The sequence below is a fragment of the Lutjanus erythropterus genome, chromosome 11, assembly GCF_056507025.1.
Source record: "Lutjanus erythropterus isolate fLutEry1 chromosome 11, fLutEry1.hap2, whole genome shotgun sequence".
Taxonomy (NCBI): Eukaryota; Metazoa; Chordata; class Actinopteri; order Lutjaniformes; family Lutjanidae; genus Lutjanus; species Lutjanus erythropterus.
Window position 1 is genome coordinate 25,115,815 of NC_139327.1, and position 230,245 is coordinate 25,346,059.

Genomic DNA, 230,245 nt, shown 5'->3' on the forward strand with positions numbered 1-230,245 from the left:
TTTTGTTTTTTTAAGATGAGCTGTATTGTGGTTGCGAATGAATGCCTGCACCCTCACACATACTTGAAATCTTCGCAGAGTTTCAGGCTCCTGAGTGATAACTGTGACCACCAAAGGGTTTTGTCGGCCGGCAGAACGACATATAGAGCTGCTGGCTAATATAGAGGTCAAAGCGTGTTCCACTATGAAATGTTTTGTGAACAGGTAACAGTCTTGTTCCATTCAAATGAGTCGTGGTCACCCTTGTTGCCTCACATCTATTTCATTTCTTAAGTCAGTGCCTGTCAAAATGGGCTGAAATGATATTAAAGAGACTCTGCCTTTTCTTTTCTCCGCCTCAGCCTGTGCGTTTCTTTCATTTTCCCAGATGTGTCACTCTCAGAGACCATAATCAAGAAAAGTTGTGAAGTGCCTTAGTATCATGTCATTGTGACATTAGTTGCCATAGCAACAGGGGTACTGACATTGTGACAGTTCTGTGGTGCCAGTTTCTCTCTGAAGGCTTTGTGTGATGCTGGGCACAGAGGGCAGGCGACATTTTGTCAAAAATAGATAGTCTGTTCGTCATCAGTTCTTGCAGGAAGAATAAACACATCACTGTCACATTATTTACAACACCGGGGAATAATCACCTGAACTGTTACTGGCAAGGACACATATTTCATTTCAGCGTAGAGGGGGACAACAAACAGAAAAAAATTCTCAAGAGCATTTCCTGGAGGAGACACCAAAAGTGCTGCTGTACTGTTGTATTAATGTATATATAGGAACCTATTATTATTATTATTATTATTATTATTATTATATACAAAAGCTTCACAAACTTACCTGGGTCTGACACTGTCTCTCTGTGTCCAACTCTGTTCTGTGTTGCCCAACATCACTTCTATGAAACATTTTAACCAGCACTTCAGTCCTTTTTTATGAAGATTTTTATCAAACTGCCTCTAATATTACTGAGGTCTTTCTACTTAATTGCCGTTTTGGTCCGCTGAAAAATGGTCTGTTTTTCTTTTCTCTGCCATTTTAACTGACCTTGCTTGCTTACAAATAGACACAAATGATTTCCTTTGCTTGATGCAGGCCAGTAATTTAAAAAACATGTTTTCCACGACCACAGGATACGTCTTCAGACAGCAACTACTCACTGCATCAGTTAGGACTCAAGACTCTTACCTGTTTGCTCAGTTAAATCCAGGTGGTGACTTTTTTGGTCAGGCAGTCTGGTAACATATACATCTCTATCCTTTACCTTATCTGTTAGGACAACTTCGGAGACAAGATTACAGTGTTATTATTATTGTTGCACTGTGTGACAGATGAGTGTATGTGTGTGTATTTCTGATTTGAGCCGTGCACCTTTTGTCACATCCCTTCCAATTTCACCATTGTGCCCTTTGCAAACTGTATTAGCAGTGGAGTGGGCTGAGGTACAAGGTCAAATGTGTCAGGAGTCAGGAGAGAGTCCAAAAAAACGTCCAGACAGGCCCGTTTAATTGGCACTGATGTGTTTTTTCACATAAAATGTGCTTCTGTGTGAGCATGATAAAATACTTAAAGCCGGACAGGACTGAAGGGTTGTTGTTTTTTTCTTTGCTCTCCTTAAAGTTTCATTAAATTTCATATCAGGAAGCAGCTGCAGGGATGTCATAGTCACACTCTTTCATGTGTAAATGTGACGTTAAAAATGTCACAAAAATGGATCACGCTGTTCGCTCTCAAACTTTCATTCACACACGCACACAAACACACACACACAGCCATCATTCATACGGTGAGATTTCATTGACACACATGAGACACTTCCAGCTCTGCAGTTCACAAATTAAACTGTCTTCTTCTGTTCTTTTAACTCTGTACCTCTCCCTGCAGTGGTCCCCCTCTTTCTTTCACTTTCCATCAATGAACAGTAAAATCAGCCTGTTTCAGTAAATCCACAGACTCCTCTTATTAGTCCGCCTCAAACATATTATGAATCAGGGAGGATTTAGTCACGGTCACGCTTATTCTGTCGCTTATTACTGCATGTCATATTGTTGGCCTTCATGTTCCCGAGGTTCTCTTCAGGTCACTCCTTTGTGTAGCTCTAAGCACATTTCTGATCTTTTTCTCATTTCTTCAAGAAGAAGAAAGAGAATGAACGCTGTGTCCAGGAGTAGTGCCAAAACCACAGTCTCTGAATGGTTATGAGGACGTTTCAGTGTGTCACAGATAATTTTGAGTCAGAATATCAACCAAAACTTTTTTTCACCTCTATTGTAACTTTCGTCATTTGTTTGTCTAATTAAAACAGTTATTGATTGTTAAAGGCACAAGTTGTGATTGAAGCATTAGATTGGCGCTTGTGATCACTCATAAACTGATGGACTTTCCCTTTCACAGACATTTTAATCAATGCCAAGACATCTAAAAATCTTAAAACCATATTTGTATTAAATTCTCTCATAGTCCCAGAAGTTGAAACTTTAATGTTCTGTTGAGCTTTTTCCCTACGGCGCTGCCATCAGGCCAAAATTACCATTTTTGCTTGTTATAAAATTCCACAGCATACCCTGGATTTCCAGTGTCTCTCAGCACACCAGGACCCTGTTTTAAATGATTCCCTCCTCCAACACACCTGATTCAACTGAACAGGTCATTATCTATCAGGCTTCTGCAGAGGCTCGATGACAAGCTGATCATTTGACTCAGGCTGTGTTAGAAAAGGGAAACATCTAAAACATGCAGGGCTTTTGGTTTCCAGGAAACTACAAAAAAAATGAAAAAGACACATACATCCATAGACTAAGTGATAGGTGCTGGATCATAAAAACACTTGAACAGAGAAGGAAAGATCCAGACACCAAAAAACCTCAATTCAAGAAATTTACTTGCAAGATGTTTTGAGCTCCAGTCTCTTCCTCAGACTGACATCTTAAATGCTTATGATTTATTACATATCCACCACATGGTACCCGTCTATAATAAATATGATCTCATACAGAATTCATGCATATCCACCAGTCTTTGGAAAAATTTGGATCTAAAGTAAATAAACATGAAGATGTCAGTACATATAACAGAGCAATACACAACAATATATACAGTATGTGTACCCCTAATTGATTAGCTTGTCCATGATTGGACAGTCACTGTTTTGGAGACGATTTTAGCAAATGGTCGTATCAACACCCAGCACATCTTATTATCTTCTTATGAATATACATTTAATAATAGCTCAGAGGGAAAATGATGTGTCCCTTTGAAAGCAACGTGTCTGATTATATAATTTGTATTCTCAAAGCACCTCAGGCATTTAACGTTGTTATCTTTGCTGCACACATTTTACACACTGTTCATGTTTTTCTATAACCATGGTGATCACATTTACTTCTTTTCAGCGGCCTGTCTGTCTGTGGGTTTGTCAGGTGAAGTGGAGCATGATGCATTTTGTTTTCTGGTGAAAACAGCCACCTGATCAACCAACCTGTTTTTAAATCACCCAGGTGTGGCTAAGTGGGATGTACACCAAGCTTTATTCTGCACAATTTCACTTGGAAATGTTGACTGACCTCTGCAATTGAAGAAAATGATCGTGTTGCTGCCCTGTAAAAAACACCTATCTCCAAATCTGGTGATTTTGTATTTTTTGCTAAAACTTAAGGAGGGAATGCTCCTTTATGAGTTGAGACACTTCTATTTGGTAAGCCAGTCAAACCATTCACAAAGCCAGTGTACTGCCACAAAGCTGAAAACCTGACATTGTGTTTTTCATTGGACAAGGATTTGTTAGTTTATCCTCGAGCACTTGGGGATAAACTGTCGTGTTATATATATATTTTTTTTAGTACTATTTTTTACTGTTTTATACTGCTTTGCCATAGCAAAGACATTATTGGCTTGATTAATGTCAAGTTGTCATAAGAAAAACCTCTTGCTGTCAACTTTACAGTAAATATGACATAGATGACTGAATGACAGTCATAAACATTCATAAAGACTTTTCATGTTTCCAACACACCTGATTCAAGTGATCAGCTCGTCATCAAGCCTCTGCAGAAGCCTGACAACAACCTGATCATTTGAATCAGGTGTGTTGGAGCAGGGAAACATCTAAAGCATGCAGGGCTGGGGTCCCTGAGGACCAGGGTTGGGAAACACTGCCCTAGAGATCATCTTATTACATTTGGAAAGGTCACTTCACCACATTAATTTGGATATTGTGCCTCTCTAAGGGGCATTTATCATGTTTTATCTATCAAAAACACATCTGTGAGGGCACTTTTGCAGCATTTTTTTTTAAACCAGTAGCCTAATGTTAACTTTTTACTTCCAGCAATGTCATTTAGGCTTCAAAAAGGTGTTTATTTATGAAGATTATTTCATGTAATGCAAGTACAATGAACTTTGGTTCGCCACAGAGCTTATACTCTGTACTAATCCAAAGGATCAGAATAACTAGAGTAAAGTTTGGCCTCAAGTGCAACAACCACTGTCACTGAACAACAGGCTGATGAACTGATGAGATGCAGGTGAGCAGACCTGCAGAGGCGCTGAGCTGTTTGCAGACAGGTGTGAAGAGTCCTGGAGCCAGGAGAGAAGCCACGCCCACACCACATACACAAACAGGAGACACTGGGGAATAAGGAAACAGGCCACAACACAAGGCCCCTGAAAAGCTAAGCCACGTTCCCTAAAGGCTGACAAAGGGCATCATGAGAAAGGTCAGGAATAATTTAAAACTTCTGGAAAGAACCATACAGACAAAACCAATCAAAGGGTATATCAAAGGGTGGGCTTTTCCTTTTGACAAAACTAATGACCCGCATTCCTCAGTTCAGTCTATGATCCTCTTATGTACTCACTGTAAAGTCTTTCAGATCAGCTGGACCAGTTTCAAAGACGCCGTTATGCAGGTTTGTCTGTTGTTTGTCTGATATTTACTGACATGAGAGAAGACAGAAGGGAGTGAAGAACATTTCTGAGTTTTCCAAGTGAACACGGCACTGATCAGTCAGCGCTGGTGTCACATTAAGTATCTCAGTCTCGCTGATCCATCAGTGGCCTGCATGAAAACAAAGTGCTTCTTCCTTCCCTCGTTTCTTGGCACTTCCTCTTTTTATTGGCACAAAGCTGAGGCCAAAGAGAGCTCCAGTGGCATTCAGATATCGCTGTGAGATGAAAGAGACAGCAGCATGTTAACGTCAAACAGATGGAGCGGTTCAGTCCGAGAGAGCGGGTGTGTAGGCAGAAAGCGTATGCAGAGAAGCTCACATGAGAAAACAGGAGCCATCTTGCTGATTGATTTTTACAAAAGCAATTGTGAGATGACTAAATTACAGCTGATGATAGAGTTTCAGAAGTTTGCTATCATAACTTTTCCATTTGAATCTAATCTATACAGCATTTTGTGCACTGCTTCTTGTGCTCCAGCTATCTAAGAAATATTTTCCTAAATGACAACAAGATTACATGAACATGAAAAAAGATTATACAAATTTAACTAAAAGCAAAACAATGCGTAAACTCATACAAAAATAATCCCTCTCAATCATCACCTATGCAGTCTCAGTGCCATGTTTTGCCTTGAAACCAGACTGAAAATTGATGTTGCACAAACGTACCCGGAGCCGACTGCTACAGTTCACTTTCTGGCAAGAAACAGGAGATAAGAGATCAGTGTGTAGTTCATAAGGTCCTCAAAATCAGTTCCAGGGTTTATTAGTTCTGGAGTAATAGAATGTTTTGTTTGTTTGTTTGCCCAGGCAGACAACTGAAGTGCACCACTACATTCATTCATTAAGTCTTGTCAGGGATCTCAGCTTCATTTCATCAAGCTACCTTTGCTGTTTAAGGTAAACATAACTTTTTGCAATCACGACTTTATGTCATTGGCAGTGTGGCTACTGTACTGCTGGATTTCACTGCCGTGTTCTGTGACTAATCTGTTTGGGCGATGTCACTCTGTTGGCTTGCTGCTCATTTCCGCTCTGCTGTCTTTGCTCCCTGTGGAGTATTTGAATTGCTAATTGTGCTTGTTGTTGTTAAGTTTATTTGTTTGGTTGTTGTTGGGCTCATGCATTATGAAGCTTTTATGCAAGAGATTTACAAAGTGGTGAAATATGAACACTCCTGATTTAGTGGTCATATTTCAGTGTATTGGGCTGGACTAGTTTGTGGCAAAGCTCCTCACTGTCATTGTTTTGTGTGTTCATTACAGATCAGATGTCGGGTTGATCTGTGTTCTGACATCAGTGTGGTATCTTGCCTAAAGAGGCTTACAAACATCAAATAAGCTGATCTTATATTGTATATGTGTGTTATTCAATCTAGTTTGCCTATTTTTCCCAGCTTTGGGTATAAAATATGCCTATAGTTTGCAACTCAGTCAAACTATTTTCGTGTAAGAGCACAGGCTGAGATGGTCATGCATGCACTGCTACATCCTGCAAAACCATGCCAATCTGGGTGAAATAGTGTGGTGTCTCTGGTCCACGCCGTCCAGTGCTGTGAGCTTCGAAACGGCTTCAGAAAACTATGGGTGATGTCACAGAGACAATATCCATGTTTTATACAGTCTATGCACACGACTCAGCAGGTGTTGGCGAGCTACAAGCTAACCAGCCACCACATCTATAGAGTGTAATACAGTTTTAACAGCACGTACTTTCCCAAATGTCTAATGTTGTAAAGAGACAGATGCCATAAATTTCTGGTACATAACCAACACTGTGTGGTCTTGATTGAGAAGGAGGAAAACACAGGAGTTTGACATCCCCCCTGTCAGTAGCACACCACTGAAGTTGACAGTACAATGACAAGGGAAACACCCACCCAGATAAACACCAGTGCCATCAAAGTCAACATTTCCAACTACAAAACAAAGAAGAGAACTTTAATTACAATGCAGCTTTACGAATCATGAAGAGATTTACAGGTCAGTAAAGGAGAAAGATCAAAACAAGTGAGAACAAACATTAAAATTCTAAGATAAAGAAGTACATGTGAGTGAAGAGGTAGATTGTTTCAGCCTTTAGTCCTTCATTTCAGTTTATATAGTACCTGCTGCTCCTATGAGCCGGAGCATGTGCCACATTTGGGCTGTGTGTTATTCTTTGTCAAAGCTGGTTCGGCTCCACTCTCCTGCAGCCTACTGTGGAGGCTCATTATCAAAGCATCGGTGCAGCATGTCCCACATTCCTTATTTGTGATATTGCTGTTTGGCACTGCTTTTGTATTGCGGACACAATACATTTCACAGTAGAGAAGGTGATTAACAAAAGTTATTAACATGTTCCTGGATCACAGAGAACTAGATCTCATAAAAGCTCATACAGGGTGTACAGATACTATCAGGACAAGAGAGACTTTTTGAGCCAACAGTTTGTTGAAAGCAGATGGTACAAGCTTGATCCAAAGAGTCGTGTTGCACAAAATTCAGATTCAATTTAAGAGTTGTAACATATTTAACTCATTTGGTTTAATATGTACTCTATGTCGCAAAGTCTTGACATAAAAACCTAGTGTTTGAAACTGCATTCATGTGCTCATCACAACAATGGGTCTCATGCAAGAATATTTTTGTTTTCTTATCTTAACTTTCTCATTTCTTTTTTGTAGAGCGTGCTAAGTCAGATTTAGCAAATACTCCTGACCTTAGATACCTCTGTACAAGATCTGCCGGTGCATATTTTAGCGCAGGTTATGACACGTGTAAATTAGCATAATTATAACACCATATAAGGTTACACATCCTGCTCCTTATGTCAGGAAGTGTTCATATATGAAAATGGCATCAAAGAGCGAGCAGAAGAACTTTACAAGTTCAGAGATTTAAGTCCATAAAGGAAAGTCTATAATTTTAACAGGGTCAGCAGTGGAATTAAAATACTGCTAAAGCCCAGGGGCCTCATTTATAAAACTGACTTATAATTAATTTGTATCTTAAGCTGACGTGGAAAATGATCTTATCTCTAAGCAAAGTCTAGTCTGATTTTCCTGCTGGTTACAGCAGGGGACTGCAGCCTGTGGTAAACTTTGCATTAGATTTATGAACAATGTGATAGGAATTATAAATTAATGGTGTAAGGAATTAATTGCAACAAACTCCCAAGCTATGAGTTTGTATTTATTTGTCTCCCCACTATTTAGTCCACAGAATAATACGTGTAGTCTGGCTTCCATCTCATCTACCATCGCCATGATCTTGTCGTCCAAAAGGTCTCTGTTACTCTCTTGGTCCATTGCTAGTCCTGACTAGTCCCTCATTAGTGCTGCATTACATAAGTTGGACATCACTTATTGTAAGATTGTAAGATCACAGGTGCCAAAGTTGCATATTTTCTTCTTAAAACCTGCATAAGCAAGGTTTATACTTAGTATCTTTTATGAATCTAACTTCAACACATTTTCAGAAATGATCTTAAGATCATATTCAAGTACAAATCTAAGGACAGTTGTTATAAATGAGGCCCCAGGAATTGGAAAAAATGCAATTGGTGTTAATGCTGTGTCACCTGGGGGTTGCAGTGTCACTGAAATAAAGAAGAAATGATTCAGTAGGAAAATGGCTTTTAAAAAGTACAAGAAGTACACATCCTGAAATAACTCAGTAAGTTTTTTTTATATTGGGAACTTCTCAACAATTTCACATTGTGAAATATCCTGTACAATGCCAGTGTTTTCACTGACACAAAACAAACCCACATTACTGCTGCACCTGTGTCTGGGAAACTGTTGATATCTTTGGGTTATGCTGGACAGTATTTACTGTGCTGTTAAGTGCAGCATGTGCTCAAACATGTGTTCGATGATAATTAAAATTTGAAGCAGAATTTGAAATACTAATTGTTTGGAATTTTACCTGTAATCATTTAATCCCTATTACGAAGTGTAATTTATACTTTCAAACTCAAAATTGCCTTGAAGTAATGAAATATAGGACCCATTAGTGAAAAACCTTGGTTTGAATAACAGCAGACTAACTGCACATTAGTCCTGAGACAAATCTGGACCACCACACTGTGTTTGTACACACACACACACACACACACACACACACACACACAGACACACACAGACCTCTATACAGTTCCTGTTGCAAACCTGCTCTCTGGTTATATTTTGGTTATTCGTTGAAGAGAACCAAGTTTTAGTGGAGCCATTATAAATCCCCTGGAGGCCCAGTACTCTACAGTCTATACAAAACATTTACAACAAAACTCAGCAGTGGCAGAATGAAGACTGATGTGAGAGGGGTGAATACTGGTGAGCACATCTCAAAGCTATTTTGAACTTTTATATGACTGTAAGATTTTAAAGTAACTCCGATGCCAAATGTTTTGGTTTGTAGAAAAATGAGACTTGTTGAAATTTGTTGTTGCTTTCAGTCCATTCAGATCAGTGTCTGCAAGCATAAGCTAGAGGGCAAATGATTATTTTCTTGTTTTTATGGATTGTACCATTTCTTTTTCTTTATAAAATCATTATTGATAGGCATTTTCTTCATTTTGTCTGCTCATGCCAATAAAGCAAATTGAACTGAACAAGAATATTTGCATTTCCTGAAGAAAATATGTGTGATTGCCACATTGGCTGCTGCATCTGCTGAAAGATGGATGCATTAGAAGATGATAAAACACAAAACTGCAAATACAGTCATGTCAAGTCATGTTCCAGTGGACCACCACATGGGACCTAAAATATGAATATTGTCAATGGTGAGCTACAAATTGCTTTTTGATCGCGTTTGAATTGTGCCACATATTACACATATGTCTGTCAATTTAAAAGATAATTTTACAAGTCAAGAAAAATCACCATTTAGCACAGTATAAGAACGAAGGTCCCATGGGACACACCAGAGGGGACTTAGGCACTCTTCTGGGGTGATAATTTGCTGTTGTTTGTGCTTTCATATTATGCATCGTAATTTAATCCATACTTTGATGTCACCAAAATGCTGTTGATGCAGTTTTCTGATACATTTTGATTTTGATTTCCTAATTGCTGCTTAATTCATCCTGAGTTTTTATGACGTGTCGTATCTGTGGATATGAATTGCTTCCTCTGGGTTGAGACTGAGTTGCTGCTCCAAGTAAAGGAATTCATGTCACTCTTGAGAGACTATATATGTAATCTGGTGTGGGGGGTGGAAAAAGTTTTCTGGGGAGAGGAATGTCTGGACTACCTTGCTTAGCGTGTTGTTGGCCCAGAAGCAGCAGAAAGTGGATGAACAGATCTGTGGCGCTCCGGTGTGCAATATTTGATGTTATTATGGGCCCCGAGATTCCATTTTGTCAAAACCTTAACAGGTCCAGAGGTCGCAGACGGAGGCACGCTTTATCTGAGTAGAAGTTAATCTAGTTTTTCAGCCTTGCAAAGTAATTCGATCACTGCCAGGATATGGGAGAACTCCAGGGCTGTTCCACTCTGTTAGGACTGTTACGGCACAGGTAGCACTAATAACATTTGTCTTTTTGTTTGATCTGGGGGGATTTAATTACCACTAATGGCTGTAGAGAGATAAACAAGCCACAACATAGACCTGAATGCCTTGGTTTTCACTCAAAGAGTAAAGGCAGGCCTCACCTGTGATCTCTGTATTACCTTTGGTTCTAATACAGCTGTGATTTGGATTCTTCACAAATTCTGTTCTGTTACAGCTTTAACCACCGTTATTAAATCACTGACTTTGGAGCATGTTCATGCCAACTTCATTTAGTCTAACTGAACCAAAACCTGAAACTTTTACCGCTTTGGTGCCCAAAGATACTCAGTTTACTATCATATACAGCAAAGAAAATCTTCAAAATTTCTAATTTAAGAATTTAAGAACCAGCAAATGTTTGAACTTTTTTGCTTAAAAAATAAATAATCAAAATCATTATTGACTTTTAAAAAAGGTGGTAGATTCATTGTCTGTTAGTTGCTTGATTGATTAATCGAATAATTATTGCAGCTCTACAGCACTGTAAGCTATTTAGAAGAAAAATTGAACTTACATATTATAAGTTACAGGATCTTTGTTATATTTGTCTGAATCCATTTGCAAACTGCTTATTAGACACCCTGACGTTATTGTAATTTTGTTGTATGTTTTTTTCTGCATTAATATATCTCTCAGCCCATAACTTTTGCAAAAAAATGTAAAAATGATCACCATTAATTTGGCTCTTACTCTTAAGTTTGAATAAAATTGTGATGTTTTTCATTCCAAGATACCTTTTACGTCTTTCAGAAAGTCCAATAACCAACTTTCCAACTTTCACTCTACTTCCATTTTTAATTGGAGTTGCTGAAATTCAAGTGGGATGAAAATTTCCGTTCAGTTTCAGCCTCTAAATGAGCAAGGCTGTGCCAAAGAACTGAATTACTCCTCAGCATCGTGTTGAGAGCCATTAAGCTATGAGTTTTGAATGTTTCTGTAAACATCTGTCGCTGTTTCTCCAAGGCTCTCTGGCAGACCTGCCTGTGACATTTAAAATGGGGTCGGAGATTCGAGTTCTTTTGTATCAATAATCCATGATGTGGTGTGAATGTGAGAGAACCCAGAGTTCCTGATAAAATGCCCCTCTGCTGCACAGACCTAATACGTCTCTCTCTTCTCCTCCTGTCTCACCGCTGGTTTTGTCTCACTGTCTCACTTTTCCAAGTTTGGTGTTATAATGCATCCAACTGCACGTGCACAAAACTGAGAAAAGTCTAAATAGTATTTTGTAGGAGTGATAAATGTTAGGTGGCATTTATAAGCTGTGCAATTTATTTATTGCACAGCTTAATGCTGCGCGTTTTCTCCATCACATAAATTGTTGTATTATCTTACTGTGGTTACTGAACCAAGATATACAACAGCTGTTGTCTGCTCAGAAGGGTCAGCCAAGAAAAATCCAAGTGTAGTAGAGTTTTTTATTTTCCAGGATAGATTACTGTACAAATACACGTGAGCTATATCTTATTATATACTGGGTCTGACTCAGAACTTGGGTTCAATATGAATGTTCAACTATTTGTTGCATTTTTTTTTTTTCATATTTTATTTTATCATCTTTCTTTGTGATTTTGTTTATTTCTTTTGGATATAATGGGCTGCTGTAGCCTTGATTTGGATTCCCAGGTAGAATTTATTAATGGGAGCTTTCACCCTCAGCAACAACCTCCATTTTTAATGCAAAACACCACATGGAGAAAAATGGCTTCTAAATAAGCCAATTTAACTGCCTGGAAAATAGCAGTCATTTACTTTCTAAACTTCTGTTAAGAAGTTTTAACATTATACTTTGGTGCATTGAATATTCAGATGAGTTTTAATGGTCTGCGGAAACTTGTCACTTGTTTAATAGACAGCATTATTTAAATTAGACCTGAGTTTCAATTTTAAATATTTAGTGACAAAGATGCATCTCTATCAAACTTTCCTAAAGGCCCTCCAGATCCCTTTTAGTGTTTGGAGAACCTAAAGTCAGTGCTGTGAAAGTTCACAAGAGCTACATAAAGGTTAGTTCAGAGTCTAAAAAATGAACTAGTTCACATTCATGTCATCCGTTTGTTCCAATTTTATTTTAAATAGAAACTCCTCTACCAGAAAAACCTGTGGATCCTGGATCTCTGGAAGATACAGCCAAACCTCTCTGAAAACTTATGCAGAGGAGGATGTTACGTTCACAGAGGAGCAAGTGATTAGGTGATTATAAAATATTTATTCTGAGAGCCAAAACTCTCAAGTCTCAAGTTTCAACAAAAACAACAAAACAAAACTCAAAACGTTTTAAAATGCGGTTGGTGAAATCTCAGATATTCAGAATGCTGCTTCACTACGAGTTTTTTGGGCATCAGGGAACACAACCACTATGAAATACCAATGTGTAGAGTATATTTGTGTTACTGTCTTTTGTTTTATCCTTTTTTTTTAATCTGATTTTTTGTTTTGTTTTGTTTGTTTGTCTGTGTATATGTGAAATATGTGTAAAACCCAATAAAAAAAAATATTGTTAAAAAATTTAATATCTTCACAACATAATGGCTAAAGAACAAAACCTTCTGCTTTTACTTTATTCACAAATCAATCAATAAAATAAGTCAAAACTCATTTAATGTACTCCCTTTATTCATCTTCTCATTCTGTTTGTTCAACTCTTTAGTTTTTTATTGTCTGGCACATCTTTAATCATTTCTAATTTCAATCACCACGTTTCCCACTGAGATCGGCGCAGATTGATGGGACTGCTAGAAAAGGTGGTGAAAGACAAACAGAATAGTAAGAAAAATTAAGTTTTAATTTATTTAATCAACTGGTAAAGGAACATCCTGTTTGCCTATTTACTTGAAAAGCTATACAGTTTTGCATACTTACTGAAGTATTAATTGATGTATTCATTTATATTTTTGACTAATAAATAAACACTCACATTTTGTCCATTTCAGCAGTCTACACCGCACCAACTAGAGATGAAAATCAATAAAATCCGCACAGTCCAAATGATTTAGGTTAATTAGCTAATTAGTCATCAGTGTACAGTTGCTGAACTAACTTTCTTTGCATTTGCACAAAAGACTTATCTGGATTTGAAAACTAAGGAGAAAATAAACGGTATTTTGAACGATGATGATGATGAATAGGAAATTATTTCTGTTTTCAGTTCTCAGACGTTCATAAATATTGATTAATGCAACTGTGTGTTTCAGCTGAAAGCCAAATGGTTTCCCCTTCCAGCTTCTCACAAATCACTCCTCGTGAATAAACATTAGCTTACATGTTTGTATTCAAAGCTTCACAGAGGTGTAAAGATAAAGAGAGCAATGAACCATTTCAGTCTGTGTATCTGTGTGTTGTGTGTGTGTCTATGGACATTTGTCCCTCCATTGCAGATGGTGAGGGTTGATTCCTGGTGAAAGTTAATTTGCTTGTTTTTACTCTCTGTGTTAATTGTGAGCAGACAGCCAGGGGCTTTTGTTGTTTCTCTGCTCTCTTTAGTCTGAACCATCTGATGCTTTCACTGATACTGATCAAAAGTAATGAAGTTTCTAAACTACGTTTTCTACCAACAGTTTTCTGCCACTGAGAGCCGAGACTTTCTGAGCCCCAAGGAGTCCACATATTTCAGACTGAGTGTAATGAAAAGTGTGACATATATTGAGGGAAAGTTAAAGCTAAAATTAAATTCAGGATTCGTTTTGCCAAAAGGCTGAAGTGCTACAGAAGATTTATGATTGTGGCACCCAGGTAGTTGGTAGAACGTGTGCCCCATGTACACAAAGCTGAGACATGTAATCAGTTATCCTCTCCAATAAAAGCTAAAAGAAAAAAGATTTATGTATGTATTACATATTTTATTTTGTTGTGTTCTTCGTCTTGTTCCATCTTGTATGTCATTTTTTGTCTTATGTCTATGGAGAATGGGGCTTAGCGAAGCGTCAGCTGTTAAATTTGTGAGTTGACGTTTGGCCTACAAGTTCTTTGACTCAATTTAAACTCTGAAACAAAACTGTTTCTGTATCTGAACATGTTTTCAAACTTATTGTGATGTTTTTTTGGAATTACACAGCAGTGGGTTCAAAGGGTCGGGATGCAGCCGGTGAACTTGATTGCCGGGGCTGTTTCAGTTTATTCTACAACAAACCAAGACATGCACAGAAACTGTGACTTCAGTTAGTGTGACATGCTGTAGCACTGCAAAATGATTAGAGAGAAAAAAGGGGCAGAACACTTGACTGAGAAACAAAACAAACAAACAGACAAACAGGGCTCAAGACAAGACCAAACAGGCTTTGTGAGCTTTGCAAACCCTGCTTACATATTATGTAAACTAAACTAGGCTCTTTGTGCGCAATTTGTGGTTTATTTTTATGTGTTTGTAGCTTTTTATGTCAGTTCTGTGTTGCATGTGTAATTTACTGCCTGATACAAAATCACAACGTTTTCTTGCTTTAAACATATTTCTATTAACATTAACATTCTGCACTTTATTGCTTGCTGTGCTGCGCATTGTTTGCTTCTGTTACATGGTTTAATAACTTCACATTGTAGTATCATAATTATAGTAATAATATCATTAATATACGTATATCATATACACGTATGTATAACAACCCTGCAGCAGGAGGTCTCAGTTCACAAAGAATCCAAAACACACACGTTGCCTAAATGACTTGGATCAGAATCAGTTTTTGTAAGGATCCCAAAAGGTCAGCGACACTCCAAAACAGTGAGCAGCAGTGAAACATGCTCGGTGTTTATACCGACTAGAGTTACAACCCTGTTGCTGCCAAACTGCTTCGGGTTTCACTTTGTCAGAAAACTTTTGCTAAGCCTTAACACACATTGCACCAGAACTCCCTCTTCCTCTGGCTCCTTTGGATGATTCCATGCTGTCAAATCAATTAATCATTATACTCTCTCTCTCTCTCATGACTTTTTCACTATTTAAAATCTTTGTTCTGATTCAGAAATGATAATTAAACCTAGAAATAACAAATGCAATTCAAAAGAAAATGCATGAATGCCTTTGCACACAGAAATAGACTAGTGTTTTATATGCTAGTGTCAATGAGCTTATTGCGTAATAGCGATGGCATAAATGTGGACAAGTAAAGGCAAATATATCCAATTATATCCAATAAAGCTCAAGTCTGTAAGATTTTTCAAAGCATTAATGGGTGAAATGCACCTTAAGCGTCTTAATAAATAACCTCTGTGAGAGGAATGTCAACTCTGCAGATTTATAGGTGGTGCTGATACAGTGGACTATGAACTTCTCCTGGTAAATGTAACAGCCTCTGCGGCAGCTAGTCTCTCTTGCCAGTTTGCTGCTTTTCAGGATCACTCCTCCACTGCTCTTCACTGCCACAGTGTCTGTGGGTGAGGCAAAGTGGAGAGGTCAGGTGCCACTCCACACACACCGAGCTTGGAAAAAAGATCGGTTCAGCAAGGAATACTTGGGTTCGTTGGTAGTAGTGCCAAGTGGCGACTGCAGGATCTGCCAAATGGACAAGTCAGTAGTCATGGTGAGAGACTTTAGGGGATATATATATCTAAGAAAAACACATTTTTGAGTGGAGGGACTCTCTCTTCTGTAAACTCTGCAGGTACACAGGTGGGTGGATGCAGAACTCTCTCTCCCTTTGGTGCTTGGAGCAAATGACTGATCTTCTTCAGCAGGTTTTAGGAGTAACGAATAAACCATGTAACAGGATTACATAAATTACAGAGAGAGAAAAAGGTCATCAGATGACAGATAAATTTAGCAAAAACTGGGATTATTTGTTATGATTACAAAACAAAGAAGTACTGTTAGTACTGTTAGTGAAAAATGCTTCACTGGGTGGAACATCATTTGTCTTTAGGGCAGAAAGGAGAAAACTGTCATGAAAAAACATTTCTAGGTAAGAACGTTAGCTACACCGATCAACTGCCAGCATTACCTTCCAGGACCAATTGCAAATGTTAGCTACACAAATTAACTACTGGCATTAAAGAAATCCAGTTAGTTAACTAACCTGTCAAAGCTACTGCTCCTACTAAAGTAATCTGAGAAATCCAATATTTTGGACTGTAGGTGATGATGCTGGTGGTGACTGGGATGATGAATGGGTAAAAACACAAGTCCCAGTTCTGCTCTCAGCTTTGAAAATGCTGTCATCATCCAAAGACTTGACATCTAATTTAAAGAAACATTTACAGTTAAAATGTTAGCTGCACAGAACAGCCACTAATGTCTACATGTTTAGAGCTGCAACTAGCAATTATTTTCATTTAATAGATTAGTTGTTTGGTTTATAAAATGCCAGAAAATGGTGAAAAGTGTTGCTATGATAACGTCTACAAATGGCTTGTTTTGTCCACAATTCAAAGATATTCAGTTTACTGTCACATAGAAGTTAATGAAACCAGAAAATATTCACATGCAAGAAGCTGTAATCAAATAACCAATTAATCAAATTATCAAAATAGTTGGTGATTAATTTAATAATCAATTAATAATAATAATAATAATTTATGTTGCAGCTCTAGTTACGTTAATTAATAAGTTTGTCAGTTTACTTTTAGTAATGTCATCAAATAATTATAGCCATTAATCTAAACGAGAGAGAGAGAGAGAGAGAGAGAGAGAGAGAGAGAGAGAGAGAGAGAGAGAGAGAGAGAGAGAGAGAGAGAGAGAGAGAGAGAGAGAGAGAGAGAGAGAGAGAGAGAGAGGACACCGTGGCTTTCAGTCCTCAGAGGAGCTCCGGGACAGACAGTGGAGTGAGGAGGATGCCGCTGGTTTTGCGCACCGAGTTCTCCACTCATTACTTTCCACGCTGCTACCTGATTCATGCTTTGGCTTAATTAGTTCACCGTTTCGATCTCTGATTATTAATTTTTTTTTTTTTTTTACATATCGGGACATGCTCTAACACACTTGACTGGGACTTCTGCGGACTTATCGGGGGGAACGTGCAGAAGATTTGGTCTGAGGTTTTACAGTCGGGACGACATGAGCGCAGGAAAGCGTGTGAGCCTCAGGATGGAGGTCCCCGTCATCATTCTGCTCATCCACCTGACCCAAACTGAGATCAGAGGTAAAGAAAAATGAAGGGAGGAGAAGGGTACAAAAAGCCTGGGCTTTCTTCTTCTTCTTCTTCTTCTTCTTCTTTTTTAAAGATAAAACTGCATTATATTTTTGTGCACTGGAATCTTTCTGTAATATTAGTCTTTCTCATGTTTTATGAATGGTATTGTTACAGATTGCATCCTATTATTGTTATAGATAATTTTCACCAATTTCAATATTTTCAGTGCTTTCGTGAATGACCATTGAAATCCACAGCAGGAGAAACAGTTCTGCAGAACATTAATTAATTAATTAATTAATTAATTAACTTCACAGTAAACTGATTCTTCCTCATGTTTTTCTTTTACTGGCCCTGTGGGAAACTAACAGAAATACTAAATATGGCCTGTAGTTATAAATACAGATTCTTGTGGAAGTTGTCTGCTCTGCTCACTTCTGTTTGGCCGCTATCCTCACAGGGATGGAAGACAAAAATCCTAAATTATCGGATATTTTTTAAGCAGCGGATTAGAGATTGGAGTAGGTTTAAATGAACAAGTATTGGTGAGATTCATAATTAAGTCATGAATCATACAGAGCTGCACTAGTTGATTAATCAATTAGTTTAAAGAAAATGTGCTGCCTTGATGTATTTTGATGACCGATTTTTTTGTTTCCAAGCAAAAATATCAAACATTTTCTGGTTCCATCTTCTAAATGTGAGGATTTGCTGCCTTTCTTTGTCACTCATAATAGTAAATGAAGAGTTTGGGGGTTTTGAACTGTTGGTTGGACAAAGAAAGCAATCAGAAGATGTTATGGAGCTCTGGGAAATTGTATTGAACATTATTTATAAATTCTTGGTATTGTCGACAATTACTCCAGGGTTCCAACAAATGATTCTCTTATTTCCAACCATTGGTTTGTTTGGTGAAATGTCAGGAAATGGTGAAAAATGTTGAGGTCATCAAATGTCTTGTTTTGTCCACAACCAAAAGATATTCAGTTTACTATTAGAAAGCTGGAAATAAAGAATTGTGACTTATTATTAAAAATACAGAAACCAACTGATCAATTATCAAATTATCATATTTACATTTAATAACCAGTTCATGATTCATTAATCGTTGCAGATCTAGATTAATCATTAAACTGTCGTAATTCTTAATTTTCATTTGTTCACATTCAGTTCAGTTCCATTTTATTAAATCCCTCTAAAATAGAGTGACAGGCAACACTTTACTCAAAAACACCCCCACAATATTACAAAACAAAACTTTTGTCAACCTCAGACTGGAAAACTCATTTGAAGCACCAAAAACAATTCATCCACATGAGTGCAGGTATATTTTCTTAAGAGATATAAAAAATTTCAAAGGTCCGACTTCCACTTCACACAGAGCTCTAGGACAAATGGATGCCTCAGTGTAGAAAAAGCTGAGATTAAAGATGATAATGAATCAACAAAGTTCCCTTAATCATGAAAACAAAAGGATGATGCATCAATTAATCAGGACTTGCAGCCCTCATGTATAATGGGACATTTCTTTGGTCTTCAGTAACATTTTAATCCGTCAAATCTTCAGATGTTGCTATTGGTGGCAATTTTCCAGACAGCTGGGAGGTTGGAGCCAGTAAATACAAAATGCAAAATTCAATATCTCATTCATGTCTTATTCATTCATGCCAACTCACACTCGTGTTGCAATCCAGAAGACAGAGTGACAAAAAGGGGTTTACTGCAAAAAGAGAGTGTGGCTGCAGGGGGGGAATCCGGGAGAAGGAGGCTGAAGGGAGCGGGCTGATGGCAGGGGAGCAGACAAGGTTGGAGGGGTTTGGCTGGCTGAAAGGGTGGCAGAAGGATGGGCAGGCAGGCAGGTAGTGATCCTAAGGCAGCGGAAAAACAGGGTAAGTATCCACAAAACCTTCACTATCATAAACAAGGTAACTCTTTTATCTCAAAGACTAGCCTGGAGTGTGACTGTCTGTGACTCCTCCTCTGATCTCCTGCTGTGTCAAAATACCTGCGTGAGGTTTTGAATGAGCGTTGTTTTGACTCAGAAAGTGATGAAATGGACAGGGCAAATCTGTCAAATCTCTCGTTCCAGGCGCAGTCTCTGTTGTTGTTTATTTTACAGCCAATTCAGTCAGAGTTCAATGGTGGTGGATGAAGAAATCATGTTGATTTCAACAAACACACCAAAGCACAGGGTTTTTTATTCTGTTTGGTAATTAAAATAGATTGTGAACTCTTTTTGTTGCTTTTAAATACAACACAACAGTTATATGATCATTCAGGTTAAGATATTGACAAGCAATGACAAGTTGCTCTGCAAGTTGATCAAGTTAAACCTGTTATCCCTCAAACAAAAGCAGGAAGTAAAGCCAACAGACAAGAGGGAAAACTATAAAAACCTCAAACCACGACGCCCGAAGCTTGTCTGCAGTGAATTTTTTTGCAGACTACTGAACCCATCATCCTGATTTTTTTTTTTGTACATTCATGACTGTATGCTGAAGGACCTTTGTGATTCACAATGTCACAAATGTCCACATGAACTCAAAAGATGAACTGATTAAATTTTGGTGGTTAAAGGTCACTGTGATTCACGTCAAGCCGGCTCTCGTGAACATGATATCTCAGGAAACTTTGGAGGAAAGTTCTTAAAATTTGGTACAAATATCCACTCGGACTCACTGTAACCTCATAAAACACATTTCTGTGTAATCTGATTACAATCTGTTACAGCTACTCAGAAAAATTATGTAATTAAATTACAGTTACTGATCAAAATGTCTCACTCACTCTAGTGAGTGCACTCTTCTAGTTATAGACTGGAACTGATTTACCACGTATCTTCCCAGTCTTCAGTATTAATTGTGACCAGTAGCTCCTTCTCCCATGTGCCTTAAAGCCTCTGCAACAGCAAAACGCATAGCCTCGTAAAATAACCTGACAAACATCCTTCCATCTGTTAGCTAAAACAGTTTATCATTTATCACCACTGTCTCCATATTTTTATGAATAGATTTGACAAGCTATTCACAATTAATATACTTTTTTTCCCATTAAGATAAGAGAGGACATTGCTAATCCAATCTCAGGGATGCTGTGGACTTTATGGGATTAATTTGAACCAGTCACAGAGCAATCAGTCTCAAATACTCTGACATTTGCTGAGACGCGGGGAGGAATGGTAATGAAGAAGAGCTCTCCCAGACATTGAGCTCTATCTTTTGCACAGACATTTGATATAATGTGTTCAGACAGTATAATCCCTGTCAAATAAACACAGATTACACAAGGTGTGCAGATGATTGCTGAAATCTGTCAGATCAAGTTTTTTCCATCTGGAGTGAGGGGGGCCGTCAGCTCACCTACAGCAAATTTCCAGCGCTGAGACAGCAAATTCCAGTTAAGCAGCTACTGTGGAGTGCAGATCAGAAGTCAGTCAACCATCAAAATTATTCAAGGATTTATATATTTTTGGTTGTAGTGGAGACTGGCAGTCTCGAATGGTTCAGCATTTTGAGCTGATAATATTATGTTACCATGATGGTTGGTATGTTGCATTCACAACAGATGAGAATTTGTTCATGTACCTACAAACATGAAAACTTATTATTTCAAAGTCTTACTAATTTTTATCTTTACAAAGTAATACTGCAAAGGAAATTGTTTGAGTCAATACTTGACTTCATGCATCACTGCTTTGATCTTGGTACATACTCAAATTACAAATACATTTAGTAAAAATGGGGATTATTTAGCATTATCATGACTACACAGACCAACCACTAATGTTCACTACACAGAACAACTGCTAATGTTAGCTGCGCATCCAACTACTACCGTTAGCTACACAGACCAACTGGTAATATCAGCTGCACAGACCAATCACTAATTTAACTACATATAACAGCCGCTAATAAGACAGGCCAACCACTAATGTTAACTACACAGAACACCAGCTAGCATTAGCTACACAGAACAACCACTAATGTTAGCTACTCATCCAACTGCTAATGTTAGCTACACAGACCAACTGCTAATGTTAGCTATGAAGACCAACCACTAACTGTACAGAAATCCGTTTAGCTAGCTAGCCTGTCACTTGTCACTAATTTTCTGTCAGTTTAAGTTTGATTAAAAAAACCCCAAAACATTATGCTATTCACACGTATTACTCAAAGTACATTTAAATGTCCATAGTTAGCACTATTAATCTAAATGTGAATGCACACATAACAAAGAAAGGAATAGCTGAACAAATAATTAATGAACCTGCAACAGAGAATAAACATTATATTAGGCTAAACAATCGTCACCCTGGGCAGTGGTCACTGAATATACAGCTGTGATGAGAATCCAGATGTGATGCAACAATGAAACAGACTTAAGGGTCAGAGAGGCTGCCATGATGTCAGTTTGTTTCTTGATTTAAACCTCCATCTGTGAAGGTCCTCTGCATCACAGAAAGGTGGTGCGTCAAATTGAATCTGCTCTTCATGTCTGGGAAAACTCCTCACTCCGCTTCACTGACTGAAATAGTCTTCTCTATTATTGTCTCAGTGTAAGTGGAGGCTTTGCCAGATGGTCTAACGGTAATAATTGCCATATATCCTTTGCTCAAGTGTTATGCCCCGGTGTAGGGGAACCCTTGACACAACATGGATAAGGTGCTCCCCCAGTCTTTCCACTCCAAAGAAGGCCAGCGACCAAGTAAGCCAAGTAAAAAGGAGCAGTTTCTTCTCCCCCCTACTTAACTGCCCCACTATTTACAGGTATTTACAACAGTTCAAGACTTAATTTACTTGACACATGATCTCAGTGATCTTGCACAACAATACTCAGATACAAACAGTCCTTGCGTTGACCCTTAAACAAAGCTTACTCTAACGAATCAAACCATCACACCATGCTGGCACTTCGTTGTGGTGGAAAGGCTGGAAGGGAGACAGAATGCAGTCTGCTCGTGTTCAAGTAGGTCCGGGGACCCGCCCCCTGACCAGTCACACTGCAGCAATCATGCACCACCTGTTCTCAGTTAGAAATTGTGTTTGAAACACACAGAAGGGAAATGAACATAAAGCACCTGATGGAAATGGTCTATAACTCACTCACTAATTTACTTTCAGCAGACTGCAGAGGAGGAACTGTTATTATCAGTCCTACATCCAAACCTGCATCTGCACCAACAACAGCAATAGTTTAAACCCACAGATGTAAACATGGTATTGATGCTACCCACACATAAAAAAAGAGAATAGCAGCTGCAATTTTAACCCTTGTGCCAGATGCATTTGTTAAAATAGCTGCTGATTTATTTGTGTGAAATTGTCACATAGTCAAGCAGAGTGGACACTAAAACTGCAGATGCAGACGGAGAGATAAGAGTAAGTGAAGTACAAAAGTTTAATACACTGGAAGGTCAATCATGCGCAGGTGAGAAATCAGAAGGGCAGTAAAAAAGACAAAGACAGAAAGTAAAGACAACAAAGACACATAAGAGAAGACTTTACCAAAATAAAACAGGAAGTGGCTCTAAATTGTGAGTTCATTTTCCATTTGTCCATCTGCAGAATAACACGAATCCATGTGCATGCATGAGGACACCTCGTGTGTGTGCACAATACAAACAAATCGGGGACCCACTTGAAAACACACTGATCCATAGCGCTTCTAGTTGTCAAAAACTCCACAGGGTACCTGTACTAGTTTGTAGGAACTGGTGGCATCTAGCAGTGACCTTGCAGATTGCAAACACCTTGTGTCACCCTCTCCTTCCAACCTAAAGTGGCCATGAAACTCAGTGCCAGTGTTTGGTTTGTCTAGAACAGTTGCAAGATGGTGGTCTGCACAGAAGAGGACCAACACCCTCTGTAGATAAAAACGGCTCATTTTCAGGTGATTATATACTAATGAAAACATACCTATGAATATTCTATTCCTTTTCTGCCATAAACTTTCAATAAACCCCCATAAATCTTACACACTGGACCTTTAATAGACATCAAGTTATTGGCTTTAATGATCCAAATGGTAGTGTGTGCATATTTTGTAAATTAATTTATTTCTTTTTCTAAACATGTATGAACCAGATATATCAAGCAGCTTTTCTCACTTTTTTAAACTGAGTTCAAGCTATCAATAGCAATGGTGTCACAATTGTTGGCTGCGGTCTCATACGATGCTTCAGTCATTGTTAAAACGCTTAATAAAAGCACTTGGTCTACACAACTGGAAAGACAAAACACACAAACTGGGGCTAACAATAAGAAATATCTACAGTATGTGTCCAAAATAAGAATTATTGTACAGTGTGGATCTGTTTCAGTTCTTTTACAAACAGTTAAGATGTAAACATCTTTTTAAAAACCTTGATGTCAGTGTTTCGTAAGTTTCGTAAAAGATTTTTTGGGGATTTATCAGACTGTTCCTTCTTTTCTGTTGCTTATGAAACTATTTTTCTAGTTTGAGAAGTCTGTTGTTGTTCCTGGATACGTACTGTACATTTCAAGAATGAAGCCAGATGAAGGAACTGGTGAACACAGACAATATTTCAGTCTGAAAATGAAACTTAAAAAGGCAACAAAAATTTCTAAATTAGAATTCATTGACTCTTGAGTACCAAATTAGCTCATAATAGTCACTTTCTATCATTGGAAAAGTGACACTTGGTATTTCTATTAAACTTTGTATCTTTTGTTGTTGATGTTTCATGTGTCGGACAAAAGAAACCTTTTCCTCATGGAGTGCTCAGTGTGCTTTCCAAGTGTGTCTGTTTTCATACATGGAAGTCTTTTTATAGCTGAAGTACTGCAGCAACATCTCAGGTCAAATCCCAACAGATCTAAATTTAAAAGTGAGTGTTCTGGTCTGTGCATGGATTAAATGATAATACACTGTGCAAAGACAATCCAGACAGTTTGTCCCGATTTTTGTAAACAAAATTGAACAAGACTGATACGGAGTTGCTGAGGAAAGAGACTAATGAAAAGACATGAGTCAGAGATTACAGCAGAACATTAAGTTTTTCAACTGTTTTGAGTCAGATGTTGCAACTTATCAGTCCTGCTTTGACCAGCCAAGAGTAGCCTTTTGAAATGTCACGAGGACTTTGTGTACAAGGGAACACTGGCTTTGTACTGCCGTCAACACATTACAGTGGGTCCTGTAATAACCACAGAAGTCAGAGACAAGAGCGTGTTCTTCATACCATGAAAGACAGAACATTGCTAAATTTAAAGCAGAATTGATATTTCCCTAAGCAATGTACGCCAATGTGAAAATAATATGACATCGTGAAAGGGGTTGCCTACAGAGAATTATCATACGTGAATCTGCTAGCTCCCCTCAGCATTATTATACTTTATAGTGAAATCCAGCTCATTGTTTTTGTCTGGCCTGCAACTTTCCTGGTTAGGTCCACTTTCCCTGCTCTCACGGCACCAGTTTTGGTTGCAGCAGGCAGTTATTTTCACCTAAAAACACACTGCAGACTATCTGCTTTGCGCCAATCAACAGACGGTGTTAGTGACCAGATGTTGATCATTTAGAAGTTAAAGAGAGAGGAGTTGGTGGAGACCAAAAACTGAGCTGAAAGCGAGTGAATACTGGACTTATTTTCATCAGGTGGCAAGAAAAAACACCTCTGTGAAAACTGTAAATGCACAAAACACTAGTCAGCAACTGTTTGCTAATAGGAGTGGGTGATGTCTACCAAATTGACGTATAATGATGTCCATAGTGAAACATCACATGGATGTCTATATCACCCATTTTTGACTGTATCAGAAAGGCTGTCCTTTAGCACAAAACTTGTAAAATAATAAATGGGACAAGGAGACAAGGAGAGCAACAACAGTTTCTTTCCTCTTTCTCTCTCTCTCTCTCTCTCTCTCTCGCTCTCTCTCTCTCTCTCTCTCTCTCCCACATGTCAAAAACTAAATTTTGCCAGCAACACCTGTCTTATGGTGAGGGGGCATATTATCTCAAATACAAAAGGTTTTTAAATCATGACTCTATGATGCTAGAAGGCTCAGTGGTCAGTGTCTGTCAGCCATTGCAATGTTTGCCAATGTTGTGTTCACAGTTCCCCAAATGACCAAAAAAAAAAAAAAAAAAGCAGTTATAGCAGGTTTAAATATAATTGTCTTCTTGCATTTACTTGTAGTTTATTCTTTTATGCATGTAATACATTCAACAATTATTCATAATCTCTTCAAACATGACAGCTCTGGGTGAGGTTTTTTTCCCTCCTCCTTCCCACAACAGCAGCACTGCTGGGGAATGATGTTCCCAAGCTGTCATAAAATACTCCCCATATTTTGTAAGACTACATTATGCAAAACTGTGCGTAGCACAGACGCACAGCACCTGGGCAGAATACATGAATTAAGATTTCCATTTTAAAATTCCTCAAAGTGACTGTCAAACTCAGTTCTTTATACCTGTTGTATTTGGCTGGAGATAGGAAGTGTCATTCCTAACTTCAGTGGATTCAAACTGTCAATGGTTGAATCCAAGATGGCGCCTGTGTGTGTGGCCTGCCGTCTGTCTCTGTCAGTACAGTGTCTGTTTGTGCCGTTTCTGTCACTTGTTACTCGTAATGTCAACTCTCTACTGGTGTACGATCGCCAAACACCGATGGATCTTCGACTTTCTACCCAAGATCTGGTGAAGTTGGATGATGCTGGACATAAAACTTTGCCGCCGTTTTTATCGGGGATCCCAGCTCACCTTTGCCGCGCCCTAGTTCCACCTCTCCGGTGTAAGCGCCCCCGCCACCGAGGTAAACGCAGCGGTCAGCTGGTGAGGCTGAAGGCCTGCATGGCGCGTCTGGACCCCGTTTGAAGCGATGCCTCGCATCTTTATTTCTCTGTCGACTCCTGGCTGGTACCTGTTGTCGGCCCGGATGAGATGCTCCAGCCCCGCGGCCCCTGCTCTCCCCGTCCCTGCCGGCGCGGAGTGAATCTGTGTGACCTGCGGCCTCTGAGTCGGGCTCCCCGGACAGCTGACGCCGCGGGGCCGCCGGTTCCTGTCAGGTTTTGGCCTGGTAAAACTCTAGATCGCTAGCGAATAAAACTTTTGTTCTTAAGGATTTCTTCACGTCCCGAGGACTGGACTTTCCCTGTGTGACTGAGACCTGGCTGAGTGTTGGTGAGTCCAGCGCTTTCACTGAACTTTTACCTCTGAACCGCTGCTATTTTAACTCGTCGGGCCGAGGTGGAGGATCTGCCACTGTTTTCAAGAATCACTATAAATGTAAGCAGCTATCGTTACCATCATACCAGTTTGTGAGGTTTCTGATCATATGTCTGTATTATTTGAGGTTGCTCTTGTCTGTAATACAGTTAAACCTCGCGCTGCTGCCCGACGCTGTCGCATTATTAACCCTTCCGCTGCTGTTCAGTTCTCGGCCGTTTTCAGTCAGACTCATAACTGTGTCACTGAGTGTTTGGATAAAGATACAGAGGAGCTCAGCTCATGGTTTCATTACACCAATCCGTTTTAGACACCGTGGCAGTCTAGGATTAAATCTGAACCTTTCATTGATAGGTTTGCCTCCACTAGGGCTTCAATCTCACCCTCTGCCTATGACACTTCAGTCTGTGTCCTGCTCTGCTGTCTTTGACAGGTTTGAGCCTGTGACTCTGTCCTTGTTACAGAAGACTGTCGGTCAGTTGAAGCCCTCAGGTTCTCCGAATGATGTGGTCCCTCCTCGACTATTTAAAGAGGTTCTCCCCACTATAGGGTCCTCTGTTCTGACACTTATCAATAGTAGTTTGTCCTCAGGTGTGGTCCCTAAAAATTTCAAACATGCAGTAGTGCAACCTTTGATTAAAAAAAAAAAACAGGACTAGATACTACTGTTCTTTCTAATTACAAGCCTATCTCTAAATTGCCTTTTATCTCAAAAATCCTCAAGAACATAGTTTGTAGCCAATTAATGGTTTTTCTGGAAGAGCACTAAATTCTTAAGGTCTTCAAATTTGGTTTTAAAACCTTGCACAGCACCAAATCAGCTCTTTTAAGAGTTTTTAATGATATCTTTTTAGCTACTGACTCTGGTGACTGTGTTATTCTTGTGCTTTTAGATTTAACTGCTGCATTTGACACAGTGGACCATGAACTTTTAATCTCTGGTTTGAAACAGTGGGTGGGTATCAGGGGCGTAGCACTGGAGTGGTTCAGGTCATACTTGGCCGACCGAACTTTTTGTGTCAGCCTTGGTGACTCTGTGTCCTCCTCTGCTCGTCTCTCATGTGGGGTCCCACAGGGCTCAGTTTTAGGGCCTCTTCCACTTGGTTCCATACTGAGGACACATGGTATCTCCTTCCGCTGTTACGTGGATGACAGTCAGATTTATGTCCCTCTCAAAAAGAAGCTCGACTGTCACATCAGTTCGGTTGTTAAATCGAGCTTCTTCCAGTTGAGGCAGCTCGCCAAAATTAAAGGCAAGTCAGGATCAAGTCGCACACAAATCTAACCAGCATGCACTGTGTGGCAATCACTAGTTATCGATTTGACGCTGGCCAGGCTCATCTCGAATGCACCTAATGTGACATATTTTCCACTGCACAGAGGATTGGGGGTCAGAATAACCAGTAAAGCATGTCACTGTGCATACTTGCATACTACAAAATGCAACCAGATGCAGTAGAACATCCTGGTATTTTTGGCTGACTGCATTTGACATACTATGTAGTTGGACGTACTAACAGTGTATTCTGTATGTTCTGCAGCTGCCCTTACAAAGTACACACAATTGCATGCAGCAGGTTCCCCAGCATATCGTGTGGCAGTTGGCGCCATTCACAGCTGTACATTCGCATCAAGCCGCCTCAGTTGATGCTTTTAATCAAAAGCTGTTTCCATCCATTCAGCTTCAGGCCATCTGTGATCAGCTTCAGTGCTTATGTGATGGAAAACAGTCCATTCTATAACCAGAAGTTCTACCCACCAGATGAATATGCATTTTGGGAGACAGCAGGTACTCCTGTCTGGTTGTCCCTATCTGTCTCATGACTCCCTATAAAATGCCTGTTCTGAATCCTGTGCAAGCAGGGTACAGCAACAAGCTATTAAGGACCAGGTGCATCATAGGGTGCTCCTTGGTGATAATGAAGACCCACTGGCGCTCCATTTTCTTCAAGGCCATCGAAGTAGGCCACACTTTTGCACCCATTGTCATCATCTGCTGCACCATCCTTCAAAATCTCTGCAGAGACAACAGGGACATTGTTGTGTTTGTTGAGGGAGATGAATCAGGAGATGATGGCAATGATGATGCAGAACCTGCAGGGATGTGGAACCAGATGATGGTGCCAGGAATATCCTGGCTGCCGCAGTGTAGACTGTGTTCCTGCCCTCCAAGAATACAATTATATGCAACATTAGTTTATTTTCAAACTGTGAGATACCTAAGTTAAGAACAAGAGCTTGCTGCATAGGTTAAGTTATGTTATTTATTTTGTATTCTGTTATCATGCTCCCAGGCAACCACTATGCGTTATATTTGACATGTATATGTTACTATCTGAACATGCTCTGTAATCTACAGGAAAGTGTCTGACTTGACTGCAGCTTTTTGTCGCTGCCTCCTGCTCTCCTCTACTTACCAAGCAAGGCGCAGCTCATCTCGAACGAGCCTGTTGTTGCTTGCCTCTTCAGGCCAACTTGTGTTTGCTGGTTTGAACAAGTGATGCTGATTGGTCTTGATTGTGACAAGCTGCTGTAGACTCTTGTTTGTTTTGGTTTTGTGATGCAAGTTTATAGATACTCCCACTTGTGCATAAATGGCAGCTTTATGTGTGCATAAAGATGTGCACGTCTAAAATCCAGAATACTTATGTGATTTTTTTTTTGTGTTTGCACTCTTCTTGAAACACTCAAGTGTTAGACAAATGCAAAGTATTCAGTTAAAAATAAAGAATTCTGAATTAGAGTCTGAATTGGCATTAATTATCTTTTTAAATAGCAGTTAAATAGTTAACATTAACATTTAAAAATGGCCTCTTTTGTTTCTGCAGCTAAAACATTCTCTCCATGGTGTCATTCATAAATGGCCCACTACTGGTGACTCACTACTGGTAAACGAACAAACAAAAGTGGTACAAGATGTACAAGAAAGTACTTTTTACGTATGACAGGAGAAGTGTTTCACGTGTCCTTTGCAGATGTGAGCAGGGCCTTTGTGTTTGCTGGCAGATAATAATGAGGGTTTTGTTTCTGCTTGGTTTACAGGCCAGAGAAATGACTGTCTTCACTAAATGAACAGCCAAAATCTTTGTCATCTTAAGAGTTTGGTGGCTGTGGCTGGAACAAAAATTGTGACGCAGTGATGAATAATCAATCTTATGATTTATGAGAAATCTTACTAAAACCAAAGGCTGTGAGACATGTACATTGTCTGTTCAGTCACACTGGTTTCCAAGTTTTGAATGCAAAACTATATTGGATAAGGTGGCACGAAGATAAAATCAGTAGGCTAAATATAAAATAAAGATTTGAGATGAATCCGGATCTTTTAATAAACACAGGGATAAGGGAGAAACTATTTAGGTAAACTTTGGATGACAGTTTTGATGGATTCTCTTCATTGAAATTGATTTGGCACATCTGAAAGACAGGCTTAATGGATTTAACAAAAAATAAAGGCAACTTTAATTTTTCTATTAATTTGTAACGGTTAATATTTAATGAATCTACTGTATGACATAGGCCCATTTTTCAATCCAAAGCCTGATCAGTAGATTAATTGATAGTTGAATTATTGAGTTGTGCTTCTAATGTTGTATTTTATCTCCTAGAGAATAATAGAGAATAAAATAATATTTTAAACTGGTGACAGAGCTTTCACAGATTTCACGTTTTTGTGTGGCCTATATCAGATAATATAGACTTAGCTATGGTGTGCCACAGGGCTCCATGCTGGGCTCACTGTAGTAGGGTATTTTCACAGCAGACATTTTGACTTTTCATAGTTTTTTTTTTCTTGTCAAAGTAAGCCAAACTAAAGCAGCTAAATGTAATTTATCACTAATTTGTTTTACACTTTTACTTTTTCTTCTGTTACATGTCTTGAAGTCTTATGAAGATTGTATTGCTGATCTGAAACAGCAGGATTTAATAACAACACTGTGCCACTGTCTAAATATTTGCCAGTAAGCAAACATATGGACATATTATTGTTGTGTAGTGTGGATGAAGAAAGTCACAAAACAGTAAAGCTGGCTGTTTATTGTCTTGAAGTAGCCCACAGCCGCTGCAGAGGACTCGCAGCCTCAGTACATCAGCTGCACGCTCTGCCAAATGAGCTACCAGGCCACCAAAGTCAAGTTCATTTGTGATGCTCAGTTCATTTTAAAAAGTGTTTAAAATTCAGCACATTTCCGTGAACAGTGGCCAATACAGTGTGGCTGAACAGATACGTTTCATGGGAATGTTTAATACCGAAGAAACCGTCCCTGTGAAACTGTCCGTGTCCAACTGTCCAACTGTCTGTGAGATCTGTTGAAAATTTCAGTTTCACCACCACCACCACCAAAAACACCTTTTAAAAAAGAGAAAATTACAGCCTAATTGACACTTTAATAGTGCCTTGTGCCATTTTCTACTCATGTGCTAACATCAACTTAATTAAGAACAATTACTTTCCTTCATTTTCTGATGATTTTCTACTCTGAAGCTCCATTGCACCAACCATACTAATTGCCAACAATTAGAGGAACTTAACAGCGTGCAGTCACTGGATTAATGACCTGAAGTATCCTGCTTTTAACTTTGACAGAACTGAGACTAACTTTAGCATGAAATTTATTATACATTCATGTGTATCTCATCCTGGTATTTAACTTGAAAATATTCATTATAACTGCTGTTTTCACTTGTAAAATATCATTGATATTTATATAACATGACTTGTTGCTGGGTCACACTTTTCCTGAATATTTCCTTTTTTCAGCTTTCTTGAATATTTCTAACAGAAATAAACTTTTGACCAAATTGTGGTGCTAATTGTGAGACTGATCTATGTAATCTCACTCTCTTTCCTGCGTCTGTCCCTCAGCGCTGCTGGCCAGCAAGACAGAATCTGGGACCGGATGCCCCCTCGGCCAGTTTCCATGTGGGAACATGAGTGAGTGCCTCCCACAGGCTTTACAGTGTAACGGACACAAAGACTGTCCCAACGGAGCTGATGAGCGGCGCTGTGGTAAGTGTGTGCATGCAAAGTAGTATATACACACTATATATATATACACACTAAAAGAAGGATGAAGCAGCTACAGATCATTAGGGCCCGAGCACCGTCCGGTGCGAGGACCCTATTGAAACTGAAGGAATTATTTTGAATACTACTACTACTATTTAAAGTCAGTTTTGCATTGCTGCATTGCAGCTCATTACAAAATTGATCGGTCTATCCTATTTATCATGGAAACTTGACTGACTGAGTCTGTTTTTGTTTCAAATAATAATCATTATGCGGAAAAACAATTAAATTGTTTGACTCCTTGTCACTGAAAAGGATTGATTAATTTTTCTTTTTTTCATAATAATAATAATAAAAAAGAAATTGCCAAAATTATGGAATCTGACGTGTCATTGAACACAATGCTGTTCACCTTCTTCAGGTGGGAGTAGGGCGGGTTCATTTCGGGGACAGGGACAGAGAGACGGGGCTGATTAGCCTTAAACTGAATCTGCATCTGTGGTACTGGCATCAGGAGCAGCAGGGACAACTGATTTAGCTAAAAGTTTGCCTCCATTGATTAAACATCACCTAAAAGAGGAGTGAAATGTAAACACTCAGGGACTAAACCCCGCTCCTTTCTTTTTGAAGAACTGGGTGACATACTGTCGCCCTTTTCTCTGTCTTTCTTTCTTTTCTTTCCTCTGTTGGAAGCCAGATTTATCTTTAATATGAAACATGATGCTGCTCCAGCAGCACTCCAAACCAAACCAGCTCCTCGCTCGCAATTCACTGCCAGCGAACACTGTCCACGGCTGGTTTGAGAGCAGGGCTGAACCATATCATGTAAACAGAGGGGGGGCAAAACCAATAAAATAAAAGGACAACACTAGTTTTATTTCTGCAGCTGCAACGATTAATTGATTATTAGATTAACTGTCAACTATTTTGATAATTGAGAGACAGGGACATATTTTTCAGATTCCAGTTTCTTAAATGTGAATATTTTCTGGTTTCTCTCGTCCTCTATGATAGTAAACTGAATATATTTTGGCTTAGCTTTGGGAAACTATGAAAATAATCATTAGTTGCAGCTCTGATTTCACACTGAAAAATAACCCCCCACCCCCATGGCACCCATGTGTATAAGCAACCTGTGTTTGTTGCAGTAATAGGTTAGGCAAGTTTAATTTTAGGCAATTGCACAAATAAAGATATCACTCAGCATGTCCTCCAGACCACACCTCACCAACATACTAATGCTCTTCATCCCTAATATCATTAAGACAATAAAAACAAAAGTAGAAAATTTTGCAATGTCAACCAGAGATGGAAAGTTAATAACATAATTGTTACCTCAAATGCGGTCTCAAGTTTTTCCTACAAGCAGAGTCTCAGCTCAACCACACTGTGGCCTCTGTGCTTTCCAGCTGATGTATGAGACTGTCTTCCTCTGATCAGCAGTGAGACAAAAGACAAAGAAGCTGTGTGCTATTAGCAGAGAGTTAATCATGTCCTGTGCAAGTGAGCCAGTGAGACGAGGTAAAATTTAAGTAATTATTTAAAGTTCTCAGATTAGTTCCCATTCCCAAGCTATGCTGGAGGCTTTGAAAAAAGGAGGCTTTTGTGTAACTTTCTTTGCCACACAGGTGTGACTTGGCATCTGTATGGAGATGTATTTGCTGCTACTTCAAGTCATTGATACAGCTGTGAATATAGGAACTTTGACAAAGTCAGAGACACAAACTTAGTGTTATTTACAGCCTTAAAGTCCCCATGAAGTCAAAATTGATGTTAAAGTGTTTTTTTTTTATCACATATGTATTGATCCATACATCACCTAATGCCAGTATCTTTATTTAGTAGATATTCCCTGCCTTTTTTTCAGAGTTTTTCTTTTTCTGGAAAACAATTTGAAACAGCTGATGACTCTTCCTGCCCTCAGACGTGTTACTAAATTTGTGTCCAGTGAAACACTCACAAAAACACAACTTTACAACTACATTAAGTCCCTTTTTTCAATTCACTATGCTTTGGTGGTGTGAATGTTTTGCTAACAATATTGCACAGACAGCCAGATTTAGCTTACTTGTTGCTGATGTTGCCAACAACAACAAAACCTGCCATCAGAAAAAATTGAAAGAAGTTATAACCACATAAAAGTTCAGAGAAATCTTTCAAAGATGCAGGAGAGACCTGACAGTTGCTGTGCTCCCCTCTGTTCTCAACAGAACAAACTGCTCATCAGTGACACTTCACTGACATCAAAGCACAGCTTTGCACAGCCAGTAACATAAACCAGCCTCTGCGGAGAACTCAACACGTTTGTTTCATTGATGACACAGTTAGCAGGTGCTCACAGCAGTCCTCCTGCCTTGGTAGATTTAGCAAAGGAGGAACTGAAAAGGTTTCAGATCTTCTCTAGACTTATTTGCAGCAACAGTGTTGCTTTTTGCTGTAATATATATTTTTTTATATTCTCTATAGCTCCCCATTATAAGACCTTTTCCCCTTTACTGAAGTGGGCATCACGCAATCTGTACATTTTGTGTGTCCCTTTTTGTGTGAACGGTGCAGAACCTTATTTATTATTATATTGTATCGCAAAATGTTAAGTTTCTCTACACTTTAAATAAGTCTTCGTTTACTTTTTGTTCCACATGGGACTCAAAACTTTGTTGCTCATTATTCTTCTCCTATCATATTTGCTATGTTCACTAGGTGCTAATAATAAACGGTTATACCAGTCAGAATAAGTTTCTTGTACTTGTTACCAACACACACATTTTTTTTTTTCTGGTGAGGATGGGCTGACCATAATACATTATATGATTACAAAAAATATAATTTTGTCTTGCATTAGACTAGATTAGACTACGACAGAAAAGGTTTAGTTAGAGAGTTTATTTTCCAGAGATAACAGGGAAAAAAAAGTTCCTTAGACTATCTTAAACAAATAAAAATATCCCTGCATCACTTCTGCTCGTCACCACCTGTGACTCTTCAAAGCTGTTTGTTATCTGCGCTCTTGTACCGCCTCCAGTGCAGCATCAGGGAGCCGTTGAATTGCAGCTGACTCTTTACTAGATTTCTTCAGTCAGTTGTGTTTCCTTTGAAACCAGTACAGTCCAGCTGAACTTGATCCATATGCTGTCAGTGTACATATAACTATTGTTCCTTATTTGACTTTGCAGGGGACAACATCGGATGGGCAGACTTATTTGGCCAAGTACTGCAGAATTCCAATCCTGTGGACCAGTACCTCCTGAACGAGTGTTGTAAGTCTGTGTGTGCATACAGTATTTTTGTCTATGTTCTTAAATATGTGTGTTTAGTTTTTGCGTGTGTGTATATTTGTGCATTTAGACATTTATCAGACAAGAATTGTTGCATAATGTTTTATGAGTAAATCGTAGGGACACAACAGCAAGATACGATTCTTAATTAATCGTCTCCTCTTTTTTATATTTTTGCACACGCAGGGGTGCAAAATTAACAGGCCAAATGCCTAGGGAGTGTTCATATTTTACCAGCATGTGGTTGGTGGCTTTTGACTCATATTTTAGCAGCTAGCATCACTCATAGTGTGTGTGTCTGTGTGTGTCTGTGTGTGTCTGTGTGTGTGTGTGTGTGTGTGTGTGTGTGTGTGTGTGTGTGTGTGTGTGTGTGTGTGTGTGTAGTCTTGCAGGAGTATCCAGAGAGCTGTGATTGCATACAGACAGATGTCGAGTGTGTGGAAGTCAACCTGCAGGATGTTCCTCAACTGTCTCCAAATGTGACCTGGCTGTAAGTCTCCTCTCACTGTAATGACTGTGTGTGTGTGTGTGTGTGTGTGTGTGTGTGTTTGTGTGTGTCTTTGTCGCTACCAATTTCAGCACAAAGTGAGCCATCTTCACAGGCCTCATTACCTCTAGAAGCTATTTCGGTTTGGGCTTCAGGAGGATTTCTGACAAACAGCTCTCACTGAAGAGGAATGACACCAAAATCCAATTACCATAACGACACTCAAATGATTTGAAAAAACACTATGTTTAATTTTGTTGGATTTTTTTCATTCAGCTCTTTTTACATTCTTAGTCATTTTAGTATTTTTAATCCTCCACCTTTCTTTTTCTTTTACCTCTTCTATATCTAAAGCTGAGGTGTAACATCCCTGGTCTTGTTTGCAATATATTTATTTGAGCAGGTCACAGACACTCTGCACTCTTAGAAATAAAAGTGGTAACTAGATCCATAAAGCGTTCTTTGGCTTGTCCCCATAGGAGAACCCTTTTTGGTTCCTGGTTTATAAAGGTTATAGCTGGAACACAGAATCCAACATAAAGGGTTATACCAAGAAATATCTGTGAAAGGTTATACCCAGAACCACCCATGAGAGGTTCTCCAGAGAACTTCTATCACCTTCTGTCACCTTTATCAATAGTTTGATCATGTTTAGGATATTATGCAGCTGTCAGACCACATGATCCCCCCCTCTGGCTGTCTCAGTCTGGCTGCTGTGACTCAGAGTCTGCATCACACTCATCACAACCACTGCAAAGGACACCTCTCACTCTGTCTGATCAAGGCTGTGTGATTTAGTGATGGTGGATCTTCAGTCACTTGAAAAGTAGATTATTATTATCATCGTGTAAACTGTTTACAACTGTCACTGGGAGAAAAACAAATGGTGGAGGATCAGTCTGATGCACTCCAACAGCACAGATGTGCTTAATTAAATCATATTCAGGCAGAGAAATTATGATCAGCTGCCAGCAAAATGCTGGTAAAATATGAAAGGTAGATTTCAGACTTGAAATTATTTTTCTGAAATAAGATCAAACTGGAAATGTAACCCCTCAAGTAAAAGCTGGGTGAGTACTTGCTCCCATGTTTGTACTTTTTAGACAGACAACACATCTTATATTGTGATATTTAGATGTTTCCTATTGGAAATGACACACAGTGTAGCCAGCAGCAAGCAGCTTGGTATCAGCGAGTGGCATTTACTTTGAGCAGCTCCAGCTTCTCTCTCTCTTTTTCCCAAACAGTTAATTTTAACAGAATAGTAGTACACATCATTATTTGAGCGCTGATCAGCTGAGCTGACAGATGCACTGCTGTGTACACTGCTGCAGCCAGTGTGTGTGTGTGTGTGTTTGTGTGTGTGTGTGTGTGTGTGTGTGTGTGTGTGTGTGTGTGTGTGAAGGAGATGGAGAGACAGAGAGGAAGCTAGAAGGAAGACTACTGTGAACAGTCTTTCTGGGAATTTAATGCTTACTCCAACCACTGCTTTGTCACTTGACCTGCTCGTCGTAACCCGTGGTGTTTTCAGTCCGAACCTGCCCACCCCGTGCGTTGCACATGTCACTATCTTTGGGTTCTTCTCCTTCCACCAGCATTTAACAGCAGACTAAAGCATTTGTTTATGCTGTCCCTGTCATGTCTGAAAGAATAGCATCTCCAGTAACATGAGTACTGTACAGAAACCACGTTTTCAGAATTTTGGGATCCACCTGGTACCGAAGTATCAGTTCTCGTGACATTCCTAGTTTGTACATACACAAAACAAACTGTGAAAACAACAAGTTGTGCTCTTACAGGGGCTACATGCTGGAACTATTTCTAACTGGGCGCAGTGACTTTCTGGAGTCTTGTGGTCATGATGTGGTTGCCAGGCAACCAGCAGAAAATCATAGCTGCCAAAATGTCAAACTGTTTCTTTCAGGAGAGTGTGGAGGACAAATAAATACATCTGCTCGTCCCTAAGCAAGTCATCCACGAGTCAAACTCTGCATCAGGTTGAATGATTTTTAGACTTCATGTTCTGTGGACATGTGAACCATCCTGCTGAGCCTGTGTGCTGGTCTGGTCTCAAAAAATGATGAAGGGGCTCAGAGGGAGGTGGGTTTCCATGGAGATGATAACAAGCGTGACCCCTGATCTCCGGCTTTGCTCTGAGGCTGTGATACGCAGAGCAGGTGGTCCCCTGTCATCGGCCTAGTTGAATATTAAAAGCTGCCAACATGCTGAACATCACTCACTAACAACTCACTAACAAGGGTATTTTGTAAAGACAGCCGTGCACAGAAACTAAAGGCAGATCTTCCAACTCAGTAAAAACGTGTGAGACTTGTAGGGAAAGTCATTCGTTGGATTGAGTTTGATAAGATCCAGAAGACCATTTACAATGTTATCATTTCGTCTTTGTTAAATACACAAGTACATATATGCTTGTCCTTCTGCCGAGACACAGAAGACCACCCAACACCTGGACATGTTTGTATCCTCTCATAAAAACTACTCCAACTTTCTGTACTCTTCTCCCAGCCAGAAATCAATATTCAAGCTGCAGTAAGTTCAGGAAGTTGCTGAGAACATCAGTTTTCTCCTGTTTTGTCCTCTATGTCCTGTGCAATAGCCGCCTTTTAGTTATAGGTTTTACTGATTACACCTAAGGTGCCGTCTGGCCTGGCTTTGATTGTAATTTCACGTTGCACAATGAAGCATGACTGAACCCACAGCAAGCCAGAGTACAGTTTTAGATCCTATAGGAACCAACACCTGATTTTCTAAAGTCCAGACACAAAGTTGATTGTGCCAGTCTCCCCATCCTCACACCCTGCAGAGGTCTTCAGTCTTTTAGAGCTAATTCACTCACATTCACCCCTTTATGCATTCAACCAAAAGCCTAATATCCACTAAGATGAAAAATGGTACAGTCAGCATTCATTCCCGGGCCAAATGACTCTGCAGCAGTCACAGATTTTTATCTGCTCCAGCTTAAATCGGCAGTGATGTCAACACGACACCCGAGTGGACACATTAAACTTGGACCCTTTGCCAGTGTGATGCAATAGAGGTTTATCGCCTCTGTCTGTAACTGAAGCAGACTTACTGTTTGTCATCTCTGCTGTTGAAGCAGCACTTAAACATTGTTCCAGATTAGTCACTGCTGTTGAGAAAAGATATTTAAAAAATGAACCACCTCCATGTAGCCTTCTACTGTACATCTACTGTGCCCTGTTTCCCAATGCGTTCATGACACTGAACATGACCAGAGGTGGGAGGTATCAAAGTACTTAGCTACTGAAGTAGATTTTTAAGGTATCTGTACTTAACATGAGTATTTATTTTTCTGGCTACTTTTCACGCCATACATTTTAACATCAATATCTGTACTTTATATTTTACATTCTACTTTAGTTTTAATGCATTTAAGGGAAATTATTGATTATTTTCATTTTGCATCATTATGCGCTGCCTTCCCACTACAAAGACTGATTTCAACCTAAATGGATGGGACAATAACACGTAGAAAAGATGATTCCTTGGTGTATCCATCAGTGCGTGTATATCAGATGTAACAAGACGACAGCAGCATAAAAGATGGAACAAGACAAAAATGACTTAAAAAGATGAAGATGATGTAAGAAGATGATAACAAAGTGAGAAACGTAGCATGGCTAAAATAATGTAAAAAGTAACAAGACAAAACAGACAGAGAGGGAGACTCAGCTGTGGAGAAAAGGTGAAGTTCAGTTTGCTTTGCACAGAAAATGGTAGAAGTGTCCTTTAAAGATATATTTTTTTACTTTTACACTTTGACTACACTTCAGAGCCTGTACTAATTTTGACCGTGAGACATCACACACATGCAGGTCAAAGGGAAATCTAGACAGTTTTTACTATGAAGAGGACCGGTTTAACCAGGAAAGTCATCAGGAGCTAAAAGTCAGGATATCCTGGCCCCTCCAGTGTTGGTTTCAACAATTATTTTTGGATTTCTGTCTCACAGGTCCCCCAACCTTATGTAAGTGCGCTATAAAACTGCAGGAGGTTCCCCTTCCAGTAGGTAATTTGTTTCAGTATTGTGATGGAAAATCTGAAAAAAAAGACAGACACAGTGACCAAAATTGTCTTTGTGGTGTTTCAATAGGATTTAGCAAAGGATCAGTGATAATGAGTCAAGAATGCACTTTCATTTTCTAGAGCAAAGAGACAGAGGAGGCTGAGTCAGGGTGTGCGTGTGCCTACTGAAGGCAAAAGTTGTCACACCTGTTTAGGGAGGACAGAACTCATCAGTCCCGCACAGGAAAAGCAACTGTGTGGTCAAGGTCGGGAAAATGTATTCCTTATCAAACAATCCTCTGTTAATAAACAATCCTCTGAGAAAACCTCCCTTATTCCAGGATATACTAGGCAGATTTATAAGTACAAAGTTCAACATATAATTTTCCTGCTGCAGTATTTATGGATTAGAGCGATAAAAGTATCAAGTTTAGTTATTGTGGATTTATAAATTAATAAAAGAAGGGCGTCTTGTTTTTTTCAGCTCCACTTAAAAGCAGAAAACCTGCTCACACTTGTCTGGGTCATGTGCCTAATTATTGTATCTCCGTTTATCTTCCTCAATAATACATAAACAAATCTGAATTAACAACTTAGTATCTGCTCTTACTATCTGATATGTCCCTTTTATAGGGCTGGATAATGGCTTCATTTTCCCAAACTCAGTGTGAGCCTCAGTGACACGGTCTGTTTGAACACACGTCTCTGCCTGAGACTTTATGTCCACTCATTAACTCCTCTTTGAAACGTGGTATTCAGCCGGGCTCCATTTGCAGTCTGCAGTTGGCTCCTGCAGCATCAGTAGTTTAGATAATGGTCACATTTAAGAAAATGAAAGCTACTTTTGTGTTAGTTTTCTTCACAGTAAAGAGGGAAGTTATATACTAAAGCAACACTTTTTACTAATACTTTTCAGACTTCTTCTGTGCACACAAAAGGATTATTTCTCTCAAATTTTGTGCACAAATTTGTTCAAATCTATGTTAGTGAGCACTTCCCCTTTGCCAAGATAATCATCCAGGTGTGTTATGTAGAGATGCTGATTAAACAGCATGAATATTCCACATTTGTTCTTAAAATAAGACATTTATCAGACACTGAACAACGGACTTCACATGACTAGAGCTACAAATATGTATTCATCTGTGATTCATCTGTGTGGAGAAAACTTCTCCAACATGCCAGACGCCATCGAAGGAAGCAAATATATTAAGACAAACTAACTTTTGCATCAGATATTCATGTGGCTGGTGTCGGTCAATCTTGCAGGTGAAGAGGCAGACTTCATTTTGAGTGAACGAAATATATTTAATTGACGTGTGCACAATCAAGATGAACAATGTGAAAAGTCTTTTGTGGTTAGATTCTATCATGACACCGGTGGCGGTGAAGGGATGGCTGAAGATCTGCGAGCTTCACTGAAATGAACATTCGATTCATAGCCAACAGCTCTGGTGAGCAGTCAGCTGCAGTCAACGTGCTGATTGCACATTCTCTGAAAAAAAAAAAACTACTTGTGTGTTAAAACTGCACATTTTAGAGTGGCCTTTTTGTTGTGCCCAGTCCAAGTCCCACCTGTGCAATAATCTACTGTTTAAACAGCATCTTAGCAAAAGAGAAGAGCTCAGTAACGGCGATTTCAACAAATTTGTGCTCAAAATTTGAGAGAGAAAAAAAAATGCCATCAAAAACAACAGTGTTGAATTTATATTTCTGTTCAGTAATTGTTAACTCTTAAAGCTGTGCCAGTCATATTTGGAAAAAAATCAGAAGTTTTGAAATGAAGACAAAAAGGCAGTTAAAATGCTGTTTCCACACCTACAGTAGATGTGAGATAATGATGATTTTAAACTACGTCTGTAATATTGATTTCCCGTCTCCAGCTGGTGTGAAACAGTAAATCAAGTCCATATTTAATTATTTACAACCTTCAAGCTTCTGAAAAAAATTGTAAAATACAACCAATACAATTTGTTTTTCTTTTTGTTTATAGGTACACTACATTTTATGGACACTGATTTAGTCTCAGCAGGTTGTCTTTCTTGTGTTTGTTTAATGGTCTGCTTGTCACCTTTTTTCTTTGTTTGCTTTTATCTTTTGTAAAGAGCTCAGTATTTCATTTGAGGAAGGTGCCTTATGAAGAAAATTTACAATAAGTGCATGTGATCCTGGACTTGTGTCACTAAAATGCTTTTTACAGTTACGGGCTTCTAACAGTCTGGTCTTTAATATATTTACATTTATTGGTGTCTGAAAGTGAAAGCTCATTGTTGAATGTAAGAAATATTGCTGCTGCTGTTTGTTACTGACTATTTACAGGAGATTTGTCGCCCTCTTTATCTGTATTATGCTTAATGAAAAGTGCTTCAAACTTTATTACCAATGTGTTTTATTGTTTAGCCAATCCATTAGGGTGTTTCTGTGTGTGTAATGGTGGCATACACGTATTAGGCTTTAGTTAAATAAGCCTGCAAAGCTTGTTTTTCTCTCTTTTGATTCTGAAGGTGAGACCGACTGTGATACAAATAAGTTCAGTCTTATCAGAGATTCAGACAAACATCGTTTCCTTGAATTCTAATACAAATTATGCTGAAATCTTTCTTCCATCTGACGTGTCCGGTGCTAGTAACGTGTGTGTGTGTGTGTGTGTGTGTGTGTGTGTGTGTGTGTGTGTGTGTGTGCGTGTGCGTGTGTGTGCGTGTGTGTGTGTGTGTAAGGATGAGTGGGATATCTTGAAATTCATGTGAGGCCATTTTTCTGTTTCCTGTCCTGTCCAGCAGTAATAAAGATGTTTGTGTTATTGTTTATTGTGCATAATGCTTCAGATCTTTCACTCTTTCTCTCGCTCTGTTTCTTGATGGTTTCCGTTTCAGGTCACTGAGGAGCAATGAGATCCGAGCGTTGTCTGATTTTGTTTTCTCAGAATACACTGCCCTGGAGAGACTGTGAGTATTTTTATGCTGCTTATGCACTTTTAGGATTGTTCAGTTTATTTGTTAGGTTTAGGTTTGTTTACTCATCATTCATGTGTTTCCACATTCAGTGTGTAAATGTGGCGTCTTCCTCAGAATCAGTTACAGGAGATTTTGTGGAAGGTGACTGTAAAGAAAACATGGATGAACAAAAGTACTTATGTATGTACTTATGGACCACAAAAAATCAGAATCACAAATACTTTATTGTAACTCAGTTTCCCCTGGTAATCGACAAAGTTACATCCATTCAATCACAGAGAAATTATAAGGCCCAAAGGCCATTTCTGTCTTTTTGTTAGTTTGTTTTTTTAAGTGTCATAATTTTCCTGTGAGGAGCTGAGCGTTCCCTGCAGAGGACTCTCCGCTGTGTGTTGAGGTGAAGAACAGGCTGATGAGTGTATTATCGTGTCACTCTTAATGGAATATAAAAAGGGAAAGAAATGATTGTGCAGCAGATAATAATGACCACGTTTTAACTTTAACAACAGGGTAGCTGTCTTTTTGATGGCTAAAGTGTTGGAGTTTGAGGATAAATTCTGTTTTGTTTTGTTTTTTCTCCATTTCCAGTTTTCTGCAAAACAACAGCCTCCAGACCGTATCCAAACACGCCTTCAGCGGCCTGCACAATTTAAAGAGGTTGTAAGTACACCGCTCACTTCATTAATGACATTAATTTCTTCTGACACAACTTTGCAATTTCCTTCAATTCACTTTTTTTCTGACCTTCACAAGTATCTCTGATGAGCTCATGTCACAGGTGGTAAATGAAGGGTGTGCGGAAATCAAATGATAAGTTTTATTTTATTTATTTATCAACTTAATTAGCATGTTTAGTACAAGAGATGGGATTTGAGGAGCTTATTTAGCATGTTTTAATTCTTTAAATTCACAGGGTGACCATCTTCTACTGAGCAGTTCCTGGTTGTAGCATATGAACAGATAAGGAATTGCAAATGAATGATTGAATGATAGTATTGCAACACAGTCTTCTGTTAGTTTTTACAGATTTTAGCTACAGTCTGCACTGCAGACTTGCATGTGCATCACAGACCCTCTTGCTTTTTATTTTGGGGCACATGTTAGCAGCTGAGAGCAGCCACACAGCCTGCATAAGCAGTGCAGCTCATGAGTTACTACAGTGACGCTGCATGTAGAGATCTGGTGATATGTGCAGTTCTCAGCAAATATAGACAGTGAAAATAATCTGTTGATAGTCATATTGACTTCATATCAGCGACAAAACACTTTTCACTACAGCTTCATTTGGCCACGTGCATGGATGTTTTCTTAAGAAAAGATAAGCTCAGGGGAGAAAAAGAAACTTTATTAACATACATGGATGAGTGCATTGGAGCATCACTGGAGAGGTTTGTCTGTCAGGCTGCAGTAGGTGCAGTCAGGTCATTCACTCATGTTTATTTAATGGATTTTAACCATTTGAAAATGGGAGTGGTTGTAGAGATGGTACCTTTGATGTGCACATGAGGACAGTGGATTTATTTGGGCTGCTGAGCACTGGTATGTAAACTAATGAACTGTGGTGTTAACTGGAGAAACACGGCACATTCATGGTGTCCACAGCTGTCTGTGTGCACGTCCGTTTGGGAGTAATCCAACTTTAATACCACAAAACTCTTGGGCATGCACTCTCAAGTCTGGGGCAACTTTGTTCTTACCTAAGAACAAACACTAAATACAAAAGTATTGGTGGATGCCACAAAAGTTATTCATTTTTTTGCACAGACAATTCAAATTCAAATCTTTGTGTACAAATGATTTATGCATGAGTCCCGATGTCTTTATCTGTAGAATATGCCACAGACATGAGAAATCAGGTGAAGGGCAGTGTTTTTCTAATGCACTCTCTCCTCTTGATTCACTCATGCAGGCAGCATAAACTCTGCTGTGTTTTTGTGCACCGTGTGGATCTTCGGGTGTCAGAGAAACTTCAGTATAAGATGAATTTATTTATATCCATATCCTCTGTCTCTGCTTTTCTCGCAGGTTTCTCAGTGAGAACTTGATCTCCTCCCTCAGTCCTGGTGTGTTCGGGGATCTCCACCAGTTAGAGTGGCTGTGAGTGACACACAGATGCACCTACAGGAAGTTATTGTGTTGTATGTTCTGCTGTGGTGATTTATGAATGTAGATGGGTGGACTCTGTGTGATATTTTAGTTTGTGGTTTAGGGTTTCCCCCTAAAAACAAATATCCTCAATGTGTTTTAAATCATCTGGGCAGGATGGAGAGCTGGGAAAGTTGTATTTATCTGTACACAGGACAGTCATAAAAATTATGTACAGCTGTGTGGATTGAGTTTTATTTGCCCCATAAAATTAAATTAATTGTACCATAAAACAAAAATAACTTTGTCTTCATGTTGTGAGATCAAGAGCTGAGGGAAGGTTTGGTGGTTGTTTTCTAGTTTCAACATATGACATGATACTCATCCCTTATATATGGTGGTAAGGTGTGTGTGAGTGTGTGTGTGAGTGCATGGTGTTGTTGTCAGTTCACTGCTTCACTCTTCTGTATTTATTCCATTAGGCAGTTAAGAATGACTGCAGTGTTTCAAAGGAATAGTTCTACATTTGGAAAAAAAACACTTATTTCCCTTCTTGCTGAGAGTGAGATGAGAAGATTGATTCCAACCTCATGTCTGTACTTATGTGTGGCTACAGTACAGTCATCAGCAGGTTAGCTTGACTTAGCTTAGCATAGAAGTCTGGATGCAAGAACAGGGAAACAACTGTCCTGCCAAGAAAGACTTATGGCGCATAACGCCCTGAAGACAACTTGTCAACTTTAGATTTCTAATTATGTCCAGATTACAACAAGTGTCGATTAGTCAAATTCATAGGTGCTGATGTGAAGCTAAACTAATCAGATTGTCTGTATCTTCATATTTAAAGTACAGACATGAGGTTGGTATTAATCATCTTGCCTAATTCTTGGCAAGAAATAAATTCTCCACAACATTGAATATTCTTTTAATAATAATTATAAAAAAACACAAAGTTTGATCAAATTAATTCATAATTACATGTTTGTTTGTTTTTTGTGCCAGGATGTTGGATCATAACCCACTGAGCATCTTGTCCCAGGATACTTTCATCGGGCTCCAGTCTCTCATGTACCTGTGAGTTGCCTCATTTTACTTCTTCTATTTTAGCACTGATTTACTGATTTATTGATTGATATTCTGAGTTCTCTGAGATGAAAAATGTGTGAGACTTCAGTTGGGAGCATATCGATATGTATTAAAATATCTATATGGGCCCATAGTTTGAAGAAAACCAAAGACAACACTTTGAGTATACTGTACTGGAGGGGGGATTACCATGAACCCATTTATATGCCAAAGTTTATATCTTGTGTTCTACCACCTCTTTAATATTCCTAAGTTTTATCTAGATTCTAGAACCCACCCAAGGGTTCTTGGGAACCCTTTTATGTTATGGTACAAAGAACCCTTGACAAAAGAGTGCTCCAAGGATTTCAGCAGTACTTGAAGAACTCTGTCTTTCAAAAAGGATTCTTTGGATGTAAAGGGTTTATAATGGAACCTCTTACAAAGAACACTTGATGAACCCTTTCTCCCAAAGAAAAGATCCTCAGAAGCAAATGGCTCTGGGTAGAACCTCAGTCATTCAAGAGAACCCTTATTTCTAGGAGTGTGCTTCACCGGTGTGTCTTGGATCAGGCTTCACTATTGTCTGCTGTACGATATTGGGATTAGTATTGTTCCCCTGGTCTTTGTTTGCGTCCTGTCCTCTGACACTATCGTCTGCGCCACAGTTTATCTCCCCACTTGACTCGATCTCTTTATTTTCTTTTAAACGGGTATCCATTTCCATATGTCTGTCAATATGTCCTTTTGGTTTTATGGTTGAAAGACAAAAGACCTTTGAATCTGCCTTCACACAAGACTGTTTGTACCTCCAGGACTGTTAGACTGAAGTGACCATATGTCTCGCTTTTGGTTTCTCCATTCATCTCTGTACTCAGAGGAGCGTCCCTGGTCTCTGCTTCATCTGTCCTCATCTGTCTGAAGTGTTGCCACTTGATTTATATCAAAGTCTGCTTTTAATAAAAAAAAAAACGTGGGAGCTGAGATGTGTTGACTATACTGCAACTTTTCACTTTTTACGAACATTTTACTAATTTCAGTTAAAAGACCATATCAGAGGAGATTCATGTTTTAACCCAATAACCACAGATCACACACCTGCTTTTAATGCCATACGTCTTTAAAGCAGCAGCTTCTAGACAGTTTCATGGTGAATTGCAGTCAATTTGGAGTCTGTTTAATTGCTATTATCATTATTGTTTGGTAGTGCAGATGTGAGCAGATATTGTAAAAACTCTTCATTGTTACTGAGCTCTAAAACACACAGCTCTTTCGTTTCCATCTATACGAGCTGTTGGCGCAATCGTGCATTATTTCTGCTCTGTAATAATGGGAACACCTGCTGTGCAGAGTTTTAATCTCTGTTTTCCTTTTCCTGTCAGATCCATGGTGGATGCCTCACTGCAGCAGCTTCCTCACCCGAGCTTCTGTCAACACATGCCTGACTTGGACTGGCTGTGAGTCTGCATTGACAGTGTGCTTGTGTGTGTAGTGCAGGTTTGTGAGAGAATTTGCCAGATAGGCAGATAATTTGTGTGTCTTTGAGCTTGTGTGCGTACAAAAAAAAAAACAAATGGGACGGGTTGATTGAGGTGACAGACAATATGAAAATCAGATGAGAGGTATTCCTGTCTGCAGGAGAGTCCTCAAGCTGATGTCACCGTGCTCGGCGAGCTTGACCAGCTATTTTTGGCTTATTATTTTGGAGAGCACCCACAGGATGAGTCAAATAATGGCCCTGTGCTATGTGTAGCTTTAATGACTGTTAGCTTCTGGTCAGCACTCGCACACAATTACTGAACTTCCAGAGCAAGCAATGGGCCTCTATAAAGGAAAGTCTATCCTTTTAACAAAGACAGCAATGGACTTAACGGACCTGCTAAAAAAGAGGAATGGGAGCAAATTGAGTGCTATTAATGCCATGTCAACTGAGGGTCATACTGTCACTGAAATACAGGGTAAACGACTCAATATGAAAATTGGTTCAAACACGTCTCGCAGCAACAAAGTGATTGATGACTGCAATGAAAGGAGGGGTCGAGGGGAGGTCTCTCTCATGGAGGTGGATGACATAATAGGTGATTTTGCGCTGTCTGGCCTTGCAACAGAGGACATTCCCCTGGACAGGAACTTCCATAAACCTGCATGTGAAGATACGACCAATACGGCTGACAGCGGGTAATAGCCAGTTTAGATTAATAGGACAATAAAGGACAAAAAATTACCTCCTCTTAAACCAATCGATTGGTCGATTTGGGGAAAATAATGCACGCTATCTTAATTAAATCACCAACCGTGCCTTGTGTGGCCTCTGTCTGGTCCCTAAGTGGATGCTCATCAAAAATGTTTACAGTGTTGCCAAGCAAATGAGGTTGACCAGTTCCTTATTACACATCACATTACTATATTGTTACCTTAAGGGCATCTCTATCAAGTCAATTTACATACAGCAACAACACACACGACGATGATGATGGCAGCTCGCACTGCAAGATACAGCCACAAAACGCAACATGAAAAAACAGTCACTGTCATCCTGCCTACAAACTGTTGTTATTAAGTTGCTTCACATGAGGTTTAACATTTACACCGTTTCTGTTAACTGTCCCTCAGTACAACATTACAACATTAGTCCAACATTGCCTCAGCCTATGTAACATTAGCAACGTGCTAACACCAAATTTAATATGCTGCAAAATAAACACTAAAGCAACATAAAACATGGCAACGTTCAAGTTTGAGGTCAGTCACAGACAGCCAGCATCGATCCGTCATTAAGCTTGAAACAGCACCAACCTTTGTTGAGAGAGCAGTCAGGCAGAGTAAGATCCTAACACACATTATCATCAGTCGATGTTGTGGTTTGTGCTGCTTTTCTAACATGCTGTCATTTAGTTTAGAGTCAAGTAAATGTTCAGCTAATAGCCTGTCACTCTAAAGTAAAACACATCAGGTTTGCATAAGTCCCACCTCGGGACAACAATGCATTAAGAGGTGCTTTTCTTATTTACTTGACATCAAGCGACTGTCCGTCAAACGCATATCGATCAACCAATCCACCAACTGAACTGTCTGCCCTGTAAAACAATGATATCATCTGGCCATATGTAGAAATTTAGACTTATAATTCAAATTTCAGAGTTAAGCAGGCTAATATCAACTCAAAATTGTTCAAGGAAAAAATAATATTCAGTCCATTTGAGAAAAAGTTAGGTTTGGACAATAGCAAATTTATTGCATGACTCCTACGACCTGTCTGGATCAAGTGTAAATTATGTTTTGTCTCAAAGAAAATTTTTAATATAAGAAAATTGGTGAATGCAGCAAATTCTCCTAAAACATTCTTGCATGAGGCGCAGTGTCTGTCACTGTTATGTTTTTCCCTTTTTCTTACCCCCAAACACAAACATCAGGCAAGTATTACATTTTTTTTAACTTTAAGACAGAAGTTAATGTTAGTTTTTACTAAATCAAATGGACTTGCACATCACCATGCATGTATTTAAATATGAATACCACGTGTCTCCATGACTTCTCTCTCTCTCTTTTTTTTTTTTTTTTTTTTTTTTTGCGCTCAGAGATCTCGAAGGAAACCAGATTCAAACTCTGAACTACTCGATCTTGAAGACCTGCAGCAAGCTTGAAGTTCTGTGAGTTTTCAACTTTTTAACTTAATAAAAGTCAATCACTGTTAGCAGTTTACACGAGTCAGCAGGCTTGTTTTCATTCCATTTAGGGAGCTTTTAAAGTTTCCCAAAAAATAAACTGCAAGTATTGCATCAGCTACACTCTAACTACACTGTAACTAGAACCATTAAGGGTTCTCCAGCTTGAAGAACCCAATATAAAGGGGTAGACATGGCAAGCAATAGAAACGCCAGCTGTGTGCTTTGATTTCTGAGCTGTGTGACTGACGGCATTAATGACTCCAGGAGGAATCTTGTCATTTTGTGTCAGTGGTCTTCACCAGCGAGAGTGACTCAGTTATAATATCCACAGAGCCCTTATTTAAATGCCTTGCTGTTGTTTTTTCGCAGGCAGAGAAATGCAGAGAAATGTTTTCGTAAACTTGATGTAAATCTTTCCTTGTAGGGGAAAAGTTCTCTGATTATGTATTCTGTTCACCACTCAGTTGGATCAGAGAACAAGAGGAGTCATACACACACATTTGCTGACACTGCTTTGTGTGTTTTCCAACTACATTGTGCCTCTGATGATGTTTTGCATCTGTTTTTCATTTAAAAAGCAAACAACTAGTGATCGTTCACTGTTCTGTCGCTGGTGTGGACGGCCCTTTTGTCTTCTCAGTTTGACCCCAGGAGATAATGTAAAAGAGCAGCGTTTATTTGTCCCATGTTGGCATTATTAAGACGTTCTTAATCATTTAACTGCCATCTGCTCCTGTGTTGTTCTGTAGGTCTGAGCAGCAGGTGTGAGAGTGTGAATATATGTGGGCAAGAGGAGGTTAAAAAAGTTTTCATGCAACACAGGAAAACTTTTTCCAGGCAGAGCTGATTCTGTCTTAACATAAGGAGGATTGTGGGAATTGGTAGCCATATGTTCAGACTGTGCGACGCCTGCATCCAGATCCCAGCAGGAATCCAAGACAGAGGACTGAAGCATCACTCTGCACATGATGTCTGACTGTGTCTCTGTCCTGTTCAGATTACTGATGGACAACAGGATCAAAATAGTTCCCGAAAACACCTTTCAGTCTCTGTGGAAACTGGCTGAGCTGTGAGTCCTATTCAGTCTGTGTGTCTTTATCATTCTGTTCACATCATCACTTTGTATCAGCTGACATTTAATAATAAGCGGTGGTGAAAGTAATCGATCACCGGGTTTCACTGGATAATCTTTCATTAGTGTTTCTTAAATACTCAGGTGTTGAGGGAGTTTCTTACTGCTGATTGAAAATGGATTTTTCACAGCCTGAACGTGGAAATTTAATTCATTTCTCACCCATCAGCAGATTTTTATCAGCTCTACGCATTTCTTTAAAAAATCCAATCATGAGCATATGATACAATAAAAGATGTTTTCAGCTAATTATATAAAATAGAATTGTAGAACTGCTATTGGTTGTTTATTAGGATGACACAATTCCCAAAATCTTTGTGAAATCTGAGATTTGGTGGATTATGTAAATGATATTTCGCTGTTTAATGAAATTAACGGGCAGCCTGAAGGTTTATGGTTGATACTGATCCTTTGATGGATTTTCTGATGATGACCTGATAAGAAAACAGTGTGTTCAGTGAATTAAAAATTAGTGTAATGTCAAGAGTCTGAGACAGTAAGTGGTTTACAGAACAGCAGTTAGGGTGAATTAACCACAAGATCAGATTAAAATGACACCACAACACAAATTGTGTAATTATATTTGTGTAAATTGTATAATTAATAAAAAATCAAAGGCATCCTGTTCCCAGGAGAATAAAGCGGCACTCTTTTTGAGTGTTCTCAGTACCCTTGCCAAAAAGGCTGAGGACTGATAAATGTCAATAACAATGAAAATCCTTGTGTTCCTTTCAGGATCCATGACAAAATTAAGTCTAAAAATACAAAAAAAACAGTAAATGCTAAAACACTGAGTTGATTTATTGAGACATACATCTGTGACATTTGCAGTGGGGACTGGCTGTGATTGGTGGAACTCACACATTAATCAAATTTGTGGAAAAGTTCTGGCAACTGGATGAAATTGCGAGGCTGTGCGGATCAGGGATTGTTTGAGTTTGTGATAATTGTTGCGATCGCAATATTGCAACCTCTTGGAGGGACTGTGAAGTGGAAATTAAATAATAAAAAAAGAAATGAATCAGCAAGTTTGCAAGAATTAAAACTTAAAAACCGATGCCTTAAAATTAAGGTAATGTATAAGGTTTCAGTGCAGGCAGTATTATAAAGCATAGTGTTGTTTTTGCTGAGATTTGTTTTGTCAATATTTAATTTTCTGATAAACCCCTTCATAGCAAATCAACAGTTTGTAAAAGAAACACTTATATAATGTCTATTGGTCAGTATTTATTAATCTGGTCTTCTGTAAATAATCCAAGAAATGAAACTTAAAATAACTTAATTTTACTGTAAACATGAAATATCTGTGCTGTGCTTTCCACTAGTTCCTCTATGTTTGATAATGAATCAGTTAACTGTGACTGTAAGTGAATCTGCATTTTGCTTTTGCCTAACATTTATTTTCTTTGTTTCTCTCTTTCATTGCATTAAGGAATCTGTCCAGCAACAGGATCAGAGAGCTGCCGAAAAACACCTTTAAGAACCTCTCCAAGTCCCTCCTCAAGCTGTGAGTAACTGAATGTGTGGCTGTGAGGAGCGGCGTGCTTCCTTATGTGAGGATTATGGGAGGGGATTAGGGTGAAACAGAGTACATTAAGTGTAAAAACTCTTTGGGGATCTCCAGTTTTATGGTTGGATTCAAAGTGCAGTCAGTACTTTATTGTACTGTTAATGCCTCCCATGGGAACGAAACTTAACGGGGGCGTTAAACAGAATAAAAAAGTCTTGTGGTGGAGCTTTCTCTCAGTTATTGTTGTGCTGTTAAAACAAAACTTTAAAAAAAAATGATTATCCAAGCAACATTTGTTCCTCAGTGTACTTCAGTTATTGCTCTGAAGCACAAATCTGAACAACTTTTACTTTACTTAATTTATTACTTATTTATTGGGGTTAAGATTAATGCCGAATGTTTGCTGAAAGAGTATGTGTGTGTTTATTACTTGTAAGAAATCGTTAATATTCTTGTAGAAGGCGTAAATGTTTATAACGGTCAAATTGAACAAAATATTAATGGAGTCTGGCAGACAGTGAGACAAGCATCGTCCAGAGTGTGTGTTTATTCGGAGCAGGGGGCTTTTGTTTTCATGATAACGGGATTATCTTTGCACTGAAAAACAACTAACAGTTGATCAATCCTGCACTCCCACAGCAAGTACCTTGCATTTAAAAATGTATTGCAGAGTCATGCTGTGAGCCGTATATCTCTTCCTTCATTTCTCAAGCCATCCCTACTTTTTAGAATAAAGATTAAGACACAGCTGCTTATGAACAACTGTTGTTTCTGTGAAAGGTGGGGGGCAGGACTCAGAGTACTGCCTCATGAATAATGCTATTATAAATTTAAGCTCCAAACACTCGGTTTCATTATAATGGAAGCCTGACACTTTGCAAAACAAATTTGATTTGTGGTTTGTGGATTTGTGGTTTCTGGTTGGATGGTGCTGAGAGTGAATGACTGTGCTGAACAACGAGGGTTGCCCTCTTGCCTAGGGCAAGTAAAATGCCACATTGGGCTAGTAAAGATGTAAACGCACTGTTAACACAGACAGTTAACAAGTCCATCTCGAGAAACAATGACAGGGAAATGTCATACCAGTAGTGTTTGTTATGTCACGTAAAAAACTATGTTCTTGTTTTAATTAGGGCTGCATGATATGGTACATGCATGTCATCAGTTATTTTGACTGAAACTGTGGTTGCGATACGATTAGTGGGAATGATCATTTTGAGTCAAAAAAACAAAACAAAAACAAAAATAATACACAAAAATAAGTTCAAATTTGTTGGTGTCTGTACCAAACAAACATGTTTTCTTTAATATGGAGAACAAGAGCTGTACATCATCTCTGCAGCCCTGCAGTATTTCATTATAATATATATATATATATTGCAATTTCGATAATGTTCATTGTGCAGCGCTAGTTCTGGTTCATATATGTAAAGCTTAAGCAAATCAACTAACTAAAAATTGATTTCAGACAAGTAGATTTCTGACCCAATGTCCAAGTGAAAGAAAACATTAACACTGAAAACTGTGTGCCAATTCTCCGACAGTTTGTGGGTTTCGATATTACAGTCATTTCTCTCTGTCCTCTTTTGAGTTAAGCAGCTTTGTCAAAATTTTATAACCAGTTGAAACTTTACACATTATGATTCTGGTAAACTACCCACACAGAGCGAGGACATGCAGTAAAATTCGCACCAGAATATAATGTTCCAGCAGATGATGAGCCCTCCGTACACACATTCACACACACAAACACAGAAAAACACCCAGACAGAGAAGAGACGGGGAATATTGCCGGTTGCTTTATTGAGCCATGAAACCACTGACATATTGCTCAGGATAGGAGGCATCCCACTTTAACGTTTGGACCAATTTTCTGTGACAAAATGAACTGGAAAACTGGAAAGACAATGAACATAGACAACCTGAACCCTTTTAAATGTCACAGTGTGAGGTAGGCAGTGTGAGGTAGTTTACAGTTTGGTTGGAGGTAACTAGAAATTTACAGCTAGCATTGTGACTAAAATTACAAGCATGTTGCATTGAATCAGTCCCTCTTTTTATTATTAGAATAACTGAACATCTGCTCGCTCTGCAGGCCTGATGTTTGTGCCTGCAGCACTTTAAGAGTTTGATTTTGAGTTTGATGAGAGTTTGATTGTCTTAAAGTCACATTCAAAACCACAATAACCTGTTCATACTGTCATATGCTACAGTAACAAGGATGGATGTTATACTGTATAAGTATGGAAATGTATTACAGAAGTATTTTTTAATATTTTATAATTAATAATATATTCCCAACATTCATCAACTTTATGAGACACAAGTTGTGTTTGTTCCTCTTTGTTGCAGTGCTTTGATATGGGGTGTATTTATTAATTTGCATTTAAAAAATATCAGGGAAAATAAGTGTTAGGAGCCTATTTGTCATAGTTAAACAGAGGTATTGTGTCCAGAATGCATTAGGGCTTCATTATAAAAAAAATCTCATTCCACAGAATGTGTTAGAAATAAATGGGGAAATTGAAGGTAATTTTGAGATTTCAAAGGAGGAACGGTGCAGCTATTGTGACTTTTAATGGAAGTGCACCAACATGCATACACTGAGAGAATTTGGATTAAAGGGTATAATTAGATTTTTATTTATTTATATATTTTTCATTACCCAGAAGCTAGGAACACGTTTTTGCAGGAGAGGTTTCCAAGTGCTGGAGACTGTGTGGGAGCCAGGATGCCAATCACTGTCATATATTTTAGAAATGTCCAAGTGTTGGAATCCATTTGTGGTCACAGATGCACGAAAAAATTGTAAGGCATGTTTAATCTGAAAATACTCCTCCAGTTTAACACCTTTATTTTAAGCAGAAGTTGACTTTCATTCAGGACACGTTAAAGGATTTTGCTTCCCGACTACCACACAATAGAGGAAGATGTACTTGAATTAAGTATCTATTATGGAAAAACTTTCTTTTTGAGATTGCCTACAAATGAACAGATTTATTAAATTATGTTCAAAATGAGTATGAAAGTCACAGCCAACTTTATGGGGTTAACAAAATAATAGATCCTTTCTAGTTGTTTACTAGACTGTAGACAGATTATCTGATTTCATCAAAGAAGTAGGCATCGGTCTTGGTTACTCTGATAATTGTACAGTTCAAGTCAAGGAAGGTGTGTCTCAAGTAGCATATGTGTGACTTCACTTTAGTTTTAACGTGTCCCTAATTACCTTCTAATGAAGTATAATAAGGATTTAAATAAAGGGTCTAATACTGACTAATAAAGAACATATTACTTCTACTTTTCATATAATTTGATACAAAGTATGGCTTGTTACATCTTAGTAATTTACTGTAAAATTAAGTGTGAACAAGAAACTTTATAAGATGCATATTGTTTGAAAAAAAAAAAAGGATAATGAGGGTTTTTAAGTCGCGCACATCATATGTTGCACACTTGAACTTGTAAGGCTATTTCTTTGTAGTTAGTGAAATGTCCTCAACTATCCTTTAAATAAAAATAAATCTAAATAAATAAATTGTCAGGGATCTGCAGTAAATGGGCAGAAAAAAACTTACAGAAATGGCATGTTTGTCATCTGTTTTGCAGAAATATTTCGCACAATCCCCTCCTGCACATTTACCCCAGCCACTTCAATCACCTGACACATCTTCAGTCTCTGTAAGTACACACACACACACACACACACACACACACACACACACACACACACACACACACACACACACACACACACACACTTAAGGAAACTGCGGTGGTAAAATGCTCTGTTCTCTGCAGGGCTCTGGAGGGGATAGAGATCCCAGATATTCAAACAAAAATGTTCCTTCCTATGAAGAACCTCTCCCACATGTACGTATAATCCCACACAAGTTTCACAACCCTCACACCTCCGTCATCACTGAATAACCAAACATGATGTCTGTTTATCTATTTTTTTTCCCTCTTCCAGCTACTTTAAGAAGTTCCAGTACTGTTCGTATGCACCTCACGTCAGGTCCTGTAAACCCAACACAGACGGTATCTCCTCCTTTCAGGACCTGCTGGCCAACATGGTGCTGCGGGTGTCGGTCTGGGTAATGGCTTTCATTACCTGCTTTGGTAACCTCTTCGTCATCGGCATGAGGTCGCTGATACGAGCTGAGAACAACCTGCACGCTGCCTGCATCAAAGTCCTCTGCTGTAAGTAACACACGCTTCATTCTCACAAAATAAAGGTGTACTTACCAAGCAAGACAGCACAGTTAATTTATACATACAATTTATAAATCATATAAAATAAAATAAATGAAACAAAGATTAAATATCAGATAAAATATGCAGGGGAAGCTGATAAAATCACAGGGTTAAAACACAAAATACCACGCAGATAACTGCCTGAACAGGTGGGTTTTAAGCTGCTTTTAAAAAGAGTCTCAAGCTGATTTGGGGGCCACAGATTGAAAAGAGCAATCTCCCAAAGTCTTGAAATGTGCCTGAGGAACACTTAGAAAACCCTGAGTGGAGAATCTAAGAGCTCAGCTCGTAGCGTGGGAGTGTAAAAGGTCAATAATGGACTGAGGAGTCTGGCCATGTAAGGTTCTACAGTATATAGTAGAACTAAGAGCCCTAAAAGTTGACATAACCCTACCTGAGGTAGAACAATGCACAACACCGTGTTTTTTTTCCTAACTTTAATATGTCAATTTTTTTTTAAATGGATGGTCATATGAAAATATTTTACTGCAGACGTAGTTTATTTGGCTGATGTTTGGAACCTCCCCAAAACCAAAAATCGTGAAAAACACGACTTCTCATCTACAAAATAACATATATCTGAAAATATTAATCATAATGTCACCAAATTTCTATTAAATGTTCACAGATAGTTATTACATACAACAAAACAAATATTTAATCAATATCTTTGTCCATCTTTGAAATTCATTCACTAAAACACACAGGTATTAAAGGCAGAAACTGAGTAGATGATTACAAATCCAAAAGCTATTTAGAATATATAAATGTCGGTAATTCTTAAAATAAGGAGACAAAAAAATGCACAAATTTAATGCGAACAGGTCCAATAGATATGCCTTTATGATTTTAATAGAGTCCCATCACATATTTCAATATTTTCACTGAACACTGACTGACTAAATAAGTGCCAAGATTTTTAATGAATTCTAAAATCAACAGGAAGCGAGAGCAACAAGGTTAAAATAGGTGTAAAACGGGACCATCTGTTGGGTTGTGTTTGTAGCATAGCAGGAACATTTTGGACAGTTTGTAGACGGTGTAAGAGGTTCATCGGGTTTAAATAAGTACAACTGTCCATCTGTCCTAGTGGCAACACGTAAATAGAAAATAAAATGGGCCCCAAAACAGATGGGTGGGGGACACCAACCACAGCTGCCACAGATTCACCTACACAGACAGACGAAGTTCTCTCTGGAAGTTAGTTGGAGAACCAATCTAATGGAGTCCCATCATTTATTGATCTCAATTGGTTTGGCTTGGTGGGATTTTTGGCGGGGTTGGACATCATTTGGGTTTTTTCCAATACTGGTGTTAAACAGCGCCTGAATTCCTACTTTAAAAAAATAGAAGCACAAAATGATGGCCAGGAAAGGAATGAAATTAAAAATCAGACCTATAGAGGTGAGTCTGCAGATTGTTCTTTTAAAAAGTGATGCTGACAAGCAGCCTGGCTCCAGACCTTTGAATCGCTGCTCACGTCTCTTAATTTCCTTTTTCAGTGTATAATGAAGAATGAAACTGCAGTCTCATTATCAGGTCAGAAGGTAAATACTTTGATATTTAAAGGGAAGGCTGTTCTAGAGTCATAAATAGGTCAACTCCAGCCTTCAAAACCAAACAGAGTAATGGGATCTAATGGGTTTGTAGAGCAATAAAAGTGCCTGACATGTTTGCCTGAAATTAAAAACACTGAATTCAGCTGTGAAATGAGGCTGAGTGCTGTAACAGCGCAATAATTGAGCCTCGAAAGAAGGAATAAGCGTAAAGCTTGAGGACATCTTCACCCGGCTTTGTAAACATTGCTGCACATTTAAAATAATTTGTCACACGGGCGGCAGAGTGAGCTGCTCATAGCGTGCAGTGAACAGAGGCCAACGGATCTCTTTTCCTTCATGTGATACTACAGTACATGTAAAACGTTCACCATTAACACATTTAATTAAGTTCTACATGTGAGAAATACATCAGAAAAATCTTAAGAGGTGGTGGAGGTCTTGTTCTGTTCACGCAGCAGGAGATGATGCCAGAGGCAGAAGCTCATTTAGTACAAAAAAAATGGAGCCTTAGGTTACAAGCTTTAGCAGTGATTATCACAATTAATATTACTCTTCAGTCATTAATAGCAGTATTATAGCAGTATTATAATTAATAGCTGAAGGCAGTGAATTCTTCTTCCTGCAGCTCATTTTTATGCTCTGTATGAGACATCTTTTGTCACAGTGAATTCTGTTGGTTTTTATAGAGAAGAGTGAAATAAATTGCAGTCAGAAAGAGATGACAGCTTGGGGACATGCAGAGTTTAGTGGTTTTACCATTTTTATTAATGCAGTTCCCCTGTTATTCTTGCAGTTATTGTTATTATTAAAATGGCTATACACACTGTTGTCCTCTGGTATTTTTTAAAGGCTAATTGGAGTTTAGGCAAGAGCAACATGCTTTATGATAAAGACTGAAGATCGTAAGATCAAACAAAACTCTCACATGATCTTATTGTTAATGCAGATAACAGTTTAGCCAACAATGTATTTAATAGCCGCACAGTGGCTGTCTATGTGGGTTACATCATTTAAAACTTATGTGTCTATTTTCATGTATATTTAATGAAGCGTAAATGAGCCTGAAGTGAATGCAGACGGAAGGTTCTGTCTACATCCATATGCATATCTAATGTTTAGCTTGACTGGGCCTTTATTCTGACTCACTGCATGTAAACTGTGGTTGTAAGCTTGCCATTGGCCAGCTATGTCTGGTGCTATCCATCTTCCAGTTTTCAAAACCCCCATCATTACGGGAAAGAGCATTGTCTTAAGAGCAAACGCGCAAGGCGCTACCTGGGTAGCTAATGGTACAAACATAAACAAGCTAGCAGCTGTTACTTTTTCTTATGCAGGATTCAGTCATTTTATTGCTCTTGCTTAATTTCCCACAAGCAAATGTTCCATCAAAAGTTTCCTTCAGCATAATTTTGCAGGGTTGCTGTTGCTGTATCCTGGGCTTTGCGCCTCCCAAGACTATTGTGATTGGTTTAAAGAAAGACAAAGAAGCCAGAGTGTTTTTTTTTTTTATCCCTGTGGCAGAATGATAATGTGTGGAGCAGGTGGACGGGTCTGGCCATGCTACACTAATGCCTTGTATGAACACTAAATCCAGCACCAGAACCCTAAACGCGACAAATTTCCATTTCATTTTTAATATCTTGAGCAGGATTAAATATTATAAATTCAGCTTTAAAAATGTTAGGGGATTAAATTCAAAGCAATAGGAAGAGCATTTTTAACAGGGATGGAGCAAAAATCAATGTGCACCACTTGTCTCCTCTCCACTTTCTTTAGTTCTTTTGTGTCAGTTTTACTGATATAAGCCTCGTCTTTCTCTGACTCTCCCTCTGTGCCAGTTGCACGTCTTCCCTCCTTTTTGTTCATCATCCAGGCTTCACTCCCTTCACTCTGCTCCATCACCTGCACTCAGGAAACATCTGTTCAAACAATACTGTAGACCGAACCCTCAAGGAAAAAAAGTGGTTGACACGTGGTTGTCTTATTTCTAACTTTTCATCCATGTCATGTAGACTTTCAGTGTAGCATGAAAACTGAAAAGACATTGAAGCACGGTCATGGTCATAGTGGCTTCATCGAGTCTGATATTAACCCAGTGACGTCTAATGTGAGTGATTAGCCCGGGTGGGGATGACATAATGTTCTGTCATGTGGATTATAATGAGAAATTTGACGTCTGGCTGCAGGAGGTGCCAGAAGCTGACAGATAGAGCACCTCTCTCTGTGTGAACGGGCTCACCTATGTCAACATCTCTTATCGTTCAGGTGCAGACTGCCTCATGGGCGTGTACCTGTTTTTCGTTGGAGTGTTTGATGTCAAGTTCCGCGGGCAGTACAATCGTAACGCCCTGCTCTGGATGGAGAGCATGGAGTGTCGGACCATTGGATTCCTGGCCATGCTCTCCTCTGAGGTACCTCATAACCACACGTACACATACTGTATATGAATACAGGCAGAAACTGCGACGTATTGTAAACTGTACTCACTGCAATACTTCTCCAAGATATATTATTTTCGGTTTCACTTACACACTCTTCTTTCTGCTGATGCTGCTTTTGCATTGATCTCCTATCAGTCACTGCTGCTGGTGCCGCCCCATATAGGCTCCGATTCTAGTTTTCCTGAGGGAGAAATTGGTTATAATCCATAATCAGAGATGGCCATCATTTAAATTAAATGTATTAAATTGTTTTTGAGTATTTTGTAATATGTATTTTGCTGGACAGAAAATATAACATGTCATTTGTAAGAAAATACTTTAAGAACTGGTATTTGTGTATTTGAAATACTTAAAATACGTCATTTAATATGCAATTTTATTCTCAAGTAAGACAGATTTTTATCCTTAGGCTTAAAGTGTAGGAGAAAAAATGCTATGTACAGATTTTTAATGTTAAGTTGTGCAAAGTTTTGTGTGAAAGGAAAATGCTTTTAGTAGCAGACTAAAAGCAAGGTAGTCTCAAAACACAAATCAGCCTTTAATCACAGCACTTAAATGCAGCACCAAGTAGAAGTTTTCAATTAGCCCTTAATACTGCAGTAGTACACATTGAAAGCTAACTGTGATAACAATTAAGCAGAATTATGTTACTGTGATAATTATATATCATATTAGCTTGAGTCAGACCAAGTGTTTCTCTTGAAGGAAAGAAGTCAAGCTGAGTTTATGGTTGGGAAAAGGTCGGCACTGGTGTTACAGCGTGTAGTTTTGTAAGTTAAAACAAGTTCCTTCAAAATGAATAGTGTTTTCCCTCAGGTGTCTGTTCTCCTCCTGACCTACCTGACTCTGGAGAAGTTTCTGGTCATCGTCTTTCCCTTCAGCAATCTGCGCCCTGGCAAACTTCAGACTGGGGTGAGTTTTACTCCTTTTAGAGGAAAATAATCTGTCTGCTGAATCTAATTGGATCCTTTTTGGTCCTTGTTGTTTTTTACGATACAAAATCTATAAAGAAACAACTGAGGTGTTTATGCTTTTTTTCAACTGTTTGTGAAAACAGTGGATTTTCTCTTCTATAATAGTTTTTCTTTGAATGGAATGAGTTAAATGGTACCACTGTTCCACTGAGAACTGGCTACCTTTAGAAATAGACAAATTATATTGCAGAGCAGATCCTAATTACAGCAGGTAGCACCAGACAGGCTGTTCAGTATGCAGACATGCAGCATTTCAGCTTTGGGTCACAGTGTTCACAACACCAGCTTTATTTTTAAATAACTCCACAAATCTATGTAAATGACACCGCAATAATTTCATGAGTACAACTAATCCATAGAAACCTACTGTTAGCTGACTCACCTTGTGTCTGAATACAGCTCAGTAAGATTCTCATTAAATCTTCACATTTTTATAAACAGAATATCATCAGACCACTTCTTGGTTCACTTTCCTTCGGCTCAAACTTTTCAAATACTGTGTTGAAAATCTCCATTTAAATGTTACGAATGATAGAGACAAAAAAATCAAGACTACAGAGTATTAATACATGTACATGCACAGTGTTAGTTCAGACAGAACAGCTGTATTACTCATGGTAACCTTGCCTGAGAAAATGTAAACACAGGCCCGTTTCATCTGATTTCAAGGAGAGTCTGACTGGCAGGCATTAAAAATAACCATTAAGAAACAGCCGATCTTCTTGCTGATGATCTTCTTTGCTTACGTAGATCATAGTAAGGTATTGGTATTAAATTGAGATCATTTTCCTAAGCAGTTAAAAAGTCCTTGTGATATATTTAACTAAGATGTAATGTTCATGTGATGGGAGGTTATTCCTCCAGCAGACTCCTCATTACATGTATAACCATTTGCTATAAATGCTCCTGCATCCTTGATTTGATGTAAGTCTGACTGAAAGAGTGTTCCTGTGTTCTGTGAAAAAGCTCTGCTCTCTTTGTCAGGGAGTCTAGACTGAAGTACATGCCAGTGGTAATCAAATGAGTCATTATTTATTGTATATCATTTTCATTGTGGGTTCTGAAGAGTGTTCTGTCAGCAATCCGAGCAGCTTGTTTGTCATCCTGTTTCAAGGTGGTCCTGGCCTCGATCTGGCTGCTGGGGTTCATTATCGCTGCGGTGCCCCTGATGAACGAGGACGTGTTTGGAAACTACTACGGACGAAACGGGGTCTGCTTTCCCCTGCACTCTGACAGGCAAGAAAAACCTACTGCCAAAGGATATTCCACAGGCATTTTTCTGGGTAAATTGAAGAAAACTTTACAGTGAATACTGATTTTTAAAAAGTTGGTAGCAGTTGTTCCTTTTTTTTGTTTTGGTTAGTTGTTTTGTGCCTGAGGAAACTGTGCCTCCAAATCCTTATCATCCAATCAACAAAACTGCTGAAACAGTCGTGCCATAAAGATGAAAAAGAGTTCAGTCTAAGGTGCAATGCTGTTCCCTGTTCTGTTACACAGTGAACACTGTGGTTTCATCAACAATGCACACTTAGTCTGGGTTCTTATTACTCAATGTTCTCACTGAGGATCCTGTGAAGTCTTTGATGAATGAATTATTGACACTAATATTCTGTCTATAAGGGTGCCAGTGTTTGCATCACGAAAAATACAATGCCTTCTTATGTAAGCAACATCACATGAAAGTGAGCTTTAACATCATTATTAGCGTAACAGTGATGCGGTCAGGACGAAGGCACTTGCTTCTAAGTATCGCTGACTAATAAGTGGAAAACAGTCAGTCACATAAATAAAACTTCTGTGTGATGAAATCTAGTTTACCACTCCAGCAAATAGGCCGACCCCTAGAAACGACCAAGCGATGAAGATGACTTCTAGTCCCTGCACAGTCAGCCAGCCAACTGGAGCTAACGTTAATGCTTTCTAGAGATACAGACAGTCGGATGTCTCAAATGGAACAAATACCACAAATACAAACACAAAACTGCTTTGGCAGCTCAATCTTATTGTAACTAAGATATATGCTGAAAAATAAAATCCATGAACAGATTTGTCCGTAAACTTCACATGTATTTTTAAGCTCGTAGTACCTGCCACAGACTCACCGGAGTAGAGCAGATGGAGGATAATGAATAGTTTTCATATGAACCAAACATTTTCAGTAACTCCAGAGTGTTGTAAAGTCCAAAAGTGAAAATATATTGACAAAACATGTCCAAAAGTCATGCATTTGTTGGTGTTTAGCCTTTAAAAACATGTTCATTGCCATCACAAAATTGTTTGTGCCACAAATGATTTTCAGTAAAGAAAGCTAATTGAAATATGCTATAAATGCTACTTAAACAGCTCCAAGAAATAGCCTTACAGGAGGACATACACTATAGAGAACTTTTACTTGCAAAGAAACATTTTCATTTTCATGTATTGGTACTTTTGTCTAAGTAAAGAATCTGAAAACATCTTCCTGCACTGCTTTCATGTGTGTGTGAATAATATGTGCATTTCTTTAGGTCTAAATCTGGTGGCATTCCTGGTGATCGTCTTCTCCTACTCCAGCATGTTCTACTCCATCTATAAAACTGGCATCAATGCCACAGACTTGAGGAGCAGACTGCACAGAGACGTGGCCGTGGCCAACAGGTTTTTCTTCATCGTGTTCTCTGACGCCCTCTGCTGGATCCCCATATTTCTGGTTAAAGTCCTCTCACTGTTGGAGGTGGAGATACCCGGTAAGAAATGAAACGGCACCCTGTGTTTGAGACATCTTGAACATCTCATCAATAACTGGACTACTTTTTGAAACTTTTCTGCTTAAAAATGTACACAACTTTGCTCTTGAAAATATATTTGAAAAGGTCAAACTCTTGGCTATTAAACCTTGTAACGGGCCAACTTCCTAGTTATTTATTAAATAGCATTTTTCACAGCTGATGTCTTGAATTTTCAATTTCTGTCAAAGATACAAAATCATTTATAACACATTCGGTGTACCATGAGATACATACGGAGTTGACGTGTTACGGCTGAGACACATCTGATTTACCTTGTGAGGCAGCTGGATTATCGAGATCACGCCAGAATCCTTCTTTCTAGGCATAAAGTCATCCATTTGTGTCTGCACCAAAAGTGCTGCAGCCAATCAGCATCCTAGGAGGGACTACTGGCAGCTGAGGGTGTGGTTTTAGGTGTGGCGACAGCGAGAAGCATCAGCATCTGTTAAATCAGAACTGGGGAATATTTCTTCATTGAAAGAAGAGCAAAGAACACACTGAAGGAAAAGATATTTACTCTTTTTTTCTGACCAGTTTTGGCAAGAGTTTGATCTGATTGGATGAAGTTAGATGTGACAGACAAATGGTTCATTCAATCACCTGCCAATTGTTTTTTTTTTTTTAAGTGCCTGCCCTTTTCCAAACAGTTTTTAAAAATGACTTCCCACATGGTTTTGTGCAACTTACCAGTGCTTGAGTGGTATTCCTGCCTTTTTCAAAACCAGGAAGTGAGAACGGTGTCCTTAGGGTATAGCTAAACCTTTTTATGTCTGATTAAATCATGCTTTCTGTAGAAATCTAATGGATGGAAATTTGGGACCCAACTTTTATGGACCAACATTTTCATATTTTAAAACAAAGATGATTATAGTAGCACATTTTACACCTGCGTTAGCTGTAGGTATTGTTAGTTTTAGATTTTGAAGTCATTTAGCACATTTTTAAATTGTATAAAGTTCTCTGGCACACAAAAAAATTAAGTAGAAATTTAAAAAATTAAAGCACTAAAACATTTCATCTAGTAAATATAATTTTGGAGCAATTATGGCACAAGATCTCATCTTGTTCCCTTTAGGTACCATCTCCAGCTGGGTCGTCATTTTCATCCTCCCCATCAACAGCGCCTTGAACCCCATCCTGTACACGCTGACCACCAGCTTCTTCAGAGAGCAGGTGGAGGTCTTACTCTGTCGCTGGCAGAGAAGACACACCTTGAAAAAAGACCGCAAAAGCCTCACCTCCTCCACGATCTTCATGGAGACGCCACGGGCTCCTTGCTACCAGCTACCAGCCTACCTCCAGCAGGTGACGCTGACCACCGCTGATCCTCGCTACGCCTGACTTGAGGGAGGCTTGAACTTTCCTGGAACATTGTGAACTTGAGGGCCTATTGCTGGTTATATCTTTAGGCTCCTACGTGACAAGAGAAGGAGAATGACCTCCTGGTGGGACAAGATAAACGATCACTGTGCTGACATGCTCCATATTTGGAAAGACGATGACAATCCAAAGCAGTTTACACTTTTTTTTCCCTCTCGTGTACACACAAGGAGCAATTTGGCGTTCAATGTCTTGCTCAAAGTTACTTTGACATGTAGGCATGAGGAGCCGGGGATCTTCCAGACCCTCCAGACCACACGAGCCACAGTCACCCCCATGCTTGCATTTGTATGTGGCTGTACATTTGATTTAGCTGCTAGTGAGGGTACTGTGAAGTGAAACAAAGAAGAGGAGACAGATGAAAGGATAAACATCAGCATATGCTGTATATCTCACGGCCTCCCTGAGGGCGATCACAGTGAACTTAAGTTGAGCAAGAAAAGTGCGCTATAATACATATACATTGTCAATATATATACATACATTGTCCCACATACATCACTTTTTACTTTAGAGTTTGACTTTGACTTTAGACTTTGTCACATTGTGGAGGTGGAGCAGGAGAGGCAGCTGGGAGACAAGCAGCCAAATATTTCTCTTTTCTTACAGGCAGTGGCCCTCATGCAAGAATCGCTCATACGAACAGTTTTGTTCTTAAGTGGTTTGTACAACTGATTTAGGAGAATTTGTTGCATTCACCAAATTTCTCATTTTTTGAAAATTTCTAATCTGTACGAACAGTTTAACAGTGGTCCAGGATGTAGGAGTCATGTGCAGTTAATCTGCTGCTATCCAAACCAAAGTTTTTTCACTAATGACTGTATTCTAACCTTATAACCTTATTTGGTATTAATGGGGTGTTTATTATGCTAATTTACAAATCTCATGCACATGTACTCACAGTTCACAGGATCACAGTTATCTGAAGTTACCAGTGTTTGCTGAATGTGAGGTAGCATGTTTCTTGGAGCCCTTTTTTATGAAAAAAGTAAGAGAATGGAAGATAAAAATATGAAAATGTTCTTGCATGAGGCCCGCTCTTTTCTATGAAGTGACTTTAACATGAAGCTCACAGATGTAACGCTCATCAGTAAATGATCTGAGGAATAGGGATCAAGGATAAACGGTTTCAGTCTCAGCACAACAAGGACATAAACATAAACATATTTGAAATTCAAATGCCAAAATCCAGCTCATGTTTATAATGCAAATTCAAAGTTGATTTTACACGTCATTTCAAAGGCTCAGTGTGGAAGATTTTCAGGGATTTGTTGTATAATATTCATAAGTATGTTCCCATTTAGATAAGAATCATTGTGTTATCATTATGTTAACAGTGGGACGGGGTTCCTCCTCCACCAAAGCCACCAAGTTGCACCACCATGTTTCTACAGTTGGCCGGAACGGACAAACTAAACGCTGGCTCCAGATACAGACTTTTGCGTTTTGCATGACTTTGACAACCACTGTTGGTCCTCCACGCTTTGAAGGGGAGAGTGACAAGATTTATACAATTTGTAATCTCACCACTAAAATGCCGCTAAGCACTACACACTGCTTCTTTATAACACTGAGGGTATACATTTATCATACGGTCCAAATAACCATAACCAAGTAATTTCTTTTGCGTTATCAGTTGCTGCTGGTACGATTAAATTTCCTTCTGTAATACCTTTCTAGGGCCTCCTTTGCACAGAAATGTGGAAATGAAGCTGTGAAATAACAAGCACATTTGCATTTTAGCATGCTGTGTGATCATGCAAAGTTATTATATAAATGCCAGAAATGAAAATATTGCTCAAATATCACTATCAAATTTCATTCTCTCCAAACCAACCAAACTTCATTGGCAAAGTCTGTGATTTTACCTCGCAGAACGCAGGAGTTGCTGGTTTGTTTGTGTTATCGTGTGACTTCGATGAACCAGAAATATCCATTTAAACCACTGAAGTCACACAATAACACAAAAAAACTAATTAATCCAAACTAACCCTTTAATCATTTTCTGCCCACATTTGATTGAGTGTAAAAATTACAAATTAAACTGGGCTTTGGGATTTGAATTATATCAAAATGTGAAAATGAAATGGAATTGTGAATTTTAATAAAGTAAGGCAGGATTATAATTACGTATAGAAGACATTTAAAATATTAGAGAGAGTCTATGGGAGAAACACACAAGAGAAAGACTCATCGACAACCACTGAATGTCAAACTGAATGTTGTGCATCAGTTGTGTAGCAGCAGCTATCTTCTTATTCCCCTCTGACTGTAAACTGACCCCTATTTTGCCATATTTTTTTAAATGATATTCTGATATAGTGGATGTAATCTAATTTTTTTTTTTACTTGTTTGATACATGCTTTTTTTTTTTTACCGCTGCATGTGTATGTGCGCTCACTAATTAAGAATCTGAACCAAAATGCTGCAGCATCTCGATACGCTTGATTCATACCGTTTTTTGCTCAGACCTCCTTATTATATAATGTTAGTTTAAAGAATGCCACGTTGCATTTAATTCACTAATCTAACACATGAGGAATTTGTTTAAATTCAGCCTTGTTGTCATTGTGCTCGTCAGACGTCACTTTGTCTGTTCTAACTTTGGTTCATGTTTCTATTTATACTTTTTTTATACTGATATGCTTTTTGTTTTTGCTGCCTTTTAACAGCTGCTTTAATCAATGACAATCATCAACAACCAGATAATAGTTAAAGAAGAACAAAACGAGGAAAGTTATACAGGCAGTGGAACCTCCTCTGATGAAATAAGAACTCTCATTTCCTATTATGCTGTGCAGATGTGCAGATGTTTATTTTTGTTGTATAATATTTTGTGCAGGAGGTTGGCTTCTCTTTTTTTCTGTATATGTTTGTGTTTGTTGGAGTCAGACTGGTGAATTTTGTGTTTACTAGTTTCCCCACAGAGAAAGCTCTTTGACTGAAATAATAAAAAGACGAGAACAAACAAAGTACATTCTAACATTTTGACCTTTATTGTGTGCAGTGAGCGATCCATTAAGGCTAAGTGTAACCTAAAAGCAACACAGCAAACAAGTAGTGGTGGTAATACCTTATGTTAAGGTGCTTGTAATAAATGTTAGTTAATAGGCCCCATATAAGGCACATATTAACAGTAATACATGTTAATAAGGCTCTGTAAATGTTAATAGCATTAAAGACATGTTTATTGTTTGATTTTAAGGCATTTCTAAGAAATGTATTAACAGATTTAGACTTCCTAAGAACATTAATAAAAGCCTTATGATTTCTTCATACCTGTTTATAATAGCAGCTTAACTAACTTACTAACTATAATGTCATTGTTAAAGCTTTACTAAGCTTTCATTGTTGCTTTAGTAAGATTTCTTAATACTTTATTATGCATTTATTAGAAGTTACTAAACCTTTTGGGGATGTTGGAAAGTGAGAACAATGCTTATTAAAGTTAACAAAATCATTTGTTATGCAGTTCTTAATAGTTTAACTTTTTAAAATATTTTTATTTTTAAAATATTTTGCCTTTATTGGACAGTGACAGCTCAGGAAAGACAGGGGAGAGGAGGGGAGGAAAGATTAGATTGCCAAGGCTGGATTTGAGTCTGGGCCTCTGTTATAAACAATTATAAGAAACTCATAAGGCTTCTATTAACATTCTCAGGGTGTTCATAGGTGTAAATGCTCATACATGTCTTATAATCTAACAATAAACATCTTTATGATGCTATTATTAAAACTTAATGCCTATTAATGTTAATAAGCTTCTTATAAGAGCCTTATCACCTATTATCTAAAGCTGATAACAAACACCTGAATATAAAGTGTTACCACGGGGATGCACTTTCAAAGGAGCAAAGCACCAGCACACACACACGCACACACACGCACACACATACACACAATGTGCTGAGTAAGCACATCTGTTCTAAAATTATTAAAGCTCCATAAATGCACCCAGTAGAGAGCTGAAGCACTGCCCCACTTTCCAGTTTCTTTCATCTGTTATCTTGAAAAGCTAAAACCTGATGGCAGAGTTTTCTGTTCATTTTCCAAGCTAAATGGATGCCTACCACTGGACAGCAGTGGTTCTCAACCTGGGGGGTTGCAAGATAATTTCGGGGAAATGTTATGACAAGTAGTGTGAGCCAGGAGAGCTGAGAAGCTTCTCTCAGCAACAGCCCTTTAAAGATATTTAACATAAGGTTCAAGAACTGAAAACTTTGCAAAATACAGCTGAACTCAAAAAACAAAACCAAAAAAAAAACACATCACTAATAGTTAAAACTATAAACCAGCACAAAAATTACAATCGCCAACGTAGCAAAAAGTAATGTTTGCATTTTCTAACATAAAATAGCTAAAATAGTATTAAATACTTGGCATGATGGGAAATGAGGATGCCTCATGGGAGCTGTTAGTTGTGTGACGCTGCCATACGGTGGTGGAAGAAGTAATTTGACTTACTGAAAGCAGCTACAAGGAACTTTCATATTGTGTTGATTTTGGAGGCTGCTGTGGACAAAAGCTGAAGTGTTTCCACAGCCATAACTATAAAATATGTCATCAAAAATAAAATAATCTAAAGAAAAATCTCTGCCTGCTGCTTTTTAATTAGCTAATCTTGTTTCATCTGATTTCAAGGAAACTCTGACCCTGTGGTAGACATTAACAATAACTTTATAAACTTCTCATGGATAGTCTTGTTTGCCAAGTATTAGACATCAAGTTATACTTAATAATTATGTATCAAAAGTGCAAGTACGCTATACGTAGAATAAGCCTTCCAGAATAATTGGAGACCACTGGATAATAATTAGTGGTTCATTAATGTGTCAGCATCATTAATATTGCAGCTGGTAAAAGCTAATTTCAGCTACTTTATGTGTGGCTTAGTTCATAATAGAATAACATAATTTATTTTATTTTATACTTCTTAATAATGATCTTTAGCTGCCAAGTCATTACTGATGTAGTCAAATAAATGTATAAGAGTAAAAAAGTACAATATTGGCCTCCAAATTGTAATGTATTAAAAAATACTGCTGCCATATGAACATAAACAAATAATTTGATTAAATATTAAATAGAAATGTATGAATGCAGCATAGTCCAGTGAGGTATAGATGACTACATTAAAAGGTCCTCATGTAATATCAGTAGCAGTTTAACATATTGGGTTTAGAAATTTAAATAATTTGTAAATATGGGCTAAATAAGTAACAAGTTAGATTAAAAAAAAAATAAATCTGCTGTACAGACCAAGTACATATTTACAATATAAAGTATAACTACACAATGTTAAGGCGAGTTCGGGGTAAGTGTTGTGAATATGTGACACTTTACTAAGTTGGTTAAGTTATTGGCCCCCAAAAAAATATTACGTCATGGCCAGTTATTACATTATTGACTTTTATTACATTAAAGAATAATATTATTGGCAGTCATTACATTAAGGGTAGTTATTCTGTTATTGCCTTTCTACAGGTCCTTGGCTGAGAAGAACTGAGAGCATCTGCCAAAGAAGCAGTCTGTTTCCTCCTGTCGTTTGTTTGTGCAGCTGTCTCTGCTAAACCCATCTGTTATCATGCTACAACATGTCTTTTCAATTTTCTTCCACAGCTCTTTCATCACTTGATTTGACCGCACCTGCGGCGCTCAGCATCCTTCCGTGGCAGGTGTCCTGCCCTTGGACCAAGGTGCGCCCCTAGCGACACGTTGATGAACACCGCCGCCATCCAATAGGAAACGTCCCTTGCCTCAGTTTCCAGAACGTCGGGGTTTGATTGGTTGCTAAGGGCGGGGCCCTGTCATCCCGAGCAGTAGTGCTGTCAGCCGGGGCGGCACGACTCCTGGAGGAGAGAGACGAGACGGATTGATGAAAACAAGCCACTAAACCACATAAACAAAGAACCCGAGCCTGGAAATGGTCCTATAGTCGCCAGGGTCGACGAAGAAAAGGTACCGTTCAGTTTAATGTCGCATTCGTGCTGTGTCTGGTTGCGTGTAACGGTCCTGTGTTGATACAAAGGCAGCCGAGCAATGTCTTGATATAACATCGATATAACTACCACAGCGGGGGCTTGGACTAGCTCGTTGGCTACCGAGTTAGCTACAGGCATAGCTGGTTATACTGGTCGACACCCATTAGGCTGTATGAAAGAAAATGTGACTAACCTGAGCACGCTGCCACGTTTCCTTGGTAGCGGTGGTACAACGAACAAAGCCGCGTTGCTTTGAGAGGCAGATTAGCAGAGCAACAGTCTTTATGTTAACACAGACGTTGATTGTAAATACACACTCGTGATGGCGGTGACAGATTACATGCTACATTGCATGTTAGCTACCAGCTAGCTCACATGAATGAAACACCAGTCAAGCCACAATTGCTAGTTGCTAACGAGTACAGTTAGGAGGCATGAATAAAATATATAACTAACATCTCGTACTGTAACGTAACACAAGACATCTCAGCCTGTCTGATAACAATGTCTGAGCCTCTGGACCCCTCACTGAGTTTGATGTTTCTCCTCATTGTGAAGATGATTGCATAGTTATTATGGGTTGTGGATTAAAACACAGCCTTCAAATAATGAAACTTAAATTGGTTTTGGTTCAGTGGCTCGCATCATCCCGCCTGAGTAGCTGTGTGCACTTTATTATTCCGTAGCTGAGATGCTCAGGAGTCAGCCTGAACATTTTGTGAGAGAAAGCCAGTGTAACAACATGTATTATTTACACACACACACACACACACACACACACTCATACAGTACACAACCAGACAGCAGGCAAGCTATTATGGGCTCCTTCAGTTCTTGTCATCTGGCAAAACAGAATCATCCACACTGATTTATGTTTTTCTTTTTTACAAATGTAACTAGAGCTCCAACGATTAATAAATTATGAACCAATTATTGAATTAATTGCCATTGATTTATCAGTTTAAGTATCTTTTTAAGAAAAAAAAAGTCAAAATTGGTTGATCCCAGCTTCTTAAATGTGAAGAGTTTTTGTTTTTAGATTGCCATTGTCATTATTTCTGGCTATTCCTGGTGTTTCTGTCTTCCTATTTAAAATACATTACCCTGCAAAACTTGAATAGCTGATTTTTTCCCCTTCTACATCACGATTAAAAATACAGATTCAAATCTTATAATATACATGCGTTAGGCCTGCAGCTTCAACTTCATTGTCAGTTAATGTCTCAGTTATCTTCTCAATTAATTGATGAGTTGTTTGGTCTATAAAATGTCAGAAAATTGTGAAAAATGTCAATCAGTATTTTCCCATGTCCATGACAACATCCTCAAATGTCTTATTTCACTCACAACCCGAACACATTAAGTTTATTGTCAGAAAGGAGTGAAGAAACCAAATAATATTGACATTTAAGAAGCTGGAATCAAGGGGTGCAACTAACAATTATTTTTATAGTCAATTAATTAGTTGATTATTTTCTTGATTAATTGATTGATAGTTGTTTAATTTAAAATGCCAGTAAATGGTGAAAAATTCTGCAATGTCTTGTTTTCCTCACAACCTTTTTTCTTAAAAAGTGACTCAAACCGATTAATTGATTATAAAAATAGTTGTTGATTATTCTAATGATCAGTTTATGATTGAGTAGTAGATTAATTGTTGCAGCTCTATATTACATATTGAGTCTTAATCGTAACACTAGAGATCGAGGTGGGGTAACCCTCCCGATTGCCACTGGCTGTTTTACACACTTAACAATATATCAAATACCGCGATATTGCAATAAAAAACTATCTCAACACCATGCCAGACTGCAATGATATCTTCTATGATATTACAAGGTTAATTATGTAATTTATATTTAATTTATAAAATGACTTATACTAACTCTAATTACTAATTATTAACTATAATTCCAACACCGATTGCCAAAGAAAATTCATGAAATTTTTTTTGTACATCCTTAGGTCATGGCTACTTATTTATCAAAGGTAGAATCAGTTTCTGTTTGTAAACACACCAGAAAGTTACCTGATTGTTAAGTCTCATTCATAGAACATCAAATATGGACACTTTTGGTCAGTAAAGCACAACAGAGTAATCTCTGAAAATGCAGACACCTGCCACACACTTCTGGTGAAACATGGATGATGATTAAAAAGGTTTATTTTTATATAGTCTATTTTTTTGGGAAAATTCTGCATAGTTTACCTTTAAAGAAAAAAAAATGCAAAAGTGCTTTCAGTTAAAAGTAAAACCGAATCAACAAATAATTCTGTACACATGAGATTTATTATTTAATAAAGGACATTTTAAATATTGTAATAAGAAAAATATCCTGTTGTGAACTTTGTTATCATGACATTATGGTACCTTGACTGTTAGATATTGGTTTGGTATGGTTATATCCTGAATATCTTTTGGTTGTGTTGCAGTTTATAGCCTCACACTATAGTGAGTTTGCTGTGAAGTTAATGAGCAGTTATCAGGACGATAATAATACCTCTCCACCCCTTTGCCTAGTTTTCCTCTCCAGCCTGGTTTGTTCATGCTCCTATTTCAGGCCCATCCCTCCTTAATTCCTCACCCTCCCTCCCTCCCTCCCCTCCTTCCTCATGACTCAATCATACTCCTTCTCCATCTCTCCAGCTGTTTGGCACAACCACTCAGCAACGGCGACCCAGTTAACTCCATTGTTCTGTGTCTGGACTTATACGCTACAAGTAACACGCACAGACAAGCATGTCATGTGTGTCACAGCACTGTGACGCTTCCTCCCACCTACATAGCTTATGTTTCCCCAGTTTACAAAACCTACCTAGGGGCTATGACCAGTAGTTGACAAGTTAGGATTCTGCTATTGCACTTTTAAGTATTATCATAAATTTGTCACTGGGTAGGCCACTGGGCTGCCATTAGGGCAGCAGCTAAATGATTATCTTCATTGTTGGTTGATCTGTTATTTTCTCAATTAGCTGACGAGTTGTTTGGTCTATAAAATGTCAGAAAACGGAGAAAATGTCTATCAGTATTTCCTGAAGCCCAGGATGTTGTCCTCAAATGTCTTGTTTTGACCACAACCCAAAGATATTCTGTTTCCTGGCACAGAGAATTAAAGAAACCATAAAATGTTAATATTTAAAAAGCTGAAATTAGAGGATTTAGACTCTTCTTCTTAAAAATTATTCAAGCCAATTAATAAATTATCTAAACAGTTGGGGATTCATTTGACAACTAATCAGTTTATTGTTACAGCTCTAGTCACCATAGCCAGTAGGCCTACAATCTGTATACAGCACCAGATGGTGGTTTTCAGTAAGGCCTATTGTTTTTCATAACCATTATGTCAGGGTAAGAAAATCAGACAAGAGGTAAATTGAAAAAAAATGAATATATTAGTTAGAGTTTTCTATGCAAAGCAGAGTAATGGGCATCAACTGGATTAATCAATACTTTGCATGTTGATGCTCTGTCAAAATCAACAATGAACAATAGAGAGCAGCTTTGATTTTATATCAACCATGATGCATTTTTTATCCAGTGGGGTCAGAAATTTCTTAACTCACATAAGCCGCAAAGTGAAAACATTTTTTAAAACCCTTGGCGCTAAGCATTAAGAGTTGTTCCAGTTTTACAGAAAGTGTCTTCCTCTTCCTCAAGCTGTTCCATTTATTTGTTGAGTGTGTGTTTAATCCCAGTAGTGTCTGTGCTCCTGACAACAGACATTAGATATGAAGAGGCCATCTGGATAAAGAGTGAAATGTAGGGATTAGCAGTGTCACGATTCTCCAAATCCAGGATTTGATTTGACTTTTGATTTAAACTTTTTTTTTTTAAGCACTGATGCCTATGCTGCTGTGAAACTATCGAGTCTTAATTTGTAAAGTTCAACAGATCAACGGCCGGTTAGCTACGCTGTGTCCTCTTTGAAGCGTTGTCTTTTTTCTTTGGCAGGGGAGGACATAATTTAATGCTGTTAGAATCACAATTCTCGATTTTTTTCAGCCGATACAATAACCAATATATAGTATACCTGCTTCTCATATAATCAAATGATCATATAATCTGTCATTTATGTACACCTGAAGGTAAGAAAGGCTCAGTTGTAGTAAGCAAAGAGCTCTGACCTTTCATTGTCGATTAATCTGTTGATTACTTTCTTGATTAATTGATTAGCTGTTTGGCCTAGAAAATGGTGAAAAATCTGTTTCCCATAACCCAAGATGATGTCCTCAAATGTTTTGTATTGTCCACAATGCAAAATATTTAGTTCACTGTCACAGAGAAGTTAAGAAACCAGAGACCACATCCACATTTAAGAAGCTTGATTCAGAATTGTTTTTATTTTTTTCCTTAAAAAATGATGCTGATTATTGGATTGGTTGTCAAAAATAATTAACGATTAATTTAATAATCTTTTCAGAATCAATTAATTATGGCTAATGTTTGCAGCTCTAAATGAAATCTGTCATCATTATTACAACAAAAACAAAGAATAGATCTGATTCTTCACATTTTCATTTGTTTTTTTCTAGTAAAGTACATAAAAAAACTAAAAATTAAAAATATGGTTTTATAGAGCTTTTTGCCTAAAATTCAAATGAAATGCTTTGACATAATCTGTCAAATCAGATATTACTGCAGCCAATATATGTCTATCATAATTTAATTATCCAAATGATAAATAATAATATAAATTTCCTTTATTGGCCAGGAGCTTTGACCCAATATTTATCGTGCATCCAGAGTGAAATGCCTCCAGTTGTACAATTACCAATCCAGTGGATTGTTTCACATTTTTCTTGACATGTTATAGCCTGTGACAGAGATGAATCTACATGGATTTATTATCCTCCATGATATCTCCTGAATTCCTGAGGATGATGGTGCTATCAGTTTCAAAAAATATATTTTTATATGGTATACTAAATTTGCATAATGAATATCTATTCTACAATCTATTTAGGAAGTTAAATTATGGTAATACTGTGTGGTTGCAGCAGTGCCAGTCATCCAGTCTTTATGGCAAATCCAGTGCACCACTTCAGTGTCTGTGTGAGAAACAAATCAGCCAACCATCTAATCAGGGATGACATGATGCCGACTAGTGTATATTTATATTTTATATTTTTGGCATTTTGTCTGTAGTAGAGGGAGGGACTATGACATTGTGACAAACATCTTTGGCTTAAAGCTGGGATGCTGTGGTTAAATCTTTTGTTCTGTGTGTGTCACTGTTGGAATTCATGGTCTGTTGCATGAAGGGCACATTTTAACCCAGTGACACAGTGCACTATTTTAGTTGTGTCACTCAGTGACGTTGGATTTCTTAGTTTGTTGTAAAGATGTTGTTGCTTCATCCACATGTGGGAAAGCAACAGAAACTGTCTGACCTCCCACACCCCCGACTATCTATCTTTCCTCGCTGTCATCGTTTCCATAGATACCACCCGGCACCTCACTCCCACTGGATTACATAACCTGGCGATTCTGCCAGGCACACACAATTTCACACATATACAGAATCACTGCACACACACGCACACACACGCACACATACACACATACACATGCACTCACATTCCTTACTGTATCATCACACCCCTCTCTCTGACTTTGCCTCAGGTGCACTGGAAATTACTGCGTATTTTATGGGCGAGTCTCCTGGAGATTGCTTTGAGAGTAGCAGAGTATTCTTTTAATTTAAATGATCTGATAAGCCTGTTTGAGTCTTCTGTTGTCATAATTATATATAGTTTTGGTGGAGAATTAATTTATCTGACTTGTGTGTTTGCGTTAGGACTACAGATAATTGTTCAAGGGATGTTTTTTCACTGCTGTTAGATTTGATGGAGCTCTGAGGCTGTTTGTTGATGCATTAGTCTGCACATTAGAGACCCCAGAGTTAGTGTTACATAACACAACTCTCTCTATATATGCATGGAATGGCCGATGGCCATACTGTACTGGGTATTTATATGTGCACATCCGTGACTAATATTTGTGCATGAATTACAAATGTGGTAGCGCACATTTCTATTTCTTCACAGAATTCACAGGTTTTTAATGTCCAAATGTGGTCTGAAATTTGAATGTATTTTAACTGTTTTATTTTCTCAGTGCTGCCTTTCCCCTCCTGAATTTCCAGTGAACTTAGGTGTTGCAGTCTAGAAGGTTTAAACAGGCATCTTAACAAAAAGATGATTTTCTTTACAAAGGAACAGAGGAGTCAAAATACAATTGCATAAAAATAAGAAGAAAGGGTGTTAAGACTGACAGCCTGAATCAAATATGTGACTAACTGAAGAAGCAGAATTATTTCTGTAATGGGCTGAAGGGGGCACCATTGTAGAGCCAGTGTGTAGGCCTGATGAGGACTCAGATAAGGACATCTGACTCACTTTATTATTTCTTCCTCTATACTCAGTTGTCTGTGCAGTAATCATAGTTTTTGCTGTTATGTAATTGCTACAATTCATGGTTATTTTTGTGTTGTGAAAGTTTAAGCTTAATAGATTTTTATGAGATTCTAGGGCTGGGGGATATGGCTGAAAAAAAATCACAATTCACAATAAAATATTTAACTTAATTTGATATCGATAATTACTGATCATTTTTAATTACCTATTTTTGATAAAGACAAGGAGAAAAAAGGTAGAATTGAACAACTCTATCTATCAACCCACACAGGAAATAGACTGAATAGACTTCATCGCAGTTTCCTGTACTAGGGCAGGGCAATATATAAATATTATATTGTTATCAGGACATGAGGCTTTATGTTATCTTAGATTTTGGATATCATTATATTGCATTATTATTGTATTTGTTGTTGTCATTGTATTAGCATAAGTGTTGTCTTTTCCTGGTTTTAAAGGCTATATTTATGGCTGCAACTAACAATTATTTACATAGTTGATTTATCAGTTGATTATTTTCTCAATTAATCTATTAATAGTTGTTTGTGAATGAAGAAAAATCATTGTGTCCCAAAGACTAAGCTTATGTCCTAATATGTCTTGTTTTACTCACAACCCAAAGATATTCAGTTTATTGTCATAGAGGAGCAAAGAAACCAAAAAATATTCACATTTAAGAAGCTGAAATCAGAGAATTTTGACTTTTTTCTTTAAAAAAAATACTCAAACAGATTAATCGATTGTCAAAGTAGTTGATGATTACTTTGATAATCGATTATTAACCAATTAATCGATTAATCATTGTAGCTCTAGCTGTATTATAATAAAACTGATGTAATTTTCTGAACTTATCAGACTGTTCTGTGTTTTGCTTTCACTCACTAAATCATTTTATTCACACTACTGATTTATCAAAAATCTCATTATGTTCATATTTTGAACACACTAATAGTCACAGTCCCTATAATATTGTCACAATATTGATGGAGTGTCCTTTTTTTCCCCATAATGCCCGGCTTTACTTTAGACCTACAGTTGGATAGTTGATTCTACAGCAATGCATCATATTCTATAAGCTCATCACTATTTGAGAATTTTTGGCATGTTATTTTAGACAAATTGCACATATTGAGATATAGGTCTATATTGTACATTGTGGCACGGCCTAAAAGTGTTGAGATATTATTTATGAGCCATATCACCCAGCCCTATGCTGTGCTCACTTTCTTTCTCCACACTGCTTCTGTTGATGTGTCACATGTCGATGGTGCAACTGAACAGCATACCTGTTTAATAATTGGCTTTTTGAGTATCAATCGTAGCTCAGTTATCAAGCGATATGATAGGCTGTTTATGAGCATGGGCATATTTGCTGGTGATTTGCTTTTAGTGCATTTAAGTGAAACTATTGAACATTTTATTGAAGAATGTTCTTTTTTTTGCAGCGTTTCTTGATGATACATATTGCTGTTGCTTTATTGCCCAGGCCTGTTCTACATGTGAAAGGCCTAAAATATTTTCAGCTGATTTCATGTGTGCTTGATGTTTTTGTATTACCTGATACTGCTGTCCTGTAGCCTGGTTCCACACCTCTGCTACTCACAACCAAGCAGATAATCAGTTTGATTATCAGGCTGTTGCTGCCCTGGTACCTGCTAATGATGATCACAAAGCTGTAGATGGCCTGTAGGCTCCAAAACCTGTCAAGAGGGACGTTGCAAATAAAAACATCACTGCAAGGAGAAGTGAAAGAAAAGTGAAAGTTTTACTTTCATTCTGAGGCATGTGTGCAGCAGATCACAGTCAGCATAATGCCAGTACAAACATCAATAATTTATTCTATCATAAGCATCAATAACAGTATATAATTACAGGATATGAAATAAAAGGTTGCTCAAGCATTGTTACTTGGTACGTGCTTTAACTAACATCATATCCTTATTGGTGCTGGTGTTGACAAGTACTGAAAATATGTACTCGATTAGCCTACATCGTACACTGGATAAATCTCAAGCTGCAACTGGGAGCAGAAATGTTTGTGATGGAGAGCTGCATTGTTTGTCACAAAGAGGCCATCCTGTCATTAATTTTACCCTTCGTCCCAATGAACCCCTGAACTGGAGACTTTCTAAAGTGCATAAGCCAAAAGTAAACTTGTTTATGCCTTCAGGTCTCCTGTTAGACCGGGTTGCTGAGCATCTAGGGCAATCTGGGCAACTGTTAACATGACAACATATTTGAGTGACAGGAGAATTAAAAGGTTTTCCGTTGTAGGAGAGGTCTCAGAGGGTGCAATTTAAATAAGGATGATAATCAGAGAAGAAGTGCGTCGTGGGGTGAGGCTGCTTTCGAGCCAGTGTTAAAGCAAGGTAAATAACAAGACACATACCCGAAAAAGGTGTGTGGTGTCTGCTGATAACATCTTGTGTGGTATGCTCAAAAGGCACCATTCATGGTCCAAATATAAACCATCAGGTAGCTCCCCCATCTAAATTAAAACAGAATTGCTGTCATTCTCAAATTAATTTCTTTTACTGCAAAGACTAATGCTAGATAACAGCAAAATGGGTGAAGTCAGTGGGCGATGAACTGGAAAAGTTCAGACATGGGACTGAAGAAGCAAAGGAGATTGTTTATGATAATTATAAGCAGCAAAATGCGATTGTGTCACATTCCTTGTGGCTTCCTTTTGTCCTCCATTTCTGTGTGGGAGAGGAAGTAGTTATAGATTTCAGACAGTATGTGAGGCTGGTTGGCACCACTGTGTCTTAGAGACAGAGATCTTAGTGACTGGTGAGGCCAACGGGGGCTTACTCACTGATGGTCGTACTGTAGATATTTTCAATTTTTGAACCAGACTAAAAACAGACTTTTTCTATGTGGATTTATTTTACACCGATATGACTGTGCAAAGCTGTTTTTTTTAAACAAATAACTTTATTAAAGAATTCAGTATATATTATTTAACATGTTAAATATACATATGCCAGCCAATTGTAGAAAGGCACACTGAACAAAGAATGATTAAGAATAAAATGAATAGCTAAATAAACATCGGTACTGTTCAGTATCAGTCAGTTGCTGAATATTTTAATGCCCTCTGTCAGTACTCTCAGTCAGTTATCAAAAAGACTGCCACTGACTCCAGTATTGTTTTTGTTTTGCAATTATACATACCAGATTCAACCATTCATTGCCAAAGACAATTCATGACATTTTTTGCACAGGCTTATGTCATGGCTAACTATTTTTATATAATTTCAGTAAAGAAGGAAAACATATCAGATTTATTATTTAGCAAAAGACATTTTTTTTTCACATTGCCATTTTTCTTTTCTTTCCTGGCTATTCATATTGTGATAAATATCTTATTGTGGATTTTATATTGTGGTGTTATCATAGTGTGAGGTTTTGGTATTGTTACATCCCTACTTCTCAGCGTTATCATCTGTCAGGGAATTCCTCTTGTCCTTATAAATGTTTCAATTTGTGCTAAATCTAAACCACGATTTTCTACTCTACAAGTGTTTGTATTGGTAAACGCGTATATATCGGCTGATGGATATATCGGTTATGGTCTAGTGTGATGAGAAGAACAGTTGGGATTTGGACAAAGAACCAAATGGGAAAGACACAGAAACATGAGAGTGACTGAAGGGGCGCTGAGGCAGGGGGGAAATCGTAGTTATTAAGATGGAGTTTCTGCTGACAGAGGTTTTCAGGCTAAAGAAAACAGGCCATGACCCTGTGGTTTGTGTTTCTGTTTGGGTGTGTTTGGTTGTCCCAGTCAACCAAAGCATGTCTGTACAGTGGGTGGAAGGTGATGTTTATCTCATAATAATTCATATTCAGGCTGATTTATGTACAACATCTGCCCACTAACGCAAGAAAACTTGAGGTTAAGATAATAAAAATAGGAATAATTATGATTATCACTGATGTATGTGGCATGAGAACTGACCTCCAGGGATTTTTGTGTGCATTTGAATAATAAAAATGTCTTTTTTAGACTTCCTGCTCTAGATTGTCAGCAATACACTTACTGTATTTCAGCATCAATGTTATCAACTGTCAACTCAAGAGGCTAGTTTACACAGAGTTAAGAGGAGTGCAAAGTGAAGAATAGATGGGATTATCTTGGATGTAGGAAGAGTGACATTGACTGCATTTGGCCTACTGTGTAAAAACACAACTGATTAATCAGGTCAAGCAAACAGGGGAGCGACAAACCTGCATAGCTTGTCAGAGAACCTCAGTGGCATCTGTTATCACCTATTAACCACTGTGCAGCCCGATCAGAATATCTCAAATGTAATGGTCTTTATCTTTATGTAGTAGCTTAACACATACAAGAGATTGAAAGTAGACAAAATGATTAAAAAAACATATATTGAGTAGATTTGTCGATTTGCCTCTGAAGCACCCGACTTTTTTCTTGTCAACACATTCCTGCAGACGATTGGTTAACCTGTTTGTTTTCTTTGATTAGTTGGCCCGAGTTGTCAGTTAATGACAGGACAAAAACAATCTACTGTTTGTGTGTGTTCATGTGTGTGTGTTTGTGTAGTTGTGTATGTAAGCGTGAGTGAGTCTGTCTTAATACTTGGCTGTTGTACTCCCCTAGGGGACGGCACGCCTCTCTAACTGACTTTGGCACTGTGCCTCTCTGTGCTTGTTTGCCACCTTTAACTATTTCCTTGACAGATGGTTGATGATGAAACATATTTAAAGAGAAACTGTGGCAAACTGTTAAAAATGTAATTTAAAACACCTCACTTAAAACATTTTCTTTCTCTAAAGAAGTGAGAAAAATGTTTTTCAATTTTTGTTTCATGTGCATCAGATTTTAAGCCTGAGCAGATATTGTGTTAATGTATTTTTCCTGTGCTGTGGAAGTGTGATGCACACATACAGTAGAGCAGGCAAATGTGCAACCACTGTGAAAGACAATAGCAGATCACAGCAGAGACATACTGTCGTGTTCGTCATTAAATTTACTTAAACTCATGTGGCGGTCTTTCAAAAGAGGATATGAAAGCTGTGTTGTTTTCACACCTACACACACGAGCTCTCGGGTGAGGCACTCAATGGAGCTGATGTCATGACAATAGTGGCATAAACAGCAGGAAGTCACCTCAGGGTAAGTGTCTCCTGAGAGAGAAATATACCTGCAAAGAAAGAGAGAGTACAATACAGGACAAACTAAAGTGTATGTGAGAGAACAGGGTTAGGGATAAAGGACATATATGATTATTGTTTCAGTTAAGTATTTATACTGCTTTAGTGCCTGTCTTGACTATTTTCTCATTGATCCGTGAGTTGCTTAGTCCATAAAATGGCAAGAAAATGCTAATGACTGTGTCCCAAAGTCCAAGGTGACGTGATCAAATGTCTCGCTTTGTCCAGACCCCTAAGAAATTCATTTAGAGGACTAAAGAAACCAGAAGCTAAAATCAGACAATTTGGATATTTTTTCTTAAAGAAAAATTACTCAAAATGATTATTGAAAGCAGTTTTTTGTTTAGCAAAAGTGCAGTTAAAGTGTTGAGGCAGAGGTCACGTCTTATTGTAGGACTGAGAGTGCCAGCATTACAGGACCACATGTTATCAGGGTTAGACCAAAACAGTACGCTGTACTTCCTGTCAGATTTGTTTTTGTAGATAAGGTACTGGGAGGTAATTTAGGTTTTGAGACCTGAATCAATTCCTCATTTTTAGGATGGTGTTTAAGAAGTTTATGCCATCAATAATGACTTTTTCCCAGCTATTTACATCATTACAGCGTACATAGTTGTCATTGTTTTTTAAACCAGTTCATCAATAAGAAAGATGAGTATTTAAATGTGTAGTTGTTGAGCTTTGGTGGCTGTTTATTTTTATTTATTTCTTCATCTGACAGGGACAATACATGTAGCCATTGTCACATTTAAATAAAAATGCAACACATGCAATAGGACTTTAAGCCATACCTAACTTGCAGTATTTGTTTCTGGTCAGGCTTTTAAGGAATAAAATGCAAGATACAACAGATAGAAAACCGCTGCAAATTGTAATTGAGACATCAATAACTAAAAACAAATAAGCACTACAAACATGAATTAAAACAACAATAACTAAAAATTGTCAGTTGTCAAACTGCTAAGTACCTCAGATTTATCTCTGAAATACATGTGTTAATCAAGACTAGGAGCTACGTTTCACAAAAAACACTCTCTGTCTGTTCCTGTTGAGGATTCTTCCTGTTTGTGTTTGGCTTTGTTTCCCCCTTCTGTAAAGGGGTGTGTCCACCCTCAGTAATCCTACACCATTAACACATTGAGGTTACTGTAACTGGCTAAACAGCCTCGACCAGTGAGTACAGGGACTCTGACTCTTAATCACACCCACATGCCATGTGCTGACTGTCTGAAACCGGCAGATGCATACCATTCTGTCGTGCTTTACTACTCTGTGATACGAAGAGGATGAAACAAGAAGAAGGAAACAGGTGTGTGAGAGAGGACGCAAGAAAGAAATAATTTTCTCTGTAGCCCAACAGTCCATAGTGACGGGAGGGGGTTAGTTGGAAAAACCCCCAGAGGAAAAAAAAAAAAAACAAGAGGGAGAGGGTATCAGAGAACCACCCAAACTTCCCAAACCACCCAATCAAGCTGCGTTCTTGGAATTGGATCCCTCCCTTATTCACCACCTGAGAGCAGAGAAACAGAGCGGTGCCTCAGAGACTCAGTGGAGTGAGAAAGACACAGAGAGAAAGAAACAAAGGACAGGTGAGAGCAAAAACAAGGGCACGTAAGGCGAAGACAGCTGAACTTTTACAGAGACTAAAATTGCTTCTCAAGCAAAAGAAGACACATTTTTTGAGATTTCTTTTTTTTTTTTTTAACCCAAACCAAGAGAGTGAGAAAGAAACTCTCGAGGGGAGAAACTGAACTCACAGGAGAGCTGTGTATCTGTAACAACAAAGCAATGAGCTCACTGTCTCTGGATTGAATGAGCTCGACATAAAGAGAGGAAACCTCTGTGAGAAGAAATTGGATACCAAAATGTGGATAAAGAGGAGATGAGGAAGATGAAACCAGGGATTTTAGGACTGCCTGAACAGTCTGTTTAAATCTTTTCTCCTTCAAAGTGCTGCTTCTCTGGAACAAGATTTTTTTTTGCCAGTTTTTTTTATTTCTTTCCTGCTGAGTCTACTGTCAAAACATCATGTAGCATCTCCTTGCAAGCTCTCAGGAGGGCCAGGTAGGTTTTGATGACCAGGAGTGGAGTTGATTGTGGAGACATGTCTCTGGAAGATGTAACAAGCAGCACTACCAGCCTCGGGGCTGAAAGTGGCACTTCAGACCACTGCGATGGACACTCTCAGAGCCAAGGTCAGGACCAGGAGCTGGAGAACCAGAGCCAAGGCCAGGATGGGATTGTTCTGGAGCGAATCGCCTCTCTTTCGTTGGACATGTTTGATCCCAGTGACTTCACTGGGAGGTTTACAAAGATCCAGTCCAGGTCCAGAAAGAGGACAAGGATCCTTGGAGGTGGGTGCAGACAAGCTCTTTTGTTTTCGTTTTATCAAAATGAACAAGACATGAATAGACAAGGAGTGAAGGAGGCGTCAGTGAAATGCAGCAATTAGGTTTTGTAATAATCCTGCTTTGTTTGAATGCTAATTTGTCATGACCTGAGGGGTTTCTCAGGCTGGAAAAGGTAGAAAGGCTGGTTGGACATCCAGCTGAAGTAACTAAAATATGCAGTAGATGTTTTTTTTTTTTTAATCCAATCTGGGATTTGAAAACCTTTAAGATATCTCACCACCTGTTCAGACCCCCTGTGTCTGGCCCTGTGGGCCACAACAAGGTTCTTCTTTGCTGGGACTTGAGGACTTGACTTGACAAGTTTCTTTGTTGTGGCTGTTGTTGACCCTGTGAAAAGTGATACCAGTGTTTTTAGAAAACAACAAAAGATTACTCCACTAATCCTGAGAAAAACAGACATGCTTATGTGGTTCTGAGCTCACATGTAATCGCAGTATTTTTTCACTCTTTCTCAGCTTACCTTAACTTCTGGGAATTTCATGTCCAAACACTTCCAACTGTGAGAGAGCGCCAAGACCTTAAGCTGTCAGTCAATGTCAAAGTATAATAGAACTGGGCTTATGGTGATATTAGTTATTTTATAAGAAGTACCTACAACATTTTACCAGAGTGTAGTGTCTGATTATAATAAACCTAGCAAGTACTTTTAAATGGCATTAGCAAACTTGTGTTTTAAGCATTTTGAGACAGTATTACAGCAGTTTTGTTTGTATTTCATCCCGTACTTAAACTCTCAAATGTTCCACTCATGATACACAGTTTAAAAAGAAAGCCTGTCTCTGCCTGAACTTGTAACCTTTTAGTTGCAGGATGATGTGTTTATCTGTGAGACTTGCCCTCCACCCTTGTCTACTTTGTGAAAAAATACAATAGTATTAGTTAATCTTTCAATGGACAAAGAGATCCAGTGTTTTCTTCTGTTCCTTGAGAGCCACAGACCTTATACTTTTAGTACATTTTAGCATTTTTTTAATCTATCTGAGGCTATTATGCAGAGTGAGCCAAAGATACAGTAATCACAGTCATCCTTTTTTTCCTTTCCAACATTACAACCATTGAAGGAGCAATATATAACTATTGCACATCTGAAAATGAGTACAACATTCCAAATAGCATATTGGAGCTATAATCTGTATATTAAATAGGTTGAAATCCTATTTAATATACAGTCTATGGACGGAGTTGTTTTGTCTCCTGCCTCCTCTTCCTCAGATGTGAGGAGCGCAAGACAAGTGCAACATTGTAATTTGACAATAATAACAATAAGTGATGAAGAGCTCTACAATATAAGTTGAGCAGCTGTTTATAACTGACAATTGTCTGTTAAGATGAGCCCGTTATCCTGAAAACAGAAGCCCATTGCTCTGAAAATGCAGTCTGGTGTTAGATGCCTGTCTTACTGCCTGCCAGACTCAACTTAATATATTGCTCAATTTAATTGTTATAAACATTTACTCCTTCTACAGAATTATTAATGATTTCCTCAGACTCAGTAGTAGTAGTTCAGTAGTCTTTACATTACACCTCTGAAACTAAAAGGATCACGTTGGAGAGATGTGTCAGGAAACGTCAGGAGAAGTGATTTCGGGATAAAGGCATAGCAGGGCGAGTAGAGCAGAAAGGTTGTGGCAGTTGTTTTGTATCTGACTATACATTTTTCAGTGGGATTTGGCTGCGCTTCAAAAGAAGAGAGAAAAGTGGGCGTACAATGAAAGGGGAAATCTGGAGTGAGGTAGTGCCTGCGTAACCAAGTACCACCTGCACAAACATGTCCTCTCAATAAATGAGTGCATAGATCATGTAGGTCGAATTGTCAACGCAAGAAACGCCACAGAACTGAACATTATAGGACTTTTACGCTGTGATAATGTGTGACTGAAGCTTTGATGTCGGGGGATACAGGTATGCCTGGCATGAAAACTGCCCCCACACACACACATTCTACACAAGAGTTATCTATTTGATCAAGCCAGCTGTGTCAAGGAGACACCACTGTGTGAACTATGGACCCCAAACAGTCCCTCTGCAGTTGTATGTGGCCATTGTGTGTTTGTGTGTGGGTGTGTACTTATCTGTTGTGTTATGATGGACCAGTTAACACCCACAACCATATATCAGATGAACATGTGAGAAAGATAGATAAGTGCCGAAAGTTTAGTTCTGTTGTCTTCTTTAACAGATGTAATTTATGTTGTAACTTTAGTCTCTATGATCTAGAGCTGAAGCAATTACTTAATATTGGCAGCCACTTTGGTAATTGATCAATTGTTGAATGGATAGTTCTGATTTTATGAAGTGGGTTTGTATGGGGTGTATTCCATAGTCAGTGTATTACCTGCAGTAGATGATGCCCCCTCTTTGGAGAAACAGCTGGCATCCTGGTTTAGGAAGCTAAGCGATGTACTGCTGTGGACAGGGTCAGCAGCAGAACGTATTTTAACAACCTCAAAAAGGCCCAGCTATTTAATTTTTATTTTAGTTATCCTTTATTTATCCATGCAAGTGGCATTGGGATACTAGATCTCTTCTTCCAGCAAGTTCTGGTCAAGATGGCCATACAAGCAGTTTCACATAAGACTGTTTTGCAGGTTAAAAAAAGATGTAGTGTATAAAAACCAACATACCAGTGATATCCATATCACATTTCACCACAGGTCAAGGATTATGTAAAGCAACAACACGTTTCCTTCAGGGCTGTTTGTGAAAGACCTTTAAATTTATTCAAAGGCGGAACTGCTTCTAAAGAAATGGTATTTTGCAACTTGCTCCATGCTCAGGGTGCATTAAAAGAAAAAGATATCAGTTATATCAGTTTAAACTTGCTTCAAGCAACTCTGGAGAAAGAGTGGTTGGTTTGGTTTGAGTCACCCTCCTAAAAGCATCATCATTTCATGACTTGGGGGAGAGACTCAACAATCAGTTGCGTCAATCTTTCTCCAGAGTTGTCTGTAGCAGCTTTACACTGTATTTACAAAATTTTCACCACTTAACTTTGCCATCAGATGGGCTTTTCTGACAGGAAACTGACATTAGATAAGCCAAACATCGCTCTCTCCAAAGCAACCAGACTCCTTTTGCAAACAGTAATGGGGACATTGCAAAAAGAAACAGGTTCATGTAATAACAGCGATTGTTTAGTGTAGGGGACAGATATGATTCCTTGCCCTCAATATTTATGTGTGTGTGTGTGTGTGTGTGTGTGTGTGTGTGTGTGTGTGTGTGTGTGTGTGTGCTGTGGTCAATAAATTCTTACCCATGCAACTTCTTAAAATGCCTCCATAAGAAAGATTAAACACATCTTTAAATTGGGGTTAACTGGAATGCAATGCAATGTGTGTCCTGTGCATTTGTCTGTGCGTGTGTATGAATATATGTGTGTGTGCGTGTGTGTGTGTGTGTGTGTGTGTGTGTGTGTGTGTGTGTGTGTGTGTGTGTGTGTGTGTGTGTAAAGGAGTCACATTCCAACAGCTGGCATGCCCAGGCCCCTGCTCAGAATGTGAGGAATCCTAGGAGCTCCACAAGGGTGTGTGTGTCTTTATGTCCATGAATTTTATTTGTAAGATGAGTAAATGTGCATCACCCTGTGTCAACTATATACCTATTCCCATTGTCATTTGTCATTTGCGTAGATTTTTATACCCTGGACATGAGTTGCACTCCAACAAACATATGCATGTTTCTATGTCCAACTGAACAGCTGTTCCTTCTTCACAGAGAGATCATCTCATTTACATCCACAGAAGCCCAAGATTCTTTGCTGAAGAGACAAATGGCATCTTAATTAGGAAATTTCTATTTCAAGAAACGTTGCTCTTACTGTGCTTCTGCAACTGTGTTTTCCTGTGAAACTCCAGCAGTGTTTTTCAGACTAACAAAATAAACTCAACCCTCAGCATAAGGGTGAGTAGATAATGACTGAATTTTCATTTATGGCTCAATAATGAATCCCTTTAAACAACTAAACTGTTAGCACATGTATGTGGATGCACTTTGCTTAATCTGGCCATCTATCAAGCATCATGCCAAACTGAAACAACAACTTTACTCCTCTAAAGGAAGAAATATATATGAATCTGTTATGCAATACAGCAGCTTCTTTTTATTTAAACTTTTACACACAGGGAACTTTTAGCAGCATTTTTGATTGGTCGGCACCATTCAAACATTAAACACATTGAAATTGAAATTGATTTAATCTGTTACAATTCTCTCTCTGTGGCATGTCGCTCAAAGTGTAGTATTTATGTGATAGTTGAGGCTAATGGATCGTTTCAGTCTTTTTTTTCTTTTTTCCGATGTCTGAGCCAGTGATTTTGGCCAGTATCTGACTGATACCAATGCTGAATATGAGACTGGCACATCCCTACATAGAGCAGAGCTCAGTCAAATATTATGTGGTACTAATCTTTGAGTTCAGCAGCTTGGTGCATCAGCAAGTGGAGGTTATACACAGAAAACTTGCATGGGATGTTTTGACAGCTAAAGGAGAACATCTTGCAAATCATATTTTGTTCGCTTCTCTGTGATTGTCTTGAATCTGTAAGCAGGTTAACGCATACGCAGAAATTGTTATTTGCTGATAGTATTTGGTGCAGGACGGTAATGGAGTAAGCAGAAGTTGCAGACAGGAATAGGCCTGCTGTGGTTCTCTGCTATATTTCTCCTCCTTTGAGATTAGACTGTAATTGTCTGTTAATGTGAACCAGGCCATCCTGTGCTCGGTAGCTCTCCTGTGAGCTGCAGCTTTGCTTGATACTGTATCTTATGCACTTTCTAACCCCCCCACAGTCCCCCCTTTCTCATTTTCTCTCCCCCACCCTGCCTCTGTTCTCCCTCCCTTGCCTGTTCACATGTCCTGTGGCACTTCCGCAGTTCATCCAGGGAATTACATGATGACCCTAATTATCCACTTGTACTTCCAGTCTTACTCATCCAACCACAGCATCATCGGCATGATGGTCATCATACCTTTCTGCTTACACAGACAATTGTGAGGACGACCAAGGGGTTGTATGAGGGTTTAAGGCAGAAGGAGAGAATTTTATTTTTTCTCACCAGTCTAATTGTCAGAAATGATATTTAAGTTCCTTAAGTGATCTCTCAAGAATTTACCTACACCAGTAAGGTGGAAGGTTAATATTCACCTCAAGCAAAGTACTGGTAAATATTAGTTAAAGGGTAACTTAAAGATTTTTCAGCCCTTTTCCCCATGTTTTTGTGTCTAAAGTGACTAATAGGGACCACAAACTTTGAAACTGGAAGCTCTTCGAAGACAAAGAATTACACCCACTGTAGTTAGCTGAGATTTTTTTTTTGATTGATTATAAATTTCTGCATCATTTAATAATTTAATTGCTAAGCAGTTAATTAGCTGAGCAGGTTGTCAAAACATTAGCATTGCATAGAAATTACTGCAGGTAACATAAAAAAAAGTTATTTGCTTGTGTGGCACCACCCTAATTCACTGCTGGCATTTCATTCCATTGTTTTTGGTGCAATGACAGATGGGTGTCAACTTCTGGTAAAGTGATGAACTGTTGTTCAGTTCTTCCTTACACAAGACACATTGAGCATTTTTTGCTTCCTACTGTTTGGAAACTTTCCGAACATGGGCGAATACTTCGTATAGTCCACTTCACAGGGAACTACTACATGATTGGAATACACCTTTTGACTGTCCCCAGGTGTAAGCTAATAGTTCCCATCACAGCATGTCTGTTACAGTTGTTCATTGTGTATGAGTACTTCCAATCTTATGACTCCAAAGAGCCTTTTAAATATTTAAGTTGGACTTACCATGGGACTGTATCAGACAGTCTTGTTTTATAATTTCCCTGTTCAACAAAAAAAGTCTTAATGGACTGGATCATGTACAATACTATGTCTTGTGGGTTTTTAGACTTTTAGTTGTTTATATTTGAGTTGTTTATATATACATTGACGAACAAACTACAAATATTCACATTGGTTAGAGCCTATACTTGCATAGCCAGAAGCAACATTGCCCCTCACAATGGATGCATACAATCTTGATCAAGATGGTGGGGCAGCTTGTATGTTGCCTGAGAGGCAAAATCCAGGGAAAAGATATCTGCGAATCCCTCACTGCTGCTTGTGAAGTTTAATTGCTGTAAGTGCACAGTAATAACTGAAGGCAGTTCAGATTTTTTGGCAGTTGGACATTAAAGGACAGTTTTTAGGGGCCTTTTAATGAATTAATCAAAATTAAAATTTGAAAGGAGACAACTAGAATTACTGCCTTGTTTGTATGTCTTTACCAACCAGTCTACATCCATCCAGACTCATATGATATATGTAGTGGGGACTTTGAAGGAAACTAATAAAAGAAAAAAAGAAATACATTGGAATATATCATTCCAGTGAATAATTTCCAGTGAAAAACCTCACTGAGAGTCCATTTTTTCAAAGGAGTACAAAAGACTGACAGAGATCTGAACACCATGATGTCATAGTTTATTTTTTTTCACAATTAGCATATGAATTCTTGAGTTTTGGCCAAATGTTTATTTGTGACATCACAGTGACCTTGACCTTTGACCTCAAAAATCTAATCAGTTCATCCTTGAGTCTAAATGGATGTTTGTACCAAATAAATTTGCTGAAGGGATTCTTGATATATCATGTTCACATGAACAGGACGTACAGATGGACAACCAAAACATAATGCATAATGTATTTTATTTAATATTTTTGTACTAAATTGTAAAGAGGGTTAGGGTTAGAGGTTACACACAGCAGTCGTAGACAAAAATAAAACTGTGGATGGTGCTGAGCTCTTATCGATTTAAATTGTGCATTACATTGTGAGACAAGTGTCCACCACATACACCACAAGCAACAATCAACAAAATGCAGTATGCGTGCCACACACATGTGCAGTATTGACTTGGACACTGTGAGGCAGCGATTGACCAGTTATTATTCCTGCCTGTTCGTTGGTGCTAAGTGCCTTCCACGGCTTCTCTGGGTTCTCATTGGATGAGGCGGGCTTGCAGCATGCTCACTCAGCACTTATTGTGAGACAGAGCAGGACAACAGTGATCAGGAAACATTACATTACTGCCCTTTGTCTCTTTCATCTTATTTACTCCAGTATCCCTCCTTCTACTATCGCTTCATTGTCCCTCACTCAGTGGTTTTCTCCCTCCCATCATCCCTCCCTCTATTTTCTGCACGCCCCCTGTGCAGTGCTATCTACTGTATGTTTTCCCCTCCCTCCCTCCCTCCCTCCCTCCCTCTCTCTCGCTCGCTCGCTAGCTCGCTCTCTGTCTTTCCTCTAAGAGGATTGGCTGCTTGCGTCTACCAACATCTGTGTATCACTGTCCTGAGAGAGCAAAACAGAGAGGGGATGGGGGTGTTAGCCAGCTAGATAGCAACACAGCACGCAGGCAGGGCTGAGTGCCGCTCTCTTTTTCTTTCCCTTTGACACACACACTCTCTTCCTTGTGCACGCACACACACACACACAAACAAACACGCACACACTCAGCAGCAGACAGCCGCAACATCCGCATCGCTGGCTGCCCACCCGCATCCCTCTCTCCATCTCTCTTGGTGTGCTCTCCTCTTTCTCTCACTTGCTCTGGCCGCAACGCCTCATCCTGCCGTCCTGTCCCCCCTCTGCTGTCTGTCACCGTGGCGACATAGCCTCTGCAGCCATGGCGACCAGCCAGCAGGATTCAGGCTTCTTTGACATCAGCATCAAGTCTTTGCTCAAGTCCTTAGGAGGGAGTGAGTACAGCTAACACATCACAGTTGTTGCTGGTGTGCCAAACGAATGTGTGATACAGTCTGACCGCCGAGTCGTCAGTAGATTCTGCAGCGTACAGGCTATGCTTGTTTTGTTTATGTGTCTGTGTGTGTTAGCAGTGCATGAAACTGAAAAACAGGCAGCATGCAGCATGATCCACACTGTCAATATTTGGCAATGTTACGTAATGGAATAATGGAAGATAAGGGGGGTTGAGAGAGAGAGAGACCTGCTTCAGGGGTTAGTTAAGGGTAAATCTGTCTCCTCAGCAGTTTTCTATACGAATTATACAACACATTACTCAGCAAAAGAAGACGTCTTTGACTTTGTTATAATCATTGCACCCAGAACTAAAAAATAGCCATAACAGTAAGAATATTTTTCTCATATCAGTTTGTGTACGTGTGTCATCCTGTCAGTCCTGCGTCATGTGCTGTTTACAGTCTGAAAAACTTCAATTTCTTAGTCAGTGAGTCCGTGTTTACCAAACAGAAGGTAAAGCTACTGTATGGGGCAGGCTGGGACAAATGCCCAACAGCATTATCACAGCATGAACATACTGTACTTCTCTCCACTTTCAGTGATGGGCTCATGAATCTGAGATGTTACAGTCAGCAGAAAGCACCACTCTTATGTAGTCATCAACACACAGCCTGTCGTTTACTGTAACATCAGTGTTTGTGTTGTTGTGTTGTGTTGTTGATATAGAGGATGCAGAGATGAACTAGCAGGCTCTCCTCTGTGATACTGACTGAACACTAGCTGTCATTTTGTGCATGTATGCATATATTTGTGAGTTAGGGCTCCAACTATCAAATGTTTTCATTATCGATTAATCTGCTGATTATTTTCACAATTAAATCTATTAATCATTTAGTTTAGAAAATGTCAAAAAAAAATTGTCCAGGCCAACAACTGTCGGCTGGGCAGGTGTTAAAAAATAATGAAACTTTAATTTTGATTCTTGATTAATTTTTAAAGTACCTTTCCATGCAAAAAGGGCATTAAAGCTATTTTCAGCCCCTCAAATATGAAGACTTCCTGCTTTTCTCAATTTATTATTATATTACTAAATTTAACTAAATTTCTTTGGCTTTTGGACAGACAAGGCAAGACATTAAAAGATGTCGCCTTGGACTTTGAAAAACTGGAATGAACATTTTTCACTATTTTAACATTTTATGTATATTGCAGGCCAATAGTAAACATGACAAATAACTTTTAGGTACGCCAGTTTGTACACAGGCATGTAAAAGTTGACCTTGGGCAAGTGGATTTCTGACTCACTTGCTCAACATTAACATTAACATTAACATAAACCCAAAGACTCTTCATTTACTATCATAAATGACAAAGAAAAGCAGTAAATCCTTACATTTAAAAAGCTGGAAGCAGCAAATGTTTGGTGTTTTTGTTTGGAAAGTTACTATAACAAGTACTCAATTATCAAAACAGTTGACAACTTATTTTCTTTTGACTGACTACTCGACAAAATCGACTCGAATTTTCTGTGTGTGTGTGCGTGCGTGTGTGCGTGTGTGTACACAAAATTCGAGTCATATATATATATTTATATACAGGTATACACACACACTGCTGTGTTGCTAAATGGTCTCTTGTGTGCGTCTCTTTAATTAGATACCTTAAAAAAGTGTGTGTGTGGTTAGCAGGGCTGCTGTGTGGAGCGTATATATTAGGTATGTGCTGAAGGTTACTGTCAGCAGAGGTTATGATGGTGTAAGGGTTACAGAGATATTGCAGGGGAAGTGTTGATGGTTCCCTCTTCAGCCATTTAATGTGATGTAATAAAAAAAAAAATCACAGGAACCCTGATGGTGTGTGATGGTGTTTTCTCATTTAAGCTCCAGTTTCTTTCAGCTATTGGACCAAATTGAGTTGTGTACATTTGCCTTCTGCTCCAAGGTCATGATAATGATTATGGCAGTCAGGAGGCGAGAGAGCCAAGAAACAGGCTGATAAGTCCAAGTCAGGCTTGTGTCTCAAGTTACTTATCGAGTGAAATCACTAGATAAATAGCTGACCTCATCAAGTTGAACTTGTTCTAGCTCATGCCAACCTTTCTGACATAATCATGTGTGGGCCTGTATCAACAATATCAACACACACCCATAGCTGAAACAAGCTGACTTTTTTTTTTTTTCAGTTTTCTAGTTTTGAGTTTTCATTATTACAGTAACTGTATTGGTGCTTAAAGAAACAATCTTGAATCCAAATGTAAACAAAAGAGCCGTCTACTAATAAATCTGGCAGGTAGATCAAAATTTCTTATGCTCTAGAAGGTTTGTTTACATCTATATGAAAAGAGGAGGCCTATATTTTGAAGTATTATTGTTGAGAAACTCATCATTTTAATTTTCAGCTATATATGTGAATATATTTTGTGATTCAAGTGTACTGATTTTCTTTTGTTGCACCTAAAGCTCTTATAGCGAACAGACTAAGGGGCCAGTTAGTTAAAACGCCACCAACAGTAACAATGAAAATGCCAAAACACATTAATCACACACAATGAGAGTTTGTCAGCTGTCTCCTCTGACAACATGCAGGTTTGGTTCTGCAGGGTCTTGTCGAGGGCAGCCGCTGTGTGTTTGTGGTAACTGTCTGCACTTTTAAAAGTGACTCATTGCAATCCACCTTTCTTACACACAGCCAGCAAAATGTACAAGCAGTACATGGTTAATTTATCTTCATACAACCTAAGAAAACTTGTTGCAAGCAAGGTTTACCGACCCAAATTAACATCTTGGCCTTAATCTCAACCCCTGTATGTGTGATGACTCTAGTTTGACTTACGCTGTTGATGTGTCACAGTGCATATATGTATTTTAATCACTCACCACACAGTGTTTATTAGTCATGAGTCATCACTTCAGTATTTGTGTGTGTCAGTGTTGCATGATACACAGCGATAAACCTGAAATTAAAGTTGTCTTTCTACCAGTCTTGCAACTAACGGCTCCTCTGACCATTCTAGTTTCGAGTCAAGTTCAAAAGAGTGATCTTAGGTGAGACAGGTTCAAAGGCAGGCATTCTCACTATCTTGCGATCAAAGACAGCCTGGTACAAAAGTGTGACAGTTTCCGATATTTAGGATAACCATCTAACAACTGCTGCTACAACCTACGTCAGATTTTAGCATACTTAACATATTACAAATACTTAATGATAGCTCGCACTCTCTTTGCAAAATTCGTGTCCTAGTTGGCCTTTTTTCTCTCACCACAACGTGGTCGACAGTCTTCTACTCCTCCTTTTCTTTGGGTTTTTTTCATACACATAAATACCGCTGTTGCAAGGGCTTGATTCTTGCTTAGCTTCATTATTTACCACTGTAGCAGTGCATATGGATGACTCATGCTAATGATGATGACGATTTAGAGGGTTGCTGAAATCTCAGTTAATCATTGCCTCTGACAAAGAAAAGCGTCTGACAGATTGGCATATGATGATGTTCACAGTGAAACATCGCAACAGACGATGATGTTGTTGCTGAGTATAAAAGGATCTTTGTCTCAGCACCGCATGTCCGTGACTTAGTTTTGTTTAATAAGAAAATAATAAACATGACATGCAATGAACACCAGCAGTAGTTTCTTTTTATCTTCTCTCCCACATATCAAAAACAGAACTCATGCAACAACTCTATGGCAACTCTGAGGACACGCACTACCTCAAATACAGCAGGCTTTTAAATCACGGTGTTACGATCGTGGAGGACCACAGAATATTTGCCATTTTTGTTTAAAAGTGACGCAAAACAATCATTATCAGAATAGTTGCTGATTTATTTTCTGTTGATAGACAAATAGATCAATGGACTAATCACTGCAGCACGTCCTCTCCATCTCCTCTGTTCTTCTGCTCCTTTCCCATCTGTATCCCAGTTTCTTCCTCAACATATTTTCTGTGTTCATCATGTTTTTTCTGTCTCGTTTCTCTCTTCTTCTCAGTCTTGCTCACACATTTTACAATAAACCTTTGATTAAACCAAGGTAGACGTGTATTGGCTAGACATAACAGATTTCTGCTGAGTCACCTCTTAAAATGCTGAGTCATGCAAATTTCTACAAGGTTCCTGGGAAGCGCTCTGGTGTGCTATATCGACAGCTCTATTGGACACCATTGCGTCTTTCTACTCTCATCTCATTTCCCCACCTACATGCATGACGCTCAAACGCATGCACACACACACCCCTTAAATTCATGTCACTGGGAAGCTTTAACAGATTATCTCTGTTTAGGTTCAACTCTCACTAAATTAAATCAGTGCCATTTGCTTTGTAGTTTAACCACATTACTTAGTTTTCCTGATTTGTCACCATCTGTTTCGGAAAAGTCTTGTGTACATGTGTGTATTTCTGTATGCCTGTTTGCGTCTCTGCGAGTGTGTCTGTTTTCGTGTGTGCGCACTTGTGTATGAGTAGGGGTCAGTGGGAGTGGTGGGTATGTAAGAGAGTGACCTCCAGTGGTCTATATATAGCGCCTCCCTCCTCCCCTCGCCTCTCTCTCGGGGCAGTGTTGAAATTCCAACCCAACTCTTCTGGTCAGATCTCCACAAGGAGCAGACTTTACTTAACTGCTACTGACAACCAAAGGACAGCCACAAAACCACTCTCAAAGAAGCACTTTATTTCACTGCAACTTTCCAATGCAAGGAATCCAAGGTTGTACAGAGAAGTGATGGCAGGCCAGGAGGTGGAGCAGACGCTAAAGTTGAAACTGATAGTTGGTCTATAGGCTCATATAGCTCTCAAGCATGGGGCCCTACAGAGCGTCTGATCTACACGATCCTCTGCTGGAGCAGTATGGTGGAATATCTCTGGATCCCCGTTGGTAGAGTTCACTCGCAGCGGAATAAGTCCTGATATTTTGACACTTTGACACGATCTCTTCCTCTGTGATTGCAAAACTCACAGCTCTGAGGCATCAAGTCGTCTTCACTCGGCCATGGCTCTTCCGGTCTGTGGATACAGCAAATCTTCCTGTTTCATTTGGATTGAATGTGGGATACAGCTGTCATGAGAGTTATCTTTCTCGCCCCAGGCGCACGTCTTTCACTTTACCTGCCTGTCATTTTCTGAAGGATGGAGCTTCACACCTTTAGCTTTGGTTAAACCTGTCCAGTGCCTGAGCCAGACATTACTCTGATGTCTGTGGTTACTGTCATGGTGGAATAGTTGGATATTGAATACATCACCTGCAAGGAATTACTTTTAGTTGTCAATCATGGGAGCTGTATTGTACACCTTATAGACTCCTCAGCTACCCCTCCTCAGTGTCATACCCTCTCCCAGTGTTACATTCCTCCTCCGTCCCGCTGTTTCTACCCATTTCCTTGTCCCTCTGTGGCTGTCTGCACCATGGAAGTGCCAACTAAATGGAGCAGGGCTAGTGTCATCAGCTTCATCAAGGGCCTTGGTAAGCACAGAGGGGTGTGTGTTCATGTGCACGCACGTTTGGATCATTTGAGCACTTGGGTTTCACACAAACAGGTTGCTGTCTGTGAGGCCTGGACGCCTGTCGAATCCGAGAATTAGTATTTACATCTCACCTCTTCAGTGAGGTCAGGTCATATGGTCAAAGAGGTCAGTTTGGACCTGACAGAGCTGTTAACTCACACATACACTACTAGCCACTTCTGGGGAAGGCCCTGGTAAATTATTGCTTAGTGTCATCTTGCGGGAAAGTATTTTAGGCACTTTGTTCTCCTCAACATGTTGAGGGAATCAAACCAATGGATACATTATGTTAGCCTAAACACTATAGCCTTTAGTATTAAGCAATTGCAGATGTGTATTTCAAGATAAGGATAAGAAGGATAACACTTTGGATGCATTACATTGTTAATGTAACATTAATATGAATTGAAACTCCTTCTACTCATGCTAAAGTGAGTTATTTCCTCCTTTCATCTGATAAGTTTCATGGCACCGTTTTCATACTCCCTGATGGTCCACCTTGAGCACAAAGTACATGACTCTATTCACTGTTTTTCTTTTCAACGAGTTGAGGCAGAGCTGACACTGCAGCTGCACTTGTGGCCATCTTCAAGGTGCCGCTGTTCTGTTCTGTGCCAGAAGACTTTCATCCTCCAATGTGTGTTTTATTCTCCAAGGAGAATAAAATGCTTGTACTAGAGAATAAAACACTTGTACTATGTGCCATCTCTGTCAGGTCCAGAAGAATTGCATCCCTGATACCTATGTTACTATAGAAAAATGAGTACCAACACGTTTTCCGAATTTTGGCTTCAACTTGGTACCAAAGTATAACTTCTCATGACATCCCTACCAGTCACACAAGCCTCCTTTGTTTGCTATCGTTGCAGTTGTTAATACTCTACTTTAAGTGTATTTAGGTGCATGTTTGGGTTTTTTCTTTAAGTGTATTTGTAGACCTGTGATTTACCGTCAGTAGCAACAGTTCATTACGCAACATGCCGGCTTTCCAGTCACTGACGCCATGGAAGCGTGTGCTATTTCTTAGAGTGATGAGGTTGTTCTATTTTGAGGCCATGTCAATATTCCTTGAGACACATGACAAGAAGTGCCCTCTCCCTCTTTATATCAGTCTGTCCGTCTGTTGTCTGTCTCTCACTCAAACCCCTTCCAGACTCCACCAACTCCCTGTCTTTGGTCTGTTGATCATTACGTCTTGCGAGAATTAATAGTGCCCTGTCTCCCTGATGATGTAACCAGAAAACAGAAATGAAAACATGGGCAGTCCAGTCTGTGTGTGCATGTGTCCATCTGTGTGCCTGGAAGTGTACCCTCTCAAATTTGGACACAGTCAGTATAAATTAGTCACCGCTATGCCAGTCAAAAAATTATATTGCAATTATTTTAATAGATATTGCATTTGTGATATGATTCACAATTAGTGGGAATGATCATTTTTGCATCTCAACTTTAATTAAATTAATTAATTTAATTAAATAATAATCATAAATCATGATGTGACATTTGTTGAGGAGGTCTGAACCAAACAAAGATGTTCTCTTATATTTGAAGAACAAGAGTTGTAGGCCAGGGCATCTGCAGCACTGCAGGCCATTTTGGAATTTTGATGATATTTCGGTTAATGTTGCAGCCCTGGTCACTGCTGAGGAGTTTTAACTTTAGAGAAAGTAGGATGATGTTATTCTGACATGAACAGATTCTTTGTGTTAATCAAAGTATAAGGTTTATTAAGATGTGGTCATAAAACTAAGTGAAGCTGAATATATAATGTATGTAATGTATATAAAAAAAAACACGGTGTCTGTTTGTGACTCTATCACGGAGGTTTTCAGACTGTGATGTGGGAAAGTGGAAGGAGGGTGTGAAGAGAATGACGCGAGGCAAAGATGAAAGGTGAAAGGAACAGGTGCATGCTGGTTTTCTGAAGAGTTTGTTATTGATTGGCCCATTTATTTGGCTGCTTATCAACAAGGTTAGCAGTTAGAGCTGCAGCAGTGATTTTGACACACAGCTCATGAAGGCAATTAAGGTAATTTGAAACCCTCAGCCCCCGGTTGCAGCAATTATAGTCAAAAATGATAGCTCTTGATACATGATACACATTTTTAGACTGAATGTGACTTCCGAAGATATAATGTCTGACGTACATTTTGAATGAACATTAATAAATCTATTTAGAAATCAATGAAAAAAAGACTCCTTGTGAATCCAGAACTCGCCTGAGAATTTTCATGTTTTTTTAAGTTTGCTTTAGTATTAAAGCTGTCCAGTAACAGTTGTCTGGACATGCATGGGTACGTTGTAAGCAGGTACTGGTAATGAAGAATTCACCATATTTTTAAAGTAACATTAGAGTGAAGAACTATAGTGCTATTATCCATCTGCTTTTTTTGGTGAGATGCTGTTTTTTTTGGCAATATCAGCCATAGAGATTTCGGTTTTGTGGGAAACTGTCCCTTTAAAGCAATCCAGTGAACATTTTCTGTACATCCATGGTTACACGACAAACAGGAACTGCACATGAAGATTTCACCATAATTTTAAGGGTACAAATTTGTCGAATTGTAAACAAATATTTAAAAAATTGCAGCCAAGTTGTAGCTGTCCACTGCTAACTCACTGAATCCATGGTAACATTTGATTTCCTGTTTACATCTGCAGTATCCCCCAAATTATGGGAACTGTAGTTCCAAAACTGAGCATGATAAAGAATAATATGAGTAACAAAACTTACTGACCTGTCCTGACTCTCTACAGCCTCTCCAGTGGGACTGAAGCCGCCCCTCCCACCAGTCAGCGGAACGTTGGGAGAGAGGAAGGGTCCTGTCGTCATGGCGCCTGTCAACGTGGACCCCGAGAGCAAGCCGGGCGAGTTCGTCCTAAAGAGCTTGTTTGCGAACTTCACCTTGCTCTCTGAACGCAAGATTCGCATCATCATGGCCGAACCACTGGTGAGTCACTTTGCATTGATGATATTTCATCTTGTTCTGTTTGTCAGCCCGTCTCTCTCAGGTTATAGCATCATCATCATTTTGGACATTTTATCTGATTGGGTTGTTCAGAGTGACTTTTTATATGTTGACTAATCTTTTTCATGCAGAGGAAGTGTTTCCTGCAATGTGCCTCACTGCTAAATAGCCTGCCCTCAGCATACTGACTTATGTACAGTGTAATGTGACATCATTTAGAAAAGGCCTAACACATTTTCTGGTATCTACCTAAACATTTGAAAGACTCTTTTGTCCTAAATTGAAAGGCCCTATTTTATTATATTATTACACCTGAATGGTGATGTTTTTAGGAGGAACTAGCTAGGTTTTTTTTTTTTTTTGCATCTTACAGTGAAGCACACTGTAACCTCTTTGCAGCCATTGGTCATTCTTTTAACTGTCAAGTCCTGTGCACAGTGTTACAGTGTTTTATCACCCTTTTCACATTCTTGAAGCCTCTGATGCATTTGAGGAGCACCAACAGTTACAAAAATTTAGTTACATGACAAACCAATATTTTAGCCCTTTCTACACTGAAGAAAAATTAATTATTAAAATTAATTAATGCTAATTAATCTGTCAGTTATTTTTTTTTGATTGATCGATTAGTTGTTTGGTCTATGAAATCTTCAGAGAATAGTGGAAAATGTCCGTAGTTCCCAGAGCCCAAGATAACATCCTGTCGAGTTTTGCCCACAACCCAAAGATACTTACTGTCATAATGGAGTGGAGTAATCATCTATCAAAACAGTTGCTAAATAATTCAATAATCGACTCATAATCTATCGTTGCACATCTGGAGCCATTTGAAATGTGAGTTTCTTGTCTGAAGGTTTCATAATAAAATGTCTACCTGTTTCCATCTTTTCTGACATGAGTGTTTTCCCTGCTGTTTGTTCTTATCTCACAGGAGAAGCCACTTAACAAATCTCTGCAGAGAGGGGAGGACCCACAGTTCGACCAGGTATGTGTACCTGACATGGACACATCATCAGCAACATGTGCTGTCCCTTTTTTCCTCTGTCATCTTAATCTAGCCATACCATTGTTTTATTTTGGAAATGGGATTAACCTCTCATTCTCTCCTGTCTCTCCTCCTCGTCTTCACCTTCAGTTGATCAGCTCAATGAGTTCTCTGGCAGAGTACTGCCTGCCGTCCATCCTGAGGACTCTGTTTGACTGGTACAAGAGGCAGAATGGCCTGGAAGACGAGTCCCATGAATATCGACCCAGGGCGAACACCAAGTCAAAAAAGTGAGAGGACACAAACAGCACACACGCTCAAAAGAAAGTGGAAAAGATTTGGAGAACTGTTTTGTCAAATACACATAAAATAAGTCACAAAAGACAAACTGCAACATGTCAAATGGACTTCTTCACTATATTCTTATAAAAGATTTGATCCTGGCTCCTTAACAAACCGTAACCACAAATGTCTCTCTCACAATGTAATGCAATTAGAGTCTTGAAATGCTTTTTAATGTTCAAATATCATACATGTAAAAGTGACAGCCCCACTTGGGTTTTCAAGACACTACTTACCTTACCTGTCGAGGCAATAAACAGTAAGAAATACTGTCAGGACAGCAGACTAACTACAGTATATATAACCGTTTAATGCTGCCACACAAACAGCAGAAAACTTTACCTCCACTGACAAAATACACAAATAGACTGCACTAAAGGTAGTGTCCTCTTTGCAGGAGGTTGTCTCCAAATCTCAAACAAACTTCAGGCATAGTTACATAGTGGGCCAGATGGTACCTACAATTAGTTGATTAAGGGAAATTTTAATAAAAGCAGATTTTCATGTGTGACACAGACACTAGAGTTGGGACCAGTCCGATCTTATATCTGTGTCAGGTGCCAATACTGATATAACTCACTCATTGGATATCGTTAGATCCATAGTCTGAAGTTTTGTCATGAATTCTAAATATGCAATAATGCAATTTTAAGCCCTATAGTCAAATTAGTGGTGTCACAATTTCAATATCAAATTGAAAATCGATCAAATTGAAATGATGACTCTCCAACTTGATTGGACTCTCCTAGGGAAAAAACGTATCACAAATTAATTAATTATTTAGTACTTTACTAGTCATAGTTATATCCAGTCTTCCCTACAGTTTATTTGTCTCACAGAATTAGAGTTACATGTACAGGCAGGGCGTGGACCCACCATAATGTAAAATGAGACAGTCTGCAAGTCAGTGAGCCAGTAACAGTTGGCTAACTCAACACATCCTTAGTTTGGAGATATTTTAGTCTCGAAACTCAAAAAAGCAAGATAGTAATTTGTACTGGTGCATCTCTAACATACACACAGGCAAGAACAGGTGGGCCAACATATAGGATCAACACTGTTGTGCAGTGAATGTGACAAATAATGTTTCCGTGTCTCTGTTTGTGTTTGTTTGTCTCAGTGATGAGCAACAGAAGGACTACTTATTGGAGCGGAGAGATCTGGCAATAGACTTCATCTTTTCTCTAGTGCTTATAGAAGTTTTAAAGCAGGTGAGTCTCATTTGACGGTGCAGTCAGTCATTCTGCGTTATGCTGTGTGTCTCATCAAGCCTGTTTAACTTTTAAAATAGAAATGTCTCTCCTCAAACAGTATTTCAGTCAAAGCACTGCCTTTGCCTTTGTTTCAGTTCTGTAATACAAATTGCTTCATAATGAATGGAAAAGTGTTTGAAAACAATTTGAATATGTAATACGCTCTTCTTCAATTAATAGCTTACTTGATATTCAACCCCACTCATGTGAAGCTGTAACTAAATTAAAACAAATACAAATAATAATTTGCATATTATTGACCCAATCATGGATTCAAGAAAACATAATGCATGCCAAACTCCCCGAACTGTCAGAATAGTAGAATGAAACTTTATTAGGACATTTTTTTTTGGTTAAATATTCATATCCATTAAGTGACAAGTCTGAATTTAAAACAAAATGACAACTTTATCTCTCAATCCAGATCCCCCTCCATCCTCTTTTGGACGGACTCATCCAAGAAGTTATTAACCTGGCCTTCAAGCACTTCAAATACAAGGAAGGGTAAGAATGATAACACATAGAAACATAAATAATTTACCATAAATAATGCATTGTTTAGAGTTTCATTGTATTACTGTCTACACTTTCTAAAAAAATGCAACATATTCACATGCAGTTATGACACCCACATGCGTTTATTCACAGCTTTCACTGTATATGGTTAAAGTTGATTTTTTGTGTTTACTCAGGTATCTGGGACCCAACACAGGCAACATGCACATAGTGGCTGACCTCTATGCTGAAGTAGTAGGAGTTGTAGCTCAGTCCAGGTACTGTAAATGCATGTAAATATTTGTAGCGTTTGTGTATACATATAGGTTGAATGTTTGTATATCTACAGGGAGCTGATTGTGTCTGTTGACATTAAGTACAAAAAAACTGTGTGGGTTGTTTGGTGTGAATGTGATTAGATAAACTCCAATTTGCCACATGAAGTTCATTAAATATCTCAACACTGTTGAAGATGCAGTGTGTTCCAGTCCTTCTGTTTGAATGAAAGTGAAAGTGAAAAGGTCTGGTCCACATGTTGAAAGAATGGCATTTTAGCTTGGTGAGCATGTTTCATGAAAACTGTGATAAAACCCAGCAGCAGAGCTTCTAGCATCTTTGCCACTTTCACCACATTCAGGTTAGGTGCATTTTTAAAAAATGCTGATATTTTGGCCTGAATTTGCAATGTTTGGGGTCAGGGTCTGCCATCTTTGGTTTTAGATGGATTACAGTTATAATTTACTTTTGTCGGGAAGCTTTTATTGCACTTACAGGTAACGAGTTGTCGTCAACTTGAGTTAGGTGATTTTGCTGCTCAGGGACCTGAGCAAACATAAATGACAGGAAAACATAGCAAAGACTCTCACTAAGCTAAAAATTTCACATAATTAAATCAAATTAGATAAACATAAAAAAAAAATGTTGTTTCTACAGAAGGGAAAACACTGAATCATGCAAACGTGTCCTTATTTCTGTGCCACTATTCACAATGTGTGACAATCACTTCAATAGCTACAATTCAGCTTTAAATATGGATTTCTTCTTTTATTTATTTTACTACTTAAAATAAAATCCTCTCTGTAACTGATGTAACTGAATTTGTAATTCAGGTCATGGTACAGCTGTGGGCTGATTTGTCATGGTGGACAATTGAATGTGTAGTTACAGTAGCTATCTGTCCTCCCCTTGACCCCATTTTCAGTAGAAACAGCAATTACAAATGAGTCATAAGAAAAAAATGGCTGCCATTCTCCTGTGTGCAGGAAGTATGGTTGTGTGTGTGTTGGTAAATATGTCTGTGTGTCTGGATAATGACACTCCAGATGATGGTCCTCCGTCTGTTTAATGTTGTGTGTGATGAGAGATGAGCGCTGTTCCCATTTTCCAGGAGGTTATTACTGTGATGGAGGAGGTGGGGGTTCACAGGATAGCTCAGTCACTACTGTCACACACACACACACACACACACACGGACACACGCGAGCTGAGCCATCTCATAATTTAACACAGTCATCGATCTAATAATGGATCAGAGTCAATACTTTTAGATCTAGTTTAGCAAACTGTCTACTGTGTGGATTATGGGTTTGCCACTTGATTAAGCTTCTTAGTTTGTTGATTTCTAAACACCGTTTTCAGTGTTATTTATTAGTAGCACCTGATTTAAACACAGGGCTGTGAAAAGGTTGAGTACACACAGGCTTAAACAACCTGGACGCATACTTTATTCTTGGCGTTATCTGTGTGCTTTTCCAGTTCGGTTTATGGATTGCAGTGTTTATGTGCATCTTATTTAAACACTCAGTGCTAAACAGAAGGATGATGACTGTTCCACTTACTTAACTGCTGTGGCAACCCCCGTGAAGCATGCGAAAGCACAGCCCCCGAAAAAATAAAAACGCAGACGCCTGAAGAACAAGTGCGCGCACACACGTACACATTCCCTCCACATCACCCCTCCAGATGCCATTCTAAATATAGACCTGACAAGCGCTGCTAGTATAATCTATCTGGATGGTGGGCACATACACAAACACACACACAAGCACACACACCTATGTGCACATGCAAAAAAAACATCTTCATAGAGGAGTAAGCATTATCCACTCTACATAACAGAGGTGGGATATAACTAAGAACAAACACTTTGATTCTGTACTTAAGCAGATTTTTCAGGTATTTATACTTGAGTATTTATTTTTCTGACAGCTTTTTACTTTTACTTCCTACGTTTAGGAACAAATATCTGTACTTTCTACTCCTTACATTTCAAGTTTCAATATATTTGAGGGGAATTATTGATTATTTTTTATTTTTGGATGGAACAATAACAGAAAGTAAGACAGGCATATCATGCATGACAGATGTAACAAGATGTAACAAGACAGAACAGGACAAAAACGGCATAACAAGATGAAAACGCATAAAAGATGAAACAAGATGAAAGTAACGGAAAAGAAGTAACATGGTGAAAATGACGCAACAAGACGTAAATAGACATAACAAGATAAAAACATGTAAATCATGTTACAAACACTGTAAAAGACATAACATAGCATAACACAATGTAATGCAACATGGCATAACACAGCATAGCATAAAGAAATGCAATGTAATGCAACATAACACAAAGTAACAGGACGCAACAAGACAAAACTAACAAACTAACAAAAACAACGTAACAAGAAAAAAAATACATGTAAGATGTAACCAGAGGAAACAGACAAGAGAGGGAGACTCAAAGCTTTTTTCTTTTATACTCTGACATTTCAGAGACATTTCACAAAAATCAGTATGTCTGTTTCTATTAGAGTCTTTCTTTACACAGGTAACTGTACTAAGAGTGTGTGTATGTTTGCCACCCCAGCTACACAATATTGCAGTAATCCCACTAACCACTAACAGCTGAGACCTGGATATGAAAACATTCACTAACACTCAAGAGAATCGAGCAACTGTTCACATCTGGTCACGTTTTCTTTTCTTGGCAGGTTCCCGGCAGTGAGGAAGAAGTTCATCTCTGAGCTAAAGGAGCTGAGACAGAAGGAGCAGAGCCCCTACGTCATCCAGTCCACCATCAGCCTCATCATGGGACTCAAGTTCTTCCGCATCAAAATGTACCCGGTGGAAGACTTTGAAGCCTCCTTCCAGTTCATGCAGGTAGACTGAGCTAAAATCGTTTACTTGTTATTTACATGTCAGCAGATTGTAAAAAGAGGACCTGGTTTAGGAATCTCAGGGAGTGTTCACGGGACAGACGTGCTCTTTATCTGCATACATTCATGTCTGGAAGCAGTTTACTGCTATCATGAAGCTGTCTTATTGGTTCCTCTGAAGTAATTAGGGGTTAAGTGTCTTGTTTAGTAGCCCTTTGAAGGTAATTGCAGTGGTGAGAATGTTTCTCATTTCTTTCCACCGTGACAAAACTTGAGCTACAGTTGAATAGTCAAACAAATGCGTCCTGTGTCTTTTCCGAAACACTTTTACTGGACCTTGATGGAAAACATCATGAGGTCAAGGAAGCATTTGAGTGAGTCATAAGTTTAGTCATAAGTCATAAGCACTTAGTCGTAAGTCATAAGCACTTTGGAAACAACTTTGCTAAGAGGATCCACCTGCACTTACACTAGGCTACATAATTATGGGACGGCGGATGTTATTAATATGGTCAAACTATAATGTTTCAAAGATTGATGTTGATTGTTTGTTAGCCTAAACTTCCAAGTGGTGCATCGCATTACTGTGAATGTTATTACTGCAAGAAATGCGAATACATTAACGTGCATTAATAGCTTAGTTATTTTGACCAACACAGGAGCTCCACAGGGCACTGTGTTATCACCCTTTTTCTTCACACTTAATACCTCTGATTATAGGTATATTCAGGTGTCTTGTCAAAGCTAGAAGTTTTCATACGACACTGCACTAGTGCACACCTACAAGAAGTAGGAGGAGGTCTTCCCAGTGATAATTCATGTTCAGCAGATCGAGAATGTCCTGACTTACAAATACACAGCTGACACTTAGATACTTCTGGCTCATTTCACTCAGTTAGAAACCTTTCTAAACAAAACTGCAACCATGTATTCACAGAATTATCATGGACATACGTTGTTTTTCTCACTGTCTCTCACTCTCCCTCTCTTTCTTTATATCTTCAGGAGTGTGCACAGTATTTCTTGGAAGTCAAGGACAAAGACATCAAACACTCATTAGCTGGACTCTTTGTGGAAATACTTGTACCTGTAGCTGCTGTAAGTGCATTTCATCTTTCCACTCAGTGCACTTTTGCTTTTTGGATTCATTTTAAGCCAGAGTCAGATTGAAGTTATTGTTTGTCTTTTAAATAAAGACAGTACGCCTAAATGTACAGTGTTTTTTATCTTGAGAATAATAGAAGTCTTAAAGTAGTAGTTCAGATTATTTGAAGTGGGGTTCTATTGTAGGTACTTATTCATATCAGTGTTTTCCCTAAAGCAAATGCTGGTCAACATGCCCTCAGTTTAGAGAAGCAGCAGGAATACTGGTTTAAGAAGCTAAGTAATGTACTGATGTGGACAGAGTTAACATGTTTTTGAGTGTATGCCTGATTTAGAATATTATCACCGCTTTATCTTGCTGTCAGACAGCATTTAACAATTCACAGAACTACCCCTTTAAACCCATCTGTTTGTATCAACAAAAGCAGAATAAGGACATTGGATTCTGGTAAAAAGAAAAATGTGTACTTAAATGTGTACATAACTTCTACATTACTTGTCCTCCCCCAGACTGTGAAGAATGAGGTGAACGTACCGTGTCTACGAAACTTCGTAGAGAGTTTGTACGATACCACACTGGACCTGTCTTCTAGAAAGAAACACTCTCTGGTAAGTTTCTCCCCATATTCTGTTTCATCACTGCTCTTCTCTCTTCATTTCCTCTCCATTATCAGCAATTGGTGAGAGCTCTTACTGTAACTCTCCAACATGTGGGCTTTTATCTCTCCGTGGGAAGCAGACAGGAGTGCTGTGTGCACTACACACAGGCTAGTTTTTGAAGCAGTGCCAGATGGGCAATATTTGCCCACAGCAGGGAAATAGGCAGGGAAATCAGCAAATTAGATGCAGTACATCTCCCTGATTAAGATAGTGGTCTCACATGAACAAGCAGGCAATAAAATTCCTCTGTTTAATTGTCAGAGCTGGTGTGGCACGACCTGAAAGTTTTAACTATGAATGTTGAAGGTAGAATAAGGAGGATCTGTCAGTAGGTTGTTGAGTTTCACCCCCAGGATGTCAAATACGTTTTGGGTTGTTAAAACATCTCAAGCACAGCAAAATAATTCGAAAAGTTTTTTTGTGGAAAATCCTGCATATTTTCCCTGTAAGAAAATTACCAGGTAACAATTGTGCAGGTTTGGCATAGGATTATGTAAAAACTTAAAGGAGAAATATACAAGTTTGAGCTCTAATTAAAGTGAAACAAACAAACAAAAATAATTATTTTGGCCTGCAGTGGAAATTTCAAAGGAGAACATGCTGGCTGCAGCATTGTTGTTGGAGGAGCTGGTATTTCAATTTAGCATGACAAGATATTTTCTGATGATCATGGTCATCTTATGATTTAGTACAGCAATTATATGACATATTTTTCCTTTAACTAAATTCTTTACTGGTAACAAGACATTTCCTCACTAATCCTCCCTAATCAAAAAACTGACATTGCAGTAAGATTGTTTAACTTGTTTCAGGTAATTTCCTTTTCTCATGTTTTATTTTATTTTTTTATCTTTAACAATTAGATTTACATTGGAAGCAGGTTGAAGAAAACAAGGTTTCTAAACAAAAGCAATTTGATATGACTGAGATTTTTTGTAGTCCAGCAAAGCAGTACTTGCTAATGTTTTCCTTAAGTTTTCTGCTAAATGTTACCTAAATGAGTTCCACAGGTGTTTGATAGACAAATTGGATAACAAAACATGGCATCCCCTGCTGTAACAAATTATTGCTGCTTATTGTTGATATGCTATTTGTGATATGCGCACGGGTTCCAGGGCTGCAGACATGTCACTCAGCCATCATGCATGCTTCATGCAATAGATTCTCGAAATACTCAAAACAACCCATGCATTCAATACCTGACACACCTCTCTGCACACATACTGCATGTGTTTTCACTTTTTCCAAGCAGAACAGCGGCACAGGCATGCACACAAACAAACAATAAGATGCCATGTCAGAGTGAAATGGACAAACACGACAGGAATGACAGCAATGTGGTGCATTTCCATAATTGTTATTCTTTTTACGTTCTGAGTGTCTTAGAGACACTGACATGGGAGATAGACAGATAGCCTCAGTGACAGGTAAACGATGAACTCCTCAAACCTGACATTCCCACAGCCATTCATGACAAGGGTGTACCTGGACTCACACCGGTCTTTAGCAAAGCATTCATGTTTGAGAATGATCTGCATGCAGACTTACATGCCTTTAACAGGTGGTTGAAAAGGCTAGACACCAAGGTCACATTCCTGTAGGTGAACTTTACATTGAAAATGTTCTCATATTGGTCTCTTCTATAAACTTGTTCAAACTACCATTTTTCCCCCCCGATACCAGTTCTTATACCTGAACTTTGTGTAGTGGCTGTTACTGAGTATTGCTCAGGTCAAACCCTTTGTAAAACATGAACAAATGCAAAGGGAGAATGAATGCCATAAAACGTGACTTCATCATCCTGGTAAAAACAATTTGGTGTACGAGACACAACTGGGAAGTAGCAAGGCCCCGTTTCATGGATAATAAATTAAGTGGCTTCACAACGCTTCACAGACTTGCACAAAAAATTGTAGCATTTTAGGCTGTATCTAATGCATTTCCCAACACTGTCTGATACCGATGCTGATACTGTCGATATCAGAGCAATCCCAACGCACACCTTTTGTTGTTCATTTTGAAATGAAATGGAGGAAAATATTTGTTCACACTTCCAAACATTAGATTCGGCTATTATTCTCATTAAACCTACTGGCAAGATAAACAGAGAAGTGCTTTGTTTTGTTAAACTGACTTAATTCCAGAGGGGAATACATAAATGACTGAGAAATGGTTAATGAGGGATTTTTGAAGCCTGCAACAAGTGGAAGATGGCTTAATCTGAATTAATGTAATCGCCTGTTATTATTAAATGATAAAAGAAGAGCTCAGAAATTAGATTTGAGCTTGAATTAAATGATTCCCAGACTGACTTCATTAAAAGATTATATGTTTAAAAGCATGTTGAAAGTAATAAGCTGCATAGTTAAAGGAGAAATCTGTAATATATTTATTGTAATAAATCATAAAATGGCCATGATACATCATCAGAAATAATAGAAACATACTAAGTTGAAATACCAGCCTCTCCGACAGCAATGCTACAGCCAGCAGGCTCTCTTTTGAAATTTCTTTCCAGGCCAGAATAACTGTTACTGTTGGCCTGTTCTAGGTTAATTAGATTTCAAATTAATGCCGAATTTCCGACGTCTCCTTGCTTGTTATTGTCAAATTGCAGTGCTGCACCTGTCTTGTGCTTTGGGCAGCAATCCTGCAGCTTGCCTGAGTTGCGTCGAGTCTGGGGTGGAGGGGACGCTTTATTAAATAGGATTTCAACCTATTTAATGTGCTGTCAGTGGCTCCAACTTGCTATGTGGGCTGCTGTACTCATTCTTGGCTGCACAGTTGTTACATATTGCTCTTTTAATGTATAAGATTGTCGAGAAAGACAGTCTGAATCGTTTGTATTGTCTTTACATTCAGTGAGTGATGAATTTGAATTTGGATACCCTGTTTATTTACTGCTTGTTGTCTGAAATGCCTGATGCACATGTCTCCCATCTGTCTTCTCTCTCCACACCAGGCTCTGTATCCTCTGGTGACCTGCCTGTTGTGTGTCAGTCAAAAGCAGTTCTTCCTCAGCCGCTGGCACATTTTCCTCAACAACTGCCTCTCAAACCTCAAGGTCAGCTTTTCTTTCTATGCAATATGAATGAAAATAATTAATTATCACACCACGGGGGGTATTCTTTGTACAGATCAGAAGCAGTGGTATACTAGTACGCAAATCTGTGCAGTCTGTGCAGTAAATGTCTGCCCTTGGGGAACAATTTTGACAAAGTGACAAACAGTACATGCACACTGAAAGTCACACAATGAACTGCTGCATGAGCACTACATAGCACCTCTTCAACTTTCAAATAAACCATCAGCATGTATTGCCTCAAGGGGAGCACTGCAGCTTAATGATTGATTGGAATTCATAAATACTTCTGTAGAAGTTTGATTCATGATTGTACTGTAAATGCTGAGGAAGCAGTGTGTGTAGTGCCTGCAGTAAGTTATCACATGTACATACTGTACCTCACATCTATAAGGTGCAGTATGTGAGGAACGGTCGTGAGGGTACTTCCTCATTTCTTTCAGAAACCTGAGAGGAAACAATGTGAAACATGTTGCTATGTAAAATACTATACCTGATGGAACAATCAAGTTTTGTCTGCATGTGTGTGCAGAATAAAGACCCAAAGATGGCACGTGTGGCTCTGGAATCACTCTACCGCCTGCTGTGGGTCTATATGATCCGGATAAAATGTGAGAGCAACACTGGAACACAGAGGTAACGGTCACATTCGGTTAAATTTCTCATAAATAAAGTGTAAGATAACATTTTAAACTTGTAAAGTTTTGAGTTTCAATATGTTAATATTAACTATGTTGTTATACCTTGTTGTAAACAAACAAATGAGACAGAGCACACTGTCAAAAGGCGAAAACCTTTCCTAGAAACTCCTTTTAGTTATAGCTTTGTTCCTGCTTCTTCTTTTGTGCTGTGACATTTATAATATTAAAGGGATATTTCAGATTTTTTGAAGCGGGGTTGTGTGAGGTACTAACAGATAGTGTATTATCTGCAGTAGATGGTGGTCAACATGCCCCCACTTTGGAGAAGCAGCTGAAGCACTGGTGTAGGAAGCTAAGCAATGTACTGCTGGGGCCAGGGTCAGCAGCAAAAGTCTTTTAGCCACCCAAATGAAAGGTTGACTTTCAATATCAGTTTAAGTTATATTATATTCAGAATATTTTCACAGCTTTACCTTGTCCTCAGACACCCCATTCTGATGGGGTACTGCTGTTATATCAGCAATTTTACCTTGCAGAACACAGGAGTTGCTGCTCTTCTGCTGCCTTGAATTCGATGAATCTGAACTAACTTTGTGAAATGCCAAACTCCCACAGTAACACATACAAACTAACCAATCGAGGCAGCGGTAGAGAAGCAACTCCCTTGTTCTGCAAGGTAAAATTTTGACAGCCTGGATGTTTTGGAGAGAGCAATATTTGGCTTATATAATGGCAGTTTTCCATTCAGAAAAAACTGTCTAACAACAAGGTAAAGAAGTGAAATCATTCTTAATGTAGTGTACACTTGAAATGATGATGAAATTTTTTATGGGGGCTGTGTACTGCTGATGCTTCTCCAAACTGGAAGCATCCCAACTGCTGTAACCTTGAATAAATGCGTCAAACAATTTTGACTTACGTCTCAACACTTTCTCCTCCCTCTCTGCCTGTGTCTCCCATCTGTTGTCTCGCCTCCTTCTTCGCCCAGTCGTCTGACGTCCATTACCTCCACCTTGTTCCCCAAAGGAAGTCGTAGCGTTGTGCCCAGGGACATGCCCCTGAATATTTTTGTCAAGATCATCCAGTTTATTGCACAGGTTTGTATGAAGCTTGCGCACGCTCTCATGCAGAAACTCATGTGAAGTCTGTCAAAGCACATAATAAATTAAGTCTGGTTTGTTGTGTTTTGTGTGGAGCCAACAATTTGCCAACTTCCAAGATTTATGCCATGCTTCTCTCTGCTATCACTAAGAAACACAAACACTAAATTAAGTTGACAGAGTTGCACAAACTCAGAACTTGCTCTGATACGACAGGATTGCTAGGAGTATAGGTCATTTAATACTTTTATCATCATCAGAATCCATTACTAAAATTGATTACATTTCATCTAATGGCTGTATGACAGGCTGAGCTGGAACATCTTTAATGTGTGCACGCTAATGGCTCCACAAGGCACCAAACATTATATGCAGCATGAAATTTAGTGTATTTAGATACTACTTAGCCCTTACATCTCTTCTTATTTATTATTTCTCTATATAATCAGTTATGTAATATGTAATAAAAATGTACCATCTGTGCGCTGTTGGTGACATACTGTACAGTTGATGTACTCACTTAACTCTGAAATCCTGTAACACCGGTATGTTTGTCCTCTATTCAGGAGAGGCTGGATTTCGCCATGAAGGAGATCATATTTGACCTGCTGAGTGTTGGGAAACCTGCCAAAGCCTTCAGTCTCAACCCAGAGGTAAAGCAAGCAGACACACACATTCAGTCATGTGCACACACTCGCAGACACACACAGATCACACACTGTATCCCCTGGCCATGTTACAAGGATGAGCATTCCACTTTTTATTTGTAGTTTTCAGTCAGTGCGGAAGGTGAAGAACAGTATGTTCTCTGGTGGAGAACTTAAACACACCACCACAATCAGTAGGCATGTTTCCAACTGTAGTAAATAGATGCACTTAATGTTGATCTTATGTAATGTGGTAACAGGATTCTGGTCATGTGACCATAAACGAATCATTAAACTCGCTGAAGTTCAAAGGGGAACTCCACTGATTTAACACATCCAAGTCTGTTTGCAGGCTACTGCACATGTGAAAATGTTGCTCCAAGTGGAGCTAAATTAATAAATTGCCTCAAGTGATATCACTTGAGTCAGCATCAGTTGGTGCTTTAGAGTACAAGTGTGAAAATTGAAAAAAAGTCGTAGCAGCTCAAGGCTACATTAGCTGCTTCTCCTATGAATATCCTACTGAACCTTGGCAGTTGAGTTACATTGTGGATAATGTAGGTGCCAGATTTATCTCTGGTTCAAATGACAGTGTGACAGTGTTATAGGAGTGCAAAACTAAGTTGATGGTGTCTCTTTATTGTCCTTTACAAGAAGCACTGAGAAGCACTGGATTATTGAATATGTTTTAGAAATAACCATTCTAAACAAATATTTAGATACAGTAGTTAAGATGTTTTTGGGTCTTCAAACATTTATTTGTGTAGTAAATTGCTTCTTCTGTGTTCCAGCGTATGAACATCGGTCTGCGGGCGTTTCTGGTGATAGCAGATGCTCTGCAACAGAAGGATGGAGAGCCTCCTATGCCCAACACAGGAGCAACTCTGCCCTCTGGAAACTCTTTAAAGAAGAAGAAAACTTATCTCAGCAAGACACTAACCGAAGAGGAAGCCAAACTAATAGGTCTGTGTGTGTCTGTAGCCATTCAAGCCAGTGTGATTTCAATGAAGTCTCTCTAACTCAATGTACTGTCTCATTGTGTTCTCCACAGGCATGTCCTTGTACTACTCCCAGGTGCGGAAGGCTCTGGACAACATCCTGAGACACTTGGACAAAGAAGTGGGTCGTTGTATGATGCTCACCAGCGTCCAGATGCTCAACAAGGAACCAGAGGACATGATCACGTATGTAACAACAAAGTGCAGCAGTTATTCTGCAACTCACACTGTGACTAAAGACCCATTTGAAAGTGAAACGCAGGAAAGAGAAAAGGAACATTGACCAGTGAAACACTGACACTCAGTTTGTAAATTATTTAGAATTATGCTGTTTTAATGACTGAGCTTTCGGTTTATGATAAATATGTTTTTCATGATTATAGTATATACGTTGTCCATGTCCTACCTGTATTTTGAGTTTTTAAAAAAAGTTGCAAATGCCATAAGCAAGTGTTAGCATGTTTATCATTCCCCTCCATCTTTGACAGTGGTGAAAGGAAGCCTAAAATTGACCTGTTCAGGACGTGTGTGGCCGCCATTCCTCGAATCCTCCCTGATGCCATGTCCAAACCTGAACTCATTGACCTGCTCTCACGGTGAGTTAGAGACAAAGTAATGTCTGGCTGGCTAACTTGTTCCTACATGCTAATTGTATACAAAACACATTTATCCTGTACAAACCTCCTATAAAACCACAGTTCATTTCCATCTTTTTTAAAGTTTAACTTTTCTTGGTTTCTATCTTTTCATTGTTCATAGTTCTTTCAACATACTGTTGTCATCTGTCCCTCAGACTTACGGTGCATATGGACGATGAGCTTCGTCTTATTTCCCAGAACTCCCTGCAGAGCTTGCTGCTTGATTTCTCAGACTGGAGAGAAGATGTCCTCTTTGGTTACACACATTTCCTTCTGCGTGAGGTACAGAAACCTGCAGTTGCCTAGACAGATTATATCCTGCATTTGCACTGTTTCTGCTTCTGCTTGTCTTCCTTTACACGTGTGTTTAGGGTTAGTTATTGTGCTCATAATTAAAAACCACCACATAACAGAATAAAGAGGCAAAAGAGATTGAGAAGATGTTGAAATCTATTGTAATCTTAATTGCTCTTTTCTGGGGATGTTAATGATTAATCAATAATTGATTAATTGCTGTTAAATATTTAACAAATTAAAATTAAAAATATTGAAAATTGATAATTAATCCGTAGTCTCTAAATGCCAGTATTTGCACCTCATTTGACACTGTTTTGCCTGGCATAGCCAAAAAAAAAATAGAAAAATAGAAAAACGTGTGTGTTTTTTTAAATCTTGTTTTAAGTTGATAGTGCAAAGTGTCCCATAGCCTTCCAAAATTATCCTCTGTCCCACAGGAAGAAAAACACAATTAGAGTGATTGCAAAGGCCTTGTCCTTTCTAAATTGGCAACCGATATGAATATGTTGACATTGTCAGCCCTTCTATAATTGTCACTTTCCAAACTATCCCAGGTCCAAGACACCCATCAGGGTCTTCAGGATGCATCCGTGAAGCTCCTCCTGCAGCTGCTCACACAGTGGAGGTTAGCGCTGCAGCTCCAGGGGAAGATGCGAGGTGGTGTTGAGGTTTGTACAGCATAGTTAAACTTTGTTATAGTCACATTTCAGCCGCCTTTTTCCAATCTTACAAAAGCCATTGTGTGACATTTTTTTTTAATTATACATTTCAAAACACATAATTTCTCTTCTCTCTCTGTGTTCCCTCTCCATCAGTCCAGCCCCAGACTGCCTGAGCGAAGCCCTCATTGCTCAGTGCTCCACGCGGTCGAAGGCCTGGCTCTGCTGCTCCTCTGCTCGTGTCAGATCAGCACGAGGAAGCTGGCTGTCGGTGTGTTAAGAGAAATACGTTGCCTCTTCACAGCTCTGGGACATGCTGAGGTACGAGAAATTTCTATCTTCACCAAAAACACTGGAGAGAATAATTCTGCAGCATCCCTCAGTTTGTTAAGTTGCATATAGATTTTAAGTGACTGCACATCATATTACCACACACACACCTTGTATTTTGATAGGTTGAGGGAGGCCAGAAAAACTATCAACAGTATAGTACACTGCACACACTTCTTATTATTGTTATTTTCATATTGTTGCAGATATCCATCAGTTATGTTCAGCTTCCTGTTCTTCTTATTTGCAATACAAAACATTGTTTACATGTTTGTTTTTCCACTATGATGTCACTGTAACTGTTATTATTATTTCTTGCGGTGTGTTATCCTGTCCAATGTGTTTTGGCAATGCTTTTTTTCAGTTGGGTCATGCCAATAAAGCCCCTCATTTGAATTTGAATTGAATATTGAATATTACCAAAATGCATCAGGCCAAGGGCGGAGAGCCATCTGAGCATAGCTGTGATTAGATATACAGCATATGCACTGCGTGAATTCTCTCACATTGTATGACGCTGTTATAAAAATAGCTGATTCTATAAATGTCTTCCCCTCCAGGATGATGACAAACCCATGATAGAGGTCATGGACCAGCTGAGCCCAGCTGTAATGGACAGCTTTGTTCATGTGGCTGTTTCTGACTCGGTGAGTGTATTTGTATTAAGAGTGTGATCATTAGCAAAAAATGCATCAGATAAATTATTCCCTTTGCTGCTCTGATCCCCTCCCTTCCTCTCCGTCAGTCCACGTTACCTCTCAGCCACCACGTTGACCTGCAGTGGTTGGTAGAGTGGACGGCTCGACTGGTGAGCAGCTCCTACGACGTGAAGAGCCCCAGCCACGTCTGGATCTTTGCTCAGTGTATGAAGGACCCGTGGGTGCTCTGTCTGCACATCTTCTTACGGCAGGAGCACCTGCCCAAACACTGCCCCATCGCCCTGGGATATGCGTGGCCCTACGTTTTCACACGGCTACAGCTGCTGCTGCCACTGGTTGACCCAAAGTACAAATACACATATTGATTGATTTTGTCATTTTTAGGTGTTTAACTGTTACTTAAAGCTGCTACAAGGAACTTTCATATTTTGGAGGCCACTGTGGACAAAAGCAGTAGTGTTTCCACCATAATAACCAACAACATCAAAAAATAAAATTAAAATAAAGAAAAGTCTCCTCTTTTTGCTTTTTAACTAGCTGAGATGTTACACACTGTATCTTTGCCTGAGCAAATGCAAACACAGACTTGTTTCATCTGATTGAGAATCCTACCCAGTGGCAGGTATTCAGAATAACAGAAACAGCCATTCTTCTTGCAGACGGTCTAATTTACTTATGCATGTCATATAGAGGCATCAGTATTAAACTGAGACTTTTTAATAACCAGTTAAAAACTCCTTGTCGTAGCTTTAAATAACCAAAATAACAACAATAACCACACGTCTGTGACCATAAAATATGACTTATCTTATAACAAATGGTCCATGTCTGACCACTTGTTGTTTCTCCCGTTGTCTTTCTGCAGCAGTCCTGTGAATGCTAAGAAGACGAGCACGGCAGGCTCCAGTGACAGCTACATCTCTCTGTGGCGGAACTACCTGATCCTGTGTCTAGGAGTTGCTAAGCCGAGCATCATGTCCCCCGGTCACCTCAGAGCTTCCACACCAGAGATCACTGCCACCACACCCGACGGCAGCGTCACCTATGATAACAAGGTTTGTTTGTGCTGCAAAAAGATAGCAGAATGTGGAAAGTCTGGAAATGTGTGGGATTATTTAGTTAACACATACTGAAAAGCTTTGGAAATTCACAGATAATCAGGCAAAAGAGGCCTGCAACTAACATTTACTTGCATTTTTTATTGTTCTACTGATTATTTTAGATTGATTAATCCCTTAGTTTCTGGACGCAGAAAAAGAACAAAAATTGTAATGATAAGAAATAATAAATTATACAAATACAAATGTCATATTGACATGTCATCAGTAATCTCTTTTAATAGAAACAGACAAGATGAAAATATTTAAAATCCATTTTAAAATAGTGAAAAACCCTGGAATCACTAACAATTAATGTAACAGTGAAGTTTATGCTGTTGCCAGATTTATGCAAATTTGTTTTCAATTTAGATTTTTAGGTTGTTAATGCTGCCATGTCTGATTTGTTTTTATCTCTCAGGTGATCGGCACTCCCTCAGTCGCCTGGCTTCTAAAACAGCTTGTCCCGCTGATGAGAGCTGAGAGTCTGGAGATCACAGAGTCTCTGGTGCTGGGGTTTGGATGCACAAATGCTCTGGTCTTCAGGTACAGGAACATACAGAAAATCACACCAACAATGGACCCTTTTTGTGCCAACATCATGATTCTGTTACAGTGTTAGTTGGAGGCAAAATGAAGGAAAAGCTAGAGGCCAGTACAGAGTATTAGGGCACATAATTTAGCTAAAATGTCATCTTTCTGTGTTGTTTGGTGACTGAATCGAAGCAGTAATTGCTCATAATTAAAGTTTTATCACATACCAGCTGCTGCTGCCAGTCAAAAAAACACAAAGACAACTATGGTTAAACACGATAAGACAAAAACTAGGAGAGCTGTGGCAAAATAAAAAAATCTTCACAAAGGAAATATTCTCACACCTATTTTCATTATTAAACAAAAAAATACAACTAATTCCCCTCTGAATTCAAGATTCGCTCTTTTACCAAACCAAACTGTGTTAACAAGATGAGTTAAAAAAAAATGTTTGCCAACAGAAAAAGAGGTCTTTACAAACACAGCTCTCGTCATGCACATCAGACCTGGGTTAAATGCCAAGTACTATTTTACCTACTAAAGATGTCCAATATTTTTTGTGATTTGAAGCTCAGTTCATGAATCACAAACCTGCTGTTTACTATTGTTATTTGACCCAGGCCTATTGTTGTTTGGTGTGAGCTTTTACTTTGGCAGAGAGAGAACACACAAAGCCTGAACAGAGGGAATGACACTGGATAGATTTAGATCATAATAGAGAATGGATGATGTGCTAGATTTAGTCTTTATCTCTTACATAAGAAAGACATGATTCATTGGTCTTTTTACGCTGCCTTCTTCAGTTAGTTATTCCCATCTGTCTCCACATTCACTTCATAACTGAAATGCCTGTGAGACATTCAGAGAAGAAGAAAAAAGACTGCGTCACTGATGTCGAGGAGAATTCTTAGAGGGACAGAGATGTATCACATTTTTCCAAAGGACAGAGGTTCCATTGTGACAGGGAGGTATTTAATTTTACAGAGATCATCTATTTTTAACCTGAAAGGGCGCTCCTTGTTATTAAAGAGATTAAGGTCTCTGCAGACAAATTTGTCAAACATTCCCGTGTTTGAGGATTAGTGTTTTTAGGGCATGTGACATTTGGGTCGCACAAGACAGATAGACAGATGTTATGAGTCATTCTGTTCCTTTAAATGAAAGCATCCGTTTTCGAATCTGCAAGGAGCCTAGATTCAGTCAGTCTCATCTAGCGATGAAGCAGTCAATTGATCTTTGCCCCTCTGATCCTGTGTGTTTATAGGGAGCTAGTGGAAGAACTCCATCCACTGATGAAGGAAGCACTGGAGCGTAGGCCTGAGGTAACACACACACACAGACACACACAGAATGATGAGAGAAACACACCGACAGCACTGACACAGGATTAGATTAACTTTATTGATCCCAGACAGAAAATTGATGAAGTATAATGTTATTCCAGAGTTAGACTTCTTTTATATACAGCAGTAATAACAAAGTAGAAGTGTATCTGTAATGGTGTACATATCTGTTAGAGATGTCAATAATTTAATATGTATATACAAAAAAAATCAATGTTCGTAAAGTGAAGTCAATTTTGCATAAACCAATCAAGCCAGCATAAACCAATTAAGCTGGCATAAACAAAACAATTTAAATTAAAGTGCAGAATTGATGGTTTTTGTTAGAGAGCTTGAAGATGCTCCACAGTACAGCAGTAAATTAAAAAACCTGCATGTGCTTTCAGAACAAGAAGCGCAGAGAGAGGAGGGATCTTCTCAGGCTGCAGCTACTGAGGATCTTTGAACTGTTGGCCAATGCAGGAGTCATCAGTGACAGGTAACACACACATTTGATTTACTGCATGACCTCTAGATGTTTTTTGGTATTTCCTTGTCTGCTTGGGCCCATGCATTATTCCTCTGCTTATTCTCTTACTTGCTTCCTTCAGTAATTCCTGGCCTGCTGATGCACATGTAACTTGATTATCTGCCAGTTATTGTCACAATTAATCATTTAATTGTTTAGTCTACTGGAGGTCAAGAACTTCTGAAAAAATGTCATCACAATTTCCCACAGATCGAAATAACATCTTCAAATTGCTTCTTTTGTCCAACCAACAGTCCAAATCCCAAAGACTCTTCATTTACTATCATAAATGAAAAAGAAAACAAGCAATTAATTTGACTAGTTGATTAATTAACTAATCGTTGTAGCACTACATGTAATAATCCCTATTCAACATCAAAAATTATCTTTATGGTTACTAAAGTTAAATTCCCCTGTCCTCCTCTGTAGCACCAATGGAGCGCTGGAGCGTGATTCTTTGGCGTTGGGTGCTTTGTTCCTTGAGTATGTGGATCTGACCCGAATGCTTCTGGAGGCTGAGAATGAGAAGGAGCTGGACGTGCTAAAAGACATCAGAGCACATTTCAGTGGCATGGTGGCTAATCTCATCCAGTGTGTTCCTGGTAAATCGTTTTATTGCTTTTTCATGATATTATATATCAAAATATTTCAGGTGTAGTAGATGGAGTACCCTTGGCTTTAGCAGTGCTCTGCAGCCACAGACTCCATATACATGCTAGTCAGTAAAAGTGCTAATAGATAAGAAATATAAATATAAAACTGTCTTCTCTTTTGTCCCTCCTGTCTCACTCATCCTCACCCTCACATCTGTGCAGTCCACCACCGGCGCTTCCTCTTCCCTCAGCAGTCTCTGAGACACCACCTCTTCATCCTCTTCAGCCAATGGGCTGGACCTTTCAGTGTCATGTTCACTCCCCTCGATCGGTACAGTGACCGCAACCACCAGATCACACGCTACCAGTACTGTGCTCTCAAAGTAAGCAATACCCAAACCCTGCTACCCTTATTTCCATTGTATTTTACAGAAACCTTAGCATTAACACAGCTCAACATTTGTCACCCAGGCCATGTCAGCAGTTCTGTGTTGCGGTCCAGTGTTTGACAACGTGGGTCTCTCTACTGACGGCTATCTCTACAAATGGCTTGACAACATCTTGGCCTGTCACGACATACGGGTAGGTTTAACTTCAGGATTAACTGATACCTTCAGCTTATTGTACTGGAGCTTTTAAGTATGTTATTTCCTTCTGAAAATGTACTCTGGTTATGAACTTACATATTAAAAGGTTTTGGCACTTTCTGCACCAATAAGTTACCATTCAAGTCTTCATTTTCCTTCATTCTGTTACTTATTTTGTGCAATCTGTGGATTAGTCTCTATACATAATGACATGTTTGTTCTAGGTGCACCGTCTGGGGTGTGAGGTGGTCATCCTGCTCTTAGAACTGAACCCAGACCAAATCAATCTGTTCAACTGGGCCGTGGACCGCTGCTTCACAGGATCTTACCAGCTGGCATCTGGCTGCTTCAAGGCCATCGCGACTGTCTGCGGCAACAGGTTGGAAACACTGCATAAGTTACATTTATTACAAGATGTTTTCTCTGTCAAGACACTGAGGATCCACCAGCTGCCGGTAAACTGTTCTATAGCTTCTAACCTCCCAGCTGAAGAGTTTAAATACAAATAAAATGTTCCTGTGGGGGGAATAAACTATAAACTATCACATTATTGTTATTAAAAAAGCATATTTACAACAACTTTTATGCAGAATGCAAAACCTTTTTTGAATAATGTCCCTACAAAAGAATCAAAAAGGTAAACAAAGGCTAGTTACTATTGTCTTGGTTCTAACACTTGCAAAGCTATCCGATAAAATATATGTAACAAAGCTTTATGTGAGTTTCTTGACTGCAGTTTAACCAGTGAGGTCATACCACATCAATATATTGGATTATGTAATTTGTCACACTGCCAACAGCTGCGCGTTAACATTCAGTGTGTTAGTTTCCATTTTAACCAGCAACTAATGACCACTTCTCCTCATTTTGCCAGGAATTACCCGTGTGATCTTGTGACCTTGCTCAATCTGGTCTTGTTCAAGGCATCAGACACCAGCAGGGAAATATATGAGATCTCTATGCAGCTCATGCAGGTACATATACCACACAGAAGAGAAAAACACAGTTTAATATCCATTAATTGCACACAATGAGGGGGGAATAAGAACACACACACATAAAGTCTAAACGTGATATATTTTGACTGTAAAAGATATATAATATATTTTTGCAGGTGCTAGAGTCGAAGCTGTGTGCGTACTCTAAGCGGATGGTGGAGCAGAAGCCCGGTAATATTTTGTATGGTACGCACGGCCCCCTGCCGCCTCTTTACAGCGTCAACCTGTCTCAGCTCTCCATCCAGCTGGCCAGCATGTACCCAGAGCTCACCCTGCCGCTTTTCTCAGGTACAGTTTTCAGGCTGAAGATACTGCAGCACTTCATTACCAAGTCCAGGACACAAGTGCCAAGACTAAAATCCTATCATCAATATGTTAAATTATGTCTGTTATGTCTCCCCCAACACTATTTTGCTTCAACAGCAAAACACTGCACATCAGATTTAGGATATCAGTTATAATAGGATGTGCTGAATGGTGTACACGGTTAATACTGAAATTATCCCCAAAATGATCTCTTAGAGCCCTCACGTTCAAAACTCCCAAGAGACCATTAGAGAGATAGTTAGTTAAATCCCAATGTGTTTCCTCTATTATTCAATTTCTTTAAAGAGTCCTCAGCTTTGTCTTCAGGGGTGGATAACTTTTACTATCAAAAGACCCAAAAAAAGAAAAAATATATCTGTCTGAAGCCACAACTCTATTTTCCTCATCCATAGCTAGTGTAGGGAGACTTAAGTCTATAGTGCTGAGCCATAGACATAGGCTATGATGCATCCCTTAGTCGACAAAATATTAAAAGATTAATCAATTTTAATCAGTGTATAAGCTGCAACCAGTTGTCAGAGCAGAATGGAGTGAATAGACAACAGAACAAGTAACCATTATTCATTTCCATATGTTTTTGTCAAATCCACAGGACCACTGAATACTTAATAAAAAAAAAAGTATCTCTGTCTCTGTGCTTTAAGGTAGAGTCGGTAGGATTTGTCACACAGCAGTGTTTTAGGTTGGTGAAACATCCCAAGCACAGCAAAACAATGAGAAAAAATAAGGAAATACAGGCAGAGGATAGGATCTCTGCAGATACAGACACCACCACACACTTGTAGTAGGTCATAAGTGATGATTTAAAGGGATTATGTAATATGATTTATATTGGGTTTTTTTTAAATGTTGCAGATTATACCTTTAACAACAGATAAAACCAATAAATGGGATACTTAGCCTCTTTCTCACTTGAAAAAAATATTTATTTACACTTTTTTTCATATTTATAAATAAGGTTGTATAAATAGGCTGGACTGGACCACAAGTCACCACTGAATAGGCCTGCTCTGTGCACTTGAAGCATTTATTCCCCTGACATTTCTTTGTCTGTGCAGAGGTGAGCCAGCGTTTCCCAACCACCCATCCCAACGGCAGACAGATCATGCTGTCCTACCTGCTACCCTGGCTCAGCAACATTGAGCTAGTAGACACGGGGCTCCTGCCCCCTGCCTCGAGCCCCTGTACGCCAGAGGAAGAACCTCACGGTCAAGGGCAGGGCATGGGTGTGTCCCCCAGTCTGAGAGGCAACGGCTGGGGCTCCCTGCAGGCGACCTCACTGGTGCTCAACAACCTCATGTTCATGACTGCTAAGGTAAGAAGTTTGTAAAATTACCCTCCCCTTTTCCGGCGAAATCTCCTGCCTTTAACTGCATTTTTTTTCTTGACATTATCAGTATGGAGACGAGGTTCCTGGCCCAGAGATTGAAAATGCCTGGAACGCTTTAGTGTCCAATGAGAGGTGGAGCAACAACTTACGGATCACCCTGCAGTTCCTTATCAGCCTGTGTGGAGTCAGTAGTGACACCACACTGCTGCCTTATGTAAGTGACAGGGTCGGGTGTTATATTTTATGATGATAACAAATACCAGAATGAATATACAGAGATAATGTGAGTTAAGCCAGTTAATGCTGCATATTTGTATCTGTTGTAGATCAAGAAGGTGGTGATCTACCTGTGTCGCAACAACACCATCCAGACTATGGAGGAGCTCCTGTTTGAGCTGCAGCAGACTGACCCGGTCAATCCTGTGGTCTTGCACTGCGACAATCCTCCGTTCTACCGCTTCGCTGCCAGCAACAAAGCCTCCACCTCACAGACAGGTGAGAGGAGACGTCCCTGTCATATTATGTCATGTCTGTGATTAAATATACTGTATTTCTGAAGATTATGTCTGAAATCTCTCATGTGTAGGCACCACCTCCAGCAGTAACACAGTGGTGGCTGGTCAGGAGAACCTGACAGACACAGATGAGAACAAACTGGTCAGAGAGAGTGAAGAGCGGTCAGTATTAATACATTTTTTATATACTTGTATTGACAAGGCGTTTGGCAAAAAATAGCTGAATATGCTGTCACATTTAGATTACGGATCAAGAGGCTTGTGCAAGCAGATAAAATCACAGACGAGCCAGCATCATACCAGTTCTGCAGTGATATTAACATAAGAATTTTAAACGTTTCAATCACAGAATAAGACTCTACATTTTGCAAATCTGGAAACTCTAAATTTTACTTTTGAAAAAAACTTTTAATGCCACTAAAAGAAAGAAAAGCCGTAACTATGTATTAATCCATATACATGCGTACAAATATGCAGTTGTATGGACGCAAATATTTGCATGTGCATACAGAGAATCATAACTTCAGAAATTTTACTTTGAGTGTTGTGTGGATCTTTCAGCAGGGCCAGGGCTCACAACAGACTGGAGTCACGCTACAGCAACAGCTCTGGAGGCTCCTACGAGGATGAAAAGAGTAAGTCATCTTGTTTCTCATGAGAATGAATGTACAGACTTGCTTGTCTTAGTTTGTAGAGTGTGTACTCCCACACGCAGCCCAGTGGGACTCACAGATGTCTTACTTGGGAAGAGCTCCAGGACATGGATTCTTCCCGTCAGTGCATAATATTCACCTCTTAAACCTAAGACCTTCTTGCTAAGTGTCTCCACTCTTGTACATACAGATATAAATGTAAAGACTGATGTTTGTTTTGAATTAATCCCTAAATAAACACAGTTATCAGCTATCTTTGGGTTGGTGCCAGCTAACCAACCCTAAACGTCAGTGTTTGGCTACCTGGGAATGAGACAGACAACTATCTTTCTCTAGAATCGCTAATTTCTCCTTGAATGCACTGACAGGCGTCACACAACCTCACTTTCACTGATTAAAGATAGAAAGAAGTGTAGGTCAAGCTGAACGAGCAAATAATTCAACAGCTACAGCTTAGTATTGATGGCAGAGAACTCGGCTACAGAGGGAGTGATTTGCTCTCCAAGCAGTCTGAAAAAGCCCCGTCTTAACATGAAATATTAAAATATGAAGAATTTTGGGCAAGACTTTATAATAGCTACCATTAATAAACGGTAAACAGATAGTTAATTAAACTTTAGTTTATAGTTATTTCATTGTTAAAAACAATCAAATGATAACTAATAAAATTTACTACGTAATTATTAATAATGCTCTAATGTATTATTGACCATCGAGCCCTGCATGTGCAATACTGACACTTCGTGTTATCTATAAATATTATCTGGATGGCCCTTATAAAGTTTGAACTGTTTATAATAATACTTTTTAATACTTTATAATAATACTTTAATAATACTTTTTAAATGGTAAATGAATAACACTTTTTGCTGATTTTGACAGCCTTAAAATTACAACAGGCTCATTTTTTTCTGTCTGTCTGTTTATTGGATTTTTAATGTCCAATTAAAAGAGAGTACAAGAATTGAGAAAACAAATACAATTGAAGTAGACTAAGCAGCAAGCTTGCATATTTTAAATAATGAATATTAAATTTAAAAAAATAAACAAAAACTATCAGTGTCAACAATAGTGATCCCAAAATATGTAAAAATAATATACCATGAAAAGGACCTTGTCACATCTGTCAAACACATGAGGTTTACAAGTCAGTTCACTTCTGTTGGGTTATTGATTATAAGTTATTTGTCAAGAAGAAGTTTTCAAATTTTAGGGAAAACATTATCCCTAAGAAAGATTTTCATTTAATCATAATTATGTTACATTACATCTCAGTTTTTACATTTTAGTCTTTACTTATTTCAGTTCTATATATGTGTACATTTCAAAACTGAGTATGCTTAGATTTGTCAAAAGAAAAGAAAATACAATATGGTAGTAGTGTCAGTGTATTGGTAAGTTACAGCGTACCACTCTGTCGCTGAAATACCTGGACTGTGACTTTGCTCATACTTGGAGTTCCACATGTTTCGGATGGTTTGCGAATGACCTGTCTCATTAGCTGTTTGTCACTGCTTTGGCTGTCGTGGGAAAACTTTTTTGTCTGTGACAGTCAGTGGTCAGTGTGTTTTGAATAAACAGCATTAAAGAGTGTATGGAATATGCTGCAATGTGCGTATTTTTTTTAATAACTTAATTGTGATGTTGTTCTGTTCTTGCAGCTGACCCACTGCCGCCATATGCTGGTTGGCTACTGGGCGTCCTGGAAACCAACCATCCTCAGCCATTACCCATGCCTGTTAACGGAGGCTGCTGGGCTCCTCTGGTCGATTACCTTCCAGAGACCATCACGCCGAGAGGACCACTGCACAGGTACGCACAAATGAACATGAACACACGCTGTACAGACGATCTACTCTGAAATAACCACAGAAAGCAGACTCAGTGAACAGAGCAGTGATGTTATCAGTAATGTATCAGCAGAGTCAGCAGAAGAAAATTATTCTCTCACACAGACGAGTTCCACCTCCTGACAGATGGTCTGATAAACTCTACTCCAGAATGAAACTGAGCCATCTTCTCCTGCCTATGCTATGTAGAGAATGAATATTAGAATATTTTACTTCCTTTTCTTTCCCGTCTCTCTCAACACATTAAAAATCATTAAAATGAGAATGAGATTCAGGTAGATTTACGATGCATGTATTTGCAACACATAACAGGAGAGCAGACTGTTTTATTACATTAATGGAGCTTTATGTTTGTCGTTTGTTTGTCAGATCCATTATCAGCCCCAGCCATATAAACACAAAACCAGTTTCTAGGATAGATAAACCTGCCGAAAAAAAACTTCCTGGAAATTGCTTTTTTTTTTTTCAAGCATGCACATTCCTTAACTTGCTGATACAGATTCTCTTTAAGACTGAAGTACACCAAAGAGATAAAACCAACAAATGATGCAGGTTTGTTTTCTCTTGATTGTGTTTCTTGTGAGCTTTTTTTCTGGATTTAAAGCTGAAGCAGTTCTTCAGTCAATTAGCTGATGAAGTGAAAACAAATTAGCAACTATTACTAGGCTAGATTTAGTTTTCTAAGAAGTGCCAGAATTTACTGGTTCAGACAACTCAAATGTGTTTATTTCCCTTTTTTTCTTTGACCTCTGTGATAGTAAATTGAATATTTTTGGTTCTAGACTGGGGCAACCTTAAGATGTTACATTGTCCTTTGGTTAATGGGTATTTTTCCTTATTTTGAAGGATTTTATCGACCAGAACTATTAATTGACAGGAGGAAGTATTTTTGATATTTTGTGCACTCACTAGGTTTGTGTGTGTCATCATCAGGTGTAACATTGCAGTGATCTTTATGACTGAAATGGTGGTGGACCACAGCGTGAGAGAAGACTGGGCTTTACACCTGCCCCTGCTGCTACATGCCCTCTTCTTGGGTAAGCATATGGAGGTTTTAGATGATTAATCTTGGACAAAAGAGGAAGAGTTTAATTGAAACAAAGGAAACAGCTTAAATGTCTTGTATAAAATACACAGTCATGTTTTTTAGAGGGCAATATTCTTATGTGAAAAACTATTCTGCTGTATAAACTTAAAGAGATCTCACTCTTTATTTCCCAGTGAGGGTACCTGAGATAAGAGGAACTTGAACTAAAATTATAAGATCAAAAATCATTATTCACTGGGTGTCAACAGGGTGTTCACATACCAACACACACACACACACACACACACAGACAACCAGAAATAACCTTGAGGTGTGTAGGTATTTTTTGTGACGTCCAATAAGTTCATAGCGTGACTATGTGAAGTTTTATCTCCATCCCACACAGACACAGAGGACAGACCGTTCTCTTGTGTCACCACAGACACACATTCCCCAGGGACTGCATTTCTCACAAAGACTGTATCATCTTACACGTGGACACATACCTGTTCTGTCAGCTGAATATGAAACATACTAACCCTCAGGTCCAGGTCATTCATTATCATTCAATCTGTGTTTCTGTGTGCATGAAGGTGTCTAAGAATCCATTTTGTATTATTTCATGATGTTTTTTACCAGCGGTGTATTAAAGAATGAAATGCTTTATTAATAGCAATGTACAAACTGTGATACAATTAAAAAACAGGAGATATGAACTTCCTGACTGTCATAGCAAGCAGTGACACACAACAAGCCAGAAACTGTACCCCAACATTTCTTGGAAAAGTCACATATTTTTTCTTAATATAAAAACAAAAAAGAAATTAAACACGACTGAGGCATTTACTCATTTTGTGGTGTTTGTCTCCTTTGTATGTATTAGATAGATAGATAGAGACTTTACCCAGAGGAGCTGTACATGTTAAAACAGTTACAGTCTGTGCAGAATTTGAATCCTGTTGTCTTATTGACTGTGTATTTTATTGTCCAGGCCTGGACCACTACAGACCAGAGGTCTATGAACACAGCAAACGTCTCCTTCTCCACCTCCTCATCGCCCTCTCCTGCAATAACAACTTCCAGGTCAGAGCCGGATCCAAAAATTTGTTATCATTATGTTGTTTTAGTCTGAATAAACTTTGCATTGCAAGTAGTTGCTACAGAAAGTCAATCAGTCAAAATTAATTCATAGACAGGGCTTTGAACGAATTTCAGAAACTCCTGAAGAACCCTCCTTGTTGTGTTTCCAGGTCATCGCCTCAGTTCTGATGCTGACAAGAGAGATCAGCGACAACAAGACTCTCACCATTAAGTCCAGCTACCACACAGAGTACCAGCAGTCACGTAAGTAGAAAACACTTAACACACATTTATCATGATTTATTTTTATATTATATATTTATTTATTTTCTTACAAATATTAAAGCCGTTACTCACCAGTGCTCTTTAGATGGTTTGCTTTGTCCACACATAGACTCATACACATAATATATATATTCTGGTGCTAGATGTCTCTCTCACATTAAAACAATAACAAAAGACATAAGTTATAGAAACTAGCAGGAAACTTTTTTTTCTGAGTTTGAACATTGTTGGAAGCATTTGGGACAATGTAAGTACACAACTCAGGAAAATAAATAGCATACATCTAGCATTTTAATGCGGAAATGTTACAAATTATAGCTTTAACCAGTGGTTTATTTTTATTTATAAGGCTATTTTGGGCTGCTTCTATCTTCTTATGGATCTATATCCATCAAAAAAGCATGGGAGATTTATTTGTCTTTGTTCCCAGTACTTATTCCTACTAAGTCTGTACTGAACTGGGAAAAAGGCATGTACGTATGCTGCTCCCTCTGCTTAGAATCAGGTGCAAAATTACCTCTTTGAGAGAGGGTCTCACTGAATACATTTAATGACTAAATGACTTGGAAATGAGGGCATCTGACTGTAGATGTTTTGTATTTTGATGAATTTTCTTTTTGGATATTTCATGATTTTTGTAATTTGTTCTTTTCTTTCCATATTAAATTATTACTTGTGTTTAGTTTCTGCAGCTGTGTGGCTTGTGCTGCTGCCTGTCAGGATTTGAACACAAGATTTTTGATTTCAATGAAACTTCACTCCTGGTTAAATAAACGCTAAATAGACAATACACAACAATATGAAAAACTGCATTTACATATATTATACATATACATATATGTATATACAATTTTGTTCTTTTAGATGCACCTGACTTCCTGCGAGAGTGGCAGGCGTCTCCGGTGGTGGACTCCGGCCTCAGCTCAACCTCCAACTCTTCCTCTGCCAGTCTGGGTGGCGGCAGCACTGCAGGCAGTGTTGGAAATCTACCCTTGGTGACACCAGACGACCTGGAGGACCTTGAAGATGCACCTAATGAAACTGACGAGAAGACAAACAAACTTATCGAGTTCCTCTCCACCAGGTACGCACTCCTCCAGGCGAACTGCTTTGTGCAACTCTAGAAACACCGCTGCTGCATTTTGATGTATAAATGTTCGAGCACGTATGAGTATGTGTGTGGGTGTGTGTGTGTGTGTGTGTGGGTGGGCGTGTGTGTGAAGATCTCACTGTAGTGCACACTGTGTGCACATATTTAAGTTCTTGTGTAACATGTATGTGGTGCTACTGGTGGCGGGTATACAGTGCCTGGAGTACTGTGTTGTTGTTGCTCAGAGCGTTCGGGCCGCTGTGGGTACATGAGGACATCACACCAAAGAACCCCAACAGCAAGAGCACGGAGCAGCTCTCCAACTTCCTACGCCACGTCATCTCTGTGTTCAAGGAGTCCAAGTCAGGTGATAATTTTTATTTTAGAACACACAAGTCACTACTAACATCAGCACAGCACGAAGCATTTTGAAGATAAATAAAAAATGGAGGAAGTGGTAGCGCTTATAAATGAAAATAAGAAGCAGATGTTCTCAATGCAAGGGGAAACAAATCCAAAGTCCAAGGAAATACAAAAGAAAGTCCAAAAAGACCATGAGGAAACAGGTACAAAGGCATAACGGCAAACTATAAAGGGAAAGACACAAGACCAAATACAGTGGGTGGCTAATTAAGGCCAGGTAAAAACAAACCGTAATCAAAAAAAGACAGGAAACAACTCAACTAAAACCCCAATCCATGACAATCAAGCATTCTTTCAGAAACAGCTCATGTTAATGCCAGATGTCTTTTACTGAAATATCACTGCTTTCTTTCTAGCTTATGATTTATGTGTAGCATTACTGACATTTTTTATTCCATTTTCACTTTGTTCAAAGCCCTCCTCTGTTCTGCTTTAATCCACTAGCCTTAATGTAAAATCCAATGCACCGGCACCAAATGCCAAAATAATGCCTTGAGCAAGTCTTCTCAACTAGTATAGCATTTGTTAACAGGAATGACTCATATCTCCAAACAGACCTGTATGTGTGTATCTTAATGTGACTTTTTACCCATCTGTTTATGCAGACTTCCACCTGGAGCAACAGCTGAGCGACGTGGCTTTACAGACGGCTCTGTGCAGCTCCTCGCGTCACTATGCCGGCCGCTCTTTCCAGATCTTCAGAGCCCTCAAACAGCCAATCAACAACCACGCTGTCTCTGACCTGGTCTCGCGGCTCGTCGAGGTGGTGGGGGAACACGGGGACGAGGTGCAGGTGAGAGAGAGAAATGGCATAGAGGAGAAATATCAGCATCTAAACTGCAAATTTACTCTGCAAATGAGAAAACGTGGTGTTGATGTGTGTATGTAATTACGTGTGTGTTTCAGGGCTACGTGATGGAGGTGCTGTTGACGCTGGAGTCAGTGGTGGTGAATCTAGCAGAATGTCTGAAAAACAGTGACCTTATGGCAGCTTTAACTAGGTAAGCTTCTTTATAGGTGTAAATTTTAAATAAGCAATAACACTTTACAGTAAGGGTCCATTAATTAATATTAGTTAATGCAGTAATAGTAAATGTTTATTTAAGGGTAGTAATTGTCTATTTACTTGTCTATTCTATAATTTCTGACTTATTTTTTACCAATAACCATGTATTAATTCTCTTTGTGACTCTTATTGTACAGTTGAAAACATGTATCCCATAAATAACACCTTATAAATGCAGAATAAGTGCAAGTGATTAGATACAAACAGACCATATTTAAGTAAATGGGTATTTACTGTGTTTGATTCACAGGACATCCTCACCAGACTTTGTGACAAGTGACAAACTGATGAACAGAAAGAGCACGGGTCAGTTGAACTTCCCCGGCCCAGGATTTGTTGGTCTGTCGTCACAGCGCCACCAGCGCTCCTACTCGGTGCCCAAGAAGTTTGGCGAGTGCGGCAACCAGTCGAGTGATCCTCCGCGCAGTGCCACTCTGGACCGCATACAGGCAAGACGGGGAGATTCTTGTTCTCCTTAATGCTGGAGCAGTCTCGCTGAACATCTCACTAATTCAGAGTCATATTTGATTTTCAATCCACAGGCCTGCAACAGTCACGGCCTCGCCCGAGTAGGAAGAGCCCCCGGGTCCTGCACATCGTCAACCAATCGAATTGATCCCAGTGTTCTATCAGATCCTGCCCATGTTTCCCATCCGTCATCAATACTGGCCACAGTCTTCTGGGTGGCGGTGTCACTCATGGAGTCAGACTTCGAGTTTGAATATCAGATGTCACTTCGCCTTGTGCACAAGTTGTTGTCGAAGGTAGATATATAATTGTAGAAACAAAAGTCATTTGTCATGTGTTTATTATATTTTTAAAATAAAGGGATAGTTTCAGTTATTTGAAGTGGGCTTGTGTGAGGTATTTCTAAATAATAAATGTATTTCTGTGGACAGAGTCAGCAACAAAACCTATTTTAGCCACTTAAAAAAGTATCAGTATCAATTTAAGTGTATGCTATACTTAGAATATTTTAATTGCTTTACCTTGCTGTCAGACTTTTTCCACAGGAAACCACAGTAGTATAAGCCAAATATGAATCTTTCTCACTCAGCCAGACTCCATTTACAAAAACAGTAATTTTTCTCACACAATACAGGGGTTGATGGTCTACCGCTGTCCTGATCCTTTAGTTTATATAATTGTGTGACTTTGGTGAATCCAAACAAACCTTTCGCAACTCTGAAGTCACACAATATCACAAACAAATTAACAGTTTCAGGCAGCAGTAAACAAGCAACTCCTGTGTTTCGGCAAGGTAAAATTATTGATTTAGCCAACAAAGTGTGGTTGGTTTGGACAGAGTGATATTTGAATCATATACAAATGTCAATTTATATCAAATATCAAATTTTCTAGTCAGAAAAGGCTGTCTGACAGCAAAGTTAAGCAGGGAAAATATTCCAAATATACTCATTTCATAGAATGGGCCTTTTTTAAGTCCCTTAAATATGTTTTGCCCAGCTATCAGCACTGTACAAAGATAAAAGAAACTCGCTATAAATAAATGCCTCAGGTTGTCAGAACGCATTTCAGGACACCAGATAAACCAAGAACAACTCTTGTTTCCTAGGTACCCTTAGACAGAGCAGAGAACCGTGAACGCCTGGAGAAGCTGCAGGCCCAGCTGAGGTGGAGCGGCTTCTCTGGTATTCAGCAGCTTCTGTTAAAGGGTTTCACCTCCCAGGCTACTTCTGACCTCACCTTACAGCTCTTCTGCCAGCTCACGCCGGTTTCCCGCGTGCCCGTTGTCGACAGCTCACAGTCTATAGGTAGATATTTTCGTCCTGTATCATTATATCATCTCTGTCACTGACACTTGAGTTCACAGTTTTTATTTCTACTGGGTGGTGTTAGATGTTCAGCCTCTTCTCTCTTCTCAGGTTTCCCTCTGAATGTGCTGTGTCTGCTGCCTCACCTGGTGCAGCACTTTGGTCACCCAACTCAGTTTTGTAAGGAGAGCGCTGAGAGAATCGCACAGGTACTGTGCAAGTCTTCACCTGAGCCAAGTTGATTTTAGTTTTCTTTAGGTTAGGTCAAGCGCTACAGTAAGTTTGTTAAAAATGGTGTGAGAATAAACATGCACAGAGAAGATAAGATTAATCATGCAGGAGCGTTATAAAAAGCAATAAAACAATTCAGTTTTTAAGCAGTCTGCTCCTCTCTCTTGTGATCTCTCTTTCCATCTCCCAGGTGTGTTTGGAGGAGAAGCACACAAAGTTGTCCCATTTGGCCCACGTGATGACACTCTATAAGACACGTTCCTACACACGAGACCCTTTCTCCTGGGTCAGTGTGGTTTGCAGATACCTCCATGAGGCTTTCTCCGACATCACACTCAACATGGTCACCTATATGGCTGAGGTGAGTGCTTGTGAATATTGCAGACCTTATTTCTATATTTAAATCGTTATCTCTCTCCCAGTGTGGCTACGCGGATATACGACCAGTAGTAGGCCTTTTAGGAGAGCAAGTTGGATATTTTTGATCTCCAGAATGGATTCATGTTGATATTTTAATGAAAGATGACACTTCTCAGTAATCTGCCAGTTTGTAAAGGATAATCCAGTCACCTATAGTCCAGTGTTATATAAAACAGTCCCTCCAAGAAGTTGCAGTATTGCGACAACAGTTAACACAAATTCAATTAATCCCTGTGAATTCTGCATGACCTTGCAATTTGGTACAATCACCACAGCCTTTCTCCAAATTTGACCAATCATCGTAACTTCCCACGAGGTCTACCAATCATAGCAGTTCCCCTCACAAAGGTCATACATGTATGTCTCAGTGAACAGCCTCCATTTATTATTTACTGTTGTCACAGGTTCTGAAAACAACACAGTCATTGTTATTGACATCAATCAATGCTATTTGCAGTTTTATATTTTATAATTTTGTACTTGAGCTCCAAAAAGATTTTGCTATCGGGAATACCCCCAGGTGCCCCTCTGTATTTAAAATAAAGCATATTTTGTGTCTTTTTTGTGAAGTTACTTTGAACACTAAGAACAGAGTGTGGTTTTATTCTTCCTGGAGCAAGTTGCCTTTGATTTTTAATGATGAAAAAAGAAATCACAGTATATTTTTTTTAATTTCCTCTTGCTCCCACAATTTCATTGCAAAAAACAGCTAAAAAATTGCAACATGCATTACAGTTTTTCAGAAAAGCTAACATGAAATCAGGCATCAGGCTACAACAATCCCCAATAAAAGCCCACAAAATCCTTTAGGGACTGATAAGATACATTTAGTGGTGCTTTTTTCGTCACTGAATGTCTGTCCATCTCTCAGCTGCTGGATAAGGGCCTTCCCAGCATGCAGCAGTCTCTCCTCCAGATCATCTACTGTTTGCTCAGCCACATGGACCTGACGGCTGTACAAGTCAAACAATTCAACGCTGATGTCACAAAGACCATTGAGAAGTTTGTCCAGGTAATTGTCTCCTTATTTCATTATTACTCTGTGTGTGACATAAGATGAGTTAAGATAAAGAATGGTAAGGTACAGTACTTTATAAGTTTATGCACTGTGTTTTTGCCATTATATAATAATGTATTATTGTTGACACTGGCAATTAAGATTGATGATTGTATTATTTTTTAATGATGTACAATTGATTTAGTCTCTTTTACCTCATTTTCTATGTACGTAAATTCTCCCCTACAGCAAAACCTTTAATAAAGTATTTTTGTAAAGTAAGGTGAGGTAAGGCAAAACTGTATTACTTCTTTACTTTTATTAGACTTTATTAGTCCCACAGTGGAGAAACTTGCAGTGTTTCAGCAGCAAGTGGAAATCAAAACAGAAAGAAGGATCAGTGAAAAAAACACTAAATAGTAAATAAGTAAACAAGAGGAAATAAAATGGGGAACAATAAACAAGAGAAAATTTTAAAAAATAGGAACAGTATAGCCAAGATGAAATAAGTAATAAATAAACAAGATATAAACGGTGTACAGCCGGAAGATGAACAAGATATAAACAAGACAGAATAAAACTATAACAATATAAACAGGAAACAGACTCAGTAATTGCGTTAACACTATTGCACAAAGTTTATATGTAGATATTTCACAGATATAAATTATGCAGTGCTGACTGTATTCTGTGTTTGTGATTCCATAGACAGTACACTGGAAAGACGCCTTGAACATCTTGAAACTGGTGGTCTCACGCTCCGCCAGCCTCGTTCATCCGGTGTACGGCCACTCGCAGGGTGACCTGTCCAACCTGGAGGTCAGCAGGGTGTGGGACGGTTCATCCAAGGCTCTGCCTGGAAAAACACTGGACTTCACCTTTGACATCTCTGAGGTGAGGAAGCAGCTAAATTAAACTGACATTAAACATGCTCACCACCCACTTAAACACTTACAGTTCTCAGTTACAGTTAGTTTACATGAGAGCCTCCCTCTGTGTTTTCCTCACAGACTCCAGTGATTGGACGTCGGTTCGACGAGCTCCAGGGTTCAGGGGGTAGAGAGGGGAAGGCCAGAGCCATGGCTGTAACCCGCAGTACTTCCTCCACCTCTTCTGGATCCAACTCCAACACCATCCTGGTGCCTGTCAGCTGGAGACGACCACAGTCCTCTCAGGTAGAGTTAGATCCTACTGCTAAGGCATTGCTCTATCAAAATTTAAGTCATGGTTTATATACATTTCTGTACATACCACTAAATGGAAGTCTTTGGTGTGTCACCAGACAGTCAAACTATATTATTACGATAACAGCAAATTTATTAGGGGTGTCACTATTTTCAAAATTAATGGTCCGATTTAACTTTAGAAGGTCACAATTCAATTCCATTCAGATTTTTTTTAATTCAGCATTGACAGCCATGTGATAGTCTTGATTTGAACAGATCATCGGTTGTATGCCCTGACAACTGTCAACTTACTTTTTTAAAGAAGCACACTGAATTGCCCCTGTGCATGAATTTTTCTATAAAACCTCCTTGATCGTTGATTAATACTCTAATATTAATATGAATCAATATTTCTTGCTGTCTCTCTCTTACATACAGAAGAGAACCAGAGAGAAGTTGGTGAACGTTTTGTCACTTTGTGGACAAGAAGTTGGACTTACCAAGAATCCGTCTGTAAGCTACCTCCCATCTCTCATTTACAACACTTAACCTGTCCTGCCTGCTTGTTTACTGTCAACAAAAATCAACAAAAGGCCACAAGTCACTGTTGTTTTAGGCAAATTATGTTTACGCTTTTTAGTCACTCTTTTGAAATGATTAACCCTAGCAAGGTCTCTAAATATCTCTCCAGATATTCACAAAGAATTGTCATAATGTGAACTTCTGTGACGAGTATAAATGCCTCTTTTGTTTCTTCTCATCAGGTGATCTTCTCATCGTGTGGCGACTTGGACATGATGGAGGTGCGGGAGAGTGGTGTGTCATCAGAGGAAGGCGGAACCAGAGAGGACACGCTAGACGACACCGCCAGCGAGCAGCAGTTCAGGGTTTTCCGAGACTTTGACTTCCTGGACGTGGAGCTGGAGGACGGAGAGGTGAGAAGTCTTATCACACTATATTTTATCCATTGTCATTTATTTAAAGTGTAGATAGTGAAGTCTGTCTCTTTCTTTCTCCTTTTACCTTTAATGTGTGTTTCATTCATTTCTTTCTTTAACATGAATATATTTGAAATGTATTTCTCTGTCCGTCCTCCTTGTCTCTCTGTCTGTCTAACTCTGTGTCTCTCTCTCTTCCCCTCGCTGCCTAGGAGCTCCAGGTAAGGTCTCTCACACTGAGCACTTACATTAGCTTCTCTCAGCGCTGTGGTGTTGCTGGCTCCTTTGTTTCCCTCTGAAAACAAACAAAGGATGATTGTGCTTCATTTTGCTCTCACAGCTTGGTTGCAGAACTACTTTTCTGGCATTATTGCTATTTGTCATAATGGAGACAAATGATACTGTCATGTCTTTATGGGATAAAGATTATCATTTTGAATGCCAACTGCCTTTCCAGCATATTTCCACGCCATGAATAACAGTTCATTTGCATCTTGTGCTTGTCATCAGGCGCTCTCAGACTGGGTTGCAACAAAGATTAATTTAATCTAAGATTAGCTCTAATCAGAGTTTAGCAAAACCCAGGCTAACATTAAGCAGAGCTCTGTTGCACAATTAAAAACTTATCTCAGTTTCATAAATCCTTGAAATTAAATAGAGGTTAATCAATGCGGAGGTACTTGTTTATCAAAATTAAGATAAATAAATGAATGAATAAAAAAATAAATTTGACAGCTGCTGGGACATAGTAAGTATAAAAGAGCGTTAACTTTTGACTGCTCTGTATTCCTAACAAACCGTTATATTGTTTGCTAGCTAAGGTTAAAAATTTAACAAAACATCACATTGTTTGCTAGCTAGCTATAAAGTTAGTTAGCCACCCGTTATTTCTCAGCAGAGAAGCACTAATTTCTCCTCTTTTGAGAAAAACTAGTTGGCCGACTGAATGGAAAAAAACAGACATGAGTTTAAAGTTAAAACTGGATCACGCTGAAAAAGAGGTTTAAATTTAATCTTTCTCAATTTTAAGTTTAAAAGTTTGGTGCAACATAATTTAAAGTTAGTCGATGACTTAATCAGGTTGAAAAATTAATCCTTGTTTGTGCAGCCCAGCCTTAGACAGCACCTATTCATTATCTTGAAGGTTAATATTCTTCTCACAGCAGTGAAATTCATTGCTACTGCTGCCTCTGCCCTTGTCTTCCAATGCGTCTGTGTGTGTGTTTTATCTAGGGCGAGACTGTCGATAACTTTAATTGGGGCGTGCGTCGGCGATCTCTGGACAGCACGGAGCTGGGTGACCTGTTGGAGGAGAGCCAGCACTCAGGCAGCACCCCCAGTCTGGGTCATGAGGACCCTCACGATTCAGACGAGTCCTCAGAGGAAGAGGAGTCCTCGACTAGCCAGAGCCTTTCTCACTCTCAGCTCGTGCGTAGCCGTAACTGCTGGATCAATACAACATTAACGTCGTCTGAAGTCTGTTATTGTAATGACCCAATCTGACAGGATAAATCAATCAAAATTATAGATATTCCTGGTTTGCCTTCCTGTTCCAGACTAACCCGTCTCCATCAGAGGAAACCAAAGACACTGACTCCTTATCTACTTCTTACGACACATCTGCCGACCCACAATCCCTCAACGCCACCACGCCAGGCCAGGGAGTGCTCCATGATGATCATGGAGGCCTACATGTGAGGAATAATACTCCAAACATACACATACATACATATGTACTTATGTATTTGTACACATACATTTGTTAAATGTAACATCTTTGTCTCCTCAGGGGAGGGTTTGTGGTGATGACGAGGACACTCAGGCCCAGGATGATGACCTGTCACTGAGCGCCAATGAGCTGCCCCCTGGCTCGGACTGCGGCGAGAGCTTCACCCTGGAGTTGCCGGGGCAACCTCAGGATCAGCCGCGCAATCTGGATCACGGTCTCAACCCAGACTACTGCCAACCACCGCTGGACTTTCTAGACCCCAACTGTCTGCCCAGGTGAATGTGACAGACAGGAGTAAAACAACAGGGAACAATGTGAAGTGTTGTTTCACTGGAACTTTTTGTCAGCTTGCAGATTGACTGGCAGTAGGACTAAACCTCAGTTAAACTGCAGTCTAAATGCTTATTTCAATCTGTCACCACCAAAATTATTGTGTATACAGCATTCAGGGACAGATTAGAGGCCTGTATTACAGAGCAGGTACATGTAGGGTCAGCGAGGTAACTTTTTTCAGGGTTACAACAGTGGTTCACTTCGTACTGGGGTACAACGCCATGGTAACGCGGTGTGGAGGGTCTGTTCGGTGAGTGTGGAGCTCCTCAGAGGGTCTGCACAGAGCTCCGCAGTCCAGTCAAAATATGAAACTCTGCAGAGGCCTTCACAAACGATGCTGACAGTTCTGAGTCAATGCCTGGCTCGTGGTTGCCATGTTAGTTGGTTATTAGGGAGGTATTCTATTCGTGCAAACTGACAAACTGACAGCTGATGACCAGAATACATGGATTAACTGCCTTATTTACCATAAAATGTTTTACCTCTGTGGAGAGAACGGTTCTGTCATGATCTCCACCACAGTGACCATGGCAAAGCCATTTCATTGCTCTTTTCTATAATGATATCCTACAACAGACTGATTGAAGCACTGAGTCCTTGTACTTGTGGTATTTGCAGTAGAAGATATGATGATGTAAGATGTAAGCCTATTTACTGCTTTGAATGATGTTTTAATATAATTTTTTTACATTTCGGTTGCAGCGTGATATTAAAGGCCATTAATTTACACATTCACACAGCCTGATATTTTTGCCAGCTGTCCTTCCTGAATTTGGCAGCCGCAACTGTGTTACTTTTGGCCTGGATTATGTGTTTAACTTGTTCGTGCTTGTCTTGTGATAATTGGCTCTTTGTTTGTAAAATATGCTGCTCAGCTGCCAATAGTCTTGTCCATACTGCAATTGATCATATGCTGCAACCACCGAACGTGCTGATGGCTAGATTGGGAAAACCTGGGTTGACTTACCAAGTGGATGATCACTGTTATGTGACCACTCAGCGTGATTGTGGTTGTCAGGGATAGTGAAGCTGGATAATGAAAAGATATCCTCAGTATGTTGAACTGGCTTCGTGGTGCAGGTTTCAGGTCATTATAAGCTCTTAGTTACAATGAAATGAGCTGTAAATACTTTAAAACATACAATTTATGGTCATTATCATATACACAAACCTTGTGCAAATAACTGAATCACAAAATAGAAACACTACTGTATACGTGGGTAACATTTGGTTGCATGCAAACTAACAGTATTTCTCAAACCCTACATTTTGTATATGTTATATTATGTCTCATTGTTTTCCTTTGTTCATTATATTTTCTGCATGCTGTAACCCATATATTAGATATATTAGGCTAGCTTTAATTTCAAATTTAATTTTCCAAATACCACTTGAACCAGATCTAAATGACACACAGGCAATCACATTATCTAGTTGATATAATCCCATGAGGGAGCTGGGCATTTGAGTTTGATAAAAAAAAACACCTTTTAATTGGGGAGAAAGTATCAAAACCTTTTTTTCTTTGTGCCCCCATTTCTTTCCCATTTCCATGGCGACAGCTTACGTGATGATGTAGATGACTTGGAGGACCTTGGTTTTCCTCCTCCCCCCTCTCCATTTTTCTCCGCCATCTTGGCAGCGTTCCAGCCCACCGTGTGTGACGATGCCGAGGAGGCGTGGCGCTGTCACATCAACCAGCTTGTGACCGACTCAGACGGGTCCTGTGCCGTCCATACGTTTCAAGTCTTCTCGTCTCTCTTTAAGGTAAATCGTGTGAAGGATTTGTACAAATCAGTCATGATTTATCACACTGTAGGTATATTTTTGTGACTCCTTTCTCTCTTCATGCAAATTCTCACATCCTGTTGGATGTACAGCAGTATAATAATTCCTTAATTTTTTTTTCCTTTCTTTCATAGAACCTCCAGGGTAAATTCTGCCTCCTGACAACTGATGTTGCCACCTACCTTGGAGAAGGTTTAAGGGGCATCGGATCAAAGTTCCTCAGGTCCTCACAGATGCTGACCACATGCTCAGACTGTCCCACAATCTACATTGATGCTGACACGGTGAGTATAGCTGTTAAACATAAACATCTGGCATAGATTATACCATATTGGTTCACTGTAAACACTAATTTGCTCTCTTAACTTAAAAAAAAAAATTGTAAACACAAAAACTGCACACAAAATTTTTAATGTACACAGTGCACTGTAAAAATAAATGTACTTTTGCTGACCTATAATCAGAGATAATTTACTTTTCTTCTTGAGATAAACTTGAATTTTTTAGTTTTAGAAACCCTGAGAAACGCATTTCAGAGCTTATTTGTCATTCCACACCTGCTTGAAAATCAAATGGTTTCAATTGAAAATATTAAATTATTAACCATTATTCACTTTCACTTGAATTATTGAAATACTTAAACTCAAAGATTCAAGTTTATCTAAAGTAGAAAGACAGATTTTCACAACAAAACATTATTAGTTTTTCAAAACTTAAGTGTCTCAAAACTCAAAATTATATTGCCTGGAAAATTTGAGGTTTCTCATCTTTTTCACACAGTTCATGATGAGAAGTCTGCTAATATGCTCTGCCTGCAGTCTGAAAATAAATGTTGCTTTGACTGCTAAGAAAGCAAAATATCTGTGCTCTGCATAACACTGCAATGTGTTTTGTGATGTTAAGTGAACACAAATTATCCGTGTTATTGACAAAGAAATTGGCTACATGTCATGTTAACATAAAAACATTTGAACAACCTTTTTTGTAGTTCATTCAAGTATAAAGTATATGCTAAGTGTGCAATGTATGTGTTGCTAACTGAAATTTTGTGTCATGGATGATTTGGGGTTTACAAAGTTGGATCAGCCAAGGAAACAGGCTGTGTGTTAAATTATTCTGCATCAATTATTCAGCATCAAACTAATTTTTCACCTCCATTCCTCTTGTTGCTCTGTCCAGATCATGTCCTATGGTCTCCTTGAAAAGATGAAGTTCAGTGCGCTTGAGCTGCAGGAGTATCTGGACACCTACAACACCAGAGAGGAGGCTGCTGTATCGGTAACTCAACCTCTACATGTTATTGATAAATCTGTTTGTTTTTCAGACAAAACATGAACAAAATACTTACCGTTTGTCCTCTTTTCCACTTCCTTCTTCTGCTCCTGTTACCTTACATTTTTACCTCAGTGGCTGAGAAACTGTAAGGACACATTTCCCAGGTGCCCTGGTGACAGTGTGGTCACCTGCCAGCCTGGAGACTCTGAGGAGAAGGTACGGTGCAGTTATTTTCCGTACTATGCAGATATCTAGAGTTTACAGACAAACATATGGGTAACTTTCTCACCTGTGGTTTGTATTTCTGATCTCTCTGCTCCTCTGACTTTGTCACACTGAGACGTTTGCTCTCTTTGCATGTTAGTTGTGTGTTATCTATCTATTTATCCTCCTTCAGCCACAAAGGACAGATAAAATTTGAAGTTGGTGTCTTTTATACACTGTTAACTAATTCTTGGTAGCTTGACAATGAAAAGTGGTGGTTCATACTGTGCTGTGCATGTGTTTGATTGATGCTTTGTCTTCCTCTCACCTCACTCTGATTCCCTAACATGCTCTCTCGCTGTCTAGCAAATGGAGTCTCTTGCAGTAAGTTCTCTTACAAGTTTCTTCACTTCACTGCCTTAGATTCCTCTAAATTAAACTGCTTAATTTACTTTGCACAAGACAATCAGCTAGCTTCTCCTTTGCATGTGTGTGTATGTGTGGTGTGTACTTCTGAGACTGTGTTGTTGTGTTTGTGTGTTCCCTGCTACTAATGAATCTGACCCTGTTTCTTCTTTAATGTCCTCTAGCAACTGGAGCTCTGTCAGAGGCTCTACAAGCTGCATTTCCAGCTTCTCCTTCTCTTCCAGTCCTACTGCGCGCTCATCGGTCAAGTTCATGCCATCAGCTCTGTGCCTGAGGTGAGACAAGTCACTGCTCATAAAGACATAATTTGTATTCTTAACACAGCAAGTTATTTTATTGATTCTCCTGTGACTTTGAGAGAAGATTCACTAACAAGTAATCTGCTGTCAAAATCGATGATGCTGTTGATCTTTTTCTGCTTGACTGTTGGGTGTGTTTTACATACAAGATAAACACACACCCAGATATTTAATTAGATTTCTCAGTGTTCACTGGTGTACAAACTATGTATTTGAAATACTGTGTTTCTGTGCTGCAGTGTACAAGGTAGATTTAATCATCAAAGGTTATATACAGTACATTAGTTAAACAAATAATAAGTCATAGAAACAAACAGGACTACTCTGCACTACTGGATTTCCCCAACTACCCTCGTACACAAAATCTCAACGAGCTCTGCAACACACTCACAGACATTGTAGATTTACAGAATACAAGATACATAATTGTTGGAGCCACAGTAATATTTTTGTTTGTTTTATTTCTTGTAGAGGTAATTATTTGGAAAATGCAGACATGCAGTTTTGTTGTTTGAACATGGGGTGGAGCACTAGGTAAAACACAGGTAATAAAGGTAAGGTGAAGCTGATGAGCAGCAGGTGTGTGAACAGGGGCAAGCAAACAGTTTTTTGACCGTGTGTGGCAGCATGGAAGTTTGTTGGACAATGTATTGGAACTGAAACTGTTAAATGGATACTTGCCTGTGATGGAAACCTGTCTGAGAAAGACATATACCTTGTAAAGGCAGTCCATAAGCAATCACCACTGCATCAAGGTGAGATGCCTCCCAGCACTATTTATTTATTTATTTGAAAAAGGACAATGTATATTAATCAGCTTGCTGTCAGTTAATCAAAATGTTGTTAGGCTTACACTTAAATGAATGATATGAATGGTGGGATTCCACAATATTAGCAAAAGCAAGGTAGTTACTCACAACAAAGCAGGAGTGTCCCAGTTTGCTCACTGCAGCCAACTCCACTCAGTATTCTGCTCCTGTTGCACACCGGCCAACAGTATGGACCCACGTACAGCTTAACTCAATTTTCTCTCATTAGTGGCGTGTTCAACACACTATATACTGTGTGCCAGCCCGTCACAGAGGAGACGAAGCCGAGAATACAACTGACTTCTGTGATGAGTTAAAATACATACTGAACCAGTGTCCGTTTCCCTCCCACCTGGTAGCTGCTGAACATGTCTCGAGAGCTCACTGATCTGAGGAGCAGCCTGCAGGCAGCAGAAGCGGCCGTAGCCAGCGACCTGGAGCACAAACACTTGGCCCACACTCATGCCCACGCCACCCAGGTGGCCGCCATGGTCGTGCCCAGCTTCCCCACGTCGGAGGCCGCTGTGCAGTCCATACTGGAGTGCCTTAAGAACCACGAGTTCACCAAAGCTGTGCGCTACATCCAGGAGTTCAGGTGAGTAACAAGTCTGTCTGCAAAACTGCTACACTAGACAATGGTTGCCAGATCAACATCCAGGAATTTGTGCTGATATTTAATATCCTTAAAGGTGCAATATGTAAGAATTTCAGTTTTGTTACAATGCCAAGTTACTGTGATGTTAAGTAAAAGACATCTATGTATTGTGTTGTAGAGATATCTACTAAAGTTAGTATGCTAACCAGCTAGCTTCGGCCTGTCCTGTCTAGCAATACCACTTTGTACCTCAGGAGGTGTTCTGACTGAGGTCACTGGGAGACTAGTGAGTCCAGTTCCGGTGTAATGTTAACACAAACACTTCCCTGGTGCTCCAAGGTTCCTGTTCAGCCAAACGGCAGCTACAGTTAGCCACAGTCAGCAACAGTTAGATGTTACTCTGATAATATTTATGATATGCTGCCCGTTATAGAAATTACCGGATCGATTATGTTTTTAAGTGTTTAAATAAACATCACCTATTATACTGACCAATCACACCTTCTCTGGTATCTGTTCTTCAGGAGGCAGTGGCCCAACGGAGTGTTTGGTGGCTGCTCAGAGAGCGAGGTCCAGACGCTGCTCAATGTCTACTTCCGCCACCAGACGCTGGGCCAGACGGGCACCATCGCCCTGGTTGGCTCCCGCCAGGACCTGAGCCTGATCTGCTCCAAGCTGCTGGAGCTGAACGGGGAGATCCGCGACATGATCCGCCGCGCCCAGGGGTACCGGGTCGTCACAACCTACCTCCCCGACTCCAGCGCCTCCGGGACCAGCCTCTGACAGGAGCTCAGGAGCCCCCCACCCCCTCCTTCCCCTCCCTTACCTCCCCCGTCATTGCAACCACTGACGCTTCCAAAACCATCTCTGCCTACTCCTATAGAGGACGCCCAGCACCCGCACACCTGGCCCCTGCCTCCACCTGTGTGTCTGCTGCCTCGGCTGCACAGCTCCAGACAGATACCGGCCTGCCGCCTCTCCCAACACCACCACCAGAACCATATTTAGACCCAAACCTTCCGCTGCTATCCTCATCCTCATCCACTGCAGACTCTGATACGTCTTTGCTTGATTTTCCCAAACCTCCAGACCTGTTCTCATCTCAAAGCTGCTCAAACACACCAGATTTTACACTGCCACGCACACACAAGCTCAGGAGGAGCTATCTCAACGATAACATTTATCATCCTTTCAGAGGACATTCATCTCACAGCTCACCACTGTTACACATACACAGCAGCAAACACCTCAAATCATCTCTTGCCTCTAACATGCTCCCAACTGTCGCTTCTGAACCCACCCTGCTCGCACACTCCGACACAAACGCACCACCTGCTCCACCACGGGGCTCGCACCTCCCCCATTTCCCTCGCTCGCCATACAAACAATCAACCCCATTGCCAGTTCTGCACCCCAACCACGACACAGTCTTAACCCACGGCCCTGCGCCGTCTTCATCCCTCCTCCCTCCCCCGCCTCCCCCTCCCTGTCCCACCGGCCCAGGAGAGGCTGCTGCATGGGGCTGTTGTTGCTCCCTCGGAGGTGCAGCCATGCCCTTATCTCGCTACCTGGGGAAGGTGGGGCACGCCGCCCTGCCCCTACTGAAAGTAGGGGGGCTCCTGAAAGCTGAACCGTCAGACGTCCAAACCTGAGATGTCAACTTACACTGTCAGAGGACCTAAAGAGACTTCTGTGAATTCAAATGCCTGAAACTGACTGTTCACTGTAAAAACAAAAAAGTTGAGAAAACTCAAAATTTTAAGGCAACATACTGCATTAGATTCTTGAGTTTTGAGCCCAGACTCTCAAACTTTTATGTTTTGAAAAACTTACATTATCTCATGTACATTATTACATTATCTCAACTGAAGATTATAGGTCAGCAAAACTTTTTTTTAGTTAATTTTGCCTGCACAATTGCTGCATATTGCTCCGTCAGTATTTTAATATTATATTTTTTTGTGTCCCCAAACCTCAAAGATTGAAAGTTTTTCTAAAGAAGATAAGTAAATTATCTCAACTAAAGATTATAGGATGGCAAAACTTTTGTAGTTTATTTCAAAACTTAAGAGTTTGTGTTGAGCTCAGAACTCAAAAATGTATTGAAGTAAGTTGTCTTGACATTTTGAGTTGTCTGAAGTTACTTTTTACAGTGTTCCTGAGCAGATCTTTGAATCTGAAAAGGAGAAGACGACACACTTGCAGATTTGACACTTTAATAACAGGACGAAACACTGAACACACGCGATACTACAGATTGCTGCCTGCTGATAAAGACGACCTGATGTGATTATACGCGAGCGCCGGCTTTGCTTTACAGCTACTTGTTGTAAAATTGATGTGCTCCTGGTTTAAGTCCTGCTTGATGGTCGTCACTCAGCGTCTCGTCTGTTCTGCACCCGGAGGACCTGTGAAGGCTTTGAGCTTGGATTTCTAAACTTGCTTCCCAGAGGAACTCAAGACCTGATTGAACTTGATTGACTGTTGCTGCCTCCTTCATGAGGGTTTGCTGGTGGCGTCACCAGAAAGACAGTGAGGAAACTACCCGTGACACTGGTAGAGTTTTTGCACTAAGTGGAGTTTTGGTATTAGTTTTTAAAAAGAAAAATGTCACAGAGAGGAAGTTATGTTACTGTTTGTTTTGTAACTGTGAGAGAAAAGGCTGAAAAAGCTGGATTAACTTTTCTCTCCTGTTGTCTCTACTGTTTTTTGGAGGAAATTGTGCAATGCATGACCCAGTTGAATGCTTTCTACTGTACTCGTGTCCCTTTTTTTTTTCGCTCCCTACAAGTCTGACCTCTCCAACAGACTGACTGAAAGACTGATCGATAAAGAGCGGATGCAGAATATTCAAGCGTTAATTCCTCATGCTGCCCTCCTCGCTCTGCTTATATTCTGTATCAGTGAACCAGCTCCTGACTACTGTTGTAAACATTGGTAGACTAATCATGCCATTATCTGTGGTAGCATCATTAGTGAGTGTGCACACTGTCCTACACTGTTGACCTTCTGTGTTCACACGCCATGAGGATGGTGCATGTATACACTCAAATATTTTGTCTGTCTGTATACTGTTTCTAGTTATGGGCACACAACCATTGTAGCATATGTTTGTGTGTGGTATGTAGTTACCTTACACGTTAAGGGAAATGCTGACATTCAGCACTCATTGTCGATGTTCAAAACAAATCCCGTGTTACTACTGAAGTCCAACACTTCCCGTCGTCGGCCCTTTTTTGTGACTCTCCCTCGTTTCCCCTCTTACTGTACAAATATCTTTTTCCTATTTATATCTGATCAGCTATAAATCAACACTCATTAGGTTTTATATCAATGTTTGTTCTCTCAAATCAAACTGCCATGCATGCATCTTCTGTGTACTGTATGGAGTGTTTGAACTATTTATTAACAAAAATCATATTTTATCTGAAAGATATGTTTGTATGAGATACAAAAGGGAGCTTTGAGCTCATGCGGGTATGTTTTTTTTTTTTTTTTTTCCTGTGTGTGGGAGAACGTGTGTGTGCATGCCAAACAAGAAATTGCACATTTTTAAAGCTTTTTAGATTCAGACTGTAGTTGTTTTTTTTCACCTTGTAAATACTTTTACAGCCTTTGTGAAGTTGTTTTTTGAGTTGATGCTCTGTACAAGTCGGTGTCAAAGTAAAAGACTCATGAAAATTATTTCTTGTATTTCACTCTTCAGTATCAAGACTCAGTTGTAAAAACTTCTCATTTGTCAGACTTATTAGGACTCATTTGTTATAAATCTGGTTGCATGATACTGAATTTTTTACAATATCCAATATTTTCCAACTAATTTTTGGCCGATACTGATATGCACAAATGTTTTGCCTCATTATTGCAGCAAACATCAAGTCTTTCCTAGAATGGAATTAACACATTATTATTCCACTCTTATCCTGATGGTCCACTGGCAGATGCAAACATAAAATTAAATCCTTTTCAAAATGTAAAGTGTAACTTTGGTATTTTCCACCCTAGACCATATTTTTATGGGGCTAGAACAGTGACATTAAATTTTGGCACCAAAAAATACAATTTGGCACTGAAGACAAAACCTGAACTGAAAAAAGAAACACTGTCAGTGAAGCAGCTGTATTGGAAAAAAGTTGTATTGGTACATCAGAGAAGCAGCAGGAAGAAACAGCGTGTATTTTCACATCTCCCCCTCTGAACGAGGGTTTATTTTCAACCAAATCAGGGCTGGTGATTGTTGGAACAGTGAAAAGATTAACCAAAATGTTTTGGTGAATTTTACTTTGTCTCTACTTTATTCTGTCAAGTTTGTCTGCTTACAATACCGTCTGATGTCTCTGTATGACTTACATGAACGAGATCATCTGGGAGAAGACTGGCTTTTTCTATGCAGTTGTTAATGGCTACCACCAGGTCAGATTCTGTGTGAAATGAGATAAAACGAGCCTTTGTTTGCGTTTTCTCATACAAAATTACAGTGAGTAGTAAGTTAGCCAGCTAAAATTAAGCAGGAGATTTTTGTTACATAGTTTTATTTTTGAAGTTATATTTTGTGTTTAAGCTGGAGGAAACACTACCTCTTTTGTCCACAGGGGCCTCCAAAATCAACAAAATATGAAGGTTCTTTGTAGTAACTTTAAACAAAATGTATATTACTCTTGAACAAAAATATCTACAATGTTATCAGACATTTTGAATAACAATCAGAGAGTCAGTGGAAAAAAGGAGCACTTTCAGTGGATGTACTTGGCCAAAATTGCCCATATGGGCCCACTGAATACTGGACAAATTTCCAAAATCATTGTGAATAGTGACTTCTCACTGCATACTCACCTCCGTGCACATAATTAGTCAATCAACCAGAATTCAATCAACCTTTGAGATGCAATTTGTTTATTTCACAAACTTTATTTCCTCTCACAAAAATAGTTTTTTCATGTTTAGCCCCAGGATGAATGAAGGGATGCTTCAAATAGAACCACCAAGGCCGAGATATGAGCTGTCTGCTGATAAGTGCCATCAGATCAACATCTAGGTGTTGAATGGAGGATTCCAGAGCAGAGCGAACATGTCGGGGCGGCTCAGACGATGTATTTGAAGCTGTAGGTGGCGTCACAGGACAGCCTCATGCCTTTGCAGCGACAGCACAGGTCCTGTCGATGAGGCCTCTTCATGTTGATGTGTCTCTGCTTCTTCTCACAGCTGCAGCATGTCTGAGAGCAACCCTGAGACAGAAGAGGAGACAGTGGAGGGAAGAAGAAGAAGAAACCGTCAGAGAGGACGTTTCTGACTCCTGGTGAATCATGCACAATCATCAGGTGTTCAGGGACATTACGAAAGCTCCAAATTAAAAAAAAAGATTTTCAAGAAAAACGGTGGTCTCATCCACCTGTTAGAGTTCAGTACTAAACTAAAGTGGTTAATTCATCTTGCTACATTTCTTCTTGGAGTAACAAAAGACAAGTAAATGTACCTTGCAGAGGATGGACTCCACTCTGTAGGGATTAAACCCCATCTGACACTTCCGACAGAGCTGCTTGTAGTACACCTGTCAACATTAAAAAAAAATAATGTATATCATCAATTCTTATTATGAAGGTTTTACCAAAATTAATTTATTGTGTGCTAAACCGTAGAGGGCAATAAACAGCAGACCACCAACCTTACTGGTTCCAGAGATGCACCAGACATAAGCACTCTCCCACCGGATGTTGCACTTTTTGCAGTGGAAAAATCCATACCTCTGCTCCAGAAACTAAAATAAAGACAAACACTGAAATTAGAGCCTGACCAAAACTGGATTTTTGGTGAAGATGCTGATAAAAACATGCATTTATGTACATATTCTGTATTATAGGGTGCGTATAAAAGGGTTTAAAATACAGAATGTATACATAACACAAATACCCTCAAATGTTGGTATGAAACGCTTTTGACAAAGTTTATTTGCCAAAGTGACGTCAGGCCACTAAACTAAACTAAACTTTTCATTTGTATTTAATGCTGCCTATAAAACTAAAAATCTGCATTATGTTTTGTTTCATGCATACTGGACAGCATATAGGCCGGTACTGATACAGCTGTGCCAGGCCAATATCTGCTCCAATTGACATCACTTGTGCACAAAGTCACTGCACACAGTTGCGTTGTGATGAAGGTAGGCTTTCTGTGTGACACACTGATTGAGGACATGCAAGAAACAAAAAAACTTTTGAGGCTGGATCAACAGAGGCCTTGAGACACTGCCTTTTATGAAATCTATCCAATCAGAAACAAGCTAGAGTGATGACACTGACTCTGCACATTCTCAGGAGGACTCTCTTCCTGCCTGTCAATGAGGCCCAGTCCATTGTATGATCCATGTAGCCAACATTTGTTGCTGAAGCAGCCCACTGTAAAATGCCTCATGCATAATCTTCAGTCACAGACACCACTTTGCCCGAAGTGAATAAATTCTATCCAGCGGGCCCGTAACGATGGTACTTTGGTGAAGCAGAACAAGGTTTGATGGTGATGGACCGTACTGTTGCTTCTAAGCTAATGAATCTCATCCTACAGTCCAGACGACTCGGGACTCATAAATTGCCAACCTCTTACTAATAGAAAATACAACTGAACACCACTTAAAGTCGAAGTCGCTACTTGCAAACTCAGGGAAAATTAATCTGCCCCGACCTCATGAAGAAGTCCCTGTATGACATGATGTGATGTCATCAATCATATAACAAAACCTGGTCTGCATGTGAATTTAACTGTTTGTGCAATGAGGCTGCACTGCTGAGGGTTCAAATGAATGTCAGTGAAACTCATTAATTTGTCAAGATCATGTTTTATGTTTACTTTAGGCGCCGTGTACCTGGAGCAGCTCGAGGTCAGAAGTTGGAAATTGCAACCTCCAACGTCGTCTTAAATGCAGCATCAGCCTTAGCTCTGTGCTGCTAAAAGCTGATTAATCGAGAGGCAGGTGTTATATTATTGTTTGATATTGTTACCTCAAGCTTATATTGTATTTTGTTTTATGATATAAAATACAAATAAATTGTTTTTACATGGGGGGGGCAGGGATTATTGTAAAATAGGTGAACAACATTACTGGCAATGTGATCTAAACAGTTAAAAAGCTATTTTTCATTTGATCTCAACTTTAAGTAGTCAAGTTATGACAGAACATGCAAAAAAAGAGGTTACAACCGCCCCAGGTCTCCCCTAATTTAAGAGCATATACCCACTGAATTCTGGGACTGAATTATTTTTTCTAATTATAAAACAGGACCAGTTATCATTGTGTTTGTTTTCTTGAGGGTTTCTCTGACACAGAAACACACCTGAAAGTTGGAGCCCTTCGAGGAGCGGTGGAAAGTTGTCTTGAAGTCCTTCACCGTGTCCTCACCAGTCTGATCCGTCTCAGCAGCATCTCCGTCAGACTCGGTGTGCTCGTCTTCTCCTTCACTCCCACCCTCATCATCGCAGGCTTTCTTCAGGGGGATCCTGCGGTCAAACACCGGGGAGTAGATGGACACGGGCCGCAGGAAGCGCAGGTTGCTCACCGGCGGCGTGATGGACAGATCCTCCGGGGTCTTCGGAGACTTCGAGGACACGTTGTGATCGCAGCCCTCCAGGCAGAACAGCGTTTTGGGACCCAGCGAGCACTGCACGATTTTATCCACCTTGGCGTTGACCTGCACGCCGCACTCCTTGGTGTTGGCCTTCCTCAGAGGAGGAGGAGGAGGCAGGCCGGGGTTCACCTGGGCGATGATGGCCTTGCAGAGCTCCAGGTAGTTGAGGCCCTGCGGGGTGACGAAGCGGCCCTCTCTCTTCACGCAGCTGCTGTCCGGAGCCGGAGGGCCGCAGATGACCGGGTTACCGCACACATTGTAGGGTGGAAACGTGGACAGGAACCCGTCCATCCTGGAGCCATGAAACCAGTCCCAGATCCTCCTGCTGGGATTTAACCAGTCGCCTTCTTGCAGCTCTAATTGGCTGATTGAGAACAGGAGGCTCTGATTGAGTTGACTTATACAGAAATATTTAGAATTCAGGTTTTTTAAAAAAAAAAAAAAAAAAAGTAAAATATGTATGTATGTAAAATGATCCTCCCACATAGAAATGAATCAACCATAAACACAGACACACAACAAGCTCAGTATTATTAAACATTTAGAGGCATAGCTCTAAATATGGGTCATCTTACAGAATTAATGTTAGCTGCAATGATTATCAATAAGGCTATTAGATGATTATTAAATCATCTTCAACTATTTCAATAATCAATCGATCATTTTCACTTTTCACAGAGTCACTTATAGGGAGGTAAGATGCAAAATTCTGTGCTTGTTAAATGTGAATATTTTCTGGGGTTTTTTTTTTTTTCATCTCTCTGTGACAGTAAACTGAATCTGTTTGGGTTGTGAACAAAATAAGACATTTGAGGACGTCATCTTGGGCTTAGGGAAACAATGATCAACATTTTTCACCATTTTTAACATTTTATTGACCAAACAACTAATCAATTAATCAAGAAAATAATCGACTGATTAATTGCCAATGAAAATAATCGTTAGTTGCTGCCCTATAATGGAACTAGATGGCACTCAGCTTGTTGTGCTCAAAGCACAAGTAAATAAATTAGAAAACTAAGACAATGTCTCTTTCCAGAAATCATGACCCAATTACTCAAGATAATCCACAGAAATTGATGTGAGCACTTGCTTGTGTTGAGCTATTTTCTTTCCCACACCCTCCAAACATATCAAGGAAATGTGCATCTACTCATGGATGAGGCTCATGCTTGTGACGGCACAGCATGTAAACTTTATTGACGTCCCCCTCAGCTGAACTGTAATCTCTCGTCCATGAGTAGATGAGTAGATGCACGCTTGCTTCTTGCACAGTGATACAATTGGCAGGTAGAAAGAAAGTAATTCCCTCATGAAACGGCTCAGAAAAGGGTCTGTGGCTTATCTTGAGTAACCAGGTCGTGATTTCTGGAATGAGTCTTTGCTGTTGAGTTTCTCAGATGTATATTTTTGGCACTTTGAACACCACAAGCTGAGTCCCATCTAGTTCTGTTATATTCAAGAGAAGGCAGACATCTCTATGACGGATATCACCAAAACTTGGCAACTCACAAGGGAAAATATGCATTTTTGATTTGGGGGAGAATTGTCCTTTTAATTGCAACATCTGTTGCTTTGTTTAAGCTCTCATTTACAACAACAACTTCAGCAAAATGTTCTTTCAAGCTAATCCTCCAAACATATTTATCTCCGACTATGAAAAATATGAATGTATTTCTTATTCTCTGCAGCATAGTGCTTTAGATTAGAGGAATGCACGTCTGAAACATTATATTGGAGCTCCCCCTATAGCTCATATTGGCCAGAGGCCCATCATAGAAAGACAAAGCAAGCAGCTGATCTCTGGGACAACTTTTCCTTTTAGTTTAATGTTCTGTATAGCGAGACATTTGCAGTGGTTTAAAATCCAGTGCACTGCTGAGGAAATCAGCAATTACCTTGATAAAAATGAGTGTAACTAAAGTAAATGCACCTGTAATGTAAAAGAGGAACAGATGTTCTTGCACAGATGAATAACTAAGCAGAGCAAAGAAAGGGGTGAATGAATGGCTCTGTAGCAGCCTAAAAGGCATCTGAGAAAAGGCTGCACAAAAAGAGGCACACTGAGATGATAAAATACCCTTTAATAGGCAAGGGTACCTTTAAAATATGAATAGTGCCATTAAGAAACAGCCAAATTGATTGCAAAGATACATGAATGTCACCCTAATGAGAACATTATGCCTAGTGTGACCCTATCTCATTTATGAGATCACTTTCACTCTTAAAAAAAAGCAAAAAAAAAAAAAAAAAAAGCTCATTTGAAACACATTCTGTTGGTGCATTCAAGTGCTGTGGGAAAACTGGGGTTTCCATTTTAGAGTGACAGAACAGAACCGAGGGTGTAAAGGCAACCCCAAATGCAAGATGTGGTTGTTTGGAGTTTTCTGTAAACACTATAATGTTCCTGTTTCAGTATTAGTTTAACCTGTAGGCTTTTTCTTTCTTTCTTTTTTTTTTTTTTTTTACATGAATGGCTATATGATTACTGAGGGCATTTTGTTTTCTCCTTATTTTGCACCACAATAATTGGACTGCATTGCTGAATCTACTCAATACAAGGCAACTAATATTTTATTAAGCTATTTTTGTCTTTTTAAAATATTAAACTGGTAACAGGTTACAACTTCACACAGGTCTATGATCCACATTATGAGCAGCAATGTCTAAACAAAGCCTGGTTAACATGCTATGAAACAACAAAACTCTGGCATGATATTCTCCATCAATATTGAAATGTCCATTCTATGTAACAGGCCATATGTTTTTATAAAAATATTTTTAGTGTTTGTTTAAACTGAATAACTCTTCACCTGCATGAAAGCCAGGAGAGAAATCAGACACTCAAAACAAAAATATTGTGTGTAGTGTTACTTTTTCCAACATCATGTGCAATATTACATTCAATATAATGTGCGATATTACTTTCATTATTGTGTAATATTACATCTAATGCCAGTGCAAATATTATGTTAATTTTTGTGAAATACTGAATTCATTATCATGTGCAATATTAAGTCCAGTGTTGTGCAGTATTACATTCATTGTCATGTAATATTATGTTCATTATTGACACTTCATTCAATATCATGCAATATTACATCCAATATGGTGTGCATTTTTACATTTAATATCATGTGCAATATTACTTTAACTTTTCTATGCAATCTTCTACCTTTTACCTTCATCTTACCATCATCATCACTACTACTGTTCTGTTTTATTTATTTATTTTTACTTTATTTTAGTTTACATATTTACTTAACCTATCTTATTTGTATTGTTATTCTACTAGTCGCTATTTTTTTCATTTGTTAGTTATATTCTTGATATTTATGACTCTATTGTTTGATTGTTTTTTAATGTTACATTTTTTAGAAATCTTTGGCACAAGAATTTCCTCCGAGATAAGTGAAGTTTTATCTTACCTTATTTTATAAGAGAAAAGGTACCGAATACACTACAGCTACTGTGTACTAAGAAAAAATTTGTTTGGATACTCAGCAGTCTTTGAAAAAAGATGAATTTGTAATCATTCACATGAAGTGAAAGGACAGAACGAGTATCATTTGAGGGACCCAGCATAGACTCGCTCTATAGGTGGCGCTACACACTCGCTCATGGTTTGTACCCATGGGCACTGAATCTATACATATTGGCGCCATTTTGGAGCTAGGAGGGGGAAGAGAGCTGCAGAGGAGGACACGATTGATCACAATTCACCGTATCAGGTAAGAAAATGCACAATTAAACAAAGCCTTTGGGTTGAAATGCGGTAATATTTTCGGGCGCTGCTGTGATAAATGAGATATAACCCGGGATGTATCCGCGGAGCAGCTGGGTTTACAGCGCTGATAGGTGGAGCGCAGCCCGCCTTGCCCGCCTGTGTTCTCGGCAGCCGTGTCCGATTCACAGCGCTGGTTGACCTGGTGCTGCGGCGCAAAATGGTTTGCTAGTGAAATACTAGCACATTTGCTCGACTCAGTGTCCCAGCAGCTTGAGCAAACAGTGACTCCACTTAATTGTGTGACTGGTGGTCTGGATATTGACAACGATATATCGTTAGTTAGCCGGCTGTTTTGTTCGTTGCAACGTTACTCTCTGTCCGCCCTCTGTCACTGAGATTGCTGCTGCTGCTGCTGCTAACGTTAGCTCTGTTACGCTAGCAGCCCGTGTAGCTGCTAGCAAGACGTGCACACCAGCTAGCTAGCGGTAGCTAACTCGATTAGCCACGGTCAACATTACAGCAACAAGGCAGTCTGGCTATACTATAGTGTCTGGCCTTGGCATGCTGTTGTACCACAACAATAAGCGGCACTTCTAGTCATAAAATGTTTCCACTCATTAACGTTACCTCATGTTAACTCAGTTGTGGGAATAATTTTAGCTAGCGACGGTAGTAACCCACTGGCTGTTCAACCGTAAAATTATTTTCGTTATAACTCATTGTTATGATGTAGTGTTACTTGAAAAAGGCGCATTGCTCTTTTTATTGCAGACACATCGCGTGGTAACTGAAACTGTGTATGTATTGGTTGATCGGCTGCATAATGGATACATGTAAGATAAACTTTATTGATCCCACGCCGGGGAAATTGATAAGTACAGTTAGAAAAAGGGGGTGAGTGATAAAAGAATACTTCTAGAATAAAGATTTTAAAGTAAACAGATATATATATATATGTTTTGATGTTTTGTTTTGATATATGGACATATTTATGGATTGCTGTGTCGGATAATTGCGCTCAAGGTGTAATACACACATTGTATATAGCATTATAATGGATAGAAAAAAGTGATCACAGTGATGGTTTTCAAAATTACATATTGCACAAAAGATGAATTAACAGTAGAAAATGTGTATATATACAATATATTGCACTAGATAATTGCACATTAGAGATGTGAAGGCTTAGCAGTATGTGTATAAGGATATATTATGCCATATGGTAATGCAATGTGTATAAATATTAGTAGGTGTGATATGCAACCTGAAAGAGAGAATATACTAAAGAAGTTATATGCTGATGTTGTAAATGGTGGGTGATGTAACAGACACATAACAGTGCTACGTTAAATCATGCTGGTGTTTTAAAGTCTGACAGCTGCAGGGTACTGCTCCTTCTTGTGTATTGGAGCAATATTTTACTTTTACTGCATACATTTACATGCTCACTAGTTTTTCAGTAATGTTAAAAAAAATAGCAGTATTCTTAATTTGATACAGGTCATGTTAACAGCATATTCTGTTTGGATATTATGAATTAGGCCTTATTCTGACTGGAGCAGATTCTGATGAAGATCTGTGGGATATGCTGGTATTATTCTGGGTTTAGGAGCATTCTTTGGACATGTGAACAGCAAATTCAGAATGTGTGTCACAAATGTGGTTTTTCGCAGCAGTTTGCGACACACAGCCTCTTTCGCTCTGTGATGTAAACAAACCAAATAGCCAACAGTTTGCAGGACTGGGGTTGAAATGCATGCAGAAATGAAAATCCTCAAATTTGTGGTCGTAGGGAGAAACACAGCAACTTCTTAAAATTATTTTTAACATCTGGTATCAACTTGTTTTTGGATAATCACAAATATCACAGTGCTGACCTTTTAAATCAGGTGATTAAATGAATGAAAGAGGGAGTTGAGTTTGCACTTTCAAACAACTCCACCACCAGTGGGGGAAAAAAAATTGACAGAAAAAATGGTCTTTTCAGAATAATGGCAAAAAATGGGATATTGTGTGCATGCAAACAACAAAAGGCTTTGAGCAAACGAGTACAGGTTTTAAAAGCCACAAAGGCAAGAAGAGCTGTAAATGAAATAGGATGCTGCATGTTATATTACAAACTGAGTCCAGAGTGCTGCAGTACATTTGTTTTGACAGCTATCAGCCTGTGATAGTTGACTGGTGTCACCATCACCACTGCAGTTTGGTCACAGGTTGTAAGAAGTCTATGAAATATCAGATAATATTGCCATGTGATGAGGATTTTGGTTATTATACAGTTGTTTCATTGGATTTTGGTAACATATTACACTGGGGTGGACACTGGACTGGGCAATGTATGGATGTTATACTGATATCACAATGACACTAGATACCATCTTAGATTTTGGACATAGTTAAATTCTGATATGAAGTAAGTGTTGTCTTTTTCTTGTTTTAAAGGCTGTATTACATTAAAGTGATGCAATTTTCTGAACTTACCATACTGTTCTAGCTGTTCTAATGTTTATTTTTATCTATTTAATCATTAAATCCCCATTATTGATGATTTTTGATCAAAAATCTCATTGTGATCATATTTTGTGAAAGACTGTTCGTATCACCCAGCTACATTATATGCTGTTAGGTAGTTTAATCTACAGCAATGCATCATATTCTACAAAATTATATTATGTGTTTGCACTATTTGAGAATTTACAGCATGTTGTTTTTGAGAGAATATGTATAGTGTATGAGTGCTGCCATGATTAATCAATTATTAATTTACTATTAAATTAATCCTCTACTATTTTGTTTATTGTTTTGAGGAACTTTTTTAATAAAAATGTCCAAATTCTCTATGACATTTAACTGAATATGTTTGGGTTGTTATCTCGGGTTTTGGGAAATGGTGATCAGCGTTTTTCACCATTATCTGACATTTTATGAACCAAACAACTAATGGATTAATCGAGACAATAATGAACAAATTAAGTGATAATTAAAATAATTGTTAGTTGCAACCCTATATTGTGGAATAGCCTAAAAATATTGGGATATAATTTATAAGCTAGATCACCCAGCCCCTATGGCCATGTAATAATGATTTTGGTTGTTAGAAAGTCCTTTCATTGGATTGACATTACAGTTAAGATCACATAAGATTGATTAATTCTTTAATTGTAAAAATAATCTGCAGATTAATCAATAATGAAAATAATCATTAGTTGCGGCCTGACTGATTACTGTTTTTTTTAATAAATTTATTTAGCATAGATGTTTTACAAGGATACAAGGTTGCATAACAAGATTTCAATGTACTTCTCTCTTTGATTCATTGATTGGCATTGGCTGAAGAGATGAACGAAAATATATAACAGACCAATTTATATGGAGAAGTGCTGTTGATGATGAATTAAGTGGGTCTTCAGTTTGGTTGTATAGCACTGGATACTTCTATATCTCTTGTCAGACAGCAGCAGGGTGAACAGGCTGTGGCTGGGATGGGTGTTGTCTTTAAATAACCTTTGGGCTCTGCACAAGCACCTCAACTCTCTCATATCACTGATGCTCAGTAGATGGGTACAAATGATGTTTTGGGCAGTTTTAGTGACCCACTGTAGAGTTTTCCTGGGTCATGCCAGTTTCAGATGTTTCCAGTCAGGATCAAATGCTCCTCTGTAGACATTTAAACTGATTTGAAAATGAGGAATGAAATCATATAAACCATAAAATCATAATTTATACTGCATAGAATGCTGCCAATTTGAGAAATGAGCAGATTGTTTGTTGAGTTGTGTAAAGGATGTTGGAAAGAGACTTCTTTTTTTTTTTTACATTTGCTGGCTCTGTTACTTCTACATGAATATAATAGTTTATATTCATGATGTAGAATGCGTGACAGGTCCTTCAGTATACAGTTCGCATGACTGACATTAGATTGTTGCTGGTAATGTTTTGATTTATGGTAGCATTGGGCCTACCAAATAAAATTATTGTGTTTCAGCTTGTACACATATTTCCCTGCTCAAAACCACATGAACTCGTTTTTCATCAGGAACCACTTTGTAGCAGTTCTGGTTGGAGTTAATTCTTGGTTTTGGTAATTCGTTTGCCCCCCTTTTCTAGATCTAATGCAGCTGCAGCCCTGCACTAGAGGGAAAACTGGGCAAAATTGTGTTTGGTTCTTTGCTGTAATCCTTGCCTCACAAAGCCACAATGGTGGTTTTTAGTTTGTTTCTCTGATGCTTTGCTTGTGTTGAATGGATACAGAGGAAGAACTGCACTGCTTGATGATCTTAGTGTTGTATGTTTGTAGATGTCATGTCTTCGCTTGCGGTGCGGCTTCTTTGGACATTTACTCCAACCTCGCTGCCTCATTCTCATAACCTTTGCACTAATTTCAGTGCCTCCTTCTCTGCCTCATTGTTGTTTCTGGCCAGCCTTCACTGGTCCAGGTTTGGCGGGGACATCGTTGGTTCAGAAAATGTCTCATTTTGTTTCATTTCATCTGAGAAAAACTAAACTCTTTGACAGCATGTCCCCCTGTTCAGCCGATTTCCCTCACTTTGTGCTTGTTTGAGTACCCGCACGGAGGTCATTGAGTTCACCCTAGCAGCCAACTGGTGTCCAGTCCTCCCTCTGCTCACTGACAGTCACTCTCTTCCTGGTGATCACCCACAGGGTTAAAACAAAGGATGTCTGTGTCAAGGTTCGGATTAGGGTAGGAGAACGGCTCTGAGTCTTCATATTTCTGCTGGCAGCTGTGTGAAAGGGCCAGAGTGGGGAGAGAAGAAGCAGCGGACAGATAGAAAGCCCTAGTGGGGGAGCTAAATGTGTTTTACTGTGATAAACCAGCAATGGGTTGAAAGGACCCCATGTTCAAGAGGTTTAGAGTGGGGCAAAGCTTGTGTGATTATTTACTGCCGCTTCTTATTCAAAGTGAGATATTCCCTGGTGGATGGTACCCAGACAGACACCCCCCAAGCCCTCCCCCAGGGTCAAGAAAATACTCTGCTCTGATTGGTTGCTCTCTCTGTGTCAGTGTGGTAGAGGGAGAAAGAGATGGACTCAAATTTGGCAGCAGCTGTGGGGTGGAAAAGAAGGTCAGAATGGAGCAATTTGGCAGCCTGCCAGTGTCCAGTGTGTGGGTTTGGCCCTGCTTGTTTGTGTATGTGTGTGAGAGTGTGTGTTTAGAAAAGCTCAAGTACAGCTGCATAAAATTGTTTGGTTGTTATTCAAAACTCACGATTGCGGTCTGCTCTCTAAATCAAACCCGGCAAGTGCTTTTGTCAGACAGCAGACCTACTGACCTAGACTGCTTCATGTAATAATCATTTCTCCTTCAATGATAAAAGCAACACAAATTGCTGGAGAAGTTGCAAACAAGACAGTAGTTACAGGGGAAATGTTATCTGTCCATTCATTTAAAGCTTTCACTAACAGTATACAGTGATTTTTGTGTTTTGAAGGCATTATAAACCTATTTTGCCTCCCCTGGGGGAGCTGGTTGTTGTGGAATAAGATATTGGAGCAGGGCAGGAAAGCGTACTTTTATGTCCAGCAGCCACAAATTGATCCAACAGAAATCTGGGAGAGGACTATAAATCAAACTCTGTCCAATGTCTGTCTTTTCATTTATCTAGGCTTTCTGAAAGGGCAGTGATGATAACTGCGTTACTGTAATACTTTGGTCATGTGATGCTGGGTTGAGCTCACTAACGTCATCACCGCAGATTTTATTTTGAAGGGTCAGTCTATGATATTCCATTGTCCTATGCGCTTGAGATCAGTGCAGCACAACAAGACATAACAAGTAAGGAACACAGCCTCTGATTGGTTGACATTTAAGTCAAGGCTTAATGGGATTGCATTTTCAACACAGAAATATGTACAAATAATCACAGAAGACATACACTCTCTGCTTATTTTGGAGCTAATTGTCTTCACTTTTCCAAAAGTTGAGAAATAATTATATTGAGAAGGTGCAGCATTTATTAACTGACACACTGTAGCCTGTACTGTACATTTACTGCCACACTGACAACCTATTGCTAAGTTTAAGTTTCTGCTCTGCTATTAGTCTGCCACTTGTTCTCCCTCACTTGCATGTCACACAAAGCTACGTTCTGCATAAAAGGAGTTATGCTACCCTTATGATAGTATCCTTTTATAAAAGGCCATAAACCACCTTTCCAACCACCGCTATTCATATGTCAGGCACCTTGGGCTGGGCGACATGGACAAAAAATGTCACGATATATTCAACCAAATACCTTTTTCAATACACCTATTCCATATTGTCATGTAAAAACAATCAAAATTTTAAGACTGCATCTAGTTTGATACCACCATATTGATATTCATATTGATATATTGCCCAGCCCTACAAACAATCATTTATCGGTTTTGACCATGCCTGGAGAAGTCATGCATTTCACTACTGCAGGTCAGCTTGCTGTGAAATCACTGATTCACAGAAGTTTTCCACAGTATGTTTCAGATGTGTCAAAATGAGGGCTGCTGGTCATGGAGGAAGAGATGTTGTTTATTTGTTTCAGAATATATTTGATTGCAGGCCTGTTTATTCATATAGGGAGTTTCATGGTACTGTGTTACAGTTAGGGCTGGGTACTGTCAATACTGATACCTTGATTTTGCAAGAAGAAGAAGAATATGGGTGGTACTGGGAAAATCAGCAAATGTTTTGCATTTTTACATCAAAACAATTAAAAATAGTTGTTATTCAGAATAGTTGCAGATTAACTTGTTGATTAACTGAATCAATTAAATAAGTAATTATTGCAGCCCTGAAGCAAGGGGTATCTCTGGATTTTTTTTAATAGGGAATTTTGATGAGAAATTTACAACTGAAGCTGCCACATAGTCCACAACATGGTTTTTATAAAATAAACAAACAAAAACACAAATATCTGTGGAAAAAAAATATTCTGCCCAATAAACGCCATGAGGTTGGAATTTATTGGGAGCTGTTTTTAACTTTCAGTCTGACCAGCCAAAAGTAAATATATTATCACAAACTTATTCCACATGTTTACCCAAGAAGTGTCCAAATCCCTGATTGTAAACAGAACATGCCTTTTCTGTGTGATACAACTTCATCAGCTGCACAACCGCAAGCTCAGTTTTGGGGAGGTCAATGCTTAACACCTCAGCTAATAGGTTTCCTGTGTGAAATCCCTGCACAATACAGTTGCTTGTGTTGACAGTGAAATTGTCATAATGACAACTACTAGTGCTGCATAATCATTCCAACTGGCTATATAATAGATTGATTAATCAGCCATCTGATTTCACCTCGGATGATGTGGCGTTTCTGGTGGGTTTTTATAACGTGGGTAATGACTTCACTCAAAGAAATAAAACACAATAATTATGTATACAAAATGTGAAATTGCTCATCAGTTTCCCAGAGGCAGTTAGTTTTATCCAGCCTACAGAGCAAACCCCAACAATATTCAATTTACTGTCTCATATAACAACTAAAGGCAGCAAATTCTCCCACTACTCCCTGTTAAAATTACTAACACAAAAATAGGAGCAGTAATTTGATAAACCAAACAATTTATCATTTAAGCAATAGAATAATCATCAGATTAATCAATAATACTTGTTAGTTGCAACTCTTCTTAAACTATTGATAGGATATGCATAAAAGTTTAACTAGGAGAGTCTTTGGCATTTGGTATGACTTGATCAGCTGTGACTCTAGAGGTGGAGCTGGTAGTCCACTGTTCACAGGGTTTTCTACCAGTGTTAGCTTGTTGCCTGTGTGTGTGTGTGTGTGTGTGTGTGTGTGTGTGTGTGTGTGTGTGTGTGTGTGTGTGTGTGTGTGTGGAAGGCAAATTGTAAAACCTTTTGGATAAAAGTAGAGATGCACTGATTACAATTTTCTTGGCAAATGACGACTTGCTGCTTCCAATCTTCTTATTTTCTAAGAACTGTAATTGACAGCATACACAAACTTTTTGTATCGTGTCTTTAATGAAAATTAAATTGCATGTTCATAATAAAACATAAAGATCAGGTTTGGAATTGTTATCTGGGGCTGATTTTGTTGAATTTTATTCATCAGATTTTGGTCAAATGTCACAGATCTGTGGTTAGATCTAAATTCTAGACACCTACATGTAATCTAGTTATATCAGACCCTTAAAAAAAAAATTGGAAATCGGAATTAGCCAAGAAAATTGGAATCAGTGCTTCTCTAAAATTAAGATATCAGAATCAAATCGAAAGTGAAAGAAGTGGATTGGTGGATCTCACCTAGGGATTCCGTCAATGACTAGCCAGAGACTGAAACTGGATGGTTCTCAGCATTACCAGCCCTGGCCGGTGACCACCTGGTCAGCGTCACATATCTGGTCTGTACCGGTCATATTCACATACATGCTCTACACAATAGCCAAGTCGTGCGTGCAGTGTTTCGGCCACAACAGCGCTGGGCACAGCCACTCATACACTTACGTGAAGTTGATGTTAACGATTCCAAGAACAGAGGAGACAAACAGAAGGGCTGCGTGATTTGATTAAAAAAAGTGATGTGATATGCAATACGATTTGTGGAAGTGATCAGTTTTGCATTACAATGTTCATATTCACTGCAAAAAAAAAACAAAAAAAAAAACAATTAATATTGTGTTGACGCGACATTTGTTCAGGTCAAACATGATTTCTTGCAAATGGAGAACAAGATTTCTAGATTTTCCTTTTTCAAAAAATTGCAACTTGGTTCTGATACTGTGATTTGGATATTGCACTTGGTCATATTGCAGTTTTATTGCAAGTAATTGCAAGTAAGTAATTGTCGCCTTAACAAACAGTCTATAAGGAGATGGAGCAGCTGATGGTGTCCGTGAACAACAGTAAACCTTCTAGCTCTTCAAGCTAATGTTAGCATGCAGCAGACTGCTGTTCATAGACTGGCCGGTAGATCTCACGTCCTGTTCTGACTGAAGAATAAACAGCTCAAACATTTTCTAATCCAGAATCATTTAACTTCTCCTGTTTTTCTCAGTGCAAAACTTTAGTGCTGCAAACTGTAGCACTGCATCTGTCTCCGGTTTGTTTACATCTGCTTCTACGAGATCACATGAAATCACATTTCCTATGACATCTCGCAAGATCATGCTCTGGTGCCCTCTGGTACATAGTCTTAATATAATGATATAGTAAGGCCTGGCTGTAACCTGGAATCAGTTAGAGCTGATCAGTCGAAATCAGTCAAGAAAATTGCAATCAGTGCATCTCTAAGGTGCACTATTAAAGAAATTTTACATTTTCTTCTCAAGTGCTGCAAGTTGCTGCCAAGCCTTGTCCTCTTTTGTCTTTCCCTCTCTGCCTCTCTTCTCTTGTCTTCTCTTTCACTTTCTTGCCCTCTGTACTGATTTCCTCTCCTTTATTTCTCCCTCTCTTCTGTTAAAGTCTTCTAGTATATTGTGCCTGTTAATTCACATGTGTATGTGTGTGTGGTTGTGACCAGTGCTGTTGAATAAGGCTGTGATGTTACCGTCATAGGTGTAGTGCTGTGGGAGATTATTGGAATTACCCTCTTTTTTGATCTGAAGAAATAGAATATTCACAGTTCCCATAATTCAGTTTCAAAGTGCCCGAAGAGCCAATCGTCACTAAAGTGTGTGTCATGCATTGACATTTAATTGGTGAGAAATATGTAATGCAGCAGTCACAGCAGAGAGCGAGAGAGCACTGGTGTGGACTGACTGCTGTGTAATATTCTCAATATGATAAAAGTACATCTAAATTCAGTCTAACGTAATCATGTGGTCAGTTATAGTTGACGCACTCGGTGTCTGTGTTGCTCTGTGCATGCCAGCGCAGAATCAGATTTATCTGACGTTGACTGACTGTTTCCGTTCACCAGATGATCGATCAGTGCATCTCTAGATTAAATGCAGCATATAAATGCTGCCATTTACCTTTTTTCCCTGAAAAACAGTCTGATGGTCTGCTTGTAGCAGTAGAGAGGTGATGGAGTGTTTCTTTTCCCTCACAAACATGCTTAATACAGACACTGGTTTGCAGCAAACACATTTACCAGAAAACAGAAAAAGGTTTCAATTTAGCTGTATGGAATTAATGTTAATAGCTACAGCTGATATCAGAGTTGGATGATCTACGGTATTAAATTTGCTTAATTTAAAGTTGTGTTTTTGCTTCTTGCGAGAAATGTCTACATCATGAAAACAGTTATTACAACATGCATATAAAGCCAATATTAAGTCAAGCGTAAGGTAGATGATAGCTAGCTGCATGATTTGTTTTAAGCCACAACTTTTTGTTTTGTTTTTTTCACTTGGGTACATGGGTCAGAAAGTCAATGTTTACTCGCCTCTAGACAAATTGTTTTGTTTATTACCGGTTATCAAATAACAAAGGCTAAAGTTCATTTTCATGTTTAATATACAGCTGCTACATCTATAAAATGTCAGAAAATAGTGAAAAATGGCAATCACACTTTTTCCCGCATCATGTTTTGTTAGTCTAAAAACCAGAGATGCTCAGTTTAACATTTAACAGTTAGCATAATAAATAGTGAAAAGCAGTGAAGATAAATAACAACACTGCTATCTAGTGGCTGGGGGTTTAAACAAAACAAAATGCACCACTGCCACCAATCTTTGTGTTTGTGACAATCTATACAGTATCACTAATAATGCTGTTGTACGCAAGTGTATAGATATTTTCTTACACCCTTAGAGGCGAGGCCGGAGTGAAGTATTGTTTTTGGTGATAGAGCTATTTGAGTGTTAGATCAGAGACACTTTATTATCTTCTAGTTTATTGAATGTAAAACATCAGACTCTATTCAACAAGCTGACTTACTTCTGTTACACTCAGAACTCCCTCAACCTGCAGCCATGTTGCTGTAACTAATACATTGCTGTATTAGATGCGTTAGATATTTTATGACCCCACACTTTAAAATATCAAATCATTCATTTTTTTTTAAACATTACAGGCCCTGTTTACTGTGCAGACACTGTGTATATTCATGAACTACGAGTGAGGCTTTAGTTTCTGACAAAGGAGGTTTAGGCAAGATGTAAGAGGAAAAATGAAGTCATATTCCTGGGTGGACACTTTTATGCCTGTTTAATATCTTTTATTGGACCAGAGGCAGTGGCAAGGTGAGACAGGTCATTTTAATAGCCGTGGCCAAAGAGCAGTATGACCGATCTGGTCATGAGCACTGCGCTAAAATGAAAGTCCAAGCACATTTTGCATCATGTGAATGCCCCAAACATGAATTGGATGTAATCCTTGACAGGCTAGTGGCCCCGGTAATGAAATGTGCAACACAATGGTAGCAGCAGCTCACAGTGAACAGTCAGCCTGTTCTCTGAATGCAGCAATTTCATCATTCATTCAGCTTGTAGAAAGCCATTACTGTGCCGTGAATATCTCGCTGAATATTTCAGAGGTCTCCATTGCAGACTTCTCTCAAAGCTTTGAAGTATTAAAAAGATTTGCCTTGGGTTCCAAATAGTTAACAACGTGCTTTTCCTCGCTTTTCTCACAGTTCTTCAAGGTTTAAGGTTTTGAGTCCCCTCTACTTTCTGTGTTCTCTGTATCACCTTCTTTCTTTCTCTCCTCTAATTTATTATAATCTCTCTTTCTGCAGGCAGTGAAGAGCTAAAGAGGATGGCTCACTCTAAAGCTCGAGTCACGGATGGGAAGGTGACCTACCCCCCGGGGGTCAAGGAGATCTCTGACAAAATCTCCAAAGAGGAAATGGTCCGCAGGCTCAAGGTCAGTGTCTTTCTCCCCTTCTGCTACAGCCGCATCTCCTCTGTTTACTGTGTGGTCGCACACATCCGTGGGGGGGATTGCCAGGCTTGTCAGTATGATTGGGGATGCACAAAATGGACTTTTTTGAGAGACACCTGCTTCTCATGGCTGATACTAGTAAAATATCTGATAATTTCACAATTTTGTATTTTTAAAAAAAGTTCATATAACCTGTAGTAAATGTGCACGGTGGTTAAAAAAGGCATGGATGTAGTGAGCAAAGATGGATGAGAAATGTAAATCAGTCATAATCTGCTAAATCCTACAAATATAATTGGAGAGCAGTTTGTGTGTTTGTGTGTCTCACCATTCCTCCAATCACCTCCAAACTTGCCCCAAGTGAAGCACAGTTACTGCCATTCTTAAACTTTCAATTAATTATGGTATATTAATTCATTTTTAATTGTTACACCGCCATATTTCTACAGTAGCCCAGTATGGACAGACAAAACACTGGCTCTAGATGTGGCCTTTCATGTTTTGCATAAGTTTTGTGGTCACAGTAGTTTCTCTTACATGGTTGGAAGGGGTGAGTTAGAAGAGGTGCCATGGAATCTTGCAGACTGTTCCTTTAAGTTTTACTTTAAAATTTTAAAGTTGACACTTATTGTTTTGTTCAGATTTGTGTTGCTCAAACCTCTGTGTGATTCTCTGGAATTAGTTATTGATGCATTATTGAAAGATGTATTAATCCAAGTTTGATTTTTGTCTGTGTCTGTTTCAACAAATTGAATGCTTCAGAACTATCACCTCGCTCTTTATTCAACACCTCCCACTCTTTATTTCTCATCCCCCTTTAGATGGTGGTGAAGACCTTCATGGACATGGACCAGGACTCTGAGGAGGAGAAGGAGCTGTACCTGAACTTGGCCCTCCACCTGGCCTCAGACTTCTTCCTCAAACACCCAGACAAGGACGTGCGTCTTCTGGTGGCCTGCTGTCTGGCAGACATATTCAGAATTTACGCCCCCGAGGCGCCCTACACCTCCCCAGATAAACTTAAGGTACACTGCTGAAAATCTTGCTTGGGCAGATAAAACAAAATACTGCAAAATCACACTCTGCTCCACCAGCAGCTATACTCAGTTATAATTACATAACCCTGTTGCATCTCCTCTCTGGGGTATTCACTTAACACCAACTGACAAATTGATTTGTATTTTCATGTGCCAACATTTTTGGATATTGGCCTGAAATTTGTGCAGCATTTGGCTGGAGTCTTGACATGACTCTCACCTTATAGAGCCTTTAAACACAAGCTGTTTATTCAGCAGGCACAAATCAGCATTCAGCAATGAGTCTTATATACAGCATTCCCTCTTTTGGTGTGTTCAACTTTTACTGTTGTATAGATTGTGTGTGTGTGTGTGTGTGCATATATATATAAATATATCTTGCTGATCATTCTGAACATCTTGTCTAAAAACACTTTTGTTTGTTGTGGTTGATGATTGTTGTATTTTTAACTTTGTGCTGCCAGATTTTTTTCAGCATTATTGTGATATTGTTAAAATTTGCTGAAGTTATTCAAAAAGTTCTGATACCCACACTGAAATCATTTCACCAAATTTTAGATTGAAAATCTCTCACCGATTTGAAATGACGTCTTTTGTGATGTCAGTTTTTTCATTTACACTAAACAAAGCCACGTTGCTGCTGTGCCTGCGTCAGGGAGACTGTTAACTTGATTTATGCTAGACAGTATTTACTGTGAGTTTTTCAAAGCAAGCAATATTGCACAGAAGAAGTAGAGTATGAAATATATGATTAAAATTAGGGCTGCACAGTTAATCACAACATTATCGAAATAACGATATGGCCAAGTGCAATATCCAAATTGCAAAACCAGAACCAAATTGCAATTTTCTAAAAAAAAAAAAAAAAGAGAGAGAGAGAAAAAAATGTATGAGAAAACACATTATAATGAGGCACTATAGTGCTGCAGATGACCTGGCCTGCACGTCTTCATTTGGTACAAACAAATATCACATCATCATGATTTTAAGTTGTGATGCAAAAATGATCATCCCCACTAATTGTAAATTGCAATTTCAGTCAAAATAATTCCAATATGACCTCTTTAAATAAGAAAATTGCTTGTGTCATCTCCATTTCTCTGGAAATGCATGGGGTCTAACCAGTAACTGTGAAACAATCAGTCACATCAGTAGACGCCTCCGTAATGGAACCTAGTTTACTACTTCAGCAAGTAGGCCGAACCTCAGTAACTATATATCAGAAAACTTGAGCATTAACGTTAACTCAAGTTTCTGGAGATTGTGGGATTTCTCAAACTTAATAAATACTACACAGAAAAACACAAAACTGCTTTTAATCTTGCTGTAACAAAGATATTTGCTGAAAAGAACATGCTGAACAAATATTGTGTCATCCAAACAATTTAAAGTAAATCCAGTGCGTTATAAAATCCAAAAGTTAAAATATATTGGGGGAAAAAAAAGAATTCATAACATGTTTTTATCTTACAGAATATTGTGCGTCCTGCCGTATTTCTTGGCATTTAGCTTTTCAAAAACGTTTTCACTGCTGTCACAAAATTGTTTGCTCTCCAGCTTGTCGCACACAGGGGAGGCTGCACCTGAATCAACAAGGCAGTCTGCTGCAATTTAACAGCACCTTAAATTATATTCATTAAAGAACGTTGATTTAATTATTCTATAACAGCTGACAGAAATAGCCTAACTGGAGGTAATAATCTATAAAGGCCCACTGTGGCTTGTGATTAATTTTCATGAATAAAAACATTCCCCCTCTGGGCAGAATAATATTTTGTGCTGAGCACGGTGTGCTGTCATGCTGATTTGAGCATGTTCTAAATGTCTAGTTAACCAATCAGATTACTTGGCTGGAACTACCTGTTATATAATAATAATAATAATAATAATAATAATAATAATAATGATTATCAAAAATTGCACCAGTAATACTAATCATGAATTTTATGGTGGTTCATTCTAAAACTGGTAATCGTTTCACACCTATGTGCAGCATTCATTATGTGTTTCTTTCTCATCTCCAGGACATTTTCATGTTCATCACAAGACAGCTCAAAGGACTTGAGGACACGAAAAGTGCTCAGTTCAACAGATACTTCTACCTGCTTGAGGTATGTGACTGTTGTGTGTGTGGTTCAGTGGAACTGCTGGTTTTCAATTGTATTTTATCAAATTTAAGCCCAGTGTTGAGTCTAAATCCTTTAGAATCCCTCACTGAATACAACAGGATTTCAACAAGTATCTACAGTTATAAATAACTTAAACCTCTCATCATCTTTTGTTGGTTGGGAAGCTGAAACTCTTTTAGGGTGGCAGCCTAATTAATGCTCACAACCTGTTATAGCAATGTGAAAATGAGATGAGCAGCAGAAGGTTTGAGCCGAACTGTTGATTAAATGAATCTGACACATTAAAATTACAGGTGTGGCCTACTGAGTTTGCACATGGTAGTTTTCTGAAGTTTCACTGTAGCTGTTAAGAGAGTTACCGGCAATCTGCTGGCAGTGATATTTGCCATTGTGCCAATTTGCTCATTGCTAACAAAAATATAAAAGGGTAGATAAGATATTTGTTTACATTGGACTATAACAGATCTGTGTATTTGCCAAGTGAGAACTGGCTATTGGAACCCAACTTTAATCAGTGGTTTACAGTTGTAATCAAAGAGAGTGTTCACATCCCTAACATGTGGTGTTTCTTAATGAAGGTGCATAAACGCAGAGGTTACTGAGAAAAGCCTGTCTTGAACTGCAAATTTCATGTTCACAATGAAGCAGGGAAGGGAAACTTGGTAGGAAAAGAAAAGTCTGGTTGATGAAAAAGTTCCTTCCACTCAAAAATGTTTCTCTTATTGGTACTTGACATGGATGTTTGACCTCATCTGCTGAAGGAAGAGTTTCTTTGTGTTCCTCTTAAGTGTGTGTGTGTGTGTGTGTGTGTGTGTGTGTGTGTGTGTGTGTGTGTGTGTGTGTGTGTGTGTGTGTGTGTGTGTGTGTGTGTGTGTGTGTGTGTGTATGCAAATATGCAAGTTACATGTGTGGTGGGGAAATTTGAAGCCTCCGGAATAAACATAAACATGAGGGAATTTAACTTTTAAAAAAATATCAATCACAAATTATTTTTCTAAACAGTAATTTCATACATCTTAAGATATGTCTATAGGGCATCTTTAAGCATGAGGTGGAGCTAAGCCTGAAATGATATGAATACGTTTCCAAGGTAATTTGGGTCAGACTTATCTAAACCTTTGTGAAATGAAATTTCCTGAATAATAAGCCCGGTGTAACTGGCGGTCTTAATCAAATACTCCTCTGGATTAGGTTTTGGGGTGGGTGTAATTTGTAACAGGTTACTTAGGCAAATTACTAGTTTAGAAATTTTAGATTAAATTTTTAGCTATTTTTATTTAAGAAAAATATAATTTTTTACATAAGCAAATACATGTTTACAAGTATATTATAATACAAGTATGTTCATACTGTTGATGAAAATTGTGATGGTCTTGAATGTTATTTGTTCTCTTGAAGTAAAAGTAAAATCAGTCAGGAAAGAGAAGTTCTTTGCTTTGCTCTTCGTTGGTGAAGTAATACTTTATTGGTATATAAATGGCAACAGGGATACTTATTCAGAAGTTTAATGTGAACAACTTAACCTCTGTAGGACTTCAGTTGTTGACCCGACAGCTCAGTTTGTGCATATACATTAAGCATTGCTAATTGTTTTCTTTTATCTTTTAAATGCATTATTCAGGGAAAGACACTTATTTTTAACACACAGGCCACCAAGCCCATAAAATTGATGGCTAAAGTACATTTTAGGTAGCCTAATTGTAAGCTTATCTAAAAATACAGAACAGTACAATACAAAAAAGGTAATTTAATGCAGCCCTCTCTAACTGATGCTTGTGTTTTCCACTTTTTCCATCAATTGTGATGTGGTGTTTTCTGTAGGGATTGTTTCCTATGAAAAATTAGCTAGACTTCTCGGCTGATTGAGGAAACTGGCAGCACGACATCCTTAAATGTGTCATGTTCTAGCTACTTAAACTCCTGCTTCCATTCATTCCTAAGTTTTCACTGCCGTTTGTTGTTTTCATACGCCAGCTTTTGTATTTCTGGTTCTTTTGTAGGGATCGTGTTTGTGTTGACTTAGGGGAGGTGGAACGGATCATTGTTGGTTCTTGCGTATCAACCTCCATGGTTCAGCCCGCACATGATGCACAAACTAAATGCAACCGTGATTGTGTAGAATACAGTTTTACTGTTTCTGTTTTTAAAGTAATAATTCCCCGTCTCTCGATGCAGAGTTGCAGTGAAGAGACGAGACAGGTACACGCTGTGTTTTACTCTGCAGCGCATCTCTGTGTGACACTGGAGTCTGGAGGAGGGATGGGAGAAGATCGACTGATTTAAAAGTCGTCCCTTTCTCCTCCACCGAGTGAAATCTCAACCATAACTTCAGTCATTTTCAGTGGTGTATCTGGGAAACTGTGCATGCTTGTCGTCATGGAAACAGATCATAAGATTGTGATGTTTGTTGTAGCTTCGGCGATATCTGTTGTCTTAACTTAAACACACAGCTCTGCTGAGCTCACAGCTGCAGTCTCTTGTCTGTCTGTGACAGTCTTCAGTGTTGATTGGCTATTACTCGTAATGTCAAACTAATCTGAGAGTGCAAACCAATCAAAGCTAAGTGCATTTTCAAGTTAATTTAATGGTATAATCCCACCTTTTTTTCTTTTTCTTTTTTGGTGCTCCAAAAATGATCTAAGCTCCAAACCATGCTAGGATCCAAACCATGAGTTTTGTGATCATGTGCACCCATAAGGCTTAATAAAATCCATCCTTCAGTTGCTCAGACATATCAGTGGCGAGCTGGTGATGAGTACTGTTTGGTGTTTTATAGAATGTTGAACTAAAAGGAGTGAATCGGAGTGTTTGTGGTACTCTAATGTTGTGTTGGTGAAAGCTCGCAGTATGTGTATAAAACTTGTTGGCCACAGGGGGCCACCTACATGGAGTATTTGGTGGCCACAGATTAACTTTTTGTGGCCTTAGTGCAATTGTTAATGTGGAACCCTGTCACTGCATGTGTATATACGGGATCTTATGTAACATATTATTTTAAATAAATGATGTTGAAGGCGAGTGTAAGGACATGAAGGAGAAAGCACTGGTGACAAAATGACATACACTCTCTCCCGCTTTGTAACAGAAGTGTATAGGAAATATGTTTATCTATGTCTGCAGTGATCTGTCAGATTTATTTCCTCCTCCTTCAAGCTGCAGCAGACTCTCAATTTGAACTCCTTTTAAAAATAAGTTCAAATAGACAAAAAAATTTAATATGTCTTAAAAATGACAAGCATAAATCCCTCAGTATTTTAGGAAACTGATGTTCTTTAGTAATGGTGTGGTTTGTTTTTCAGTGTTTTTGCTTGTGTGATAAATATTTGCGTTCCAATTTGCTTTTGATTTGATTTGGGAGTTTGCATCAAGAAGCTATTTCCTGATGAACTCTAAGTGCAAATTGGGTCTAATTGGAAGAAAATATCTTTTGTTTAGAACTCAATTATTATTAAGATTGTGATTAAAAAGCCAGTGTTAGAAACGGGGCATAATTGGACAATCAGAAGCAATTGTGAGATGGACAAAGTTTAACATGCTTTTTTTAATAACTTGCAGTTTTAATTATATGAAATTGCTTTGCAATCAAATCAACAGCAGTGAAATCCAAGTAATTATCTACAGTATCTATGAAGTGGTATATAAGATTAAGTTTGTTTTTTGTTCTTTTATTTAGTGTGGAATGGAAACCTCAACTGATCTCAACCAGGCAAACTGCAAGCTTGTTTACTCTATTTTATTCAAAGTGGCTATAATTCAATATTTGTATAATAATGCATCAAATGACAGTGTGTAATGGGAGAGGCGTTGCTCACAGTGCCTACAGCCTGCAAAGACTCATAAGTGGAATCAGCAGCTCTCTTCAGCTTTACCTAGCTTTATAGGGAGCTCATTGTTTAGCTGTCTCACAGCCCTCATAGCTCAGCAACAAACAGCAGATGGACATAGAGACTAGATGTTGAACATAGTGGAGCATTTAACAGCTAAAAACAGTCTTTTTTTTTTTTCCTCAGGAGTTGATAGAAACCAAAACAGACCTATAAGAGGTGGCCAGGAACACCACTAAAAGGGGCTGCAAATTTTGTCCATATTCCTTTACTGATAGTTGAAACTTCTAGCAATCAATTAATCATTGATTAATAAGACACAATTCTCATTTTCTGTTTTTTTTTTTTTGTATGTGTGTGTTTTCTACTTTTTTGTCATTTTAAGTTTCTTTATTCAACAAATGCCGCCACCAGACAAAACAATATCTGATGGGGAGCAAGTATGGCCATTTTCATACTGTCAACTGATAATCATTTACTACATATTTAATTAGTTAAATTAACTGCAATTAATAGAGTAATGATTAGTCATTAGCATCCCTGTTTTCAATGAATGATAATGTTGCCCCCTGCCTGCTGGATGTGCAACTGTTTGCTAACAAGTAGGCGATATCAGTATGTGTGTGGAGGTGCACGTCAGTAATCATTTTGTATAGTAGCAACTGTTTCTATGTACATTAATTATGTTTATTTTTGGGATTCGGTTGAGTCGAAGTCGGTTGAGTCAAAATGCGTTGGCCTATCCATGATTAAATAAAAGATTTTTGAATTTATTATCAGAGTATCTTGGATCATTCCAGACTGCCATCCATTACTTTATAGTTTTACCATCAGTAAGTTGGACAGTCAGTGTTTGTTTTATTCTCATCTAAGTTCTGATTATATTTACCAGGTGGTTGGAGTGATCCGTCTCCTAATAAGCACAGCCGGGGTTTTGGAAGCTTATTGAAATTTGAAAATCAAATATGGCTATCCTTCATCCCACATACCACATAATTGTTCTTTCACCTTCCTAGTTTGCATGTGCATCATCACTAACCTCCTGCCTCCTCTTTTTTTTGTTTGTTTTGCTCAGAACATAGCCTGGGTGAAGTCCTACAATATTTGCTTTGAGCTTGAAGACAGCAACGAGATCTTCACCCAGCTTTACAGAACACTCTTCCAGGTCATCAAGTAAGTCATTTTATGGAAGCTTATTTCAGTGTTTATTTGTGTGTCCATATTCATTGTGGTGTGTTTCTGTTTCTACATCCCCTCTTTTTTTGGCTGCAGTAGTCCTTAATGACAGAAATGAGCCTGTGTAGCCCTCCCTATCACCTAAATCTGTCTCTGCTGCTACATCGTGAAACAGCACAGTAGCAGTCCAGTTGTTTCTATCTGATTGCCCTCCCTCCCTCCTCTCCTCTCCCTCATCCTAACCCCACTCTCAATTTCACTCTGCTGAACACAACCTTGAGGGCTAAATTCTGCAGCACAGAATTTGGCTCTTTGCCATTGGAACAAAATTGTGGTTCTGTTTGTGTCGAGGTTGTGCCAGCACAATGTTTTTCTTGCTCTATAGGAAGAATCTAAAGAGCTCTGCTTTCCATTTGAAATATGTGCAGTGAGCTAGAAGGTGTAGGGGAATGCAGCCCTCCTGTTGGTGCGTCTGTGTATTCCTGTGTGTGTATAAGTGGCACTTTCAGTGAATGGGAGGTAATGAGACTAGTAATGCCTGGCAGCATTGAGGACAAGAGTCGCTGAGATACAAATCTAGGTAATAAGCTTTACCTCCCGCTGTCATGCGGATCATTATGACCAAGTGTGATCAGTGCATTGCAGTCTGTTTGTGTGAGGCCACTTTGATTTCAAAATGAGCGATCCAGTAAGTGAAAATCTCTACAAAATGCCTGCTGCCAGCAAAGCAAATCTCAGCCACTGTGTGCTAGAAAATTACAGATTCTCCTGCTGAATTGTTGATGTGCAAGCTCTAAAAGTAACCTAGGAATATGTGACATTTTGATTTGAATCCAGTCAATTTTACCACCCTCATTACAAAAAAGTTGGGATGGTGTGTAAAGTGTAAATGAAAACAGAATGCAATGATTTACAATAACTTTTTGATTTATATTCAATTAAATACAGAACAACGGCCATATATTTAATGTTTAACCTGATTAACTTCTTTGTTTTTATAAATATACATTTATTCTGAATTGGATGCCTGCAAAATGTACACTCGCTAAGTGTTTGGGGTCTGAGGACACTAATTGTTGAAGTTTTGAAAGTGAAATTCCTTCCCATTCTTGCTTAATATGTGACTTCAGGTGCTCAACAGTCCAGGATCATATTTTGTGCTTCATAATGTGCCATGTTTTCAATGGGAGACGGGTCTGGACTGTAGGCAGGTCAGTCTAGTACCTAAACTCTGCAAAGCTGCATTGTTGTAATAAGCACAGAATGTGTCTTGGCATTGTCTTGCTGAAATGAGCAGGGGCATCTCTGATAAAGGCATTGTCTGGATTGCAGTGTATGTTGCACCAAAACCTGTATGTACCTTATCCATGATTCCATGGGCACACCCTCAGTACATCACAGATACTGGCTTTTTAAGTTAGTACTAACAACAGTCTGGATTGTCCTTTTCTTCTTTAGCCTGGAGGACACAATGTCCATGATTTCCAAAAACAATCTGAAATGTGGACTCATCAGCCACAGCTTTTTTCATGGGAGAGCGTTAATTTAAAGAGTGTTCCTTTGGCCATGTATTGTCCTTTAAACAGTTATGTCTGATTGAAATGCAGTGTTGCAGGCACCAAATTCAGAATGAGTGTATATTTACTGTAACAATTAATTATTAAATAATTCATCAACTATTTTCCTAATTATTAATCAGTTTGAGTAATTTTTATTTTGTCAAAAGAATTCAAAAGATTTTAGCTTTTCAAATATAAATATTTTCTGTTTTCTTTACTCCTCTATGACAGTAAAACAAACATCTTTGGATTGTGACCAAAACGAGACATTTGAGGATATCATCTTGGAATTTGGAAAACACTGATTGAAATTTTACAGATTTTTCTCAATTAATTTAGAAAATAATCTACAGATTAATAGGTGATGAAAATAATCGTTGGTTGCAGTCCTAATATTTACCAAAAACAATAAAGTTTTTAAGTTTCAACATTAAATATCCTGTCTTTGTATTGTGTTCAATTGAGCACAGCTCAAAAATAAATTGAAAATCATTGCATTCTGTTCATATTTACAATTTGCACGACATCCCAGGTTTTTTGTAAATGGCATTGTAAGTTGCCATCCAGATGGGCACAATATTCTATTTTACATGAGGCAGTGCCGTCCTGACCTTTGACATTTCTTGCCTCATTTCCCTAGCAATGGCCACAACCAGAAGGTGCACATGCATATGGTAGACTTGATGAGCTCCATCATCTGCGAGGGAGACACTGTATCGCAGGAGCTGTTGGACACTGTGTTGGTCAACCTGGTGCCAGCACACAAGGTAACATGCACAGTCACACAAAAAGCAGCATGCAGTCATACAGCAGACACACACACACACAGAGTCCCACTGTGAATGTTGATACAAGCAGACACGGCTCAGTAACAGTCTGAAGTGAGTTGATATTGTCAGTAGACTGAGGCTAATATCATTTTCCATACCCTGTAATTCAATGAGACCCCTGCAGGCGAGAAGAGGTAAAGCAGCTAAAGAGTGCACAAACATCTGTGGACATCTGTGCCTGCTACAAGCATCCAAATGGGATTATTCTGAGTGAAAAACAAGAAGTGATGGACAACACCCTTATTTTTTCTTCTTTTTAAAGTATTTTTATGGACATTCAGCAACACATTTCCATAAACAGAGTTTCACATATTGTATGCATACATGATGCATGTTTGCATGAAATGCTCTACCTTGATATCTGTAACAAACCCAGGGGAAAATAAAAACAAAAGCAATGAAAAATATTTACATGTAGAGAGTGATCTTTTCCTGACTATATAGTAAAATCTACACTCTTATTTTTCACATTCAGGGCTTAAAGTTCTTGGGCAACATGCCTTTCAGCCATAGAGCAGTTTTAAATTCCTAAAATACTTAATTCAACAGTGTTTGCATTTCCTCCTGGGCTTTTTTCAGACTCACACTCTTCTTGCTTTAATCCCCGCACATTATATGTGTATATTATACAGTACCTTCTCTGACCTGCTGTTTTATTGATCTCTTGTTTTTCTGTCTGTCTAGAATTTGAATAAACAAGCATATGACCTGGCCAAAGCTCTGCTGAAGAGGACCGCTCAGGCTATTGAACCCTACATCACCAACGTAAGATTAAATCTTTGAAACACTCCTGTTTATTCGGTTAAAGTCATAAAAGTCAGAAAATATATTTTGCAGAGCTGTAACAGTTATTGCTGAAACAGTGCATGATGTAGCTTCAGAGTTTGCTCATGTAGCCTAATGGGAAGAGCATGATACTAACATTACCAGAGTATCTGAACCAGGGCCAGCCATGCTAGAAATGTCTTGGCGCTGCAAGAGGTTCATATCCGACTAAACGATGAAGCTAAATGATATGTTGGACATTAAAATCAGCTGTGACCTCCTCAGAACTTTGTTTACATTAGCTGTCAGGAGACCAGAGAACATAATGATGTGCAACAGAGTGTCTGTTTCATGCAGAGACATATGCAGATCATGATGAATGTCACTAAAAGGAACCATATGTCAGGAAAAAGTCACAGTTTGAGTTGCAGGATCATGTAAAATCTAGAGCTGCAATGATTAGTTGATTGAAAGAAAATTAGTTGCCTAATTTCATAATTGATTAATAGTTTCAGTCATTTTTCAAGGATTTGCTTGTTCCAGTTTCTCAAATGTACGGATTTTCTGCTTTTCTTTGTAATTTAGGATTATAAATGAAGTCTTTGAGCTTTGGACTGTTGTTTGGACAAAAAAGTCATTTGAAGACATTGCTTTTGGAAATTGTGATGAAATGTTTTCTCATTTTAAGGACTACACCAGAGGTTTTCAAAGTAGTAGGTGGGCCTCCCCAGGGGCCTCCAAACACCCAGGGGAGGCTCAGTGAATGGAAATGAAAAGATATTACATTAGTTATCAAAAAGGAGATCATAGTCTTAAGTGTGTGTGATTTAGATTAAGAGATATTCCCAAGTTTTTGGGAATTTTACTGGTTTTCCAACTTTTTCACAGTCAGAAATGAATGAAATGAATAAATGTCTTTTGACAGACCCTATTATCTATTTGTTGTAGTCTGACATAATGACAAACAGCACTATTAGACTATTTTAGCTCAAATGATGAGTGCCATGTCAGGCAACCCGCAGCTCTTTAATTGAGTGTGGCTCTTTCGCTCCTCTCCAGCGCACCCAGTGGCTGTGACAAAAAATTATATGGAAATTTTAAAAAAACAGTTACTTGAACATTTTTGTTCATCATTGTTGTAGGCTTAAACAATTAATCAATGCATTGTGAAAATAATAGCATATTGACCAATAATGAAAGTCATTATTAGCTGCAGCCTTAGCATTTTTTTTAAATTACTAATCTTTATCCGTTGTTCTGTGTCCTCTTCATCAGTTTTTCAACCAGGTGCTGATGCTGGGAAAGACTTCAGTCAGCGATCTGTCCGAACACGTATTTGACCTCATCTTGGAGCTTTACAACATAGACAGCCACCTGCTGCTGTCGGTGCTGCCGCAGCTCGAGTTTAAACTGAAGGTAGAGAGTTAAACTTTGAAGCACCAAACTGCTTTGTGGATTTTTTAAAACCTGTAATGTTTCCTGCAGAGTGTGCCTAAATGGAGCCTTTAGCATCTTACATTTGTCACATCATGTTGTTAGTGTAGTTGTTTTTTGCGACACACCTGACTGCACTTTTTTGAGAGATATGTCAGATAAATAAATTTGATTTTTCTGTAATATTAACAGCATAGATGGAAGAAGCAGCAGTGCATGTTTATATTGCTATTATGAGTTTATCCACACACCAGACTAAAACTCCAAACTCTCAGACCTATTACCCACAGAATTGCACATTTTCAGTTTCTCTGCAGGTTTGTTGATTCATATTAGAAAGATAAAGCAGTCAGCATAATGTTGCCTCTGCAGTGTCTCATAAAGGCATCCTGCTGATGGATAACGCTCATTAACTGTTCAGAGGGAGTGTAGATCACTGCTGTCTCCTCAAAATAATAGCTGTGATAAAATCTCTCCCCCACAGACTACACACACACACACACTCTCTCTCTGTCTAACCCTCACTCTTTTCATCTTTATCTCTTCTCGCTTGTTTTCTCTCCCTAATGCTTTTTCTACCTTCACCGTCACTCCTTTCCTCTCCCTACCTCTTGTTTTCCTTTGTCTTTTCTTCTCATTGTCTCTGCTGTTTCCTCTTCTTGCTCCACATTTTAAAACAAGATTAATACCAAAGAATCTGCTGCCTTTGTGTGTTAGGAAAATGGTAGTGTTGCCAGTGTAGTTCATGTAAATGACTTGGCGTGTCTGTGGATACGACACAGCCAAATTCTGTGCATCATTTCTCTCTCCTTCCCTCTGTCTCTGCAGAGTAATGATAATGATGAGAGGCTGCAGGTGGTGAAGCTGCTGGCTAAGATGTTTGGAGCCAAAGACTCCGAGTTGGCCGCACAGAACAAACCACTCTGGCAGTGTTACCTGGGCAGGTGGGTTTCAGAGTTGTGGCTATGGTGTCCACAAATCTTTGAAAAGTCTGAAAGAGCCTTGAACTGCCCATATTTCATACTTTCAGAGAGGTTAAAATCTGTACACATCTTTTTTCGTTTAAAATGCAAACATTGTATATTTTATATATTTTAGTTAGACGGCACGGGGCACAAACTCAGCAGCTCTTCTCTCACTTTGAATTGACCATTGATGCCCCTGAAAAAAATGGCTCAGTACTGTTGGTTTTATTTTATATGGTGAAAACTGCAGCTTTGTCATGTAACTGACTGATCATAAATGTGAACTGCTTACTTGGAGAGAAGTAGAGAAATATTGTTGAACAAGTTATTCTACTTTTCTGGTCATAAAATATCAGCAAATTACTACATGCAATCCTTCAGGCATACATACATACATACATGTAATACATATAACAAAATTCTGTTGTTACTTCACTTGTATTCAGTTGAAGGTTAGTTTAAATTGGTGTGAAATAACTAGAAAAAATAAATAAAATAACTTGTGGGCAGGATTTTTTGATATTCTTATTATATGTTGTTGCTGTTGGAATGAATGGAAGTTTGTTTTCAGATTCACTATAATACATACAGAAATACAATATGCAGTGTGCCATCTACACATAAGCAGTAATAAAAAATACAACTCATAAAATAACTATACACACATCATCTCAACATACACATTCATAAGAATGTGCAAAGAATATGAAAATAGAGCTCCACCCAACAAATGATATTTAGTTTCAAATAAGCTTGTTTTGTGAGGTTTGTTGTATTACTATGTCTGAGGGATCGTTCACCCCATAATAAAAAATTACCTCACCTGTATTGATATTTATCCAGCTAGATGTTTTTTTATGTGAGTTGCAGAGTTTTGGAGATATGTGCTGAAGAAACATCTGCCTTCTCTCCAATATAATGACACTTGTGGTGCTGTAAGAGCCAAAAAAAAAAAAAAACATTTGGGAAACTCAACAGCAATGTCTCATGGCCGAAGATTATTCACAGACCTTGTTTTGGTTTGTGGGTGTAGTTTGGTAGGAAAAAAGTAGTTCCTTCCTAGAAGAAACTGCCCATAGCAAAGCCTGTGGATTATCTTGAGTAACCAAGTCATGATTTCTAGAGAGAGAGGGACATCGTCGTTGAGTTTAAATATATGTTGTGGTGCTTTGTGCACCACAAGCCAAGTGATATCTTGTTCTATTATATTTGAGAGTGGACAGACATCTCTATAGTCAATATCTCCAAAACGCTGCAACTCACACCAAAACAATCTAGATGGAAAAATAGGATTACTGGCCAGAGGAAAAAATATGTACTTTTGATTTTGTGGTGAGCTGTCTCTTTTTAAAATCTGGATTCCTGAGACACACAGTGTGCATGCCCAAATACCTACTAGATTATTTATATTCTTCCCAAGATGATTGTGTTTCCGTATCACCTTGTAGAGCTGCTGACATTAACATTCATTTTTTCCCCCCCAAAAGGTTTAATGATATCCACGTGCCTATCAGACTGGAGTGCGTAAAGTTCGCCAGTCATTGTCTCATGAACCACCCAGACCTGGCTAAAGACCTCACAGGTAAATCAGCTGAAAAGCGTCACTGCATTAGCATGAAACCCAATGCGATCAGTGTTGAGTTATTTTGCCTCTATATGGAGGTGATAGCACAACACTTGGACCACTTGCAAGCTCCTAAAAATAAGTTACAGGCTTATTTTTGTTCCTTTGAAGCGAGTAATTTGGAAGATATGAGAGGCATTTGCTGGGTATTTTGTCTGCGTTAGAGGGGGCTGGTTCTCTCACGTCCAACTCATTTGTTCATGTTCTCTTTCCTAGAATATTTGAGGGTCAGATCACATGACCCAGAGGAGGCCATCCGCCATGATGTCATCGTCTCTATAGTAACTGCGGCCAAGAAGGACCTGTCTCTAGTCAATGATGCATTGCTCAATTTTGTAAAGGAGAGGACCCTGGACAAGAGAGTAAGTGGGCAAATTTTGTTTGTATGTTGTCATTTCTGTTTTCAGTGTGTTTTGTGAAGGCCTGGGTGATATATTATACATGTATGAGCTGCAAACAGAAAATCTAAATGCAATTATTTATTGATACAAATACACAAATTTTCAAACCTTTCTGTCTAAATTTTTATAAATCATCCAGTGAGTACTGAGTTTCTTGCTATTAAAGAAGAATTAGCACTTGTAATGTGTTTATAAAGGGGGAAAGCAAATAGTTATGTTAGTGTTTGTTGTTGAGCTGCCTCTTGGCTTGCTCCAGGGGATGAGTCTAATTGCTGGTGACAGTGTACTGTAAGTGCATGTGCTCTGCATGCCTTATGAAATGACGCTTGAACAACACTTCCAATTTGATTTTGTTTCTGTCAAGACGCCCTTCTTAAGCTTGTATTCTGGCAATTTCACAGTCAGTGTACACAGGTGGGATTAATTATAGGTGACCACAACCAGCACGACAAGTGCATCCCAACAGAGGGAGCGTTACCGTCTGTTCACATTACTGGCGACACAGCAACAAAATGGCCAGACGTGACCGGCTACACTGTCGCCAAGTCACTAGTGAAGTGCTACTTAGTGCTCGTTTACGTCCATGAGCACTTGTGTGTAGAGCCAAAAAGTCATAAAGCTTGAATCTGCATTTCTTGTTGGTGTCAGTTAGAAAAAAGGATAGGGTTAAATGATACTGGAATAGATTTTTCTTCTATTGTTCACACAGCACATGAGTTGTGGGGAGACAGGATATGTAAGTTGCAAAATAAAGACATAATTGGTTGGCATTTCACTATGTCATTGGAAGTCTGAACTTAATTTGACTTTGATTTGTAGCACGTCATGCATGCAAACATGCAGCGATAAGTGTCCAATGTCTGTTTCTAGCCTCATATTGCCAGCTTCCGTTGGAAATAACTTGTAGCCTAATGCTACATGTGTCATTGAAAGTCTGAACATACCGTTAATCTTTCCATGAAAAGCCAACATGAAAAACCTAAGAAACACAACACAGATCATTTTCACTTAATATGAAGCAAACAAATGAAATCTCTGCCTGCACCCCAGTGAGAATGAGGCTATCAAGTCAAATGTCCCTGCCACCACCTCTCTGTGGCATCTTCACCGCCTCAGTGCCCGTCTAATGTAGTTCACTCAAGCTGTGGTTATGACTATTAAACTGATACATGTTGTTTGTGGTAATTTTAATGGTTGACAACTAATCGATTAATCATTGCGGCTCTAGTTGCAGTTTTTGGGGATTACAGCCTCTGTATTTTCTCATCATTTCTCATGTAAGTAGTTGTCACAATTGGTAATGTCTCTCCCTTTATTTTTTCTTGCCCTTCATCAGTGGCGTGTACGTAAGGAGGCCATGATGGGCCTGGCATCGATCTACAGGAAGTACTCGCTGCAAGGAGAAGGAGGGAGGGAAGCGTCTAAACAGATTTCCTGGATCAAAGACAAGCTGCTCCATATCTACTACCAGAACAGCATTGATGACAGGTTTGTGTTCCTGTTTGTTATTGTTAAAAATGTAGGAACATCAAAAACACCTTCATGAATTTCAACAGTGTTTAAGACCCGGAGGCAAGCGTTTAAAAGAGAGCGTTTAAATCTGAGTCCTAAAAGATGCTGAATAGTCTCTCTGTGAGTTCCTTGATTCAGTTGTTTTTCATTTGCTCAAACACAGCCTCTATGTGCCTTGGGCTGTTGACAATCTACCTTTAGATTTCTGCACTAAATTTTGTTTGATGAATTTGTCTTGTTCCATATATATGTCCAGCAGAAAGTGTACAATCAATATTAAAACAGTGGCAACTGCTTATGGTGATCACTGTCCAGGACAGATTGAAGAAGGTTTTTTTTTCTGTTCTATACAAAGCCTATTGTTCTGATCCCTCGGTCCAGTAGGTTCTCACCATGAACTAAAGTCATAATACTGTAAAACTGTATATCCCTGTGACAAAGTAAATTATTATAACTATCATATCAGCACAAACAAAGTGTATTATTTGGGACTCTGGTGGAGAAGCGACTGATTTAAAAGTTGGCACTTTCACCTCCATTGAGTGAAACCCCGTAGGCTGTGACCTCTGGCATCTTTACTGGTGTAATTGAGAAACTGAGCACATTGTTTTCATAAAAATATTGTGATGTTTATTGCAACTTTGGTGATATTTGCCAGCTTCCCCTCGACACTGTCTGTTACACAGCAGCCTTCAGTGTTGGTTGGCTGTTACTTGTGATGTGTAACCAATCAGATTGTGCTGTCAGTGTTGAGCAAGACTAGAATAGCACAGTACATTAGTAAGTACGATGACTGCAGACAGACATAGTGGATTTTTAGATGAATTTGTTTTATCGCTCCCCTTTGTTTACCCGCCACCTGGTATGTTGACCAAATTTGCCACTTCAAAAATGCACCCCCATTTGGCGGGTGGCAGGTGTTAATTTCCAACCCTGCTGCATTTTGGAAGAGTTTCAGTTTGATTACCACTACAAACAACTATTGTGCAGTGCAAACAAAGAAAGAAGTTAGGCTGCAAATCTTTACTTATTTACTGCTAAAGCATGTTGCTTCACTTGTATCAGAGAGAGTGTGCATCGGAGACGGAGTGCATCTTAGCACACATCAGAAGAGCGCACGCCATGCACACCATATAACCAATATCCAATAACCAATTTGACCACCTACAGTTGCCTCAGGGCACCATAATGTTTTTTGGTTTTTTTTATCATTTGAGCAACCAGACAACCCTTTGCAGCTTCACTCGCTTCACTTTGAACTGGAAACTTTGGTGTATTATTGTTGCTCCACCTGCACACCAACGACACAGAGAGCCTACAGTACCTCTCTGTGGGGGCTGTTGAAAGTCATTCTGCTAAATGTCACCAGCTGAAGTAGAAAGTAGATGAGCCATGTTGAGGCAAAGTGGGCACCTCCGGAAGAAAACTTGAACGATAAAACAAAAAAAAAAAAAATCATAAAACATCACAGTGTCAGATCAAACTGCAGAGGAGTGTCTGAGGGTGGATCCTTTGAATCACTCTGCTGCTGCTGCAGTGGAGCTGCTCGGCTGCCAACAGGAAAAGTCTCTATTGTAACAGGCAGTTCCTGTGTGTGTGAATGTGTGTAATGTTAAGCAGGACACCATTGAAGTACTTGTGCATGCTCAGCAAATTCTCCCATAAAACCTCTCCAAACTTTAAGATCATAAAACGTCTAAAAGTGTCTTATGTTTATTATGAGAGGTATTAAAATGTGAGATTATGCCTGCAACGATGGCTAATCCATTTAATGAGATAGTTGCTGATATATTTGGTGAGAAACTGCCAGTGAGGGACTGTAATCTCATTCATACATAAATATTTGATAATGAGAGGAGAAATTCAACAGGGAACTTATAAATATTGATTTTTTTCCCTCGCTTTGTCCCAAGCTGGCATGATAATTTCTGATCCTGGTGTGGATAATCCTATTAAACAAATCTAATGGTTGCTTAATGACTGTCAGGACTCTCAACTCAAACCCTTAAAGAGGAAAAACAAACATATTCCTCATATTAATCTAAATTTTGCTAAACATTTCCCCCTGTGAACACAGGTTGCTGGTGGAGCGGGTTTTTGCACAGTACATGGTTCCTCACAACCTGGAAACCACTGAGAGGATGAAGTGTCTTTACTACCTGTATGCCACCCTGGACACGAACGCTGTCAAGTAAGTCTCCTCGCACGTATAGGTTTGTTTTGTTAGAACGGGTCTAAAATCCAATAATCTGAATTTTTCTTCTTGATTGTCCTTCATGCACTTTATACATACTTTTTTTTTTCCTTTTCTTTTTTTTGTAAGGAAAATGCAATTTAGTTTTGGAAAAGATTGTCTAACCCCAAGGTTAAGCTGTGTGGAGGAAACGTTCATAAAGAATGTCTTTGTTTCCCTCCTCTGTGCCTCTCAGAGCTTTAAATGAAATGTGGAAGTGTCAGAATCTGCTAAGACATCATGTCAAAGACCTGCTGGACTTGATCAAGAAGCCTAAGGTAATTCTGACTTTAGCACGCTACAAAAGCTGATAGTGTAATATACCATTGTCTCATGTTTCTAAACTATTTTCTTTGTTTGTTGTAGTCCGAAGCATCGAGCAAGGCTGTCTTCGCCAAAGTCATGGTGATCACAAGTAAGAGATCTCACATATGTTAAAAGTTTCTTCACTTGGATCTAGTTGTTGATTTTCAGTACTAAAGTACTGAAAAAAAAGAACAAAATTGCTCAAAGAGGATGACCTCACTGCTCTAATTTAAAGTCTCTGCCTTGTAGACATCAGCTTTTGATTGTGTGTCTGTAGGGAACCTGCCAGACCCGGGCAAGGCTCAGGACTTTGTGAAGAAGCTGGCGCAGGTCCTGGACGATGACGAGCGTATCAGAGATCAGTTGGAAACCTTGGTCAGCCCCTCCTGCTCCTGCAAGCAAGCTGAAGTCTGTGTGGTGAGTATTGATGTTTCTGTCCAGGATCACAGTGCTGGGCCTCCCAATTGAAATGCTGTCATGCCTCCACTGGCTTTGTGTTTATTTTAATTGACACCCTTAAAGTTGTAGTAACATTAAATTTGTTGAATGCAAAAATGTCTCAAAAGGTATGGCGCTAGAGAGGAAATCTCTTAACTTAAATTCTTTTTAGCCCCACTGTGTGGCAAGTTTTTCAGGTGTGGCTTTAAGTCAGTATTTTGAATTACAAAAGTTAGGGGAAAAAATGGTACAAGTTGTGAATTACTCTGCAGTAGTCTCTGTCTGAAATGAATATAATCTGTCTTTATTAAAAGATTAATTTCTTTAATGCTTTAAAACAGTCTCTCACATAGTTTCTAGTTTATGAAATTGATTCTGTGCATAAAAGTTGATAATGATTGAGATAAAACATTTATTACACTGATGTTAGAGTGCAAACCGTGTTGCCTATCTCTCCTCTTTGTGCTGCTGCAGCTTTTACATTAATCTTACGCCATTCAGGCATTCAGACTTGTTCTGTATTATTTATTCATTTAACCTTTGTTCAACTAGGAGAGATCGAGAGTCTCTTTCTCAAGGGAGACCTGGCCAAGGCCATCAGCAGCGAAAACACAAAGTTAAAGACAGAAGGACATAATACAATAAACAAGTACTGAAGCTCTCATTAAAATTAAATTTCTTGGAGTCGGGATAAGCTAATAACATTGATATCCTCAGGAACTTGCCTCTAATTCTTTCCTTTTAGATTTAAAAGCATTTAACGAGAGTAGTTCTCTACTCACTGTTGAAAGCGATACAGAAATATTACACCAGCCAATAAGATTGTTGCTTTTTTATGTTGTTGTTTCAAATGTTTTTATTGTGAAGCATAATTTTCAAAGATAACAAAACATAGCATTGCCAAGCATCTTTTCCAAATAACCATAGTGCCAAAAAACAAACTTCCATATCAAAAAGTAAATAAAAAAGGTTTTTGAAGTTCTTGTGGTTCTACAGTACTAATTAGGCCCCGAGAATCTGAGTCTAAAAATTGCAGGTGTGAGACAGAAGGACTGTCATTTTATCTGTGTTACTGTGTCATTATTTTAATAATGTTGTAAAATATTTGATTGTCACCTTTTCAGCGAGACATCACTAAAAAGCTTGGCAGCCCCAAACAGCCCAGCAATCCCTTCCTGGAAATGGTCAAGTTCCTGCTGGAAAGAATCGCTCCTGTACACATCGACACAGAGTCCATCAGGTACTGTGCGTGTGTTTGTGTGTGCTTGTGATATTTGGTTTGATTGTATAATATTTGACCCTTTTTTTTTCAATCTCTCTCTTTCGTCTTTCAGTGCTTTGATAAAACAGGTTAACAAATCTATAGACGGAACAGCTGATGATGAGGAGGAGGGCGTCCCCACTGAAGAGGCCATCAGAGCAGGACTGGAACTGCTGAAGGTAAAAAAAAAAAAAAAACTGAATCCAAACATCAGCTGGGTTCAACTCTGGATGTCTGCATCTATCTACGAAATGTGATGATGGATATTAGGCTGTCATTTCATTATCTCAGGTCGGTGATCTATTTAACACACTGCTTGTAGGGGAAAAAAAATCTAAATTATTGCTTGTAAACTCCTATCAGCTCTGCTGCCAGAGTGTCTGTGTGATTTACTGCCTGTAACTCAGGTAATCAGTGAATAAATATACTGTTATGCTCTGTATTTGTTGAAATAATGGAATGACATAGATAAAAGACGCAGCAGACATTACCTTGATACAAACAAAATGCAGTGAATAATGACATAAAATGTCTAAATGTAAAAAACACAATAGCTCGAGAATTCAATCTTTTTGCAATGGAAAGAGAAGGCTTCTGTCTTTCATGTCGTCACACTGTACGCTTGTTTTGTGAATACGTTACATTACTTGTTAATGCAAAATGTGGTAACAAACTATCAAACAACCTTTGCGCTGTGCTCATAAAAATGGGTTTATCTCAAAAACTAAAATATGTACATAGTTGAAATAACCTATTGAGTGTTAAGAAAATATTTTTTCATGTTTTTGTATTTAAAGATTGTTTGGATAAATTTGTTTTTAGTGTTTATTTAGTAAAATCTGATGAAAATAATATGTCAGATTTTTTTAATGACCCAATTTCAGTAGTTTAATTAATTATTATACTTTATTGACTTACATACACATTATTATGATTAGATTTTTCCCCTTATTTTGTGGTATCAGCAGGTTTGTGGATGCTAAATATGTTGATAGTTGAGGATTTGGATTTTGAATGAGGTAACTGTTGCATGTAACTATAGACACACCTGCAGCACAGCTGTGGACTGTCATGGAATTATGTGCTCTATTTAAGAACTATGTCACCTCATGATTACTGTGTCTTGAGAAAAGTACTGGTGAATGAAACATCTGCACTTTTTTTAATAGAAGAAATACAGAGGTGATAAATGAGTGTGATAATTTACTTTTCCCGAGGTCGTAAAAATTTTACAGGTATGAAGCATTTGAAGATACTCAAAGAAATGACATCATAAGGAAAAATACTAAAGTAGGAACTGGCTGACCGTTTCCATTACTGCGTTCAGTGGGTTTGAACCAGTTCTAGTTTGCTTAGAATATATGCAACATTTTTATGATGATTTAAGTGATTATTATTGAAAATACAGCCAGCTGTTTAACCCTTTGTTTTTCGTCCCTCACAGGTGTTGTCCTTCACACACCCGGTGTCCTTCCACTCCGCAGAGACGTTCGAGTCCCTGTTGGGATGTCTGAAGATGGATGATGAGAAGGTCGCGGAGGCTGCACTGCAGATCTTCAAAAACACAGGAAGCAAGATGGAAGAGAGTTTCCCTCACATCAAATCGTATGTTTCATTGCCTGATTGATGCTTTCCTTCATTCTCTAGTTTACAGCAGGATGTATACAGCCACATTATATTTAATCACACATATAAACACTGTGTTTATTCATCTGTTGGGCTCAAACACCCTCTATGACTTATAACAATGCTTTCCATGGTTTGTAATGCTGCTCTCCTGTTTGCTCCCCCAAGTGTTCTGCTGCCGGTACTACAGGCCAAAGCCAAGAGAGGCCCCCCTCGCCAGGCCAAGTATGCCATCCACTGCATCAACGCCATGTTCACCAACAGAGACACACACTTCGCCCAGATCTTTGAGGTCAGTCAGTCCCATCGCTTTGGTTTTATGCTTTTTTTCATGGAGCTACAAGGAACTTTCAGATTGTTTTGATTTTGAAAGCCTCTCTGGGCAAAAGCAGGAGTGTTTCCACTGTCATAACCAAAGAAAAATCTTCCCTGCTTTCTTTTAACTGGCTAACATATTACTCATTGTAACTTTGCCTGAGAAATTGTAAACACAGTCTCATCCAGTCTGCATATGATCTGATTTTAAGGAGAATCCAACCCATTGGCAGGCATTAAGAATAACTACAGAAAAGGCCAGTCTTCTTGCTGGTGGTCTCATGTTGTTATGTATGTCATATGGAGGCATCAGTATTAAATTGAAATAGTTTCATAATCACTTAAAAACTCCTTGAATAAATGTTTAAACATAAATGAAAAAATCTTTACAAAATGTAAAAAGAAACCTCTCTGAGATGATATTAAAAGATAATCTTTGATGCTTCTGAATCTTGCTGTGGTGCTAAAACAGAAATGATAAACACACCTGTTCCTCCTGGGCTTGAACTCTTAGTCAGGTCAGGATGTCCATGTTTTTGTCATTAAAATGTCACATATTTGTGTCTTTTTCAGCCTCTTCACAAAGGCCTGGACCCTGCTAACCTGGAGCAGCTCATCACTCCTTTGACCACTCTGGGTCACCTGGCTCAGCTCGCGCCAGAACAGTTTGCTGCACCGCTCAAATCTCTAGTCGCCAACTTCATTGTGAAGGATCTGCTCATGAATGACAGGGTACACACAACATATATAGTATATAGTATATACATATCATATATATATGAGGCAGGGCTCTGTTGTTCAACAAATGTCAGATCTTCATGTTTAAAACCTTAAATCTTAAGAAAGTAAGTGCCAGTTTTGTAATAGTTATTGTTGTTAGATATCTCTTGTAAAATAGATTTTTGATCTCAATGGGACTTGCTGGTAAAATAAAGGTAGAATAAATAAAAGTAAAAATTAACCTATTTATTCAATTCACACTTTTCAGTCATGAAAATCATTGGAGAAACCCTGAAACAGTGCTGCTTTTAAGACCCTAAAACTAGGATTAGTATTTCTGCTGTCCGTCTATTCATATAATGTGGAGTCTTACAGTATTATCTGTGTCTGTAGATCCCAGGCAAGAAGACGACCAAACTTTGGGTTCCTGACGATGAAGTGTCCCCGGAGACTCTGGCCAAGGTCAGCTGTGAACCCTTGTGTATCTCTTAAAAACTCTGTCCATCTGTTCAGGCTACCGCTGTGTGTTTGTTGTTTTTTTTTTCACTGAAGAATACCTTCAGAGCCAGATTTTTCATGTTAATTATCAAATAAACACCATCTTGCTTCATTTATTTATCTTAAAGGGATAATTCGGATTGTTTAAAGTGGGTTTATATGAGTCGATATGGATATCTCTCCTTCTTCAAACTGGGGGCGCGCCAACCGACATCTACTGTAGCTGACTATCAAGGAGTACCTTATATAACCCCACTTCATATAATCCGAACTATCCCTTTAACAAGTAAACAAGGAGACCTCTCTCCTGATTCTGAATATTTTAACTCCAGTGATGCAGATTTGTCACCCCATGACTGATTTTTGACCTTCTATCCTCCTCCGTTCAGATCCAGGGCATAAAGCTGATGGTGAGGTGGTTACTAGGAGTGAAAAACAACCAGAGCAAATCGGGCAACTCCACCCTGAGGATGCTGACTGCTATTCTACACAGCGATGGAGACCTGACTGAGCAGGGCAGAATGGGGTAAACAACTCAGCCTCTACTTCGTTATCGGACAGACCTGAGGTCCTGTGTGTGTGTGTGTGTGTGTGTGTGTGTGTGTGTGTGTGTGTGTGTGTGTGTGTGTGTGTGTGTGTGTCTCGGCCTCTTCAGCAGCTCAGAGAAAGCTTTGTCTTCAGATTATAATCATGTAATTTATGGATTTTAATGGGTAGAGGAGCCTCGAGGGGATGTTAAGCTTTCTTGTAAACACATTTGCAGCTTGATATAAAGAAATCTTTGTTTACTTATGCCTCCTCTGTCTCCTTCCGCCAGTAAACCAGACATGTCGAGGCTGCGGCTTGCGGCAGCATGTGCCCTGCTGAAACTGGCACAGGAGCCCTGCTACCACGAAATCATCACCCTGGAGCAATATCAGCTGTGCGCGCTCGTCATCAATGTAAGAACCGCCACGAGTCTCCTCTTTTCATGCAGCGATCGTGCTCTGCATCTTATTTTCTGTTTTTATGGTTCTGATTGTATATTGTTTTGAAATTGCGCATCGCCACCTCTTTTTCCTCCTAATCATTGTCACTGCCGTCTGTGCGTCTTTGTCTTCGCTCTCCAGGATGAGTGCTACCAGGTGCGACAGTGTTTTTCCCAGAAGCTCCACCGAGGCCTGTGCCGCCTCCGCCTGCCTCTGGAATACATGGCAGTGTTTGCTTTGTGTGCCAAGGACCCCGTTAAGGAGCGGAGGGCTCACGCTCGCCAGTGCCTGGTGAAAAACGTCAATATACGCAGAGAGTACCTCAAACAGCATGCTGCCATCAGCGGTAAATAACAAAATCTGACAAATTTCGAATTAAATCTGACCATCTTTATTCATTTTTTTTTATCTTAAAAGCTTCAGATCATCTGTAGCATGAAGGAAGGTCCTCCTTGTTGAATTTGTAACTCCTACAGTGTATTATCTAATAAGAACATTTGAAAGGTGTCCATTGAAAATATTGACTGTAAAGGTGAAATTAAAAAGATGGAAGAGGAATTAATAAGATTTTTTTTTTCTTTCCTCATAGTGCACCTCAGTGCATGTGGCAGTAATCATTAACACTGTTGTCATGAAGTAATATTACTATAATATTTACTTTTTGTGTGTGCCAACAGACAAGTTGTTCTCTCTGCTGCCGGAGTACGTGGTGCCCTACACCATCCACCTGCTGGCACACGACCCAGACTATGTCAAAGTACAGGACATCGAGCAGCTCAAAGAAATTAAAGAGTAAGTCGTGTATGGGGAGATCCATGGTTGCTGATAACATTGACGATTTAAAAAAGACTTTAAAAAGAGAAATACACATTTTATTAATTAAACATGCATTCATGTTGGCTATAAAAACACTAAGAATAATCATTTCCCCCTATCGAGAATACTCTGTGCTATTACTATTTTATTATTACTCATAACTCAGAGCTGCAGTTCCCAGGGCTTGAAATTAACTTTTATGTCCTCAGTGTCCTGCTACTGTCCTGAATTCCACTTTAAACAGTCCCAGACTAAACAACCACTGTCTCAATTTTTTGTTTTTCATTTTACATGATAAATAGAGTTTAATGACTTTGCTTAAGGAACTCAAGTCACTCCATTGACTCTGGTCCACCATGGAAGTTCTGCTAGTTGGTCACTGCACCTAAAAACCTGAAATCACCCTGGGTGTTTGGTCATTATTCTTTTAGTCAGTGGTTGAGTTACTGTCTGTTTGATCAATAAATGCATCATTGCAAATTAGGGCTATCATGATTCTCCAAATCTCTGATTCAATTTGATTTTCAATCTTAAGATCACATTTTTTTTAATGTGTCCCACTTAGGCCATATTGTTAAATTTAACTATTTCAAGGGTGCTTAACAGCATCTGGCAAAGTGACTGCAAATGAAAAGTAGCCCTTGGCTAACAGGAGCATTTACATTCATTTTAATGTTGATTAATGTACATCTTTGTCTCTTTTCAAATAAATAAAAAAAAATTAAGAACAATTTATTTCTCAAATCAATATGGAACAACTGTTAAGCACAAAACAAAAAAGAAGAGTAACTGGTGTTGGAAAGGTACTTAACAATAGCTTGATTTTTTACCTATGAAAGGTATTATTATGTACTGCCTTTAATTTCGATTGTTAAAATTTAAAGTGCATTGTGATCAATTTTATTCTGAGATTTTGACACCCTGCTGCAAACCTGGAGTGTAAAGCCCAACCTGTTTCTGATTGGTATATGTCAATCAAAATTTACATACACACACTTCTAATATATCTCATAATTAACACTGAGAGCTGAAGATCACATTTCACCACAGCTCAGCATTTGCAGATAATAGAAAAGAAAATTCTAATTTCATCCTGATGGGAAACAATACAACTGAAGCTACCTCATGGTGTAACAATAAACCATCTCAATAATGACAACTACCAACATAAACCACCGTGTTCTGAATAAATACTTTCCAAAATCTAACAAACGGCAACTTTTTCATTTTGGAACATATAATAGCAAACTTAACTCTTAGCAGTGCATCATGGGAGATTATTCAAATGACAGCCATCCCTCAGCCTATCAGCTGCACATGTGAACGGCACAAGTCAGAATCCTACAGTTCTCCACAATGATTAAAGAACCCCATAACACAAACTACACAAGCTTTCCAGACTGAAGTACAGTTTTGACCTCATGCAGTCTCATGATTATTTTATTATCACCAGAAACAACAGGACATCCTTAATATTGAGTGCTGGCAGTATCCAAAGAATTTTAATGTCTGTTTCCAAGAACTTAAAAGGAAAAATGCTACAGAATGAAGTCCTGTATGCTGATGTAAAACTTCCCTTCCTTGTCAGGGCTCTGTGGTTCGTCCTTGAGATCATCATGGCCAAGAATGAGAACAACAGCCACGCCTTTATTAGGAAAATGGTGGAAAATATCAAACAGACAAAAGATGCCCAGTCCCCCAGCGACCCCAAAACCAACGAGGTATACTATACATCTTAATATACACTCAGTATATAATATATGGACAGCACATATACATTCATTCATGCTGACCAGTCTGTTGTGTTTTTCCTGTACAGAAACTCTACACAGTGTGTGACGTCGCCATGCACATTATCATGTCAAAGAGCACCACCTACAGCCTGGAGTCCCCAAAAGACCCCGTGCTGCCCTCGTGCTTCTTCACCAAACCCGACAAGGTTGGTGTCTGCACCCAGAAGTGTTTTTCAGAAAGCCTTAAATATTTTATTTCCATCTAAGCAGCAAATGCCTTTTCATGTTCTTCCCTTTTGATGTTTATTAATAGCAACAGCTGAGCTGAAAATCCGATCTGTAAAATATTTTCTTGTCTTTGACATTTTAAATGAAGGGTTAAGTTGAGCATTCCCCTTTGATTTTTACAGATGATAATGTGAATGCACCTCTTTGGAAAGTGTTAATTAAAAGATAAACACAGATTACTTGTATTTTCCTGGCTGTGGCAGCTGTAAGTAACCTAGTTTTTTTGTGTAAGCACCTCAGGTTTTGTTTCAAGAGGAATTATCAACAGAGCTGGGAACACATTTTGACTAATTAGATTGTTTTGCAGGAACAAACCCTCTCCTTATAATCCTCAGCTTGTGTTTCAGGGTTTTTGTGCTATTTGTTGTTCTCTCTACGTGAGAAACAAACACATTTTGACATAACACGTCTCTGTTTCAGAATTTCAGCAACACAAAAAATTATCTCCCACCAGAGATGAAGTCATTCTTCACACCAGGAAAGGTAAGCTTAATCAAACCTCTGAAATGAAAATGTTTTTCCATCTCATTTCTGTGTTTTGTTGCATGGAACACATCAAAATGAAGCAAAATGAATCTCTCCCCTCCAGCCCAAGTCGGCTAACGTTTTGGGTGCAGTTAACAAGCCGCTGTCGTCGGCGGGGAAACAGCTCCAGAGTAAAGCCTCTCGTATGGAGACTGCCAGCAACGACGACTCCTCGTCCAACCCAGGGTCACCACAACGCAGCAAGACCAGGTACAAGACATTTAATGATCATACAAGGGTCTCTTCACAGTATGGAATGTGATTTTAGAAATTTCCAGGTCTGGATAAATATGGAAAAAAGAAGAAGATGGAGAAATATTTGTGTATCCAGACTATTGTCCCTATTGTTTTCATACAATATAGAATTCAGGATTTCTAAAAATAACTTGATCATGCAAACAGTGTTTTTATGGCAGTCGGCACAGCCAAAATGTTAACCACTGTGTGAGAGAGTGCAGCCTAAAATGTGCAAAAACCAGGGCATGACTTTTTTCCAGTTCATTTTCGGTTCATATTTGTAAAAGAGACTAAAATATATGGGGGAGCAATAATAGGATATTTGTTCAGCATGTTAATAGGACTATACATAGAACTGTTTAAGTTACTTCCTCATGAATGCATGTTTTTCAAGGCATGGCTTGACAGTCCCAGACAAATAGCTTGTTTGGCAAAGGATTCCGACCAGGGAAAAGAAAGCTAGATGTCAGACATGTTCTGAAAAATATACAGAGAAGTCTGGAAAAGTATGGAACCCTGATATGTGATCATAGACTACACATGACCACAGAAAGAGATGGCTTTTGTATCTCGTCACTTCCAATTCTCTGTTTGAGAAGAGTTCACATAAAAGATCCAAGACTTCTTCAATATACACAAAAGGTTTATTCCTCCAAAATTTTGTTTAAAAAAAAAATGTTAGTGAGTGGGGGTGAAAAAAAACACAATCTATTTTCCTCATGCAGTGCAACACATTTCCTTTGCATAGAGTTGATCAGACTGTTGTTTGTGGACAAAAACATGCATCTCTGTAGCCCCATGTGTGACAGATTTAAACATTTCTCAGCATTTGATAGAAGTGAACCTTTTATCCTCATAGAAGAAGTCTTAGATCTGTCTTGTTTATTTGACCTCATAAAAAATGGGAGCAGAAACAAAAATGTTTTTGTATTTTTGAGTGTAAAATAATAATTGCTGTGTTTCAGACACGACAGCACAGAAATGGATCATAGTGAAAACGAGGACATCACCCTGAAGAGATCAGACAGCACTGATAAGGTATTAAAACCTCTTTTATATATTGATGTAATATCTCCTGTGATGTGAGCCTGCTTATTAAAACACAGCAGCAGAGCTTCAGTGCTGTCTTGTTGGTCTTAAGCTGCTTGCTTTTAAGTTATTTGTTTGTTTTATTAGAGGTAAATGCACATCTGCTTGATTGTCATATCTACATTACTAATGAGATTTTCTCAGACCAGTTTGTGGATACATATTATCTGAAAGCTCCAGTAATACTCCCTAAAAATCTCACATTATTGAGTTATTTGTACCAAATTACATATATAATTATTAAATATTGAGATATCTTGTTTTAGCATAATCTCACAGCCATAATCCTCTTGAAAATGTCCGCCCTCACAGTTGGAAAGATCTTACCAATTGTTATTTTAAGAACCGGATTTCCTTATTACTGTAATTTAGTTTTTGAAAAGAGCACTCATGACACCAATAGAGTAAACAGGCAAAAATAAAATGGCTTTTGTATACAATGGGATCTTAATGGCAGATTTTGGGAAACTGAAGTATTTTAAGTAATGAAAATGAACATGTTTTATAGTATGACTCCACATAAAAACAAAAAAACATCTGAAATGTCATAGTAGTTTAGTTATTAATGGTCGTGCTGCTAGGATCCAGTGAAGTGTTGCAGTCATAAAACCCTGTGTGTGTCTGTGTTTTGATTCTGCTGTGCAAACACCTGCTGGACTGAAGTCAAGATGGGATTAGCCAGTACACGTTGTGCAAACTATCACGAATAACAGCCTGCAGACATAATACGTGCATCACTTTGTCGTTAAGGTGGTGTCTTCTGTGAAAAAATATCCAAATGACATTTTGAATGTGTCACAATATTTTGCAGCTTGCTTCTCACCTTAATTAAAGCAGTTGGTGGGTTTTTAGCAGTTTGTCACTAGAAGCAAAACTGGAAAACAGGCAAGTTTACAACTTCCCTGGGGTGAATGAACTAAGGCTGCTCCAATCACGATTACGGGTTGATGGAAGCAGTATCGGCTGATACTGATCATCAGTCGCAGGGTCTGTCTGAAGCTATCTTTATCCGTAGCACTTAATTTATTTTACTATTCTTAATAACAATATGCGTGAAAAACAGCTGGCATTATCACACAGGCACTATGTGGCAACAGCTGTAGCTGTAGGCTTTTTGTTTTGAGGTCATCCCTTTCTTGTGAATGTGATGTGTCAAGAACGCCTGGATGGAATTTCACCACGCTCACAAATCAATGTCCACTTGGACTCGAGGCTGAACGTATCAGACTTTGGTGGTCGAACATCAAAGTCACTGCGACCTCATGTCTGTTCCATTCTTATGAACGCAGTATCTCAAGAATGCCCTGACAGAATTTCTTTTAATTAAGTACAAATGTCTACTTGAATTTGAGCTGATTTCGATTTTTTTGAGGTCAAAGGTTAAACTCGCTGTGACGTCACATCTGTCCTATTCTTGTGAACGTGAAATCTTGGAATCACTTGGATGGAATTTCTTCAGATTTGGTACTAATGTCCGCTTGGACTCAAGGATGAACTGATTAGAATTTGCAGATCAGAAGTCAAGGTTACTGTGACGTCACAAACATGTTTTTGGCAAGAGTTTATACCCTAATTATCACAGCATCTTAATGTTCTGCAAAAATACTTGAAGCTCTTGATTAGTCTTCTGTACTTTTGCCAAAAAAAATACACTTAATAACTTTTATTCAGTTCCTTCAAAATGTTCAGTACACATTATGAGTCTGGACAAACATGGATGTAAACCTCAACCTGACTGTTTCACAGAGGCATCTGTAATTCTAGTTTGTAAAGCTCCTTTGTAGAAATAAATGCGATATTGTTATGACTTGGCATCTAATTATTAAAAATGTGGGAGTGAAAGAACAAGACATTAATGACAAATGTGTAGGCCTATGTATTTTACAAAGGGCGTGAAAAAATTGGAAAGCTTGCCATTTTAAAACAACCTTCATGGCTATTTGAGTGTGGATTTCATTTACATGCACCATGAAGTATCTGGCCCCTGTGAGTGTGAGTCAAACTCTGAGGAAGGAAGGCAGAGGAAACGGGTAGTGCGCTCATAAATTACACCAAAGCACAGGAGAAACTGTCAGTATAGTTTTTTACTACAGATTTATTTCAGTGCCAGTGCGGCTTATAGCCTTCCAAAATACACTCGGATAAAATCTGCCTACTGTTTGCGCTTGGTGTGTGTTTATTTTGGATTCGCCAACTTCATCATCTGATTGCCTCTTTGATCGCCCTGTACAGAGACCAGCGATGAAACGATTCAAAGTGAATATTGGTAGATAATCATCAGTGGCCGATCAATCAGAGCACTCATAGAAAAAACATCACCATTCAAGGAGAATAACCTCGTTTGGTCATGAAAAGTCCTGGTTCACGTAGGCTCCAGCAGGAAGCCCGCCAGTCTTTGTCAACTACGTGTTCTTTCTTTTACAGGATATCGAAAAGCCCCGTGGTCGCAAACGTGGCGTGACCTCCAGCGACGACCAGGACAGCAAGCCCAAGCGTGGACGCAAGAAGGCGGCGGCCAACACGACCGCAGCGGCCGAGTCTGAGGACCAGTGGGACGAAGACAACCGGCCAGAGGACGAGCAGAACAGCCCGCCGAAAAAAGGACGCAGGGGCCGGCCTCCGAAGTCTGCCACTCCCAGTCAGGACACACCCTCCAAGGGAAAGAGGGGAAGAAAGAAGGCAGCTCCGCCACCAGAGGATGACGAGGAGGAGGAGGAAGAAGAGAGGGAAGAAGAGGCAGAGGATGACGAGGAAGAGGATGACAGGAGCAGTGAAAACATGGAGTTGAAGACCAGGGGCGGAAGGCAAGCCAGGGCGCCGCGGCGATCACAAGGGTAAACATGGGAAATAAAACTCTGTGTATGCAATGAATGCAGAGAAGCTGCACCAGCCTCATTAATAACACCTGCTGTTGAGATCTCTGTCAGCAACATTCGTTTGTAAACCAAACGCTGATGTCTTTTATTTTTTGTCTTTGTCCAACAGCTCGGAGTCAGCAGAGTCCACACCACAGAAAAGGCGAGGACGTCCACCCAAATCAGCTCAGCCAGCTGCCAAGAAACCAACGTAAGATGCACACGAGCTTTGTGATCTTCCAGCTTTCACATAAAATCCTGCACGTTTTCTAAAATTTTCTTTTTCGACATTAATCAGGGTTTTGGAATACTGGATGTGTGTCATGAAACTTTTGCTCACCTGCTTATCACTGTCTGGTAAAATAATCACTGTGGACCAGTCTGGTATAAGTTTTCTTGAGAAAAAATTCTTGGCACAAAGTCTAATGATTTTAAATGTTTCAGATACCTCAATAAAAAAAAACGTCCTCTCTGCACCATAGTGTCAGGGGCTTGTTTTGATTAGTATTGTGATCGATTCTGACTCGTTTTTCTAAAATGCTGAATTCTGAAATGCTGAACTGATCCATGTTACTTCACGTGCTTAACATAAAACGCTCATACTTTCAGGCGTATATTTCCAGTGTTAATTTAAAAGCTCACATTCGTGCTATACACTGTTTTCAGGGACTAATTTTATTAATAATTATCTTCTTCTGTTTTTTCATTATTTTCTTGCGGCACAGCTGGATGAGCAGGAACAGCTAAACTTCACTGCATATAAATATAGTGAATAATTTTTTTTTTTTTTTTAAGTATAGTAATGATGCTTCTGAAATAAAGCTCAAACAGTGACGGACGCGTGATATGCATTGTTTCAAGAAATATGACTCATGATACACAGTTTCTAGAAATGTGTGATTCAACTTTTCCCATGTTCTGGTGTTAAAAAAGTCAACATAAATCTCAATAAATCCTAATATTGAATTGCAGTACATATTGATTCTGCACCAAAGTATCGTGATGATGATGATGATGATGATGATGATGATGAGAGAGTGAGAGTGAGAATGTATTTTACTGTTTGGTCTGTTACTTATTGACTTATTTGCCAAAAATTGACACCTGGTGGGTGAATATATATATATATTTATATATTTAGAGCTGTTAAGGAAGAAAATTGTCTTTGTTGCTGGGTGGCATGTTTTCGTTGTGTTTCTACATTTACAAATGTTGATGCATTCTGATTCACTGTGTCCCCTCTGTGGTCTAAAGGCGCGGTGGGCGATCGAAGGCAGCTGCCGCTAAAGACGACTCTGAGGAAGAGGATGAAGAAGAGGAGGAGGAGCAGGAAGATGAGCCAACACCGAAGGTACTGAGACCGTCACATGAATCATATGTGGGAATTCTGGCTTTTAGACTAATTTAAGAAGTGCGGAGGAATTTACAAGCTCAGTTTTCACCTGACTGTTATTTATTTTTTCTCCTTCAGGGTCGTAAGAAGGCAGCAGGGCGAAGAAGATGAGCTAAAAAAAAAATGATGGAGGACAAACAAAAACGGCGCGTCTACTCTTAAGTCATGGAGGAATGACGAAGGAAAGAAAATATGGACATTGAACTTTTTAAACTTTTCATACGCCGACGCTCCCACTGTTACACAGATTGACACACTTGCATATACCACATGCACACTACATGAGTACATCGTATCATCAGCTGTGGGTTGTTGCATTGTGATGATGTTCGCCACATTAAGTAGAAATAATTTTAACAGAAAAAGAAAAAAAAAGATCACTCTTGTAAATAGTCTCTTATGTCTGTTTCATGTTCTGTTGTTGTGTTTGATGCTGACTGGGGGGATGCTGTAAAGCCTTTACCCGCCGATATTATTATTAAAGTGCTCCCATAAAGCAATATTGCTTATAAATCATTCCCTCTGTGTCACACTTTTTAAAACTGAAAGAGATTAACCATTATCTTTTTTTTTTTGTGACGTTAATTGTGTCATTTTACTTTAAAGGAAGACATGCGTTTTTGTTTACAGTTCTGTATATTAATACCTTTTTTACCATGTATGGAAAAATTAAAAAAAAAAAAAAAAGTCAGAAACCTGTCCAAATGTAGAGTTGCTTCTGGAAAAGATTGTAGTGTGCATCTCATTTTTAGGTTTGTACTTGCTGATAGATGGAAGTCATGAGCAGCTGTGGTTGTAGTGTTTGTCACTGCTGATTAACCTGGCCTCACATCCACCCAGTCAGATCCTCCGTTGTATCAATATAATTCTCTATAAAACCTGACATGCTCCATTTCTCTTTATTTCAATTTGGAGTGTTTGGATGAAGCGGTTTGCTTGAGTCAGCTGTGATGCCTTCAGGTGTAAGACGGAGAGAAAAAGACTTCAATTCAGATGACTAAACTTGTACGGGCCTTTTATTTTTTTTCCCTCAAGATTTATATAATGAGTCTTTTTTTGAAGCATTGTTAACCTGCCTGTTCCCAGGTAAGTAACGGATAAAACCTTAAGACTTTCTCCTTAATACAGCCATAAATAATACCAGGCAAGAATTATGCTCTGATTGTAATGAGGGACTCTTGTGGTCTCTGCAGAAACTTTGAGGGTGTGATGCCACGTGTACCACGGCCACCTGCCAATAAAATGACATGTAAAACCACATTAAGTTCATTCACACAACTAATTACAACCTTGCTTTTTTGTTTTATAGTGTAGTTTCTGGGACTCAGAATCTGCTGCTTGCATAGTTATGAACACTTTCCTGTTTACTAGTTGCCTAAGTTTTAAAATCTTGGCATATCTTGAAAACTACTTGGGTAGTGTTAGGCAAAAAAAACCTACTTGGGTAGGGTCTGGCATAAAAGTATTTTGTTAACATTGGGTACAAGAAATACTTGAGTACTGTTGGGCACAAAAAGCACTTTGTAGGTTTAGGAGTGAACCACCGTGCTCAACATCAGCATTCTGACTGTTTGACCTGAATGGAACAAAACTTTAATTGGTGTGATCAGTAACACCTGTGTTTACTCCACTACTTCATGTCACACTGGCCGCTGTGAAGAAGTGCTGTTGTTTTGTTGTTATTAACACTTGTGCCTTTGAGAAGTCAATATTTCTGCTGTGAAGTCAGAAACCTTTAAAATACACTGTTTTATAAAAGCATTGTGGCACCGTGTGGCAGAGAGAAACTGGCATCTGTAGCAGGTGTTTTTGTTTTTAATAGTTCTGTGAAGTGGAGCTGTTAAATTTGACAGGTAAGTGTTGTCTATCTGCATTCCAGTCCCATGTAGTAATTCTATACAGTATTACCATAGTTTTTATAATTTACTGTTTTGTATGATTGATTGAAATGTGTTGACTGATCACAAGCAATCAATACATTTGTCTGTTTTCCACCAAGAAGAAATTATACAATATTTGTGATTTGTATGTTTTCTGAGGTGTTTGTTTCTGTTTGATCACCATCAATAGTTAGTTTTAACTTATTCCAGCTCTGAGCAGCTTCTCATTTTCTTTTTTCATAATGTATTGTGGGAAATTTTTTTAAAGTTTACTTTGTCGTCACTTTAAAGCTACTACAAGGAGTTTTTAACTGGTTATGAAACAGTTTCAGTTTATTATCGAGTCCTCTGTATCACCTACATGAGTAAACAAGAGCATGAGTGAGAGGACGTGACTATCATTGTCTGCCACCTGGTCACATTCTCCTTGGAATCAGATGAAACAAGCCTGTGTTTACATTTTCCCAGCCAAACTTACTGTCAGTATTACGTTAACCAGTTAAAAAGAAGCAGGAGGAGATTTTTTTTTATTTACATTTACATTTTTACCCACAAAAAATTGGGAAAGTTCCCTGTAGTAGCTTTAAGTGTGAAGACACTATATATCTAAAACCTTCTTGGAGTTGGTATATGGAATGAATCTGGTACAGGGTTTATCTGATCAAATAGACTCAATAAAATGCTTCATTGGAAAGTGTAATTTTGGAGCTCATCATCTTGAAAAGAAAAAAAAAGTCACCCAGTTTTGCTGATGTGTCCAAAAACCGCTCACATGTATGAACTGCTGAATGCCACTGAATTTTCCACTTCTTTTTACTTTGCTTTTTCAGGAACATTACAACCTCTAAAGGTTTTGGAGCCTACCAGAAGGAATTAAGTCTGACGTAGGTTATATAAGGTATTACTTTACCTACAGCTCTCAGGCTGCTGAGCATCACTCGATGGTTTTCTTCCTGTGTTGTATTTGGAGATCAGCACGGCTCTACACTGCTTATGCATGTACACTTCAGATGGGAACTTTCCAGTGCGGCTCAGCTCGGTGGAAAAACGCCCACACTCCACGTTCTGCCCCTGGTTATGACAATGATCCATGACGGGTCATAATCACATGCTGCTCGGCCGCCAGGTGAGTCTGCTCTCCTGGATCAGACCTGCCTATCAGGGGAAATGCAATAAATGATCACATTTCTCACCTCTGTCGCTTATGAGCTGCTCATCACTGAGAAACAGCGTCTATGCTGCTGTGTGCAACATTGCTCAGATTCACTGAATTCAGTGAGCACAGCAGAGTGCAAAAGGTGTACACCCATTTGATTTTACATTCATGATTTAATGAAAAACAATTGTAACTGGACTGATAATTTGTATTTTTTGGCAAAAACATGAACAAATATTGTCTATCTGACACAATGTTGATACAGGTGTCGCCGGTGTTACCCAGATTATTGGCTGAACCCTGATATCAGGTCATTAGGAGGATCTTTACTTTTTAACTTGCACTGTTTGGCAGCTGAATGAATTAATTAACTAATAAACAAAATGAGGAGTCCAGGGAACACAAAACTTGAGCAAGACTGAAGTGATAAAAAAACCCAAAAAAAACAGATTTAATTGCACCAGAGGTTCAACTCAGAACAAAACTGTCTGTCCTTAAAATAACCCCTTCTTTTTCATCCTATCTTTATGACACCTGGTTTAAAAAATAGATATGTCTGTGATTTATTTTCAAATTTTTTTTACATTTGTATTTATTATGCGTTTGGATGACAGTCTGCATAACATCGGTTTAGCAAAAGTCCTTCAGTAAAATTTTGATTATTATTCACATTTTGATAAATATTCCTGTTTCATCTTAATAATGAGGCAGTTATTTTTTCTAAAAAAAAAATATGCACAGAAAAATGATTAATACTCTACAGAATTTACAGTTTGTTGCTGTCTTTGATTATTGTTATTGAACTATTTATTTAAAAAAAAAAAAGTACAGATAATATATGCTATACTATAGACTTACCCTGTCCAGAAAATGCTAATTTTGACCCCAAGCTGAGAACTGATAATTTATTACTTTATTCCAACACACACACACACACACACACACACACACACACACACACACCCTCCAGCAGGCCTACAGCCCTCAGATATCCAGGGACATGTATATGGACCAAAATGGGCAGCAGCAAGAGTTTCCAAGCAACGCAGCTGAAGGCAGGAAGATAAGGAAGTAATGTGACCACGGTGCAGCGGCAGGGTACACTCACTCACTCACTCACTCTCTCACTCACTCTGCTGTTTGCATATCTTCTCCTCCCCCCATCATCTTCTCCCTGCACACGTTCCTGACTGAACTTGATCCCACTGAGAAATGCAGATGAGGTTTTTTTTTTTGTGCTGTTGACAAGATGTGACATTTAAATTTAGTTATGAGATTATCTGCCAACAGAGGATGTATGATAATGGTGCTGTAAATGAGATCATATTAAGGCTTTTGCACCTGGGTCACTCTCCTGATCCTAAAAGCACAACTGAGGCCTTTAATTCAACTGCTGAAAAAATAATTTAATCATATTTGCTTACCATGTTTTTTATTTACTTATTTTCTTTTGGTCGTCACTTAAAACAAACAAACAAACAAACAAAAAACATTTGTTTTAACTTAAAGGCTCAGAAGTTTAAAGTTTAAAGTGTCCATGCTGCCCTAAAATTTGAATTTGAATTTGAAAAGACTAATTGTAATGATTCAAAACATACATTTTTTCTGGTCAAATTCACTTGATATGAATTCAGTTCTTAAGAAAACATGTTCAGTAAGATTAAGATATTAAGTTGAACCAACAGCTCTTTGGTCACATTGACATTTGACAAACAGATTTGAGGTCTGCTATTATGATGATTATATGTCTTTAGAAACTTAATTTAATGAGTTTATTGAACTCCGTACAGTGCATTCATTTAACTCATCATTTCAAGTCAAAAGAATTCAACTTAGAAGAACTCATGTTTAAAAGTTCTTAAGTGTTCTAAAAACAAATGCTAAAAGCCCCAAGTTTAATTTCCTAGAACAAATAAAACTTGAACATTTGCTAAAGTTAATGAGAAAAAAAAGACTGCTGGATTCCACTAAATTCCTGCAAATGTATGTTATTTAAAGAGAAACTCAATGAAAAGTTAAATAATAAATGAGCACCCCTCATCTATTCCTACAGAAACTAATGTGTCCCTGCTTGACAAAAGATTGATCATTTCAGGCTCTTAACATCATGTTGTGCCTGGAGACCTTCGTGCGTCAGGTGCTTTGGCTAATAATTGATAGATTTAGAGAGGCGGCGTGTGGTGGGGTCACAGCTGGCTGGCTGCACTCCACCGCCGCTGTTCAGTCACCCAATGTCTCCAAGTATGGTTAAATGAAGATTAGAGTCAAAAACTGGACATCTGAGGCCGGTACTGACAGGCACCATGCGTGCTCTGCTCGCCCCTTTGACATTTCTCCTCTTCACCTCCGCTACAGCAAAGCCCAACGCTGGTTTGAAAACGTGGAGACGTTTCAGTAAACTGCCCTATCCAGGAGACAGGGCTTTCCTCTACGACACCTTCCCCAAAGACTTCATCTGGGCGGTGGGCACGGCGGCGTACCAGGTAGAGAGCGCGTTCGAGAAGGATGGCAAGGGGCTGTCCATCTGGGACACTTTTACGCGCGGTGGAACCCGCAAGGCCACCGGGGACGTGGGCAGCGACAGCTACCACAACATCCACGCCGACATCCGAGCCATCGGGCAGCTCGGGGTCAGCCACTACAGGTTCTCCCTGTCCTGGTCCAGGATATTTCCCAACGGCACCCGCGGGAGCTACAACGAGATCGGCACCAACTACTACCGCGCCCTCATCAAGAGACTGAAGGAGATCCACGTCCAGCCGGTGGTCACCCTCTACCACTGGGACCTGCCCGACCACCTGCAGCAGACCCTCGGCGGGTGGAGTAACCCGGAGCTGGTGAGCATTTTCAGGGACTACGCCGATTTCTGTTTCCAGACTTTCGGTGATGATGTGAAGTTTTGGATCACCATTGATAACCCGTTCGTGGTGGCGCGGCACGGGTACGGCACCGGCGTGCTCGCTCCCGGGATAAAGAACGACCCTGATCTCCCGTTCCGGGTTGGACACAACCTACTCAAGGTGAGTTCAGAGTAAAACTTTGACATAATTATTTTGCAATACTTATTAATTTATTTGTGACACGTTACAATAGTAGGCCTTCACAAAACAAAGGAGGAACTAGTCATGAATGACTCGATAATTGATTAATAATTAATAAGTATTACCCTGATCATTACTAATGAAAGACCATATAGTAAGAGTGATGTGTACAACAGAGCTTATATTAATGAATTATTAGGTAATGAATATCTGTGAATCGATCAGATGGACCACTTTCTGTATGAAAGGTTCCTGAGTAACTGAACCAGCTGGTGAACAGCACAAAACTAGTAACAACTCATTAATTACTAATTACTTAAACATTACATACTCTTTTTGTAAAGTACGTAAAGTGATGGATAATATTGAGTAGTTATTAAGTAGTCACTCAAAAAATGAGTAAGTGATCACAATGCAAGGTAGGACTACTTAGTATTATGTATCACTTTACTTGCAGGGACACAAAGAGTAATTAATCATAAGGTAATGAGGGACTACTTAGTAACTACGCAGTATTATCTATCACTTTACTTTAGGGGTCACAGAAAAGTAAGTAATCATGAGATAATGAAGGACTACTCGCTAACTACTCAATATTATATATTGCTTTACTTTAGGAGACACAAAAAGAGTACCCATTGTCTTTTCTGTCCTCCAGGCTCATGCAGCTGCATGGCATCTCTACGACCGCCACTACCGACCCCGCCAGCAGGGCAAGCTGTCCATGGCGCTGGCCTCCCACTGGATCAAGCCCAGTCGCACCCGCCTGGAAAGCCTGCAAGAGTGCCAGTGCTCCCTGGACCACGTCCTGGGCTGGTTCGCCCGGCCGCTCTTCATAGATGGAGACTACCCTCCCTGCATGAAGGCGAGGCTGGGCTCAAGGCTGCCCTCCTTCACCCGGGAGGAGAGGGAGCAGGTGAGAGGAACGGCCGACTTCTTCGCCCTCTCTCATGGAGCGGCCCTGAGCTTCCAGCTCATCAACGACAGCCTGAAGTTTGGGCAGCAGGAGGATCTGGACCTCAGGATGCTGCTCTACTGGGTCAACGCAGAGTACAACAAGCCACCCATCTTTGTGGTGCAGAGTGGTTGGTAGGTGCAGATGTTGTGCTGATTTTTCTGTGACGGTCACGTGTGTTGTTCTGTTTTCTTTGTTGTGAAACATCCTGTTTTCCCTGCTGCTTGACACAGGTACGTCCTTGGAAATACCAAGACAGAAGACCCAAAACACATGTACTACCTCAAGAGGTTCATCGCAGAGGCACTCAAATGTGAGTAATGACAGTCTGATGTCATACATTCACCACAAGCAGCGCAAAGATCCATATTTTTAAGCTTTTATCCGTTTTTACAATAATTAAATTGAACAAATTTGCATGAAATTGAAATCTCAAGTTAGGAAAAGTTGTGACTTCAGTCTGGGCTGTTCATCTGTCTATGTTTGCCACACAGCAATCGTCATAGATGGAGTGAATGTGATTGGATACACGGCGTGGTCTCTGATAGACGGCTTTGAGTGGCACAGAGAGTATGGGATACGACGGGGACTTTACTATGTCGACTTCAACGCTCCCGACATGAAGAGGGAGCCAAAGACATCCGCCACCTTTTACAGGTACATACTATGGTATGACGAGTGGTGATTTTGAAAAAGGATGTATAATGGAATTTGTGCAGATCATTTCCGTGAATATGCATAGAATTTCTAAAGATATTTCACCTAACTGTCTTAGATGCAAAACTAAAGAAGGATCATTTACGCATAGGTGTTGGCAAAGTCATCTGTAAATGCACACTTCTATTTTGATAAAAATTAATCCCCTCTGACTAACAACCTGTTCTTGGACCAAATAGCACATTTTTTAAGATTAGAGCGACCAACCTTAGGATAAAATAATCAAGGACATATTTTTCAGGAACTGCGGTCCCCATTATTTGCTTACGTTTCTAGAGGAGATCAATAATGAATCCGGCCTGGACTTTTTATGGCCCAGAACTTTTATGGATATACATCATAAATTATGGACTGTTAGGTTATTGCTAGTTTTTTTTTCTTTTGTTGTCTTTTGTCCTTTCTTATGTTGTTGATTGTTTGGTGCAGTTGTTTTTATGTTATTTTTTCTTTGTTTATTTGTCCTTTTGCTTGCGTGTCTGTGTGTTTTGTTGCTGAGGTGTGTGGGGGCAGGTGAGGTAGATGTGGAGGCTCAGTGTACTCTGTTGTGCTTGTATGTTTACTTACAAGCTGCTGGTTGGTGCTGGTTTTTGGTACTGAGATGGAGCCAATTAAGTCTCAGGTCTTTGCACTCAAGTCCCAAGTCACAACTGAGTCCTAAAAATTGTCTTTTGAGTCCTAGATAAGTCGAGTGCACTCATCACCAAATGCAATGCCATTTTAACAAGAACGTCAAATTACTGAGCGCGGAGTTTGAAGTAAAGGGGCCCTGCACCATCCTGTCCAACTGACATTGTTTTTGTTTTTTTGTTGATAAAACTGTATTTATAATGGCATGTGCGTTCCAACTACAGAGCTAGTTTTCGCTCTCAGTCGAGCTCGTCCTGAAGTGATGATTTTATTTATTATTTCTAAAGGAACGTCATACAGAGGAACGGTTTCCCAGAACTTCCAGAGAACAGACCAGCACAAGGAATCTTCCCTTGTGATTTTGCCTGGGGGGTGTCTGCCAACTCCATACAGGTAGGTTATATGTGTGTGTGTTGTGTGTATGTGTGCTGAGTAGAGAGGAAGGAGTGTGTGTGCTGTTTGTGTGTTTGTGGCAGGTCAAATGTACCAAAGGTCAGGAGTCTGCTGATGAATGAAACACAGCTTGAATACTTCCTTGAAAACAGAGGAAACATTAACGATGTATTAACTGTGGTTCAGTATAAACCTCACTAACTAACTAACTCAATTTATAGTTCAGAACTATTCTGTAGCTATTCATTTATTCTCTGATTTATTTGAAAGAGGATTTAAAAACAAACAGTAGCTGTAGATCCTCTCCTCCTTGTCCGATTTAGATTTTGATCATCACATTGTTTTGAAATTGCAGTTTTCATGGTGAAAGTCCAGCTCCGAAACAGCCTTGATGATGACTTCTCTCTTAATCATAAACCACACAGCCTCCCAGCGTCTGCCAGCTGAGCTGAACCGCACAGGACCCACAGTTAATATCGATTTGCCCCATTTGGTCTTTGTTTGCACTTGTGTGTATGAGGTAAACGTGTGTGTGGGCGACTGAGTGCATGTTTACCTGAGTGTGTTGGTCTTCGCGTCGTAGGTGGAGACCACGCCCAGCCAGTTTGCAGACCCCAGCGTTTACCTGTGGAACATCTCCAACAACGGAGAGCTGATGAGGCTGGAGGGCTTCAGTGCTCCTCCTTTACGCCGAGCTGCACACTGTGCCGACTACGCCACCATACGACAGCAGGTAGGTCCTCCTACCAGTCACACAGTCAGCGCTCAACTCAAACATAGAGCCAGAGGAGAACAATTTTTTTTACTAGAACAGATATTTTCCACAGCTATGGACCCGAGACGTGTACCTTCATTCACTGAAGGACCTTTTTCACAGCAGATATTTTAATTAGTTTGGAAGTTAATTCATTAGTTGGAAGGTGTTACTAATAACTTCAATGGTGGCTTTGTTGTAATCAGCTGGCTCAGTAAGCCGTGACAGTGAGTGCACAACACCCAGACCCCGAAACGAAATTATTGTAATTATACAGCAAAGAAAGTAATAAAAAAGATGTGCACATCTCCAGTACCCAAGATGATGGATGCTGGATGATTAAAAAATCGGGAAATTGTGAAAAAGAAAGACCAAAAAGGTCCCGGACATTTATTCTTTGCTGAATGATGTTTCGCAAGACTCAGACTGCTTCTTATACATATAGAGAGTTGTCATCTTAAATACCCAAAGTTCATAAACCACATGACATAACATACCATGTGTGGGTTGCCACTCTTATCATTTTACATTTTACATAATATATCTCTGTGTATTTGGTATATTTGGCAAACACAGTTGGGCAGCGTCCAGGTATGGGAGGTCAGTGAGGGATATAATAAATAATAAATAAATAAAAAAAAATTTTCAAATTTTGCAGCACCTTGATTTTCTCACACCTTTATTTAAATTAACATTTTTGTCACTTGGGATTCATATTTGTACATTAATGAAGGTCAGAGGACAGAAACATCATAATAAAATGAATAGCCTTCAAGTGATTGTCAGTGTGCAGGATGTTTTGGTCCAACACACTCGTCAAAGATGAGGTAGAACTTGATAGTAATCGTAAACAGTAGAGTACCAATAAAATGGATTTATCAGCGTAGTTTTTATGAGCTGACATTCACAGTAAGTGATGCGTGAGCTCAGTCTTTGGTAAATGTCGGTTGTTAATGTAGTCCAGGAATGGACTTCGTGTTTTCAGTCTTGGTGCCCTGAGAGTCTGGACATGACTCACTCATAACCACGTTGGACATTATTTCGATCCAGTCCTCAAATAATAAGGTTCTGACTGTTTTTTGTCTGCAAGAAAGTTAACTGTGATGTTGTTGTATAGTGTTTTGCCTCAGGGACGATATTAAAAAATGTTGTTTCACCAGGGTGTATGAAAGTTAAAGTTGTGATGTTTACCCTCCTTCCTGTCTTTAGGTGGATGAAATCCGGCAGGTGGGGGTAAATCACTTCCACTTCTCCCTCAACTGGTCAGCTCTGGTGCCCACAGGTGATGTAGATCATCCCAACACCACCCTGCTGGGCTACTACCGCTGCTTCGCCCGCCAGCTGCTGCAGGCCAACGTCATGCCCGTGGTCACGCTGTGGCACCACACACGCCAACGCAGCAGCCTGCCGGCCCCGCTGGACACGGCCAACAAGTGGCTGAACAGGTCAGATACAGTCAGGATTGTAGGGATAAAGCTCTTTTTTTTTAAACTCCAGCAGCAGCGCTCCTCTTCAATGGCCGGTTTCTAATTTAAATTTAAATTCCAAATTATTTGCGTGAATGCTGAGTAAGCTTCATGATGTTAGAACTTGGAAATCTGCTCCAAACGCAGAGCTAATGCACATCTCTTTGTGTTAGGTGTGGTTTACAATTTAAGATAATTAGTAGACTGATCTGATGTTAAAACAAACATGCAATAATGTTCACAGAACAGCCTGTACTCGTTGTCATCAACATGAAGCCATCTTTTATGACTTGCTGCCATGGTTACATCTTTCCTCTTCCTGTTATAAAGAGATATCATTAAGCCCAGCAATTGCAATGTTTGATAAAGGAACAATCCGATGTATTGGCATTTTTAGTTTTATTGGTCGAAACATTTAAGGCCAGTTTTACAGACAGGGCTCAGATAAATCTAGGAGCAGGTCTTAATCTCTGCTAGTTAAACTTGGACATCTAAGGAGCTCGCATGAATGTGGCTTAAACTTGGACTGTGGAGTCCTGGAGTTAGGTTTTATTTATTTTCTTAAAAATACTCTTTAAGAAGCACCTCGTGTACTAAGAATGTGGTTCTTGTCCGGCGGCCTGGGTTGATCCCAGCAGCATTTGGTCCTCTCTCTCTCTCTCACCTTTCCTGCTGTCTGTTCTTAAAAGCTGTTCAAATATATAATATTTCTAATTTTTAATCTTATTTGATCTTTCATTATCTGAGCAGCCAAGCAGATTGACAGGTCATGCAGGAAGTCAGTTTATTAAGACAGAGACGATCTATACTTTATATCACAAAACAACAGATTAGGCACACATTTCACTTTTTTTTTTACACTACAGTTGGTTGTAATGTGTCCCTAATTGCCCTCTAAGAAAGTCCTATAAGGGTCTAATAGAGGGTTAAATACTGACTAGTAAAGAACATTATTTCTATTTTTGTCTAATCTGATTTTGTGTGTATAGTGAAGGAAGTACAACTCTCATTTTGTTATACAATCCTGTGTTGTGTACTGATAATAATAAATGACCTTGAATCCTTGCTCTTATCAGTGTACTGTAAAATAATGAGTGACCTAATTTTCATGTAGATACAGTTTGACAGAAATGCAATTCTGCAATTGTGGCTTTTTTTTTTCTCAGAGGGACTCCAGAGGCGTTCGCAGACTACGCCAGACTTTGTTACAGAGAACTCGGTGCCCACGTGAAGATGTGGATCACCCTGAATGAGCCCAACGATGAGATGGTGAGCTACCAGGAGGGTCATCAGATGCTGCGGGCGCACGCTCTCGCCTGGCACGCTTACGACCGCGAGTTCAGACACACACAGGGAGGACAGGTCAGTCAAACTGCTGCGTGAGATTAACTGATAATGAAGTTTTCATACAATCACAGATGATCACTTGTGCTTCCTTGTTTTGTGTCGTGTCTCAGGTGTCTCTGGCTCTGCACATGGACTGGGTGGAACCGGCGTTTTTATTCAGCCGTGAAGACGTGGAACCGGCTAAAAGGGTTTTGGACTTCCGGGTCGGCTGGTTCGCAGAGCCAATCTTTGGCAATGGGGACTATCCTCTGGGAATGAGGAGCTGGCTGCGTCAGCTCAACTCACTTGAGTACAAATATTTTGTCTATACTTCAATACAGTGACTTTGGCAGCTGTAAATAAGCAATGCAGACTCATGGACACATCATTTAGCCTCTGTGTGTTTCTGGTTATAATTTAGGACTGGATTTACACCAGCATTATTCAAAGGTGTAGTATAGAGGGATATCAGTAAGTATCACTGGGCAGGACTGTTGAAAATCTGTTATGTTTTTATTGGTTGGCTTTTTTCCATATATGAAGTATATTCAATTAGTAGTTAATGGGGCAAAGCCAAAACTGTTAACATCCTTCACTGGTTTAAGTTTACTGTTATATCAGCTTCTATATGTGCCATCTTTTCTGTGTCTCCACAGCCTGCCAGTGTTCAATGAAGAGGACAGACAGCTGGTTAAAGGGACGTATGACTTCTTTGCCATCAGCCACTTCAGTACCAAGCTGGTGACACATGCCAAGGAAGACTCGTAAGACACAAAACATACAAACGACGTTGAAACAAGTTGGGAGAGAAAGGCGTACGACATGCAACAAATATCCCCTGTCAAGATAAATGAAGATAAATATGTTGCCCTGATATAGTGATGCTTCCAGCATTTTAAGGACATGAGATCACAATTTTGTCATTTCTGTGTCTGCAGGTACACCTACACAGCAATGCTAGAGGTCCAACACATGATAGACACCACGTGGATCATGTCTCCGAGGCCTGTTGTGCCCTGGGGCCTGAGGAAAGCCCTGAACTGGGTGAGTCATTTCGCCTGGTCTTGCACAGATTTGTAAAGAGTTGAAACGTTCAGTGTCGACCTAATTGACCTTTTTTTTTCCTACACATTGTGTGCCATAAAATGTTCAAATGTTTTCATACAAAGGGGATGAAAACTCTTAACTAAATTGTTGTTTCAATATGATAAACTTTGATATAAGAAGCTTGACAGAGATAAAAGCTGACATTGCTCTTGTGCTGTGTCAGGTGAAGGAGCACTACTGTGATGTACCCGTTTATGTGATGGCTAACGGGGTCCAGGAAGACCCAGCCCACTTCAAAGACAGCCTGCGAGTCTACTATCTGTACAACTACATCAATGAGGCGCTGAAAGGTGACACTACAAACACACACATCCTGCTGCTGTTGAGATTTTATATGATCAATGCAGTGTACCTGGGAGCTGAATATTATTATCCCTGCGTGTGTGTGTGTGTGTGTGTGTGCGCTGAGTGATCAAACCTTCAGAGGTGACCGAAGTTTTTCCCTCACTGGCCTCTGAACAGCTTAATTATTAGACAGGTATTTAGGTCACCGACCCTTGAATAGTTTGCTGACTCAGAACACACACGCACACGTAAGCGCACAAAAATATCAACACAGATGCACACACACACGCTACACTGAACTGTAGACTCAATGTTACCTGCTATCCTCTCACCTGTCCTTGTAAAGTTTATTGGGTTACACTCACTGAAAACTTCAGTCAGCACTTTGAAACTTTGCTGTGTCACGCTGTGATGTGCACATACTGTTATTTTACTGAACGTTGTAGTCTGCTCTGTCACCACTAAGTGGCAACCATAGAGAGTGATGCTTACAATACTGTACATCAACTGTAGAACATAAAGCATTGCTTCATTTTTACTTTTTTACAAACCCCAATTCCAAAAAGGTTGTGTAAAACATAAATAAAAAGAGAATGAAAAGGTTTTCAAAAACCTTTAGACCTATATTCAGTTGAATACAGTACAAGGACAAGCTCTTTAATGTTCAAACTCATGAACTTTATTGTTTTTTTGTAAATATACACTCGTTCTGAATTTGATGCCTGTGAAATGTGACAAAAAGTTGGTACAGGGGCAACAAAAGCCTGGGAACATTCAAAAGGTAAACGGGTTAATTGATAACAGGTAGTAGTAAGTCGAGAGGAGCATTTTTACGGATGATGATTAAGGCCTGGAAAATAAATATGTTAAATTATAATACCTGTACAGCTGTGGTGACATTGTAAATCAAGCATATGATGTTGTGCATATGTGCATTTTTTATTTCTAGTAGAATGAAAGTAGACCGTTGATTGCACTGCGGTGATAAAGGAGTATAATGTAGAAATAAAGTACTAGACGGATGTCATGTCCTTCCTCCTCCCTCCTCAGCGTACACTCTGGACGGCGTGAACCTCAAGGGTTACTTCGCCTACGCTCTGACCGACCAGAGGGACCCAGGGTTCGGCTTGTACGGCCACGTCCACGAAGAAGTCATCGATAAGGCCTCTCTCTCGAACTACCGCAACATCATCCAGAACAACGGCTTCCCCATTCAGGGGACTGCGCCTCAGCAGTGTCCCAGCATGCCTCAGCCCTGCCTGGGCTGCCACGTGCTGGTCAAGAGGCCTGTGGTGGGCTTCCTCACTCTGGTAGGTTCAGGAGTGTTAATCACCCTGGGCCTCATTATCTACTACACAGCCAAGAGACACAAGGAGTGCTACTGAAGGTTTTTGTCTTGTTACAAATGACTCGTGGGGGAAAAGAAGAGCTTATTGTTCAGCTGTGTAGAGTTCAGTTTTACTGTACAACCATTATTGTACGTATGGCACCTTTACATTGAATTAAGGCTGAATAACGAAAATTGATCAATAACCTTCACATTTTAGGTTATAGAACTGTGTAAAACCTGCAAGGCACCTTTTACAATTTATAAAACCATGAAGGCCCATTCTTTATATTTTTAGATATATTGAAGACTCAATACTCAATATGTGATACATTTACTGCACTAAATTATAAAATGACCATGATATGTCATCAGAGTTTAAGGAAATGCGCTACGTTAAAATAAATGCTTCTCTGACAACAATGTTACAGCCAGAATAACTGGTTTTGTTGCACGTTTCACATTCATTACAGTTCAGTCTAATGTCGAATGAGTTCATGAGTCATAAGAGATCATCAGAAATCTCTTAGGAGGAGGAAGTGTTTAAATTAAACATGTTAATAGAGATTGGCAGTTACTGTACTCCATCTCTAGAGTGTATATTTTCAAAGGAGTGGGGTTTTATTTTCCAGATTACAGACGTAACTTTACATTGAGAGACAGTTGACAGTTATAAACGACTATAGGACTTGTCATTCTCAGAATATATTGTTGCGCTCATGTGCGCCGCTGTTCGGTGTCCGTGCAGCCTGCACATGACCTGCCTGGACTTTGAGTCTGTAGAGGAAGGAGAATAGATTGATTATTTAATGTGGATGTGACCCATTTAATGCACCATTTATGGCTCCAATTCACCATTTGGATGGCAATGCTCATTTCTGAATGCTGGGTTATTACATATTTCTCCTTTAACCCTTGTTCAACACGGGCTTTAAGACCAAATTAGGTAAATTCAACATGAAAATTAACTTTAGGTACCTGAATCACAAAGGAAGCTCCACAGGCTACTTATATTTTAAGTTGTTGAATGTCACTGGATCAAGAGGTCTGACAATACACTTAACCAAACTGTCTGATTCCAGTTCAGAATAGTCAAAGTTTAGGTATATTTTATCAATCATGTAAACATTTAACATAATAAGGGGGGAGACTGGTAACAAATCATCACTTCATTTCTAAAACACTTGACAAAAAGCTGCTCTTTATCAGTTCCAGATGACAGTATTTATCACAGAATGGCCTTTTCAAAATGGACTGTTTGTGCGTTTGTGCTGTTTGGATGGTGAAGGTTTATTCAGTAGGAGTTTCTGTTTTTAAGACTTCTTGCTCTCCATCATGTTGCTATCCAAAGGAGTTTGCTTTCTAGCTGAATTCATATACTTTTACCTTGCTTTTAATACATATCACAGGACTATTTTAAAAGGTTTTTTGTCTGATAATGAGCTATTCACACTTGTTTGTTTTGGTAGATTTTATGGCTGTACTGAATATTTATCTGCCCTTCTTGTTCGGCTGACAATAAATTTGCTTAAGTAAGAAGGTGAAAAAAAAACAACAAATGCAGACACTACATCTTTTGGTGTATTCGAATTCAAAATTAGACACTTGTGATGCCCCTGCTTTGATTCAGACTGAGCAGCTTTGGTACATCAATTCCTCTCACTTTCACCCCTTGTTTCCAGTCTGTCTCACATACTGGGACAGTTTGAGCAACACCAGGATTTTAAACTTTGATACTAGTACAATACTTATGTTAAATACATTTAATACCTCTTGTGATAACACAAGAAGAAGGAAAAAAGTCCTCGGCACACAAACTAGGAATTTTTTTTTATTAACAAACTGCACAAGTGTGGATACAGAAAACAATTGAAAACCTACGGGTTTTGCTGAATCACAGCAAACTTCAGGCAGGACTGAACTAAACTGAAGTCTTCAATGAGCACTTAAGATAATTTTTTATGCCTTTGGTACTTTTGATAGTATAATCAATAGACATTGACTGAAGTATCAATACTTTTGACAACCTTATTTTAGCTGGTGTCATGTTTTTAACACCCAGTGGCCACTCAGGTCAAGCTTAATATGATTTCAGGAGTGATGGTCAATGAGATGAAGAGGTACAGTAACTCAACAGTAACATTATGTCTGCTCATGGTAATAAAACACATTAGTTTATATCCATCCAGAAACACCAGACTTTAAACAAAGTAATTTATTGTAATGTTATAGTGTAATTTTTTAGGAAAACATCTCTTGTCCTTGCAGTATATTCTAAATGCACGAAGTCTTGTTGGGGCACAAGAGCAAGTTGTATCTGTATTTAAGTCCATTCAGAGTCAAAACATCATGCCATCCAGACCGTCCTCCATGAACTTCTTGTAGATGGCCATAAACTTGGCGGTGAAGGCCTCCAGGTGGTAGATAGCTTTGTTGCCCAGCTGCAGTCTGTGTTCGTAGTAAGCTGCCATGTGGGCCACCTCTGTCTTCAGCTGGCCGTCGCAGTTCCTCAACAACTCCGTTACCAGACCCTGGTAGACAATTGGACGAGGAGAATTAATACTCATTAACTTAAACTGTCCCCAACTAAGATTTCTTTCAGTTGAATCGGATTTGGCCGTCCAACACAAATATTAAATGATTTGGTTGTGTTATGTCCTGCTATAGTTGACTTATTAAAAAAAAAAAGCGCTAAAAAAAAAGCACTTCGAGGAGCCTCTCTCTCCCCAGCTGTCCAGCATCACCTGCTCTTCATTCTCTGCTCCTTCATGCCGTGAATTAACAAATTGTTTCAACCAAACCAGAGTCGGTGATTGTTGGAACAGAGGAAAGATGAACCAAGATGTTCTTGGTGAGTTTTATTTTGTCTATTGTCAAGTTTGAATGAAGCTGATGATGATGTTTTACAAAGTGAGTCCAGTTCTCTCTGTTCTCTTAGAAGAGAAAAAAAAAAAAAGGTCTCTCACGATAAATCCTAACAAAAAATTGTGATTTCAATTCATCAATCTATGCAGTCCCATTTCTAAATGATGATAATTTACTTGCTCCTTTTCCCCAATGCATTCATGTATTGACTAATTAGCTTTGGAACGAATTGAAACTTGGGGTATTTTACAAGACACTTCTAAGTTTAAGCCCAGCACTTTGATATACACCATGTTTAAGTCAAGTATGTTGTATGTCTATGTCATCTGTTTAAATCCTTGTCTCAACAGTAAGCATCTCAGACTAATTTTTTTACTTGCAGGTCTAAGAGTGCAATCAGTGTTTAACTTACAAAACTAAGAATCATGCGAGAGAATCATATCAATTCATCTCAATTGTGTAGCCCAATCTCTCACGAGAGCAATCTTTCCCATAATGTCTTCTAACACCTAAAATAAACATCTGAGCCCATCAGTGGCAAAAAAAACCTCTTTAACTGATGAGGGGCAGCCCTGCCTTAAATTGTACTGAAAACTGTTTCAACATGTTGATGGGAGATGAGCCATATCAAACGGTACCTTCATAATGACATCAGGAGGGATGCAGTGAGTCAGCAGCTCGTACAGTCTGGCTCGAACCTCCAACAACCTGGAACAGAGACGGACATGGCTTCAGCATGAAAACATCCCCACAAGTCTGATCAGCTTTCTTTTGTCACTATCAGAACCAACTAAACCTAATCACTTTTCCTTTCCTACCTCTGAGGGCTCTGCTGGCTGACGATGGCATTAGCTGTCTCTCTGAGGTAGACTTCCCAGTCTGTCGCCGGAACATCTTGGTCCACTGAGAAAGGATACCTGGAAAAGATTAACACAGGCTAAACAAAGCCGGTACTTTTCGTTTACATTCCATAGTAATCCAAAGATAACACCGTGGAGGAATGCTAATACGTTTTGTGACATCTTACTGCTGCACTCTGCAGGCTTCACACATCAGAAGGGCTTTGCGAAGGTTGCGACCAGACTTCTCAGCGATTTGTTTGGCCAGTTCGGGTGGGAGGAGAAGACCCTCCTTTTTACAGACTGATGTCAGAACACTGCAGACCTGGCAAACAAGAAAAACAAAAGGGAAGTTAAGATAAAATTATTGTCATGATCTGGACTTAACTTATAAGGCAAATTTTAGGCATTCTGATACACAATTTTCAGATGATAACTAGCTACTATCTAAAGCACATCATCTCCATCTTGCCTCTTCTGTGCTTGGCAGAGGAACTCTGATAGCCAGACAACGGCTCCGAATCGGCCCAATGACTTTGGAGGTGGAGGTAGAGCACAGGATGAGACGGCAGGTGGCCATGTACTTTTCCATTGTCCGACGCAAAGCATGCTGGGCATCCTTAGTGAGTCTGTCCACCTCTGTTAGCAACACCACTGAGAACAAACATGTGCTGATTACTACAAGAGTGACAATCTGATATCATGGTTTTACATGGAGAAAAACTAGTTAAAAGAGGAAAGATGACCCTCCGTTACTCTAGAACATGGACTGAACATGGAGCAGCATTCACAGGTTAAACTGACACAAAGTACAAAGTGATGTGTGTCTTTTCAACCTTTGAACTCTCTCTGGGTGCTTGACTGGATCTGTTGAGACTGAGCCACAGTTTTAATCAGCTCTTGAATCACCACACGGTCCTGGTTTCCAGCATCACTGTGTGACAGAACAGAAATACCTGAAGTCCAACAAACTAAAGTATGTTTTTTTTTTTGTCTACTACAGACAAAACATGCAGTATTTGTGTTATATGCCAACCATATAGACCTGTTGATAAAGTCTTAATCTGTAAAGTATAGTAATCAATGCAGTGGAGTAAAAAATACAATTTTCTCTGAAATGGAGTGGAATAATCAAGTACCTCAATACTGTACTTAAGTCAATGCTTTAGTAAATATACTTACTTACCTTGGGTTGACTTCCAGGTGATAGTTGCTGGCTATTGTGTTGATCTCAATTTTTTTCTTTGATGGAGCCTGGAGATGAAAAACACAAAACAGAGATGCAACTGACAATTTGTTTGTGAGCTCATGAAGACTGAGGGGAGGAGTCTGGAGAAACTCCACATTGTAAGGCAGTAAAATATTGAACAGGGGTTCTAGTGATTATGTATTTATTATTTGCCCTCTCACCACAATGGTCTGGTGCTCTATGCGAAGCTTCTCCACTCCAGCTCCATACAGCTCCCTCAGCAGACACATGATGCGGGTCTTCTTCCCCGCACCAGATGGACCGTAAACCAACAAGTGTGGGAAGTCGCCACATTGAACCTGAAACAAACAGAGGATACCCTTTATAAGATTAGGTTTGTTTAGGCTCCACTGGACTATACACAGGATTGCAAAGGTCTGTGGTGCTGTTTGCCTGCAGAGTAGATCTTTTTCATGGCAGCAATTTTAACATGAAACAGGCTTGTAAACACAGGTACTGACCGCAATTCTGCTGGACTTTAAAAGCAGTGCTTATGGTTTAGCAGGAGCATATCTGAGTTCTGACATTGGGCTGGTTTTTGGACCGGTTATATTGAACAGGCCTGGTGACACTAACTATTCTATTATTTTCCTTTATTGAGAAATATGTGTATTTATTGACATGTCGTTATTTGCTTTTGTCAAGAAACAACACTACATTAAAGCAAGCCAGACTTATGAGCACTTCTAACTAGAATAAAACTGTGCACTGTACATAAATACATCTTTGTGCAGTAGTATGTGCATACAGTCATCTGTGCATTCAGACCTTGAGCAATATTCACCAGCACTTTATAATAAATAATGTGCAGTAACACTAGCACTTTAGCACCTGTTACTTTTGTCTTTCACAATCATCTCTTGTACTGTTGTTTGTGTGTCTTTGTCTATTGCAGTAGTTGTTGTTATTGCTAATTTTCTATTTCTTGTTTTACTCATTTTCTACTGTAGTGAAGTGTACGTACAATTGTAAGTTGTGAAGTTTGTTCTGCAACATCAACCTGCCAAGGGGCTACAGACTGAAATTAGCCTCTGACTATAATCTTGCATATTTAAATGAAAATGTTCATTAAAACGCACTGTCCCTGTTTTCAATTATTTTAAAATAAATACAATTAAAAAAGCAAACCTTGTGGGACGAATCTGGCAACGGTGGCAAACAAATGGCATGACACATATATATCTTACGTTAACGGTCAAACAAGCTTGAGATGATGGACACTGTTATCAAACTTGCTATCTCATCTCCGGGTTATTCGCACGGGGTTTCATTTCTCCAGGTAAAAGAAGGTAAATTAAACTAGTCGATATTACTCATAACGCAGGTGTAGAGTATGATGCTAATGCTAGCATAGCCTGAACACAGTCAACATGCACGCAATTTTTTTTCTCTCACCAGGTTTTTCAGTTGAGCTGCCTGCTCTTTATGATAGTCCAGTTTACCGAGGGACGTCGGCCGATATTTGTCCACCCACAAACTCATCGCGTTATTGATTTAATGACTCTTTTGTGACTTCGTATTTGTTGACAGCAGATAGGCTTACGGCTATTTGAGCTACTCTCCCGCGAAATGTATTCACACATACAACCCGCGCTGCTGTTTCCTCTTCAGCTACGGAGAGTCTGTAGGGTCAAAACTGCTAAACGCGAATGGTTGATCCACTTTTTCATCGTGAGACCGTCATGACAGTGAGTAAAGAACATAGAACTCTGAAACATATTGATATAGCCAGTATAGTCCAGGTGACATGTCAAAATAACATCACCTTTCCCACAAAAGCATGAAACTTGACAAACTTGTACAGTTCGGTGCACTTTTAAATGGAGCCATCGCAAAAACGCCTTGTGGCGGCCATTTTATTCCCCGCCATAACCAAATTATGTATTTCTCATCATATCTCATAAACACGACATGTTAACACAGAAAAGGTGGTGTATACCCCAATGTTTTGATAGTCCAGGGTTACAATGATACTATTTACAACATCATAAACTGTGCAGGTGAACAGCTAATGGTGAATCTGTGAGAAGTAAATCACAGTGTCTGAAAATAGGTACGTTCAAGATGAAGTCAAGTCGGACAGTTTTCCACAGACTTACGAGAGAGTAGAGGAAGAGACACGGACATCCTGTTAGATCACCTGTAGGTTACCTGTAGTCTGCAGATCATGCTCATAGCTGAAGAAACAAATTTAACAACAACAGTTTCAGTCTCCTTTTTCTTTACAACATTCAGTTATGGCCTGATTATTCTGTGTACTCAGATGTAATTATAATTTATTTGCCATTTCCCCCCTTTTAATACACTTTGTCTTTCTGTGGGTGTTTCTGGTGCTCTTGTGGACTGTTTGCAGAAGGATTGGTCCTAATCATATCAACACTAAAAGAAATAATAAAATTAGTATTTTGAGTCATTTGACAGAGTGTGTAGATAAACAGAAAGCTTGTCACATGGAAGAATGGAAAGGAACATCTTCAATGAGAATAACAACAATGATGTTGATGCTGGTCATGATGGAGGACTCTTAAAATCCAATTAAAAACACAATAGGGCTCAGAGTAAAAGATATAAATAAAAAAAGCTAAAACAGAAACAAAATAAGACAGGTAGTGTCACATAGCCAGGGCCGTGTTCAGCCCTGACAAAACAGAGACGGACGTCTGTCCACAGAGCTACAGAGATGTCTGGCTCCACACAGACACATCCTGCTATGTATGACAGCAACACATCTGGCTACTTTGCTCCTGCGTCCTGCCCCGACCTCCTGCTGCGTCAAAACAACCACCCCTCTAATCTGACTGCTGGTGAAACACAAATTCTGAGGCCTTTGTCAGATTAAATACATTCGATAAGAAAACTGTCCCGCTGTTCAGCTTTTAGGAGCTCAGATCTTCTGGCTTGTCAGACGTGTTCCCAGACTTGAGGAGTAATAGATTACATGTAACAGGTAACTGTATTCCATTACATTTACAGATAAAAAAGATGTAACCAGATTACAGATACATTTAGTAGAAAATGGGGATATTAGTAAGATTTTAATTTTAAAATAAAGGACAACATACTACCATGCTCAGTGCACACACATTCATCATTACATGTAGAAAAGAAATGTTTCACTGGGTGGAAGTTTCACGTTTTTTTGTCTTTAAATCAATCAATCAATCAATCAATTGGAAATGAAGGAACAGCTGGACAAACTAATACACTTAGAGCTGCAATGATTAATCTATAATTAGTAGTCTGTTAAGTTAATCTGCATCTATTTTGATAATCGATTAATTGTTTTGAGTCATTTTTTAAGAAGAAGCTCCAAATTCTCTGATTTCAGCTTCTTAAATGTGAATATTTTCTGTACGTCTCTCTGACAGTAAACTGAATATTTTTGAGTTGTTGACAAAACTAGACATTTGAGGACGTCGTCTTCAGTGTTGATCAACATTTTTCACAATTTTCTGACATTTCTTGGACCAAACAATTAATCGGTCAGTTTAGAAAATAATTGTTAACTGTTAGTGAATCAGAATCATCTGATGTAAACTGACAGGCTCATGCTCGCTGTCTGCAATCTGCATAATGACACAGCCACATTTCTCTATATAAGGAAATATATTTGCATAGTAAAGTATCACAGAGGAAGAGTGTTTTTTATCTCTCTGATTCACAAACACAAAAGAAGCTTTTGTGTCAAATTACTGAGTTTGTTTAGTGCATAACCCTGTAACAAGCAGGATACAGTGTTGCCAACTCCCCAGTAAGGAAAGTAGCTATTGGCTGTCCTAAAAGTCACCAGAAATCAACACGCATGTAATTGTAATGGAGACTGTAGGAGAGAGGAATAACATCATGGGAGAGACAAAAAGTGAGTAAAAAAAAACAAACACCCTAACTATGTTTAGAACTACAAATGAACTTTCTTCTGTTGATTCTTGGTTTGTACTTTTTCGTTTTGTCATTGAAATAGGACATCACTTCTCAAAATACCATCATGACTTAAATGCTTTATCTAGACCCACATTACATAAATCAAGTTTGTTCTGTATTGTTAAATGTTAGAATATCAGATTTAATTTGTTATGTGGGGTGGAACTGCTAGCTCTACGTCCAGCCCTCCTCTTTTATCCGGGCTTGGGACCGGCAAAGTGACCCAAAAGAGACACCTCGGCAGAGTTACTGTTTGTTTAGTTTAGATTGGAAGTTAATTCATTAATTAAGTTGATCCTTTATTGATCCTTATAGGGCAGTTGACCCATCCTCAATATTAGGAGCAGACATGACAGATGTCAGACATGTTTATGACAACAAACGTATGTTTCTGATGGTGTGGGGGAACCAGAGCACCTGGAGAAAACCCACGTAAACACTAGACTAGTGTTTTTGTTTTTGTTTTTTGTGGGGGAACCAGAGCACCTGGAGAAAACCCACGTAAACACTAGACTAGTGTTTTTTTTTTGTGTTTGTGGGGGAACCAGAGCACCTGGAGAAAACCCACATAAACACTAGGAGAGCAACGGTGTTGCTCTGACTAGTGTTTTTTTTTTTTTTTAATGTGTTTAGAATTTATATCTTTGTGAGAATCGGTTTCAGTTTTATACTAGAACACTGAAGACATTTTAGCCTCACTTTCCAAGTGTAAAATTAAGTTTTAATCCTCAAACAGTCCTTTTCAAAGCACTGTTTGGGGGTCAAGACAGTTTTGACTCATTAATTCTCACATGTAAGACATAGGTTGGCCAATTTATGATCTTATCTCTTCTTTTTATTTGAATTATTATATAGTCAGGCCTTCGAAGAATGACCGCAACCGCAACCACTTCCTCTTCCTCTTTTGTTTTTTATGGAGCTGGTTCTCGAGGTCGTCCGTCTGGGACGCCTCTGACTGCTCACCCTCCTGCTCGTTTTCTTGGGGAGTCTGCTTGGGGTCCTGTGTGGCCTGAGGGATGGATGACTTGTCCTCTGGCAGCTCTGTACTGTCCAACTGCCCCTTGGTCTTCTTCAGAGCAGCTGAGAGCTGTTGTTTTTGGTCTTCAAGCTGGGCCGTGAACGAAGCCTTTGACTTTTCCATTTCTGCTAGCATGAGGGATTTCTGCTGCCACCACTGGCAACGCTCGGTCAGTGCCTGATCCTTGGCCCTTTCGAGTTCAGCCGTGAGTTTTTTGTTTGTCTGTTCGTTTTTGTCAACTTGATCCAAATGAGAGGCTTTCATTTTCTCCATCTCCTCCAGCAGCGAGGTTTTCTCCCACTCCCACAGGAGACGGTAGCTCTCGAGCTGATCTTTGGCGTCCTTCACAGCATCTACATGGTTTTTGTTCTCTTCTTTGTGTGTCCTAAGCTGAGCCAGATATGACACTTTTGATTTCCTGATCTCCTCCTGCAGCAACGTTTTTTCTTGCTTCCACTTGAGACGTTCAGTCTTAGCCTGATCTTCAGCCTTCTTAAGCTCAGCCACAAGTTTTTTGTTGCGTTTTTTTCCATCAGGCTGTGCCTCATACTCCTCCAGCAGCGAAGACTTTTCCTGCTGCCATTGGAGACGGTCACTCTCTACCTTCTTGACTGCAGCCATGAGTTTGCTGTTCTCCTGTCTCTCGTGGTCAAGCAGTTCCACCTTCTCCAAGAGGGTCAATTTTTCCTCATTCCACTGTTTTTGTGCACTCGCCAACTGATGCTCAGCCGTCATCACAGCAGCCAGAAGATTGTTGTTC

At 39.1% G+C, this 230,245-nt stretch overlaps 6 protein-coding genes across 6 annotated transcripts; 4 read left to right on the forward strand and 2 right to left on the reverse strand.

The window, feature by feature from the left end:
• Window positions 1–17,417: 17,417 nt before the first annotated feature.
• On the forward strand, window positions 17,418–66,158 carry rxfp2a (relaxin family peptide receptor 2a). Its single transcript, XM_084730348.1, has 20 exons — window positions 17,418–17,535; window positions 31,583–31,726; window positions 34,900–34,983; window positions 35,386–35,491; window positions 42,409–42,480; window positions 43,078–43,149; window positions 44,515–44,586; window positions 45,577–45,648; window positions 47,022–47,096; window positions 49,218–49,289; window positions 50,305–50,376; window positions 51,872–51,946; window positions 55,559–55,630; window positions 55,751–55,822; window positions 55,923–56,152; window positions 60,031–60,176; window positions 61,023–61,118; window positions 62,295–62,463; window positions 63,688–63,906; window positions 65,024–66,158. The coding sequence occupies exons 1-20, from the start codon at window positions 17,451–17,453 to the stop codon at window positions 65,287–65,289; spliced, it is 2,271 nt and encodes a 756-aa protein (XP_084586474.1). The 5' UTR covers window positions 17,418–17,450; the 3' UTR covers window positions 65,290–66,158.
• Window positions 66,159–83,992: 17,834 nt separating this feature from the next.
• On the forward strand, window positions 83,993–150,556 carry fryb (furry homolog b (Drosophila)). Its single transcript, XM_084729795.1, has 67 exons — window positions 83,993–85,259; window positions 101,325–101,518; window positions 102,468–102,521; window positions 102,672–102,811; window positions 103,984–104,074; window positions 104,541–104,620; window positions 104,809–104,889; window positions 107,602–107,770; window positions 108,772–108,864; window positions 109,381–109,479; window positions 112,493–112,594; window positions 113,145–113,248; window positions 114,242–114,350; window positions 114,920–115,006; window positions 115,792–115,963; window positions 116,052–116,184; window positions 116,487–116,594; window positions 116,792–116,918; window positions 117,488–117,601; window positions 117,749–117,913; window positions 118,483–118,569; window positions 118,668–118,927; window positions 119,447–119,636; window positions 120,100–120,224; window positions 121,477–121,534; window positions 121,942–122,033; window positions 122,493–122,665; window positions 122,879–123,039; window positions 123,128–123,238; window positions 123,468–123,622; window positions 124,118–124,217; window positions 124,358–124,529; window positions 125,627–125,883; window positions 125,966–126,112; window positions 126,225–126,393; window positions 126,485–126,575; window positions 126,975–127,048; window positions 128,728–128,878; window positions 129,850–129,953; window positions 130,935–131,026; window positions 131,194–131,287; window positions 132,173–132,392; window positions 132,614–132,765; window positions 133,427–133,614; window positions 133,728–133,822; window positions 134,138–134,336; window positions 134,430–134,651; window positions 135,464–135,662; window positions 135,774–135,871; window positions 136,084–136,254; window positions 137,185–137,325; window positions 138,019–138,204; window positions 138,321–138,485; window positions 138,915–138,989; window positions 139,241–139,411; window positions 139,627–139,635; window positions 140,648–140,842; window positions 140,971–141,108; window positions 141,204–141,418; window positions 143,039–143,243; window positions 143,399–143,548; window positions 144,444–144,542; window positions 144,672–144,755; window positions 145,110–145,127; window positions 145,334–145,444; window positions 146,637–146,872; window positions 147,397–150,556. Exons 1-67 carry the CDS (start codon window positions 84,980–84,982, stop codon window positions 147,653–147,655), a joined length of 9,366 nt encoding a protein of 3,121 aa, XP_084585921.1. The 5' UTR covers window positions 83,993–84,979; the 3' UTR covers window positions 147,656–150,556.
• Window positions 150,557–151,758: 1,202 nt separating this feature from the next.
• Window positions 151,759–154,835, reverse strand: zar1l (zygote arrest 1-like). Its single transcript, XM_084730349.1, has 4 exons — window positions 154,198–154,835; window positions 152,535–152,627; window positions 152,346–152,420; window positions 151,759–152,097 (listed from the first exon to the last, which is right to left on the reverse strand). The coding sequence occupies exons 1-4, from the start codon at window positions 154,777–154,779 to the stop codon at window positions 151,954–151,956; spliced, it is 894 nt and encodes a 297-aa protein (XP_084586475.1). The 5' UTR covers window positions 154,780–154,835; the 3' UTR covers window positions 151,759–151,953.
• Window positions 154,836–158,084: 3,249 nt separating this feature from the next.
• pds5b (PDS5 cohesin associated factor B) lies at window positions 158,085–205,442 on the forward strand. The gene is made up of 35 exons (XM_084729796.1): window positions 158,085–158,219; window positions 169,857–169,984; window positions 170,824–171,027; window positions 173,064–173,150; window positions 178,068–178,165; window positions 180,368–180,494; window positions 181,242–181,322; window positions 182,598–182,738; window positions 183,585–183,700; window positions 185,209–185,303; window positions 185,562–185,707; window positions 187,083–187,234; window positions 189,336–189,449; window positions 189,688–189,769; window positions 189,858–189,906; window positions 190,075–190,214; window positions 191,360–191,475; window positions 191,570–191,675; window positions 192,941–193,101; window positions 193,291–193,414; window positions 194,011–194,169; window positions 194,551–194,619; window positions 195,045–195,181; window positions 195,473–195,596; window positions 195,765–195,969; window positions 196,301–196,415; window positions 198,028–198,160; window positions 198,259–198,378; window positions 198,881–198,943; window positions 199,050–199,195; window positions 200,188–200,260; window positions 202,736–203,145; window positions 203,297–203,377; window positions 204,421–204,517; window positions 204,638–205,442. Exons 2-35 carry the CDS (start codon window positions 169,877–169,879, stop codon window positions 204,668–204,670), a joined length of 4,212 nt encoding a protein of 1,403 aa, XP_084585922.1. The 5' UTR covers window positions 158,085–158,219; window positions 169,857–169,876; the 3' UTR covers window positions 204,671–205,442.
• A 4,440-nt stretch (window positions 205,443–209,882) lies between these two features.
• On the forward strand, window positions 209,883–220,856 carry kl (klotho). The gene is made up of 13 exons (XM_084729797.1): window positions 209,883–210,615; window positions 211,295–211,725; window positions 211,825–211,904; window positions 212,086–212,248; window positions 213,223–213,328; window positions 213,912–214,061; window positions 215,292–215,527; window positions 216,715–216,910; window positions 217,006–217,184; window positions 217,531–217,638; window positions 217,813–217,918; window positions 218,145–218,271; window positions 219,317–220,856. Exons 1-13 carry the CDS (start codon window positions 209,899–209,901, stop codon window positions 219,649–219,651), a joined length of 2,934 nt encoding a protein of 977 aa, XP_084585923.1. The 5' UTR covers window positions 209,883–209,898; the 3' UTR covers window positions 219,652–220,856.
• Window positions 220,857–221,793: 937 nt separating this feature from the next.
• Window positions 221,794–226,159, reverse strand: rfc3 (replication factor C (activator 1) 3). Its single transcript, XM_084729798.1, has 9 exons — window positions 225,942–226,159; window positions 224,708–224,845; window positions 224,484–224,551; window positions 224,134–224,231; window positions 223,770–223,951; window positions 223,486–223,622; window positions 223,277–223,375; window positions 223,097–223,166; window positions 221,794–222,124 (listed from the first exon to the last, which is right to left on the reverse strand). Exons 1-9 carry the CDS (start codon window positions 226,026–226,028, stop codon window positions 221,933–221,935), a joined length of 1,071 nt encoding a protein of 356 aa, XP_084585924.1. The 5' UTR covers window positions 226,029–226,159; the 3' UTR covers window positions 221,794–221,932.
• Window positions 226,160–230,245: the final 4,086 nt, after the last annotated feature.

Excerpts from the sequence above, each read along its gene's own strand:
- kl (XM_084729797.1), top strand. The coding sequence starts at position 209,899 with ATGCGTGCTCTGCTCGCCCCTTTGACATTTCTCCTCTTCACCTCCGCT. Across the intron at positions 210,616-211,294 it reads TTGGACACAACCTACTCAAG|GCTCATGCAGCTGCATGGCA; the intron begins GTGAGTTCAGAG and ends TCTGTCCTCCAG. Across the intron at positions 215,528-216,714 it reads GCCAACAAGTGGCTGAACAG|AGGGACTCCAGAGGCGTTCG; the intron begins GTCAGATACAGT and ends TTTTTTTCTCAG.
- zar1l (XM_084730349.1), bottom strand. The coding sequence starts at position 154,779 with ATGGACGGGTTCCTGTCCACGTTTCCACCCTACAATGTGTGCGGTAAC. Across the intron at positions 152,421-152,534 it reads GCATCTCTGGAACCAGTAAG|GTGTACTACAAGCAGCTCTG; the intron begins GTTGGTGGTCTG and ends TAATGTTGACAG. Across the intron at positions 152,098-152,345 it reads TGGAGTCCATCCTCTGCAAG|GGTTGCTCTCAGACATGCTG; the intron begins GTACATTTACTT and ends CTTCTGTCTCAG.
- fryb (XM_084729795.1), top strand. The coding sequence starts at position 84,980 with ATGACCAGGAGTGGAGTTGATTGTGGAGACATGTCTCTGGAAGATGTA. Across the intron at positions 107,771-108,771 it reads CCTCCTTCCAGTTCATGCAG|GAGTGTGCACAGTATTTCTT; the intron begins GTAGACTGAGCT and ends TTATATCTTCAG. Across the intron at positions 112,595-113,144 it reads ACTGCCTCTCAAACCTCAAG|AATAAAGACCCAAAGATGGC; the intron begins GTCAGCTTTTCT and ends ATGTGTGTGCAG.
- rxfp2a (XM_084730348.1), top strand. The coding sequence starts at position 17,451 with ATGAGCGCAGGAAAGCGTGTGAGCCTCAGGATGGAGGTCCCCGTCATC. Across the intron at positions 49,290-50,304 it reads TGCAGCAAGCTTGAAGTTCT|ATTACTGATGGACAACAGGA; the intron begins GTGAGTTTTCAA and ends TGTCCTGTTCAG. Across the intron at positions 51,947-55,558 it reads TCCAAGTCCCTCCTCAAGCT|AAATATTTCGCACAATCCCC; the intron begins GTGAGTAACTGA and ends TCTGTTTTGCAG.
- rfc3 (XM_084729798.1), bottom strand. The coding sequence starts at position 226,028 with ATGAGTTTGTGGGTGGACAAATATCGGCCGACGTCCCTCGGTAAACTG. Across the intron at positions 223,952-224,133 it reads CACCCAGAGAGAGTTCAAAG|TGGTGTTGCTAACAGAGGTG; the intron begins GTTGAAAAGACA and ends GTTTGTTCTCAG. Across the intron at positions 223,623-223,769 it reads CTCTGCCAAGCACAGAAGAG|GTCTGCAGTGTTCTGACATC; the intron begins GCAAGATGGAGA and ends CTTGTTTGCCAG.
- pds5b (XM_084729796.1), top strand. The coding sequence starts at position 169,877 with ATGGCTCACTCTAAAGCTCGAGTCACGGATGGGAAGGTGACCTACCCC. Across the intron at positions 173,151-178,067 it reads GATACTTCTACCTGCTTGAG|AACATAGCCTGGGTGAAGTC; the intron begins GTATGTGACTGT and ends TGTTTTGCTCAG. Across the intron at positions 189,907-190,074 it reads CAAAGTCATGGTGATCACAA|GGAACCTGCCAGACCCGGGC; the intron begins GTAAGAGATCTC and ends GTGTGTCTGTAG.